Source organism: Leguminivora glycinivorella, chromosome 1 (genome assembly GCF_023078275.1).
Source record: "Leguminivora glycinivorella isolate SPB_JAAS2020 chromosome 1, LegGlyc_1.1, whole genome shotgun sequence".
Lineage (NCBI taxonomy): Eukaryota > Metazoa > Arthropoda > Insecta > Lepidoptera > Tortricidae > Leguminivora > Leguminivora glycinivorella.
In genome coordinates, this window is record NC_062971.1 from 29,074,905 (window position 1) to 29,363,262 (window position 288,358).

The 288,358-nt window shown below is 38.6% G+C and overlaps 13 protein-coding genes across 14 annotated transcripts; 8 read left to right on the forward strand and 5 right to left on the reverse strand.

Moving 5' to 3' along the window:
* Window positions 1-1,218: 1,218 nt before the first annotated feature.
* LOC125225790 (facilitated trehalose transporter Tret1-like) lies at window positions 1,219-39,851 on the reverse strand. The gene is made up of 9 exons (XM_048129644.1): window positions 39,548-39,851; window positions 17,693-17,828; window positions 16,223-16,437; window positions 14,042-14,186; window positions 13,287-13,425; window positions 11,245-11,414; window positions 4,584-4,779; window positions 1,832-2,015; window positions 1,219-1,722 (listed from the first exon to the last, which is right to left on the reverse strand). The coding sequence occupies exons 1-9, from the start codon at window positions 39,578-39,580 to the stop codon at window positions 1,540-1,542; spliced, it is 1,401 nt and encodes a 466-aa protein (XP_047985601.1). The 5' UTR covers window positions 39,581-39,851; the 3' UTR covers window positions 1,219-1,539.
* Window positions 39,852-53,213: 13,362 nt separating this feature from the next.
* On the forward strand, window positions 53,214-62,222 carry LOC125226715 (retinoid-inducible serine carboxypeptidase-like). Of its 2 annotated transcripts, none has more exons than XM_048130797.1 (9): window positions 53,214-53,288; window positions 53,587-53,816; window positions 54,013-54,112; window positions 54,184-54,314; window positions 54,589-54,904; window positions 56,292-56,489; window positions 56,958-57,035; window positions 59,723-59,877; window positions 62,097-62,222. In XM_048130797.1, the coding sequence occupies exons 1-9, from the start codon at window positions 53,237-53,239 to the stop codon at window positions 62,157-62,159; spliced, it is 1,323 nt and encodes a 440-aa protein (XP_047986754.1). In that variant the 5' UTR covers window positions 53,214-53,236; the 3' UTR covers window positions 62,160-62,222. The 2 variants fall into 2 exon arrangements, with proteins under 2 accessions (XP_047986754.1, XP_047986763.1); XM_048130806.1 differs by having other exon boundaries at window positions 53,231-53,288; window positions 53,593-53,816.
* A 1,256-nt stretch (window positions 62,223-63,478) lies between these two features.
* LOC125231939 (retinoid-inducible serine carboxypeptidase-like) lies at window positions 63,479-79,294 on the forward strand. Its single transcript, XM_048137550.1, has 9 exons — window positions 63,479-63,654; window positions 69,430-69,659; window positions 70,666-70,765; window positions 71,389-71,525; window positions 73,340-73,631; window positions 73,982-74,152; window positions 75,800-75,877; window positions 78,553-78,707; window positions 79,204-79,294. Exons 1-9 carry the CDS (start codon window positions 63,543-63,545, stop codon window positions 79,261-79,263), a joined length of 1,335 nt encoding a protein of 444 aa, XP_047993507.1. The 5' UTR covers window positions 63,479-63,542; the 3' UTR covers window positions 79,264-79,294.
* A 3,637-nt stretch (window positions 79,295-82,931) lies between these two features.
* On the forward strand, window positions 82,932-89,072 carry LOC125228861 (DNA methyltransferase 1-associated protein 1). The gene is made up of 8 exons (XM_048133560.1): window positions 82,932-83,336; window positions 83,706-83,869; window positions 84,211-84,429; window positions 84,789-84,920; window positions 85,073-85,333; window positions 86,028-86,169; window positions 87,407-87,561; window positions 88,896-89,072. The coding sequence occupies exons 1-8, from the start codon at window positions 83,135-83,137 to the stop codon at window positions 89,007-89,009; spliced, it is 1,389 nt and encodes a 462-aa protein (XP_047989517.1). The 5' UTR covers window positions 82,932-83,134; the 3' UTR covers window positions 89,010-89,072.
* A 463-nt stretch (window positions 89,073-89,535) lies between these two features.
* LOC125228871 (rRNA-processing protein FCF1 homolog) lies at window positions 89,536-90,394 on the reverse strand. The gene is made up of 2 exons (XM_048133571.1): window positions 90,282-90,394; window positions 89,536-90,171 (listed from the first exon to the last, which is right to left on the reverse strand). Exons 1-2 carry the CDS (start codon window positions 90,282-90,284, stop codon window positions 89,560-89,562), a joined length of 615 nt encoding a protein of 204 aa, XP_047989528.1. The 5' UTR covers window positions 90,285-90,394; the 3' UTR covers window positions 89,536-89,559.
* Window positions 90,395-90,577: 183 nt separating this feature from the next.
* LOC125228888 (NADH dehydrogenase [ubiquinone] 1 subunit C2) lies at window positions 90,578-91,724 on the forward strand. Its single transcript, XM_048133593.1, has 3 exons — window positions 90,578-90,805; window positions 90,903-91,046; window positions 91,603-91,724. Exons 1-3 carry the CDS (start codon window positions 90,646-90,648, stop codon window positions 91,650-91,652), a joined length of 354 nt encoding a protein of 117 aa, XP_047989550.1. The 5' UTR covers window positions 90,578-90,645; the 3' UTR covers window positions 91,653-91,724.
* A 147-nt stretch (window positions 91,725-91,871) lies between these two features.
* LOC125228880 (zinc finger protein 569) lies at window positions 91,872-97,135 on the reverse strand. The gene is made up of 9 exons (XM_048133584.1): window positions 96,871-97,135; window positions 95,969-96,108; window positions 95,405-95,435; window positions 95,293-95,324; window positions 94,941-95,102; window positions 94,639-94,764; window positions 93,216-93,282; window positions 92,573-92,701; window positions 91,872-92,278 (listed from the first exon to the last, which is right to left on the reverse strand). The coding sequence occupies exons 1-9, from the start codon at window positions 96,979-96,981 to the stop codon at window positions 91,892-91,894; spliced, it is 1,185 nt and encodes a 394-aa protein (XP_047989541.1). The 5' UTR covers window positions 96,982-97,135; the 3' UTR covers window positions 91,872-91,891.
* A 677-nt stretch (window positions 97,136-97,812) lies between these two features.
* LOC125225149 (lysosomal-trafficking regulator) lies at window positions 97,813-153,814 on the reverse strand. Its single transcript, XM_048128724.1, is given in 58 exon segments — window positions 97,813-100,207; window positions 101,437-101,623; window positions 102,092-102,300; window positions 102,565-102,800; window positions 103,458-103,591; window positions 104,326-104,515; window positions 105,301-105,456; window positions 105,870-106,084; window positions 106,460-106,600; window positions 106,985-107,132; window positions 108,226-108,487; window positions 109,375-109,596; window positions 110,315-110,483; window positions 111,247-111,390; window positions 111,785-111,975; window positions 112,431-112,663; window positions 113,294-113,412; window positions 114,522-114,605; window positions 115,123-115,311; window positions 115,382-115,463; window positions 116,861-116,947; window positions 117,364-117,534; window positions 117,884-118,018; window positions 118,641-118,730; window positions 122,206-122,379; window positions 122,568-122,672; window positions 123,324-123,463; window positions 123,730-123,776; window positions 124,227-124,423; window positions 124,902-125,051; window positions 125,746-125,915; window positions 125,918-126,092; window positions 126,236-126,379; window positions 127,023-127,196; window positions 127,380-127,546; window positions 128,352-128,469; window positions 128,550-128,624; window positions 129,993-130,168; window positions 130,861-130,915; window positions 131,464-131,615; window positions 132,117-132,248; window positions 132,629-132,745; window positions 133,711-133,821; window positions 134,193-134,390; window positions 134,834-135,018; window positions 137,043-137,154; window positions 137,484-137,519; window positions 137,561-137,574; window positions 138,197-138,321; window positions 138,670-138,845; window positions 140,571-142,927; window positions 143,088-143,171; window positions 143,673-143,806; window positions 149,379-149,515; window positions 150,247-150,362; window positions 151,057-151,142; window positions 152,061-152,136; window positions 153,603-153,814. Coding segments are annotated over 57 exon segments (10,323 nt in total). The 5' UTR covers window positions 152,127-152,136; window positions 153,603-153,814; the 3' UTR covers window positions 97,813-100,083.
* A 2,969-nt stretch (window positions 153,815-156,783) lies between these two features.
* On the forward strand, window positions 156,784-176,689 carry LOC125225157 (sphingosine-1-phosphate phosphatase 1-like). Its single transcript, XM_048128735.1, is given in 6 exon segments — window positions 156,784-157,861; window positions 158,938-158,976; window positions 158,979-159,090; window positions 162,947-162,969; window positions 170,749-170,941; window positions 174,324-176,689. Coding segments are annotated over 6 exon segments (1,203 nt in total). The 5' UTR covers window positions 156,784-157,443; the 3' UTR covers window positions 174,742-176,689.
* Window positions 176,690-185,140: 8,451 nt separating this feature from the next.
* On the reverse strand, window positions 185,141-195,388 carry LOC125227252 (NF-kappa-B inhibitor cactus). Its single transcript, XM_048131515.1, has 5 exons — window positions 194,808-195,388; window positions 193,394-193,713; window positions 188,390-188,478; window positions 186,953-187,168; window positions 185,141-186,169 (listed from the first exon to the last, which is right to left on the reverse strand). Exons 1-5 carry the CDS (start codon window positions 195,203-195,205, stop codon window positions 186,116-186,118), a joined length of 1,077 nt encoding a protein of 358 aa, XP_047987472.1. The 5' UTR covers window positions 195,206-195,388; the 3' UTR covers window positions 185,141-186,115.
* A 2,482-nt stretch (window positions 195,389-197,870) lies between these two features.
* On the forward strand, window positions 197,871-198,865 carry LOC125229911 (DNA replication complex GINS protein PSF1-like). Its single transcript, XM_048134856.1, has 3 exons — window positions 197,871-198,087; window positions 198,179-198,243; window positions 198,325-198,865. Exons 1-3 carry the CDS (start codon window positions 198,016-198,018, stop codon window positions 198,773-198,775), a joined length of 588 nt encoding a protein of 195 aa, XP_047990813.1. The 5' UTR covers window positions 197,871-198,015; the 3' UTR covers window positions 198,776-198,865.
* A 12,777-nt stretch (window positions 198,866-211,642) lies between these two features.
* LOC125229738 lies at window positions 211,643-215,918 on the forward strand. Its single transcript, XM_048134669.1, has 2 exons — window positions 211,643-212,253; window positions 214,746-215,918. Exons 1-2 carry the CDS (start codon window positions 211,821-211,823, stop codon window positions 214,937-214,939), a joined length of 627 nt encoding a protein of 208 aa, XP_047990626.1. The 5' UTR covers window positions 211,643-211,820; the 3' UTR covers window positions 214,940-215,918.
* Window positions 215,919-266,265: 50,347 nt separating this feature from the next.
* LOC125225164 lies at window positions 266,266-285,066 on the forward strand. The gene is made up of 4 exons (XM_048128743.1): window positions 266,266-266,329; window positions 277,146-277,289; window positions 283,464-283,592; window positions 284,908-285,066. Exons 2-4 carry the CDS (start codon window positions 277,227-277,229, stop codon window positions 285,064-285,066), a joined length of 351 nt encoding a protein of 116 aa, XP_047984700.1. The 5' UTR covers window positions 266,266-266,329; window positions 277,146-277,226.
* Window positions 285,067-288,358: the final 3,292 nt, after the last annotated feature.

A 288,358-nucleotide genomic window follows, 5' to 3' on the forward strand; every position in this document is an offset into this window, starting at 1 on the left:
GGCGCGACGTCTGGCGTCGATGATTGCCACTCGACTACGTTGGCAGGTCAATGCGGCCTATTCTGTCATAGGGACTACCTATTCCATCCACGAGCATAATTATTTTTCTTTTATTTTCAACCATAAAAACTATTTTATTTTTACTGCCGAAACCGAAACGAAGACAACCCTTGATTTATATGTACAGTCGAGTTCATAAATATATGTACATTTCTCCACCTTAACTCTATGTAATAAGGTGAAAAAATGTACACATATTTATGAACTTGACTGTACAATTGTACACAGGTGAAATTATCAAGGGTTTTGAAAAAAAAATACACCTGTATATTCCCGAACATGACGAAAATGGTAAGGGATATATGAGACACATTACACAATATTAATAGGTACTTATAATCACGTTTAATAATCACAGACTTAGGACCGTCCACCGGTTGCATCAAACCGTCTTTTACTGTTAAAGCGTTTTATAGATTTCATTGTATGGGAAGTCCCATAGACGTCTGCTGCGTGACGATGATGTGTCTGTCAAATGTGGTTGATACAACTGGCCCTTGGTTACAGCGTAATCCACTGGTTTTACGTGTTAAGTGTACAAGTATCATGTCTGAAAATTGAAAAAAGAAAGCGCATGCGTTGCATAATCATTCAAACAAATGCAGTTAAAAGTTTTAGTATGCCTTTGTTACGGTTGTACTTTAGTTTCGTACTGTACTGTATAGCTCGAAACTGAACAACATCCATGAACAGACACAATCATGTTCCCATTGTTCACACTCGCAACTGTTAATATTGACAACTAACTTTTAACGTAATTTTGCACCAAATAAATTGCGACAAACAATCACATCAATACACAAACTGTACAAAACAAAACATTTTGTATGAACCTTTGTGACAGTAAAGTAAAAACGAAAAATTAACAAACGCATTCTGATCTCCCTTTTTCTATTTAATATTTCATGTCATTTATTGTTATTTGAAACGTGTGCGAACAATGCTATTAAACTTAGAAGCACTTGAAAAGTAGTAGACAAAACTTGAACACACGGCCTCTCTTTTTCCACATTTAAATGTAGGTATTCTATACATGATTCGCGAATTTCTGTTTGGCCCTATGGTTGACTGGTAGAGAATGCCTCAAGGCATTAAGTCCGCCATTTGTACTTTTTTTTTCAATTGTGCAATAAAGTTTAAATAAATAAATAAATAAATGATTTTCTGTGTAAGCTATTTTTTATACATCAATCTACGCCAACATTTTACACCTAAATATTAAGCGATAGTAAATGGCTCCAAAATATCCAAAAGTAGGTGACAAACTATTGATAAAGTACCTATTCTATAATATGTAACAAGAACATTTCCTACTTACGATACTTCCTAATATTCAGACTAAACCTGCCTTTCTGTGTGCGCTACATCAACCAAAGACGTTTTAATAGTACCTAACTTAGCGGTACTAAATGACTTCAAAATACTCAAAAATAATTGAAAGTATGCAACATTAACTTTTCCTATACTTACATCCTAATATTACGCTATGGTGGATATTTTCTGCAATTTGACCGCGTCGCTCTTCTTTTTGCCGCGGAAGTGCTCCTCGATCTCGGCTAGCGACTTGCCCTTGGTCTCAGGCACCATGAACAGCACAAAGAAGAACGCCAGCGCGCAGAAGCACGCGTACATCCAGAAAGTGCCGGCAGATGTCAGCACCGTCTACGAAAAAAAAGTAATTCGTATGTAACTAAAATAGCATGCGAGTTTGCACGCCGTCTAAATCAGGTCTTAGTTTTATAGCATTAGCTTGACCATTAGTGGTACACACCTCTAACGCATGGAAGGACTTGATGACAGTAAACATGGACAGTAGATTGACGGCGCTTGCCATGGCGGAGAGCTGCGAGCGGTGGTGCGCGGGAAATAACTCGCCAAGGAGCAGGAACGGCAGCCCGCCGAACCCGAGAGAGAAGCCCACCATGAACACCACTAGACTGGCCACTGGGAGGTATCTGCAAAACACGACAGATTTTGATTAAATAAGTTACCTATAAGTCCGTTCATACCGATTTATAAACAAAACTAGCTTTTGCCTGAGGCTTCGCCTGCGCTAAATTCGAAAATTACGGAATGCTTCATACAAACTTCCACCCCCCTATTCTAGGGAAGTGGGGGGTTATAAAGAGACAAAAAGTAGCCCATGTCAGTCTCCATCCCTTCAACTATCTCCACTTAAAAAACACGACAATACGTCGCTCCGTTTTGCCGTGAAAGACGGACAAACAAACAGGCACACATACACACTTTCCCATTTATAATATTAGTACCTAATCAGCAGCGACTGGTCAATACAAGCCGATTCCCACCGGCTACTAGTAAAGTACATACCTAATGTTAAAGTAGATTTCTTTTTGCTCAGTGTTGCCTAGCAGAAATTCACCAGCTGCCACTGGTACCTATGGATGATTATGTTAAATCACTAGGTACTGTACCTATGTAATGTATGTTATATAACTGTGTTAATCTTTCCCGTCACGGAATAATGGTGTCTGAGAGGCTTGCACGGAGCCAAAGCCGGCGCCAACACGTAGAGATCCTTTTAATTTGACACTTGAAACGTAGGGTATATTTAGTTATTAATATTATACAATAATATGCACCGTGGGCCCGAATAACCTGAAAATGTAACAGTTTATTCCTGACCACATTTGGAGACTATAATGTCATATGTAAACTTTTCTGGATATCGCCTAGTTTCAGAGTTGAAAAAATATTTTCTTATTGTTACTCAGTAAAAAAGATCCGTGGTCCGTCTTCATAAAAAATGCGTGGTTAAAATCAGTTAAAATCTTTCGGGTTATTCAGACCCACGGTGTATTTAAAACAAACTTTATGACCTATTTAAAATTACGAAAATGTTGTTAAACCTGACCTGATCAATAGAAATGAAGTGGGTGTTATTAGAGCTCAAAACATAATTATACACACAGTATATATGGATTATTTCCTCAGTATAGCGCAGTAGAATATTACGCTTTTCCGTTCAATTTCCTATATAAATCCAGTATGTCTATGTATATTATAATCTTGTGTACCAGTACACACAGAAGTAAAAGCACCTACCGTACTGATTCGCAGAAAGGCGGTTTACTAGTCTTTGCTCGGTGCAACGTAAAAGGCATTAATCATTTAAGCTTTGATGTTTGAACCATAGCATGGTTTTATTAACATAGGTACGTCGATGTCCGATATATGTACCAAGTATTTTTATTCATAAAAGTATGGGTAAAATAAAATTTTGCAAGAGCTAAGTTGGAGCTAAAAAATGCAATGGTGATAATGTACCATTATACACTTAATTCGATTGCATCCAATGAAGAAAAATATACAATAGGTATCTGTTGTATAGGTATACAGCGATTTCTAAAGTATCCATACTAATATTATAAATGGGAAAGTGTGCGTGTCTGTTTGTTTGTTCGTCTTTCACGGCCAAACGTAGCAACGAATTGACGTATTTTTTAAGTGGAGATAACTAGTTGAAGGGATGGAGAGTGACATAGGCTATTTTTGTCTCTTTCTAAAGCGTGCGAAGTCGCGGGCAAAAGCTAGTTTAAAATATTTTAAGCGGGTTACGCACGTACAAAAGTCGACATGTTTAGATCCGTTTCCGAGGATCTTTTTCTACGAGTAGCCCTAAAGTAGGTACCTATAGCAGCCCTACATTGACTAGACTGTAATCTACCCAACTTATGACTGTAATATAGGAAGCGGTGCCCCTGCCCTTAGTGCTCACTTCGGTTCCCCATTAACTAGACTGTAGTTACATACCACACTGGTTCCCTATACAGACTAGACTGTATCCTACCCAAGCCACGCCGAGTGCTGCAGCTCCATGTAGTAAGCGGTGCCCATGGCCAGCATGGAGGCGCACATGACAGCTCCCGACAGCAGCAGCAGCGGCCGCCGCCCGGCCCGGTCTACCACCATGGTGCTCCCTCCGTTACACACCACACTGGTTCCCTATAGACTAGACTGCATCCTACCCGAGCCACGCCGAGTGCTGCAGCTCCATGTAGTAAGCGGTGCCCATGGCGAGCATGGAGGCGCACATGACAGCTCCCGACAGCAGCAGCAGCGGCCGCCGTCCGGCCCGGTCTACCACCATGGTGCTCCCTCCGTTACACACCACACTGGTTCCCTATAGACTAGACTGCATTCTACCCGAGCCACGCCGAGTGCTGCAGTTCCATGTAGTAAGCGGTGCCCATGGCGAGCATGGAGGCGCACATGACAGCTCCCGACAGCAGCAGCAGCGGCCGCCGCCTGGCCCGGTCTATCACCATGGTGCTCCCTCCGTTACACACCACACTGGTTCCCTATAGACTAGACTGTATCCTACCCGAGCCACGCCGAGTGCTGCAGCTCCATGTAGTAAGCGGTGCCCATGGCCAGCATGGAGGCGCACATGACAGCTCCCGACAGCAGCAGCAGCGGCCGCCGCCCGGCCCGGTCTACCACCATAGTGCTCACTCCGTTACACACCACGCTGGTTCCCTATAGACTAGACTGTATCCTACCCAAGCCACGCCGAGTGCTGCAGCTCCATGTAGTAAGCGGTGCCCATGGCGAGCATGGAGGCGCACATGACAGCTCCCGACAGCAGCAGCAGCGGCCGCCGCCCGGCCCGGTCTACCACCATGGTGCTCACTCCGTTACACACCAGCTGCACTACGCCGACTATAATCGTCGCCATCATAGGGTTTAGAGTGCTTCCTGGGGACAATGAAATAGTTAGTAATAACTTGATAATAATGAAATGACATTTATTGAAACCAAATCACTAGGAATAAATAAATGCTTGATTATTCAAATTATTATCAGATGTTTTAATAATAAAATATGCCCGTGGCCATCATGAGCATATTTTATTATTTGATGTGTTGAATCTTGGTTGAATTTTTGAAAAAAAAACATGAATAAAATCAAAGACATATAAATATAACTCCGTAAGAAGAAAACGTACCTCAGTACCATACAGGAAAGGGTACGGTGGTCTAGATGGCGTTACACCTTTGGGGTACGGTCAGCTAGATGGCGCTAATATTAATATTTGACATTTTAACACAATATCAAGCTAAGAATATGGGCCAAATTGTCAAAACTAAGGTTCAAAAATTTTCTCGGATACCTGCGATCAAATATATGAAAGAGGCGCGTTCCTAGCACACATTCTAAGCTCGTGTAGGTGAACGCGTACCATGCTTGTATGAGTGAGATAATATAATATTATGACAGGTTGACTGTTCGCGTTTTTGACAGGCGGTAACTGTTAGGTAACCGAGAGGGGGTGGGCGGCCCTTTCAGCGGGAAGCGGGAGTGGCCATACTGTACAATAGTACTCTTAATTATACCTCTACTGTGCTTGTGTCGAGAGACGGCAGTCTAGACACTGTGATTACACATTTTAGTTCGACAGTAACTCTCTATAATACTCGATCGTCTTTGATAAAATATAAAAATTTTACCTTCCAATAAAATTATTATTATTTTGCCTGGTATATCCGAGGTCTGAGTGATGCCTTATAAAGACCTCGGATATACAAACGGCACAAATAATACAAAACATAAACACTAAAGAGATAAATAGTTCACGATTTGTTTTTTATTCACCACTCAAAAACGGTTTAGGAAAACCAAAAATACACCTATTCAAAAATACTCAACCACTTTGGGCGCTTTGCGTATCCTTCATTCCGCTATTCTATCATCCGTTATAAAAGTCTATGAATATTGATTTACGGGATCTAAAAAGGTTGGGAAACTTTTCAGCGTTTTAGAATAATCGATAGAGGTGAAATTATTGGAAACAAAACTTGTTAGTTTGAAAACCATCGACATAAATAAACATTTTTATTGATATTTACATACCTACATATTTTTAAATATGTATAACATTAAATACTACCTACCATACGTTAATTAAATAAACCCTTATAAAGGCTCGTGCCTTGGTTCTATGGTCGTCCATAGAAGTAGAATCCCATATAACCATAATCGGTCGCCGTTCCTACGGAAATCCTCCTATTTTGTGTACACACAGGTCTTCGGGTCTCAATGCTTAGTCGCAGTACGGTCGACGTTTAGTCGCGGCGACCCAAATGGGGACGATTGGTAACAGGCACAAATGGTCACAGAAGTGACAGAAGTGTGCACTTCGCGTGCACACATTGTTACCGTTTGGCGACTACTTTCCCAAAATCATTCGTTCATTTCATTCTTTTCAAATGGCGACTGTCAGAGACGTCAAAGTAAAAAAGAAATAAAATCATTTGACATTAAAATGTAATGGCGTAAGAATTTGTTAAAGATAAAATATTGTTTGCATTTGATTTCATAAAATAAGTCTAAATTTATCAACGCGCCATCAATTTACCTCAGTTTAACCAGTAATAATATTATTGACTACTCGGTGTTTGCGTGTTATGTATATTGATTGGTGAAGTTTTAGTGCTCTGGTGCATATACTATACTGAAATAATAAAAATAATGCCTAGAAAACCAATAAAGTTGTTAAAATATGGATTAAGACGGTAATATTCCATGTAAAAAACAGTCGCCAAACGGTCACCAAACGGTCGACAAACGGTCGCAAAATGGTCGCAGCGTACACGCGTGACCGAAAGCAGTGAATATTTATTATATTTTCAAAATGGCTTCATGTATTAATTTTTTTCAGGTATCCTCAAACTTTATAAACAATTAAATATGCCGTCGTACTCAGTTGCCCTCACTAAAGAAGATTAAAAAAAATTGTAACGTGCGTACCGAGCTGCTGGGTTGTAAAGGATCGGGGATCATGTTATTATGGTCTTCTATAGAGCAACTAGTATTTTGCGGCATTTCACAATTGACACTTGTTGAAGTAGTCGTCATTAATATTACTATCAACATTAATTTCAGCGATCTGTACTTCTTAAGTCAAGATTTTTGTTTAAATAAGTGTCTACAAATTTGTAATGTTAAAGAGACATAAATAAAACGTAGTAGAGTAAATAATGTGTATTTTGTAACCCAAACAAAATACTTGTAGATACGAGTGCGGAAAAGAGGAAAATCGATACGAGTAGCGATAAATTAATACACGAACGGAGTGTTTTACTTCGACACGAGTTGTGAATGTTCTTTTCGCACGTGTATCGTACAACGATTTTCAGTACCTAAATCTAAGCTAAGAGTTTCGACCAGACAAGAAATGAATCATTGCTTGATTTGCTCGCACTACTGCGTTAGAAAAAGCAGCATCTGTACTGAAAAAAAACTATCATTGCGCAACAGAAATTCTATTAATATCACAGTAAATACTCTATTTCATTTGATTCCTACTTTTATTGTGTAAAGCAACACTACACTTCATTTTTATCAATAAGAATTAAAAATTATATATTTAATACATTAAGTAACTATAAAGTGCTTATCTATTTGTATTATCATTCTGCACTTTTCTTAACTTTCCCACATTTCTATAAAATGTCGAAGAGTGCTTAAATGGTCGTCGTCGTTTATTATTATTTAATTCGCTCATATTTAAATGATTCAAAGCAACCACTCCACAACTTCACAAGACAGTTTGAGAAACCTTCGTATTTCAGATTGTCATTTGCGGATACAGTGGTTTAGGAGCAGTTCGGTAATCAGACCTACACATGTGTATACAAATTCTGTCAATGTCACTGTCAGAAACCGTTCTGACAGTGACAATGACAGCCACAAATTCGTCCACATGTTGTTACCGTTATGTGTGCAAACGTCGACTAATAAAGTGTCGTTAAAAGTCATTCTGACAGTGACATTGACAGCCACAAATTCGTACACATTTTGTTACTGTAACGAGTGCACACGACGACTACATTTTGTTATTGTATCAATACGGTCGCATTGTTTGCACGACGTTACCACGCGTTATGTCACATTTGACAGTTAGTTACTGATTTGAAGATTTTGCGACTGAAATGGTTGTATGGGATGACAAAGAAGAACTGTGGAATATCAAAAGTGGGACCAAAAGTGGGACCAAAACTGGACCAATGTCAAGTGTCATTGGGAGTATCAAATTCAGAAATTCTGTATGACAACATGAATAATTTGCTTTTCCAAATGTTTAATCGAAACGGAAATCACCGACCGTATCCTCTGAATACAACTATTTGTACTGAAAGGTCCGATTAATCCGTTAACTTAAATTGAGTAGGCCGCTAGCGGCCGCTGCCTGTCATCAAAAATGGTCACGTTTTTTCATTTGTAGTCTGCCTCTTTTCCACTTACAGGATGATCATATGCGTGACAGCTTCTCTTTTGCACACTTCAGCAGTCTTTAAGCGTAAGCGAAATGATAGGTCTGTGGGCACGACATTACGAATAGGTAGATATGAAAAATAATTAAAAGATAAAAAAAAACGGTTTTAGTTTTACCGATATACTTACGCCTGTCGTAAACGAAACGTTTATGTCATCAAGAGGAATGAGTAGGCAAAAACTATGTAATAGTTCGTTTAACCATATTAATTGCTCTGTGTGTGTGTGTGTTGTCTAGCTCAGTATCTATCTAATGGCACAGATTATTAATAAGTTACTAACGTAACAGATCCTTCACTTGCCCGCAAACGACAAATACGCTTATTGAACTAATATTAATAAGTTACAAAGTTACTACGTAAAACTCAGAAGACCACTTGTTCATTCGAATGAACGGCTAGCGTGTAGGTACTTAACGCGCGACCGCGAGCGAGTGACGTACGCCTGCTAACGGACTGCTGCAGTTGAAATCACAAAATAACTTGACAAACCAACATTACAAATATCAGAGAGAAATGTTTAAATATTTTGGGTGTAATCTGGGCTGAAATATCTATTTTCAGTACAGATGGTCTTTTTTTACGCACTAGTCCGAGAAGTGGTTCATTATATGCCAGGTCGAAACTTTGGAGGCTCATCTGTACTGAAAAACGTCGTACGATACACGTGCGAAAAGGAAATTCGTAACTCGTGTCGATTTAAAACACTCCCTTCGGTCGTGTTTTAATTTATCGCCACTCGTTTCGAACTTCCTTTTTTACGCACTTGTATCGTAATGTACTATTCTATATTTGTGACAGTAATTACGCACTATGCAGGAAATGCTGTAACCGTCAATGCATCGAAAATTATAGAACATTTCATTTGAATTTTGATTTGAATAATTTTATGCTACATGTAGGTACTGCTGAAAGGTGCAAACACTTGTATATAAGCACTTGTAATAAATAACGAAAAGACGTAGAAATGACGAAATAAAAGAAAAGGCGTAGATTTGGATATATCTACACCAGGATTTGCCTGTCCTGTCTCAGCCAGGTGACAATTGCTTGCGCTAAGATATATGTAGAAACGCTCTGTATCTATGCCCGTTAGTCACACTAGTTATGAAAAAAAAGCTGCACTTTTAGATGGACGCAAGCCGCTTTGCATGGTGATAGTAGACATCAAAGTAAACGATTTTTTCCGAGGATATCGAAAATTCATCCCTTCGGAAGCCGAGCGTAGCGAGGTGTTTTATGAAAATGAAAAAAATTCTATCTTTTTATTGTATCGTCCGATTTTGACAAAACGTATCTCAAATTGAATTGAAAAAAAATATATTATAAAAAAAAGTAAGAAAAAAATTTTAAAAAACTAAATTTACGTCTCGCACTGAATAATTTCAAAGAATGACAGGCAAAATGTACAATTTCGATATATGAGTTTTTTTAAATCAAAGACAGATAAATTCATAGTTGAATACTAAAGATCGCATCGAAATCGGATTAGCATTTTTTAAGATACAAGTTACCAAAGTTGGGAAAATTTTCTTTATATGGCCACTTTGAAATTCCTTTGCCAGAAAGTCAGAAATAATATATTTTTCTTTCACAGAAAAGTACATACTGACAGTACACATCAAAATAAAATAAAAAATTCCGAGGATATCATAATTTGATCACTTAGGACGACGAGCGAAGCGAGGTCTGTTACGAAAACCGAAAAAATAATCAAATTTTTTTGTACGTCGTCCGATTTTGACAAAACATGTTTCAATTGAAAGGTATTACTTTATGTAACTTAAAAAAAATATAGAAAAAATATTAGAAAAAAAAAGTAAGATTTAAAAAAAAATACTTATATTTTCGTATCACACTGAATAACTGCAAAAAAACGGTAGAAATAATGTACAATGTCGAGATGTAAGTTTTTACGCGCTATTATTGATTTTTTATTAAGTACCTAAATACCTACCCGATATATGTAAAAATTTTGTAAATCATGCCACACAAAAGTTATAATACTTATAATTACCTACTGCTCTATCTAAAAGTGAGAAATATATTTGTCACTAACTATTTTCTGAAGTTACAAAACTTATAAACTGAAATTACGAAAAGCGATCAAGTGTCAACAAGAATCGAATCCGGGTCTTCAGCGTACGCAGCAACGCGAAAAACGCGATTAGAGCTCCTTCCTTCTCCCGCCGGCCTGACCGAAATGATAATCTTTGACGCCAAACGCCGATCTTAACACAGTCGGGCTCTATCGTGCTAATAAGAGCAATAGAGATAGCTAACTACGACAACGATATTGTGCATTTACGTAGCATAAAGTGATGTTTACAATGTTTGGCATAATAAAGACTGTTTTTTCTCCGCTGGTATTAGTTACACGGGCATTGTAATTATACCCACGAGCTAATAACACTTCCTTGTTAAACGTTCAAGTGGAGCCTGCGAAGGTATTCCGGTAGTCATAGTAATTGCAGAATTGCAGTTACAAAGTGCCTTAGAGGTTATCCTCCCCTATTTTACCGTGGTGCCCTAATTACTTAATACCTACTTCATTAATTCTGACACTGATTTGGTATTCATGTCTGAATTATGAAGACCTGTAGCAATGACATGTACTCACATCACAACCATATCCAGATAGAAAGATAGTAAGATGTTATAGGAATAGATACAATAATATTGTAAAGTGTAATATCTTACTACAGTAAATTACCTATCTAATTAATTTAGTCGACTTGACGATGAGAAACTTGTACATTTTCTGAATGTTACCTGCACTCTGCAAGATCTCAACGGTGAAGAATATGACGGCGTCGATACCGCTGACCAGGCTCGGCACCTCCGGGGCCTCCGCGCATGGCTGCCTACAGTTAATACAGAACATTACCTGCACTCTGGAAGATCTCAACGGTGAAGAATATGACGGCGTCGATGCCGCTGAACTGCTGGAAGAAGAGCAGCGAGAAGCCGACGACCAGCGGCTTGACGACGGCGGGCGAGCAGAACACCTCGCGCGTGAACAGGCTCGGTGCCTTCGGGGCCTCCGCGCTCGGCTTCCTATAATTCATACAGAACGGTTTTATTCCGTGTGGTGACGGCTTAAGAATTTTCCCACCCCCTTTCTTCTCGCGGGTGTCGAAGGAGTCGAGGAGTTGACTATGGGATGTGGGTTAAATTAAATATTTCGTTATTCCTCATCAAAACAATCCTACAAAACAATTACATTACGTTGTTTTATCACGGAATCCCAAAGACCACCACCAGTCTCCACCATCAAAACAACTCTAGCTGTGTCATCAAAATACCTATTGCATTCAATGTACATATGAATGCAAAATTTCAACTTCATCGGAATACGACGACCGGTCTGGCGCAGTCGGTAGTGACCCTGCCTGCTACGCCGCGGTTCCGGGTTCGAATCCCGGTAAGGGCATTTATTTGTGTGACGAGCACAGATATTTGTTCCTTAGTCATGGATGTTTTCTATGTATATAAGTATTTGTATATTATATATATCGTTGTCTGAGTACCCACAACACAAGCCTTCTTGAGCTTACCGTGGGGCTCAGTCAATCTGTGTAAGAATGTCCTATAATATTAATATTTAATACGGAGTTTGTCAACGGTTAACCTGCAAGATTTGACCATTACAAACATAGTTACATAACATAACTATTCACATACATTGCAAGCTTGTAATAAAAACGGGTCATTATAGTTTATCCTTTTATACAGACAGATAGCCTCATGTGCAAAGCCTGCATGGAAACAGAGGAAACAACATATTTATTCCCCTAGACTGCAAACGGGTAGACGTAAACAGGACACATTTCCGTCTAAAAGTCAGTTGGCAACCTTAGGTTGAATATTTGTCTAAAAAAGTAAGTGCGAAAAGTTAATACATTTTTACATTTGCGCAATGGATTCTTCCATTTCTGCGATAGGTATTTATTTAAAATCGTGAAATTTTTAACGAAAGTTGTACGTACTCTGGTACATCGTCTTTGACCACGGCCGTGGTTCGCGAGGAGAGGTGAAGCCACTTCTTGGTCCAGGCCTCGCCCCTCTAGCCATACAGGCGACTCGGGCGGGTGGAACAGACCAACTGTGTGAACAATGAAAGTTGTACGTCCTCCGATATATCATCCTTGACCACGGCCGTGGCTCGCGATGAGAGGTGGAGCCACTTCTTGGCAGCCGTGGAGTCCAGGCCGCGCCCCTCCAGCCGCACGGGTGACTCAGACAGCAGCACCAGGTACAGATCAGATGAGTGAACAATGAAAGTTGTACGTACTCTGGTACATCGTCCTTGACCACGGCCGTAGCTCGCGAGGAGAGATGAAGCCACTTTTTGGCAGCCGTGGAGTCCAGGCCGCGCCCCTCCAGCCGCACGGGTGACTCAGACAGCAGCACCAGGTACAGATCAGCTGAGTGAACAATGAAAGTTGTACGTACTCTGGTACATCGTCCTTGACCACGGCCGTAGCTCGCGAGGAGAGATGAAGCCACTTTTTGGCAGCCGTGGAGTCCAGGCCGCGCCCCTCCAGCCGCACGGATGACTCAGACAGCAGCACCAGGTACAGATCAGCTGAGTGAACAATGAAAGTTGTACGTACTCTGGTACATCGTCCTTGACCACGGCCGTAGCTCACCAGGAAAGATGAAGCCACTTTTTGGCAGCCGTGGAGTCCAGGCCCCGCCCCTCCAGCCACACGGGTCAGCAGCACCAGGGACAGATCAGATGAGTGAACAATGAAAGTTGTACGTACTCTGGCACATCGTCCTTGACCACGGCCGTGGCTCGCGAGGAGAGATGAAGCCACTTTTTGGCAGCCGTGGAGTCCAGGCCCCGCCCCTCAGCCACACGGGTGACTCAGACAGCAGCACCAGGTACAGATCAGCTGAGTGAACAATGAAAGTTGTATGTACTCTGGCACATCGTCCTTGACCACGGCCGTGGCTCGCGAGGAGAGGTGGAGCCATTTCTTGGCAGCCGTGGAGTCCAGGCCCCGCCCCTCCAGCCACACGGGTGACTCGGGCAGCGGAAGCAGAACCAGGAACAGAGCACCTGAATGAATAATGTAATCTGTAAGGACTAAGGACAAATATAAAATAAATACCAAATGAGCTCGAATTCTCAAATCGTCCGAGCCCACGAACATATGAGAGCTACTCGTATCAATAGCCCGATAAAGATAACTTTACTCCGGTGAAAAAAACACTAAAATCGAAATTTCGTTTTTACAGGTTATCACAAGAGTTGGCAATGATGGCATGAATGAAACGAATAAGTGAATAAATATATCTACGTGTGTGACAGACCAATAGAATAGTGGCTCTGGACAGTTACTACTGTATACCGTACCGATAAGTCTCACAATAAAAGTTTCATTCATTCCATTCGTGCCAGTTTTTCTCCGTTAAAAACGCAACCAATTCATCTTTGTTCGACTGTTCTGGGTTTTCGGCCTTATCAGTTTTGAATATAACTCATCTCCTTGCAGCGTAGTCAGTTTGGTTGTTAGGTCATGTTCGATGGACTACATGTCTAACCTTTCAAAAACATAAAAACCAAAAAAGCAAAGCAGCCGGGCAGACCTTGTTAATATTAATATGCCCAACCACCCACAGACATTTCCAGTTCATATAGTAGGTTAACAAAAAAAAACTAACAGTTGACATACCACAGAATGTCGCTGAGAAGAACGCCAAATGCCTCCAGGACAGCCAGTTGCCGGCGACATACGACAGCACTATGCCCAGCGACATGGAGAGCGTGGGCAGGGAGCCCAGCCTCCCCCGGATTTCCGGGTCGCAGCACTCGCTCACCTAACAAAACAATTCATTCTTCAAATGGCTACAATATTGAAATTGAACATCAGCACATTTACATAAAGAGCGGCAGCTTTTAAACTAATATGATTTTAGCGACATTTTCGGCGGAACTTTGGATGTGTAATTAAAAAAAGGACATTGTTTTAACGAACTGTTTTTTTCGTAGGTATAATACCTATGAATGCTAATTTCTTATCAATCAATCAATCATTTATTGATAACAGGAGTTACACGTCATTTTAACATTTTCTGCTTACTTAATTTAACATACATAGTAAACAAAACCAACATAAATAATAATAAGGAAATCAATAAAGGAGAATAGTAACTACAATAATCATCAATTATTCACTTAATAATAACATTAGATAGGTACATTGTAGGGAGATACTGTCGAATTAGATTCTTGCAAATCATATAATTGTGCAATTAAATTATAAAATATAAGTTTTAGCAATATTGAATGTCATAGGCAATTGGAATATACATAGCTACTAGTCATTTGGGTTTAGGAATTCATCTACCGAGTAGAAAGCTTTCTCTATTAGGTATTTCTTGAGTTTGGTTGTAAACATGGCGTCATCAGACATTTCAACTACTTTTAAGTCATTGGGTAACTTGTTGTAAATTTTGGGACCTGTGTACCACACACACTGCTCTGATTTTTTCAGTCTGTGTCTGTTCGGCAGAATGTTATAGCCATGACGATAGTTTGGACCACGCATTCTGAATTCTTCGAGGTTCCTACGCACCACTTTTGCCACCTCAAATATATAGAGACCTGGAAAGGAATCCTTAGAGACCGGAAAATATCACGGGCAGGCGTATCCCAGGGCACCCTAGCCATTATTCTAATCACTCTTTTTTGGAGAATAAATACCCTTTGCCTATCAGCCGCCTGTCCCCACATGTCAATTCCATAAGTGATGATTGAATGAAAATAAGCAAAATAGGCATTTCTTACGCAATCGTTGTCGAGCATTTTTGTTAGGCGTGAGATGGCGAAACAAGCTTTACCTAATCTTTTGCACAGTTCATCAATATGGTCATTCCACTTTAAGCCAGAGTCCAAAATGAAACCCAGGTATTTTGCCTTCTCGACTCTAGGAACGGTGATATTATCCAATTCAATTTTAAGTGTTTGTAGTGGAATACCCCTAAGGTTGATTTGAAGAACGTTCGTCTTATCCAAATTAAGTTGCATACCATTAACCGTAAACCAATTCCTTACATCCATAAGTAAGGCATTCACTTTGCACTGAAGTTCCGTGAAATTTGCCCCAGAAACAACAAAAGCGCTATCATCCGCATATGCTATCAGTTGACCATAGGATGTGCATGCAGATAGATTATTCACTAATGTTATGAACAAAATATTGCCAATAACGGAGCCTTGTGGCACCGAAGTAGCGTCAAGTGACTGGCAATTGGATTTTCCTTTAATGCCATCAATATCTATTTCACAGGATTGTTTCCTACTGTAAATAAATGCTTCGAAGACTTTTAGGAAAGTACCACGAATACCATAGTGATGCAACTTTCTCAAAATAAGTGCATGGTCAACCAGGTCAAATGCCTTCGAAAGGTCGCATAATACGTCTGCAACTTTTAACCCTACCTCTTGCTTATCAAAAATTATTTTTATTAATTTTCTAGTTGCGTCTACTGTCGATTTATGAGTTTGATACGCATACTGTTCCTTAGCCAATAAGCCCTTACTGATGAAATCCTTTACAAGTCGGTTGGCAAGGCCTAACTCAAAGATCTTTGATAACGCAGGTATTATCGATATAGGACGGTAATTTTTAAATTCCATTAGGACCACTTGCACCAATCACTTAACTCAGGGTTAGTGGGCTGTCATCTGTCAAATTCCATATAAAATGGTGGGTTAACCCTCCATTTTCGTTGGTGCAAGAGGCCCTTAATGTAGTACATGCACCTGTGCCTATAAGAAGGTCACACCATAAAAAAATACACTCACATGCAATAAAATGTTACTCTTCGAATGAAAGTGACTGTTTCCTTACGTAAACTTGCGCTGGCGCCAGCGTGAAGCCGACACAGAGTCCATCGACGAAGCGTCCGACGAGCACGAGCGCGAAGGACGGCGCGAAGCCGAGCAGCAGCCAGCCAGCGGCCCACAGCGGTGCTGCCATCTGCAGCGTACGCTTGCGGCCCGCGTGCTGCATGATTACGCCCGACATCATGCTGCCCACGAACGCGCCCAGCGGCGGGATGGCTCCTGCAGACGTGTTCATTCATGTAGGTAACTATTAAGGGAAATTACGAGCGAGTATTTAAAAATACAAGTGTATTTTTGTAGCCATGGGTACAAAATGTACAATTGCTCGTCAGCGGAAGCTGTAGGAGGCGTCCTTGTTTCACTTTGGCAATTTGCCTTAGTTTGACTGCGGCCATTTGCTTTTGTATGTACCGGATGTAATGAGCCTTTAATTTTAATACACTTACAGATCAAAATGATGAAAAGATTTTCCGCTTCTTTCCGACTTCGAGGGTAAAGTTGGGACTACATCGCTTTTCTCACGATGTTTTTCTTCACCGAAAAAAGACTGGCTAAGTTCCGAAAAGTCGCTCTTACCGCTAGGCCATCAACGCTTCAAAATGATGAAAGTGACTTACATTATGTAATTTCTAATAACGCTAATAACCCGTATCCTAGTTTCGTATTTGATTAGAATGATTAGTGCGCTAAATTATTTAACCTCAACAGTCGTGTCACACCGTGTCTTGCGTGGGCGACGGTCGCGCGACCGTCGCCGTCGCGTTTCATACCTCCATATCGATAAGGTTTGATTTCGTATGCGTCGCATCGCCGTCGCGCGACCACCGTCGCCCACGCAAGCCACGGCGTCATACTATACTAATCGTAGAGTATACTAATATCGCATGCGAATTCGCGGCTTCAGGAGGCGCCATCCTAGTGAACCTAGTCTAGTTATATTGAAAGTATTAGGTATTATCAAGGATGATTGATATAGGATTGACAATCTTCATACTAAGAATCGTACCTCAATTTTTAGGGCCACTTATTAAATACTATCATAACTACACTGATGATGCCTACAAATTTATTTTTTCCAAAATGGGTATCAATCTGAATGACGTGTCCAAAATGTTATATATAATGTCATAAAGAAATATGTCACATAAAAAATATAAACAAGCAAATAAATTTGGGGAAAATATTATTTTTGCCACTTCCAAGCTGCGAAACAGCGCCATCGAGTTTTATCTCTATAAAAGACCCATATATTTCAGGGGTATACTTTTTTGTATGGCCTTTGTTAGTCCAGGCAGGCAATTATGGTCGCTTATAAATGATAAAACAGCAGGCCGTCCCTATCGCACTATTTGTAAGTGCGATAGGGACGGCCCGATGTTTTATCATTTATCGCGCGACCATGATTGCCCTACAGGTATATAATTATCAATTATCGTCCTTGGTATTATGATGTGGTATATGTTCATGTTCATACCTATCCAGGATTTTTGTTCGCTAGTCTGGATGAGGCCGGGTTCAGTGGCCTCGATGGATGGCAGAGCAGACGCGGAGTAACCTCTCACCAGGCCGATGATTAAAAATGCCAGCGAAGCGCCAAACGTCAGCCATAACTGCAATTAATGAAAGCACAATAGTTGGAGATCGCAAAATGGTAAAAATTAAAACAAAAACACACGTAAACAAAATATGGCAGCATTGGCAGCTTTTGATAGCATTTGACATCTAACCAAAAAGTAATTTGCAAAGTAATGTTCTAGATTATGATTAACATGGATTTCCTCAAAGTAACGCGAGATTCGATCCATTATCTAACCAAAAATGTAATAGTCGTTATCGGTGGGCATAATTAAATAGTATAATACATTACGATACAAGTGCGGAAAAGAATAAATTCAAGCGTGTGGCAATAAATTAAAACACGACCGAAGCGAGTTTCTTTAAAGAACGCTTTTATCAACCAAATTCTTATGAAATTTGGCGAATATTTTTTTTTATTCAATTTGTGAAAACATCTCGAATAACGCGGTGACCAGAGCTGTCATGAGACAGACCAAGCGACTACATTCATCGATTCGAGTATTCTGATCTGTTTTACTTCAGCCCCATATGTTTGCATTGTGTTTTCCATTCGTATTTCGTTTGTACCAAAGAGGATCGAGTATTATAGAAAGCAAAGAGGATCGAGTATTATAGAGAGTTACTGTCGAAGTAAAATGTGTAATCACAGTGCACATACTGCCATCTCTTGACACAGGCTTAAAACTTTTGAACCTCAGTTTTGACAATTTGGCCCATATTCTCAGCTTGATATGTGTTAAAATGTCAAATATTAATGTTAGCGCCATCTAGCTGAGCGTCCCCCAAAGGTGTAACGCCATCTAGGCCACCGTACCTTTTTCTGTATGTCACTGAGGTACGTTTTTAGGGTTCCGTAGTCAACTAGGAACCCTTATAGTTTCGCCATGTCTTTCTGTCCGTCCGTCCGTCCGCGGATAATCTCAGTAACCGTTAGCACTAGAAAGCTGAAATTTGGTACCAATATGTATATCAATCACGCCAAGAAAGTGCAAAAATAAAAAATGGAAAAAAATGTTTTATTAGGGTACCCCCCCCCCCCCCTACATGTAAAGTGGGGGCTGATATTTTTTTTCATTCCAACCCCAACGTGTGATATATTGTTGGATAGGTATTTAAAAATGAATAAGGGTTTACTAAAATCGTTTTTTGATAATATTAATATTTTCGGAAATAATCGCTCCTAAAGGAAAAAAGTGCGTCCCCCCCCCCTCTAACTTTTGAACCATATGTTTAAAAAATAAATGAAAAAAATCACAAAAGTAGAACTTTATAAAGACTTTCTAGGAAAATTATTTTGAACTTGATAAGTTCAGTAGTTTTTGAGAAAAATACGGAAAACTACGGAACCCTACACTGAGCGTGGCCCGACACGCTCTTGGCCGGTTTTTTTCTTAGACTTTATCTGTCTACGGAGTTATATTATATATGTCTTTGTAGAAATTTACTGTCGAAGTAAAATGTGTAATCACAGTGCATAGACTGCCATCTCTTGACACAGGCTTAAAACTTTTGAACCTCAGTTTTGACAATTTGGCCCATATTCTTAGCTTGATATGTTTTAAAATTTCAAATATTAATATTAGCGCCATCTAGCTGAGCGTACCCCAAAGGTGTAATGCCATCTAGGCCACCGTACCTTTTTCTGTACGGTACTGAGGTACGTTTTTTTTTCAGACTTTATCTGTCTATACGGAGTTAATATGTCTTTGGTATGTACCTAAGTATATCATTAGTCGAGATTTGATCTCTTATTCGCCGCTGTGTGCGTTTCCATGCTTTTATATAATTTTATATAAATAAATAAATAAATATTATAGGACATTCTTACACAGATTGACTGAGGCCCACGGTAAGCTCAAGAAGGCTTGTGTTGTGGGTACTCAGACAACGATATATATAATATATAAATACTTATATACATAGAAAACATCCATGACTCGGGAACAAATATCTGTGCTCATCACACAAATAAATGCCCTTACCGGGATTTGAACCCGGGACCGCGGCGCAGCAGGCAGGGTCACTACCGACTTATATGTCGCTTTATGTGTTGACCTGACTAGAAAAATAAGTTATTCGTCCGTTTATATGGTTCCGTAAATTCGCTAAATAGCTCGAGAACTATGTACCTATACTTACCTACCAAATAATAAAGAGCGAGGGTTTTTCAATGTTTAAATAGTTAATAATGTTTTAATAGTTAATACTCTTTATTATTAAGTAATCAAGTGAGTTGTGTGTTTAAAGGGTTCAAATTATACATTTTTGAACATTTTTTTTGTGTATATAGGCACATAGGTAACATATGTAGGTATATGTATTTATAATAAGAAACCCCGGTACACGAGTATAGCAAACTCGCACTTTGAATGAGTTTTTATATATGTAGACACAGTAGAACCCGCTTAAAACGATTCTGAAGGGACCCAGCCAAAAAAGCGTATTATACGGGAAATCGTATTAAACGTGAAAAAATTGTGTTTTATCGTAAACTTTTAATATGGTTACTTTTTCTTGGAACGATAATGCTTTTTTTCTTATTTTTGACATCACTGAACCAAAGATGGGACAAAGAATTCATAAACTCAACACCGACACTCAACACCGCAGCAGTGATAATGAGCGAAGTGTATGTAGGTAGGTACGAACTATCGCACTAACCGCTGAGTTAGGACGACAAATAAGAAATTTATCTTTACGGGTGGCGGCGTCGCCAGAATCGCGTAATTAGTACAGTACAATTAGTTCCAATTTTTGTCACCCGCATAAATATAGTTGTAAAGTAATGCAAGGTGGGTGGTTTTAGATGGTGTATTAAGCGGGGACGCGAGTCGTATTAACCGTGAAAAAATGTCTGAAAACAGGTCTCAAATTGTAGGGACCGGTGTAAAATGGCGTAATATGCGGGAAATCGTATTAAACGTGATCGTTTTAACCGGGTTCTACTGTACTTAAATTATTTGTTACTAATTTAACTCCATCATTTGCATTCCAATTAGGATTTTTTTTAAACAACGATGTTAAAAGTATAGGTATAAAAATTTAAAAAATATAAAAAAATACCTACAGAGTAGATTTTATTCAGTTCGTGCAATTACGAACATAGTAGTGTTAAAAAATATATTGTAATTTTGGTCATTATATGACTTCGGTAATAAGGAATTTAATAGGCTCTTTTGTGAATTTCATGAGTCATGAGCTTCGAATTAGGGATGTACCGACTATTGATTTGGCCGACTAGGCCGACTACCGACTAGTCGGCGCTTGGGTGGCCGATTAGTCGGCCGACTAGTCGGCTAGTCGGCCAAAACATAATTTTCGACTAAATTCACATTTTGAATATCATTTTTGGTCCTCTGAACGCGCTTTTCATGATTTTTTACAAGCTCAAAGGTTCATGACAATATTTATGTACATTTTCCATTTTTGACAACCGGCTTGGCTTAGTGGGTAGTGATCCTGCCTATGAAGTTGATAATCCTAGGTAGGATATTTATTTCTGTGCTAAATACAGATATTTGTTATTTTGACAAAAAAAGGAATTACGAATACATAGTTACAACAAATTATAATACAACCATAATTTTCAGATGGTAATTTAATTTTGTACTCTTTTTCTATCACTAATGAAGTGCCGACTAATCGGCCCTTTTTGCCGACTAGTCGCCGACTAATCGCCGACTTCAAATGTGGCCAGATAGTCGGCTTTCCCGACTAGTCGGCGACTAGTCGGTACATCCCTACTTCGAATACATGGCTACAAATGTAGTGCGAAAAGAATTGAGTTCGTATCGTTGCGGAAACGTACGAACGTGTCATGTTATTTCAGTCAGTCTCAGTACAAGACGTAGGTACTTACTGACATTGACTGAATTAGCATGACAAATACGAACGTTTCCGGAAAAATACGAAGGAAACCCTTTTCGCACTACATCTGTACTTGCGGGTTATCATTTGAAAACGCATCCTTGGATCGCACCCGTTACTCGTGATAGTTTTAATTTATGCAAAAAGATACTATTAATTATTATTAAGGGGCTGACAACACCCAACTGAGCAAAATTGATGTTACTTGCGCAGTTTTTTGAGACAAACTAATAGTTTTAGTAAGGCAAGTAAATTATATGTTATTATTCATTATATTTCAACGATCATAGCCGTACTCGATACACGAATTAACGAAATTGGCTCGATAGAAAAAAATTGCAAAGATTGGTCTCGAGTTCATCATTTAACGGTTCTATGTCGTTCAATTATTCACTTAGTTGTCTTTAATTAAAATTACAATAACAAAAATATACATATCTAAAACACTAACGAAACATATTGCACAAAAAATGCGTCCTTCTATTTTATTTTAATATTTTTCCGTACTTTTCCTACCTAGCCGCCCTGTTTTAGTGACATCGCGCTCTCACTTACTCCCATGCGAATAGACAGTGTACGCTAGCGTCAAGGTCATTGGGTGCTGTCAGCGTCTTAAATCAGCTGACGACAAATGCAAATACGATATAATACTGAGGAAAACGCGCCACATTTCGTAAACAAATTGAAAAAAGTCTAAGGAAGTAATTACTATATACATTGTATTCGTAGTGATTGGGCACTTAGCACAGTTATTACTGTCCTATTAGTGCCTACTTTAACTTAATAATCATTGTAAGTATGTGTGTAATCAATACTTATAAAGAGTTGTTGTAACTGTGCTGGTAGATGTCGTTGAACTTTAGTTGCTCGGTACTCTGTTTTTTAAGATTAGAAATCTTTATCTAAGTTTCATCGAATATTTCAGTCATCTCATGTTGTTCATGTTATGGTTAAAAAGTAAAGAGTCAAATATGTAAGTATGTTAGCTTTTAACTTGTTTTCCTAAAAATCGCACGACGGGAATCGCACGACTTTTCTAATTCTAAAAAACGGAGTATATATATAATTATGTCAAAAACGCGATTTTTTTTCAGACACGTAAGTTTTTAACTTCAATATATCGCAATTTCAATATATTCGACGTACATACTTGCCCCTTTACACCCGAACTGATACGATCGTGACTATCGTGAGGGTTGTTAACAAAGAAGTATGTATGTATTAATTTTATTGTCTATTTTAACACATGTCATTAAAATTCAAAATTAAGGTAGCGAAACTCGATTTTTTTGAGTGGATAGGGTTACGAGCCATAGTTATTTTTGAATATCGCTCCTTACAAAGACTACCCATACCCATGATAGTATAGTATAGTGGTTCCGGAAAATCACACTAGGTTATTGAATTGAACTTTACAATTTACATTCAGTAAGTAAATATAAATACGCTCTTTAAAACAACTTTAGCACTGTATGTACTACCTCTATATTACAAATATTACAATGTAGGAATACATACCTGTGATTGCGCTAATTAATCTAATTATCCAAATCAAATAAGGAATAGGAACCAGCGCAGACATTAATAGTGACAAAAAACGTGACGTTCAATAGTAGAAACACAAAAAACTAGAGCATCTAGTTATCTGACAATAGTTTAAAAAAACGCGGAACACGAAGTAGGTAGGTAGGTAGTTCTTTTAAATGTCGTGTCGGCGTGAGAGACGATTCAGATGATCTACCTACATATCCCCGGCCAATAAGAATTGTAAATCCATACTATCCATACTAATATTATAAATGCGAAAGTAACTCTGTCTGTCTGTCTGTCTGTCTGTCTGTCTGTCTGTCTGTCTGTCTGTCTGTCTGTCTGTCTGTCTGTCTGTCTGTCTGTCTGTTACGCTTTCCCGCTTAAACGACGCAACCGATTTTGATGAAATTTGGAACAGACAATCTTTAGACCCTGAGACAGAACATAGGCTACTTTTTATTTCGAAAAAAAAAGGGATGAAGGGGTTGAAAAAGAGGTTGAAAGTTTGTATGGGATTTCTTAATTTTAAATGATAAAACCATGAAACTTTATATTTTAGCACTTGATAAGAAATCATTAAACATATATTTAAAGTCACATACAGGTCGAACGCGATTAATTAACATTATTTTTACCTTTAAAATAAACATGGTGGGAAATAAACATTAACTAAAAGCGGGTAGATTATATTTATTTGTCTACCCGAACATTTATATAAATTAATATCGGGTAGTTTTGTGTTGTTTACATCTCCGGTGACATTTTGCTGGGACGTCAGTCTTCCGCGACCACGGCCAGTGCAACCTGGCCGAAACGTTGGGAAAAAAGGTAAAAATAATGTTAATTAATCGCGTTCGACCTGTATGTGACTTTAAATATGTGTACAAAGCGCGAGAACTTAAAGTGTTATATCATTAAACATCTTGATAAGGGATAGGGATAGGGATAGGGATAGCGATAGGGATAGCGATAGGGAAAGCGATAGGGATAGCGATAGGGATAGCGATAGGGATAGCGATAGGGATAGCGATAGCGATAGCGATAGTGATAGCGATAGCGATAGCGATAGCGATAGCGATAGCGATACGGATACGGATACGGATACGGATAATATGGGTATCGTTAGCGGGATACAGAAAATCGGTCGGCGGTCTCTTACAATCAATGTGCTCTAAGACGATCGTTGTTTGCTTGCTTGAAGATTACGTTTGCGATAAGTATAAGCAAAATGTAAAAAATTGTAAGGGATAATAGAAAAAAGTACTTTTTACCCACCGATCATAGTGTCGAAATACGGGCTATGTGGGATGTTTATAAAGGTTTCCCCGGCGTATATAGAATTACCTACGCTGTGGTCGATGTGTAATATTTCTACAATCATTGCAAGCAAAAGTATTATGTGCAATCGAAATAATCGCAGATAAATATACCTACAGAGAAACTTACGGTCCCTACGGATCCAAATGAAAATCTTAATGAATACTTTTATTACGCGGGCGAAGCCGCGGGTAAAAGCTATAATCTAATAACACTAATAACTCTGAAACTAGACGAAATCCAGAAAAGTTCCTTTAATATTTTTATTTTGAAATGCATTCAGGAATACGATATTAAATTATTATGTTTTGTCGTATTACACCGTGTATACAAGTTAAGTTTAGGAACATTACTTCTACACGCCATAAGCGCCGCTACAATTTCATATCATGGCTGTACTGGTTATAATGTTTATGTCATGTCATCGCGTCACGCCATCACTTCGGTTATTATGATAGCCAATATAATATTTCAGCCACATTAAGTTAATTTGGAATTATTCTATTTAATCTAATTAGCTTGATAAAAGAAGTGTCGGTCAGACTAATAGGTGTCTCGGGGGACTCCAGGGCAGGGTCTTTTTTTGCCAAAAAAATAAGTTTAGCGGTGCAAAGGAGCAACGCCGCCAGCATCCTGGGTTCACTTCCAGAGGCCGGTTCTCTAGGCAGCTCAGTTTATTTCATATCCAAAACATACTAACCATCATCCAAATCCACAGCGTAGGCTTTGTCAAACGCGTAGGTACAAAGTAGCATCCGCAACAAACTTCGTCCAAACTGCATCACTAATAATCCACCACATGCTTCTCTAGGTGAGATTTTTTATATTTAGTTTTAGCAAGTTTTAGCATTAATTTTATTTTTTGTTGTGTATATTTATTGTTACATTAATAGTTGTAAATAAATGCTTGATAAATATATATTGTGCTCTTCTCGAAGTCCTTGTGTAGGTATTCACGTTTTACTGTATTGAATAATTTATTCATTAAATTATTTAATCGGCCGAGGCAAAAGTTCCGAATTCCCTGAATTTCCTCTAGGACCTATTCTAATATTTCCAGTCCTTAAAGTTAGGTACACAAAAAAATGAGGAAATATTTAGGTAGATATTTCAAGTGTTTTTTTTTTTTGTAATAAAATAACGTTTGTATTTCCAGTCCTTAAAGTTAGGTACACATAAAAAATGAGGACATATTTAGATAGATATTTCAAGTGTTATTTTTTTTGTAATAACGTTTGTACTGACATTTGTGAGTGAAGCCTCTAACTTTTACGAAAATTATGGTTTACTAGCGACCCGCCCCGACTTCGCACGGCAAGTGAAGCATATAAAATGAGTATAGTAAATTTTCCTTAAAAGATACACATATGCCATCGCGGATTTTTATAGACCTGTAAGACTTACTCAATTTGTTTTAATATAGCTGAAACGGTTTAAGCAACGTTTTCGATAAAAAAATTGTCAGCGGGATTTTCTCCGACTCGGTTAGCAAAAATAATTATCGTCATATCTCAACGAATCCACAAACATCTTAACATACCAGTAGGTTCATAATTTATATTACTAAACCTTTTATCAATTTTAAAGCAGTTAATCACTCTATTCGAGGTCAAATTACTTTACCCATGTGGATAAAATGCGTTTTTACCGCATCACCGTGTTTCGAGCATGAAAAACATACATTCGTTCAGTCAATATATCCTTGTGAGTTAAAAATTCGTTCAGTAGTTTTGAGTTTATCGCAAATACACATACACACAGGAAGACGCAGACGCGGCGAGGGACTTTGTTTAGGTGTAGAGATTGTGATTATTCAAATGATCTGTATAAAAAAAATAGTATAAAAAAAATTACCTGTAGTACAGGCTGTTCTGTAGTAATTTCAACTCAGTTGAGGCCACGCACACTATAACACTGTCATGTAAAGACAACGAGATTTTGAAATTAGTGTTCTTACCGTGTACCGACTGCAGATTTAACAGTGAATTGCAAGAAAGACCAAAAAGTTTCTATTAACTATTTTGTTAAGAATTACGTCTATAGAACAATTTTCAAACAAAACAGAAAATAAAATATCTCGTATGTGATTAATTAATTGTCAGATTATGATTGTAACATTAATCGTAGAAATCAAAGATAATATGTAATAGATTGCCTTATTTTATCATCGTAGCTGTTAAAATGGTGTTTACCTATTATTTCATTACTTATTAGCAGACATAGAAGTCGCGGTAGCAATAACGTCAATTAACATAGGGACATCCTTCCGATATAAAATATATCGATAGCTGAATACTTATTTGGAAGTGAAATTTCATAATGAGCTATAAAGTTCACCGCACCTACAGTTAACAATCAGTAATTTCAAATCACATGACAGGCCCCTGTAGAACATTTTCACCGTCAACGTCAAAAGTGACTTCAATGGCAATAATGCACGGTGTCAATAAGACAGGTATCTAGAGTGGCCTAGGAATCAACTTGGTTGACCGTACATGTCTTGAAAAAGAATATGTTGCTGTAAAAACTTCCTAAATTATGTATCTATGTGTCCGGCTTGAGCGCGGACAGCGGAAGTCATTCAGTGTTATTACAGCCTGAGTAAACAGATCGCAATTTCACAACCTGCATGATTCCGCTATTGTCCAGGGCACCTAGCCAACGTCATAATCAATTACGCTTCGTAAAAATATCGTAGCTAGCTCTCTCACCGTATCTCCCGTAGTGGCGTGACAGAGCCAAACTGCGTTTCGTTCGTAGCCACAACGACCGGCATTTTGTTGGCTAGTCAGGAGCGTGCGAATTTTCGTCCATTAAAATAACAACCAATATTAGCTAATACATTAAATATTCCATTTTCGATTGTTTGCACAAATCGGCAAATGAACTTAAGTCATCGGAATTGAGATTCACCTACGATTGCTGCAACATGAACTCGACTCCATCAAATTTTAAATAGTAGAAAGTGAGTGTCACTGTACAAACAGCATTAAAAGTAGCGGATCAAATAACGCTTCAGAATTAACTACCATTCTTCAATCGCTAAACAGAAAGAGATGTGTGTCTATTCATAGAAAATTAATTAAACTTTGGCATTTTTGACCACGATTAACGATACAGATTTATCAATATTAGAAAAGTTATTCAGTATGTTGGATGCTTTTGGTGCGTTGTTTCATCCACTACTAATTGATGCTGACTGCACAGAACATATTTCAAATGCTTAGTTTTTTACATTGCCAATATGAATATTAAATTTTCATCATTTCAAATAACAATTCAGGAGTTTTTGGCCCAACTCTACCTTTTCATAGTTTCGTGTAGCGTGAACTTGATTGGTTTTATTCATACGCCCGTACCCGCGCATCGTTGGCTTTATTCAACACTTTGTCGCAGCCAGAAGTTTCCATACGGAAATGTATGTAATACATTACGGGATCAAACGCTCAAAGGAAGAGTAGTACAATAAAGACTGATGTGATCCGTGGGAGGTCAAGCTCAATGCCGGATTAAATCGTTCAAGATGGCGGAGTAATTCTACAACTATTTTATAACAACTCGTAATACTGATATCATATCTAAGCTAGTAAATGAGCATTTTAAACACTATTTATTTACTCTCCTGTCTTCATAATATTAAATTATGCTCACATATTATTATTACTCAAAATCGTCTGTACTTTTATAGAGGCAAAAGCCTCATGTATATAATAAATAATTTTGCAGTGCGTTGTTATATTCATGCAATTTTATTTTTTGGGTCCTATATGAGTTATATGAGTTATACGATCACCTTATAAACAGCTTGCACATAAGCACATACATATAGAAAAGTCAAATGGGTTATACTAACATGAAAATGAAAACTCGAGCTTAGCAAGCACTAAAGATGTTCCATAATTCAATTTGTCGACAGTCTACATATCTATAGTACACTAACGTGAAATGTTCATTTAAATTAATGGTTACCTTTTTGCAGTCTTTAACTGCCTTGTTTACCCAACATTCTTCTTCCTTTTCTTATCCAGCCATAACGAATCCTTGCGAATCCGAACTCAAAATGATCAATCCGACACTCTAATGCATGTTATACATATTTTAAAAATATTAGGTATATCGCTCACGGAATTGTCCAGCCACGTGATTTACTTTGTTTCACTATTTTCATCTTTAAGTTACAGGGGAACTAGCAAATTATTATGGCTGTAAAATGGGCATACAAGAGCTAAATTTACTCCACGCCTATCTCGTAAGGTTTACATGAAAATCACTGACCTTTAAAACTACCTACCACTCCTGGGAAATACCACTAATCAAGCGAGCTGGCAACAATGAAAATTAAAGTTTCCAATCCCTAATATTTCAGGTAATTTTAGTTTGGGCGTACACAGCTCCATTACCTTATGTTAATTTCGTCCGGTATCAAGTTAGTAACGCCCCGCAGAACACAGCGTCAAGTTGCTTCGCAAAATGTTATAAAATATAATAATGGATATTAAATATCGAAGTACAAAACAAATTATTTTTATATTAAATATTTTTTGATTTGTTTTTCTAGTGGTAACACTACTATATATAAATTATAAACTGAAATAGATACCACACACTCAAAGAAAAAGCGAACAAACCCACTTGTGGCGAAGCCGGGAATCGACCCCGCGCAGCTATCGCGGCTAACATACTAAGCCGCTACACCACCCCGACCGCCGAGGTACCTGGGCTTGATCGATTTTTCTTTAGTGTATGGTAATTTGGATAATAAGTATGTTTAGGAACTCTATCAATTCTAAAAACGCTCAGTTTTTAGCTATCATCAGAATAATTTAAGATGATTTAGATAAATTCCTTCAAACGAGTTTTATTAAATCTCAAATGACATGTGTGACCTTGATAGCAGTGATCGGAATTTTTCCTCAATTAATGAGCAAAAATGAAAATAATAATTTGCGTGTGACTACTAATCGTTCAAATACGCGCATGTGACATTTCTTGAGTTGCAGGCCATAAGGTTACGGTGACCGCTTTCCATCAGGCGGACCGTACGCTTGTTTGCCACCGACGTAGTATAAAAAACCGTTCTCTTTGTGCGCCGATAGTGAAATAAAAATAATAGTAAAACCTCGTGATCAATGATTATCCTCATTGATTCAGTTTTATCTACTTATAGGTACACGCCAATCTTTAATCTAAACACTTTACGGACCTAATCTGGCTTGTTAAGATTGTCAATCAAATCAACCTAAGTTCACATGATCGGTGAAAGATGTACTTGTAAAATCACTATCACTACACCTCTCGCTCGCTGCGTCTGTTTGTTTGTCTGTTTGTGTTTGTTGCTCGATATAAATTCAAAAAATACCGAACAGATTTTCATGCGGATACACTTGGTCCCATCGCGAATAGAGAGCTGATAAAAACGAACAAAAGATAAGCTGCCGTGGGAGACACGGCGATTTTGAGGCTGGGCGAGTAACTATAAACATCGCCGTGTCTCTTTTATTTGCAAATAAATAATAGCTGGCTTGGGACCAGTGCCTTATGAATAGAGTGATTCTTGGGGGAAGGTTAAGGTACCTAAATAAATAAACTGGCTTTTGCCCCAAAAAGTAGCCTATGTCACTCTCCATCCCTTCAACTATCTCTACTTAAAAAAATCACGGCAATTCGTCGCTCCGTGTTGCCGTGAAGGACGGACAAACAAACAGACACACACACACTTTCTTATATATAATATTAGTATTAGTATGGATATGGATAGTATGGATAAATAATTAAATTGGTTGAAATGAATTATGACGATATTTGCTAATCGAGTTGAACAAAATCCCACTGACTAAGAGCTTTAATCAAAAACGCTGCCCAAACCGTTTGAGATATACAGGGTGTCCCAGAAGTACCACGCCACAGTGACACCGGAGGTAGGTTAGGTCAATAATCCTCTAGAAGTTATTTTTTTGTATGTAGGTATCACATCATGAATAAGTTAAAAGCAAGTTGTCTTACTTTGTCAGTAATCCGTGATAAAGGCTAAGATCATAAGTGTTAACTTAAACTATCATAAAAACGTTAATTTTAACCACCGCTCATTTTTTTTTTTTAATCATGTATCGAGAGATGGCAATCTACTTATGCACTGTGATATATTTTACTTTGAGAATAATCCTTTAACTCTATTCAAAGAGTATCGAGTACCTAGAGAGTTGAGCATTTCTTTTTTTTGCCATTTTTTTTTATTTTGAAACACGAATACTTTCAATCTCACTGGGAGACAAAAAGTGTCCCAGAATTTCCATACATTTTTGTTACTTTCCTCTTTTGTTACCCCATACAACATGTACGGAAAATGGTAACAAAATAAGAAAAAAATCGTATGGGACAATTCTTTTAAGTACTAGGATTGAAAAAGCTAGTGATTCTGAGTAGAAATAGCATATTTTTTTTCAAAAATATCACATTTCATAAAAATGGCAAAAAAAAAGAAATGCTAAGTTAGACGCATCTTCTTAGTTTAAGTCAAACTAAACTGCGTAGTCGACCAGCCTCTGTAGTTAGCTAGCGAAATGTATGGAGTATTTAGCCTGAGTACCTACTCAGTAGAAAAATGCGAGTAATAAGGTTAATTATTTCAAGTGCTGATAAGCGTCTTGAGAAATGCATTACTCGGTGGAATAAAAAAAAATCCGATAAAAAGGCAATAAATTTGGATTAACCAATCAATATAAATAGAAAAACGGTTGTATGCCTATGTCGGAAATAATTCCACTTAGTTACTCAATTCTTGGAGTTTCATAACTTTCCTTATTATGTCCCAGTATTATAAAACCGCCGTGAATAGTGTTATTATACTTCCTATCCAAATCCGAGACAACAAATAATGTTTACTTGCAGCAGCACACGGAATCGTGCCGTCCTTGTCACACATTTCAGAGATATAAAATTTAAAAACAAGTTCTCGCCATTCGTACCTACCTCCAACATCGCCCAGCGCCCTGCGGCGTTTACCCATTACATGTTTTTGTGTCGTCCGAGTCACACGTAATTTCTTCAAAATAAGTGTTCCTCTAAAAGTGTAAATGTTTTTGAATTTATGAAGTTCGGTAAGTGATTTGACACCTATGTACCTATAGTGCGCTAAATGGTAACTATAGAATTCAAACTATATTTGAACAACGGCCGACCGCCGTATAGTACCTACCGGCGAGTGTAGTTTCGTTTTTCATACGATCGTCGATCGTAACTACGAGCTAGTAAACTCACATTAAAAGTGTACTATCATTTAAGTAGCTGGCCTGTCGATAATTAGAACTATTTAAGAAGTTAACGAAATACTAAACTTATTTGCGTTCATATTTGCTCATACGAAAGGATTTTTTACGACTACCTTCTTTTTCAAACAAAAGGCTTACGGTATGAATAATTAAGTTACAGTAGGAAAGTAATACGATGGAAAGAGTTACCTACATAATTATATGTGTATGAGTGAAACAAGTATACGTAAATCATAGATTACTTACAGAAATATGTAACTATTAAACTACCTACTGACAATCGATGTGATATCTGACTTCAATGTTTACGAATATGATTTGATATATCGTAGGCGTATAGAACAATATAAATACGTTAACCACAACATGTCTGGTCTATAAAAATATTTTTTCTGGTTGGTGATAAAGCGCCTTTTACAAAAAGTTAAAAAGAAAAACGCATCTTTATGTAAATTGCAACAACATTCAACAACATTACAAATAAACAAATTATACGTCAAACAAGATATAGTTGTAACAATATTTACAATTCCTAGAACCAGTAATTGAACTATATTTTTTCCGTTGATTCATTCAATAATATATTAATAAATATAACGACAGACTGCACATTGCCAGTAACTGATAGGTACATTTAAACAGGACGCGCTTGCACGGTCCTACCCTATGGCGCCTTAACTAATACCTACTACCGAATGCATGGCACAAACAGCAACACCAATAACTGACTATCGTTAGACTTTATGCCGTGGTAATAGGAATTACAAATGTGTTAACAGTCTTGACTGTTGTTTGCCGTTGTATAAGGCCTAAGGATCGTACTTCGATGCCGACGAAAGGATGTATGCGGACATTACGGGATTATAGCTTGGCATCATGGTCACATCCTAATTTTTTCTATCAGTAATTTGTGAACCTCCTTTTAGTACTTTGATGTACTTAGTTGACGTTGTAAAATGTATTAATGATGCCCTGATATTATTAGTAGGTACTTATTTTTAACAGAGAAGTACCAGATGTGAGCAAGTCTCTTTTTGTAAGTAATTGCCTATGATTAGGATGACATGTATTTGTTTCCAGCAATTTTAAATTATAATGATACATACATTAGACATTATAATTATAAGATTTTAAATTGTAAATAAAGATTTAATTTGTGTCATATTGTGAACTATTCCTTAAATAACTCCGATATTATAATAGCGTCGAAGATGATTGGTCGAGTATCGGGTGGAAAAGAAATATAATAAAACCGTGATGACTGAAAATTGAGATTACAATACTGGGTACCTGCTCTGAGTAAAATTAAAAAAAAAAAAAAAAAAAAAAAAAAAAAAAAAAAAAGTTGGTGGTATTCACCTGTACCCCGCTGTAACAGTGTCGTCGCTATTTTCTCTCTCCACAGATTAGGTCGAGAGCTCCGCTAAAGGCGTTGTAGCTACATGTGCCCCACTTTCACAGTTGGCGTGGCTATTTTTTCTCCACAAATTGTGTCGAGGGCTCCGCTAAATGCGTTGTAGCTATATGTGCTTCACTTTAATAGTGGCGTGGCTATTTTTCTCCGCAAAATTGTGTCGAGGGCTCCGCTAAATGCGTTGTAGCTATATGTGCCCCACTTTAATAGTGTCGTGGCTATTTTTTCTCCACAAATTGTGTCGAGGGCTCCGCTTAATGCGTTGTAGCTATATGTGCCCCACTTTAATAGTGACGTGGCTATTTTTTCTCCACAAATTGTGTCGAGGGCTCCGCTAAATGCGTTGTAGCTATGTGCCCCACTTAAATAGTGGCGTGGCTATTTTTTCTCCACAAAATTGTGTCGAGGGCTCCGCTAAATGCGTTGTAGCTATATTTGCCCCACTTTAATAGTGTCGTGGCTATTTTTTCTCCACAAATTGTGTCGAGGGCTCCGCTAAATGCGTTGTAGCTATATGTGCCCCACTTTAATAGTGGCGTGGCTATTTATTCTCCACAAATTGTGTCGAAGGCTCCGCTAAATGCGTTGTAGCTGTTTGTATGTATGTGGCACATATCCCACTTTGACAGTAACTTTGCTATCTTTGTTCCACAAATTGTATCGAGGGCTCCGCTTAAGGCGTCGTAGCTGTTTGTGTCACACTGTAACAGTGATAGGCTATCTATTCTGCACGAATGAAGTCAAAATTTCCGCTCTCTGACTATTGAAACTTTGCGGGCTTCACTTTATTATGAAATAAATAAAATAAATTTCAACAGTGTGACTATTATCTTTGCTTCAAAATTGTTTCGGGAGCTCTTCTTTCGTTCAAACTACATTGAGAATTCCCGTCTCACAGCGCATCGTTCACTGTGTTTTTTCAATCGCTTCGCGCTTCGGTGGATTCATTCTTCTGTCGCTACGTTCATCGGTCAGTTCGCTCTTCGCTCGCAACTCGCAACCTTCTTCGATTGCTTCGCTCCTCGCTGTATTGAATCTGTTTATTCTTAAGCCGCTCCGCTCCTTGGTCTCTCACAAATTAAGTTAAAGATAAAAGATACTTACTCCGCTTTAATAGTGTTAATGTCAATGAAATTTATATTATCCAGAGACTTTTTAATTAAATACCTATATGATTTAATAGCGTTATAATATAACTTAAGTAGGTACGTACCTACCTACTTTATGTACAATATACAGAAGGAGTATAAGAACATTTTCGTCTAAAGATTGAACCAATGAATAGTATAAACAAAAATGTAAATTTTATTTTCCTTGAAGTTGCTAATACTCTTGCTCTGACAAGACATGCAGTATGGTTCTATAACGTGTGAGCATCATGCACACACTAAAATAATAAAATAGTCATAGCTATATGATCTATACATACACTATATGATATATACCTACATAAATCACATTATACTGGTTATGTGTCATAATGAATTACTCGCTATTATAGTTAGCTTAAAAATGATGAAAAATAAATAATCAAGACGCAGTAAATCGACTACATATAGATAGACGTTGCCACATACGCATTAACTACCTCCATACTACACTTTAATTAACATACCTCGCTTGAAAAAGAAATATAGTACAATATTTAGCTCTAAACTAGAGGGGAGCTGTGGTGCAGGAAACAGGGTCTGACACGTTGTTGGTGCACATTATCTAAGTAGGCCTACACGGGGCGTAAAATCGCCGATGGAGACTAATACACACAATAAATTTGTGCAAATTATACAGAGTTATGCTGTTATGAACAGCTAGATAAAAAGTAATTAAAGTTTCCAATTAAATTAATATTTAAAATGAAACACAACTACCTATTTCAATTTCAATTTCAATTTCAAGTTCAATTTCAATTTCAATGATTTATTTGCAGAAAAGGTTAAAGTTTCTTTCTTGTTAATTAGTTTTGTACCGCAGTACATGCACATTGCACACAGTACAGCTTTACTGTAACGTTATTTTATTTTATATGGTTACTCCATCAATTCATTAATAAGGAAACTGTGGAATAACCAGAACTGTTTCCTGAAGGATTTCTAGACAAACACGACAAATTAAAATTCGAATTAAAATAAATAATTAAAAAAAAAAAAAAAAAAAAAAAAAAAAAAAAAAAAAAAAAAAAAAAAAAAAAAAAAGTAATGATTCGGGTGTTCGGTATTCATGAGTGACAGTGACCTGTCTGCTCATTTGCCTTCTTTATAATTTAACAGTCAGATGTTAAAATTAAATGATGTTGTACAGTTTGTCCTCAAAACATCAGCAATAATGACATAATAATTAATCTACTTCTTACTTTTTATCGAAAACTTTTTTGTTCTGGCACTTATATAAATTCCCTTTATTCAACAAAATTAATAGTATACTGGGTACAAAAATCAAATTACAATTATAATAAATTAAGTATGTTATATGGACAAAGTGCTATGATGCCTATGATGTTTCTAAACAATAACTACAAAGTGTTATACTTTTAAATTGCATAGTAATTTAATTTGACTTTTAACTAACCTTGCAATATATGTAGATAGAATATTTTAACTGCTTATGCTTGTATTGCCTATGCACAAGACATAATTTATTGCTATGTTTAAAAACATAAGATAGAAACATAAGAGAAGAAGATTGCTTGTATATGGTAATGGTAAAAACCTTACATCGAAACTGATGAAGCTATTATGACCTTGACTTTGAAACGTAATAATAATGTAAGGAAATTTGATTTGATTACAGGACAATGGCATAAAAAACTAATTCAATACACAAAATAATGGTATAAAAATCAATGCAGTTCTAAATAGAACTTAGAAATTATTCAATGTCATCATGACCAGAAAATATCAAAAACAGTCATAAATGTATCCTTTATTTACATGAACATATTTACATAATTATACAAGAAACTAAGACTAGACATAAAAGCTAGCTAATGTCTAAAAAAGGCTATTAAGTTGAAGCTTAATATAAATAAAATATGATAGTCTCAATAGGTTATATAAAATAATAGGAATAACAACAGTTATTTTACCTTTTAATCTAATTGATGATGTCATCATGACGCTAAATCGTCAGGTACTTAATATCATTAAGTAGGTACTTACACGTAACTTAATAGTCTGTCGTATATTGATGTCGATATTTTATTTTATTTTCGCATTCAGTATTTGTATTGACATACAAGGCTCTGAACATCTACAAGTAAACATTATTTGTTGTCTCGGATTTGGATAGGAAGTATAATTAATAATCAAACGAACTTACCTGTGAAGTTTGATTACAATTATACGAGTATCCAAATCCGAGACAACAAAGTCCCGCCCCCCATCCCCGAAAATAACAATAAAATCGTTTCACGACACAAAAAATCTACTCTAAAATAATAATGGGTAAACGCCGCAGGGCGCTGGGCGATATTGGAGGTAGGTACGAATTGTGAGAACTTGTTTTTAAATTTTATATCTCTGAAATGTGTGACAAGGACGGCACGATTCCGTGTGCTGCTGCAAGTAAACATTATTTGTTGTCTCGGATTTGGATACTCGTATAATTGTAATCAAACTTCACAGGTAAGTTCGTTTGATTATTAATTATACATCATCAATCTTACAATTAGGTAGGTATATTATTACAAAAGAATACAAAATGTCAAAATGATGACTATGGGATATGGGTTAAATTGTGGCGTAGGCGAGAGGCTGGCAACCTGTCACTGCAATGTCACAGTTTCGTTTTCTTTCAACCCCTTATTTGCCAAGAGTGGCACTGAAACTTTAGTAGTTTCATGTGTTCTGCCTACCCCTATATGGGATACAGGCGTGATTGTATGTTGTTGTTGTTGTTGTAAAATGATGGCGTGAATAAATAAAATACAGCAATATTCTTAATTAACTATAAACATGTCAAAATCCTGAACCAAGTGATTCTAAAATATAATCCTGGGCGTAGTGAGGCATTCAACTTCAAGTGTAAACACCCAAGGTGAAAGTAGTTTTTCTACCATGTGGCACATAAGTACTGTTTTTCACATCACCTGTGAGTAATCTCAATAAATGCGAATTAACGTTCTTGTAAAAACATTACGCACTTAAACGACACAATTTTTTCATAGATTATAATATAATGTGCAAAAATTATAATATTATGTGCCTTTTCGTTGCATTAATATATTTTATACATACTGGCAACATAAAGACCACAAACAGAACAGTGCAACTTTGCTTCCTCCTAAGGCACTGGTCCCACCGCGAGCTAGTAAGCTATGAGCTATCGGCTATAAAAACGAACAAAAGATAATCACTCCCGTGCAAATAAAAGAGACACGGCGATTTCGATAGCTCACCGCTGGGCGAGTAACTATAAACATCGCCGTGTCTCTTTTATTTGCACGGGAGTGCTTATCTTTTGTTCGCTTTTATAGCCGGTAGCTCATAGCTTACTAGCTTGCGGTGAGACCAGTGCCTAACACGAAAGAAAAGTACCGTATCCTTTCCGAATTAGTGGCGTGAAAAGTTTGTACATTGTGTGCAAACTCTATCGCTGGCCACTTTAAAACTTGCGGCCAGGGGCGGGATAAAAGTATTCTAATAATATCTATAATTAGGTATGTATAATTTAACAGCGATGTCTTTCTTCACTAAGATAAGAGATAGCCTAGGACCTTCTTGAGCTAAAGGATATCCTTATAACTATAATTAGAATGATCCTTTACCCTGACTAATAAATGACATATTTCAATTTAAGTACATTGTAATATATTACATAGGTACACGCGAACAAGCATATTAATCATTCGACTTGCATAGTTTTCCTGTCAAATATTAAAGAAAGCATAATGGATATTTTAGTAAAGATATGTAGCAGACCCAAATGCAGGTGACCATCTGGTGTTATTGAGGCTCCGAGGACGTTAAAAGTTAAAAGTTTATTTTATATTATAAATAATAATTGTTTAATTGTAAACAAACTCTACCAATAGTACCAACGTGTATTTAGATATCAATAATTATGTAAAACTGGGAATACAATACTCGTACAATACAATATAAATACAATTGATTGCACACGTCAATAAAAGAGAACAGAAGAAAATAGCAACACGCAGAGTAAACCACAAAATTCTTATAGCAAAAGAGCGATTTCTTCCAGCCACCTTAAGATAGCGGAAGTGAATAAATTAACACCATGTCAGTACTTAGGTGTTAGGAAAAACAATGAAAGAAACCTAATAGTACGGTCGGTGCTGGTGATCCAAGCTCGCTATCTCCGCTCGTGATCGTCTCTTCATGTCTATTATTATGACTGACCATTTTATTACACTAATTACGATTATTATGCCTATTCAAGGTCCGTATAAAAAATAATGCCCACCGCAAGTGTTTAGATGAATTGACGATATTAAATACAATAGGTTAAAGTTTTTCCTGGTGTAAAAATTTGGTCTGCTTAAAGTAGTTTGCGATTAGAGTCATGTCATGATGGACTTTTCAAAGATTTGTTGTCAATGATTTTGATACCCCGGCATCGCAAGGGTTAAGTAAATGTCATATATACTCTTATTTTCATATAACTTTCGACGTTTATAATTAAACCTGTGGAGTGGAGCTGTCAAAATTGCTGTCAACTTAGCATACCTATTATGTCTACACCCTGTTGTTATTGAATGCCGCTAACTTTAAGGGAAGATTCTTTAGTTCAACAACAATCAATTTCTCTAAGAAACTAGCCTCTTAACTTTTACGGTTATCTAATTATTAAAAAAAAAAATTACTGAACACGTGTGTGGCATACCTTACCACTTCAATATGTTATTTGTTTTGACACGTGCCGTCAAACACTTGACAATTACTTTAATATTATGATTAAGGTCCTCTCACACTAATTAATACATTTGTTATGTATGGACACGAAACATTTTTTTTTGCAATTTAACAAAAAGCAATATACAGGGTGGTTCCTGATGATGAACCTAACTGCATGTCGAATTTAACGGAAAACAAAAAAAAACACGGTGTATACCGCGTTATAACATGCGTACAGCTATCCATTGTTGACGTGAAATTGTTGAAATTTGAACAACGATAACGGTCGAAACGTCAAGTTGCGAACATAAACGTGATGAAAACATATACTCACTGAATTCATTGGCACGTTTTGAATATAAAAGTTACTTTGTTTCTTTATTGGTAATCACCGATCCAAAATACAAATAAACATTAAATTATACATTAACATTAAATTATACATTATGCCTACCATTTTTTTTTGTCAAAGTTTCTAAGAATGTTTTATAAAATTTATTTACCTGTTTTAAAAAGGCCGTTGATATTTTAATCATATTGATTTTTTTCACTAACACAATCGAAACCGGGCGATCACAGGTTCACTGACATTGACACTCGCGGTGACCAAGTTTATATCGGAGAAGGACCGGCAGCATCTCTCCCCGGGCGTGGACTGCGGAGCACCGGAGCCTCTGCACCGTTTTGATGGCAGTTCGAACCTTCCATCTGCGTCAGCGCCGGTCATGTGAGATGAGGATTGCTACATTTGCTACAGACGACGCCGATTACTCGCGTGTGACTGACCGCACTTGTTCACCTGCACTTACGCGGAAAATGAACAAATTGATATCACTGTATGTACTTAGGCAACATAGGTACGTAATAATATTTAATGTGTTAAGGTTATATCAACTATGTTAAATCGAGTTGGATCGATTAAAAACAATACCCCATGTCGCAGCCAATTATCACTTAACTAACACTTACAGCCTACTACACTGTTGTGCTTCTGAAGGTGAGTGAAAGTGCCAGGGCTCAACGAGGGTGCAGATAGCTACAGGCGTCCATAGGCTATGGAAACTACTTGGCTTCAGGCGAAACGTACGTACCTGTAGCCTGAAAAAAAGAGCAGAAATAAAAACTGGCAACTTTGTTATGTCGTCCCTTTCAAACGAAAATATTTAAGCAAAGGGACGATTGAAATATGTCTGGTGGCGAAGCCGGGATCTATTTCGAGTGTATAGTGTAGCTACTTAAAAAAAAAAAACAAAACAAAAAAATATTGACAAAGGGACGACACCACAATACTGTCCCTTTTTAATGTGCTTTTGTTTTCCTTATTGATATGACGTTTTAACTCAGATTGAGCATTGCACTACACTAAACTGCTGCAGTATTGCAATCGTAGGTACATAGGTACATGACGAAGGAGGAATTATTGTATTTCCTAACTTATTATAGTTTTTATTTGTACTTTTTGTGCTATAGGTATTTCATTCAAATACAAGTAGTGGACTTAATGCCTTATAGCATTTCTCTACCAGCCAAACAAAAAATATCAAGGTGGGTTTAGTGAGAGACCTAAAGATTTCTATAACAGGCCTAGGAACACATAATATAATCATTCCTAGGCCTGTTCTAGTAAATGTTGACAAAACAAAGGTTATTTCGTCGGGTGACAAGCAAAAGTCACTAAGTACCAAATTGACACAAGGGAGATAATCAATGTTAGGATATTTTTCGACTTAATAAATCCGTATAAATATTACTTAAATCAAGTGTAATGCATTTTTTTCAGTAAGTATTTAAAAATGTGGCAAATATATGATAATGCAAATATTAATAATATCATCTGTAGTTTAATAGTTATTATGCATAATGAGTTTTTGCAGCCGCAGTTTTGAAAATAGTGAAACATTTGTATGAACAGCGGTAACCTTTATTAAAACTTTACACCAACTCGGTAATAGAAAAAAATAGTTTATCTTGGCAATTAAAAGTACTTATATCTCAGTCTCGGCTTCGGAATCACTTCTTTCTGATTCGTCGTAATTTGGCTCCGGCAAGCGATTTCGGAGCGATTTCAGCGTTTTAAGATTCTTATACCACGGAGCGAATTCTTCTGGTATCTGCTTAGCTTTAACTAGCTTGATGAGATCTGCCTTTCTCTGTTCTGAAATAGGTTGCAAGTTTTTGTACGCTGCTTTTAGTGCTACCGGTAATGTCCGTTGATGACCTTTACCCCTGATATTTATCTTTTTAACCCCCGACGCAAAAACAACGGGGTGTTATAAGTTTGACGTGTCTGTCTGTCTGTCTGTCTGTCTGTTTGTCTGTCTGTGTGTGTGTCTGTCTGTGGCATCGTAGCTCCCGAACGGATGAACCGATTTCGATTTAGTTTTTTTCATTTGAAAGCTGTGTTAGTCGGGAGTGTTCTTAGCCATGTTTCATGAAAATCGGTCCGCTAGGTCGCGGTCGGGGGTTTTTTCAAAATTTTAATTTTGTGGTTATTGTAGTCGGAGGTATGGTCATAACGGTAAAATATTACCGCGGGGAGTTGCTTTTCAAATTTGAGGCATTTTATTTTAAGCCATGATACTACAGCTCCAGTTTCGTATTTATTCCTGTTTTTTATTGTTTTTTTTTGCCAGGTCATGTAAATCGTAAAAATCTTTAAAATTTAGAAGATGTGTTATATAGGGCCCGTTAGATTTTCTTTCTTTCTGTGTTCGGGCAGATTTAAATATGTCCACTCAAGGGTGAATTTCTCAGCGTGATTTTTTTGTGGCGGAGCTGGGTGGCTAGCCGAATGGCACAATCGCTCACGAAACGCTCACGAAACGAAGCGCTAGTAGATATCTATCTCTATCGCGCTTGCGTATTGGCGCGACAGAGCCAGCGGCGTATCGCTTTCGTTTGGCGTCGGAGAAATGCCATTCGGCTACGGGGCCTAATAATCATTGTGTGGGCTAATTGTTTCCGGGTTTTTATTTTTTTATGAAAACCAATCTTAAAATACTACCTTCGGCAACATTGCAAATTGTTACAAGTGTTATGTATATTTATTTAAAAATAATTTTCCATCGAAATTCTAATTTTGGTGTAGCGTCCAGAGCCTGTTTTTAGCGGATTATTGCTATGGTAAATCCAGTAAATCCGCAGCTATAAAGAAGACTTGCCATAACTTCATTCTTTATTACATTAAGTATATTTTAAGATGACATAAGTCAATATTATTATACAATTTGACACTTATAACTGAGCACCAAAAGTTGTCCGGGGGAAAGAACCAATTTTGGTGGTAAGTATTGAAATCATTTTTATGGTTAAACGAGACGCAGCAAGACGAACAAACGTTTGTAACATGACCATTCAGGTTCGTTCCTGCATTTAAACATGACACAAGTGTCATACCTTGCTGGATTGGTCCGCCCCACACAAAAATATCTAATTTTGGTGGGTCGTAATACTTTTTCCACCAAAATTGCATAAATTTTGGTGGTGAACAAATTGAGGGCAGTAACGTTTTTGTTTCTATTTGAAAAGTATTTATTACATGTTAAAAGTTTATTATTTCAAGTAGAAAATAATAGAAAAATTAATAAAAGGCTTTATTTTTGATTTTATTTTTTATTTTTGTGGGTAGACCAATTTTGGTGGCGACCATGTCATTGAAATCGTAATTTCTCTAAAACTACTTATTATAATGAAAGGTCATTGATACATAACATTGGTAATAATTAGTTATGTAACATCAGTACATAATTTCAACAAAAATTACAAAACTAAAAAAAAACACCAAAATTAGGCAAATTTCGAGTATGTTGAAATCCACCCTTGAAATCATATATGCATAGTATAAGCACATCTGTACTTTTTTGTAGACTCAAATCATTAACTGCGAGCAACTTGCAAACTTTAGGCAGGACAAACTCATTAAATGAAACAGTGAGTTTTTGCTGCCGAGTGTTATTATAGCGTTAGTATTTAATGATTTTTTGTAAATCGTAAGATAGTTTTATAGTACATTACATCAGAGGCCGGGAAAATGAGGATTTCCGGCCAAGTGGGTATATACGGCAGAGCGAGCGTGCGAGCGAGGCCGGATAGGGATACGAGGCCGGGAATCCGTTTTCACGCCGAGGCATGTATAGTGCTTTTCTCAAACATACAATGAAATAAAAAAAATGCTCTAAAGGACAATATTTTATAAAAAAAAGTTACTTTGCAGGCCTAGGCTTAGAAAATAATATGAAATCCCTTTACAGTCCTCTCGACTTGTTGCGCCCAAAAAGCGATACTTCCCAGCCCATTTTAAGGAACGAAAAGACAATATTTCATTGCATGTTTGAGAAAAATTGTTTTTATGGCATTAATGTGTTTGTCATTAGCAAATAGGAAAAAATATTACATTGTACCCAAAAAAATGGCTTTTTTAAAAAGTGTACTTAGTGACTTTTGCTTGTCACCCGACGATTTTGTTTTGAGCTTGTCTCATCATCAGAGGGGATGCCAATCAGGAGCGCATTTAATTTAAAGCATTATATTGTATTTGTATTGATCTACTTTACATCATCAGCGCAGCATAATAATTATATACCTTAACCCCCTTATTCATAAACCTACACTAAAGAGTACGTTTATGGATATTCTTATCACACTTGCGGTTTGCGGGCGATTTGAAAGCGAAGTTACCCGCGGGTGCTCAGCGTGTTCGCCGCGAGTGCGCAGCGTGTTCGCCACGAGTGCGCAGCGTGTTCGCCGCGAGTGCGCAGCGAATTCGCCGCGTCTAGAGTCGAGCCGTCATGCTGTATTCGTCAGCAAAATTAATTTCTATCCACTTTATTTGTAGTAATTTATTATCTAGGAATGTGGGCAGATAGACAAGCACTTTTTCACCTTATTACAATGCAATAAGGTGAAATAGTGCATACATCTCTTTGTAGTCGACTGTACATTCATAGAACTCGTGCCCAAATAAGACGTAAGGTATTAAGGTATTAAGTACCCAGTTTTATCCGGGTGTGAAATAACATCACGTTTTTTGTCAGTAAAGTATTTAAGTAAACATCAAGTACCTGTCTAACGGCCTTATTCATAAAAAATCCGCACATCAACAACGTTTTAAATAGGTTGTAACTTTTTATGAATAAGGCCGTATTAAGTGTCTACACGCTGTCTAAGTGTCTACTACATCATTATAAGGATACTAGTATAACAAATTAGCATGTTATAGTACCTAAATCTAAGTGTGTCTTTTTAAGAAAGGTAGGTAGTTTAATAAATGAAAAGTTGATTTCTTCATTTGATTAGCTTTTTCTTGGCGTCAAGAGAACATCATTTATTTTTTCTTTTACAAGGTCGTACATAGATCTTTAAAAGTTTAAAACCCTACATAAAAGTCTACTCCTCAAAGCCAGCGTCCGTCGGCTTTCCGCGCATGCGCCCAGTATCGAAAAAACTGAAAGCGCATTGTTTGGCTCTGTAACCATGGCAATTCATTGTTAAACCGATACTGCGCGCGTGCGCGGGAAGGCTTTGGGCAGCTGAGCTGACAATGCAAACCTTTGCGTCAAAATACAGGAAAAGTGTGATTTTCACGAAAGCTATTCAAGAAAACTATTAAAAACTAAGTGCATGGTCGTATAAGAAGTATTGTATGCAACGGTGTTTAACTGAGTCAAAAAATACGTGGCGTCTTAATAACAATTTGAGGTTTCGCCTCAAATTGTTACCCACGCCACTTGTCTTTTTTGACCTCCTGCATACGCATGTTGCATAAAATACTATTAGTTTATTTTTGTTTTAAATACGTCGCACAGTATGAATACGTGCGTTAAATATAAAAGTTAAATATCATATCTGTAAACTCTGTTTTACCTTTCGGAAACACGTGTTTTGTCCTTTAATACCAGCGGGTAAAAACGCATTTTATCCACTAGTGGGTAAAGCCCTTGAATAAAGCAAATGAACTGCTGTAAAATTGATAAAAGTAGGTGAATCTAAACCACCTGTGCTACTGGCAGTGATAAACGCATTTTTTGCGTTGTAGTTTCTCAATAGTGAGGGGAAAAGTTTTGTGTTACACTTACGCAAATGTAACTTCTCGTGTGTTAAAAAACTCGTTTCAGGATTCTTGTGTCGCTCGTGGTTCAACTATAGTCCTTTCAAATTCCACACTCAGCGTTAAAATACAACTTTGCCCCCTTGTATAACAAATAACTATTTACCTTTCGAATGCTTTATGATGCCATAAGCGCAAAATTTTTCAAACGCCAGGCTTCGGAGCTCAAACAAGCTTACGTAAAAACGTTACTTGTGTCGCTTAAGTTCAAACTCGGGTAAACCCATTAAGTAAGTAAGTAAGTAAATATTCTTTTCCCCTCACTAGCTCGGAAACACGTGTTTTGTCCTTTAATACCAGCGGGTAAAAACGCATTTTATCCACTAGTGGTTAAAGTAATTTGACCTTGAATAAATTCAAATTAACTGCTTTAAAATTTATAGAAGTAGGTGAATCTAGTAATAAAGATGATTTACCACCTGTGGAACTACTGGAAGCAGTGATAAACGCATTTTTGGCGTTGTAGTTTCCTCTCTACAGTGAGGGGAAAAGTTTTGTGTTACACTCGGGTGCAAATGTATTTTACTTCTCGTGTGTTAAAAAACTCGCAAGTTCAGAATTCTATTCTCAAACCACTCGCTTCGCTCGTGGTTCAACTATAGAATCCTTTCACTTGCTCGTTTTTCAATTCCACACTCGGCGTTAAAATACAACTTTGCCCCCTTGTATAACAAATAACTATTATTGCACCACAAAGATAACAGATTTACAAATAGCAGAATTACAATAAACATATAGGTAGCAAAAGGCGGTTTTATCGCTGTAAGCGATCTCTACCAGACAACCTTAGGGTATAAAGAAATAAAGAATAGAAATTTTGAAAATAAAGGTTGATTCTTTTTCAAATTATATATATTTTTATACATAATCAACCTTAAAGCAGAATGGATTTACCCAAGTTTGAATTTAAGCGACACACTTGAAAGTGTTAATTTAATCTGACAGTGTTCACAGTGTACACCATAACAACTAGGTATAATTGTCCCCCGCATGATTAGTCACGACACCCTTAGTGCGTTTTCACATTATCCGATCCGATATCGGATGTCGGACCGGTATCCCATACATTACAGGCGCCATCTTGGATTTTTTCCATTGAAATCCTTCCGACATCCGATATCGGATCGGATAATGTGAAAACGCACTTAGAATATGTTCTTGACGTTCAGAAGGTTCATTTAGACGTTACGCGATCTCGCATACGAGTTTGAAAACATTGCGGCATTTGATCCGTCGCTGAATTGGTTGTTACTAATGTAACTAAAATGTCCTGTGAGTTCGCGGTCCGTGTAATTGGGTAATGACGGATAAGACACCCTATAGTGAAGGCAGAACGCCTTTATCATGCTCTCATCATCATGCTGTCATGCCTTGAAAATGAAGTATGTTCAATTACGCGCGCTACCTACCAGTGGCGGAGCGTCGATACAACTCGATTCCCAACGGGTTCCCTAAAATTCTCTAGTATCTGTAGAAGTCCATACAAAACAGATGCCAAAAACCCCTCCGGCTTTACCAACGAAAATTTTCACGCCCCGCCACTGCTACCTACGCAGAATTACATAATTTATATACGATTTACAATAAGAAATTTTATTATGAAGTTAATTGAAGTTAACCATAATTTCATAAACCAAATATTAATAAATAAATAATAAATAAATAAATGTTATGGGACATTCTTACACAGATTGACTGAGTCCCACGGTAAGCTCAAGAAGGCTTGTGTTGTAGGTACTCAGACAACGATATATATAATATACAAATACTTATATTCATAGAAAACCTCCATGACTCAGGAACAAATATCTGTGCTTATCACACAAATAAATACCCTTACCTGCCTTACTTAATACTTACTACTTTTTATGGAATGTCTCAAAAACTATGAATAGACCAATTTCGCGTAATTCAGTTAAACGCACTTGGCGTTGTTTAAACAGCGTCTGACGATAGTGGTCAAAAGTCACATGTTCTCCCTAAATTAGTTGAAAATTGTATATACAAATAAGCATTAAGAAATTTGTCAGCATTGCTTATTTTCTCTAAACCAGGTGACTGGCACATGACGCTTCCATCACGTGCTTTAAGTTATCTTCATTATGTTTCCTGAGCCAATGTGTAGGTAAACAATAATAATTTACCAATTGCGTGGGAATTTTTACATACCGTAAGTGCGGAGCTCTTTGTAGCGAGACTAATAGTTGAATGAAACATGATAAAATAATATGATAAGGATACAAAACCGGGCTCATTGGGGTTTTGAAAAATAAGAAAAATATTACCAATACACATAATTTGAGAAGAATTTTCCAGTCATTCTCAGTGCAGGAAAACATCTTGAAGTCATAATCTATTAGAACTTGATGACGGTCAGACTTGGTAGGTAGGTAGGTAAGTTTGACGGGCGCTTTATTTAAACTAGTGCCTGTACCAATTCTGAGATATAGGTAATTAGACTAATCAGGTATATTGCAGTACGTATCTTAACTCAAAAAACCTACTAAGGACGTAACAGGAAATAAGTACCTTCATGGTCATTCTATTGCTTCATTTCGTATTTACATTAAGTGTGCCCAATAAATTATAGCCCCGTGCGGAAAATGACATCATTAAGTATCTACAGCTTCATTAACACCAAGAATAAACTACGGCACGGCACCTATTTATAAAAAGACAGTAGTTACAGTGACATTGTAACATTTTTAGGGTTCCGTAGTCAACTAGGAACCCTTATAGTTTCGCCATGTCTGTCTGTCCGTCCGTCCGTCCGTCCGTCCGTCCGTCCGTCCGTCCGTCCGTCCGTCCGTCCGTCCGCGGATAATCTCAGTAACCGTTAGCACTAGAAAGCTGAAATTTGGTACCAATATGTATATCAATCACGCCAACAAAGTGCAAAAATAAAAAATGGAAAAAAATGTTTTATTAGGGTACCCCCCCTACATGTAAAGTGGGGGCTGATATTTTTTTTCATTCCAACCCCAACGTGTGATATATTGTTGGATAGGTATTTAAAAATAAATTAGGGTTTACTAAGATCGTTTTTTGATAATATTAATATTTTCGGAAATAATCGCTCCTAAAGGAAAAAAAAGTGCGTCCCCCCCCTCTAACTTTTGAACCATATGTTTAAATAACCGTCCTTCTTGAGATATGAGGCGACGGTTAAAAATATGAAAAAAATCACAAAAGTAGAACTTTATAAAGACTTTCTAGGAAAATTATTTTGAACTTGATAGGTTCAGTAGTTTTTGAGAAAAATACGAAAAACTACGGAACCCTACACTGAGCGTGGCCCGACACGCTCTTGGACGGTTTTTTAACCGTCGCCTCATATCTCAAGAAGGACGGTTATCAAGTCGTCTGTATGTTTTTATTTTTTTTTATTTTTTATGTTTGTTCCTCGATATCTCCGTCGTTCCTGGACCGATTTTGAAAATTTTTTTTTTGATTGAATGTATATACATACAGATTGGTCCCATTTTTCTCAGAACCCAGTTCTGATGATGGGATCCTGGAGAAATCGAGGGAACTCCTCAAATCTGAAAGGCATACATATGGTGATTTTTGTGTTAATAAAGAAACAGCATGCATTTAGGTACGGAACAGTGACATTTGGTGCAGTGGAACTGCTGATGATGGCCAGAACGGAACTCTTCAAATCTGAACGGCACGCTTATAGTGACTTGGGTATTTTTATACGAACATCATGCACTTTCGTACAGAACAGTGACATTTGGTGCAGTGGAATTTCTGATGATGGTCAGAACCGAACTCCTCAAATCTGAACGGCACGCTTATAGTGACTTTGGTATTTTTATAAGAACAGCATGCACTTTCGTCCAGAACAGTGACATTTGGTGCAGTGGAACTGCTGATGATGGCCAGAACCAAACTCCTCAAATCTGAACGGCACGCTTATAGTGACTTTGCCATTTTTATAAGAACAGCATGCACTTTCGTCCAGAACAGTGACATTTGGTGCAGTGGAATTTCTGATGATGGTCAGAACCGAACTCCTCAAATCTGAACGGCACGCTTATAGTGACTTTGGTATTTTTATAAGAACATCATGCACTTTCGTTCAGAACAGTGACATTTGGTGCAGTGGAACTGCTGATGATGGCCAGAACCAAACTCCTCAAATCTGAACGGCACGCTTATAGTGACTTTGCCATTTTTATAAGAACAGCATGCACTTTCATCCAGAACAGTGACATTTGGTGCAGTGGAATTTCTGATGATGGTCAGAACCGAACTCCTCAAATCTGAACGGCATACTTATAGTGACTTTGGTATTTTTATAAGAACAGCATGCACTTTCGTCCAGAACAGTGACATTTGGTGCAGTGGAACTGCTGATGATGGCCAGAACCAAACTCCTCAAACCTGAACGGCACACTCATAGTGACTTTGGTATTTTTGTAAGAAAAGCATGCATTTAAGTTCAGAACAGTGACATTTATTTAGTTATGTTTGTTAAGCATATGTTTTGAAGTCAAAGTTTGTCAAGCTTCGATTTCTTATAATATAATCGGATTCATGAGGAATTGAGGAAACTCCTCAAACCTTAACGTTATACGTATATTCATTTGTGTTTCCATCTAATAATTAAAGCATTAAAAGCAGTTTTAAAAAATACTTACACATTTCTACATAATCCAACATTCGCAAGTAGCTTTCACCAGAACCCGAAAGGCGACGGTTTTTTTTTTCTTAAAAATTATTTACTTATATGTATAGCTTCATCCTCTGAACTTGATATATTATATTTTTCCCCTCACTAGCTCGGAAACACGTGTTTTGTTCTTTAATACCAGCGGGTAAAAACGCATTTTATCCACTAGTGGGTAAAGTAATTTGACCTTGAATAAAGTCAAATTACTGCTTTAAAATTGACAAAAGTAGTTGAATCTAGTAATTAAGATGATTTACCACCCGTGGAACTACTGGAAGCAGTGATAAACGCATTTTCTTGCATTGTAGTTTCCTCGCTATAAGTAGTGAGGGGAAAAGTTTTGTGTTACACTCGGGTGCAAATGTATTTTACTTCTCGTGTGTTAAAAAACTCGCAAGTTAAGGATTCTATTCTCGAACCACTCCCTTCGCTCGTGGTTCAACTATAGAATCCTTTCACTTGCTCGTTTTTCAATTCCACACTCGGCGTTAAAATACAACTTTGCCCCCTTGTATAACAAATAACTATTTCTTGGTTATTTTTAATTAAGCCTTATAAGTTAGTGTGCCTGTTGGCAAGGGCTTCTCCAGCTCTTTCTAGTATTTCCTCTGCCCGGCTAGAGTGGCCAGTCTACTCCAGAATCGTCCTAGCTATAATTTCATCCTCCCGTCATTTGAGTTGTGGTCGTATAGATCTTAACCCATCACTTGGGCGGTACATGGCGGCACATAAAGATTTATTGGCTCCATATTTCGAACGTGCCATACTGTGGCCTGCCTCCTTTCGTTTCTGAAAATGTACTATGAGGCTGAAAATGTCTGCGCTGCGACATTTGTCCTTTAATTTGGCTCCCAACATACGCCTCTCCATAGCTCTCTAGCACTTCGCATGTTTCGCTCGCACTCTCTTTGCATAGCAAGAAACCAAGTTTCGCAGCTGTATGTTAGATGGTGTGCAGGACACATGTATTGTTAGTTTTGCTATTTATCCGTAAGCCTAGGTTGCTCTTCATGATCTCTAGGAGACTCGTAGATATTTTCCTCAGCCAGAAGCTGTTCTATTTTCAATATTATCTATATCCATTTGGTCTTTAAAGAGACCGTACCTAGTCCTCTACAAAGTCTAATATCGTCACTACTTTTAAAAAATTTCGTATCGTATCTCACGCTGTTCCTCAAAGTTAAAACGCAGTAAGTCTATATAAATAATAATAAATAAATAAATAAATATTATAGGACATTCTTACACAGATTGACTGAGGCCCACGGTAAGCTCAAGAAGGCTTGTGTTGTGGGTACTCAGACAACGATATATATAATATATAAATACTTATATACATAGAAAACATCCATGACTCAGGAACAAATATCGGTGCTCATCACACAAATAAATGCCCTTACCGGGATTCGAACCCGGGACCGCGGCGCAGCAGGCAGGGTCACTACCGACTGCGTCAGACTGGTCGTCTAAATATATGCATACCATACATACTTACTACAACTTTCTTTTTATTGAAAGACGAAGATACAAGTTTTTTTTAAAGTAGTGACGATATGCACTTTAATATATACATGAAATTAGAAACCATTACAAAAAATAAAAGACTTTGGAAATAAACAATCAGTATTAAGTAGTGATTCACTACACGTGTTTTAAGCAATTTTCAGCATGTGACAACTTCGTTGAATTATGTATAATTGCAAACATTCCTTTGCTTGTTAAATTTACACATTAAACTAATACAAAGAAGAACAAAGATAATATAACTGACTACTTTACTAATGCCTTTAATATTTAAAGTTATTATATTTCATAAAAGAAACAAATGAACTCACTTGCATTTTAACCGTTCTATTCTAGCAGTTATATGTAGTTAAAATATACCAAAATGTAAAGGAAAAGAAGAATTTTATGTGGAATTGGATACATACAAAATGTAGAACCAGAAACTTTGATTTTCATTTGTTTATTTATTTAGTTTGTTTTATATAATTTAAGATTGTGTTAAAATTAGCCTAACTCGAGTCGTTACGGGCTCGCGACAAACTCGCTGCGCGTTCGCTTCGCTTTCAACTCGCCCGCAAATCACAAGTGTGATAAGGCCCTAAATATGCATTAACTAGGTAAATAACCCTAGCAGAGGCGGGGCTATTAAAATCTATGCAGACTTATCGTGGGACGATTCTAAGGCCCTAAATATGCATTAACTAGGTAAATAATAGCGATGAAAAAAGCCGGAAAATTCCCGGTTTTTTTCCATTTCACTTGTTTTTTTCAGAAATTTATAGAAAGAAACCGCGAAACTTTCGGCTCGTATTTTTCGGAAAAAAAACGATTTAAACCGAAAAAAACGAATTGAAAAAAACCGAATGCAGTTTTCAATTTAAAAATTTCAGTTAAAAAGTATTTACTTGACTTTTTAAAGGTTTTGAAACCTTTACACATTGCTTTTTACTACTGACGGGTATTTGATGGCTGAATTCGCCGAGTATGCAGAGAGCAAAAGTAGGCTTTTGGGCAAATGAAGTTATTTGGCGGCCTGTCATGAACATAACCCCACTGAGTTGGTGGAAAGGGTTATGTTCTACCAAACTGCTGTCAAATATTGCGGTTAGATTGCTCAGTATTCCTCCATCGTCCGCCGCAGCTGAGAGAAATTGGTCATTGTTTGGACGGACACCAGAGACAGAAATCGGCTATTGCCAAAGCGTCTTAATCTAGACAAGCGGTAGCGTGTCAAGCCAAGTTCAAGTAACAGAACTGGCGAGCAGCACCGTGTGTTATATTACACGAACCATTTGGAGCCACTTTTGACCCCCTCATAACTCAAAAACTATTTTACATAAACGTGTCAAATTTGGCTCATATATTGAGACATGCGAGATAGACATATTAATTAATAAGCGTTCTCTAGTGGTTGTTCACTTCGACGAAAAAAGTCGTCGAAGTGAACAACCAAGGCATTTATCATATTATTGAACTTGGCTCTCATTTCACATTTACGTTTTTGATGGGATAAATTAATCTTTATTCGGGCGAATTTGCACCTACAAACGGACTACACCGACCACATGGAAGAAGAAATAACTGAAGTATATGATGAGAGTGACAGTGATTTGAGTGACTAAATAAATACTTATTTTAATAATGTGCTCGTTTTTTTCCTAAAAAACCCGAAAAAAACCGAAAAAAACGAAAATTTCATAAACTCCTGAAAAAAACATTTGATTTTTTCCGGTTTTTTCAACGCTAGTAAATAAGTACTACTTCAACAACATAGGTAATAAATTAGACTGAAATTATTTGATTTCGTTATCTCCGAGCTTGATAAAGTTAATCAGCGATTAGCCATTTTGAATTTGATTATTAATCAAACATTTTTTGACATACTTACTAGTCTCGCTAAACATGTTGCCAAATTGGTTACTTATTCCTGCGTTATTATGTTGTGTAGTGAATGGTATTTATTTTTTATTTTATTTTAGTATTAAAAAGTGATCAATGAATTATTATTATGTATAATTGTGTAGATTTAGGCAGCGTCCACACTCATGAGACGCATGTCTTGCGGCGCGGAACGGACGCCGCCGCCATGATGCCTGGGGTGCGTCTTACGTCCTTCCTATACAAAATGTACTGAGGAGACGTTTTTTTGAATTACATTCAGGCGGCGTGGCGGAGACGTCCGTTCCGCGCCGCAAGACATGCGTCTCATGAATGTGGCTTATGTTATGAATAAAGTGTGTTTGTGACCTTTGTTTCAGGTCAGTTCGGGCCGTTCAAGCAGGACTCGGGTTACGTGACAGTGCGGCGCGGGGCTCACATGTTTTACTGGCTGTTCTACACGACGGCGGACGAGCGCAGCTACACTGACCGCCCGCTGGTGGTCTGGCTGCAGGGCGGGCCCGGCGGCTCCTCCACCGGCATCGGAAACTTCGAAATATTAGGCCCCCTCGATTTATCACTCCAAGAAAGGAATTACACTTGGGTAAGCACTCAATTATCTTTATGTATTGTCCAAACTCATTTAGGCAAGTACGGGTAAAAATGACCAATTATTTTAATTACTCCCCATTCATTTAATATTTAGGATTTCCATGTTTGTACCTACCACATCATTTTAAATAGACGTTATTGACAAAGTGTTTTCAATTGTTTTTAAAATTGTGTTTCAATTATTGCAGGTAAAGAATTTTAATGTTCTTTTCATAGACAATCCTGTAGGCACCGGATACAGCTATGTTGACGATTGGAGTTTCCTCACGACAACTAATGATCAAATTGGTAATAGACATTCGAATCGATTACCGGTTAATTAAAAAGAAAACATTGTTATTTAAATCTATTTTTTTCAGCTGTGGACTTCGTAAATCTGATGAGAGGTTTCTATGAGAAGCATGCCGAATTCGAGGGAGTTCCGTTATACATTTATGGACAGTCATATGGTGGGAAAATGGCGGTTGACATGGGCATTCGTATGCATGAAGTATGTAACTATAAATAATAATTATAACTATAAATTGTTCCGTCTCAACATTCGAACCAGAAGCGAGCTACTCGTATATGTTTTCTTTGCATGAACGAATTATGAGATAGAGATAAGGAGCAGTTATATCAGGCAGGACATTGATGACAGACACATATCTAGATCGCAAGAAACTGTGTGCAAATGGGTAATTTTGGCTTACCTATTCACATTGACATGACGACTTGCATTGTGAGTAAAACAACATTCATTCATACCCAGCTATCAATTTCAGGCAGAGCAAGCAGGAACAATCAGGTCGAATTTAAGAGGAATAGCGATGGGCAATGCATGGATACACCCGGTAGACTTGACGCTCACGTGGGGGCCGTTGCTCTTGGCCGCGGGTCTGGTCGACGAGACCGGCTACCAGAACATACAGGCGGCCGCCCGGGAGGCCGAGCGCCTGTTCGACGAGGGCCTGTACGCGCAGTCCACGGACGCGTGGGCCGCCACGCAGACACAGGTGTTCCGCGCCACACACAACGTCGACTTCTACAATATACTCACCAAAACACAAGGCTTCGGACCGGACACCAGGACAGATTATGGTATACTTAGTTAAAATGTTAGACGTAGGTATTCTCGATCGAGTTTTAAGAGGGATTAAAGTTCTTATAAAATAATTATTATGTATATGAACTGAAGGAAGGATTTGCGCTTTAAATAGGCAAATTTAAATTTCAAATAGGTAGTAGAAATGAGAACGAGAAATTACCTTGTATTTTTAAGAGTTGCTTTTCATGCTTATGACTAGTTGGTTATTGAATCTCATTTAATGGACATACCTAATTTACCTACATTACTTAATTATAAGTATTATAGCCGTTTTGACGTGATTATGTACCTTCTTAATACAGTAGGTTTTGTTCGTCTTCGTACAAATAGCAGTAAAATATTTTTAAATCTCAAAATGCTTGTTATTTTCGGAATCTTAAGTATTCAAATTTAATGATAACTTTCAGTACCTATGCATTCATGATTAATTAAAATTTATAATACATATTAATGATGCTACGGCTAACCTCACCGCAAATTAATTGGTAGTAATTTGAAATAGCAAACTCAGGTATATGATTACAGATTTTGTGGTGAAATTTCATTATAACACATGAATATAAAATATTGTGTTTGTGTTAGTCGGGGGGCCCATTTACAATTATAATTACGAATAGGTAGTAATTATTTAATTTAAAATTAGAAACCTATTCTGATAATCGTGGAAAAGCGGCAACTCTAAATGGTACAAAACTAAACAAAGCCGGTTGTTGGAAAAACCTAGCAATGTCTGCCCCTTGTTTCAAGTGGGCTCTCCAAATAAAATTACAAATAAGTAATACTTATACTTCTGAGCGTAGTCCGCCAAGTAGTCCGTAATTGAGCAATTCCCGTTAAGTTTGTACATTTGGATATTTTGGATCTCCGATTTTGATAAAAATTGGTAGGCTGTCCATGATGCTGAGCAAGATCCACTAGGTTTCCCAAAATGTCCTATGTAGGTAGTTTGTATGAATCCTTCCTTTTTTCTTACCAGATTTCTATACATTTTCGGTAACAAAAAAGGAAAGTTTCATACAATCAACCTAAGACATTTTGGGAAACCTAGTGGATCTTGCTCACCATCATGGACTCTATCAGCCTACCAATTTTTATCCAAATCGGAGACGTGATCCAAATGTACAAACTTTTCGGGGATTGCTGAATTATACACATATGTAGGTATTGTTTTATTTAAAAAAATCAATGGATATTTTTTACGACTCCAATAAGGATGGTGGTACCTACTAGACTGCCTACTACCTACTAGATTTGACAGATTTGAGTTGTAGGTACTGTGAAGATTGATTTGATTGAATCATTAGATTCTAGATATTGAGAACTAATGTTCTGTTTAATAGATTTAACTTTAAATTAATGCTAATATTTTGTGTCCACCAGAAATCGCCCGAGAGCTCACGATCCGCGACATGTCGTACTCCGCAATGAGCCGCCAGGAGGAATACGACCTCAACTTCCTGATGAACGGGCCGGTCAAGGAAGCGCTGGGAATCCCGGCCCACGTGCGGTGGGGCTCGCTGTCCAATGCGGTGTTCGACCAGCAGCGCGGCGACTTCATGAAACCTGTCACCGAAGGAAGTTAGTAACATCTGACATTTGCTTTTTCTTTAATCCAAGTTCTCAGGACTCTCAGGAGGAGTACAACCTCAATAACCTGATGAACGTGAAGGAAGCGCTAGGCATCCCATTGTCTTGGGTAGCATTGGGTTGGCAGTGTCATCGTATTTTTAACTCGAATAGTTAAATTTGGCCCACGGCGGCAAAAACTAGAGCAGTATAATCCTAATTTCAAAATGGTTTGGAATTCTTATCGCTCGCACTCGCATCGCGATTAGCAAGACCGACCAAATTTTTCATTGCCTAATTTAAAGAAATCGAAATTATTAATTACGTAAATAAAGGTTCAATATTGACCTAGCAATGTGTAGTGTAGTGAAAAGTAGTTGAAGCCTTCCTTTCCACAACTATGCTTGTTTGATTGTAGTAAGGTTATACGTATAAGATTCAAAATTCAAATTATTAAGAAATGTCTTTTTTTGTTTTTAGTTGAAAAATTGTTAAACGAGACTGACATCATCGTACAAAAGTATAACGGGAACCTTGATTTGATTTGCGACACTCCTGGTAAGTACCACCAACCAATCTTATAAAGTCCATCACAGATAATACAGTCAACTGATACAACGATTGCTTCCACTCCACCAAAAACAGAGGCACAGACAGAGAGCCAGATTATGACAAATCGCAAGAGCTGCCGTAACGCAAAAATCGACCGCGACATGATCACGACCTGTCTGCCAACAGGGCACGACTAAGAAGAGGTCTCTATCCAAACGGGCAACACTTGACGCTTCAACGCACGACACGACAGAGCCATTGCGCATCGGCACGGAAGAGCGTCAAGGATTGTAAGTACCGACGTTTGGCTAGAGTCCAAAGCAAGTACGGTACACCATGACATATCCCCGTTTGAAGCTCAATGTCCCATTTTCCCCGTGAAAGAGAAAATTGATGATGTGTAAGAATTGGTTAAGGAGATTATACTCAGCCTTGCAGTAGTTAGGTAGTAGATACATAACTGCACATTTTAATATAACGACATTATACATTTACCTAGAATTCTAAGTGCACCCAGAAGAAACGAATCCCTTCAATTTTATGCATCTTAAAATTTTAAGATTAAGAAGTAGGAAAATTCACATATTATACATACATACAGGTATATAAGTAGAAACCTTGAAATAAAACAGGAAAATGTAAGTACTATCTCAGACTTTATTTCAAGAGGTTGAAGAATTCTAAAGTAGCGTGTTATGAGTTTACGAGTACCTATACGGAAAATCGTTAAATTTAATTGCCCATCGCTTAATTGAGTTGTATGAGGTATTTATGCGGTTCCGTGCTTTTTCTCACTTAAGACCAGCGTTTGGAAGTTGCCTACTGAGATGAGGCCATTTCGTGGCACTGGCACTTTATTCTTCTGTCATTCTTAAATATTGTTTTTGTCTGTGTGCTTACGAATAAATCTTTTGCAATACTATTCTATTTCTCTATCACTAATATTTAACATTCTTACCTACGGTAAAATCAGATTGTAAATACTGTTTTTATAGGTATACAAAACCATGAACACATAAAATGGCAAGATACTTATCCAGTAGGTACTTAAACAGACACGACGTTGTCTTTTTGTAATAAAACAACAAACAAAAAAACCCTTCTTCATCTCAAGCCACAATTATTATGTCATACCAAACGATTAAAAGTTACCAGCGTTGTATTGCTTTTATAATTAATACCATTATATATATTTCCTACTCACCTACCTACTTGGTAAAGACGGGCCTCACTGAATTAATCTATGAGAGCAGGGCAATGGAAATAAGTAAATCACGGTGTCTGTGCCGAACGGCTGTGGTAGATTGACGTATCGCAATGAAAAATATTTCGTCTAAATAATGCCGTCATGTGTAGTGAGGTACTGTACAAACTGCTCAGGAAAATCTAACTAAAGCCAAGGAGTGACTTTTCATACGTAGGTTTACTGCACTTTTGTTTAAACACGCTTACTTTTTAAAAAATGTATCAATATAAACTCACGCCGAAGCGCCATGTTGCGGCGGCCATGTTTCGTTGAAACCAAATAGTAAAAAATGCAACAAAAGCAGACGTGACAATATCGCAAGTTAGTTCGTTTCCTATCATACATTAAATTATATATATGTATCGACGCAAAAAAGGTTATTTAATTATTATTGTCAGAATTGCACAGTTTTCCGACATGTCGGTCTATAACAGATCTCAATACGCGTGTCGAATTTCATGTGAGTATGTAAATGTAAGTGCAGTACCTAACCTATCTGAATGAATTTGGGTAGGTAGACGGTCAAGCAAATTATGAGAGTATAAAAACGCGCGAAATTCAAATTTTGTATGGGACGATAAACCCGCGCCCATACATACATGGATGTAGATAAAGTTATGTATGCGACTATACATAATTAGGCATTAAAACATTCATGTTATCTTATTAACACAACAAAAACAACACTCATGTTTTAATGCCTATCATTATGCAACAGTCACATAAATAACTAATATCCAGTTGCGGCTACGTGTACACATGTATGCTCAGTCCGTATGCAGCTTTCTATGTGGGCATTTAAAAAAATTGGGATTGAGTTATTAAGAAAAAGTTAAATCGCTGTTAGTTTTGCAACGATAATTAAGCATGGAATTTCAATAAAAACATCGTTTTTGTTTTAATTATGTAAATTATACTAAGCTATAATCTAAATTCAGAACGTGAAAAAAGTTTAGTTTTAAATACAGATTTCAAGCTTGATTGTCGTTACAAAACTAACAGCGATTTATGTTTTTTGTTAACAACTCACGCTATCACGGTTAGACTGCACAACTTATCCGGCACAACTTATTGTGCACAATAACGCAATTTTACTTCGATGCACCTTTCCACTTCGTACCACTCATAAGGCTCGTCTTTACAAAGTAAAGCCTGACCGGCGGGCAAGCAGGGTCGCATAATAAACTATATAACGTCAAGCCGTCCTTTTCGCACTATTTGTAAGTGTGACAGGGACGCACCGATGCGATAAAGTTTATCCAACTAGTGTGCTATGCTACGCCCGCAGAAATATAAAATTATATGACTACGCGTCAAGAACTATTTTCTTCATATTATTCTGAACTGTCGCCGCATTCATTAGAATAACAGCGCCCTCTTGACAATAGTCATAATATAACATATATTTTTGGTCAGGCTTTGATAAATAACGTCAATGCTTCCAAAGGACAAATGCTGTGGATGGACCGCCTGCAATGGGCCGGCGCCGAGGGCTACCGCAGCGCGCCGCGGCAGCCTATCTGGGAGAATAACCGGCTGGAGGGCTACTCCAAGTCCTATGGAAACCTGAGGTTCTTCTGGATAAACATGGCTGGCCACAGTGTAAGTTAAAATTTAATATATTTTACACATATACTCCTATGTTTCTGTGGGAAGATCATTTATAATTTCAATGCCAAGACCTATCACAGCATCAGGAGTCTCCCTGCCTAGTAAATTATCCAGCTGAAGGCCTACGGGATATCTTGTTTGTATAAATGTTGGGTCCAAAGCGTAAGCTAAACATCTGAGCTGTGTATAGCCCAGCGAAAATTGAGCCGACTATCATAGCGCTGCCCGTCGGGAAAACAAACAGGCCTACCAAAAGCCCTACGAGAATTGGCGTCTCTTAAATAAACATGGCTGCGCTCCGTGGAAACCACGTGGAAACTAAACGGAAGCCCGATTCTAAGATTCGAATTTTAAATTATTAAATTATGTTAAGCATAGGTACAAAAATAATAAATAAGTATAATAATATAACATATAGAAAAGCAATACCTTAAGTTATAACTTATTACTTAGCTTAGGTGCAGTGAGCTGCAAAAGTGTATGGCCAATTCATCAATTTATTTTCCCCTCATTAGCTCGGAAACACGTGTTTTGTTTTAATACCAGCGGTTAAAAGCGCATTTTATCCACTAGTGGGTAAAGTAATTTGACCTTGAATAAACTCAAATTAACTGCTTTAAAATTGATAAAAGTAGGTGAATCTAGTAATAAAGATGATTTACCACCTGTGGAACTACTGGAAGCAGTGATAAACGCATTTTTTGCGTTGTAGTTTCCTCGCTAGTCGCTATAGTGAGGGGAAAAGTTTTGTGTTACACTCGGGTGCAAATGTAGATATTTTTACTTCTCGTAACTTTCTGAGCGCTCGAGCGTTTCCAGGATAGTCTAGCGTAACTAGCATAGTTAGTTGAATAAAGCCCAATTCGACCCAAAATGATTTGCTTAGCCCAGTTACAATCTAATTTTCAAACTGAATTAAGGTTTGACTACAGAATCCACGAGGAAACTCGGCGCTCCATGAATTAGACATTGAACGATCTATCTTTAGTCCGCCGTCATTCGTCTTAATAAATGCAATACATTTTTGACACTTGTAACATAGTTAATTATGTATAAATAGCCATAGTACATTGTGCAACAAGGGAGGTAAGGAGGACATTAAAGACGTGTGTTATTATTCTCGACTGCCGCAGGAAGGAAAGGAGTGAATAATAGACACAAGTCTTTAATGTCCTTACCTCCTGAGTTACACACAATGTTTTTCATCACATTTGAGAGAAAAATACAGAGGAAACAGTCATAAGGCAAAACCTTCAACCGGCGGCGTTGCGACCAGTAGCGTATCTTGATATACATCAGATTATTCATATTAAATCCATTGTTTTTGATAACAAACACTTTTTTAACGAAAACAAACACGAAAATACTGCATATAAATTAAATGCAACATTCAAAAACGCATATGAATCATATACTTGAACTAAAATGTTACTTATTTTTCATTCATTCAAATATTTTGATCTGTTGTACTCTCCGTTGCTAAGCAACGGTGGGTGCCTCACGTACGCACGCGGTCAAGCGCGAGTAGAGAGCATATTGTCAGATTGCAAATTATAACAATTTATCTGAGTTAAATTTCCGAAATAAATGCAAAACACACTGAAATAATTGTAAAACATAAATAAAATGCATTTTTCATACCATATAATATATTTTATAGCTTAATAGTCAAATTTTGGTTGTGCAATAAAAATCCTTGGCAGATTGAAACATCCTTTGCCTGAAGTATTGTACGGATTGTATTAATTTTTAAAACTAAATCCATTATTCCCTTGGGAATAAAATAGTACATTATGCTTCAGTACACGTAGACGCAATGATACCTTTAAACAGCAAATGTGATGAAAAGTATATTCTTATACAGTAGACAATACTATTATATTACTTTTAGTATTAAACTCAAACGTAAGTCCGTTTCCACATTATCCGATCCTATATCGGATTTCTGGAGAATTTCAATGGAAAAAATCCAAGATGGCGCCTGTAATGTATGGGATATCGGTCCGACATCAGATATCGGATCGGATATTGTGAAAACGCACTAAAGCCTGGCACAAAAGAGTACAGTAGAATAACATGTCGTCCCTTTCTAATTGAAATACGTTAGAAAACAATACGCCAGTATGATGGTGCCAGTTTTTAATTAACTGTTTATATGTATAGCCTAAGTACACTGACCGTTGATACTTTGTTTACATTTCGTTTCCTAGGTTCCGAGAGATAACCCTGCCGGATCAAACGCCTTTCTACGAGATATGACTTCGTTTGGATGAACTCTAACTCACTAAAAGTCCAAATATACAATTGCATTATTAAATACATAAAACAAATACAAATACTTTGGTTTTATTTCCTAAGATTTACTATTGCCTTATACAAATACATGCTTCATAAGTATATTGAGGTCACATTGACGGATAATATTTGTTTAGGTTTATTTCAATCTAAGACGCTACTAAGATAGTACCTACATGTAGTTTTCACTGTTTTCCAGTATTTGGGAAATTATTTTTCGTTTCTCATGCTCATAAGTTCTTGTATGGATTAATTTCCTTTTCTATTATACTGCCTCTAGTGCATTACCCTTCCCAGGTAGGCTTTTTTATGATAAAAAAAAATATTAAGTATAGTACATTCTAGCACAGATTGACTGAGGCGCACGGGAAGCTCATGAAGGCTTGTGTTGAATTGTTGGTCAAAAATTGGTCTTTTAATAGTTATTTGTTATCAAGGGGGCAAAGTTGTATTTTAACGCCGAGTGTGGAATTGAAAAACGAGCAAGTGAAAGGACTGTATAGTTGAACCACGAGCGAAGCGAGTGGTTCGAGAATAGAATCCCGAACTTGCGAGTTTTTTAACACACGAGAAGTAAAATACATTTGCACCCGAGTGTAACACAAAACTTTTCCCCTCACTATAGCGAGGAAACTACAGCGCAAAAAACGCGTTTATCACTGCTTCCAGTAGTTCCACAGGTGGTAAATCATCTTTATTACTAGATTCACCTACTTTTATCAATTTTAAAGCAGTTAATTTGACTTTATTGAAGGTCAAATTACTTTACCCACTAGTGGATAAAATGCGTTTTTACCCGCTGTTATTAAAGGACAAAACACGTGTTTCCGAGCTAGTGAGGGGAAAATGGATTTGTTTTATTGTACCTCTTCCAGCTTAACCTTTCACCCCTACTGTTTGTGAAACTTGTGAAGTAATGTGGCTACAGTCACCAACGCTAAACTTTTGTAAACCGCTTCTTCCCAAATTTAAAGACAAATGTTATATATCAAAATGTAAAACTTAGGCTTGTGGATGTGGCTATGCTGCCAATTATCGACTGCTATTGTAAATATGTACATCTCATGATAACTTAAATTAATGTTTACTTTTAGAATCGCATTCAAATGATATTCACGATTCGGGGCGTCTTCTACACAATGTCCGTGAGCCGTGATAAGGACAATAACGTTACGTATAAAAACCACGATAATTTTGTACAAATCACGATATCATGTGTGCTAACAATTTAGTCAAGAATTTAACTATCTCTTTAAATCGCCTTAATTTTTAATCAGTTCACTTATCTACGTGATAACACCAAATAATTGATCAGACTGCACCTTATACGACCGGTTCTGTTTAGTATAGCAAACGATGAAATGGCGAAGAAAACTGTTATAATATCAGTGACGGCAGGGGTAGTGATTGCCGGAGGTATAGCGGTGCTTATTTGGTGGCTTGTAGCGGGCCGCGACCCCTTCAGAACTGTAGGTACGTAGCTATATGTAAATGAAATTGCATTGAAACCGTCAAGTGGGATCTTCCTTTAGCCACAGATCAAACTTTAGCCAAATGTAATCTGAATTAACACTTTCGAAACCGGGCTCTACGCGGCGCTACGACATTTTCGCTACATACGGGGAAACCCATGTAATCGGCTACGCTTCTACGAGCGGTGTACCCGACAGTCGGGTTCTTGGTAGCGAAAGTGTTAAGTAAACATTTTTTTATTGTGGTGGCGTGCACTCTGTGCACTGCGGGCGTAGCAGAGCAGTTCCCGAATACTTTGTACATAGCCAGGTCAGCAAATTTTAATTGATCCTATTTTGTTACCAACATTTAGTACTATAAGTCGACTTTCGTAAGATATATACAGGATAATTGTTATAATTAAGAAAATATAGATACTAGAGAACCTTAATGACGATATAAGACTTACTGAAATCTCAATTCATCAAAAAAATCTTGGTAACAAAATAGGAATAATAAAAACAAATTTAACTTTTTCCTTAATTTTTGTACAAACTTTTCAAGAACTAGCACACTAATTGGATAAACTTTATCGCATCGGTGCGTCCCTACCGCACTTAAAAATAGTATGAAAAGGTTAGCCTGGCGTTATCGTCTATCACGCGGCCGTGCTTGCCTGCGGTCTCATGAGCCCTAGGCACCCGGCGAAGGATACTGGCGAGATGCTTTGCTCATGTGCTTATCTGCCGCCATTAGTCGCCTTACCTATAAGACACTCACGGGACGAGACGGGATGGTGCTACTTATTCAACATTTTATATAACAAAGTATACCTAGTATAGCATGGACCTTCAATAGGGACTGAGCTCACACTTTTTTTTACTAAATTGAACTTTATCACCGGTGCAGAAATAGTAGTAGTATTTTTACCTGTATTGTAACTAAGTTTATAAACTTCTTAAATTATTTTTGTATTAAGTATATCGAGGCAAAGGTATTAATACCTTGTAACGAATTGGTAAGTCATTATTATGAAGCCATAAAACCAAAGATTTGCGCAATTAAAAAAAACCTTTAATTGGGTATTAGAAGATTTGGTAGTAACTTTGAATATTGACAGGTATCCCCAAATTATGACAGTGATGACGTCATTCAAATGATTTTGACAGTGGCAATAAGTGCGAGAAGGAACCAGCCCCAACTTTACCCTCTCATGTGGACACACTTTTTGGCCTAACAACTCAATCTAGCTTCATCATTCTCTTGCCCTTATCCCAGTCACTTGGGGTCGGCGCAGCATGTGTTTCTCTTCCATACATCTCTGTCACTCGTCATCTCATCATTAACTTGTTTTAGTTCCATATCATGTCTCACACAGTCCATCCACCTCTTCTTCGGTTTTCCCCTCCCGTTTCTTCCACCACCTTCCACATTCATTCGTAATATCTTTCTCGTCACATGCCTTTCATCCCTCCGCATTACATGTCCATACCATGCTAGTCGATTCGCTCTTACTTTTTCAACTATCGATGCTACTTTCAAGCTTCCTCTGATATACTCATTCTTTATCTTATCCATTCTTGTGACGCCACACATCCATCTTAACATTCTCATCTCTGCTACATGCAATCTCTTTTCATCCGTCACCTTTAGGGCCCAACACTCTGATCCATACATGACGACAGGTCTGATGACAGATTTATAAATTTTGCCCTTCAGTCGAAGAGGCATCCGGGCGTCATAAATGGTTCCCGTGACCTGTCGCCATTTCATCCACCCCGTGCTAATACGGTTTTTCACGTCGCGGTCGATATCGCCATCGCACTGTACGAGCGAACCAAGGTACTTAAAGTCGGAGCAGACCGGCAATAAAATACCATCGAGTTCTATGGCAGCAAAACCAGAGAGACCGCCGAAATCACAGAACATATGTTCTGTTTTTGATCTACTGATCTTCAGGCCAACATTCTCTAGATTTGCCGCCACTTCTCGAGTCTGCTCTGTACCTCGAGCCCGTCTTCACCAACAAGCACAATGTCATCGGCGAAAAGCATACACCAGGGTACCTCCTCCTGTATGTCCGACGACAAAGCGTCCATAATAAGCAGGAAGAGGTAAGGACTTAGAGCCGATCCCTGGTGCAAGCCCACCGCGACACTGAACCTGTCGGTGGTGCCGGCAGCTGACCGAACGCGTGTACATCGACTGTACATTGACCGAATTAGCTCTACATACTTCCCACGCACGCATTTCTCTTTCAGAGCCCACCACAAAACCTCTCGGGGTACGCGGTCGTATGCCTTTTCGAGGTCAACAAACACCATATGCAGGTTCCTTTTTGCGCGCCTGTATTTTTCGCACAATTGGCGAAGTGCAAAAATGGCGTCTGCTGTACCTCTTCCCGGCATAAACCCGAATTGGTTTTGTGTTATTTCACTCTCTTCTCTCAGGCGTCTCTCTATCACTTTTTCCCATATTTTCATTGTATGTGACATAAGCTTTATTCCTCTATAGTTGTTGCAGTCTTGTACATCCCCTTTGTTTTTGAAAATGGGCACCAGTAAACTGTCGCACCATTCATCGGGGATAGTTTCTTCATGCAACAACTTATTGAAGAACAAAGTCAGCCACATACATCCATCCTCACTCAACAACTTCCATACTTCTCCAGGTATTAGACTTATATTGACCGGGATATAGACCGTGATTACCTTTTTGATTTTTGTCGAGCTCCCGATATTTCGACGCGCAGTGAACGCAGCCGACGCGCGCGAAGGAGGGTAGATCGCGCGCTGTCTATGCAACTTTAACATCCACCCGCCTTCGTCAGTTTTCCGTGATCATGATGCATGCAACTGCGTCGAAATATCGGGAGCTCGACAAAAATCAAAACGGTAATCACGGTCTATATCTTAAAGCTATGGTTACAGGATTTTGGCATGCGGACAAAACCACTTGATGGTATACCTACACAAAAAAATTCAATTAATTCCTTTAGATCGTGTATATTTCCGTTTTTATGTAATATGTTTGCGTTTTGCGACACTAGTAGAGACCGCGTGAACTGAATTTAATTGTTCAATCAATCCGTCTTAAATAGGTTCAAGTGTAACTCACGGCATGAAAGAAAGAATAAACCGGCCAAGTGCGAGTCGAACTCGCCCGCCGAGGGTTCCATACAAACTTTCAATACTTAGTTGAATCATCAAATGTTATTCATATAACTCTACAGACTTGACTAAATTCCTCGAGACTCAATTTCCCACGTACATAACAAGTAATATTTAATATACAATTTTATTATTAAACAACGTCCAAAGAAAATCAAGACAATTCGACTTGAATAGTTTACGTTACAACATTGTCGTCAGGACGCTCCTAATCCTGACCCGATCCCATTATATCAGGAAAAACGCGATGTAGGAAATGAGCGTTCAACGTACAGCGACATCTATCGGCAAATTAAGTAAACTAATGTGCGCGAGCTCAAAGTATGGAAGATGATTTTTATGGGATAATTATTTATTGCGTAAACCGATTTTAACCATTTCTCCTCTATTTGAAAGAGGGTACTTTTATTGTTATTCTGTAAAAATTACAGGCACAATAAACACCCGCAAGGGTGGTGAAATTGAAAATGTAAATCTGAAAGGTTCTTTTATTCATTAAAAAAAAAATTTCAAGGTACGTGTATGATTTTATTTTTCCTGTAATATTTACTATAATGGCCATATTTGGTAAAAAAAATCATACATTTTCGTTGGTAAACTTCGGAGATAAGGGGGGGAGCGATATTTTTTTTATATTTTTCTTCAGAACAAAACAATTATAAAAAATAGTTTTGATATGTACAGTTTGAACTCTTTCTAACGATACCCCACTTGACCTAGTAACTTGACATTTACAGTTTGCCCCCGTTCATTTTGGCAATTTTCTATAAATAATATTAATAAATTTAAAAAAAATAATACTTTCAATTTGTAGAGGTTCACTATGTTCATAAATATTCCAAATTTCAAAGCGATAGCATAAGTAGTTCTCGAGATATTTAGTAATGAGACAGACGAACAGAGCGGCACTATAAGGGTTCCTTTTGTACCTTTTTGGTACGGAACCCTAAAAACAGGCTAAAACCACAATACCCCTTTGTAAAAAACACACACTGTGTCGAGAGATAGGTATAGATAGATATTTTTGTATCATACTTTCTAGCGGTGTATGCTATCCTACGGAATCCAAAGTCACATAAAAAAATGGAACGAAAATTGTACTAAATTGTACGCTTATTAAAAAAATGTACTACATGTATTTACACGAAAACAGTGATCAATATGTCACCGCCAGGAAGCATACTTTCTAGCGGGCGCTATCTATTTCACTATGTAACAGTCCAGTTTTCAGATTTCTTGTGAATCAGAAAATATGTACGAGAATTGTACTCATTGTACGCTAATGAAAAAAAATGTACTACATGTATTATTTACAAGAAAACAATGATCAGTACCATCAGTGAGTATGGTGAAAAATATTATGTTGATTCTAAAGCATTTGTAGGTTGCTTACTTTAGAATCTGAACGGATAATTCACGGATATATTTTCTGATTCACAAGAAAGTTGAAAACTGGACTAGCTGTTACATAGTGAAATAGTATAGCGGTATAGATCATTGCACCCGCCAGAAAGTATGCTTCTCGTCTTTTTAGCGGTGACATACCCTGATTTTCGCCATTGTTTTCTTGTAAATACGCGTAGTAATTTTTTCCGTCCGTCCGTTAATTAGCGTACAATGTGAGTACAATTCTCGTACATTTTTGTTTTATTAGGGTACCCCCTACATGATGTGACTTTTTTTCATTCCGTAACGATACCATGTCACCGCTATTTAGAAATGTAGGACACTATATTTTACTAAGTACTAGTTTTATTATGAAATAGACATGCGCGCCGCCGCCGCCGCCGATAGTTTGAATTTCGCGCCAAAATAGAGAAGGGAACCATACGAGATTAATAATATTAAAATCCATTGAATATAAACAAACGAATGAAACGCGCGTACCCCGTGTCCCTTTAGTTTCATTATAGTATTTTATGCAATTAACCGTTGCTTATGAGAGGTCAAAAATGGCGAGTGCTGTGGGTAACAATTTGAGACGGTAGTATACAAAAAGCTCTTCCTAATATCCCCATTGTATAAACGCTCTCTTTGAATGTTCTACACATTCCAACGGCGCTGCGAAGGCTGACAGGTTCTAATCTAAGCCGTCAATAAATTTGCTGACAAACCGAACTGCCCGCCGCCATTGGATGGAGTCAAGCGGAAGGAGCTGGTATTGCGGAGCGCCAGACCAGAGATGGGGACAGTACTCAATATTAAGGTCGAACCTGCGCTTTATATAACGAAAGTCGCTGACGCTGACCCGGTAGTTTGGCCCTGTTCAATCGTTGGAACCCAATTTAGCTTCATGTTTCACATGACTTCGAAACTGGATATGGTTCGTAATATCAGCACCAAGTATCCATACTTTTGCTTAGAGATGGTAAAAGGGATGCCCTGAAACTTTGGCGCCGTGACAAATGGTGTTTTCTTAGTAGAAAACGCACTAACTATACTTTGTTTGAATTGGGCTAGGTTAAGATTACCCAATTCTGAGACCAGAAGCGTCTCGATCTCAGACACAAGGTTGCATCCTATACTCTGGGCTCTTAGTCTATATGACACACTTGTCCATTGACCTTACCTACAAAAATCACTAGTGTGAACCATAATATTATAATCTTTAATTTACTATTTCCAGAGCTAAACAACCAAGCTATAGGAGATGTAGAAGGCACAGCCGCTCTGACCAGGATCCGCGGCTCCGGAGACATGTTCTGGTGGTTCTTCCCCGCCCACCACGAGACGCCCGCCTCGAGACCCGTCGTCCTGTGGCTGGACGGAGTCACGGGGGTCTCGCCCAGTCTACTAGCCAACTTTGGGATGTTTGGTCCTTATGACTTTAATTTGAATCAGCGGAATGATTCTTGGGTAAGCGAATAAACTTGTTAGGATTCGAGTTGGTAGCGACAAAGTGAAAAGCGACGATGCCGTGCCGTTACGAGTACATGGCGGCCGATACCACTTCTCGCACTAGTGCGTAAAAAACACCATTTGTACTGAAGTAGTATTTTATACAATCGTGATATAATAGGAAGTTTTCAAACGAGTACCGATGTTTAGGTCACGAAGAAGGCTGAGTGGCCTAATATCGACACGAGTTAAAAGTTATATCACTATTGTATCAATACGTCGTTTTTACAGTCATCATCTTCATCATCAATGGACGGAAATATCATCATTCATCGCACTAGTTATAATTAATGTTAATAGCGTCGTTCACAGTTGTATCAACATCGAATTACCTAGCAACCAATTGTTTGTAATAACCGTCTCTGATTGGCCGATAACTCGACAGATTTAAAAATGTGTTTCAGATGCGACAAATTTGCCAGGTATCGCAAATTAGTTTAGAAATTATGAAGTACTATTTTTGAAATTATTACAGTTAACTAAAGTCAACTATAATGGGATTATTATAGTTGAGTCGGAACTGCCATAGAGTATCGAACACTGAAAAGTTAGCACTTATAGTTTAGTCGTGGTGTCCTAACCTGCGAGAGGGGGGAAACTTGGCCCTACCCACTAAACTCACTCCGGTGTTTTCATTCTATGGACTTCCTCACATGGGGCATAGCCCTAACCTAACTAAGCAATGTTAGGAAGTCCATTTAATACCTGATACGTAGCAAGCTGCACTACGCTACTCAGTGCGTCAGATGAATACATATTTAATTACATGCACTGTATACTATGCATTACATATTTAATTTGTGCTTTGTAATGACTGTTATCGCAACGTAATAATTCAAACGTAAATAATTGAGAGCATACAATTACTAAGTATATAGTTTTATACATAACTATACATGTATGTATTTATAAATTCTATGACGTTATGCCAAATATTTGGAAACGTTAACATTTAAATTGACAGGTTGACCAATACAACCTACTGTTCGTGGACGCACCCATGGGCACCGGCTTCAGCGCAGCGCAATCAGACAGCTCCATTCCAGATACTATTGACGGAAACAGTAACTACATTTTTTATATTTATACGTTAAGTAAAAAAAAATATTTAGTCACTAGCAGTATTTACCTACTTTACGGACCATCCCCTGAAATGCGAAAAAATGCCTATTTACTTATTTCATACATTTTCGTTGTTTAACCTTGACATTTTCTATGGACAAGTAAAAAAAATCGCGATTTCGGGTAAAAGTTGCCCAGTAATTCTTCTGAACTAGTTTATATATAATATATTTAATTATCCACTCCGTAAATGATTGTGGGTGACAAAATAAACACTGTGAATAACTAAAATGACCATTTTTTCTTGTTTCTGTTTAGCCCAATGGTTGACTGGTAGAGAATGCCATTAGGCATTAAATCCGCCGTTTGTACATTTTTGTTTTAATTATGTGCAATAAAGTTTAAATAAATAAATGACCTAAATGATTCGGAATCAAATCGAAGAGAGAAGATTTGAGGGCGTATGTTACCCGGCGAAATCTATTGCTCGGATATGCAATGAAAATGCTCAAAATTTTATTGTTTATGTTCCCGGGATTTAGGTCACATATTTGTGATAAGTTTGTATTGCTATTCTTATAACAATAACCTACTATTATTACTACTTGAATATTTTGCTTTTCAGTTGATCATTTAATGTATACTTTGGCATCATTTTACGAAATGCACGGTGGTTTCAACGATGCGCCTCTATATATTTTTGGACAAGGACATGGATCGAAATTAGCACTGGCTCTCACCATGCGGTTACTGGAAGACAATGTAAGGATTTTGAAGAGCAAGTCAAAGAAAAAAGACACCTATGACAGCCTCGATCATTTTCATCGGAAATTAGTAGCATATTCTAAACATTAGAAAATCTTTCATTTATTTGTGAAACCAATACCAAAAAACCGGCCAAGAGCGTGTTGGGCCACGCTCAGTGTAGGGTTCCGTAGTTTTCCGTATTTTTCTCAAAAACTACTGAACCTATCAAGTTCAAAACAATTTTCCTAGAAAATCTTTATAAAGTTTTACTTTTGTGATTTTTTTCATATTTTTAAACATATGGTTCAAAAGTTAGAGGGGGGGACGCACTTTTTTTCCTTTAGGAGCGATTATTTCCGAAAATATTAATATTATCAAAAAACGATCTTAGTAAACCCTTATTTATTTTTAACTACCTACACGTTGGGGTTGGAATGAAAAAAAATATCAGCCCCCACTTTACATGTAGGGGGGGTACCCTAATAAAACATTTTTTTCGATTTTTTATTTTTGCACTTTGTTGGCGTGATTGATATACATATTGGTACCAAATTTCAGCTTTCTAGTGCTTACGGTTACTGAGATTATCCGCGGATGGACGGACGGACGGACAGACAGACATGGTGAAACTATAAGGGTTGACTATACGGAACCTTAAAAACGCAACACGCGCCTAAGAACATTGCTATGCTAATCAAAAGTGACCACTAAAAGTATTGTAGGTACCCTATTGACTTACCGTTATGCTGCTGATGTAGATGTATTAAGTCTCGGTTGCAATGTCACTGACGTTAGAACAAAGTTTATTTTGTATCGAACATAGTACACAAGGTTTGGTTACTAAACAAACGAATCCAAGCTATATTAGTTAAAACGTAACAGTTAGGGCATGCTCCCGGTATTTCCCGATTCTTGATTTCCCGGGAAATCCCGGTAATTTTATGGTGGCGAAAGAACCGAGACAAAAATTTAGGAACCGGTGCTCCCGGTTCTTTTCATAATATCGGATTTATTCATTTTTTAAATTGTATCTGCATTTGGATTTGTGCGATGGCAGTTTTAATTTAATCTAAGATAAACATGATATTTACTATCGCAAATAGTGCAATTTGCAGCACTACACTGCTACAATTATACTACTGAACTTAATCCTGTAATATAACTATATTACTTAACTAGAGACGTATTATAATTATATCCCTAGACTAAGTTTAATCCAGTGATATAATTATATAACTGAACTAGTAACGTATTATAATGTCTCTGCTGATGGCTCGTTCGGCACTTTTTTCGAACTTTTTGATATACTTTGTTATACTTAGTGATGAGATTAGATTAGTGAGAACTAAGGTATACTTATGAGAATGACTTTAAGAATGTCCTATAATATTTATTTTATTTTATTTTATTTATAATTCTACTCTAGTTATACTTATAATTATTTTAAAGAATGGACACTGACACTGATGTTTGACAGTTTGCTATTCATACGTTTTTCAGTATTGTTAACCAATATCCACGCCATTAAAAAATAAGTTAATTCCTTTTTGCATAGTACAAAGATTGTATATCATATCATATTCCACATCACTTCTGTTACGGTGTGATACGGCGGAAGCAATGCTCGTGTAGGTAATCTGAATCCGAACAGTAGGTATCTTTATTTACAAACCTTTAAGTACTCCGCTTACGCTTAAGTGCTGTTAGTTTACCGTAGCATACTTACTTAGAAATCAAATTAGGTCACCATATAATATAACGTAATTCATCTAAGAGGTATGAAATAGATAAGTACTAAAAGAAGTCTTATTTTAACTTTTATATTTCAGGAGCTTCCACATAATTTAGCAGGGATTGCACTCGGCAACGGAATCGTATCCCCGGCTCTCGCCCTGACCAAACTCAGTTTTTATCTCTGGGAGCTGGGCTACGTCGACGAAGACGGGCGCACCGCTATTGATAACTTCTCGGAGGAAACGAGCGATTTAGTCCACAACGGACAACTAGGAGCTGCCTTTGATCACTTCTTGACACTGGGAGAATACACAAACGAGAACGCTGGAGCTGTGGCAGTCAATTTGGGACATATTGTTGAAAAACTAGCACGTGACGCTCGGCAAGGTCGACACCGCTTAAATAATGTTAGATAACTTATTGCGCTAACACAGCGCTTTATACATATATGTATACTGCTCGATGATTTCGAGGGTGCTCCTGCTACTTTGTATTTAAGTAACTAGGGAACAATTTTTCTAAAATCTTTGCTTTTTCTAACCAAGACAAATCCTAAACTTTAATTAGTTATTATCATTGGTGAAATTGACAGCGACGAATATTTTTTTAACTTGGATCTATCTCATTTATGTTTTTGATGGAATTTAGTACTTATTTATATTCTGGATCTCGTAGACGATATTACTTTGGTGCTTTTGCCCGTGGATAGGGCCTTACTGATTTAAGTACATTTTCAGGATACTTCGGCCAACCGAATTACCTGGACAATGTGTTCGGTTTGGACTCATACCGGTTCATGGATGAGACCGTGGCGCCGGCCCTGGGCATCAGCGGATCCTACGCGGCGCGTCAAGACGCCGCCGTCCGCGCTTTCAGGAACACCTTCATGGAATCTGATGTTGAAAAAAGTAAGCTTCTTCGACGACCGGTCTAGCCTACGCTGTGCTTACACTTAGTCCGTTTTCACATTATCCAATAAGTACGATATCGGATGTCGGAAGGATTTCAATGGAAATAGTTATTTGTTATACAAGGGGGCAAAGTTGTATTTTAACGCCGAGTGTGGAATTGAAAAACGAGCAAGTGAAAGGATACTATAGTTGAACCACGAGCGAAGCGAGTGGTTCGAGAATAGAATCCTGAACTTGTGTTTTTTAACACACGAGAAGTAAAATACATTTGCACCCGTGTGTAACACAAAACTTTTCCCCTCACTATAGCAAGGAAACTACAACGCAAAAATGCGTTTATCACCGCTTCCAGTAGTTCCACAGGTGGTAAATCATCTTTATTACTAGATTCACCTACTTTTATCAATTTTAAAGCAGTTAATTTGACTTTATTCGAGGTCAAATTACTTTACCCACTAGTGGATAAAATGCGTTTTTACCCGCTGGTATTAAAGGACAAAACACGTGTTTCCGAGCTAGTGAAGGGAAAAAGAAAAAATCCAAGATGACGCCTGTAATATAGGGGATATCGGTCCTACATCCGTTGTCGGATCGGATATGATAACGCACTTATACTATACACTCTAGATTTATTACGTTGTGTAATAGGTACCTACAGTGCATAATCTACAAGGAAGTTAATACGAAGTACAAAATTATTATTTATTATTCTTAATCATGCAAATTAGCTTTTTTATAAGTGCAAGATGACACTAATGGATAATAATCATCTCATGACCAACGATGTGCAAGCATTATTAGCATACTTATAGCGATTTATTAATAACATAATGCCATAATTAAGAGATTCTTTACTAATGAGCTATTACGAAATGCTGTTATATTTCCAGATGGGTAATAACTACAGTAAATGTGCAATTGCATGCGGAGCGGGAGTTATACAGGGTGGTCCAAACCTTAACTTGAAAAAATTTTTTTTAGATTCCTCACATCATGGGCTATTATTATCCATGTATATTAGTCGATTTATTGTAGTTTTCGAGAAGAATCGTTCTCCCTAGGGAGTTACGAAATTTGTAGCACCATTTACATATAATATGTAACTAAATATGTTTACATATAATTTATACTTATTACAAATGTGATGAAAAACATTGTCTGCAACTCGGGGTGAAAGAATATTTCAAAATCGAGTCAATAAAAAGCTGCGGCAAGTCGCCGCTATTTAACTTACTCTCGTGTGCAATATTTAACTTACGCCTCATTTTACACAATCTACCTGTACATATAGCGACAGCACGAATATGGTTAAGGTACATTAGGGTAATTTCGAAAGTGGTGTGTTTTCGTAAGTCGCATAAAAATCACCATTATTTCCATCATATCAAGATAAGATTCCCCTTTCGAAATTACCCGAGCATTTCTGTCATTCAAAATTACTCTAGTGCACCTCATCGGTGATGTTAAATTGTCAGAAAAAAAATAACCAAAAAAATTATAAGATGTACCTACATACTATGAGTGAGGTTAGATTCAATCTTATTAAGTGACCATACCTAAAACCATACAAATAGTTAATATATCTCATGGCATGGGGTATATACTGTTGAATTGTATTGTGATTGCAATTTTAATTGTTTACAGTTGAATACATTCTCGAAAACACGAATCTTAAAGTGACTATCTACAACGGCAACTTAGACGCGATATCCAACACTCCAGGTAAGAGCCAAGTTTTAAGAATCGTCATAAATATAGACTGTCAACCTAATCTTAGCACTAAAAACAAATAAAAAAATTCAGTCGAATTGAGAACCTCCTCCTTTTTTGAAGTCGGTTAAAAAGGCACCCACATTTTCAATCAATTTTAAGTTTGGCTCGTCGATGATTCCGCCAACGTCAAGGTTTAGGAAGGCACGAGTTTCATGAAGACAATGAGGAGGCACACTCAAAGGTTATGACAGATGGCGCCACCCTATTAGTCCATTGCACTAGCATTGCACAGATAAAGAATTTCATACGTGAGAGCGAGATGATATGTTTTTTCTCTCTCACACACAGTCATATGAATGACAGTGACATGCCTAGACACTTGCACACGCGCCGCCTGGCGGGATAAAAATGTCATTGTGCCTCATTGCTCGTTTAATAACACGCATCAGCCACCAAAAACCTTGCCCTGAAATAAGTCGTTCAAGCTAGGAACATACTACGCGGACGCGGATCTAGACAGGGCCGGATTAAGGGTAGAGCGAGTGGAGCGGCCGCTCTAGGCGCCGAATGGTAAGGGGGGCGCCGAAATCGTCATTACGTGGGCGCACACATAGTCTAAATTGGCGAGAGGAGCCGGGATCGAATTTTGTTTAGCTGTTTAAAGTCTAGATTTGTGATTCTGATTATCTGAAAAGTTGCACCACAATGCCAAAATGTACAACATTCATAAGGTGGGAGCTGTTGCTAGGGCGCCGTGAAAGATGATTCTAATAGCTCTTGACGAACCACGTTGTTGTGACGCCGAGCGACAAAGTTACGTCGCTATCCAAATGACATGACCGACAATCCAAAGCGGAGTCCCTCTTAAAGCCAGAGGCGCAAAACGTCTCAGAGGGGCGCAATTTTGTATGAATCAAAGGAGCGTAAGCGTGATGATGAACGAACTTCTAATCACTAGGAAACCGAAGGGCACATGGCAAACCACCGATACCCATTATGGCATCCCGACGCTGACTACCGAGTTACTGTGGCCTAATTAATTCTTAGTGTTACCTTATACTATTAAACGAGCAATTCTTGTATATTTATTTATTTATTTATATATACCGACGATCTCGGAAACCGCTCTAACGATTTCGCTGAAATTTGTTATGTGGGGGTTTTCGGGGGTGAAAGATCGATCTATCGTAGCCTTAGATCCCGGAAAATTTTCGAGTTTTCGTGAGTTTTTCTTTCGCGTTTGTAAACGTAAAATATATGGTCCTTAATTTCACTGCGCGCGCATCGATTCCGCTTAGCTCAGTCGTACGAGGTCGGTCTAATGTACGCAGATAGATCGTAGGTGTCAGGGTTTCGAATCCCGGCCAGAAATTAAGTTTTTGTTTTTTGTCTTTTTTTTGTTTTTGTAGTTATAAGAGTTTTTTTTTATCTAAAGACGTGATATATTAAAATAGAACCGAGCGAAGCTCGGTCGCCCAGATATTAAAAATTAAACCGATCATGAGATAAAAGGCCTAGAAGTCGGGAACGTAAGCACATTGAAGTCTAAATATGCCAAAGGTCGAACAACATGAGAGCTTAATTAACTTATTTAATTCCCAAGCTCTGCAGTTTTGCAGTTGAAGTCGAACATCTCGATTTTTCAATGTTTGTCCAAGTTGGCCTTTGCCGTGATTTGCTTTTGTCTCCCATGTCTTGCCTTGGCTCTGAAATGAAGCTTAATTCCGACTGTTACCCCACTTACCCCTGCATGTGGGCTTATGTCGGGCTTATTTAGACCCTCCCCCCCCCCCCCCCCATCAATAAAAGGAAAAAATTTCGCGCTCGCTTCGCTCGCGTTAATATAACAATTTTTATTAATTCAATGTTTGTGAGGTGTCAGATGGACAAAGCGAATCTATAACGATGGCGTTTTGGATTCGGACCCCAAAAAAGTTTAAACAAGGGGGCGCCAAAACTGTATCTCGCTCTACCCTGATCGAGTGCGCGGGCCGGCGCTGGATCTAGACAATGAATTATACACTTAAGCTAGGAACACACTACGCGGACGTCCGTCGTGAATCGACCGCGGACGGGAATCTGGACAATGACATTACACATAACCGTGCAAACTATCGGTCGACGGACGCGGACGTGGCCTTGAGCGCACGGACGTCCGATCGAAATCTGGCTCTCTGGATGTTTTGTTCCGTGCACACTGATAGGTCGCGGTCGCGGTCGTTTTACGACGGACGTCCGCGTAGTATGTTCCTAGCTGTAAGCTAGGAACACACTACGCGGACGTCCGTCGTAAATCGACCGCGGACGGGAATCTGGACAATGGAAATACACATAACCGTGCAAACTATCGGTCGACGGACGCGGACGTGGCCTTGAGCGCACGGACGTCCGATCGAAATCTGGCTCTCTGGATGTTTTGTTCCGTGCACACTGATAGGTCGCGGTCGCGGTCGTTTTACGACGGACGTCCGCGTAGTATGTTCCTAGCTTTAACCGTGCAAACTATCGGTCGTCGGTCGTGGACGTGGCCTTGAGCGCACGGACGTCCAATCGAAAACTGGCTCGCTGGATGTTTTGGTCAGCCGAAGCCACGTCCCGAAGACCGTGCACACTGATCGGACGTCCGCGTAGTATGTTCCTAGCTTCACTTTGAATCAAGCACTTTTCAACTCAAGGTTTTCCAGGTCAACTCGAGTGGGTGAATGCCCTGCGGTGGTCAGGGCAGCAGAGTTTCCTCGCTAGTCCCCGTGCGACGCTCATCGTCAACGGTCTCGTGCAGGGCTACTTCCGGGAGACTGAGCGACTGAGCTTCTATTGGGTGAACGTGGCGGGGCAATCGGTGTGTATTTATCTTTGCTGCTTAAAAGTCTCCTCGAAACCGCTAATTTCGGTTATGATGAGTCATCTGCTAGTTCCGTATTCATACTTAGGTACTCTGGACGGACTAGCACGAAAACTCTTTTTGATTTTAGTATGGGGAAAGAAACTTCGAAATTCCAAAATATGATTTTACATTGAGTTTTACAATGGTTTTATGGGCTCAGAAATAGGTAGGAAATATTTCGGGTATTTCATAAAGATGTACCATATCCAACTTTCATCCAATACCGGCGTCCGGGTGAATTTCCAAACATAAGTTGATAGCTTGGCGTTTAAAATAACTGTTGTACTAGCGATGTAGTCATCAAAATCGCTGCCAACTTAGTTTGGTTTGACTCTGATATCTATTTTTAATTTCATGGCATTTCCAACTTGGTTTTATTTGCCTTCTATAGATATATTCTATGAGTGGCGTTACGTGGGATGGTATTATATAGTCATATTTTATATTACAGGTACCGCTTGATAATCCTGATGCCATGCGACGTATCTTAGACAGAATAACCGGGAGCTGAGTTCATAATAAAAATAAAAACCGTTTAAGTATTCCCTTTTATTCATATCTATTTAAATATAATTTATCGAATAAGAGCAAAGGTCTCGACTGATGCAACGAATATCCGGTAACTATTCGGTATTCGGCCACTTAGACGAATATTAATTGCCTACCCACTGCTACCTACTAATCGGCCGAACACCGTATTGAGAATGATATCTGTTAAGTATCCTTAGTATTCGAAATCAGAAAGTTGTGAATACGAAGACCCTTTTATTACTTTTATAAGTATTTGTTACTTTCATTTACCAGTTTTGTAACACAAAATTGTTTGTCACTTCTCTATAAATAAATAAATTACAGCCCGGCAAAAGAGTAGAAATGAAAAAGTAGAACATCGTAAAGTTGTCCCGTTTTATTCACGCATATTGATTTGAAAGGGACAGAACTGCGATGTTGCCAGTATTTATAGCCTGTCAACCAAATTTTGGCAGTAGCAATGTACATCAAACTAAAGTATGGTATCCCTATGAAACGTACAAAAACCAGCAATGTACGTCGAACAGCCACAGATATTTTTTTTCCAAGGGGCTCGCTCCTTCCTTACGTATTAGATAATGTATTAAAAAGGGACGGATATGTGCTAGTTATTTCTCTTTTTGGTAGGACGGAGATTTCCACAGATAAGAGACAAATGACACGCGAACTTCCACCGATTTTCAAAACTAGTGTTGCTAGATAGTTTCCACTCTTTTTTGCTTGATATGGATTGAAAAATTATTGATGAAAGTCAAAATCTTTCCGTCCGAACGGTCCTTAATAACCGTAACAGACTGATCGCCCCGTACCAACATTTTGGTATTCTTGGTGCAGTACGTTACAATTTTGATCTTGTGAAAGCTAGTATACAGAGCATAATAATTAATGATACCGTGTTCTTTTCACTTTAACTTGTTAAAATATCCAATATTAAATCATGTGCATATAATAATTGTAATGTCGTGTAGAGCCCATAAATCGTAACTATCTGTGGATGCCATACCAAAGGCTCCCCACAGACAGTCTTAAAAATTCATAATCTTAAAAAAAACTTGTATGCAATCTGACAGTTCAGATCTGTCAGTGTCTTGTCAGTGTCAGTTTGAACTGTCAGATTGCATACAAGTTTTTTTTAACCCTTCAGGTGGCGGAGCTACAAGTTGCATAAGGGATAAGTGGCACGGTCGTTTTATAAAACATTCCGTTAAGTGGCAGGCGCCGGGAGCCGGACTCTGGGAAAAACAAGCCGATAAGTGGCAGGGACCGGCTCCCGGACCCCGTGCGATGATATACCTAAATATATAAATAAAACCGTCTAAAACTATATCTAGCTTCCTCACACTTGCACGAACCATTCGTCACTAAACAAGGACGGCATTCAGTAAAGGTCCAACACCCTCAACTTCAAAACAGCTTGAAATATGACCCAATTTGATTGGACCAACCGCCTGCCATATTTGAGACACGTGTTTAAAAACCGTCTTTTTTGCAAAATTTGTACTGTAATATGTTAAAAAAGGGATATAAGTGTAAATAAATGTATATTTAAGTCCCTGAATTACTTTTTTATACAATTTACTGTTTGTTTTCCTAAATAAAGTTACTTTAATACATGGAAGTGGTAGCCACCTGATATTTGATCGAGTCTAGCAAAATTCACATAAATGGAATGTATTTTTTTGCTATGGAATGATTTTAGCCGTTTCATAATGAATCCAGTGATATATGGTTTATGCACAACATCCCTACACTTTTTGAGAAATTATAATTTTTGTAACACAAGTGACATTCGCGATGACCACCCGTGAGGGCCCCGCCACTCAAGGGTAAACTTTTTCTGTCATTTTATCGTATCCTTGCCACTCAACAGCCTTTTATTTCAAGTCCGGCTCCCGGTTACCTGCCACTTTACGTGCGGTCGGCTCCCGGATTTCTCCACCTGAAGGGCTAAGATTATGAATTTTTAAGACTGTCTGTGGGGAGCCAAAGAGTAGTATAAGGCTTCCCACAGACAGTCTTAAAAATTCATAATCTTAAAAAAAACTTGTATGCAATCTGACAGTTCAAACTGACACTGACAAGACACTGACAGATTTGAACTGTCAGATTGCATACAAGTTTTTTTTTAAGATTATGAATTTTTAAGACTGTCTGTGGGAAGCCTAAGGCTTGCCACAGACAGTCTTAAAAATTCATAATCTTAAAAAAAACCAAAGACCTTTACAGGGGACAGCTCAATCACATTTTTTGCCATACGAAATTAAACCTTATTACTGAAACAGAAAGTCGATCGTATCAGACTAGCGAAAACGGTCCACATGAGAGGGCATTGTTTGGGCTGGTGTCCCTCTCGCACGTGTTGCCAGTGGTAATGAGGTTCCCATATTAGTAGTATTTTTATCTGTATATTACCTGACTTTATAACTTCTTATTTTATTTTAATGTTTTAATAATTCTAAATCTATGAAAAAAACTTGTATGCAAATTGACACTGACAGATCTGTCAGTGTCAGTTTGAACTGTCAGTTGCATTTTTTTTAAGATTATGAATTTTTAAGACTGTCTGTGGGAAGCCTTAGGCTTGCCACAGACAGTCTTAAAAATTCATAATCTTAAAAAAAACTTGTATGCAATCTGACAGTTCAGATCTGTCAGTGTCTTGTCAGTGTCAGTTTGAACTGTCAGATTGCATACAAGTTTTTTTAAGATTATGAATTTTTAAGACTGTCTGTGGGGAGCCTTATATTATATATTGCCATACACACATCATAAAGCTAGGAACATACTACGCGGACGTCCGATCAGTGTGTACGGTCTTCGGAACGTGGCTTCGGCTGACAAAAACATCCAGCGTGCCAGATTTCGATCGGACGTCCGTGCGCTCAAGGCGACGTCCACGACCGACAACCGATAGTTTGCACGGTTAAAGCTAGGTACATACTACGCGGACGTCCGTCGTATCGTAAATCGACCGCGGACGGGAATCTGGACAATGGAAATACACACAACCGTGCAAACTATCGGTCGACGGACGTGGACGTGGCCTTGAGCGCATGGACGTCCGATCGAAATCTGGCTCGCTGGATGTTTTGTTCCGTGCACACTGATCGGTCGCGGTGGCGGTCGATTTACGACGGACGTCCGCGTAGTATGTTCCTAGCTTAAGTGTATATTCAAGGCGGGGCTTTGAATATACACTAGGCGGGGCTCCTATTCTGTGCAGTTTGGCCTTCGGCCGTTTGAAGATACCTAACGAACCTAACCTATACCTATATAAAAGTCGTCATTTTGTAACCTAGACCGTTTGCGAGACACGCGTTAATTTTATTAAGGCGTCTTGGTAAATACTATGGGAAAATTCGCAACTTCGTACTGCTCTAACTCCAAAATAAGTAGGTTTTTCAAGCAACTTCATTCTATAAAAGATGCTTATTCATGTTGCAATCTTTCATGTTTTTAAATTACAAACACTCAAAAATAATAAATGAAAATTTTTAACAAAAATTTTCTAAGTCCTAAAATCGGGCCCCTTTTGCTTATACCCCAACCGTCCATACACAAACCACTTGCTCTTGCTTGGTGGCCTTGAGGAACGGGACAATGACGTCATCTTTTTCGTGCATGCAGCCCGTTGTAACGAGTTATTAGACGTTATCACGTCAAAAAAACTATCTTGTCTGTAAAATGCTTTGACATATGACAAAATTGACAAACAACCAAAGCAAGTGGGTTATCGTATCGCAATTTCTACTGCTCCTATAATAAAATCGTAGAGAACTTAATAAAACAAATATTTAATAAACTAAGTGATGTGCAGTGTTAAGATTTAAACACCAATTAAAACCAACACAATGGCCGATATTCGCGATATTCTGGATATCGAACAACCAGCCTCCGAGATCACTCGCGAGAGCATAATTCATGGGGATAAGATCAAGAAGAAGTATGTGACCGCTAAGGCCGTGAAAAGGCCCGAGGGAATGCACAGGGAAGTGTTTGCATTGCTCTACAATGATAACAAGGAGCTGCCGCCTCTATTACCCACTGATACGGGTACCTACTATTTGTTTTGTATTTATCCTATAAACATTCAAAAAATCACTGCCGTGTTAATGCTTGGTACAATATTCGTCCAAAGATTCATGACTTTTTCGCTTGTTATATTTTAAATTCAATGTATAATATTTGTGGATCGACCATAAACATGTCTTGAAGGATAAACCATTCTTGAAATAGATTATATGGCGAAAAAGTTAAATTTTTAAGCAATTATAGCTGCTTATTGAGAACAATATATGGTCAATATGTATATAGAATTCCCTTAAAGGATTTTATATTCCATAAGTATATGAGCAGTTTCATCTGTTCATTCTATTGTTACAACATCTACAGTGTACAATTTACATTTTACACTTTTTACAGGTAAAGCTTACAAGCAAACAAAAGCCAAGCTGGGCATGCGAAAAGTGAGAAAATGGACATGGGCACCGTTCACTAATCCTGCTCGTAAGGATAATGCAGTTTTCCATCATTGGAAGAGGGCTTCTGATGAGGCTAAAGATTATCCTTTTGCACAGTTTAATAAGGTAATCAGGGTACAATTGTAAAGTAAATCTTTTTTTTAACTGACCATTTTTATCAACCACCAAATTTATCTTTGTAGCTTGGGATATTTAGACATAGTTACACAATATTGTTCCAATACACAAAAGTCATTAATTTCTCCAGCAATTTCATGTACTATCAGCTGCAAAAGTGCATGGAGAAATTATGAAAGAATTCATTGATAAATTTGCCATGCACTTTTGCAGCTGATAGTACATTGTAACATCATCATGTAACTGTATCCAATTTTAAACAATTTAAAGTTTTATCAATAATAATATCATTGCAGCAATATATTTAATCAATAATAATATCATTGCAGCAAGTATCAATCCCGTCATATTCAGAATCTGAATACAACCAATATTTGAAATCTGAAGACTGGAGTCAAGCAGAGACAGATCATTTGATGGATCTGTGCCAGAGATTTGACCTGCGATTCATTGTGATTCATGACCGATGGGACAGAGCAGCGTTCAGGGATCGAAGCGTTGAAGACTTGAAAGAACGTTACTACCACATCTCTGCTACTTTGGGGAAAGTAAGTAACTTTTTTACAGTTCACTATTGCTGTTTAGAGACTTTATTACTCTATGTTTAGCAGCATTCTCTGAAATAGATTTGTATAAAGGTTTATATGTCTGTGTTATAGTTACTTATATCAATGAAAAGTCTGTCAACTTATTTTTTTTCTCTTTGGTATTCTATGATTAGTTTTACATACATACAATCACGCCTGTATCCCATAAAGGGGTAGGCAGAGCACATGAAACTGCTAAAGTTACAGTGCCACTCTTGGCAAATAAGGGGTTGAAACAAAACGAAACTGTGATGATTAGTTTTGTTGTAATTATTATATAATTTTATACTTAAAAACAAATTACTGCTTTTTATTTTTAGCTAAAAACTAATCCATGGTCTAATGCTGTGACAACTGTTAACGGAGAGAAAAGAACTTACCACTATGATGCTGAGCATGAAAGAAAGAGAAAGGAACAGTTACGCAGATTGTTCGACAGGACACAGGAGCAGGTATGTAACTCCATTAGCATTAATTATATCAACTATTAGACTGTTAATTATGGTCTAAATAAACTTTGCCAATGTAATTTTGAACACTTGTTTGTTGTCTGTCTAAATGTTGTGTTTAAAAATTTCTTGTAACCTCAATTTTACTCTTGTAGATCGATGAAGAACAAATGTTGATTGTGGAGCTGAAAAAGATAGAAGCCAGAAAGCGAGAGCGAGAACGCAAAACTCAAGATCTCCAAAAACTTATATCCAGAGCAGACAGCGGAGCTGTGGCTGGTGCTAACCAGACTCCGACCGCTGAAGCCAATGCTCCTGCCAACACGCCTGCCAATATTGCCAGACGCCATGATAGGAAACTGCACAAGAAGAAGCTAGCTTCACAGCAAAGACCCATACGCACTGTGGAGACAGTTGTAAGCATTTATTAATATACATGCACGCCTTCTGAAAGTTGTTGTTTTACAGAACCATTGTACTTTAAACAAATCTAAAAAGAGCTGAAATTTATCAACTTGATAAAAATAAATCATGTTTCTTATCAACTCTTACTGATGGATTACATGCATGGCATGGTTTATTGATGAATTGAATGATATCTTCTACTAGGATAAATAGGCTATACTAGCATTCTTAACTGATTTAAACTACCATGCATGTTAGATCGCATCAATAAATTTATACAAGCTTTTAATCATTGTTCGGTTTGGGATTACCACTCTTACATGTAGATTATACAGTGGATTATCTAATAAATAATTGCCCATAGGAGCAGCAGAGAGTCAACTTAGTATAGAACTTTGGAAATCTATAATAATTGGACCCGTCTTTGCTGGCCCGAAGGCGTCATTTAGTACCTTAGCATAAAATTAGAATTAATTTAATCAATTAACTTTGCATGCTTAGTTATTATTGCTAATAATAATTTAAAAAATGCATGATATTATGTATAACCTGACACAATTTGTACCTACTCAGTAATCAATCAAGAGCAAACATAACTACCAACAAACTGTTTTGCAGTTTGGCGGTATTTTGTAAACTAATATCAATGTAACTATTGTGTCTGAAGAAAAAAATAATAATAATAATAACTTTTTGATTTGGCAGACCGTGGAGTGGTCCGGAATCAAGTTTCCGGAGGCGCGTGGCACCGGCGTGTGGCTGCGCTCGCAGCGCATGAAGCTGCCCCCGGGCGTCGGCCAGCGGAAGACCAAGGCCATCGAGCAGGAACTCAGGCTTATGGGCATTGGTAATTATTTGTTTAGCTTTGTGTTTATACGTTGACAGTCAGTTTTAAGATTATTTAGATAAGGGTGAAAGATGAGACGAGAATTTTAAGTAATTGATCGACAACTGGTCTGGCTCAGCCAGTAGTGACCCTGCCTGCTAAGCCGCGGTCCTGGGTTCGAATCCCGGTAAGGCCATTTATTTGTGTGACGAGCACAGATATTTGTTCCTAAGTCATGTCAGGATGTTTTCTATGTATATCGTCGCTTAGCACCCATGGTACAAGCTTTGCTTAGTTTGGGGCTAATTTGATCTGTGTAAGGTGTCCCCAATATTTATTTATATTTATTTTACTTATAAATTGAAGCTGGTTTTAAAATAATTTTAAAAATATGTACCCCCTTATTCATAAAGTTAACTAAAGTTATCAAGCCGATAAAGTTCGTTTGTCCCTTTCCAACGTATTGGTGTGATAGAAAGGGACAAGCAAACTTTATCGGCTTATTTTTAGTGAAAGTTTATGAATAAGGGGTGTAGTGCAGAATAACTAACCAGATAGATTTGTGTGTATGCAAGATTCTGAGGCTGTGTGCCTATACTACCTAATACGACATGATAAAAGAGAATAACTAATGTAAAGTCATTCTTCTCTTGTTATCAAGTCAAAAAAAGTGATTATTTTATTCTAAATCCCCACAATATCCAGTCTCTTGCTTTAAAAGGTCTTCCTTTGATTAGGCTTCCTATTTACTTGAGCAAAGGTATTCACTCTTCAGAAAAGGCATCTGCGGGCCGATTTTTAAGTCTCACGCGTTCGAATTCAGAAAATTGTCACTGAAATAGGCAAGTCACCATTTTCAATTGGTATTTTAGTGACAAAATCCCGTATACGAGATTCAAAAATCGCCCTCCTGGACTGGACTGGATCCATATAATAAAACTACCGTGAGACACTGACATATTAAACATGTGAAATCGGGTAACTCACAAAATTGTCGAAGACCGCTCGACATGTGCCGCGCGTGCTCAATGAAAATGCTCTTCGTTACGGAGCGAAGCATGTCGAGCGATCTTCGACTATTTTACATGTTTAATATGGATCCATATAGTATCTAATCGAGGGTTTACTGGTGAAACCCGATAAGTTGAGCAAACTGGTTTCTGAACTATGTGTAATTTCCACAATGTTGTTATTTCAAGGACAAATTATCTCGATTTATCGGGTTTCACCAGTAAACCCTCGCTATGTTTATTTACAGACATTGCACCTACTCCGACTGAGGCAATATGCAAGCACTTCAATGAGCTGCGGTCTGATATAGCTCTGGCTCTGGACTTGAAGAATGCCCTGGCATCATGCGAATTTGATTTGCAAGCCCTGAGACATCAGTATGAAGCCCTGAATCCAGGAAAGGTTAGAACTTTCAACAAATTAAATCTTTTTAAAGTTAAGGTTTAAAAGAACTTTAATGAAATTACATCAAACTTGATATGTGCGACTGGAACTATTCAGTGTCTAATCTAAGTTGATGTTAGTAGTTTTTGTTGACGACCGGTCTCGCTCAGTCGGTCGGTAGTGACCCTGCCTGCTAAGCCGCGGTCCTGGGTTCGAATCCCGGTAAGGGCATTTATTTGTGTGATGAGCACAGATATTTGTTCCTGAGTCATGGATGTTTTCTATGTATACAAGTATGTATTTATCTATTTAAGTATGTATATCATCGCTTAGCACCCACAGTACAAGCTTTGCTTAGTTTGGGGCTAAGTTGATCTGTGTAAGGTGTCCCCAATATTTATTTATAACAACTTGACATCTGATGATGATGGAGTCCGACCGATTTCGGCCATGGAGACCACTTCGACCCCTAAATAATGTTCCGACGCTCATGCGCCCGAAGATGGCTAATGTAGCCTATCTTTGCAGCGAAACTCCGTCCACATTGAGGACACGTAAGTACGCCGTGAGTGTAATTGTAGGATATGGCAGTGGGTGGGCGGGCCTTGAGCTGGTCGCGTCTAGTATCGAGGTCAACTTTACGTTGATCCTCGAAATCCCGCACTTTATTAAATACCAACCTGCGCCATTCTGGTCGTTGTGCTGCCAAATGCTCCCATTGAGACCTACCACAACTCTTCAAGTGACGCTTTTGGACATCCTTGAACCGAAGGAGTTGTCCGCCATGCTTTCGCTTCCCCTCCTCCAGTTCAGAGTAAAATATTCGTTTCGCCACTCTCTCCTCCGGCATACGCGATACGTGACCACACCACCGAAGCTGCCGACGCATTAAATAGGCCTCAATGCCACCAACATTGGCTCGTCGCAGGACTTTGGTGTTACACACTCTGTCGGACCATCTGATCTTCACGATGGAACGGGGACATTTCACTGCATGTATTAACACATTTTTTTTAATTCAAAACATAAACCATACATTCATGATGGAATATTGTTAGGTTTTTCATTCAATCAATCAATATCATTTATTTGTAATGCAAGAATACTTAATTGTAGTTACAGATTGATCTTGTAAGAATTATCAGTCACAGTATTCTATCAACTATCATGGTTAAACGATGTGCAAATATTAAAGAAAAATTATTATATGATTTAGCTCCCAGACAGGATGACCAGACCATCATCCTGGTACAACAGCAACGTGACATAATTTATTTTGGCCATAATTGGCTGGGTGGCAATGAGTGTGTTTGATACATAGTCGGTAAGTAAAATTTTTTTGTTTGTTTCAGACTTTAACCATACCAGCGTCTATCTGCAATTCAAACACTGATAATGAGACCAAACCCACAGGTGAAATTATTGATGTAGTGGGGTCTCCGGGCACGCCTAATACCTCTGTTTAAAGTAACAAGCAGTATTTCTATTAATTATAAAGATTGTGTATTAAATCTTAAGGCGAATTAATATTTAATTGTTTTAATAACTTATTTTACTACAAGTGATGAATGGCATAACACCTATGGTCTGCAGCAGTTAAAGCAGCTTTTATAAAATCAAGCCAAGCTAACTCTATACGGATTTGCAATGTGACAATAGGCTAGTTTCCTACTAGTCAAATCAGCTTCTTTTTAAGAACTGTCAAAATGATTCGCTAATATGTAATTACTATGAAATACTGAAGAGTCACGGTCAATTAATTTACTTTTTATTTTCTCTTTGACTAATTAAATGGAAACTATGTTTAAATTAAACATATATCTACTGCCCATATTTTTCTTCTAATTATGTGGTGCTTGATTTCGCGCACTGCATAAAATATTTTAAGTATAGGAAACTAGCCTATTATTAAAAATATGATACATTGTTCTGTTCAAACTTATATTAGCTTAGGTGGACCTTGAAGAGTAAACATTGAAAAGAAAAACACACTAACAGTTAAACCTAACTTTATTTCTAAATAGCTCCCTTTGGTGCCCCATAGGCATCTGGCATCCTCTCTATAGTATACTTATGGTCTGCAACATACATAATAGGTACGCCTGGTATCTTCCTTATTCTCCTCTTCAAGTCCTTGTCGTTGGTCGCAACTATGTAGCATTTGTGCTGCATTACCCTCTGTACTATACAATCATCAGCATAAGTGCCCTTGTGAAGGCAAGTAATCCTTTCAAAGCGAGGGTCCTTTATTATCCTTAGTGCTACTCGATACTTTCGACCAAGTTTCTCCAACTCTGCCAAAACACAGTCTGTTATGTAGGGGATGCATTTTGCATACAAACAGTCCATCATATTCTGCATTATGTCCAATTTGTTCTTGATTGAGAAATTAATGAAGTTAGTATCGATTAAGATGTGATAAGGAGGGCCTAACTGAGTGTTGTATTGGAAGAACAGAGCTGAGCTTGCTTGAGGAACTTCGCGAATCTTCAGTTTGTGAGGATCTTCTTTCTTTTTTTTTGGGGGAGCTCGTTCACTTTTCTTTATTCGACTATCAGTAGGACTTATCATTTTCTTCATTTGCGCGAACCGCTTTTCTACAATTTTACGAGTTTTACGTTGTTTCCCCTGCAAAAATAAACAACACGTGATAATATTTACACTATGAATAAACTCAAACTCATTTCGATTTAAATGATCTCCAAACTTAATAAATAAAGAGAAACGCGATTATGTACCATTTCTTTATTCCTTTGTTGAAATAAATACAAAAAACAAAATAAATGAACAATTATTACAGGTTAGGTTTAGATACGATACGATAGTGACAAATACTGACAAAAAAATTGACAGTGACAGTCTGACAGTTGAGCTCATGTTCATGGCCCTTTCACACGATGTATTTTTAAAGTACAACAGCAAGTTTTTCTGATAAAATTGTCAACTTGATTGTATAGATTGGCGAACGAAATATTGTCGTTGTCGATGTTTATAGAGCCCTTCAATTTTATATGGCAACATTTTATCATTGACAATGACATTTACCTCTAGAACGAATAATATTCCATCGTGCCGAGGAAGTGAAAATAATCACAATTAAAAATGTCCTCGCAAATGTCTGCGATTGATTTACTTAAATTAGGCGATGATTGCAGAGAAAAACCATTACTGAACAAATACTGGCCAGAAATACTAGGTGTAGGCTTTGGAATTGCAACAGGAGTCTTCATAAATTTTGGCACGAGACGTCCAGTCTTTAGCGGTAATTACATAATATTAATAACAACCTGATTACTGAAAATAAATTCAATCTAAACGTGTTATTACGGTAAATGTGTTATTCCACGGTTTATTTTCAGGAATACAAAAACACATTCTCGGCGTGGCGGGTTGGGTTACTGTGTTGAGTTTGGCCCAGAAGAGGCGTGATGCTTATTTCGCTGAAAGAGACGCGGTGTACAGGCATTACATTGAGCTTCACCCTGAAGACTTCCCCGTCCCAGGTATATACAGTGCTTAAAGTCTTGAATGAGAGCTAATATATTCAGTAAAAAAATTTAATAATATTTGGTTGGAATTAGAAATAATTCTGTATTATTTAAACCTGACAATATCACTTAACTGTCTTGTTAAGTCTCCTGTAATTTACATTAGTTTGATTACCAACTTATGCCACTTCAGTTGTAGCTTTAATTTTAGCTACTACATATATGTATTAGAGAGTTAATATTGCTCATCAGTCATCAAGCTTGAAATGGTTACTGATGTAAACATAATTCATAATTAGTATATTCATATAAATTCATATGTAAAATATTTCTAGTTCTGGGTCAATCTGCGGCAAGAGTAACATGAGTCACAATTTTATGGCATGTTCCATTTATTCACGATGCAAGTTCAAGTGATAATCTATCTCTAAATAAGTGTTACTCTCTAGATATATGCATAGATTCTTACATTTGCAGCTGCAGTTCAAATAAACACTCAATGAAGTTGTGACTCATGTTACTTTTACGTGGATTCACCCTTCTGCAACCTAATGTTAGGTGTTTGTTACAGAGAGAAAGAAGATTGGAGATATTCTGGAGCCATGGATCCCAATTCGCTAATTCTATTTGACCATCCAATTAAGTTATAGCTACTGAAAACTCTAGTGCAAATAAAACTACTGTTAATTTAAACATGGTTTAATAAATTAAGGTTCTACAAAACACACAAAATTGACACAAGTCTTGCAAAATCTTTAATTGGTCTCTAAACCTTTTTACACTATTTTGCAAATGGCCAAGAAGCATACACATTATGTGAATTTTTCAACAATCACAAAACCTTAGGAAAAAAAAATGAATTAACTTAATATAGGCAATGGTTCACAGTCTTTATGTCGATGCAAATAGTGATGTGCTAGAGCAGTAATGTAATCAAACACTTCACCACAAACTGTGCAGGTGTGGGGATCCAACTTGTTGCCATACTGCTGGAAACCTTTACTTTGAACTAACTGACTGATCTGCGGTGGATGCTTCCCAGCTACTGAATGCATCTCTTTAGAGCCAACCAAGCCAATGCTTTCTATGGCTGCTGGCCTATGCCCACTGTGCACCTCGGCTGGCAAAGAGCTCTCTTTACCCACATCTATCCCAATGATGTCAATGTTGCTGCTGTTGTTGTAACCATCATTTTGAGCTGTGGTGTTTTGAGTGTTTATCTGGTGTTTTTTCATTTTATGTATTTTCTGAAAGAAAGTAATTCTAATCAAACACAGGATGTTATTGTAGTACCTAGTCCGACTTTCAAAATAATAACCTTCTGGGTGATATCTAATCATTATCTTCCTTGCGTTATCCCAGCATTCGCCACGGCTCATGAGAGCCTGGGGTCCGCTATGACAAGTAATCCCAAGATTTCTAATAATGAAGTATAAAGTTTTTGTATGTCCAGTTATTGGACGCTGGCCAGTTACTGGCAATTTACCTATACATATTTTACATATAGGCATTATGTAAACATGAATGAACATGCGACGTACCAGATCCCTGCTCTGCGCGTAAGCCGCCCCACAGATATCGCATTTGTAGTTCTTGACTCCTCGGTGCTTGTTGATGTGGCGCGACAACTCGCTCGATGTGATGAATGACTTGTTGCACAGGGAACAAACCTGAAAAAGGGTACCTATATGAAATAATGATGCATTTAATAGTACATTACAATAAAAGTGCGGAAAAAAGGAAGTCCGAAACGAGTGGCAATAAATTAAAACGACCGAAGGGGGAGCATTTTTTGTCAGGTCGAAACTTTAAGAGGGCTATCTGTAGGTACATCTACGTATCTGTAAACGTCGTACGATACACGTGCGAAATTCGCAAGTCGTGTTGTTTTAAATGTATTGTAATGTTCTATTTCAGTACACATGGTGCTACTTTATCGCACTAGGGTGAAAAGTGTTACTTATACGTGGTTTTGTCAAGCGCGGATCCAGCATCGTGCCCAGGGGGGGGGTCACGTGGTAAAGGCCCGGGGCCCAAGGGGGGGTCACGTGGTCTATTTGTATGGCCAACTTGGGCTCCAGGGTCATGACCCCCATGACCCCCCCCCTGGATCCGCGCATGGGTTTTGTCGAAACTAATGGCCATATTATGTACAATTAGGCATTGGTATATTTAAGAACTTACATGATCCTTTTGTCCTGTGTGAATTTTGAGATGAGCCTGAAGATTTCCTTGTGCGGAAAATGTTTTACTGAAACAAACGTTTCATTAAACATATTTGAAGCTTCGAACGGACTGCGCGTACATTGGCACGCGTTGTCGATTACGCGTGTCCTGGAACACCACGTCCATACTCGCTAGCTACGCGTAGGTATGTACACTCTTACGCGCGCCAAAGAAAGCTTCAAAAACCGGCCACTTCTTTTGTGATTTTTTTCATATTTTTTAAACATATGGTTCAAAAGTTAGAGGGGGGGGACGCACTTTTTTTTTCCTTTAGGAGCGATTATTTCCGAAAATATAAATATTATCAAAAAACGATCTTAGCAAACCCTTATTCATTTTTAAATACCTATCCAACAATATATCACACGTTAGGGTTGGAATGAAAAAAAAATTTAGCCCCCATTTTACATGTAGGGGGGGGGTACCCTAATAAAACATTTTTTTCCATTTTTTATTTTTGCACTTTGTCGGTGTGATTCATATACATATTAGTACCAAATTTCAGACTAGCCGGCGAGTTCACGGACGGACGGACGGACGGACGGACAGACAGACATTATAAGGGTTCTCGGAACCCAGGTACCCGCGCTCGCCCAGGCACGCGCAGTGCGTACCTACGCAAGTGCATGTACCTATTGCATGTAGCACGCACTAAAAATATTTAAAAGCAAATCCCTTTTGTCAGTAGAAAAAAAAAGAGCTATTTGTAAATGTGCTACGGCAGCATTTCCTATTCTACCAAAGTATTTAGTTTTCCTACTAACAGAATCTGTTTGCCAAACTATACCCAGGTTCACATAGGGATACGCTCATAGGTTTTCCTTATATTTTCGTTCACCGCAAATGTTCAGGGAAGAATAAATAAGAATAACCGACTGCGATTACTATCATAAACCGAAAGACGACGTAACGCTGGTAAGTTCTCACTTCTCACCAAAATACTACACAGAGCCTACCGACTTTTTTTCTTATGTATGGCAAAGAAAGATCATAGGATGAAAATTGTTGATGTTAGTTAAACAAGAACAGGTTTTATTTATAGAGATAGAGAGAGTAATTAGACTAATTACTCATGAATATCTGATCTGTCTATGGTTTTTATAAAAATTGTATTTACCTGCAGACTTTGCATTAGAATGGTTTGTCGCCAATATGTAACTGTGTACCCAGAGATGTTAACAGCAGGAGCAGCACATATCAAGAGCTTGCGTGACCGCTGGACTGGTGGTAAACCTATGAACGTTCTACTTGCAGACCGCACGTTGGAACGTTTCTTGCCGGTGTGAGCTTGTGTTTCTCTCAAAGCGGTGACAACTGTACATATAGCTGAAGGGCTTTGTGTAAGTTATAAATAGACAGGGTATATAAACGAGATCATTACCTGCAGACTTCGCATTGGAATGGTTTTTCGCCAGTGTGTACTCGGAGGTGTATAGTCAGGTTGTGTTTCTGCGCGAATCTGCGAGAGCAGTACATACAGCTGAAAGGCTTGTCACCTGTGTGGGTCCTGAAAAATAATTGAGAGGCATTAAAACATGACTGTTTTATGAAACGAGTCGAAATGCGAGTTTCATAATAAAATAACACGAGTGTTTTATATACTTGAAAAAATTAGGAAGGTCTCTATTGGCTCTGGGCTCTTTGTCTATAATCAGATAATCATACACAAGCAAATGCAAGTACCTGACATGTGTCTCCAACTGTGCCTGGCAGCGGAACTCCTTGTCACACTCATAACACGCATGTACTTGTTTGGGTTTCGGTTTCGGCCCACGTTTTAGTTTTTCCTCTTCAGGTTTCTTCTTGTAGTTGGTGCTAGTTTTTTTCTGAGACAGCCTACATTTACTGAAAGTGAATATAAATTATATTCATAGTCAAATTTTCTAATTTAATATCAAATTAAATGAAAAACAAACTATGAGGCGAATAAATCTCATTCAAAATATACCTAATAAAATTGCAATAAAATTTGGGTAAATAGGAAAACTCTGAAAAGGTGAGTTAAATGTCTTGTAAGTATTTAAAATAATCTTACCATTTCTTTATTATAGCTTGAGGTATAGGCATCTGTAATAAAAAAAATTGAATATAGTTTTATACAATAAACATGCCATCATAAAATAAAATAATAATATATCAATACTTACAGGGTCAGTCATAACAGCTGCATCATTGTACCTAGAAAATGTAAAGTTTCTCAAATATGTTACTTTGTGCTAGGCCAGTAAAGTAAGAAATGTCTCAAATAAAATGTAATGTTGGCCCAAGACGAGTTAAGGTCAACAAACATGCAATCTGAGTCTTTCTGATTTACTGGCCAAGGTGTGTTTGGTGGAGCCGGGACACGGTAACTTTGTTTAGCATAGCTGCCTGAAATTTGACACTTTCCGACTAGATGACAGAAAAATAAATAATTAATGATTAAAGTTAAAAAAATCTGTTACTATTTATCCATTTAAAAATGTAAGTGTGTATTATTAGGTAGTGTGGTAGGCTTTAAAATGGCACCATAAACTTTCATACCTATAGCACAGTTTAATAATTTCAATTACAGTCTCAAACAAAGTATGTCTACATTTTTATGGTGTTTTAGTTTTTTACTACTATAAAAAGTAGAGGAATTTGAGGGAGACCTTTGCCCAACAGTGGAACAATATGGGCTCTTAATAAACATAAAGTAAAAAATATTCAGGTAAAAAAATGGGTCTTACTTAGATGTTAACTGCAGTCCCAGGTATTGTCGGAGTCGCACGTCAGCACTCTCACATGTCTGTTTAAAGTGGTAAGCCACTCCCAGCTTGTAAATACAGTTGCTGCACAATTGCTCTGGCAGCCCATCATTTTTCCGGATCTGTAATATTGAGGGTTTACTGGTGAAACCCGATAAATCAAGATAATTTTTCTTTGAAATAAGAACATTGTGGAAATTGCACTTAGTTCGAATATCAAAAACCAGTTTGCTCAACTTATCGGGTTTCACCAGTAAACCCTTGATATTTATTAACTGTACTTACTTGATTACTGACTGTACTTACTTATCTTATCTTAACTATTATGATTTGATGACCAGTCTGGCTCAGTCGGTAGTTACCCTGCCTGCTGAGCCACGGTCCTGGGTTTGAATCCCGGTAAGGGCATTTATTTGTGTGATGAGCACAGATAATATATTTTTTCCTGAGTCATGGATGTTTTCTATGTATATAAGTATGTATTTATCTATTTAAGTATGTATATCTTCGCTGAGCACCCATAGTACAAGCTTTGCTTAGTTTGGGGTTAAGTTGATCTGTGTAAGGTGTCCCCAATATTTATTTATTTATTTTGGTTAGATAGAAAGGTAATAATATAAGCTGACTTGTGCTAGTGAACAAACCTAACAAAACATCTCTCGTTAGGTGACGGTTAGATTAGACTATTTATACATTATAAAAAAAAACAAATGCCAACTAACAAAAACAAGACAGGAGTGAGTTGCACTATACATATATTTATTTGTTTAAACTTTTTTGCACAAATTTACAAAAAAAAGAGTACGAATGGCGGACTTAACGCCTTGAGGAATTCTCTACCAGTCAACCATATATAATATAATACTTTAAATATAATATCTTACCTTTACATTACAACAATACTCAATCATATCACATAAGGATATATTGAAATTCTTTGTAAAAACCGAAGACAGTACCCCTTCCTCCAAACAAATCCTACAGATTTTATTCATGTCTTGGTTCACCCAACATTAAAACACAAATTTATAAATGAAAAACTGATTTGTTTCAATTAGATTTAAATTAAACAAATGCTTCTTAATTCAGTCAAGGTTTACACAATAATATTCAGCTAGTACAAGCCAGCCAGTTTCCTTATAATTGAGTTTGATTTTAAAAATCTATCAGTATATTGGTATAATCAGTATCTATTTCATACTAATTTAATACTGTAAAACTGTCAGTGTGGACAGTGACATTTCACTGACAGTGACAATTCGAAATGTCAAACTTTTTTTTTAATGGCATCGCGATCCGGATCAAAATCCGGATTCAGTCGTAACAAGAAATTTTAAGTTTTCGTGAATTAGTAACGAGTTTCGCTCGTATTGACCAAAGAGAATATAATTAATTATAATAATTACTACGTTACAGCTTGGCAAAAAAATGGGACGCCACAACATTATTAACCCTTCGTTATGCCGCAAAATTAGGTCGTCTTTTTGCATTTTTTCCGGAACGATTTTTTTGCTGTACATGGCATAGCTGAGCTTGGAACCCACAATTTTTTGACGCATCCGCACACGAGGGGTTAACCCTTAAATGCATAGTACGAGTAGCATTTTTGACTCTATTGACACCATGTCAAAATTCAAATTTGAATAAATCTTTGTCAAGGTCATGCATTTAAGGGTTAAGGCAACCGTGAATGTATAGGTTTGAAATTCGTATCTGTGCGGTGACCTTCGCCCCCATTTATCAAATTTGCCGCCTTTTTTATTTGTTGCAAGTTTTGCTTTGACCGTCTGTATTTTATCATTTATTAGTAAGAAAAACAAACAAAAAATATTATATTAAAAATGTATTCATAGCTTAAATAAGAATATTATTCCTGTTTCCTTGGCAGAGTAACAATAACAAAATAAAACTTTTCTTATCGATATTTCTTTGATGACAATTTCATACTGAGGATGCTTCAGGTACATGGCTAAAATATATACACTAAGCAAAATAATTATATCAATTATAAAACATTTTATTCTGTATTACATAATATAGTATTCATGTTCTTAGGTAGGTACCTACATCTAGGAATTTATTAAAATATAGGTAAAAAATAAAGAGTGTGTATAAAACATTTATGATATTCAATAATTCCCTATTGTCTGTAGCTATACTCTTTAAGTTCCACAATTTATTATGTTATTTCATTTAATTATACTACGTAACGAGTGTAACGCCAAAAACTGCAATATAATATTACAATATCTTAGTAGTCTGTGATTAAAACTAAACAACGACTTTAGCTTCTTTACATTTTGTGTTGTATTTTATCTCATTTATGAGCTGCGTTAAATATACACACAGTAGGTAATTTGTTTAAAAACCAAATATTGCTTGTAGAAGTTCAATAGAAATCCTTCCAAACCCAAACGGAAAGCTAATTGTTTGATTTCAGTTGCCAAATATAATATTTGTTTCAATATAAAACACAAGAGTAATCATAGTTATCAAATTACCTTATTTAACTACTACATATTTTCATATAAAAAAGTTATTGCTTAATCATTTGGCTTGGCCAATGAGGCAGACATTATATATAACACTGCATATACAATGGCATAATAGCTTTGAGCAAATATATACACCACTGTCTAATAGGTGTGGTCGAGCGTAAATTATCGAGTGAAGAATGCCAATCAATTGTGGGTAGACGGCAACTGATCAATTAGTTAGTGAACACTTGAACAGGTATCTATCTTCTGGGCGAGCTAACTCCAACGTAGGCCACGTCTTTGCCTTTGGCTAGTCCGTGGCCAAGAGTTAGCCCATTTATAATAAAATAAATAAATAATTAGTTTAATATTAGGATGGCCACTGAGCAGTTTGAGTAACTCATTCAAGTATTCATTGAGGAAACCACTCTGATTTCATATAACGTACATATTTGTAAAAAGGGAATGGATTGCCAGTCCGATTTGATTTGTGATCGGAATATGTTATAACACGATTCTATACAATATAATACATTCGAACAAACATCCTACAAATATTATAAATAAAGGAAGCTGCAACATCTTCGAATATGTGGAAATATCATACGTTTATTATACATATTAATATACGCATATTTTGCTAAGCTAGACTCTCACGGAAGACAACCAGTCATAGTAAAACTATGTCTCTATACAATTTATTATCACAAAACCATTCCATGGGCTTTGGCAAAATTATATTTTAGCGTAGACATATTCACACAACATTTAATGGACGTTGAGATTCGTGATACAACTTATTGAGTAATCATTGATCATATATACAGACACGTGTAAAAGTCTCAGCTAGCCACAAGAAATAACAGTGGAACACCGCATCGCATGGCACTGTAAAATTGGCTAGGCCAATACTTCGATAAAATCAAAGTAAGCTTGCTTGACGGCTTGCAAGTCATTTATTGCATATTTATTGAGCGATGAACAGTCTTTTTGTAGACGTGAGTGACGTAAGTCGGGCACGAAGCAGCAGCGCGCACCGTTCACGCAATAGAACAGGATCTCACTATAAGAGCTGCATGTTATGCTGCTGTATTGCGCTGCTGAGTACCCACAACACAAGCCTTCTTGAGCTTACCGTGGGACTCAGCCAGTCTGTGTAAGAATGTCCTATATTAGTCCTATAATATTTATGTCTGTTTGTAGACGTGAGGGACGCTAGCTGGGCGAGGAACTGCCGCGCGCATTGTCTACGTAGTAATCGTACAGGATCTCACTGTTGGAGCTAGTATCAATTTGCAGTCTGTTTGTAGAATTGAATGGTGCTACGCACTGTACCTGCATGCTGTCTATTTGTAGACTTGAGTAACATCGGGCGCGGCGCAGCAGCGCCACGTAACACCCGAACAGGATCTCGCTCTTGGAGCTGAATGTTGTATATCAATTTGTAGACGTGAGTGATGGTAGCCGGGCGCGAGGTTGCCGAATGCGCCAGTCATGTAGCAATCGAACAGGATCTCACTGTTGAAGCTGCTTGTAGTATGTATTTGTAGTCGCTACTACTGTTTGTAGAGGTTAGTGACGCTAGCCAGGTGCGAGACAGCAGCGCGCGCGCAGCGAGCGTCAGAACAGCGCGTGCGCGGGCAGCAGCTGCACGGTGGGCCGCGCGCCACCACCGTGCCACGCCACGCACGTGCCGTCCGCGTAGCAACCGAACAGGATCTCGCTGTCCAGGCTGTATGTTAAGCTGCGACACAAACATATGCTTTAATGTACACTATTTAAACACGAAATAAATACTATAAAAGTAAATTTGAAATCATTAAGATATAAAAGTTTAAGCAGCCGGGATTAAGCTCTAGTTCTCTTTATAGATTACTATTTACTAGCTCTTGTCCGCAGCTTCGCTCGCTAAGCTTGGGGAATGCATCATACAAAATTCCACCAGTCCCGCAGCTCACATTTTAGAGAAGTGGGGGGTTAGAAAGAGACTAAAAGTAGCCTATCGTCACTACTTTTAAAAAATCTCGTATCTCACGTTGTTCCTCAAAGTTAAAACGCAGTAAGTCTATATGCATTCCATACATACTTACTACAATTTTCTTTTCATTGACAGACGAAGATACAAGTTTTTTTAAAAGTAGTGACGCTATGTCACTCTCCGTCCCTTCAACTAAAAATAACTACAATTCGTCGCTCCGTTTTGCGGTGAAAGACGGACAAATAAAAAGACACACACACTTTCCCATTTATAATTTATTACTTTTATTAGTATAGGTTTCATACTGAGCATAAGCGCTGGTAGCCTAGCGGTAAGTGCGTGAGACTTTCGTTCCGGAGGTCGCGGGTTCGAACCCCGGCTCGCACCAATGAGTTTTTCTGAACTTATATGCGAAATGTCATTTGATATTTGCCAGTCGCTTTTCGGTGAAGGAAAACATCGTGAGGAAACCGGACTAATTCCAATAAGGTCTAGTTACCCTTCGGGTTGGAAGGTCAGATGGCAGTCGCTTTCGTAAAACTAGTGTCTACGGCAAATCTGCCGGGATAACGGGATTAGTATGTTTCATACCTGACGCGCCGACCCGGTGTGCGCGGGCGGCAGGCTCCCCATAAGCCGTGGCAAATGCCGGGATAACGCAAGGAGGATGATGAGTATAGATTTCATACCTGACGACGCCGAGTGCGGCGGGCGCGGTGTGCGCGGGCGGCAGCACGCCGAGCGGCCGCAGGTCCCACGCGCTGTAGAACCGCACGGCGCCGCTGCGGTCCCCGCACGCTACGGCGTTCACGGAACGTTCGACTAGCATACGCAAATCACACATGTCTCATACCTGACGACGCCGAGTGCGGCGGGCGCGGTGTGCGCGGGCGCCAGCACGCCGAGCGGCCGCAGGTCCCACGCGCTGTAGAACCGCACGGCGCCGCTGCGGTCCCCGCACGCTATGGCGTTCACGCTGACCACATGTCTCATACCTGACGACGCCGAGTGCGGCGGGCGCGGTGTGCGCGGGCGCCAGCACGCCGAGCGGCCGCAGGTCCCACGCGCTGTAGAACCGCACGGCGCCGCTGCGGTCCCCGCACGCTATGGCGTTCACGCTGACCCCTTCCGGCGCGTTCGAGTAGCATATGCAGGTTACTCGCTCCGCTACTTTCACGCTACCTATAATGCATAAGATCATAATGGTGTCAAACTGTATAGATACATTAGGGTAAACCTGTTCAAAACAAAAAATGGTTTACGAAATTTCATGGTAGTATAGGCTATCTAGGTCTTCGAGCGAGAATTGTTTCACAAAATTTCCGTTGAATGTATGCAATTCCACGCGTATCAGCGATATGTATGTGGCCGTAAATTAGGCCTGATTTCGACGGTGTGCGAACTCTCATGCGATTTTAGTTACATTGCGGGCTGTTGAGTTACATACAATTTTGCACAGGCATCAAACACCGCAATGTAATAAACCTCGTATGCGAGTTCTCGTACCGTCTAAACGGGGCCTTATTCTGCCTCTTCGTGTGAGTCGTTATTGGCGGTCGGCGTGCTCGTCGTCGGCGCTGTGACGTCATGCACGATGGCAACGTCACACAGCATCTATAGGCGTAATGTTCTAAACCAAGATCAACTCACCCACAAACCTCCCGTTGACAGTATGCACTCGTATCAGCGACTTGTAGTTCTCCGCGTCCTTCTCGTACGAGTCGTCGTCGGCGGTCGGCGCGCTCGTCGTCGGCGCTGTGACGTCATGCACGCTGGCAACGTCGCAGAGCGTTTCGCTGATGGCCACGTGTGTTACTGGCAGCATGTCGCGATTGGGGAGCGTGCGGATATAGGTCAGTCTGTGGGGAAGATTTTGACAATACAAAAAACCAATGCTAATTTTCAGACTAAATCTCAATATTTTTTATAACAATTAGATCACAGAGATCTTACAAACAACTTCTTTTCTCTTTCAACAATTTACAAGCTAAAAATGAGGCATAGAATTTTATCAAAATCCACATGCGTACAATGTTCACACTAATACTATCGTAGTGCAGCGCGAGCGATTGCACGCACACGCAAAATATAAGTGCGAAAAGAAAGCTTAATAAAGTACTAACTTGTTCAAGTCCCACAGCACGATCTTGCCGTCAACACTAGCGGTGACCAGCAGCCCAGCGGGCACGCACACAGCGACGTCGGTCACGTGCGCGTCGTGCGCGTGCAGCGCGAGCGAGCGAGCTCGCAACGCCGCGCCGCCGCCGCGCCGCGGGAGCAGCACTAGCACGCGGCCCGACGCGTGCCCGATCACGACCGGGCACGAGGCTGACGTGCACGACGTCGCTACTGCTGTTATCTGAAAAAGTTGCTAAAATGTAGTCTGTATATGTATTTGGTTACTTATTTACTACAACATTAAACTTCTCCATTTGCTACTGTTCATATCCATCCATTTATATATGGTTGGAAACTATACACGAGGGTCTTCAAACAACACCCACAAATATGTCGCTTAACTTCAAACTCGGGTAAACCCATTCTGCTTTTAGGTTGATTATAATGATTAAATTGTATAAAAATATATGTAATCTCAAAAAGAATCAACTTTATAGCAGTATGAATATACCTGAGTATGAAGTTAAGCGACACAAATATGCACTAAGCAGGAGCCGTTCTGGCGTTTTAAATATAACGTTTACTCGGCTACGCCCCCAGTTTACATGTAGATTATTGACATGAATGAATAGAGCTTGAACGGCGCATCCGTCTCTGTTTTTTATGACATACAATCTCTTCTCAACGGCCCCAGAGGAATCGCCCAACGAGTATCATCATCCTAAATGTCAAAAAATTCAAAATTCATTTATTTCGTCATCATGGGTTACAATAGATGTTAGTTTACATTATAAGTCCATACATGGCATGCCTTTCGATGTACGATATAAAAATATACTTATGCTAAAAACATTTGTATGAACAATGTACTCGTAGTATGTACGTATTAGTAAATTACCTGGTCGAGAGGGGTTACTCGCAGTACGGGTTCGAGCGGTGTGTCGCGGCGTCGCTTGAGACGCACCACGCCGTCGGAGTGGCCCCACGATAGCAGAGCTAGACAGGAATCTCCCGACGAGTTTGAGACGTCGCCTGCAACAGTAATAAATAATAAATTATAAGGATGATGAATATAATTCAGCTAGGGATTAAGGCCAAAAAATTATGGTAGCCCGCGTCGGGGACATATTGTTGACGTGAGTTGAGACGTAGAGTTGTAGACCACCGCTATTGAGAAGGCTGAAGGCTGAGGCCCGCGTAGAGCAAAACCAAATAAATAAAGTAACCCGCTGAGCCAAAGGCTCGTTACGCAAACACAGAATAATAATAGAAGTGTCTAAAGGCGAAGACCGGGGGCCGAGCTCCGCGTAGGACCGAAGGCCCGAAGCGTGCAGGTCAGTGCTCAAACACAGAATAACAGTACCAGGCAGCGAAACCAGTCATACGCCGTGCTCGCCGCCACCCGCATCGATGCATCGAGAGAGGTCTAGCCTCATTACTAAGCCGTGCCTTCTTATCCAAAACCTTCAATATCCAAAGTAGTATACAAACACATACCGTGATCCGCAGGCAGCGCTAACAGAGCGTTGTGCGGCCGCCCAGTGACCGGCGTAACGGCTCAGCCACGGCATTGGTCTAAGCGCGACAGCGGTGAGCGCCGGCCATACATTGGGGCGAGACACAGCGATGGGACTTTTCATTCGCACGTATGGCTGCCGCTCACCGATGTCGCGCTTAGACCAATGTCGTGGCTGGGCCGTTACGCCACTCGCGGTGCCAGCCCCAGCGGGCACCTTCAACTTCCACAATATCATACAAACACATACCGTGATCCGCAGGCAGCGCTAACAGAGCGTTGTGCGGCGGCGCGGCGGCGGCGGCGTGCGCGCGCTCGGGTAATGGAGCAAGTCGTGCGCCGCCTAAAGATCGGCGTAACGCCACTCGCGGCGCGCCGAGAGCGGGCGAGCCGCAGTACCGGCCCCAGCGGGCACCTTCCACCCCCGCCCATACTTGCGGCTAAAACAAAATACACAAAATTACTAACGGTTCTTACAAAGCTGTAAAGGAAATGTCATCATGCAATGTGACCTAACCTAACTATTCTAAAGATAACTTTTTCGCTAACGCCATAAAATGTAGCTCTAGTGTCATCGTACTTGTCTTTCAGTAGTAGGAGCAAGATCAGTTGCGCGACCACCGCTCCGATTCCGGATCGAAGCCGTAATACGACCACCTTGTCGCTTACATCATATATATGGTGTTATTCATGTCTGTATAGGCTACTTGTATCCTAGTTAAATCAGCTTCTTTTTAAGAACTGTCAAAACGAATTTGAACGACTAGCTAATGTGGAATTTGTACCTCTATGAAATAAAATTGAGTGACGTCACGGTCAACTCAGTTACTTATATTTCTACCTGACTTATTAAATAGAAATTGGATTAAAAATAACTTCTGTCCATGTTTTTCTTATAATTATCTGATGTTTTATTTCATGCATGGTATAAAATATTTTATTTTAACTACAGTCAAGTTCCCTATTGGAGACGTGGCAGCCGTCATCGGCTCTGGTGTCACTATACCTGTCTTTCAGTAGTAGAAGCAAGGTCAGTTGCCGCGGTGCTTGTCCGTATACGTGAGGACCATAGCGGCCGCCGCCGTGCGGTCCACTTCGTCGGACAACATTTTTGGATTGAAGCCGTAGTACAGTCACTAGACTAATTATCCTTATAGCTGTTTTTGCACGTGTCTGTCATTTCATTAGAGACATTGCAGCTGTCATCGTCCGTATATTATTATACCTGTCTTTCAGTAGTAGGGGCAAGGTCAGACGCGCGGTGCGGATGCGGCGCGCGCAGCAGTTGCCGCGGTGCTTGCCCGTACGTGCGGACCATGGCGGCCGCCGCCGTGCGGTCCACTTCGTCGGACAACATCTCAGGGTCAAAGCCGTAGTAGGTCTGTAAGTAATGAGTTTACTTTACATAGTGCATAAATTATTCCCTTGATCTCAAAACGAAAAAAAGGTTAACGTCATCTTATAGTTTTTTGGTGGAACGTGTGTACCTAGAATGGAATATTTAGAATAGATTTATTTTAAAATACAAGCTAGTGGTATGTCTGCAGACTTCATGTTCATGTTTCATTCTATTTAGTAATTAAAGTATACTCCTAAGGCTTTGTTTTAAAACTATACTTTCAGATTTTTCAAAGGTGGAGGAACGCTGTTCCAGCATCATGACGCGACATAGTGATAACTTATCAGAAAAGCTGGTGCGGCGTGAGCAGTTGAATTACATACCACTGTCATTCAATCTTAAATTATTATTTTTACTGTGCAACCAACGTAATGTTTGTGTTGATGTAAACTCACACAGTGTGGGAACACATTGACAGCATCAATGGCGGCCTGTCCGGTCTGCTTGTAGCCGAACACGAGGTCGATCCAGTGCGGCAGGCTCTCGGTGACCAGCGCCGCCTCGAGCGCCTGGCGGTGGACGAGCGTGAACAGGCGCGCGTCCGCCGCCCACGCCGGGAGTTCCACGTCGTCCACGCACGCGCCGCATTGACGCACGCCCAGATTCAAGCCTGTGATAAACAGTAAATGTGAATTATAAATAAATAAATAAATATATAGGACATTTTTACACAGATTGACTGAGGCCCACGGTAAGCTCAAGAAGGCTTGTGTTGTGGGTACTCAGGCAACGATATATATAATATATAAATCCTTATATACGTAGAAAACATCCATGACTCAGGAACAAATATCGGGGTTCCCGGGACCGCGACGTAGCAGGCAGGATCACTACCGACTGCGCCAGACCGGTCGTCGAATTGGTGTTTAGAATCCCAGGCCGTCTTAATACAATTAAGGATACCAACTTTGTTATTGTGAAACGGTATAGCAGAAGTAGTACGCTTTTTTTATGTCACACATTTTTTTTAAATTATTGCTATTACCTTCGTCGTTGTGGAACAGTTCAGGCAAATAGTACAGTTCGGGTATGAGCTCCTTGACATCGGTGGGCGAGTCGTTGGTGATGAGTCGCCACGTTGTCGCCAACGAGTGGAATGTGCGGTCCGGCATGTCGAAGTTGTTGTCTGACGGGCAAAAAGTTTTATTATCATCGACAAAGAAAAATAATGGAACTATCGCAACAAAAGGGTTGTTGATCGTCCTAGGGCATAGGGCCTCCACAAGATCCTTCCACGCCTTTCTATCTTGAGCCACCGCCTTGGCCTCGTTCCAGCTCAGTCCATATTCCCTCAGCTCGTTCTCAACGCTCCGCCTCCAGGTGTGTACGGGGCGTTTGCGGGCTCGCTTTCCTCCTTGAGACCGCCACTCAAACGCGATACTGGCGCTGTTGGTAGCTCCTCTTCGAAGGGTATGACCGATCCATCTCCATATAAAGGGTAATACTAATAAATAAATTCCATGCTTTAATGTATATATTGCAAGGCCAGAAGCTTATTTTACGTATTTACCTTGATAGTGCAGCAGGAGTTGCGTGAAAGGGGGCAGTCGTACGAGGTAGTGTAACACACAACCAGGGTTGGAGTACAACGAAGCATAGTGATGTGGCTCGCGGGACGCTAGCGCGCCGCAGCCTTCACGGCGGGCTGCTTTTAGGTCCTGACGGTCAAAGTGAGATATATAAGTAAGTGATATTTGGTTTTGCATGAAATAAATGAAATGTAAGTAAGAGTCATCCATGCGATACGTTCTAATGGCCCCAAAATAGGTCTCGGTTTTCAAGTAGACCGTTTAAAGGCTTATGGCTAAAATCAATAAGACACTTCACACAACACAATACTGAGCTCTAGGACGACAGATAACTCATTATTTAAACCAGAAAATCAGCCGAATATATGGGGCGCAGGAGCGGGAGGGGACTTTTGTGTCGGTTTTATATTGAGTTAGTTTTTCCGTAGAAGGCGTCGCGCCAGATGAAACAGAAGTATCGATGAACAACTGTCGCGTAAAGGCCAGTTTTAAGATATGCAGCGTATAGTGGCATGCTATTGAAGCCAATTTCAAACCTGGGTAAATCCATAGTACAATATGATCTGAAAGATATTCAACATTATAGCAGAATGGATTTACCCAGTTTTGAAGTTAAGCGACACAATTATAAATATGACTTATTTGTGGAATGTAATACCGTCCGTTTTTAAATTTGAACTTCTTGTTACCTTTCCACACCATTTCACACTACACCCTTTTTCAATTTTTTTATTGCGAAACGGGCGTCAAACACGAGCTGCTTTCACTACTGTCGGTTACTTGGTCGTTACTGATCGGGCACGGCGAGGCGCCCGCGCTTATATCATGGCAAATACAAGTAAGGCTGGTGACCGCGAGTCGTCTTGTAATGGATGTCTATAGGGGTTGGTCTGTGGGCTAAAATCAATAAGACAACTTCACACAACACAATACTGAGCTCTAGGACGACAGATAACTCATTATTTAAACCAGAAAATCAGCCGAATATCTATACTCTTGTGTCGGTTTTATAACAAGTTAGTTTTTCCGTAGAAGGCGTAAGTATAGATAAAATATCGATGAACAACCCCCAAATGAAGACATGACAGATAGACAGACACGTCATTTTAACTTATAACACCCCTGGCGCGTTTTACGTCAAATAGTCTACCAAAAGTGATCTGACAGGTAAGAAAATTACTCAAAATTTATGACTTAGAAAACCGACGCTTATTGTACTTACGTTGTACGTATTGATATAATGCTGCTCCCTATTCTTATTCTGTATGGCCATTGGCTTGCTCAGGTCTCTGAACGTGGCCGGGTCGTTCAGGTCCAGGATCCTGCTGCTATAGTCGGCGATCACGAACGGTAAAACAGGGTACTGCATGAGATCGTTGTAGGTGCGACCCGCGAGTCCGTTGAGCTTCATCAGGTATTCCCAGTTGGTGATGGTACCGTTGCGCCATTGGTTCATGGCTTCGGAGAGGGTTTCGGGCTCCATTCTGTGGAAATAATTCATACTTCAGTTAGAGACTAACCCCCTTATTCATAAACGTACTCTAAAGTTATCAAGCCGATAAAGTTCGTTTGTCCTTTTCTATCACACCAATACATCGGAAAGGGACAAACGAACTTTATCGGCTTGATAACATTAGAGTACGTTTATGAATAAGGGGGTAAGGGTAAAAGGCGATGTCGACGGGCGAAGTATCGGACGTGTTTCAGCGCCCAGCTGAGGATATTTTAACAAGTCAAATCAAAAAAGCATGAAATAAAATTAAATACTATTTATTTAGGTGTCTGAATGGCCTTGGCTTTTTACATCGTCTGGCAGGAACCATTCTGCGGACCATTCTCATCTGAATCACCGTCAAGTGACTGAGCTAAGGATATAGCTAATATGGCGTCTATCCTTACCTAGTGGGTAAATGCTTGGCAGTGTGCTGTAAGAACGCAGTCTGCTCGGCGTTACCAGCGAACGCCAGTAGCCAGTCGCTGCCTTCAGCCAGACACAATTCCGCGGCGCGTTCTTGTAAGCACTACCATCAAGTGACTCAGCTAAGAATATGACCTTACATAGTGGGTAAATGCTTCGCAATGTGCTGTAAGAACGCAGTCCGCTCAGCGTTTCCCCAGAACGCCAGCAGCCACGCTCTGCCTTCAGCCAGAAAAAGCGGCGCGTTCTTGTAAGCACTACCATCAAGTGACTCAGCTAAGAATATGACCTTACCTAGTGGGTAAATGTTTCGCAGTGTGTTGTAGGAACGCAGTCCGCTCGGCGTTACCAGCGAACGCCAGCAGCCACGCTCTGCCTTCAGCCAGGAACAAATCCGCGGCGCGTTCTTGTAAGCACTACCATCAAGTGACTCAGCTGAGAATATGACCTTACCTAGTGGGTAAATGTTTCGCAGTGTGTTGTAGGAACGCAGTCCGCTCAGCGTTTCCCGCAAACGCCAGCAGCCACGCTCTGCCTTCAGCCAGGAACAACTCTGCGGCCCGTTCTTGCAAGCACCATCGTCGAGTGGCCACGTGGCGAACATCTTCTAGGGCCCAGCTTAGCGCCTCTTCGCCTTCCGCGTCCCCCAGTGAGTCCGGAACGAAGTGAATGCATCTAAAATTAAAAAAGTATATAATATCAGTTTCATTCTAGGAATACACAGGGAACACGAAAAAAGCTACCTGCTAGCTATTACCTGCAGGGTTAGCACACGATTGCCGCGAGAGTATGTCGCCTAGGACTACCCGTCCTTATGTCATTAATACAGTTAGAAGGAGACGTGTCATCTATCTCGCGGCAATCATGTGCTAGGCCTACTGACGGTGAATTACAGTTCTCCAACAGACAATAATGACAGTTTCCTATAATTTCTCTGTGTCAACAGTGTAACAGTATTACAGTACTTCGTGCCGCTATCAGGCTATGGTGACGAACGTGACACGTGCCTTGTGGGCTTCGGTCTCGTGCAGCTTTAGTCGAGCTAAAACTAGTCATCCTACTTCTATGCTACTAAACAATAGCCCTTTCACTGAGCCTTTACTACGTACACTTTTATTCAAAGTGTTTGATTAATCTAGTCATCTCATCTAGTGTGTTATTACCTGTCAGTGAGTAACAGTTCTCCGTCCCTCTCTCTCGCTACAGTGACGAGCGTGACACGCGCCATGTGGGCCACGGTCTCGTGCAGTTGTAGTCGAGCGACTAGCCCACCGCGGAAGCCGCCAGCGTCGCCTGTGATGCTGCGGAGATGGACTGTGCTGTGCGCTGCTGCTTCTGCTAGTACTACCATGCGAAATGATAAAAATAGAGAGACCACGAAGTGTCCTATTACCTGTCAGTAAGTAGCAGTTCTCCGTCCCTCTCTCTCGCTACAGTGACGAGCGTGACACGCGCCATGTGGGCCACGGTCTCGTGCAGTTGTAGTCGAGCGACTAGCCCACCGCGGAAGCCGCCAGCGTCGCCTGTGATGCTGCGGAGATGGACTGTGCTGTGCGCTGCTGCTTCTGCTAGTACTGTGATAGAATGTTTATAATAATTATTAGAGTTATTGGAGGATAATCTGATCAAGTAGATGGTATAAACTAAGCTACGCTGTGTCATGGACAGATGGTCGCTAGACTAATTATGACTGTCAGTATTCGAGCGAGGCAACGCTCTGTCATCAGGCCCTTCAGATAGTTTAGCAAGTATTCTGTGGTGTAGTGGTGGTGGTACCATTCAAAGCAGAGTCATCAGTCAAACCCGTTCATGCGCCTAACGCTCAGAATTAGTACCCTTCTAATGGATGACTCGCCATGCGTCAATTGGTATACTCACGCAAGTCACGCTTACGCAGCCCGGGTCGCCATTTACCTCCTATGACACAGGGTACTTCTGGATCTGTGTGTAACCTGGCGTGTGTTGATGGTTGAGATAAAAGAAGCGCAAGATGGGCACGACTTAAAGGCACGCATACACAGAACGTGACGCCATTCACCTCCCATGACAAGAGGTACTGGGTATACTTAACGGGCTTGTGTTGATGGCTGGGCTTCAGGAAGCGCGGTTTGAGCGCGAGATGGGCGCATGCGAACGCGGCCCGGCGCCTCCGCACCATCTAGCGCCCATGCCACGAGTTAGGTAGGTACTCCTGGGCATGTATGTATACTGACCAAGCTTGTGTTGGTGGCTCAGCTTGAGGAAGCGCAATTTGAGCGTGATGGAGACGCCTCATACACACCCCGAGGCACCAAATAGCTCCCATCTGTATCTGTAGGTTCTTACCGGGCTTGTGCTGATGGCTCGGCTTTAGGAAACGAGGTTTGAGCGCGAGATGGGCGCGGCGGAGCCGCACGCGAACGCGGCCCGGCGCCTCCGCACCATCTAGCTCCCATGACACGGGGTACGATTCCGGCTCGTGCCATAATGCTAGAAGTAAAAAGTGGCGTGAGATTACCTACCAATATTTATACATAATTAGGCTATAGCAATGAAAATGAAAGATCGGATCTACCAGTATAGAGCAAATTTTTCATCAATTTTCGAGTTCAGACATTACATTGCAGTGTGTGCATTGCTCTTGCGCGCATTCGCGTTCAGTATTTTACTCTTGCGCTCAACTTCAAATCGCAGAAGACTGCGAGCGCCACACTGTTTCCATAAACGCATTGCACACAACTTCTTCTTTAGGGTAGCTGTTATTGCTATGTTAGGCGACCCGCTAACGATTTCCAGCGTATGCGTGTAGTGTTTATAGGTATACAAAATATTATTCCTAAGCTTACAAGCAGGATATTATCTTGCGTTCTATTTAAAACTATACCTTGTTCATGAGTAAGATGGTCGGCCAGCCGCTGCCAGCGTCTCGTCGCAACAGCAGCAGAAGACTGCGACCGCCGTAGGACTTCCATGAACGCCTTACGTTCTCCATTCTGCGCGTCTACCACGGCTCGCGTAGCGGCCATTGCTGACTCGGTGAGGCGCGCCGCTAGGGACTCCTTGCTGAAGATTACTCTGAAGCAAACATTATTTATCAAGACTTAGTTTACAGCTAAAGTTGTCTTTTGTTGTGTTTATAATTGAAAAACTTTTGAGCTTGTTGCAGGGAAGAACTGTCTCATTGCTAGCTAAATATAAAGCTATTATTTAGCAGTCACCGAGTCTATCTTGTAAGGCGGCTGCGAGCCTGTTCTCGAGCCCATCTTGTAGCGCGACGCATCAGCCACGCGCCTAGTCTGTGATACTAAGCTTCGCGCTATTACTTCTATGTGTACTTACTTGCCAATGTTAGCCGTGTGGCTATGACTAGCCTTAGTCCAGCGTTCCTCATCAGCTCTCAACAGCGCCGCCGCCTCATCTTGCAGGGCTGCCCCCAGTCTGTTCTCCAGTCCGTCTCGTAGCGCGACGCATCAGCCACGCGCCCAGTCTGTGATACTAAGCTACGCACTATTACTTCTATGTGTACTTACTTGCCAATGTTAGCCGTGTGGCTATGACTAGCCTTAGTCCAACGTTCTTCATCAGCTCTCAACAGCGCCGCGGCCTCATCTTGCAGGGCTGCCCCCAGTCTATTCTCCAGTCCGTCTTGTAGCGCCACGCACCAACCGCGCGCCCAGTCTGTGATGGCGAGTTCAACGCCCTCGCCGCCGTTCTCGGCTAGCGCGTGCATGTGACGTAACATCAGGAGGAGGTACACTGCCAACTGACATAAAAGGTTTAATTTAATGATTCAATAGGCTAGTTTCCTATACTTAAAATAAAATATTTTATGCAGTGCACGAAATAAAGCACCACATAATTAGAAGAAAAATACGGACAGTAGCTATGTTTAAACATAATTTCTATTTAATAAGTCAAAGAGAAAGATATAAAGTAAATTAATTGACCGTGACGTCACTCCTCAGTATTTCATAGTAATTCCATATTAGCAAATCGTTTTGACAGTTCTTAAAAATAAGCTGATTGACATATACTCCTTTAAGTTATGATTGTAAAATTATAGAGTATCTAATGCAGATATAAGATAGTTTGAAGTAGGTTATAGGTGCCTTGATTGAAATTGGTTGTCTATTCGTCCTTCATAGTTTTCTTTCTTTCATTAAAATGCTCTAATTTTATAATACTTATTGGCGCAGTCGGTAGCATACTCTAACACAACCTAAGACTATCTTCATATTGGGCCTGAGTGTAGTACAATATACATAATTATGCCTATTCAATATAGTGTCAGCGAGACATACAGCAAGTAAAACACTATCCTGCCTGCACAATGATATGACGTGTAGCATAATTATATTTAGGACGACATTACTCGAAAAAACTGGGTACCTACCTTTCTGCAAGGCGGCGGAGGCTTGAGCATGGTGGCCACGTGAGGAGCGGCGTGCAGCGCGCGTAAAAGGTGCGGTTGAAGCGCGCGAGCACCGGGGGCCGGAGCGCCCGCCCACCACACTAGACAAAAAAAAACCATAATTGTAGATTCCTCATCGTAATAGTACATTACATCAGAGGCCGGGAAAATGAGGATTTCCGGCCAAGTGGGTATATACGGCCGAGCGAGCGTGCGAGCGAGGCCGGATAGGGATACGAGGCCGGGAATGTATAGTGCTTTTCTCAAACATACAATGAAATAAAAAAAAATGCTCTAAAGGACAATATTTTATAAAAAAAAGTTACTTTGCAGGCCTAGGCCTAAAAAATAATATGAAATCCCTTTACAGTCCTCTCGAGTTGTTGCGCCCAAAAAGCGATACTTCCCAGCCCATTTTAAGGAACGTAAAGACAATATTTCATTGCATGTTTGAGAAAAGTAAGTTTTTTTAGAGGGAGAATCAGTAAAATAATTGTTCCTCTTATGACTATTGTCCCAGAGCTGTAAGACAGCGTCCACAAAAAGTAAACTCGCGCGCTTACCTAATGAAATTTTAAATAAAATCCTGTAATAATATTTAAAAAAATCAAGTACTTAAAAACAATATTTCGCTTACTTTAAACATAATCTAACACATGTTACATTTTTGCGGATCTTCGTTAGTGAGTATTTTACGATATTCATTTATCACGCAGGATTTACTTATTATGTAATTTATCATTCATTTTTATTTTTAAACTAGTGCTGTGGCAGAGTCTGTCATTTCGATTCAAATGACATTTCAGTAAGTTGATAGAAATAGTATATTTGTTTAAGCGCGTCCTTGTACATAGGGCCTAATCGATTCAACCAATTCGAAATTGGCAAACGATACGTCTTAGCCACATCGCAACATACTTCAAAAGAAATGTGTCAAAAATGTGAACTTACAAATCCGGGACAATAGTGCACCACCAAGTGGATGTCTCGAATTAAGCGCTGACGTGGTAGGCCCAGACCGAGAGGGCGGACGACCTTGATACCTTCATGATTAATTGCCCAGAAATAGCACACCAACGGGAGCTATGGAAATCACGGGGAGAGGCCTTTGCCCAGAAGTGGGACACATAAACGGGCTATTAAAAGAAATACTAGTGAGTCAAGACTCTGCATCAAACGTTTTCATATGAGAAAAAGTTTTCAAACATACCTAGTTCCCGTAAAGCACGCAACCATCCATCTCCACCAGAACCTGCCCACCACGCCCGTCGCGTTGGAAGACCGCCGCTCACGGCTGAAAGCAAACATATTACTAGAGTTTGGACAATAGGCTATTTTCCTACTAGTCAAATCAGCTTCTTCTCAAGAACTGTCAAAACGATTTGCTAATATGGAATTACTATAAAATGCTGAGGAGTGACGTCCACTTTACATATTTCTCTTTGACTTATTAAATATAAATTATGTTTAAACATAACTACTGTTTGTAGTGCTTTATTCCGTGAACTGCATAAAATATTTTATTTTAAGTGTAAGAAAACTAGCCTATTCTGTGTGTGTTTCTCCATTCATTTCATTATGTTTTTAACGTGACTACATTTAACTAGCCAGGTCAATACAGAGCGCGCCCGTCGCGAGGCAATGTCCTCGCGTGGCAAACGTGCCATGTACATGTGCCTCGGCCGAGGCAGTGCGGGCGTTTTGATTGGCCGAGCAACCTGGCTCGGCCAAAGCCCGTTTACATTGGATGATTGCCGCGCGAGTACGTTGCCTAGTTCTGTGTGGATCCGGCTATTAAAGTGCTGACTTACCGGCTATAAGCATGACTAGTAGTAGCTCCACTAACTCGCCCTCAGAGTGGACCGGTAGCGCTGGAGAACGCGACTGCAAAAAGTTCACCGCAGCAGTGACAGTGGCTAGATGCCGAGATTCCAGTTCAGTCTGTGAAATTCCTTCTGTACCCAGTGATACTGCTGATGAGAGCACTGCGAAATCATTTACTAAGATTAGTTAGTGTCTGATTGATTATATAATTTAAATTACTTAAGTGTATTATTAGGAATGGAATACCATTCGTGAAGTAGTTGTTGTATTTCTGACGCGCGCGGCTCGCTACATCCAAGTGGTCGAGTTGTGCCACGAATAACGATACCTGAAAGTTTAACGCTGTTTTTAATACAAAAGTAAGAAAATTCTTCATACTATGTTGTTATATATCTGCTTATATCTTTATTGCGACAGTTATTCTCAAAGATTAATATTTTTTATTTTTTTTTATTTTATTTAGAACACATACAGTCATTTATACATATGAAAAGGGTGCATATAAATATAAGCATGCAAACTTACTCTAAAAAAGAACTGGAGGTTCATAAAATTTTGAACAGTAAAAATTAAAGTACCTATTGTTTGTTATAATATTATTATTTTTTATTTTCTTACATGGAAAACCTACAGCGCTATATATATCTAAAAATTACAATAAAAATACAAAGCCAATTACAGGTTTTCACTTATAGCGACATAATAAATTATGAAAAAAAAATTAATCAACTTTATCGGCTTGATAACTTTAGAGTATGTTTATGAATAAGGGGGTTAGAATATATATACTCGTATGATTAAGGTTCGTTTTCATCACATTTTCTGTTTAAAGGTATCATTTCGTCAACGTGTACTGAAGCATAATGTACTATTTTATTCCCAAGGGAATAATGGATTTAGTTTTAAAAATTAATACAATCCGTACAATACTTCAGGCAAAGGATGTTTCAATCTGCCAAGGATTTTTATTGCACAACCAAAATTTTACTATTAAGCTATAAAATATATTATACGGTATGAAAAATGCATTTTATTTATGTTTTACAATTATTTCAGTGTGTTTTGCATTTATTTCGTAAAATTTAACTTAGATAAATTGTTATAATTTACAATCTGACAATATGCTCTCTACTCGCGCTTGACCGCGTGCGTACGCGAGGCACCCACCGTTGCCTAGCAACGGAGAGTACAACAGATCAAAATATTTAAAGGAATGGAAAATAAGTACAATTTTAGTTCAATTATATGATTTATATGCTTTTTTGAACGTTGCATTTAATTTATATGCAGTATTTTCGTGTTTGTTTTCGTTCAAAAAGTGTTTGTTATCAAAAACAATGGATTTAATATGAATAATCTGATGTAGATCAAGATACACTACTGGTCGCAACGCCGCCGGTTGAAGGTTTTGCCTTATGACTGTTTCCTCTGTATTTTTCTCTCAAATGTGATGAAAAACATTGTGTGTAACTCGGGGAGTATGAATATTACTAACTCGAGTCTTTAAATCGCTCCGGCAAGCCGTCGCGATTTAACTTACTCTCGTTAGTAATATTCAACTTCCTCCCCTTGTTGCACAATGTACTATTAATTCCTTTCCGATGTAGTGGCGTGATAGAAAGGGACAAACAAACTTTATGGGCTTATTGGTAACTTTAGATTAGGTACGTTTATGAAGAAGGGGGTAAAAGTGCAATTGGTGCAGATTATTTTTGTCATGTGTACCTGGGCAGCGCGTGCTGCTCGAGCCACGTTCTCGCTTTCGGCCGTCAGCTCCACATATGTCAGCATATGATGCATATCGGTGATTATCTGTGGACAATATACAACTCGTTCATTGTTTAATCAGATAGAAGTAGTCTTTAATTATATTACATACATACTATTTGTTGATAGTAGCGCCACATTTCGGACACTGGCGATCAAATATATGAAAGAGGCGCGTTCCTAGCACACAGCCTAATCTCGTGTAGGTGAACGCGTATTATGCTTGTATGAGTGAAATATGACAGGTCGACTGTTCGCGTTTCTGACAGGTGGTAACTGTGAGGTCACCGAGAGGGTGTGGGCGGCACTTTCAGCGGGGAGCGGGAGTGGCCATACTGAACGATAGTATTCTTTATATTGTGGTGGCCTGGCGATCAAATATATGAAAGAGGCGCGTTCCTAGCACACAGTCTAATCTCGTGTAGGTGAACGCGTACTATGCTTGTATGTTATAACAGTACCTGCATGTGGTGATGTGACTCGAGCGCCTTAACCGCGAGCTTTGCAAGTAGCGCTCCCATGTCGGACAACAGTAGCGCACGTCCGTTGAACTCTCCCGTCGCACCAAGATCGCGTATACAACGCACGGTCACTTCAGCTACACTCATCTCGGAGAGAAGCTTTAGGGAACCCTGCGTGCAAGAAAAACATAAAAGTAAATGATGGGCTAGTTAAAAAGTAATGAGACATTGAGACATTTTAAAATCTAAACCCATAGGCTGAAAGCCAAAGTGAGCATTATTTAGTTCTTATCTTGAAGCGCAGACGGTAGACGTCAATGACACGAATCACGTAAGATGATGTCTACTAAGTGTGTCCATCTGCTGTGTAATCCGCACAGTACTACTGTGAACTCGCACTTGCTCGTAACTACTACATAGCTAATATTAGTTATATCAGCTCCAAGTTTCAGTGAGCCGGGTGGCACTATGTATAGTTCATCATGGCTATTAGTTGTGAGCTAAAGGCATTTATTTTTACCTTGTCAATGATGCGGCGGACGAGTAGAGACACGTTATGCGCTAGCGGTGGATCGTGTAGGCAGGTTGGAAGTGTCGCCAGAAGCGGCGCCGCGCAGTGTAGCATTTCGACAGAAACATCCACCCAAATGTCGTCCTGAATAATTTCACTTTATTTATTTAAAATTTTTCAAACTTTATTTAATAAAATGTATATTTTAATTGCCGCGTGAAAATATCCCTCTTCGAATCTATTGTCAAGACCGTGCTTCTCTTCGGCTGTGAGACATGGAGAGTGACAAAGGGGCTGACGCACAAACAAGTGTTTGTCAATAAGTCCCTCCGGTCGATCCTCCGTATCTTCTGGCCGAAAACTATAAGAAATGAGGATCTGTGGAGTATGTGCCGACAACCTCCGATCGCCCAAGAAGTGGCTCTGCAGAAATGGAGATGGATCGGTCATACCCTTCGAAGAGGAGCTACCAACAGCGCCAGTACCGCGTTTGAGTGGCGGCCTCAAGGAGGAAAGCGAGCCCGCAAACGCCCCGTACACACCTGGAGGCGGAGTGTTGAGAACGAGCTGAGGGAATATGGACTGAGCTGGAACGAGGCCAAGGCGGTGGCTCAAGATAGAAAGGCGTGGAAGGATCTTGTGGAGGCCCTATGCACCTATGGGGTGCCTTAAACATACAACAACAACAACATATTTTAATTCGCAACTGTTAAAACCAAATCGCGAACCAAAATGATTGAATGATCATAATTTCGGTATAGGTTACCTCAAGCTGGTCCTCCAAGGGCACGTCACACTTGGTGACAAGGGCGGCGCAGGCTGCAGCCAGCTCTAAAGAGCTCGGGTATAAGGCTATCTGCAAAAATAAACAACGGCTTAGACCCGATTTAAACAAGATTTCACAATAGGCTACTAGAGTTTCGTATTTTTAATGATGACGTGTCAGGTCTCTAGACAGGCTATATAGACATGTGAAACAAAAGGTTGTCTATTGTTTGCCCGACAGTCATTTAACATAATATTCATATGCCCGAATGATTTGTTTACCATAAAAATTGTATGACATACTGGTTGTTTATCCGAACATTACCTTCCATAATCATACAATGCCATACTATTTGTTAGCCATATTATTAAGTGTAATAATATGGTTTAATATAACATTCAAACGCCATAAGCAATTATTGCCATATTAATTGTTGCCCATATTATTACCTAACCTACTTTCTGATAGCAGTTTCATTTTCCAGGGGGTCACAGTTCTAACCTAACCTAACCTACTTTCTGATAGCAGTTTAATTTTCCAGGGGGTCGCAGTTATAACCTAACCTACTTTCTGATAGCATTTTCATTTTCCAGGGAGGTTACAGTTCTAACCTAACCTACTTTTCAAGCAGTTTCATTTTCCAGGGGGTCACAGTTCTAACCTAACCTAACCTACTTTCTGATAGCAGTTTCATTTTCCAGGGGGTCACAGTTCTAACCTAACCTAACCTACTTTCTGATAGAAGTTTTATTTTCCAGGGGGTCACAGTTCTAACCTAACCTACTTTTTGATAGCAGTTTCATTCTCTAGTACTTCTAGTAGTGTCGTCTCTGTGATAATTACGCATTTCGATGATTCTGCCAAATCACATTATGGAAATTGACTTTTCTGGTCGCTAATTTGGATGACAAATGATGGTATGGAATGTGGTAATTACTGATTTAGATGATTCTGACAAATGCCATTATGGAAACTGACTTTACGGGAAACAAAGTTTCTGGCACTTGATTAATATAGTAAACAATGATTATGGCATAAGATGTTATGAGAAACAATATTATGATTGTTGAATAGGGTGGCAAATAAAATTATGGCAAATGAAATTCTGGCAAATGGGGGTATCCCGAAAAAAAAGCGTATTTATAAAGAAACCGAAAACACGGCGGCACTCACAAAGTCTCATAACTGCGTCACGCGGAAAATCGCGTACGATCTGCGCTTCACGCTGTATACTACATCGCATCACCTACAATAGTGACTTCGATACCTGGTTGGCTAGATGTCTGTATAGGCAAGTCTAATGCGGCGCGCGCGGTTGCAGTGCGGGCACCTAATACGCTGAGAAAAACTGAACGCACGGCCGTATGGCGATGATTCGCGTTCACGATCTGCGCTTCACGCTATATACCACATTGCATCGCTTACAATAGTAACTTCGGTACCTGGTTGGCTAGATGTCTGTAGAGGTAAGTCTTCTGCGGCGCGCGCGGTTGCAGCGCGGGCACGCCACGGCTCTGCCAAATACGCGTAGAACCGCTGCGCACACGCCCGCGTCCCGATGATTCGCGAGCAAGATTAGCGCTTCATGCTGTGAACAGCATTGCACCGATTACAATAGTAACTTCGGTACCTGGTTGGCTAGATGTCTGTAGAGGTAAGTCTTCTGCGGCGCGCGCAGTTGCAGCGCGGGCACGCGGCGACGTTGCAACGCGCCAAATACGCGTAGAACCGCTGCGCGCACGCCCGCATACCGATGATGCGCGAGCAAGAATAGCGCTTCACGCTGTGAACAGCATTGCATCGCTTAGAATAGTAACTTCGGTACCTGGTTGGCTAGATGTCTATAGAGGTAAGTCTTCTGCGGCGCGCGCGGTTGCAGCACGGGCACGCCTCGGCTCTGCAACGCGCCAAATACGCGTAGAACCGCTGCGCGCACGCCCACGTCCCGATGATTCGCGAGCAAGATTAGCGCTTCATGCTGTGAACAGCATTGCACCGATTACAATAGTGACTTCGGTACCTGGTTGGCTAGATGCACAGAACTAAATCAAGATAGAAGGAAAAAGTGTATCTACTTCGCGTGCGGAAAAGTTAAATAGCGAGCAACATTGTTCGCCGCGCAAGTCAGTCTGCTCCCGACCGCTGCCCGCGAGTGACATACAGTGAAAAATACAAAATGGGTCGGTATTCGATAATTAACTGTTCAAACACCACCAATAAAAGCAAGAGTGTTAAACAAAGTGTTTCCTATCATCGGTAAGTACCATTTGTCCTAAAATATTTTTTATTAAATAAAAAACACGATTTTCCTATTTTTATCATCAAAACATTAGCTGACGTACGGCCGTCAAACTAGTTTTCCATTGCGGCTTTAATTTGACGAGTCCGACTTGGCGTGCGTTTAAAACAAGCGATATAAAAATAGGCTATTCAAACTGTCGAGACAAAGTGAAGGTAGATTTGTTATTTTGTCCGTCGAACTCACGTCGAACTTAAGAATAGTGGTGCACCACGGAACTATATCGTCATGTAATCATATGCTGCGATTTCCTTATTCGATTTAAATCGATTTTGCGAAGCAGTGGAAATTATAATTATGTTTTTATATTGTTATGAAACTATACATATAAAGTACGAGTGAAAAGTAAATTTAACTTTAAAATAGGTTACAGTTACGGTATTAACGTTGAATTTGTGGTCGGCAGAAAAACAAATACAAACATACGCTCTATATTTATTATGAATAAAAATAATTCTAAAAATGTGTTAATGGTTAATTATATTTATATATTACTAAAAGTTGTAACAAATAACATGAGGATAATGAAGTGAGTAGATACATGGTCGATTTTCTTAAAAATATTACGAAATATTAACTAGTATTAATACCTACCTACTAAAATCTTTGTTCCTGGCCTTAGGCAAATTATATACCTACTAGTGAATTGTTTGTCATCACACGAATACAGGTTCATTTCACAACGAAGATGAACATCCGATATTTTTAACTTCGGCGGGCATCCCGCACGCAACCTCCACAATCGATCGAATGGGTCACGCGACGACAACGTTCCCATCACTAAAGTACACTCGTGACGTCATAGGCTCGACACAAAACGTTACACGCTCGGTTTCGCTGTTAATCGCCGAGCATTTTCCTTCTATCTTGATTTAGTTCTGTGGCTAGATGTCTGTAGAGGTAAGTCTTCTGCGGCGCGCGCGGCTGCAGCGCGGGCACGCACCGGCTCTGCAACGCGCCAAATACGCGTAGAACCACTGCGCGCACGCCCGCGTCCCGATGATTCGCGAGCAAGATTAGCGCTTCACGCTGTGAACAGCATTGCATCGCTTACAATAGTAACTTCGGTACCTGGTTGGCTAGATGTCTGTAGAGGTAAGTCTTCGGCGGCGCGCGCGGTTGCAGCGCGGGCACGCCACGGCTCTGCAACGCGCCAAATACGCGTAGAACCGCTACGCGCACGCCCGCGTCCCGATGATTCGCGAGCAAGATTAGCGCTTCATGCTGTGAACAGCATTGCACCGATTACAATAGTAACTTCGGTACCTGGTTGGCTAGATGTCTGTAGAGGTATGTCTTCTGCGGCGCCCGCGGCTGCAGCGCGGGTACGCCACGACGCTGCAACGCGCCTACGACACGCAGAACCGCTGCGCGCACGCCCGCGTCTCGGTGGTTCGCGAGCACGATTAGCGCTTCGGGTTGTATGGCGCCTTGCATTGCCTAGTAGGATTGAAGAATTTTAGAATTTAATGCTAATAATATTACATGTGTATAGGAAACAATGTCCGTAGGTTCTTAGATACATTTAGAACAAACAGTTTCCGAAGCACACCACAACAGTGTTTGTAATTAACTAAGCAGTTTTAAACAGACAAGTGAAAGCTTTTCTAGAATATATCAATAGGTACCTGAGCCAAGTCATGTTCGGAGAGCAGTAAGATGGCGTCGCGCAGGAGAAGTAGTAGACCCTCGCAAGCCGTCCACCCTGGCGCGGCGCCGGCGCGTACTCGTTTCTGTGAGAATACTAGATTAATATTGATCATAAATGGTTGAATTTATTTCACGTGTAAGTACCCTAAATCGTAGGCGGGTTCGTTGAAACGAATCAAACGTCAGGTCCGAACGGTCAGCTAATCCGTAAATTATCTACTCACTATTTATTACGTTAAGCTTGGAGTCTTCCTGCGGCATGGAATCAGAAGTTATGAGATTCTTAGGAGAACCAAAGTCGGAGTCCTCGGGCGCGATCTTGTTTTCTACGACGTGGTCTATCATGTCACCACTCGTGTCCTGATAGACCCCGTCAACCCGTAGTCTCACCTCATGGTAGATCCCGCTGGAGTACATCTCGACGGTCGTGTGCGATACGTCGTCCACGTCGACCACTATGTACCCGCTGAGCGCGTCCTCGGGCGCGATCTCGTTTTCTACGACGGGGTCTATCATGTCACCACTCGTGTCCGGATAGACCCCGTCAACCCACAGTCTTACCTCATGGTAGATCCCGCTGGAGTACATCTCGACGGTCGTGTGCGATACGTCATCCACGTCGACCACTATGTACCCGCTGAGCGCGTCCTCGGGCGCGATCTCGTTTTCTACGACGGGGCCTATCATGTCACCACTCGTGTCCAGATAGACCCCGTCAACCCGTAGAGTCTCACCTCATGGTAGATCCCGCTGGAGTACATCTCGACGGTCGTGTGCGATACGTCGTCCACGTCGACCACTATGTACCCGCTGAGCGCGTCCTCGGGCGCGATCTCGTTTTCTACGACAGGGTCTATCATGTCGCCGCTTGTTTCTAAAACGAAACAGAAATAAATGGAATTTTGATATCGAATAATCAGGCTTCGAAGGTAAGTCAGTGCTCAGTTTATTGTTTCAGTTCTCATGTTACTTCAACTAACGGTCTTTGAACAGTTTTAGTCGTAAATATCTACTTTAGCAAGTAAATTTTTCATCTAGTTACTCGTGAGAAAAATCAAGTCAAAGGCCTAAAGTTATCAAATTTAGTGCTAATTTTCTACTGCCAGAAACGGCGTGACATACAATCCTTGATTAACTTACCAATGTTTAAATCCGAATTTTCTGACGTGGAGGAGATATTGTGTTTTCTGTAATCGAGAAAGTAAATTAGACATGTCATGTACTCGTAGAAACTAAGCAATTTTTAAGTTGATAGTTAAGTTTTTTATTAAATAGGCACCTAGAGCACACCTCGAACACTGTCTAAGCTTAGTGTAGGTGAACGCGTACTATCCTTGTATAAGTGAAATATGACAGGCCGACTGTTAGCGTTTTTGACAGGCGGTAACTGTGAGGTAACCGAGAGGAGGTGGGCGGCGCTTTCAGCGGGGAGCGGGAGTGGCCATACTGTACGATAGTACTCTTTATTATACTGTGCCAAGAGTGAGGAAAATGTAAGATCGCCAAAACTTAAATTTAGGTATAGAAGTACATATTTCTAGTGAATGAGCCCCTTCTTTATTACTGTTAGGAGGACGTTGAACATCGAAGGCGAAGCTATCGCTTGAATTAAATAGGGAATCCTAGTTAACACTAACCTGCCCTCTTTGATCTGCATGTTTATGATGCCCTTCATCAGCTTACTGTCCTCATCTCGCAGGCTCCCGCTGTCATTGATCTCTGGTTCGGGGTCCCGTCGTCGCGCCTTCAGCATGAACTCACTGGTTTCTTGTGTGTCTGCTGTTAGGAGGAAGTAGAAGTTCGCCCGCGAATGCGTGACAAACGTGTCGCTTGCCTGGTGGGAACAAAGATTAGATTTTGAGAACATATTTTTAACCCCTGACGCAAAAACGACGGGGTGTTATAAGTTTGACGTGTCTGTCTGTGTGTGTCTGTCTGTGTGTGTGTCTGTCTGTAGCATCGTAGCTCCCGAACGGATGAACCAATTTTGATTTAGTTTTTTTTTGTTTGAAAGCCGAATTAGTCGAGTGTTCTTAGCCATGTTTTATGAAAATCGGTCTACTATGTCGGGGTTTTTTTTTTCAAAATTGTAATTTTGTGGTTAGGTTAGTCAGTTCACTGTTTACGGAGTATTTGTGACAATTATAGAAATATATAGATAGTAAGGATGCTGAGAGCAAGGTATGATAAAGGAAAGTGTCACTCCCACACATGAAAAACTACGATGCCACGCGTTAATTTCACTAAATTGTTGTCACATAAAATTTTGAAATGTGGCTACACAGGTAAACCACATAATGTGGAAGACATACCTGATGCATTAGGAGCAGGAAGTCGCACAGCTCCGCCAGGTGGCAGGGGAGTGGCGGGGAGCCGAGCAGGCCCCCCACCACCCCCACGAGGCATGCGCCCGCTGCGTCTGGGCTGCGGCTTGGGTTATCCTCAGAGTTTAGGAAGCGTTCCTAAAAGAAAAGAAAAACATTTTAGATTTCTGTGTTATTTTAAGAAAATTCTTCAAACTTGACTAACGCTACACAAATACTGCGATGATCGTTCTTAATACATACTGATAAATCCACACTGTCATTGTACTGACGACGAGCATGTAAGTCTGAAGAGTAACATCCAGTCGATGGTTGAAGAATAGGATTTTCTGTACGTTGCAAGCAGCCAACAAGAGTCGCAGAAGGGGCCCATATCACGAAACTTATTAGTCTACTAATATTAGTGTGTTGTCATGGCTACCCATACGATTTGACAGTTCGTGGACTAATAATATTAGTCTAATATCGTTCGAGAAATGGGCCCCAGGTGGTATAGTTGTTGCTGGTTGAAGGCGCGCCATCTCCTGGCGCCCGCGTCTTCTAGCAGCGACCGTATGAAGCATAGCGTCAGCGCCCATAGGGAGCCGCGCATACGTTCCCCTTCCACTTCGCATTCCAGTTCCTGGATGTACTCTATACCTTGCAAGCAGCCAGCAACAGTCGCAGCAAGTGGTGCCAGTGTAGTTGTTGCTGGTTGAAGGCGCGCCACCTCCTGGCGCCCGCGTCTTCTAGCAGCGACCGTATGCAGCATAGCGTCAGCGGTCAGCGACCATAGAGAACCGCGTATACATACGCTCATCTTCCTATTCGTGTTCTAGGATGCACTGTATACCTTGCAAGCAGCCAGCAACAGTCGCAGCAGGTGGTGCCGGCGTAGTTGTTGCTGATTGAAGGCGCGCCACCTCCTGGCGCCCACGTCTTCTAGCAGCGACCGTATGCAGCATAGCGTCAGCGCCCATAGGAAGCCGCGCATACGTTCCACTTCTAGTTCCTGGATGTACTCTATACCTTGCAAGCAGCCAGCAACAGTCGCAGCAAGTGGTGCCGGTGTAGTTGTTGCTGGTTGAAGGCGCGCCACCTCCTGGCGCCCGCGTCTTCTAGCAGCGACCGTATGCAGCATAGGGTCAGCGCCCATAGAGAGCCGCGCATACGTTCCCCTTCCACTTCCCATTCGAGTTCCTGAATAGCAAAAACACTGTAAATAATGCAAGCTGATTTTTTTATGTTAGAGCAGACAGTTCGCTAAAAACGGATCATTGAGTCTAATACCTTTGGACAGTTAAGTACTGAGCTATCTTCTAAAGTCACAACTATCAACATACCTCCTCCGTGTCGAGATGGCGACTAGCTTGCACCAGCAGCGCTAGCAGCGCTGGCTCGCGTACCACCGCGTCAGCTCCGCTGACGACTAATCCGGCTCCAGTGGACGTCAGCACTGGACTAGTACAGGCTTCCTCTAAAATCACCTGCACAAATACATGCAAGTTAGTTTATATTACTAACTTAACGTAAATCCACATACAACTTATAAAGGTTAATGGCTAAACTTTTGTGGGATGGAAGGACTGGCTTGCTGAACCAGTAACTATCAAAAACTCTATGAAGAAGTACTGGTATACCCCAATGCCTATTGTCAGGGCAACACATACCGAGATTTATCTCCAATGCCACAAAAAAACTAAAAAAAACTAATTAGTCCGTCAGTTAGATTATCAAAGAATTTTAGACACGTATTTTTTCTTTTTTGTCGTAAGACGAAAAATGACGACGGTACAGTGCGTTGAAGTTTCGCGTGACGTCACGCCTAGGTACAATTTTTACTTAGAAGTGACGTCACAAGCCCCCACTCCGGAACTTTGATGCTCTATATCTTTGTATTTTTTCATTAATTAGAAAAAGCGAAAAATATGTGTTCAGTATTTTTGGACGATACAGCTGACGGTCTAGACTTTTTTTTATGTAGTCGTCATCCCTATTGTTCAGCGTTCAGCAGCAGCTCCAAGCCGTCAATATAGTACAATGCCGACAGTAGCTAGTCAGTGCCAAAGTCACTGAGAACTATCCCCAATACCATCGCTTATTCTGTCTGCTTATTCGTCTTTCTGTTACCTGCAGCATACGACGCGTCAGACGACACTTTGGCGCCCCAAACACTCGCAGCAGCAGTTCCAAGCCGTCAGCGCCGTGCAATGCCGATCGCAGTCGGTTATCAGCGCGGCATACGCGGAGAACTATTCCTAATGCCATTGCTTGCTCTTCCGCGCTCGCCTCCATTTCTACCACCTGCGAATTATCAACAAGTTTATATCTGGAGTTGCAAACAATATAAAGGCAAACAGAGGTCGTCAGAATTTTCGACCAATCAAAGAAATACAGCAGCGCGGACGGACTGCTCAGATGAGATTCCAGCGGTCCACTAGAAGCTTGGACATTTGTCAAGAAATACAAAGACACAAGATATATTACCCTGGCGAAGAGATACAGCAGCACAGACGGCCCGCCTAGCATGTAGACCGCGGGTGCGATGCCGCAGTGCCCAGACGCTTTCCAGCGCACGTTCCACGTGCATGCTAGCGGCTCGGGGACACAGGCGCCCGCTACTGGCTTCGGGCCCGGATGGCGCGTCGAAAACACTGGAGAAAAAACAATTTTGCAGATTTTTTCAAATAAAGACTACTTAGACAAGACAATATGTTTTGAGATAGACTCGGTTTGGAAGGATACGAATGTGAATGTGTTCAATTTTTACGCCCATGCTCTCTGGTATTATAAACAAATAAATAAGAAAATGATATATCAAGGAGAAGCAAGAGAATATATAATACTGTGCGTAATCATAATAGTATTTTATACAATCATGATATAATACAAAGCTTTTCAGTCGAGTACCATGTTTAGACCACGAAGCTTTGCTGAGTGGCCTAATAGTACGGTACGAGAGTGAAAAGCTTAATTATATCACTATCGTATACAATACTTTTTCTACGAGTCATCATCTTCATCATCAATGGACGGAAATATCATCATTCATGCAAGTTAAAATTAATGTTAATAGCGTCGTTCACCGTTGTATCAACATCGAATTACCTAACAACCAATTGTTTGTAATAACCGTCTCTGATTGGCCGATAACGCGACAGATAAAAAAAAAAGTGTTTCAGATGCCGACAAATTTGCCAGGTATCGCAAATTAGTATATAAATTGTATGAAGTTCTATTTTTGAAATTATTACAGTAAACTATAATGAGATTATTATAGTCGAGTCGGAACTGCCATAGAGTATTCAACACTGAAAAGTTAGCACTTATAGTTTAGTCTGTGGTGTCCTAATTGATAGATTACAGTCGACGAGTAGAAAAAAAAATATATGAGTGATACGAGAAATTCGTAGGATATATCGATATTAAGTAACAGAATAAAACGAATATTCTATTTACCTGTGGGTAATGGTGTGGTCTGGTGGTATAGATTGACGATATTAGGCGCGTGTGCGCTGAAGGATAACAACAAATTTTCGTTCAGCTCTCGAAGCGCTGCTCCGGACATATCGTAAACCTAAACATACAAACATGTTAGTACTGTTATACGTCACATTTGTTGTCTCGAAAGAAGAAATATCGATTTGTAAAGTTTACCTGATCCCAATCGATGTTTGAATCCAGCACGTTCGGTGTCAAGAGTCTTGAGTAATTTGCAATTTCATTATCGACCTGTAAAATACAAAATTGACATTTAATACTTTACGATTTTATCATATTTTTACAAGACATGAAAAAGGATTGCAGAATAGAGCCTAAAGAGGATATTTTAAAACTAAAGAGTTGCGAGTCGCGGCCGAGTGACCAGTAGATGTGTCGGGGTCACTATACATTCCTAGTTAAATACCTGACCTCTTAATCCATGCGTCTAATAAACTTCGGGCCAGTTGCATCAAACACGGTTAACAGACACATCATCGTCACGCGGCAGAGGTCTATGGAACTTCTCATACAATAAAATTTAGCAAACGTTTTGACGGTGACAGACGGTTTGGTGCAACCGACTCTTAGACGGGAAGTGCGCGCCAGCGCCGCCAGCGCCACCGGCACACCCTGAAATGCGACAATCGCCACGAGCTGTGACCGATTGCCAGACTAGTAGGTGTAATGAGTCACTGATGTGAGGCCGAGCGACCGACTAGTAGGTATGTAGGGTCAGTATACTCTCCCACTTCCTTACAGTAAGTGCGTTTTCACATTATCCGATCCGATATCGGATGTCGGACCGATATCCCATACATTACTGGCGCCATCTTGGATTTTATTCATTGAAATCCTTCCGACATCCGATGTCAGATCGTATAATGTGAAAACGCACCAACTGTGGTCACACCTCGGACACTAGCGATCAAATATATGAAAGAGGCGCGTTCCTAGCACACATTCTAAGCTCGTGTAAGTGAACGCGTACCATGCTTGTATGAGTGAGATATGACAGGTCGAGTATTCGCGTTTTTGACAGGTGGTATCTGTGAGGTAACCGAGAGCGGGTGGGGGGGCACTTTCAGCGGGAAGCGGGAGTGGCCGTACTGTATGGTGCCCGAGTGACCGACCAGTAGTGTGTAAGGGTCACTGCAGACGCTGCACTCACCTGGCACACGAGGTGCGGGTGCGGCGCGGGCGCGTGCGCGGCGGTGTGCAGCGCGGCGGTGTGCAGCGCGGCGGCGGCGCTCAGCACGGGCGCGCGATACACGCAACACCCGGATATGTGGTACCCGAGTGACCGACCAGTAGTGTGTAGGGGTCACTGCAGACGCTACACTCACCTGGCACGCAAGGTGCGGGTGCGGCGCGGGCGCGTGCGCGGCGGCGTGCAGCGCGGCGGCGGCGCTGCAGACGGGCTACACACGCACCCGGATGGCACGCGAGGTGACCGGGTGTGTAGGGGCGCAGACGCTACACTGCGCGGCGGCGGTGCGCGCGGCGGCGGGCGCGTCGCGGCGGCACGGGCGCGGCGGCGCTCAGCACGGGCGCCCGGATATGTGGTACCCGAGTGACCGACCAGTAGTGTGTAGGGGTCACTGCAGACGCTGCACTCACCTGGCACGCAAGGTGCGGGTGCGGCGCGGGCGCGTGCGCGGCGGCGTGCAGCGCGGCGGCGGCGCTCAGCACGGGCGCGCGGTACACGCAACACCCGGATATGTGGTACCCGCCACGGGCCGCGGCCGAATGACCCACTAGTAGGTGTGTTGGAGTCACTTTGCGGACCAGGATGCCTGCGAGACGTATTTGTAGCTTAGGAATTTTACTAACTTAGGTTACACTATACACAAAATTTTGCATTTAGTAGCGTAGTCGTTTACAACGAATAAACTCTGTCAAACAAGTCTGTCAGTAAATAAAAACAAAGAAAACTATAGGTATCCTTTTCTCTAGCACCCTAAAGAAAAGGATGCATATAGTTTTCTTTGTTCTTATTTACTGACACAGAGTTTAAAATCAAAGTATTTCATTTTAAAGCTAGCAACATTAGTTAGAACATTAACACTGTTGCGGACTGCGGTTACAATTTAGCCTGCCGACTTGTACTTTTATATATTCTGTGCTGCCGATCGAATCACAGAATATATAAAAGTACAAGTACAGAAGGCTCACTCTCAACAACCTGTCAACGGACTGCATGCGACATTGAGTTCTATTGCGCAGCGTAAAGCTTGTCAAACTTTATGGGAACTCGCGGCCGTCAAAATGTACGTCAGAATGTAACGCGGAGTGAGCCGCTCCTAATCAAATGTCGCATTGAAGTTGATGAAACTCGCATGCGAAATGTCGTACCGTGTAAATCAGCCCTTAAAGAAACGCGTCCTTTGAACACGTAACATGAAAGAGAAGAGTCGTGGAATGTGAGATGCTGATGTTCGACAATTTTCGTCTTTCCGTACAGACTGTATAGAAGTAACGATCTTACCTTGTAAAGGCAGGGACACTGTTTCACACTCGCATCCATCTATGTAAAGTGTCACCTGATAACAAAAAAAAAGATAAATAAGATAAACCTGGATCGACGAACTTCAACATCATTTGCTTCAAGTCAAAAACACATCGAACAATTACAAATAAGTAGCTCTGAAGGGTAATGCAATAAAAGCAAGGAAATAAAGAGTAAAGTTAATAAGTTTTTTTGCAAAAAAATCATTATTGGCACAAGCTTTTATCGCCGACAGTCATCTACTGCTCTCTTAGACGTTTCTAAAAAATCCTTACTCGATGGGGATACGACGTTTCATAACAGGGTTTATATGACCATCTTTCTGCTCCATCATCAGATCAGCTCCATGATACCATCATATTGCATTGTCACGTGATTTACATATGTGTGCAAAATTTCAGCTCAATCGAAAACCGGGAAGTGGGTCAAATTTAACTGCCACGTTTTGACCTAAACTAACATACTAACAAAGCAAGTTGAATAAAAGCTTGTTAAAACTGGACGACACCCGCCACTTTCAATTTCTACTTTGCCAGTCTCTGATGTTCGATAAAATGGTAGTTAAATGATTCCTACAGTAACCTGTATGTGTATTTTCCGCTTATGCACGACCTCTTTGACGTTGAGCGCTACACAGCACCATTGCGCGGGCGGTAAGGCCGCATCCACACGAGTCTCACTCAGCACTTTGTAGCATGATGTTTCGGGGCGCGAGAGGCGTAGTGTGAACGCACCTGAATAAGTAACAACGAATTTATAACGAATTCTCGATCCTGTAACTATACAAAATACTAATTTTATACAAAATTGAACCAGGATTGACATGTTTTTCTCACTCAATTACTGCAAATTTAGAAAAGTATCTACGTCTATCGCATAAAACAACATTTTGCTAAAGCAAAGAGGATCGAGTATTATAGAGAGTTACTGTCTACGTAGAATGTGTAATCACAGTGCATAGACTGCCATCTCTCGACACAGGCTTAAAACTTTTGAACCTCAGTTTTGACAATTTGGCCCATATTCTTAGCTTGATATATGTTAGAATGCCTTATATTAATATTAGCGCCATCTGGCCGAGCGTCCTCCAAAGGTGTAACGCCATCTAGGCCACCGTACCTTTTTCTGTATAGCTCTGAGGTACGTATTTTTCTTAGACTTTATCAGTCTTTACGGAGTTACATATGTCTTTGGCTAAAGAAAAGCCAGTAAAGGTCAAACAAGAGCGTACAAACCGGAGTCGGTGTGTAGCCATAGTTCTAGCAGGAGCGAATCGTGTCCAATAGTCAGTACGTGTAGTTCCGAAGTTACGTCTTTTTCCGTCGCGTCGAGTGAACGCTCTGAGCCCTTCCATTCGTTTAGTGGTTCTGTAAAAAATATATTACTACTTAAATTGTTTATTTAATTTAAATTTGACAAGGCGTGGATGGAGGTAACTTGGCAGGTCTGATGGTCACCGGAAAAGATCTTCGAGACTAGAGCACGAAACGCTACTCTAATCAGATCTCAAGAGGAGACCAAAAGACCTACGCTAGCTTTTCACTACACCAAGCAGAAGACCGTAGCCTATGGAGGCAAGGGCAATTGGCAAGCTAAAAGAGCTCGTTACCCGACCCTCATTAACGAGGAAGCAATGCTAAGAAGAATTTCTTTCATGCTTGAAGTTTATATTTGACCCAAATATGTTTTTATTGTGATGATTGTTACCGGTAAATAATTTCGCGTAAAAATCCATTGGATACAGTACCGTTGGGTGGATGACGTCGTAGCCAAGTAGTCAGCGCGAAGCCTTGTAGCCACGGCGCCCAGCCTGCGCCCTCTGCACCGCAACGCGCCGCGTGCAGTGCCCATGCCGAGTTCAAACCTATTGTAGAAACGATTTGGTTAAAATTCCGGATTCCAGATAATCATTCAGATACTTATATGATTTGTGATAGACATTATAGACAAAGGAGCAGAGTTGCACCATAAGGGTTCCTCTTGTACCTTTTTGGTACGAGACCTTTCTTTGTTACCCCCCTCAACCTTTTCAGTGTACACCTATTCAAGTAGTTTCACTTCGAACAAAAGCATAAAGTGCGGATCTCTAACAAGTGACGACGCAACCGATTTAAGCACGTTTGCTAAGGCACAGTAAATAAAGAGTACTATCGTACAGTATGGCCACTCCCGCTCCCCGCTGAAATCGCCGCCCACCCCCTCTCGGTTACCTCACAGTTACCGCATGTCAAAAACGTGAACAGTCGACCTGTCATATTTCACTCATACAAGCACGGTACGCGTTCACCTACACGAGCTCAGACTGTGTGCTAGGAACGCGCCTCTTTCATATATTTGATCGCCAGTGTCCGAGGTGTGGCTAAGGCGTGCGCCCAGTTGGACCGTCATCGTCGAGCAAATGCTTTTGATATTTTGAATGAGAATCAATTTGTTCAAAGTTGGACTGCTACGGGGTACTTTCCTCGGAGTGCGTATAGGGCGTAAGCTTACCCATGTACTCAAATACTCCGGAATACTGCTGCCTTCTTGGTCGGTAAGCCTTGTAGGCCGGATAGTCCACTGTCATATATTTATCAAAGAAATATGATCATAGGTATGTATGCCTCTCTTTTTCTCCAACGTAAAGAAAAAGGACGGCATGATGCCTATGATCATATTTCTATGATAAACATATGATCGGCCTTACAGATCTCGTACGCTGCGTTCAAAACATTATAAGTTTGGATTCTCCGTCATCCTTCCGAATCATAGGCACAGCGTCTGTTTGTGGCCAGTTTTTAAACGGATCACAGACCGATGTGCCCTTACAATCCTTACATGTATCCTTACCCGCCTTTAGATGAGCCTCTCGGAGCCCCCGCGCCGCCGCCTCCGCGTGTGCGCTGTGCGCCGGAGCACTCACGTCCTCGAAGCCGTCTCTCCGCCCGATGGGCCCGGCGTCTGTTTAAAAAACTTGTACTTTATGCTTACGTTACGATCTAACCACCATTGAACATCGTCAAACGCTAAACGAAAAGCAAAAATAATGAATAGAATCTGGCGTTACTATGCAGAAATTCACATTGTTATACTACTCTGTGCTGATGGTGCACTAAGACATATATCTTACACACATATCTCTTAACAATGACTTTCACATTTAGATACACAGTATACACTACACATACATGAATGACAGTGGCGTGACAGCCTGAAACAAATCTATTTATGTTTCACGTCGACACATCGTTAGCGCCACTTAGCGCGATGTAGGACACAACTTGATCAGTACAGCGACATCTAACGCACAATGTGCTCAACTTCACGCTTACCTGTAGACTGTGTGACAGGGAAGGCGAGGACAGCCAGCGGCGCGGGCTCCGCGTCCCCAGCCAGCCGGAGTAACGTCGGTAACAGCGCCGGGAGCGCCGCCCGCCGCGCGCATAGACGTAGCAGCAGTGCCAGCTCAGAGCCGCTTATCGACCGCATGGCCACCACGTGGATTAGCTCGAGGATGCTGCGTTGAAGTTCTGAGGGCGGAACGAAATGTTGTATAAAATGAAGTGTTGAAAATAAAAATAGTGTCACGCTCAGAATGCACTACTCTAGTGTCACACAAACTATACTGCCCATCGGGTATGAAGATTGAAGTTTATAATGATAACGGCAGTAACTGACCTGGAAGATCAGGATCACTTAGTTCCTGTAATGCTGCAGTCTTGGGGCCCAGCAGGCGGGCTAGGAGAGGCGAGGAGCGTGCAGCACGCGCGCGCTAAAGACACTCAAGCTATGGCTATGACGACTGAAGTCTCTGTAAGGTGTCAGCAGCGGCTGGTCCATACAAGCCGATTCCCACCGGCTTGCCTAAAATTGATTACTAGTAAAGTACCTAATGTTAAGGTAAGTTTCTTTTTGCTCAGTGTTGCTTAGCAGAATTTTTCACCAGCCGCCACTGCTAGGTGTTGTAGGTAACCTGCAAGATCGGGATCGCTCAGCTCCAGTAAGGCGGCAGTCTTGGGGCCCAGCAGACGGCCTAGTAGAGGCGGGGGCGGAGCACGGGCGCGACCTAGTGCAGCGGCGAGGCGCGTGCAGCACGCGCGCGCTAAAGACGCGCCCGACGCGCGCGCGCCTTCTTGCCCGTCGGGTGCTGATACTAATCTAAACGTACATTAAAAAAATTAATAGGCAATTTAGTAATTTACTTACTTTGTTGGCGCGAAGACCCTAATAAATTTTGGTCTCCAACACAAGAGCACACCACTTTACGCGGTCCAGTCACCGGCATAAAGAAGTGATGCTTACTGTACCTTGTCGCTTTTAATCGTTTGTCAATTTCGTATGACATTTCAAACAAGATGTTAATATGACAAGGTACAGAAATCATCACATATTTATGCCGGTGACTGTCCAAAGCGACATCACGCTAGCCCTCGTAATTTAGTAATTTGATGATCACTTTAGGTCGCTATTATTTTTCATGATTGCATCGCATTCCGATTTCCTATTCGCTATGTACACAACTGGTGCGCAGATTACATGTATTTATGACAATCAGCGCACTTTGCCAATATGTACTGTGGTGGCATTCAATAAATCACTGTCACCACGAAATAGTAACTTAAATAGTCTTTAAAATTAGTTTTTTAAAACACCAAACATATCACGTACCAAGAAGGGCTAAAATGCAAACTATTCGGACAAACCTAATTGCTTTTACTGCTATACTGTTCAATAATAGTTAGGTGTCGCATTCATATGGCTTCGAAGAAAAAACGGTTCAGTCGCGAGGTAAGTTTCACCAGCTAATATAATCTTATTACTACATTGTACATATGTAAAGATAACTCGTCAGGTATTAAAATAATCATGTATAGTAAATATTTACCTATTGCTAAACAATATAACATGAGTTTATTAAATACTAGCTTTTGCCCGCGTTGCTTCGCTCGCGTTAGAAAGAGACAAAAAGTAGCCTATGTCACTCTCCATCCCTTCAACTATCTCCACTTGAAAAAATCACGTTAATTCTGCGCTCCGTTTTGCCGTGAAGGCAGACAAACAAACAGACACACACACTTTCCCATTTATAATATTAGTATGGATAAATTATCGATAACAACGTAGATTTTATTGGCTGGGTGCACGATGACAGCATCACCCAGCGGTTACAACTACGGCGGACTTTGAAACGCCAAATGGCTTTCTGTCAGTACGAAGAGTAAGTAAATAAACAAATAATTTTAATGAAATAGCGATCATATAAATTTATAGTGTCGATAATAACATTCACCTTTTTAAACTCTGTCTAAAATGACACAATCAATAATTTTCAGGTAACTACAAACGGAGTTTCTCACGGTTGAGTTCACGAAATGTAAATAAAGTAAACCGATTTTAGGTAATAACCCATTTCATATATATTGGAGACGATTATTTATGTCTGTAGTGTCGTTAATAATGCAGAATTTTTGCCTATTTTAAAAGTACATATGTTGTTTTAAAAGTATGTTAGTTTACTTACTTTTTCCTCTTACAGCGATTATCTATTTCATTTGGTTCTCGTTTCCAAATTGCTTCTGAATATTTAAAAAAAATGTGATCACAGTTTTTCCCAGTGTTTGTACAGTTAACTACGTAGTAAGTATCGTGACGCATATTTATTTATTTTTACTTTAATGTACGGATACGTAAATTTCGCTGTAAAAAGTGACAGTTGGTCTGCCGAGGGTTCCTTTTTTGGCCACGGTGCGCGCTGCGATCGATTCGTGGTTCTCCCACCACCTACTTCGCACCCAGCCAATACTTTTTTTGTGTAAATAAACTATATACATTTTGATAAAGGTAATTGAATTTGGGTTTTCAGTGTAAGTGCAATGGGACTCAATAGGATCGAGCATGCCATTGTCCTCGTGATCTAGAAAACTGGCTAAAGTTGACAAATATGTATATCTAATACTAAATACCGATATCTTCAAGCCGCGCGCCTTTACGCGTACAAAACACGGACAGTTGGGAAACCTACCAAAGGTTTACCATGTCTTGGCTACTTGTCGACATACTTCTCTAACGGTAGGTACCTATTAGATTTTTCTCTTCAGTCACTAGACGGCAACTGCACCGTACACAGTCTATTCTACGGGACACTTACATGTACGCAAGTATGTGTTTTATGTAGTACGTACTTGTGTATTAAATCCGTGAGTATGTCCAGCACGATGACGCATAGCTCGGGATGCGCTAGCCGCCCGCTCTCCGCGTACTGTGAGCATGCTGGCCCCAAAGCAGGCTCCGTTCCTATCGAAATAAAAGATTAAATAGGCTAGTTTCCTACTAGTCAAATCAGTTTCTTTTTATGAACTGTCAAAACGATTTGCTAATATGGAATTACTATGAAATACTGAGGAGTGACGTCACGGTCAATTCATTTACTTTATATCTTTGTCTTTGACTTATTAAATAGAAATTATGTTTAAACATAACTACTGTCCATATTTTTCTTCTAAATATGTGGTGCTTTATTTCGTGCACTGCATAAAATATTTTATATTAAATATAGGAAACTAGCCTATTGTATGACGTACAATAGGATCGATAGTTCTGACACCTATAAACGAAAAACTTACCGGTAACGCTGCTCAGCGAAGACAAGGATTCCGACACTTTTCTTGATTTGTACGTTGATAGCAAGTCGAATTTGCCTATTTCCACGTCTGCCTGCAAACCAAATAATATTTATATATATATGCTTTATATACTTACTAGCTTTTTCCCGCGGCTTCGCCCCCATTTCACCCCCTTACGATGTGAATTTTGAAAAATCCTTTCTTATTGCTCTTCTACACCTTACAAGGAACCTACGTGCCAAATTTGGAGTATATAGGACCAGCGGTTTCGGCTGTGCGTTGATATGTCAGTTAGTCTGTTTCTTCTTTTATATATTTAGAAGATACATTCAGTCATACGTCCCTATCGCATAAGAGCGACGCTACTGACGAGTTTCATTAAGATGAAGGGTTAATTAATTCTTAATAACTGTTAGTAGCTCTGTCGATGTTTCCTGTCTCTTGTTAATAAATAACCACGTGTGAGCAGAACTCACAGTTTGAAGGTTCCGTGCGTTTTATTTGACCCTGTTCAGAGCATAAAGACAGCTACTTAAACTTAGCTATAAACTAATAAACTCAGCCCAGAGTCACGTTTGTATTAGCAATTAATAAATGGCCGCCAAAAGACTAAAGAAATAGCCTCAAAGAGAAATCGAATAACTCTATGACATTCGTCTTGATCTTTTCAGTTCTAAATTGAAATTTCTTCATAAGGTTTAAAGGTGAGTTACCTCGTACCCCTCATCGGCTCGGTAGTATGGTTCACTGTGTTCGGACGCGTAGGGCACGGCAACACTCTCTCGCTGGAGGAACCTTCCACGGAACTGTTGCCGGAGGGGCACAGGAGAGGGGGCACCTGATGAAATAACGAAATATAAATATACAGTTAATAAAGTAACAGGCCATCCAGAGCAGTATTACTGTAACGACTTCAAAAACCTTCGGCTTCTATAACCACCTCCCAGCTTTCTTAGATCGATCGTACAGGTCACAAGCGTGAACTGAATCGTCAGTATCCGCATTTGTCAACACCACTCGGACAGCTTCTTTTGAACATTAACAGTTCATTACAGCAACGCGCACTAGCGCCTCAAACAGCGCTCGCAACGTCGCGCTTCCGTTAGTTCCCGCGTTGCTCAGCGCCGCTTGGACTACTATACAGCTATTTTTGAACATGAACAGTCCTGCATATGTTATTACAGACCTTTGCTTGAGGTGGGGGAGGCGGCATGGCGTGCGCAACGCTGGGTTCAGCTACAGCAACGCGCACTAGGGCCTCGCACAGCGCACGCAACGCCGCGCTTCCGTTAGTTCCCGCGTTGCTCAGCGCCGCCCGTACCACAGCGCAGCTAGCCTCTTTTGATCGGCCGGATGTTACATCTGAAATGTTCACTATGTACCTATATTAAATGCTGGTATAACATTTTAATTCAATTTGGACCGGCATGGTGTTTAAAAACTAGATATTCAATCGAGTATGAAAGGACGCCGCGACTGGCGGACCTACGTTCCCAGTCAAATCAGTCGATGTGTATCGGTCTCGGACATAGTACTCGTAAGAAACTAGTACAGTATCGTGACCTCCTAGCTAAACAACATACGCAATTATTGAAGTATTGTTCAGGCGACCCTCGGTAATTGAATCCTGCAGCCTTAAATGCACCGTGCGCAGTGACACAGAAGAATCGAACTCGACGCGCGACCTTAGCTCCATTCGAGATACTATTTTACTTATAAACTGTTGGTACTGTGCTACTCCTACGTTGTAGTACGTAGTTGTTAATAGCTTGAGCACAAACGTAATTTGTAAAGTCCTAAAATAGATCATTCAAGTCTTCTCAAATATAATAATTTGATTTTAATAAAAATGTCGGCAGTGCATAACGAATATTTCCTTCAACACAACAGAGTTCAATTTAGTTTTACATGTACATTAGCAATAGTATATTGGCAATATAAAGTTACCAGTGCTGTATTATCTGACCACGTGTCGGGTGGAATGTTCCGTCTGTGGTTTCCGACCGTAGCGAAACATTTGATACAAATTGACCAATCATTTCATAACGGCTTTTAACGTATGCTTGGGTAGAAATGCCTACTTGTTAATGCTTCCTTGTAGCTTTAAATTTGTTTTGTTCCTGTTAAATGTTTAATTTATTTATTTAGAAATACAAACACATACAAAAAGGCACTTCAGTGAAACTAGAAGTTTGGAGTAAAATTGAATCAAACTAGGTACAAGGACGTAAGGTCCTATCTTACCAGATTCTATGGTAACTACTTACGTTCAAGGTTTCCCCTCTAATTTACAATACAAATAAAAATAGCTATCGCCCGAGGCTTCACTCGCCTTAAATTCGAAAATTTCATACAAATTTCCACTCCCCCATTTCAGGGAAGTGGGGGCTTAGAAAGAGACATAAAGTAGTCTATGTCACTCTCCATCCCTTCAACTATCTCCACTTAAAAAATCACGTCATTTGTCGCTCCGTTTTGTCTTGAAAGACGGACAAACAAACAGAGACACACACTTTCCCAATAATATCAGTATGGATAACTTACAAATATTGGCACAAGCAACTTTTAGACTATAGCGATAGTTGTATTGCACAAGACAGAAAATACGGAAACCACGTCTGTTTTCGAACGCTGCTATCGTGTCTATAAGTTATTAATGACAAATGTAATTACTTTACTCAGTCAATCAATCAAAGAAATTAAAAAATACCGTGGTATACATACGGGTGTTTACATATCATATCTCGATTTAAAGTAGCATTTAGATAAATGAGTTTGTTGTATTTAGTTCGGTCTCATATAGAGTGCGCGTAACTAAATATAAAAGGTAATTTGAACTTACAGGAAATTATTTAACTAGAAAACCTAAGTAGGTACAAATTTTAAAGGATAGGTACATTTTCATGTTACATTTTTTTTTTTTTTTTTTTTTTTAATTTATTGAAAAAAGAAAAACCTTAAAGTCTAAAGTTACAAATTATCGCCAAACTGTTACAGTATTTTGCGGGCCAGACTACGGTAGTCTCCATCTTCTATCAATAAATTGTATCTGTAATCAGTTAGTAGCTCAAAATGGTAATAACTCACCTGACACGGAGAACTGCACCGTTAGCAGGGCCTCCACGATCTTAATCAGCAGTCTCATCTCCGCCGGCGAGCTCTCGCAGTTACACACGAAGTACAACAGCACTCGCAGCAGCCCAAAGCTGTCCAAGAACACGTCCTCGTCAACCACGTATTGTCTGAACACAGGACTATAAAGACACAGCGCCGCACATGATTTCCAGAACGTCCATGAATTCTTCAAAGCCTCTAAGTAATCATCTATAGACTCTTCTATCACGTTTTCACCCGCAGCAAAGCTGGTTTTTATCGCTTTCGGCATAGAAATTGACAATTTTCTTAAATGTGACGAATCACGGCGTTTCTCTTTGAATGATAACCGTTTCTTTTCTTCCGTAACATCAGAAAGCTCTTCAAATTTTTCTTCCGGAAGTTTCAGGCGGTAGATTTTAAAGCATCTCTGTGTAGTTTCTGACAGAGACTTGAATAGCATTTGGATTGATGCTAGAGAGCTTATTTCTCTATAATAAGTTGTGGTGGTATTCTCCTTAATCAATTTGAATATCTCTACGGTAATAGCTATTTCGAGTATGGAACAACATTGGTTTGAGAATTCTGGTAGAGAAACAAGTTCAAGCACGTAACTGAGGCCTCCTTTTTGAATGAATTGATCGGCAAAAGACACCGTGTTTAGTAGACTGGAAAATATATTTAGACACGATACGGTCAGGAAGTATGCAGAGTCCTCCATTCTAATAATGTATCTATGTTTGGCCACTATGAAAGTCGGGTATATCACGCTAAAGAGTAACTCGTGCTTCATTTCTAACCGACACTTTGGTGTGACTCGAAGCAAATGCGACACTGTTGCGTGCAACACATTGTTATGATTATCCAGTTGTAGTAAAGAGTTGTAGTGGATTAAGAAGGACCATATACTCTTCCGATCAACAGGGCTAACGGAATGGAGGCAGTGTTTCTTAGCGAACCTTTTGTCATCGCTCGGCTCGCAAATAGAACAAGGGAGCTGGTCTGTGACCTTCGGTATGAGCACGCTCGCCCCCAAGTCTCCATACACAGTATGTTCTAAAACTTGGAGACATTTCAAAGCAACTGAGTCGTGCGTTAACATCAATCGGACGATGTTCTCCATGAGGAGTCCAGGGGAAAAGCAGCAGCAGACTCCAGAGTTTAGCATGACACGCAGTATTTTATGCCTGAGCGGGGCCTGACCGGACACTTCCTCGTCCGTTAATAAACAAGCTAGTGTACCGTACAGAACTGATACGCAACACGTGGATGATAGGGGAAGATCTATACTGGCCTCGCCTAGAATGTCATGATGATGATGCATGCCCGCTGCGACTCGCGCACGGCACACCTTATGTCTAGTACGGGGGCAGGCTGCGGAGTGCACTACCTCGCTGCGCACCCTCTTCATTCCGCTTATCAGCTTCCCCACGGACTCTAACAGCTTCTTAATAAGCGTGACAGCCTCGTCGTTATCCACACCCTTTATCCTGATCATCAACTCAACGCATTCTCTGAGTAGACCGCCTTTGAGACACTCACCGTACAATTTGAACTGGTCGGTGAATTCCCTTAAGTTGTCCAACGTACGACACTGCATAAGAAGGCAGTGGAAGAAAGCTGTGATAGAATATGCTATTCCGAAAACGAATCTGAGCATATCGTCAGATTGAGCCTCTGTTAAAATATCGTTGGCGAGATTCTCATCCTTCTTGTGGTACTTAGAGCTAGATTTGCAGATTACGTCCTCTAATATTCTTAGCAGCATTGGTAGTATGCCATTGTTTATTAGTTTAGCACACAAGTCGGGTCGGATAAGAACTTTGTCTAATGAGACGATTAGTAGCTCTGTTAGGGCGACTTTAATGTGGGAGACTTCATCCGCGCTCTTTGAACAAGCGGGAAGCGAGCCAAACTGTAGAGAGCATAGATTTTTCAAAGAGAAATTTATACATTGCATTGATATTTGTGAACCTTCAGACCCCGACAGACTGCTTTCAGCTTTACACAGCTCTTGTAGTAAATCCGTGATCATAAGAATAAACTCAAACGCTGATATTTCAGAATTTATAACCTCTCTATGCTTTTCGTTTATATAATCGTCTGGTTTTGGTTTTGTTTTCTTTGGTGAAAGAAAGGGATCGCCGTAAAGTTCATTGGCATACTCATTGGAAGACTTTAGAGGCGAGTTGAAGTACTCGAAATCGTCGGGAGAAGAAATTTTGATGGCGAGCGACCGGTTCAGAACCTGCAAGTCGTCGTTGGAGTCACCAGACTCGGAAGACAATTCTTGCTTGAGCGATTTCCTTTTCGTTTTGGCCTCGTCCTTACTTTGGCTTACGTGTCTCGATCTAAGATATCAAAAAAACAATTGAGTTATTGTATTGTCCCTGCATGATTGATATTGTTTGATATTACAAGGAAATAGATTCAAAAATAATTTAGGATAAAAGTAAAAAAAAACTTTGGTCATAATGACTATACCAAGAATATGAAATTGTATGTAATTACCGGCCAGTCGTACCCCGGTCCGATACTGGAGTGTTGTTGACCTTTGACGCCGGACTGCCAGCTGGCTTCTGTTTGGACCATATTCTATAATAAAATTCTTCATTAACTATTGCTAACGTAATTAAAAGAAAACCTGGCAAATAGTATGTTGCGCTCTATGTAGTTCTGCGTCTGCGTCTGTTAGTTCACTGCCCTTGTATCCGAAAGTACTTGTATTGAGTCGACGAAAACGAGAGAACTTACGCGAAAACTCAAAAATGGTTTTAGCGAATGTGTTATATAGTTTTCATTCGTACACGTTATAATGAAATGAAAATAATCAATTAATCAAAAAACAAGAGACAATAATGTTGAACCTATCTTTGCATTTCTCAACTCAGCTGTGAAGAGAGCGTTCTTGGCGACCGGCTGGTGATCTACGTCAGCTTCAAATCGCTGTGACAGTGGCGGCGGATCTACGTCAGCTGCTCAAGATCTGGCAAGAACTAGCAAGATCGCCATCTCTCATTTCGGAGGCCAAGATTCACTTTGGATAACTTAGCCAAAATACTTAGTTAGTTATAGTTTAGTTATCTCAGTAAGTACCTGTTGGAAAATAGTTGGTGTATGGGCGCCCTTCGACCGCGCGGACGCGGCTGCGCCGGAGTGGACGCGCCCGCGCTTAGCTCACCGAAAAGCCAGATGAGGACGGAACTCAGTTGTCGACAGCATGAGAGGCCCTGTATTATAATAATATAATATCTTTATCTTTATTGTACATAAAAGAGCAAGTTACATAATAACAGAGTTACATAATAACTATACTAGGGATTTGTACAAAGATGTCGGCTTGAAGTGGTCAAACTTTGACCCCTAAACTAGGTTAGTACCTGTGCCTTTAGGGGCTAGAGTTCTTCCATTTTCATATTGAAGTCATTACAATATTGCAGGTCATGTAACAGTGGTTAAAGGAAGTGATAAAAATTAAGCTTTAGACTCTTAACTATTTCAAATACGTTTTACACATGCATACATTGTTGTACCTACCTAGACAATTTAATTAATTAATTATTTACATTATTTAGTTGCCTATTTTTTAAGAAAGTATAATGAGAAGATTTTCTGTCTCATGATATGTTAACTTTTGCAGCCATGTTTCTAGTTTGATTTTAACTTCCCGCCTTGTTAAGCTGTAGATTTTTATTAGGCTATTAACATTATGCATTAGCATTAACACTAGGACCTGCCGGCTTATCTGAAGTGACAATCGTTGACCCTACGTCACGATTCAAACGCACACCACTACGAAGAGCAATAGGGAGATCTAGCTTTTAAAAGCTTACAAAGCGTAAGCGATTGTACTCTGCAACTGCATTCTAGTCACAGAACCTAAAAGTTTTGAGGTGTGTGTGTGGGGGTGTAGGCAGACCAGAAAGGAGATGGTGTGACGACTTGGACACATCCGAATTGGTGGGAAAGTGCAAATGATAGGATTGATTGGAGGAAAAGAGGGAAGGCCTAAAGCAAGTCTGCTTTAGTGTTTCATTGCCGGGCCAACTGTGTTTTGCAATAAATTTAGCTAGCAGTAAGCCTTCGGTATTTGTTCAATAAACATTTCAATTAAATTGTACCACTTTTTAGGGTTCCGTAGTCAACTAGGAACCCTTATAGTTTCGCCATGTCTGTCTGTCCGTCCGTCCGTCCGTCCGTCCGTCCGTCCGTCCGTCCGTCCGTCCGTCCGTCCGTCCGTCCGCGGATAATCTCAGTAACCGTTAGCACTAGAAAGCTGAAATTTGGTACCAATATGTATATCAATCACGCCAACAAAGTGCAAAAATAAAAAATGGGAAATTTTTTTTTATTAGGGTACCCCCCCTACATGCAAAGTGGGGGCTGATATTTTTTTTCATTCCAACCCCAACGTGTGATATAAAGGAAAAAAAGTGCGTCCCCCCTCTAACTTTTGAACCATAAGTTTAAAAAATATGAAAAAAATCACAAAAGTATAACTTTATAAAGACTTTCTAGGAAAATTGTTTTGAACTTGATAGGTTTAGTAGTTTTTGAGAAAAATACGGAAAACTACGGAACCCTACACTGAGCGTGGCCCGACACGCTCTTGGCCAGTTTTTTTAATGGACATATTGTTTATTATATTTAGCGTATTCAACCAAAAAAAATATTAACTACTTAAATTAGGTAGGTACTAGGTACTAATCAATAATCATCCAAACGAGATTCCAAACGCTCAATTCTTAATGACCAACATTCCTAAAATAACATTTCCAACGAATATATTAGCATTACTAAGTGTTTAACAAAAACCCGTTTTATAGACAAAGTAACGCTACATATTTCTTTACGACGACTAAATTCTATTTAGAGATGAGACTATGTATTAAATAGTAATTTTGTGTCTTATTTCAATTTTTTATTAGTTGTATGTATATTTAATCATATAATCCGTTTAGATATCGTATTTATTAATCATACCTAGATATAATTAAAACACAAATTCATAGACATATTATTAACAAACTCTTCTAATAAACAAGGGTCGTAATCAAATTACTTAGTCATATGCTGACTTGTTGTTACACTTGCTCAGACATAAGCGCCCATTATAAGGTAATGTAGTTATAGTACGTTGAACCAGTCTATACATTTTCTGAACGATGCATCGGTACTTGTGCACCGGAAAGTGCTCGTAGACGAATACAGAACCGGTATGAAAATAAAACGATTGACATTACTTCCTTAATATAGCTGGTCAAACAACTTTGCCAATAGTAAAAGCCGCGAAATCTAAATTATCTGTTGGGCGATAATTCTCGCACCTAATTTGGATGTTTTTTTGGAGTTTTTTGAAATCGAATGGTCGAATTTCAAAAAATCGGCCCACTCGACACTTATTCCGGTTCATACTACTTTAAATACATTATTATAAATAAACTGATACCTACTAAAATCCTACAAATCGCACTTTTAGAACGAAATCGACCTAATTCAATATCGACTTCTGTCAGAGTTAGGTCGCTTTCGTTCTAAAGGTGAGAAATCACTCCATTATCTTTGGCTAGTCTGTGGCCAAGAGTAAGCCCATTTATAAAAAAAAAAAACAAACCGACCCAGAAGCTATATCTATCTAGTGATAACAACATGTTTACCATGTTATACATAACGTACAATGTATTGTGAAGTGCGTTATGCATCGAGATATGAACTATTTACGTTACGATAAGATAAGATTAGAACAATTACATAACGCAATAGTACGATTTACACAGCGATCTATTTAGATTCCAATTATTAAGTTCTTAATCGTTATCATGAAATATAATACATAAACTCAACTGACTGTGTGTAATGTGCACATGAACGTTTATATTTAGTAACGCTACTATAAACCTAGTACAGATGTTTAACTGAGTCAAAAAATGCTCGTGGCGTTTTTTAACAATTTTCGGCTTCGCCTCAAATTGTTACCCACGCCACTCACCTTTTTTGACCTATTTTAACCACCAGTTTCATAAAATACTATATCGAGTGTTTAAATTTACAAACCAAAAGTCTTCTAATAGGGAGCTTCACTGTTCTTAAAATAAAATTTTATACTATGCACGAAATAAAGCATCAGATCATTATTGGAAATACATGGACGCATAAGTTATTTTTTGATCGATTTTCTTTTTAATAAGTCAGGTAGAAATATATAAAGTAACTTAATTGACCGTGACGTCACTCAATTCGATTTCATATTAATTCCATATTAGCACACCGTTAAAATTCGTTTTGACAGTTCTTAAAAAGAAGCTGATTTGACTAGGCTAGGACGCAAGTAGCCTATTCTACGTCAATCTCATATCGTCAATTTCATATTTATTTATCGGCTTTCCTGTTTTACAGTTTGCGAAAACCACCCAAAACCGAAACTGTTAAACCTAATAAACAGGAACTATGCAAATTAGTAGCCAGATTTTATTAACCCCCGACGCAAAAATGACGGGGTGTTATAATTTTGACGTGTTTGTCTTTTTGTGTGTGTCTATCTGTGGCATCGTAGCTCCCGAACGGATGAATCGATCTATTACCGATAGATTTTTTTTTTGTTTGAAAGCGGAGTTAGTCGGGAGTGTTCTTAGCCATGTTTCATGAAAATCCGTCCACTATGTCGGGGTTTTTTTCAAAATTTTAATTTTATGGTTAGGTTATTATTTTAATAACGTAATAGACAGTCGAAATTTTAGGTCAAAAATGTATTCGCTATAAAATGAGAATTCACCCTATATGCGTTCATTACGTTGCTACCGTCATAAATGCTACATATTCGTTGAGTACCTACTGACTACATCACATATTCGGTTAAAATACGCTAAATACGCTAACGGTTCGACTACATAGCTAAATTTATGAAAGCATGCTTCCGGATCATGTACCGGTAATGCATTGTGCAATAAATAACGTTTTCCCCTCACTAGCTCGGAAACACGTGTTTTGTCCTTTAATACCAGCGGGTAAAAACGCATTTTATCCACTAGTGGGTAAAGTAATTTGACCTTGAATATAATTAAATTAACTGCTTTAAAATTGATAAAAGTAGGTGAATCTACTAAAAAAGATGATTTACCACCTGTGGAACTACTGGAAGCAGTGAAAAACGCATTTTTTTGCGTTGTAGTTTCCTCGCTATAGTGAGGCGAAAAGTTTTGTGTTACACTCGGGTGCAAATATATTTTACTTCTCGTGTGTTGAAAAACTCGCAAGTTCAGGATTCTATTCTCGAACCACTCGCTTCGCTCGTGGTTCAACTATAGAATCCTTTCACTTGCTCGTTTTTCAATTCCACACTCGGCGTTAAAATACAACTTTGCCCCCTTGTATAACAAATAACTATTATTACAGCAAACCAGACTGTTCTTACGTATTTATACCGGTACTCATTGCCCCTATAATTACACCTAAATAATGATATGATTTATGTTAAATAGTAATTAAACTAGTGATAGATACTACTTTTAGCTTACATAAGCTAAGGGGCGTTACCCAATGCCAGGAAACTAAAAGGAATCAAAAAACACTTAGGCTATAGTTTCCTACTAGTCAAATCAGCTTCTTTTTAAGAACTGTCAAAACGATTTGCTAATATGGAATAACAATGAAATACTGAGAAGTGACGTCACGGTCAATTAATTTACTTTATATCTTTCTCTTTAGAGTATTAAATACAAATTATGTTTAAACATAACTACTGACCATATTTTTCTTCTAATTATGTGGTAGTTAATTTCGTGCACTGCATAAAATATTTTATCTTCTCGTCGACTGTAATCTGTCAATTAGGACACCACAGACTAAACTATAAGTGCTAACTTTTCAGTGTTGGATACTCTATGGCAGTTCCGATTCAACTATAATAATCTCATTATAGTTGACTTTAGTTAACTGTAATAATTTCAAAAATAGAACTTCATACAATTTCTATACTAATTTGCGATACCTGGCAATTTTTTCTGCATCTGAAACTCATTTTTTTTATCTGTCGCGTTATCGACCAATCAGAGACGGTTATTACAAACAATTGATACAACGGTGAACGACGCTATTAACATTAATTTCAACTTGCATGAAGATGATATTTCTGTCCATTGATGATGAAGATGATGACTTGTAGAAAAAGTATTGTATACATAATTAAGCTTTTCACTCTCGTACCTTACTATCAGGCCACTCAGCAGGCTTCGTGGCCTAAACATGGTAGGTACTCGACTGAAAAGCTTTGTATTATATCACGATTGTATAAAATACTATTATCTTAAGTATAGGATTTTTTGCCTATTATGAGTATTATGTTATGAACTCCCACGGAAGATACCTACTATCTACAGGACCGGTCAAATTAGATTAAAAAAAAAATGTTTAGACGACGAATTAATTCCCAAGTTAGAAATCGTCTGAATACTTTAATTTGATTCTAAGTCTGGTCTAGATACATTTTCATCGTGTCGTTAATACAAGTCATACCTACGACAAGGTATGGTATAATTCGACTACTTATTCGCTAACATTAAAGTGCTATCCGCAAACCTGGCGATTACGGAAGTAAAGCTTCTCATAGACAGTTATAGGGCCTTAGCCTTGGGCTCTCGATCCTCAGTTTTCAGGACAGTATAGTGTTACCCCCTTATTCATAAACGTTCACCAAAGTTATCAAGCCGATAAAGTCCGTTTGTCCCTTTCCGACGCATTGGTGTGTAAGAAAGGGACAAGCGAACTTTATCGGCGTTATGAATAAGGGGCGGGTTAGCATCGTACCTCGACTCCTAACGCTCGGAGCAGCGCCAGACAGCGCCACGCCACGCCTCCCAACAAGTACTTGCGGAGCACTTCTTCGGTCGACTGTGAGTTGGTCTTTGTGAACAGACTTGTCGGACGATCTTCTTTTTCCTCCACTGTTCAAAAAAAAAGTCTGTTACGATCATTGTAGTTTGGAAACACACAATAACTTATCCATACTAATATTATAAATGGGAAAGTGTGTGTGTCTGATTGTTTATCCGTCTTTCACTGCAAAACGGAACGACGTATTGACGTGATTTTTTTAAGTGGAGATAGTTGAAGGGATGGAGAGTGACATTGGCTACATTTTGTCTCTTTCCCATCCCCCATTTTCCTAAAATGAGGGGTGGAAGTTTGTATGGAGTATTCCGCAATTTTCGAATTAATCGCGAGCAAAGCCGCGGGCAAATGCTAGTTTGTTATAAGCACATAAACAAAATTACTAAAACTATAACCTGTTAAAAAAACTCATTATACAAATAAATAGGTAGGGATAATATTTGTGAACTTCTAGGTATAAGGATAAAACACACTTGCATGTAGGGTTATCCCCAGATCCCCACAGCTAATAAAAAAGGAATGCTTTTTTATTTTACGTTAATACTAGTTTTTTTATGCCAAAATGTGTGATGTGGCTTAGAAAGAGACAAAAAGTAGCCTATGTAACTCTCCATCCTTTCAACTACCTCTATTTAAAAAATCACGTCAATTCATCGCTCTGTTTTGCCGTGAAAGATGGACAAACAAACAGACACACACACTTTCTCATTTATAATATTAGTATGGATGGATTTTGGGAAGAAGCTTCGTTTAGTTCCAGTTCTTTGTAGTTCGGAGTTAGTACCTGGTACTGCAACATCATTTTCTTTGGGTGAACTGTGCGCGCTCAGCGATGACGTCACGCGATGGATCCCGCAAAGCAGTTCGCAGCCCACTAGCGTCACGACGCCGCTCACGGGACTAGACGTACAGAAAGTTATGCATAGTTAAATTAGATAGCATGGCAGTGGAAGGTAGTCAGTGAGGAATAATCTAAATTCTTAAACACCTATTTCGACTGTTGAAACGATTAAAAAGTTGCACATTTTATACAGAATTTTCCATGGACATGACTACCACGACCGAAGGGCGTTTTAAATCGACACGAGTTACGAATTGTATCGTACGACGTTTTTCATTACAAATGGCGGTCTTCCAAAGTTTCGACCTGACATGAAAAAAAAACCACTTCTCGCACTAGTGCGTAAACAAAGCACCATGCATCTGTACTGAAATAGTGCATTACGATACAAGTGCGTAAAAAAGGAAGTTCGAAAAGAGTGGCGATAAATTAAAACACGACCGAAGGGAGTGTTTTAAATCGACACGAGTTACGAATTTCCTTTTCGCACGTGTATCGAACGACGTTTTTCAGTACAGATGGCCCTCGGAAGTTTCGACCTGACATATAATGAACCACTTCTCGCACTAGTGCGTAAAAAAAACACCATCTGTACTGAAACATTTATTTCGATTGAGAATAAGAATATGAGAAACATGAGGTGGGATTTGAGAAATTTTTTTAACAAATTTATCGTAGTATTTGGAACCAAATAGAAAATTATTCCATTTTTAAAACTGTTATAAAAAACATACAAAACTAAATTATGCTTACCAAAAGTTTATGAGTTCTTTCGGATCTGCGCCGCCATTAAGTCTGACAAGGAATTCCGCTAAGAACAAGTCTAGCCACGCTGATTTCTGAAACAATAGCGCATCTGTTAAAATCGTCAAACATACAAACAGCCCGGCCAAAAAGGGTACAAATTAATAGGGGCGCCACCGTCCATGTAAACCGTTTTCCTGCGGCAACTATTGAGTCACTTTTGTATGATAACAGTAGGTAAGTGTTGCTATGATAAAAACCTTTTTTGCCAGGCTGTAACTTTCAACTTTGTATGAGAAAATTTTAATTGATCCTATTTTGTAGGTAAGTGTTGCTGTGATAAAAACCTTTTTTGCCAGGCTGTATTTGCGGTGTTCGAAGTTGAAATTATGGGGGCAACAGATTTATAGTAAAGTTAATTGGTTAAATATCTCCTGTTGAGATAACAATATACATTAGTTAAGGAATGTAATGCTAATTTCGAGGCTATTTTCAACAGGCCTCGATACATGCTTCAGATCATGAATATCGTGATATTTGAAAAAGAAAATGAGATACGAATGTCCAGACCAGAGTCGTTCACTTTTATAATCACAGTAGTCACGTTTTTACTTTGGATATCTACTGTATAATGACAGAGAACCAGTCAATATTTTACTCTGCAGATCACCATAGCTTATCCAGAGGGGCAATGTGGAGCGTACCATCTGGACCAAGTCCCTTGAACTAAGTAAAACAAAATGGCAGACAACCAGACATTTTGTTAGGGCTACGGGCAGAGTGGCGCAAGGAATCTAGTTGTTCAGGTTGCACATTAATAACATATAAACACAGAAGTAAATAAAACAGACTATATATTACACAGTACAAGCGTCAATCAATAAGTGAAGTAGGTAAACCAAATCACGTCAAATCTATAGTACCATAGTAGCCAGTATAAATGTTGCATTTGATTCAAACCTCAACACATTGTCCAAGCTGAAATTAAGATGATGATGATTAAAATGGTTCACCTCGTATGTTCCGGTCTCCGCTTTGAAGAAATGGTCCCAGTAGAGCTTCAATGGTTCCTCGGCCATCGCCTTTCAACTGTGACAATGGGATTACAATAAAAAAATAAATATTACCTACTTTACATGCCAAGTTACTTATATTACTCGAAACAAAATGAAAAAATATACCTAATGAGTGTGACTACTCGAAAAAAAAAACAAATAAAAATATATTTAATAAAATTATTTGATTCTATTCTATCTATCTATCAATGATAGATAGATAGAATAGAATCAAATAAACACCATCTCGTTATATCGCAATCCTGTAAAGGATACGTAGAAGGTGCAAGCACATATTGCTAGCCCTTATACAAAGTCACACGAAGCCTCAATCAAAGGGCCCTAGATTTCAAGGATAACACACACCATAATTTAGGGAAGGGCCGGTAGGGTATCACGGAGATCGAAGTAGTGTAGAGGTAAGAACACGTTATCCGCGTAAGCTGAAGACTCCAGGTTCGATTTCTGGCTCCGCCTCCAGTGGACTTAATCGTTTTTTTGGTGTATGATATCTATTTCAGTGCATAAGTTACTTACATATTTATTACGTCAATATGTATTAACCATACATTAATTTGTGCAAAAGCAAGCTGATTGTGTTACCGAAAGTTGATACGCCTCGTTTACTACGCTACGCACCGATAACGTACTTAACATAACGATTGTGAATTATAACACAAATAGATACCTACCTAATTCAGTAGATACCTACCTAATTTTGGTTGAAAATACGCATTTTGTCAAAACCTAGGTACTATGTAATTTTGTTCCACATTAAGGTGGAGCACATTCAAAAGTTCCTGACCCAGCCTATCTTAAAGGCCGGCTACGCACCTGCCACCACACAGGTGCTTCGGTAGACAGAAATAGCTTACTATTAGGCGATCTGTCTGCTCGTTTACCTCATATGTATATCATAAAGATATAACTACCTGTAAAAGCGGAAATAATAATACTTTCTAATTAAGGTAAAAATATAATGACTAATTAATTAACACAGAGTCATTTGGATCCTACAATGAGTTTTGATTCCTATTGTCGTTTTTTTAGATAAATTATATGTAATCTACTAGACGGTTAAAAACATAGATCAGTGCTAAAACAGGATAAACCTCCGAATATTGCGTAAAAGGTCGTATTGCGTATTTGCATAAGTTAAAACTCCTAATAATTTTGGCAAAATATAGTGAGTAGGTGAGGTAAATAAATAAATAAATATTGGGGACACCTTACACAGATCAACTTAGCCCCAAACTAAGCAAAGCTTGTACTATGAGTGCTAAGCGACGATATACATACTTAGATAGATAAATACATCCATGACTCAGGTACAAATATCTGTGCTCATCACACAGATTCGAACCCAGGACTGCGGCTTTGCAGGCAGGGACACTACCGACTGAGCCAGACCGGTCGTCAAAATGTATGGAAGTATATAAACAGTATCCAAATTACTTAAATATGTTATATTATATATTCCTATACTTAAACTTTACACACCTTGCGGCAGTCGGCTTAAGCTTTACGACCAACTACACAATGCAATTAGAACTAACCGACGTTTAAAAAATGCAAAATCTTTATTTGAACACACTTCACGACACGAGCACAGACACTAAAATATTCATTCACAAAAGTCTCACGTACACAACGCAGCACCAAAACTACTAAAACACGGAAACTAGTTTTACGTAGTTTCTCTGCGCACGACGGCCGAGCGTAAACTAAACTCCCGCGAACTAAACTATTCGAATCAATTAAAATTCAAACGCGTAGTGTTGTCTCAAACATTTGATTGGAGAAAAGCGGGACAGATAATAAGACAACATCTGAATCAACCCTCGTGAAGCCTTATCTATGTGGTCGGTCATTCATTATTTATTATAATTGGTGTCGTCAAACGAGTTTCGACTTTTAAATTATACATTAAGGTGTATTTTACTACTGAGAGAGAACTGCAGTTAGCTTAGGTCGATCGTACCGGACGTCTTGGTGGTTATCAGTATATTTAGTACCATTATTGAGAGAGTTAGAGGACCTTTTCTAAACCTTATTGCAAGAAGGTAGGGTCTATTATTGATAGGTTTGACGTAAGTTGTTAGAACTCAGATAATAGGCATATACCTACAATATTTATTGTGCAAATATTAAGTAAGTACTAGGAATTATTATTAGGAGCAGGTATGGACTGCTGGAGCACGTAGCTACCTCATTCTAGCTTAGTCATAAAGTTTATTGACAAGGGAAAGTTTTTACTGGCCATTAGATAAGCCTAAATTAAATAATTGATCTGTCATAGTTCTTGTTTCTTTTGCATTACCTACTTATGTATAATGTTCAAGATAGTGTTCTGAGACTTATTTTGTTTGTAGCTAATGTATGCTGTATGTGACATTCTCAAGTAAAAGGTACATTGTCGCTTACCATGAGGACGAAATTTGATATTTGTATACAGTTTACTCATTAAATGCCCTTATGCATCCGAAAAAATGTGGTACCTTTTGCTTGAAAAAAACACACAGGGGATTTATATACCATACAATTTTGGTCAACAGTATTTTTATCAGTAGTAATTGTGCATCAGGGTTGCCAACCGTACGAGGTTCCTCGTACAAATACGAGATTTACGGTCTTACGTACGAGGTACGAGGATACTATTAACCTCGTACAAATATGTACGAGATTTTGATAATATGGCCAATTGAATATATATTAGCATTTTGCATCTTTTTACACCATTTACGCGATGATTGTCTATGGCAGCTATCGCTTCAACAACCACACCGCACCGCACCTTGGAATGTTTTCACGAAAGTGAGAGCGACAAAGTGTTATTTTTTTATCGCTATCACTTACGTGAAAAAAATCCACAGACGCGGTGCGGTGCGATCATTTCTTAGGTACTTTACGGAGTGGTCCCGATAATATAATATGCTTAATTTTGTTTTAAACACGTTTTCGATGCATAATAATAATATTTTTTATATGTACGAGGTTTGAAAGCTTTAGCTGCATACGTACGAGGAAGTTTGCTTTACGGTTGGCAACCCTGTTGTGCATAGTAAATCTCACTGGGAAAACAGTGGAAAACTTTAAAGACTTTACTCTTCTCAATTTTTCATTAAGTTTAATTGCTATTTTGTATTAAGCTACATTTAAGTTGTTGCATATATAAATTACACATACTTACATATTAATATTATAAATGGAAAGTGTGTGTCTGTTTGTTTGTCCGTCTTTCACGGCAAAACGGAGCGACGTATTGACGTGATTTTTTTAGTGGAGACAGTTGAAAGAATGGAGAGTGACATAGGCTACTTTTTGTCTCTTTCTAACCCCCACTTCCCTAAGAGGGGGGGTGGAAGTTTGCATGGAGCATTTCGCAATTTTCGAATTTAACGCAAGTGAAAACGCGGGCAAAAGATAGATATATTATATTTTCTTTTTATTATTACTCATGGCCATAGACTAGCCGAGGCAAAGATGTGAAAAAAAAATATTTCATTTTCATTTACTTATCTAAACAACAAGTTTTTTTCAGTGTTGGGTACATTTTGGAATTCACTAACTAGTGCAGCATCAATGTCATGACATGAAAACAAAGAAATTAAATTGTTAAGTATTAGGGAATTATCTTAGTTAAGGTCTCCGGTCAGGTGGGCCTAGTGCCATTTATCTTGTAACCTTACATTTATTTTTAATTCTTCATACATTAAGACATGGATTTGAATAGCAGGTTAAGGCCCTAACAGACTACTGGGCCGTGCCAAGGTATCAGCAGCGGCTGGTCCACACAAGCCGATTCCCACCGGCTTGCCTAAAATTGATTACTAGTTAAGTACCTAATGTTAAGGTAGGTTTATTTTTGCTCAGTGTTGCCTAGCAGAAATTTTCACCAGCCACCACTGCAAGGTTTAGACCTTAACACCTTCGCTGCCGCAATTAACGTAACTCATAATTAACCATACTTCGTAAGAGGTCTAAAGACCCTAGTGAATATATTACCTGCTGAGAAAGAGATATCTTCTACTCATTCTTCTTTTCTTTGATTCTATGTGGTATAATGAAACCTGTTTTATTATAATACTAGCTTTTGCCCGCGGCTTCGCTCGCGTTAGAAAGAGGCAAAAAGTAGCCTATGTCACTCTCCATCCTTCAACTATCTCCACCCAAAAATCACGTCAATTCGTAGCTCCGTTTTGCCGTGAAAGACGGACAAACAAACAGACACACACACTTTCCCTTTTATAATATTAGTATGGATCTGTCCAATTGGAATGTATGCATTGAAAGCATATATTTTTATGTTCTACATTTTACTTTAATTTCGGTTTTGTCATGATAACAAATATAACTCTGATAAACAATATTTAAAGTTCATTTTTAAGCTAAAAACATATGTCTTTTTCATCAAACTCACTTCCCAACAGGTCACAGAGCGATTATTGTATATTTTAGTGTATAAAAAACGACTTATCTACGAGAAATTTCATTTATAAAACTGTATACCTTTCTATTGTATCTATTATGTTACTTGTTGCCCAAGTAGTTGGTTTTCTAAAATGGTAGGTAGTTTCAGTTTTAGTAAATATAAACTCAATAATCAACAGTGCCCAAAGTTGACGAACTTTATATGTATAAATGTTATATGAGTGAAGTAACACCAGTAACTTACCTACTATTACGCAGAGTACAGCACAATGCAATCCGTGATACTTAAGATAATATTAATTGGTGCGGCCCACAAACTACTAAGAAGATACTACGTGCGGCCATAGTTTTAACTAAAACCTACAATTAACTTATAATAACTATTACTTATTACCCATGGCCTTAACACTATAAATGGTAGAATGAAATATTAACAATATTTTATTTATCGTGGTTATGTCTTTAAAATTAAAGGTAAACAAAAATTCTCCTCAACAGCTGAACTTATTTTGACAATTTTGACGTTTAAGTCGTGGTCCTTTCAAAAGGCTTCTATAGACCTTCTACAAATTAGGTTACTAGCTAAAGGCCCGTCTTGACGGGATAAAAAAATCATCCAAAGTCCTACTGTGAACACTGAAATTCACAGTAGCTATTTTGATTCGTTTTACAATTGAGAAATAACTCAATTGATTGAAAAGAGTGATCCCGGTTTGGTCCTGATAAACCATCTTTACCTTAATATAGATATGTGTGGAAGACCCTTATAAAGCTTTGTAGGTTTAAGCTGGTAATACTGGTGGTGTTCTGTCAAATTGACAGTTTGACACTTCAGTTCAGACTTCAAGAGTGTTGGGGATCGGGTGTGATTAGTTCTAGAATAGTAAAAATAAATTTTAAGTTTCAAACAATGTGGGACGACTTTATAGACTACTTAAAAGACCCATTGTTGGTCGTTAAAGTGCAGAATTTTTTTGGAGTTATATACAAAAGCAGTGTTCGAGATAATGAAGGTGGTGGTGAAGTCATACATTCCGAGAGGCTGGAACGTGAGAAGGATAAAGACAGTGATATAAGGCAACACAAGCGGGCGCCAAGCAATATCTCCAGCAGTTCTCAGACCTCATATGATACGGATACTTCAGGGGAGAGTGTGGAGGAATTGGAGTGCCATATCAATAACAAGTTCTGGTACTGGCTGTTCGTACTCGGAACTGCGCTTGGGGATGAGATATTCTATGCCACATTTATACCCTTTTGGTTCTGGAATATTGATGGCGCGGTCGGCAGGAGAGTCATACTTGTCTGGACTGTTTGTATGTACCTAGGTAAATATAACTTATATATTTTTTAATAATAATACATCTCCTAAAATAATGTTCCTATGTACTATACTGAATATATAAAAATTGTATTTGTATCTTTTTATTTGTTGTCTATAGGTTATTAAAATTTATGACTAAGAAATGTAATCCTTGGCATTAAGAGACTTATGAGTCATACTTACTTCAAATCTTATCACATGTTAGACTTAGATACATATTATTCACAAGGTTACTATTTAAATATAAGAGATAATTCTTGTCCATATTTCAAACCATTGGAAGCTATGTTTGGTTTAATATTTTGAATGAAAAGAATCTCTTGAAATTCTCAAGAGATTCTTTAAAATTAATAACAATATTTTTCATATTAATGAACATACAGTAGTGTACATTCATTGTGTTGTTGAGATTTGTCAAATCTAACCTCTAATAATATGAATCAAGGGCACACATCTTCATGAGTGCAATATATAAGGGCCCTCCCACATCTAGCTTCTCGTGAGCGTAGTGTCGGGCCAACTGTATGGCAAAGCCTTATTCCATTAAGTTGGCTTGACGCTACGCTCGCAAGACGCTAATTGCAACACCCTAAAGTGGCTACTTTACATTTTTGATTCAATATTATAGTAGTTAGTGGGAATATAACTGTAGTCTGTCAATGGCCTATTAAATTTTAGATATAAGCTACCTTTTAAGTTATAGTCTTATTTTCTATATATGTGTTCATAAATGTAAATAAATGATTTTTTAAGCAGTTTGGTTTTGTACTTATTTTGCTTAACACTTAACACTTTCGAAACCAAGAACCCGCTTGGTGGGCACTAGTAAACTTTACTCAGATGCCGGAGAACCCGCTGTGCGGCATACAAGCGCTCGGTTATAAATTACGACCGGTTTCTAACTTAGTGCACCACTTTTTGGCTGGTAGTGAATGTTTACTTTGCCTTCCATGCTTAAAAGCTAAGCTTTGTATTACTTTATATTAAGTTTATTCATTTTAAAATCCTCAAACAAAATTACACTAATCATTGAATTTTTTTTATAGCATTATTACTCAAACAGTTTATCTCAAATTTCAGGACAAGGTGTAAAAGACATAATCCGGTGGCCTCGTCCGGGTACCCGGTTAAGAAACTGCAGACCAAATGGGCCATTGAGTATGGCATGCCGTCCACACATGCAATGGTTGGAGTGTCGATACCATTCTCTGTGCTATTCTACACTATGGACAGGTGATTTGATTAACGGAATAGATGAGGAGTGGCAGGTTGCCATGACACTGTCATGTAATGAGAAGGGATGAATGTCATATAGGCAAAAGAATGTTGGAGATGAAAGTTGATGGATGGAGAGGGAGGGGTAAACCCAAACAATGGTGGATGGATTATGTGACAGAGGATACGTGAAAGAAAGATGTGAGTGTTGAGATGACGAAAGATAGAAGAGAATGGAAGAGGAAGACATGTACCGACCCCACATAACGTGGGATAAGGGTAGGACGAAGAAGGGGCAGTAAAGTCCCGGTTACTTGTAAAAATGCCCTTTATTTTTTAAAACTGATTTTGATTATAAACATGGAACTGATTTCTTGAAAAAGTAACAACCAAAGGGCCCTATCACACTAGCGAGTTGAGAGTAGGTTTGCCTCGAATGTGCAAAGATTTCTTGCACGCTTGCGGAGTACCTACTTGCTGTTCACTCGCCTCAGAAGCGAACTTTTTTTGTTTAGAGTAAAGCTTAGATTTCGTGGTCAGTCTTAATTGATCATCTAACCAGAAAACACGTGTATGAATTTTATTGCTTTATTTCTACCATGCTGCACCGAAATCGCTGGAAAAGTTACGATCATTCGTTATAAGAATACAACCTCTTTTATTTTGCGATAAGCAATAAAAAATCGAATAAATATTTTATACATATAGCCTGATTTAGACGGCGTGCGAACTCGCATGCGATCTTAGTTATATTGCGGGCTGTTAAGGTTACCTACAATTTTGTACAGCCATCAAATACTGCAATGCAATAAAACTCGTATGCGAGTTCTCGTACCGTCTAAATGGGCCTCAAGTCTCAAATACGTAGAAACATGTATTTAGGTACACTTTAATTCGTAAAAACACGTATATATTCTACTCCTCGTTAGTTTTCTGAAAATTGAGTAGGTACCTACTTAACTCGGGTGAAACCACCCAATCTGAACAGTCAAAACATGCGTATTTCTTTTTCATTCCTTGGCTATCTCCAATTAAATATCCGTATATAACATTATAAATGGGAAAGTGTGTTTGTCTGTTTGTTTGTCCGTCTTTCACGGCAAAACGGAGCGACGAACTGTCATGATTTTTAAGTGCAGAAAATTGAAGGGATGGAGTGTGACATGGTACGTTTTGTTTCCTTCTAACCCCCCACTTCCCTATAATGGGGGTGGAAGTTTGTATGGACCATTCTACAATTTTCGAATTTAACGCGAGCGAAGTCGCGAGCAAAAACTAGTGTATTATACATATATGTCGCATGGCACTTGCAACAAAGAATCCGCGTGTCATCGGCCCGACTTATTATGAGCGATTACCGGCAGAAATAAGGTTAGAGACATCGGATGAAACATTCAAACGTCGATTAAGAAACTTTTTACTGGATAACCCACTGTATTCAATAAGTGATTTTTTTGACATAACTGTATAATTTATTATTCTCACTATCCTATTGTTATTCTGATATTGTTGTGTTTATTTTTATTCATATTACTTGACGATCCTTTTTTTGGTGATCATTTCATATTCTGCAAATTTAACTTATTTTAATTATATTGATACCATTTTCTTTTACTTTTTTGACGATCACAATATAGATTCTTATAAATTGACATAAATGTAATTTGTACTGTAATCATGTTGTGAAATAAATATATCTAATCTAATCTAATCTATACAATGTTAGGCCAATTGTTGCTCTTATAAGCGTCGTCTTATCTGGGGTCGTTATTAGGGGAGCTAAAAGTCTTTAGTAATGTGTGTAAACTGTTCTCAGCAGTGTAAACATTGTAATCTATATTTTCAAGTTGGATGTCAAAATAGGCACAGCTTATCCCTCGTGTTTATGCTTAAGGTACAGCGGGGCAAATCTCGACTGGGGGTCAAGTTCTACATGTATCCACTGAACATGCCTACCATATATAACCGGTAGACACTCTATTTAATAATGCAAACATTGTAAAACATGGAAAATATGGATCAGTTACATTTGCCCCCCCCCCAGTCGGGATTTGCCCCGCTGTACCTCACACGGATCCGTGTCGCGCATGGGAATTTTAACCTATTGTTTTAAGTCGAGGTTACATTTTTGGGTTAATTCTAATAAATAATACAGGTGCCGTAGCCGAATGGCATTTCTGCGACGCGAAACGAAAACGAAACGCCGCGAAAGTTAGTCTGGCTCTGTTGCGCCAATACACAAGAGCGATAGAGATAGATATCTACGAGGCGTTTCGTTTCATGAGCGTTTGTGCCATTCGGCTATGCCTATTACAATACACAAAACGCCTGTAGGAGCTTCTGCCCAGTGAAGGGTAAACTCCCAATCGTCACGGCCCAACCACGACATCGGTCTAAGCGCGACAGCGGTGAGCGGCAGCCATACGTGCGAATGAAAAGTCACATCGCTGTGTCTCGCTCCAATGTATGGTCGCCGCTCACCGCTGTCGCGCTTAGCCCAATGTCGTGGCTGAGCCGTCAAACGGTGCCAGAAACTGAGGTGCAAAAACCCAGCTCAAGGTTTATGAGTACGCCTGCCGGATAAATTATAAAGATGGACTTAATTGCCATCAGATGGCACCCCCAGCGCAGTCCCGTGACTAGAGAGGCAGGACGAGAAAGAGATGGCCGATGGCGGGTTCATTTGGATGCATTTCACTTGGAGGATTTGAAAGGGAGAGGGGAGGCCTTTGCCCAACAGTGGAACACAGAGTTTAACTTAAAAAATATGCCTTATTTCCGTACAAATCGGAAGCTAATTCAGATAATCGAATACCATCGAGTTACTGTAATTAAGAATATTATCGCCGACGCTCAGGCTGTGGAATGAGCTCTCTGACATGCTATTAAAAATGTCTACGCGTGTAGTCTAGTGCCTACGAAAAGGTTGATGCAATAGTTTACAAAGTGCACATTTGCTACAAAAACACCCCAGGCGCCACAGATGTCATATATACCATAGATCAAGCAAACGTATCTACTTAGCGTGTCAAATGAACTCAGTGAAATCCACTGAGTTGTCCGTCTTTACTCGCAGCTTGCAGCTTTCGGGCGTCAATTTTTGTAAGTTGAAGTCAACCAAAACATAAAAAATGCCTCGTTACGTGATATTCGATTGCAACAACACAAAAATTATGAACAATCAAGAGCCTGAGACATATTTAAAATTACAGGCAAGAATCAACTTCAGTACAAAATTTGACACGCTCGGCCCCTATACAAATATATGAATTTGTTTCTTCTATGCCAGGCGCCTTCTATTATATAGACTGGTATTGTATGTATTTTAGAAATAACTGTGAATACGCCATTTTTCAGTGCATATTGGGCTTTTTTACGCACTAGTGCGAGAAGTGGTTCGTTTCTTGTCAGGTCGAAACTTCGGAGGGCCATCTGTACTGAAAAACGTCGTACTCCCTTCGGTCGTGTTTACATTTATCGCCACTCGTTTCGAACTTCCTTTCTTCCGCACTTGTATCGTAATGTACGGTCAACCAATTTGAATCCTAGGCCACTCTAGAACCCTGTCTCATTTAAACCATGTTCTATTTGCCATAAGAAGTCACATTGACGTTTACTGTGCAAAGGTTCTACAGTGGCCTAGGAATCAAATTGGTTGGTTGTACTATTATTTGATCTCTCTTCAGATACGTCGAATAAAATCGGTATGATGAAATTCTGGATAGGTAACTCTTTACTTTAGACTTAAATTTAAACTGAAATGGGGTATTACTATTCGCGTAACGTTTAACTTTTTATTTTATTTTAGTTGCAGAATTATTTCTTGTATTTAATTACTAACTGTTTATTCTAATATTAACTGTATTTGTCCTAGATACGAGTACCCGGTACACTGGGGTAAAGTCTAAAAAAAATGCACAGTACCTCAGTACCATACAGAAAAAGGTACGGTGGCCTAGATGGCATTACACCTTTGGGGTACGCTCAGTTAGATGGCGCTAATATTAATATTTGACATTTTAACATATATCAAGCTAAGAATATGGGCCAAATTGTCAAAACTGAGGATCAAAAGTTTTAAGCCTGTGTCAAGAGATGGCAGTCTATGCACTGTGATTACACATTTTACCTCGACAGTAACTCTCTATAATACTCGATCCTCTTTGGTTTGGGGCTAGGTTGATCTGTGTAAGATGTCCCCCAATATTTATTTATTTAATAACCCAGTAACCTTCAAATCAAGGGTCAACAGGTTCCTTCTGGGCGAGCTCCATCGTAGGCCACGTCTTCGCCTCCTAACCTAAATACTCTATCGTTACTTAATGGGCTGGCAAAATTAATTGCCTTCGAAATCATGTCTTATAATACGCCCCTGCCACATAGCGAAAACAGCTTTCTTTTTTTTAATACCTAGCTTGTAACAGTCGTAACTCTTAAAACACATCAAAATAAATTGTGTGAAAATATTTTCCTTACGCAACTTTCGATTTTTTTGTAGATGCAAAGTAGGAGCTGTATGATAAGCCGTATTAAAAAATAAACATTTTAGTAGACAGATACGAATCCTTATCAATTACGGCCTGGTTTGCTCCGATTAGCAACAATGAATGACTTGGAGACTCGGTTCCCCGAAGTGATTGCTTATGGAATTTACTACAAACATTCCTACATAATAAGTAGCTTGTAACTTCGTAGTACAGCATTTTCCTTATTATGTTTGCTTAGGTTTACTTTTCCATATTAGTCTGATAGGTGTTGATGTTGAAATTTTAGTAAGAATGTTGATATACCTATTCGTAGGCCATGTTACTGGCGTTAGTCACTCGGGTACTTAAACGAATTTAGGAATCACGAGTCTGAAGTTCAGAATATTGACGCATCGATCACGCGCTTTTTATAGATGGTTTAATGTACTTAATAGGAATAATAGGTACCTAGTGAAACATATGGATGATTCTAATTAGAGATGGGCCGAATACGGACTTTGCCGAATACGAATATTCGGCCGAACATTCGGTTCAGCTCTTACCGAACCGAACATTCGGCCGAATATTCGGTTACGCCATATTTAGAAAGCGGATGTTAAGATTAAAACTATTAAATGATTGATAATGGTTACATATGTTACTCGAACTACATATCGTCACTACTTTTAAAAAATCTCGTATCTCACGCTGTTCCTCAAAGTTAAAACGCAGTAAGTCTATATGCATTCCATACATACTTACTACAATTTTCTTTTCATTGACAGACGAAGATACAAGTTTTTTTTAAAGTAGTGACGATATGGTCTTACTATCTTAAACCAAATATACTTACTTCTTGGATGTAATTTATCTTATTTCATTTAAAATATATAATTTCTTGAAATGAAATTTTATATTTCTTAGATTGAGTAAATAATGTTTGTAGCGGGGGTGCGCGCGGGGAGAGAAGGGAAAGCCGAAATGACGTGAGAGGTGTGTATTATGTTCAATAACCCGTACGTTACAAGCTGACGAGTTCCCCAGCCAGTTAGAGAGAGAGAGAGAACTGGAGCGGAAGCACGTTTAGGATAGTCCTCAATAATAGCGCGTAGTTCCCAGAGGGAAGCAGGGGGCTATTATGTCGGAATTTGTATTCCTATGATTCGATACATATCAAGTTCCAACCGGCGAGCCTAACCAAATCGGGAAAAATCTTAACACCGCGATGTACGAATTCTATGGGCTGGGGTCAGCGCCATCTAGCGGGTTTTTTGGTAACTAAACCGGTGTCGCCGCTCGGCGCGCGAACTAAATCTTGAAGCAAAACTTTATTATTTTTCGATCTAAACGTGTTGATTCTCAAATGGAACTTGTAGGCATTAAATCAAGAATTTGTGATATGAAGCCAAGAATGTAATAAATCTTGACCTAAGTCCGTGTTGATTTTTTATTTAAAACCTGCTCGAATTATGAATGAAGTCTATAAGCATCAAACCAAGAATTATTATAATCAAGCCAAGATTGTTCTAAATCTTGAAGTAAAACCTTGATATTTTTTGATTTGAACTTGTTGATTCTGAAATGGAGCTTGTAGACATTAAATCAAGAATTTGTGACACAAAGCCAAGAACTTAATAAATCTTGACATAAATCTGTGTTTATTTTTGTTTTAAGTTATTCTGGAACTTTGAATGGAGTTGCAAAGCATCAAATCAAGAACTATTAAAATCAAGCCAAGATTGAACTAAATCTTGACGTAAAACCGTGTATTTTTTTTATTTAAACTTTTATGTCTTGACTGTAGAACGTAAAAGTTAAATTAAGACATTATTACGATTTTGTGGATTTAACTAAAACTTAGTTAAAACAACTCTGAACTCTTCTCAACTCTTAAACTACGCTTTTTTTTCCGTCTTAAATTAAAATATCTTTTCTATCTGTGTACGATTTTGTGGATTTAACTAAAACTTAGTTAAACTTTGTATTTATATTTTGAGTATTTTGACGCATAGGCAATTATCTCTTTTTAGTAGTTCCTTAGAAAGCTAGTGAAATAGGAGCTTATTATCCAATGGAATACATAAGGTCTTCATTAGTTATTTACTTTGTTTATTCGGTAAATATTCGGCAATGCAACCGAATTATTCGGCCGAATACGAACATTGAAAAACTTGCCGAATATGCCGAATACCGAATATTTACCGAATATTCGGCCCATCTCTAATTCTAATACTAGATAGTAGAAAACATGTCAGTGTTGCATAGATTGACTAAGCCTCACGGTAAGGTCAAGGAGCTATTTGAATGAAGAATAATTATATTGAATTTGAAGACGTGTGCTGTGGGTAGGTACAGACAACGAATACAAATAATTACAGTTTGTAATAACAATCGTGTAAATAGACACGGGCAATATTACAGCTCAATTAGTTCTTGAACGCTGAACTAAGAAATCGTCACTACTTTGAAAAAATCTCGTATCTCACGCTGCTCCTCAAAGTTAAAACGCAGTAAGTCTATATGCATTCCATGGGACTTTGAAACGGATCCCTTTGTTAGCCAGATTATCATTAGTCATAATTCTGAAACGGTTTCATTAGGGTCACCTATAGATAGGTTAGGTTAGGTTTGTTTTATGGCAATCCTGAAAAGTTACGCGTTTTTGAGAAAAACCAAATTATGACTAACGAAAATGTGGACAATCGATACATTATACCTTATGACTTTATTGGTAGTCCGCATTTACCTCGCGTCCATTAGAACGGAAATAGGACCCCTGCCCCCTTCTACTCGTTGACGAAGCCGAATACTACAAAAATCAGCATGCAAAGGAAGAAATGGCGGGAAAATCCGTGAGCTCATTGAGTATTTTAATCCTCATTTCTCAGCTAGGTTCGCTAGTTACCTTGTGTCATTCAGAGCAAAATAGGAGCCCCGCATAGCGGGGCTCCGTCGAATCGCTGGCGGGGCCTAATACTTTTAAAAGCAACATGAAAAAATAAAACACATAACATGTAAAAGACGAAATGGCGGGAAATATACTTTACGACAATTATGACCATACATAGTTACTACAAATTTCTTTTCATTGACAGACGAACATACAAGTTTTTTTTAAAGTAGTGACGAAATGCTTCTTATCTATGTTGATACATCATGTAGACACTTATATTTATCTAATAAAACAAACTATTAAAACGCTTAAGTAAAAGCTAATGGTTGCTTAGACTGCTTACCATAAAGAGTACTATATTAATTAGATTTTTTTATAATGTGTCTGTAGGTATTAACAGTATCCTGTTAAAAAAAATAGGTTAAATCATCATGTTTCTCTTACGGCTTAACCCCCGCGGATGCGTCAAAAATCGTGGGTTCCAACCTCGGCTATGCCAAGTAGAGCAAAAAAAATCGTTCCAGAAAGAAATGCAAAAAGATAACCTAATTTTACGCACGGTCTGCAGCAATTAGCAATTGCATCCGTGTCTGCAGCAATTAGCAATTGCAGCATACGATAGGTTAATAACAGTTGTTTGAAATATTTCATGTATAAGCCATCTATTGACGATTTTGAGAAGTTACTTTGAATGTTCTTGCTTTTCATGATAGATGTCGCTATGTACCTAATGTCATAGAGGAAATAAGTAAGGGAAGAGTTGTAACTCCATACATCAGTAAATGCGAGTTATTTGTAGTGACATCTATCGTCATTCACTCGTCAATCACGCGCCAACTAGCGTAAATTATCAGTAGGTACTGCTACTTGTCAATAGACGTCACGACGAACAAAAAGTCTATTGCTCAACAATTTTTAGCTAATATTACAATAGTATTAATCAGTACTTTGCTTTCAATTACTTCAGCTTATAATATAAGGTGTAAACTGTTTTAATATTACATTTTTGGCAAACGCAACACTGTCGGCACCTAGTGTCGAGTAGCAGTACTGATAATTTACGCTAGTTGGCGCGTGATTAACGAGTGAATGACGATAGATGTCACTACAAATAACTCGCATTTACTGATGTATGGAGTTACAACTCTTCCCTTACTTATTCCTCTATGCTAATGTGTACTTTTAATAGACGGTTTGTTTACGTTTAAGTCTTTTCACTTTAAACAGGAATCCATTTTTCCATTGGATTCGAAATTGCGATCCAGATCGGTGCGTTTACAAACAAAATGTTAGATTTTTCGACTATTACGCTTAATCGATGTTTCTTTCGCGCCAGGCCCCGTAGCCGAATGGCATTTCTGCGACGCCAAACGCTGCAGAAATGCAGTCTGGCTCTCTCGCGCCAATACGCAAGAGCGATAGAGATAGATAGCTACGAAAGAGATATTATCGTGAGCGTTTGTGCCTTCGGCTACGCAGATTGTTCGTCATCATAAATAGATAAGTACGATACGGCTACGGACTTATGGAGCGTCAACACTTGGCTAGAGTGCGTGTTAATTATTTCTATAAACATATATACCGACAGTGTATGTAGGTATATGTCGCTATGTACTCGTTATTTTATCTACACTTATGCAAACAAGCAAAGACAGTTTCTAAGCAGCTTATATAAATGTCTGTTCATAACATTTTGGGACATAAACCTCTAACAATAAGCACTGTAATGGCATGGCATTTTAGTTTAGTACAGACCTGGGTTTCCCTCGTTTATCAGTTGAATCACCGCAAAGGATTTTCCTAGTGCCGATTCAGTGTTTAAAAGACATTTCAGCACTAGTTCACTAGCTACATACATCATTTAGGAAATAAACGTATTGTTCTCCACGTGTTTTGTAATAAATATAATATGTATTTTATAGCAGTATTGTTTTGATTAAATTAACCTATGAAACAATTTTATTACTATTATACATAGACGTACTATTTAGGGATATTACCTCGAAGAATATTAGGTATAATAATAACTGGCCAAGAACATATTTAACGTCGATCTTCTATTTTCGCATATTTTTAACCTCCAACGCAAAAACGACGGGATGTTATAAGTTTGACGTGTCTGTCTGTCTGTTTGCGTGTGTGTCTGTCTGTGGCATCGTAGCTCCAGAACGGATGAACCGATTTAGATTTAGTTTTTTTTTTCGTTTGAAAGCTGAATTAGTCGGGAGTGTTCTTCTTCTTAGCCATGTTTCATGAAAATCGGTCCACTATGTCGCGGTTGGGGCTTTTTAAATTTTTTTATTTATTTACTATGATAGCGCTCATTTCCGAAAATATTGAACTTCATGGTTGTCATTTTCTTTGAATCAAAATAAAAACGCGAGTGTAGCGAGAGCGAAAATGTTCCATATTTATTAAGGGTCGGTTGCACCAAACCTCCCGTTACCTACTGAATTTAGCGATCGCAATTTTTTGTTTGGGAATTCAGATAATACTTCTGCTGTGTGACGTTGATGTGTCTATTAAATGCGGTAGATGCAACTGGCCCTAAGTTAAAAACGCAATTTGATAGACATACACATTTTGAATATTTCGTGCAGATGAAGGAAGGGAGAGTCACCGTCAATTTCAATTTCAATTTCAATCGTCGCATATCTAGAGTTTATTGAATCACAGAATATATAATAGTACAAGTAGTAATAATCCTGGGTACTAATGGTACTAATACTTACTATGGTTACTTAGAACGGGCGGTGGGAAACGATCGGGCTGTCAAGAGAGCATTTTTGGGTCGACCGGCTGGTGGCCGTCCGGCGGGTCGACCCGGGTATCGCTGGGAGGACAGTGTGGTGGCGAATCTGCGTCGGCTTCAAGTCAGTGACTGGAAAGAGGCTGCGCAGGATCGGGACAGGTGGCGATCTCTCGTTTCGGAGGCCAAGATTCACTTTGGATCACTAAGCCAAAATAGTTAGTTATAGTTACTAATGGTACTATATCTGTACCACCGGCCCTATGAACGATTTAACACAGACTACGGGAGTCTAAATCCGGTTCAACTAACTTAGCCAAACAAGTAGGTACCTACTCGATACCGGTATTTTCTCTTTTACTTTTGTTTATGAGGAAAATCGCCGTGGTTCAATACAAAGGTTCTTGTCCTATCCGTTCCGCGAATTGGGTGTGATCTGTGGCGCTGTGGTGACGTCACTAGTCACTAAGTAACAGAGTAACCCCAGTGATTATAGGTACCCAGGCGTGAATGTGTGTCAATATGCTAATATAATAGGTAGTTTTTTATACCTACCAAAGTTTCAGAGGGACTGTCTTGCAGTCGGGTAATTTTATAAATAATACCTATGAGTGTTAGCTGTTTTTTCCTCGGGGTTTGTTATTTAACTATCGTTATTCATGTGGGAAATTTATTGCTACGGAAAAAATGGGGTTAGGTAGATAACATAAATAGATTAAATCATTTTAGACAACATAAATTCACACAGAGTGCTGCATTTAGTTGACCACCCCACTTTTTTTGGATTTGGAAATGTATATGTGGTTTCCACTCAGAATCTCAAGGTTTTTTCCCATTCCGTTACCATTTTTTCATACATTTTGTATGGCGGTAACGGAATGGAAGGTTTGAAAAATGTATGGAGATCTTTGGACATATTTTTTCTCCTGTCAGGATCGAAAGACCTTGCGATTCTGAGTATGAATCGTAAAAATACCCATGTTGCAAAAAAAGTGGGGTGGACAACTTTAAAAAAATGGCACATTTGTAACGTGTCAAGGTGTTACGTTACTTATCAGAAGTGTATTCGACTGAATTTATTGTATGCTGCAGTTAGCAATAAATCGAATTCGCAACACCCCCGCATCGCAAGCCCCATCTCTGATCCACAATTGTTATATTGTCGATATCTGAAATAGTAACAAGCCTTATCTTGAGTCTACCCGTGACCACGAACATAACGTGTCATCCATATGTTACGAAGGGGGGGGGGAGTCATACTAAATGTGACAATCCATGTTAAAGGCATACAAAAAGCGTGACATAGGTGGGGAGGGGTCCAAAAACTTGAAATTTGGTGTGACGTAATATGTGGATGTCCCCTAAGTGCGTTTTCACATTATCCGCTCCGATATCGGATGTCGGACCGATATCCCATATATTTAAGCCGCCATCTTTGATTTTTGCCTTTGAAATCTATCCTACATCCGATATCGCACTGAAAACGGACTAACGTGATGTACGAACCATCGGGCCAAATATAAATACAAGTGTTTACGCGATTAAGTCCCGTTTAGTTGTAAAATTCTAAACCATATCTCTTTTGCAGGACATAGCAGCGGGCCTGCTGATGGCTTCAGGACTGCTAGTGCTCCTGATACCTATGGTGGATGCGCTGGATGATTGGCTGCTGACACACTGGCTGTCCCCGGTGGTCGTGCTGGCCGTGTCTGTGCTGGTCATCGTGTACCACCCCAACGCGGACAAGTGGACACCCACCAGGTGAGGAATTGTGCTAGACTGACTTTGACTTCTGCAGTTGTGTCGATCATCGTGCATCGTGTACCTACACCAACCATACATGCTGCCTTCATTGGCGAATTCTCATCCAAATAGGTTTTTTACGCCCATGGTTCTTATACTTGGCTATACCTATATACTGGTGTTTTTGCATGTAGGTAATTTTATTATATTATATTTAACATAAAGATCACAACTAGGATTTAATTCTAATATTAACCGCCTTTACTGGTAGCTGCAGGAAGTCGTAATGTGTACAAACACACACCTATACTAACTATAGGTACCGTCCTAACCTATACTTAGGTATAGTAGGTATACCTATCAACTTTAATGTTCGTAAAAGTCCGAAGTCCTAAATTCGGACGATTTCCTAAATGTTAGGACGAACGTACGTAACTAATTAAAACCAGGTTGCACACAGTTATCTTTATTCTATTTGTTTCTACCTCGTTCTAATAGTTATGTCATATCATCATTACGAGTTTGACAGTATTCTAGAATACGGTTAAAATGTCAAATCGGATGAAGCTTCGACCTCAGGTCATGACAGCAACTGAAACAATAGAAATAAAAAAAAGTCAGACATCACAAGTACAAGGACGCGAAAACTGGGTTTCCCCCATATTTCAATGAACACAATACATATTATTAGGGTCAATGTCTGCCAGCCTAGCCGAAATGACAATCTTTGACACTATGTCGCGATCGCAACGCTGTCTGGCTCTGTCGCACCACTGTGTTTTTTTGTTTTCCGTTAAATTCGACACGTCGGTAGGTTCATTGTCAGGAACCACCCTGTAAATCACTTATAGTTAAATTCGAAAAAAAATGTTCATCATTTTCATACATAATAACTGAATTTATTAGTGTGAGAGATCCTTAAGAATAACATTCAAATCAGTGTGTAGTGATTGACGGCACATGTCAAAACAAATAACATTAGGAATTGGTAAATAACATTAGGAATTGGCTGTGACACACGTGTTCAGCAATTATCTTTATTTTTTTAATAACTTGATAACGGCAAGAGTTAAGACGCTAGTTTCTTAGAGACATTAATTGTATTTGATGTAATGAATCTTCCCTTAAAGTTAACGGGATTCAATAAAAACAGGGTGTATAAGAGCGATAGGGAAAGCTACGATGCGCTTACGAAGCATACGCGTTTGTAACGTTGGTTAGGTACCCTGATATTCCAAATTGAGTCTTATGTGATTAATGTGATGCAACCTAAAGTCATTTTATTGATACAACGAAGGCACTTTGGTCTTCTTGTGTACAAAACAAGCGTTGCCTCATTTCATTTATCAGAAATTACTTCAGCCATATTATAATGTTAGGGTTTTTCCGAGGCCAAAGCGTGCCCTTAACCAGTCAGGTTATTGTGTCCTGTTTATTACCATTTGACGGGTGGATGTACTCGCAATGGTTGAAATAATTAAAATACTTCTAAAGCTAATAGCAAAATGCAGGTTTAGTATACACAGTTATTTGAACATAAATATCTGAACACGACTCTAAGAGCCTTTTCACATATTATAGGACCGATATCCGATATCGATATAATACTAAAGGCGCCATTTTCGATATCTGACTTTGACATCCTTCTTACATCCGATATCGGATCGGATAATGAGAAAACGCACTAATACTACGAACATACAAGCGTTTCCGAGCAATTCCCGTAAAGTTTGTATTGTTACCAGATTTCTATCCATTTTCGGTAACAAAAAAGGAAAGTTTCATACGAACAACCTAGGACATTTTGGGAAACCTAGTGGATCTTGCTCAGCATCATGGACTCCATCAGCCTACCAATTATTATCAAAATCGGAGACGTGATCCAAATGTACAAACTTTACGGGAATTGCTGTTCCGGATATTTTTGTTCGTATAACTCGGTACATGTTACTGAACGCGACTGTACCAGTTGGTAAATTCGATATTCATATAATTGAGGGCGGTTTTTGTTGTCTTATTCGTCAAGGCTGAATCATACTATGATCTCATGGAAACCTGTTTAGGCTCCCGTTTTACGTTCCGTGGTTCCGGCGCTCTATGAATAACCTGCCTATAGTTGTTTGTTTTACAAGGGGGCAAAGTTGTTGTTTAACCGCACGTGCCAATATTGATATGATACCCGAGCAAGCGAAAGATTCCAATATTGAAGCGTAGCGAGTGGTTCAAAAAGGGGACTCTTGAGCGTTGCGAGGGTATCAAGGCACGAAGGTTAAACAAACTTTGCCACCGAGTGAAACACAAAAAATTTCACCACACCAACACTATGAAAATATGAACTGTAAAACATCAAAATAAATAAATAAAAAACCGGCCAAGAGCGTGTCGGGCCACGCTCAGTGTAGGGTTCCGTAGTTTTTCGTATTTTTCTCAAAAACTACTGAACCTATTAAGTTCAAAACAATTTTCCTAGAAAGTCTTTATAAGGTTCTACTTTTGTGATTTTTTTCATATTTTTTAAACATATGGTTCAAAAGTTAGAGGGGGGGGACGCACTTTTTTTTCCTTTAGGAGCGATTATTTTCAAAAAATATTAATATTATCAAAAAACGATCTTAGTAAACCCTTATTCATTTTTAAATACCTATCCAACAATATATCACACATTAGGGTTAGAATGAAAAAAAATATCAGCCCCCACTTTACATGTAGGGGGGGTACCCTAATAAAACATTTTTTTCCATTTTTTATTTTTGCACTCTGTTGGCTTGATTGATATACATATTGGTACCAAATTTCAGCTTTCTAGTGCTTACGGTTACTGAGATTATCCGCGGACGGACGGACGGACGGACGGACAGACATGGCGAAACTATAAGGGTTCCTAGTTGACTACGGAACCCTAAAAACTTCAATTTATTTTACGTTTTGATTCATAATCATCATTTATACGTGAATTCCAACACCCAGCTTTAGACATCAAGTTAAAATTTGTATGATTTACTTTGCACTCTTGTGGATAAAATGCAATTTTGCTATCGGTTTTCGAATAGCAAAGAAAGCCTTTATCAGTTGGTGTGTTGAATAAACTATTACTTACTCTGTCGTACCCGCAACACGATTTTCCCTATGTTATATTATATGTGGGGATTGATAAAGTACCTATTCTTCGCCGGGGAAAATAACTTTATGTATTCTTTAATAGTCAAGATTATATTATACCTACTCGTACGTGCCTGTATTTTCTAAAATTCTCTGTATAAAGAAGAATAAATATTATTTAAACCCGCTGGGCGGGTTGTCGCGATACAAGCGGGCGGTTGTAAATAACGTCCGGTTTCTGATGCAGTGCTCCATTTTTTGTCTGATTATGAATGTGTTAACCAGTGTTCCCCTTTTCCAGAGGCGACACGACCATGATCGTGAGCGTATGCGCAGGCATCCTCACTGGCTCCTGGACCAACTACCAGCTCGGCAACATGGCGTCCGCGACCACCCCTCCCCCGTACACCATAATCTGGCCCTCCATCGACATGCTCGGGAACACCATACTCAGAACCATCCTCGGCTTCTGCGGCGTCGTAGCCACCAGGGCCATAGGTAAATCAGTCTCCTACGCTTTCATCTGCGCTTTACTAGGCAAAGACAAAAACGAACTAAGAAACTCAGAGAACAGTCTAGACAACAAAAATAAAATAATCGTAGAACTATGCTACAAGTATTTCACGTACGGCATGATAGGTTTCAACACGATCTTCGTTTTCCCGAACGTGTTCTATTTGCTTAGAATTAATAGGCCGACGTATTATACTGAGATTTGATACTAGTCGCCTCTTTTATTTTCGACATTCCATTTGATGCCTTTGAATCGGGGTTTTCCGAATGTTTTTATTATAGTACCTATAGTTTAATAAACTAGCCAGTCATTTGCGTCGAAAGCATATAACAAAACATTCGTTTTTTGACGTGACAGCTTAGAATATTCTTATAAAAGAATCATTAAGTCGTTTTCTAGTGAAATGATTAATCGGCACGACAACAGTTTTGTTTTAGATGTTTAGGTACCTTAGATGTCATCAAGTCTGTGATGTGATTACTTTATCTATGTATATATACCTAAGTAGGTATACTTTGAATGTCGTTAAAATATTTGTAATGTGGGTCATTAGTGTTTGAATTGTATTTTCTATTCCTGATCTTGAACAGGAAAATAAACATTAGATGGAATGAGCGGGTAGGTATGTTTATAAGAAAAAGTGTAACTTATTTTTCTGACTAAAGCCTCAATTAAAATTCTTTTATTAGAAATGCAGTAAGTCTCTGCAGTGAATTTTGCCTCGAGGTACCTAATTTTCCAAGAATTATTTATGACTTTAATGATTGTTTAGAAAAACCTCGGTTAGTTGGAAACTGCGGGGTCATTGGTAACTTGGTAAGCTCGGAGTGTTGCGGTCGCCAGGTTTTTACACGGTGAAAAACTGTGGATTTCCTTATGAGGAAAAACGATACAACGAAATATTTTTTTACGTTTGGAAAAGATTGATCATTTGAAAGCAGAAGTCGAGATAATAAATTCCATAAAATAGATATCCGATATTGCTTTGTTTTTTTCCTTTTACTGATAGAGTCTCGTTTTGAACTTGAGGTCAAATCAAATGTAAATTGTGGACTCGATCTACATAAAAGTTATAAAAAAATGTGCCTTAGCCTCTTGGCTACAACAATGAATACGATCACCTTACCATAAATTTGTAAATATGTGGATAGACAGCTCAGTGCGAAGAGTATCCGTAAACTTTTGTGGGTTTTCTTCTATTACACATAAAAAGTTGCTTTTTGAAGGCGACCGAAGAAAGTACAAGTAAAATGCTCCCGCTATAAATTTCAACATCATCAATTACATCCATGACTTCAAACATACGTACAGTTATCTGCAAAATTGCACAGAGAAATTATGAATGAATTCATTGATAATTCGCCATGCACTTTTGCAGCTGATAGTACCTTGTGTCCACACCTAGATGTTCAGAGATGTACAAAATGGTTTTAAAAAAGCATTTAAATACAAAATGCAAAATACTTTTCAGATTTACTATTTCAAATGCAAAATACCAAATAGTTTTGAGTTTTGTATTTCAAATGCTAAATGCAAAATAGGTATTTTCAAAATACTTTTTGAAAATAAAATACCTTTTGACCAAATCTCAGATATTTTTATTTATTTTCGGTATTAATAATCATAAGAAACAATGCCGAACAAAAACTTCTAATAACATGGCACCTAATGAAAGTAATGAATGACATTTTGGCCATATTTATCAGTAGGCAAATCAATAACTTATGTTATGTTATTTTATTTATTAATAACATAACAGAATTTATTGATCGCCTACTATTTTTAGGTATTATTATACCTACTCACTTAAATAATGTAAAAAACTAGACTAACAAAAAGAGAGCCATGGCTCCATTTTGTTGATTGTGCATCTAGTTCTTATATTTCATACCTATATCACCTAAATGCTCTTTATTTATTTTCATTCTATAGCTTAGGATTTTTACAATAGGAATAATAACTCAACACTTATAAGTAGGTAGGTAATTAAATCAAAGTCATTAGCACTCAGCACCAGCAGTCCAGCAAACAATAAATCAGCAATTCCCGAATAGTTTGTACATTTGGATCACGTCTCCGATTTTGATAAAAATTGGTAGGCTGATAGAGTCCATGATGCTGAGCAAGATCCACTACGTTTCCCAAAATGTCCTAGGTTGTTTGTATGAAACTTTCCTTTTTTGTTACCGAAAATGTATAGAAATCTGGTAACAAAAAAGGAAGGTTTCATACAAACAACCTAGGACATTTTGGGAAACCTAGTGGATCTTGCTCAGCATCATGGACTCTATCAGCCTACCAATTTTTATCAAAATCGGAGACGTGATCCAAATGTACAAACTAAACGGTCAAATTCGGCAATACAAGCGTCATTTGTTCACATTTTGTTTGACTGGTAATGTTGGCTAAACTTAATTTAATCATAAAGTATTTTGCATTTTGAAATGCATTTTATAAATGCAAAATACATCTCAAAAAGTATTTCAAATAAAATACAAAATGTTTTTTACTAAAAGGCATTTAAATGCAAAATACAAAATAGGTATTTTGCATTTTGTATTTGCATTTTAAATATAATTATTTCAAATAAATCGCATCTCTGTAGACGTTTCTGTCATGTAAGTGATCACTCCCAGCTTAGGGAGTTACTAATAAATATTTAGTATGGAAATGCAAATTTTCGAAAAGCCCCATTATTTTTTATTAAATACCAAGAAAAGAATTGAGTCCCTAGAATTGTAGGCATCTATTCATTCCATACATCAACTTTATCTATTTCTAGTTAATCTAGTACCGCACCTATTTTACCAAAAAGTATGTAACACAAATGTTGTGTATCGTTACCTACGATATTTGTACAAGATCAGATATGAAATTATTTCGTCATTCCTTCATATGTATATTAGTATATAATACCTAGTAGTATTAGTTTACACAAATTATTAATTAAATAATTAGTTGTAGTTTTGATTGTTATAAATTGTTATTTTTTTATCGCCTTTAAACTAAGTCGTCGGTGCCTTGATACAATAGTTACTGGCTTATTTGCTAGCGGTAAATATATATGGCTGTTTTAATATGTAACCTTTACCGATGAATGTAAAGCCGCATACTCTCTCAGACTCAAATGTGTCCGCAAATTTTAAACTTCGTTGTAAAATTTCACGCTTAAATAATGGATTTTATACTTTTCACTTTATGGTGTAGGTATGTGAAAACATTCAAGACCCTAACCGTAAAACCCAATAAACGGGACCTCATTTATTAGAAGTTTTATTTTTTGGTAACTCCAGATCAGGGATGTAACGGAAGTGCTTTTAACGGAAGCGGAAGCGGAAGCAGAAGCAGAAGTTTAGAATTTAGTTTAACGGAAGCAGAAGCGGAACTTATAGATGTTAAAAATGAAAAGAAAAATACCACATAGGTAAACCAAAACCAAAAATAACTAAATTACCTAGAACTTTTAGGTGTTTATGAACTAAGAATGGGCTTGGAATATTACTTATATAATCCAAAAATTAAAAACACCTTAGTTGTTTACTCACTAAAATCACATAATAAGAATAATCAACCTTTTTTATGCCGTAAATGGTTTTAAAAACGGAAAGAAAAGTTACCCGTTAGGTATAATACAATCCAAAACTAACCAGTTAAAGTTATATGTGTAATTGTTAGCACACAATTAAATTTTTAAATTAAATGAAGTGATTCTAAATGAAGTAGGTAGGTAAATTGTATTTAATAAACAAAAGCTTGGCAGCTTTATCTTCCTGCAGTCTGCTTCTAAGGGGATCGTGATATAAGCCCTGCACCACTGAATAGTTGTTCACTTGCTACAGAACTAGGTGGACAGGACAAAATATTGGCGCGAAAATCGAATGAAGCGATTGATATTTAGTATCGCAACACGTGGCAGCGGAGAGATGAGCGAATGACAGGTATAAACCTGTTGGCCTTTGATGTACGCCGCTCATGTCCCACCGTCGCGCTAGGTTTCGACATCCGCTATAACTTCCGTTTGAAAAATAACAGAACCGGAACCGAAGCGGATGTGTAAAACAAAACGGAAGTACCGCAGAAACGGAAGCAGAAGCAGAGCTCCGTTACATCCCTACTCCAGATACATGTTGAATAACGCCAAAGACACTCAAAACTGTCGGTCATAAAGTTGATTCACTCATATTGCATAGTTAGACTCAGGCCAAGCCAAGTTAACAACGATTCTGATAGCACATATTGTGCAATAGTTTTTTTAAACATCAAACTTCTATCAATTGATGGCTGCCCTATCTACGTCGCTGTCAACTTTGTTTGGCTCTTATTCTACGCAAAACAGAATAATCCGTTTATCTGCTCAAGAGGTGAGAGAGTTTATCTATATTTTGACATCACATAAATGCGTAAGTACATATAGCATTGTTTTACGACATGTTGCAAGTGCCATCTTAAATCCGCCTCTCATGCTTTGTTAAAACCCGCGTTCGAACATTTGTGAATGTTGCTAACAATAACTAAATTAAGAAAACTTGCCTTTTTGTATAGTCTGAACATTTTTGTAACATTTGGCAGATTACTTGCCTGTTAGAGTGTTGATCATAACATAAGGCATTGACTGTTGTAGATTTTACCTAGTTATAAATATCATCACAAATAACTTAACTAAATTAGCAAATGATCGTTATACAAAATTTTTAAATTACAGGGTAAACTACAAAATTTTTGGCCCTTAGAACTTTTAGTAGTACCTACCTTCACTCGCTCCTACTTTTATAAAATCACCAGTTGGCGAAAGGAACCAATTAAGACGATACAGGAGGGATCATTTCTCCATACAAACGCTCTCGACTATTTCCTCCCTTGTTTTTGAAGATGGAGCAATGATTTTTTCAACACAGATTGTTATTTTTATCTGTGTCGGACCGTTTTGATTTTTTTGATATTCTGCTTTTTAAAGACGCTAGAGCCAATCAAAAATTCCCAAAAACGTCCTTTTTCATTGTGGCGCAAAAAAAGGTGTGATACTCAAGATTGGTAACAATTAGCCAAAAAAGCTAAACCGTCCGACACAGATTATTTCATTGTCATTCAGATTCTCAAATTTCGTTCCGATTGATTAAGTTTTGAAGGAGGAAACAGTCGAGAGCGGAAACCTCGATTTTAAAGATTTTTTTGAATATCTTTTAACCGAGTTGTTCTTAATGGACATTTTTTTTTTCGATAAATGTAGTCAATAACACTACTCTAGTATATTTAACTGAAATTGCCAAATTGAAAGGGGGATTCCTTTCCATTTTAGCATTTTCGCTCCCGTAGCATCTTAATGTAGTAATCTACATTTGTATAGTTTACCCTGACATTGAGAATATTGCATCAGCGTTACTTATGTTGACAATGATCGTACGCATTGATTTGACGTCATTGCAACGATGCGGGGCAATAAGCACCTTGTTTTGCTTGTTATGTACCTGATACGGCGCTTAATGTTCGATTGCACTTGTAATTCATGTACGGTCAACCAATTACAATCTGTAGAACCTTTTCACAGTAAACGTCAAAGTGACTTCTATGGCAAATAAAACACAGTGTCAATAAGAAAGGGTTCTGGAGTGGCCTAACATTAAAATTGGTTGACTGTACGTATAATTAATAAGATTATTAATTCGAGATTCCGAAAATATACTGAACTGTTCTAAGTATTCTATAGTTTTATTTCTCCCTCTTAGCTTAGTAAAGGTCTTCGTACACTATATCAGTTTTATATAGTTTTGGTTCAAGTTAGTATGTTACCTTCGCTATCTACTCGTAAACTACATTTAACTGTGTTAAGTGGGTAGACAGTAAGTAAGCCTCCGACACACATAAAGCGTTTTGATAGCGTAGCGTTAGCGTATCCCATCAGGCGTAGGCGGCTCGTTTGCTGCCTATTTCATAAAAAACATAGTTTTTGTTGTAAGCATATTTAACCCTTAAATGTATGGTGATATATATATGCATCATATATTTGATGGCCTATGACTCAATATGTAGCTATCCAAAATTACATTTATAGCTTCATTCTTATTCAGTATTTATTATTATTTAATAAATAATTAAATAAATTTAATAATATAATGATTTACTATTCATTATTTAAGGATAAAGATGAAATGGTGGAAAAGTGTGAAAAAACAGGACGATGACGATTTCTAGTATGTGATTTAGGCAGATTTTTTCGGAGTTAGTAATTAGTTTATGTTTAAACATTTTATCCTGAGAATTTCACAAATAGTGTACCTTTCTAATAGTAGTAAAACTTTACAAATAAAACTTACCAATAATTATATAAGTATTTATATAAATAAGTTTTAGCCTATTTAACTTCTAACACTGATTTAGTATTAAAATCGATATTATTTTTTTTAATTATTTTTCCAAGAGTCAGAAAACCATTGTCTATCACATATAATATCTCGTTAAAAGAAAAATTCATGCATTTAAGGGTTAAGCATGTGACTTAAGGTTCATTGAAGTTGTATCTATTAGGTATATTTGATTTAATTCACGATAAGGCAGTCTGTTGTGACACTTTCCCACCTGTGTAGGTATTTTTTTCTTGAGCTTTTATTCTTGTGATGCATAGTATGTCTCTGAACAAAACTGCAGTTATTTTGCGAACACAACACAACCGAAAAGATTTTTTTCCGAAACGTATCGTTCTGGTTTTCCCTACATACACAAAGCGATATTGAGGTAGGTACAGTCAACCCATTTGAACCCTAGACCACTGTAGAACCTTTGCACAATAAACGTTAATGTGATTTCTAATGACACATAGAACACGGTGTTAATAAGACAGGGTTAGAGCATCCTAGGATTCAAATTGGTTGACCGTACACTCGGTAAATACATTGTAAGCAACAGCCTGCACGTGTGATGTGAGTATGTATATTGTACTATGTAGACAGGTTTCACTGTTGTGTCCGTTGCTCGAACACCACAGTTCTATTGTTTTGCCTAGTTAAATGAAAACGGATTTCCATTGATAATAGTTGAACTAATTTTCACATGGAGTCAATTACCATTCATTAAGAATTACCTTGTTACTGTTTGACACGCGATTACGTCGATGGCGGTAATTTCTATAGACGAACCACTATCAGTGGCCGTTCGACAAATAAGTAGTTGTCGGATGGATTGTGTTTGGTAGAATTTCTTAATTTTATTAGAGAAATGAAACGACTATACGAGTATCTAATAAATACCATATATTTATTTGTTGTAATTGTTCAATACAATTTTTATACATATATATATTTAGAAAAATAGAAACATTTATAAACAAACAAACGTATGGAAATCCCCACACCAGCGTCACTAGAGTGTCGGCGTTTAGCCAACTCTGGTTGACGCTTGGCGCACCTTCGCATCGACACTACGTACCTACTTACCTATATATTTTCTATCGCAGTGTAAACGCCCAAAAGACGCTAATGTAGGGTGGCCCTATGGGTAATAGTTACTAGGTATACCGACTAACAGGAATCAGAATCAATCATGATGGAAGGCAAATGGCCATCAGACTCGGTCGGATTCTGACAAGGCGTTCCAATATTTTTGAGGAATTTTCTTCGTATTTATTTACACCTTGTATTTACTTTAAGGGGCCTCAAAAGAGCTTGAACTATATTTTACATAGCAAATGTTTAGGTATATTACACGACTGTGATAGGTAAGTACCATGGCACATAACGGCACTGTTAAAATTCTTTAAAGCCTCCGCCAAATATAAAACGTTTTGAATGCGCGCGCATTCTGCGCTCGTTAGTTCCCGCCGGCGTCCGCTGGGCACAACGTCCGGCGCAACGCCATCATTGCGCTCCGCTGACGCTCCGCCTAGGCTCTCAAAACGCGCACGTGTGGCCGAGCTTTAAGTATTTCTGTTATATCAGGATCTGTTCAGTGTAACGGTAAACAAACATCAACCAGGGGCAATGCATAATAAACTAAACGCTTATATATGTACCTAGAAACAGTTAGTGATTTTGTATGTAAAATTATTAATAGTTAGCTTATTCTGTTTGCCCCGCGAATGAAATATAGGTAGTAATTCAATCGTACACAGCTACAGCGAATTGCTCCTGTATTGCTCTTTGTTTACCTACCCACAAGTTATGCATTTCTAAGTTTGTAGCTCAGACTTGAGAAACTATGTAAGATATACTATATAGTATACAGGCCAGTAGATATCAGTCCACGTTATCTCTTGAGTTGGCAAGTCTTTCAATTTAATTTGTGACATTGTATTTAAATTACTTTTGATTAGTTTCAATTTTGTTGGCCAGCCCATTCGATGGAAAAGCAGGGCCGGATTAAGGGTAGAGCGAGTGGAGCGGCCGCTCTAGGCGCCACATGGTAAAGGGGCGCCAAAATCGAGAATGTAGAAAATTCATACAAAAAAATATACGTTGCGTGGGGGCGCACATATCACAAAATGGCTAGAGGAGTCGAAAATGAATCCACCTATTGAAAATCTAGATTTGTAATTCAGATTAAGTGGAAAGTTGCACCACATTGCCATTCATAAGGGCGCTGTTGCTAGGGCGCCGTAAAAGGAGGATTCTAGCCCTTGACGAACCACATTGTTGTGCGGGGAACGGCAAAGTTACGTCGCTATCCAAATGCAAAAATATGAGTCTACCCGATAGTCTAAAGCGGAGTTCCTCATAAAGCCAAAGGCGCAAAACGTCTCAGAGAGGCGCAATTTTGTGAGTCACAGCAGATGGTGAGCGAACTTCAAAGCACTCAGATCACTTAGTGGCAAAATACCGAAATGGGCATCCCGACGGTGACGATTGAGTCCGCAATTATAAAAATAATAGTGATGGCGAAATATAAGGCCTAAAAGTATGTTCCCGAACATATTAGGCGCCCTGTGAAGTCAAAATGCCCCAAAATATGTCAAAGACCGCAGCTCTGCAGACGATGAAAGCTTGAAAGGTCGCGGATTCCCCGCTGGCGGGTTGTCTTAATAAATCAGGTCAATAGGAAAAAAATTCGCGCTCGCTTCGCTCGCGCTTATAATTCATAATTTTCTTCTTTTTTAGTTAGGACAAATTCCGAATCTGCTTTCCTGACTTGGCCACTATAGTGCTCCATTTTGTTTGTTATTTTATGAACATGATATCCACGTTCAGCCACACGTAACTATACTAGGGAGCGACTACGAAAGTTCAACCTGTTCAACCATTTGTCCCTTTCGTACTCTGTATGATGAAATCCATAAATTCTGTATTGCGTTAATCTTCAAATTACGGCATCATCATCCTCCTTACGTTATCCCGGCATTTGCCACGGCTCATGGAAGCCTGGGGTCCGCATTGACAACTAATCCCAAGATTTGGCGTAGGCACTAGTTTTATACGAAAGCGACTGCCATCTGACCTTCCAACCCGAAGGGTAACTAGGCCTTATTGGAATTAGTCCGGTTTCCTCACGATGTTTTCCTTCACCGAAAAGTGACTGGCAAATATCAAATAAGTTCAGAAAAACTCATTGGTACGAGCCGGGTTCGAACCCGCGACCTCCGGATCGAAAGTCGCACGCTCTTACCGCTAGGCCACCAGCGCTTACGGCATGGCATTACTATGAAAAAAAATTTCGCGCTCGCTACGCTCGCGATTAATTTTCCTACATAGTGAAACTTCATCCCAAGGGCGCCAAAACTCAAACTCGCTCTACCCTGATCGAGTGCACGGGCCGGCGCTGTGTATGTAATGCTTATTAGTACGGCTTCTGTTTACTCGCTTCAAGTCAGTGACATGGTCCTTGATACCTGGGTGAATCAACTTTTTCTTGCCTGTTATTGCCATGGTTACGGCCCCCTGAGTCACGCTGGTTTTATGAAAAATTATGCTACTGAAATTATGCAAGCATGCATGCAGTCCATGTTTGTAGGTGGCTAATGAAGAAAAAGGCTTGTTAACACCAGAAAAATGCATGTTTTCATAGTTTAAGTAGCATATTTTTGCATAAAACCAGCGAGACTCAGGAGATCGTAACCATGGCAATAACAGACAAGAAAAAGTTGATTCACCCATCTGTAAAATATGTATCCTCGTGCCGCCATCCTTATGAAATTTTTGCTAGGGAATTTAGACCCTAGTCGTATTTTGTACAATTCGTCCGAACTATTTTAAAGGCAAAAATAACGCTACTTCATTTGTTTATAAATGAAGTAGACATTCCATTGAAACAATACATTTGGTGGCAAGAGGGTATGAGTACGAATTGATGACTTAACATCATAGCTCGAAAAAAAAGATTATTTTTTATTAGTATATTATTTCACCTTAAGTCTGAGTAAATTGAAGCACCAATAGTAAAGTTTAAGGTAAAAAATTCAATACTTTATTCGAGATATGATCAATAACACAGATTCTCACTTCTGAAACTGTACAAGATGTTTAAACTTATGTTATTGTCGCAATGACTATGGGTGCACCGCTCACGAAGCAACATTCAAACATTAAATATGTGTGTATGTATAAATATATTATGTGGGGCATATGGGTCTATTAGCCTTCACTTCTCCTTTCGAACGAAAGTTAGAGCAAGACAAAAACATGTTTCAGAAACAGTTGTCACGTTTATTTTACTATTTACAATAATTTACACTCATAAACATACCATTAACATAGAAACAAATGATTGACTATTTCAGATACCGGTACCGGCGCTGATCTGATGTATTACTTCATATAATAACAAGTATTTGAGGTTAGATTTTGACATTTATATAATTTCTATAAAAAAAGTTGACCATCATTGCCGCATGGTAGATCTAATTCTGCTTGGACAAATGTCTATCACAACTGACAGTACGATAGTCGGTAGACAGTTCCGTTTGAAGTCAGTCAGCGTCAGCAACGAATCTCGTCACACCCGTTGAAACAAAATGATAACAACGTAGGCTCATTAGTAACAAGTCTAACTACATGTCTTCACAAAATATTATGGAAGACATGTGTTAGCCAATCGGCAGGAAAGTTAAATCCATACAATTATACTATTTAAAATATAAATTCGAACTATGACAAACAGGAAGTATCGTCAACGCATAGCCAACGAATTTGGTGGGTTAATTAAATAATTGTACGCTTGTCTACGCGTCACTCACACCATCCATTCTCAGACTAACTAACGACATAGACTAGACAGACGGACGGGCTCCTATAAGGGATCTACGGAACTCTAATATCACAGTTTGCGTTTAGCAAACTTAAATTTAAATAAATACACAATTATCTTTTCACTTGACACCATAAAATGGAAGGATTAATTCAATTCAGACTCAAATTGCTTTAATCCCATTTAGGTAGACACAATTTAAAAGTTATCGGGATAATTTAGCGTTAAATGATAAGCCACAATAGTCTGAATAGAATGATAAGATAATTTCTTTAGGCTTATTCTTCAAGTGGTAACACAATTGAACGTTTAGATTGCACGCTTGGGCGTTGTCGTGAACGGGCCACCCCTTCAGTCTAACGTAACAATAACGTAAGCGCTCGGTCGCGTTCAATGTTGTTTACTTAATGACGTCACACCGCCACCGGCTGCGACTTGTGTAGCTCCATAAAGTCATCGCCATCGTCCTGTGGGCAAACAAATGTACATTAGTGACATTGGCTCACTGATATGATATAAAAATGGAAACGATCGGGAATAGTACGCCATGTTGTATTATTTATGTATTAGATCAGAATAAAAAATACAAATGGCGGGCTTAAGATTAATCTCCACCAATCAATCTGAGACAAGGACAAAGTAGAGAAGAAGAATCATTGAATAAGTTGCTAACATCAAAAATAAGCCATACAAAAGAGCCGGTTTGCTTTTCACGTTTTTATTTACAGTCTAGTTTATGTAAACACATCTTAGTCACGTGAACAAAAAATTTTTACATTATTATGAGTACGAAAACTAGATGTTTTCGAACGCGTAAGTATGTAGATGTAGAAGTCGATTGTACAAATACTGATAAGGCACTTGCCGTTATATGGAACCACAGAACTTAATTTAGATAGAAGAAACAAATTCATATATTTGTATAGGGGCCGAGCGTGTCAAATTTTGTACTGAAGTTGATTCTTGCCTGTAATTTTAAATATGTCTCAGGCTCTTGATTGTTCATAATTTTTGTGTTGTTGCAATTGAATATCACATAACGAGGCATTTTTTATGTTTTGGTTGACTTCAACTTACAAAAATTGACGCCCGAAAGCTGCAAGCTGCGAGTAAAGACGGACAACTCAGTGGATTTCACTGAGTTCATTTGACACGCTAAGTAGATACGTTTGCTTGATCTATGGTATATATGACATCTGTGTATGGAACTTATTTTGGCAAAAATAAGGCGAATATTGAGGTCAACTCACCTCATCACTCGTGTAATCCTCGTCATCATCATGCTTGTACGCCTTCACGAAGTAGTCGTGTACGGACGTGCGGCGCGACAGGCGCATGGGCGTGCGTCCGGCGTAGTCGGAAGCGTACTTCCACACCTTGGGGCACCGCTCCAGCAGGTACTGAGACACGGCCTGGTTGCCGGACCGAGCCGCGATGTGCAGCGGTGTCCAACCTGAGCTGCCGTCCTGGATGAGACAACATATTTTATTAATTTAAAGGAATACTTTTACATATAAACTAAATTCAGGATTTTAAAAGGGGACTCTTTTTAATCCCTTATTGCATGTTGTTGCTGTTGCGTCAGAAGCTGTCATCTGCCACAAGTGGCTTCGTATAGGTAAAGTATTACGAAATAGAAAGGAAACGGTCTTCAAAGCTTAGTACGTATCTATCGTTAAAAACTTTGTAAAGAACTCGTAACGTTCACGTAATAAATTCGCTCGTTAAGTCAACATTTGAACGACATTAAAATTACCACGAATCAAGAAGCAATTTGGAAAGCACTTAGCAATTGTTCACGAGTCGTTATTTTAATTAATTATATTGCCGTTGTAATTGCTGGAAGCTTTCGACCGCATTGGATTTTCCTAATGTCAAGCAAGAGTAGTTCCCACCTATGTAATATGCAAACAAGGATAAAATAAGTGTTCGTATCGTATAGGCACGTATTAATTACCATCGAGTCGGCTTGACCCTTATAAGGCACAGGGAACATTTATTTCTCACCTAATTTTGAACTTCATTTCACAGTGATATGCTGTTTACAAGTAAGAGCAAGTCAAGGACACCTGTTATCATGAACACCCCCAAAGAAATCTAGTTGGTGTGGAAGTAAAAAACCCGGTATCGTTATCACTTATCAGTATCAGATTAGAGCGGGTTTTCCGAAGGAAAACCTACTCAATGCCAAACAATCGTGTTTTGTTCAGTATTCTGTCACTATGCGCGTTTCCTAGAGAACTAGCGATAGTTAATACAATACGAGATAAATATTTGGATGATGTCAGCTGCGAATGCTGAAGATATTCTTTGCAAGCTCTGGATATAGCAGGCCTTGGTAACTAATTCTGTTTCCATACCGTAAGCCGATAATTGTGAATATAAATTGTCGTCTGACTTATGTCTTTCTCGCGTATGAAATATTTAGGTCCAAATATGTTCTATTTATGATACTTTGCTTCAATAATAACGATACGTGTATCTTTTTAAATAGTCACCAATTCACCGAAGTAAATTAGTAGGTAATTCTGATATAATCGAACTTACAATAAACAAAAACGCAGGCAACGTAAAAATAACTTCTATACATAATCAATTGCAGCTGCCGTAATTAGTGATCAATAAAAGCTAATCACGGTAATGGTTTAATCAGGAATGTGTACGTCTACGTGCGTCACGGAACTCACCTTGGCGTTAATGTCGGCACCGTAGATTACGAGAGTTTGCAGCATTTCTATGTCTCCCCTTTTGGCTGCGATGTGCACGCAAGCTTGACCTGAAACAAGCAAAATATATATATAAAACAATTATTTGCAGTACAATATATTAAACGCAATACAACCAAATGCTTCTAAATAATATCGGCAGAGCTAAGGTGGACACTAGACAGCTGGAATGACATCATGACATGATAAATCACTGCGGTACTACCACACAGGGTCTTGCGTTACGATAAGATATCGCACGATTATTGACACCACCCAAAACAGTTATCTGATTCCAACAAATTTAATTAATCTGTGGAATACCCGCATGTGTTTGATAACGTTTCCGATCTCAATCGGTGATCTCAATTACACCGATATCCAGTTAAGAATTTGATTCGCCATCTATTTCGTAACCTCGTGGTCACGGATGACTGGCTACTACGTCTATTTATACTGAGAAAACACCCGCAAAGGAAATAAACACGGCGGCTCGCTTTTCAGACTGTCCCATGCGAATATTGCTTAAGGACAGATTTACCCGAACATATTACAGCCTCATTTCATTTGAGAACATGAAGTATTATAGCTTGTAGGTTTTTATTACGTGAAATCTAAAAGCTGGGGACTACATGTGACCTACATTTCACTTATGTAACTATTAGAAGATAAGTTAAAACAATTTGTACGAAGAATAAATTCTATTATACATGGAACAAGATTCAAATCCACAAGTTTTCGAACTTTAAATAATGCCTGCTGTGTATTTACCAGCTTTTCTGCGTCATCCAATAACGTTGGCCGAAATCCAAGTTATAAAGAGGACTAGAATAGACAAGCGGACGAATGGAGACCGGTCACTGCTAAATACAATACATTCTATAATAAGTTTTTATTTATTTTTACTACCTACGAACGTCAATGTTGATAGTGCATTCAACCTTGAGGGAAACCCTAACTGATAGCAGTATTTGCAGTTTTATGCGCACTTTGCCAGGCACCTTCGAGTGACATAGCATAGAGTCGCTACTGGCACACAAAAACATACAATTCACACTGAAGATAGGTCTACAATTACGTCACTTGTTACACAAAAACGTTATTTATTAAATAGTCATGTGACATTATGCTTGGAGAGGTCTGTATGTGTGAATTATGAATATTCTACATTTTTTGCATGAACCAGAAGGCACGATCTCGTTAGAAAAGTACGCATAGTTTGATTGTGCTAATGTTAAATGCGGTACTCATTGAGCAACGCAACGTAGACGTGACCGCTGCGATACTATGTATAGATTATAGGTGGCGAGACGCGGCGAGGGGGCAGGTACAGCTACGCAAGCTGGGGTTTTCCAAGCTATGTGGACTGTGGCCCGGCGAGGTGCGCGCGCGACGCACCGCGCCAAATATGGCAATCATTATTTTCACTGTTTCCGTATGCAGATTGCGACGAGTCCGGTTTAATGGACTTGTGATGGAAAATTTTATGGTATCGAGTTGTTTGTTTACCAGGAAACGAGTAGCAAGTTCATGGAAGCTGCTAGCAATATTAATTACAAATAGCAATTGATCTGTGACGCACTTTAGCAGAGCGCACTCGCAAGTAATTAAGTAGAACGATGGTCATAATCATAATCGTTAAGGCAGGTATTTGGGTAAGCCCGAAGCATTAGAGGGAAATCTGGAATTATGACACCGGCGCCGGGGATCCCGGCCGCAAAATGCCATACCAAGAATTTGGATGCATTGCAAAACACCTTGGAATTTCCGTTTCCGTTTAACTTGGGTCAAAGTGTTGATTCACTATCCAATAGGATAAATTAATACCATGAAAAAAGACAAACAGAAGTCACGTAAGCTGTAAACAAAGATGACTAAATAACACTAGTTGTACAATCAATTTACGATCCGTATCCTTTAAATCTCAAATTCGATAATGTCAGTGAAGACGTACGTGAAAGAATTCTTGTTTTAAAATACACATACGGGGTGTTTGACATTGGAAAACCCGAGACTGGGAAACCCAGCGTCCTACAAACGGACAAGATACGCGGCAACGAGGAGCGCCGTTTCGAAAACTATTGTTTACCTCAAAGGTATTATGAAATGAGATTGTTGGCGTGACAAGGGGTAATAAAAGGTTCGTTGAAGATGTGGGGATTGCCCGTCCCTTCCAAGTTTAAAAAGGATGAATGTGAAAGAGGCACAAACATTTAGCAAATTGGTAATAATCCATATTTTAAGATAATAATGTAAAAATAACACCAATTGAAACTGTCAAACTGTTTGTTTAGGCCATGGTGAATGATTTAAGATTACTGTATATATGTATTAACAAAACTTGAATAAATATCTATAGATAGGATATACGTGACGTCAAAAACTACATTATTAATCGATCAAGCCAATCAGCCATTAGAATCGTGTTCATAATTATATTCATTCTAGGAAGTTAGTCGTTTTAGAAAATAATTTTGATAAGAAGCTAGGTCATTGCCTTAGATAACACGGTGATCTCTATAACAATAGAAAGTAATCAAAATTTCGTAAGAATATAAAATCTTTCTACTGACATCGATTGTATAATATAATATGGGTACATAATGTTAGAAATGTTAGAAAGCTGTGGGGCGTGAAGGTACGAAGAGCGGGCGATCGGCTTATATGGGATTTCCAGAAGCTTTTACATAGTCCACTTACTCCCATGGTACAACCAATATTTTGCCTTGTTCTTAACACGTGGTATTTTGCGGTTGACTGGGGTTTCCTACAAAGCAACATGATAACGCATGGGAAAACCCTCTCGCAATGCAACCTAGATAGCTCGTACATGTACCGACACACGTAACGCTCTCTCAATGGAACAATAGCCGGGGTATCCCAGCGTGTGGGTGCGCTCAGGCTGAAACGGTCGTATCTCCGTCACAATTTTACGGTGAAAGGCTTTTTGGTTTTTGGCTGTGAGAACGGAAGGCTTTCACTCGCCAAATGGTTACGCGAGCGGTCAAACGATGCTGGAAATACCCAAATTGCGCGTCTGACACTGGCTTGGACCGGTCCCAAGGGGCCCACACATTCGCACCTTTACCTTACTTATTAAAATTCCGCGATCATCTTAGGAACTATCTCGATCTTTGGGTAAACCCATTTATGCAAATGACGATTTATATTTCGGTTATTGCGAGGACATTGAATAACACTTTGGGTTTCTACGGCGATTTAAAATATTTTGACAGAAACTAATCTCTTTATAATACTATTTGGTTTGGGAATTCCTAAAACCTAGGTCGTTAGATAAAAAAGATATTTACAAAACAATACAATTGTTTTCTTTGTCTAGTATGATTTGATCGCAGGAGAGATTGGCCCTCCGAGTCGAAATAGTCTGATATGCAAAGAGCCTTGGTTCATGGCGGTCACCGAGTAACGTCTGCAAGGCTGGTGACGTAATAGACCTTGGGCCACGTCACCAAGTACGTTCACACGTAAACAATCTAATCGTGTCGTAGTATCCTCAGTAAACAGGTTTCATGCATTCAGACAATTCAATTCATAACAGATCCTAGTGTGCTTCCGTATTTTTTCTGAGCCGATCATCGTGTGAATGCTCAAGGTCCGGATGGACAACCTTTCAATCATGTTTCAATCGTTCTATTCATAATGTCACTGATATCAAATATGTAGGCATACATTTATATTTGATCATAAGGTCTCCATCAAGACACTTTTGTCCTCTTTCGATTTTTTTAAAATGATAGACATCAAAAGACGCAAAATATCATAAATACGCATGTGTAAATTAGCCTGAGGGCGATGTCTTGATAAACACCAAAGGAGGTATACATTATGGTTATATCCATATTTATATATGTATAAGTGAGGTCATCGCAGGAAATAGGTTTGTGATAGGTGTCGTGGTGTTACAGACAGATATGGACGCACTTTTATTGACGTATTTAGAACCTGGTAAAAATTAAATAATCATCCTTATGTGAATAATGTACCTAATTGCCTAGTAATTAAATGGTACCTCGCGTCTCTATCTAGAAGTATTGGCGAGACAAAAACAAACATAGCTCCCGTGTTATGTGTACGACCACTATCGCGAGGGCGTGACCTCTGATGGCGCTGCAAGCGACAACGAACGATAAAAATCAAATATGCAACATATGACGGGTAAAATATTTTGGAAGCAAAAACCAAATCAGTCTTTACCTACTTGTAAATTCTTCTAAACTATAACAAAGCTCTTAACAATTTTTAGGATATTAACTTCGGGTGAGATTTACTTAATAGTTTTACAAACGTCACACATGTTTTTCTTGACTTCAACGTTTCCAAAACTCGTACCTAATAGTTTTAGAAACGTGAAAACCAAGAAAAACATGTGTTGTCTTGAATCAACGTCTAGCAGTATCGGAAAAACCTCGGGTTTTTACTCAGTGAATCAAACGGTGCAACGACCATGTAAGGAGCTTTTAGATGACGAATTACATTGAATTTAATGGTGTAGAATAGAACATTCTCGACGTAATGTTTACTTTTTATAAAATGTTATTACTTTCACCAATCAATCTTTTTGAAGGAAACTATATAGCTACCTACATTTTTAATTATTATTTATGTTATTTGTTCTGTTTTAGTTAAAGAAATTAATGGATTTATTTCATAGCACTTTAATAATATATTGTTATACTTTATGTAAATGTTTAGTACATGTGGTTATCAATCAACCAATTCTGCATTTTGTTTATGATGTCAGTGTACCTATTAAAAGGCTGTCTAGACACTGCTTAGAATTAGAATAATTTCATTGGTAAAGCAAAAGTAGATGCTGATTATTCTAGTTATTAATGTAATGTAAATTATTTAAGTCAAGTTGACTTTGAAATGCAGGGGCGCCTTTGAAATTTCAGTTGTTAACCATAATACATACTTTTTTGGATGGGATTTCTGGTAGTAACTACATAACTTTATACTACTCACCATGATAATTTGTTTGGTTCAACACAGCCTTCTGGTCTTTACGGTCAGGTACAGGGTCTAAGAGTGCAAGTAAGCAGTCTCGTTTCCCAGATTTTACTGCTGTGTGTAGTGGCGTCTCTCCCATGTGGTCTCTGATGGCGAAGGAGGCACCCGCCTTGACAAGCATTCTGGCAATGATGGCATGTCCGCTCATCACGGCTAGGTGTAGTGCTGTGTGGCCATAGTCATTTGTGATGTCAAGCCATGATGGGTGCGGCGCAAGTCTGATGAGCAGTGCTGTTCTCACTTTGCAGCCGTGAACAGCTGTGATGTGCAATACGCTGGGAAAAGAATAATACTATTAATAATGATTACTCATAGCATGGTGTGTCATATTATAATTAAGTTCCTTGAAACTAATATTTATGTTCACACATGTGATTTTGTTAAATTTTATTTAATTGTAAAAGAATGCAAAACATTTTTGATATATGTACCCTTTATGCTATTGGTTCCAGTTTTAGAAGTAAAATGGTAGTTATTATTGGCCAAGGCAAACCAGACATATCTGCAGAAAAGTAAGCAGTAACTTATTACATAATTTAAAATATAGTTCTGTACAGTCAGCTGCAGAGAAAAGTAGACCCCCCTGCATACAAATTTGTATGCAACAAGGTTTACTTTTCTCTGCAGCTGACTGTACTAAAGAAAATTGGCAATTACATCAAAACTGTGATGTTATAGTTGCTCTATAATATCAAACATAGTTATCATATTTATTACTAGCTGGCCAAATATTGCTTCTGGTGTCTACTACTACTCTGGTGTATACTAGTTTCAAAAGAATAAAATAGCAATACCCCTAACTCTATTTACTATGTTATATTACATTAGGAGTTGTAGTGTTTAAAAACTTATTATTAGTGGATTTCTCAAGCTGCCACTTATCCTCCCGAGTCCTAGAAGCATTTATTCTGTTTTTTATTTTATTTGGAACCTTTGTTACTCATTAAACAACAAGGACTGAGAATAGAAACAGAAAGCCACAAATTATAAAAAGTTTAAACAATATATTTTAGGTTGAAGCTTGGATGAAGTATTTTAGTGGCATAGTTATTATAATTTTAGGTTATATTTCATTGTTTTCCATTCTAATAAGAATAGGTACATCATGTTCTTTAACTAAGAGTGAATAATTGTCATAATACAAGCAAACACACATAAACAACAGCTTATCCCAAGGAATGGAATATGATAAAACTATTTATATGTCAAAAGCTAGAGGTCACAAAGCCACAGAGATGTGTTCATATATCAATCCCTTTCTTTACAATGATACATCTAAAATTTTATTATAAACAGAGAGAGTCAATGCTTCCCGACAACATCTAAGAAAAATAATCATTTTTATAAGTTTATATAGGCAAATACTTACTTGTCACCATCTGCATCCTGTTGGAAAACTTTGGCAAGGGGTATTTGCAAGTGTTCTGGTATTGAGGGAGGGCTAACATTAACCTCAGGTGGACTATCAATATCGCATTTCTGCATTTCCGCCTGAAGCTCCCCTACTTTATAATCTAACTCCGTGCTGCCAAGCTCATCGCAAGGTCCCTCCGTCAGAACACCAGAGTCCATTTCAGTTTTATCTGAACTCAACAGTGTCGACGACTGAGGACTCGACACATCTTCGGGATGACGGAGTTCTTCAGAAATAGGACCTGATAAGGCCTCTGAATCCAATCCTCCGCTAATGGGCCCAGACAGATAACCGGAATCTGCGCTCTCCTGCACGGGAACCTTCGTGGATTCAATCACTCTTTTGGCACTCATTTTGATAAGGTTAATTTCACACTTTCACTATTCACACACGTATAATCCAATCAAAATTATAGTAAGGCACTAAAACATATTTGCACAATACACTTAAATTGTAATCGCGTGTTGTAAAATCTCGCTCCTGCTTCACAGCAGGTCCAACGGACACCGATCGCGTTGTAAATGAATTTATTTTATTCCGCAGTGGGTGTTGTCTTTATATAGTTACCACAGATTAAAAATGGGCATTTCCAAACGTCATGCGTTTATCGTTGCGGGACGTTCGAAAACACATTAAGCTAGGAACATACTACGCGGACGTCCGTCGTAAATCGACCGCGACCGCGACCGATCAGTGTGCACGGAACAAAACATCCAGCGAGCCAGATTTCGATCGGACGTCCATGCGCTCAAGGCCACGTCCGCGTCCGTCGATCGATAGTTTGCACGGTTATGTGTAATTTTATTCGTTTATTATATTTAACGGACGTCCGCGTAGTTTGTTCCTAGCTTTAGCTTCTGTCATAGGCTCCCTACAGACAGTCTTAAAAATTCATAATCTCTTGTATGCAATCTGACAGTTCAAACTGACACTGACAAGACACTGACAGATCTGAACTGTCAGATTGCATACAAGTTTTTTTTAAGATTATGAATTTTTAAGACTGTCTGTGGGGAGCCTTAAAGAGCTAGCTATAGTCCGACAAACACAACATTATTTGTTTTATTTATTTAGATAGATAGATAGATAAATCATTTATTTGGCAAACTGCAAACACACACAATATACAGATTACAGAAGACACACAAATTAATCGCAACATAATAAAAAGAGACAGCAATAAAATGAATAAAAGACAGAAAAAAAACAAACAAACAATAGTAAAAAATAAAAGTACAGAATACAACTGTGTGCGTTGCAGCAGGACAAAAGGGTCTCGGCTCAGTTATACGCTTCGCTCTTTCGACCAAAGCACTGATTTTCTGCCGGAACCTAGGTCACATCAGAGTATAATTATATTTAAGTTTTATTGCCAACGTTAAATCGTAAACAAATGTATAGTGTATAGTGTAAGTGTTATGTGCATATCATGAGTTGTTTTCTGAATGATGTAAATGTTAAATGTGTATGGTGTAAAGTAGCAGGTAACTTCACACGTGTAGACCGATTGTAAGCCTCCTAAGACTATCGTTGTTCCCACCAAATCATATCCGGAAATCTGCAACCAAGTACCCGAATGGAATACCATTTGCTTGCTTTTCGAGGAGAATTTTTTAAAACGAATATTAAAAGATTTTTTGGATTTAAGCTCTCTTAAAGGTGGGGGGATATCATTCCAGCACTTGGTCGCAAGATATCTGAAACAACCGGTAAAAGCAATCGTCCTATGAGGATGTGTTTCTAAAATGCAACGTCGAGTGGGTCTAGTGCCGTGTCGATGATGAAAAGAAGATTTATTTATTTTAGAATATAGATACTCAGGTGATTTGCAATTTATAACACTGAAGAGAAGACAAGCAAGGTGTAAATGTCTTCGTGATGCCATGTTTAGAGTCGAACATTTGTTCAAGTACGGCGTGATATGGCTCCTTGGAGGAATTGTGTAGCAATACCGATAACAAGCGTTTTGGACTCTTTGAATTAATCTACGAGTTTTCTGCTGCAGACGAGGTCCGTACACCACATCGCCGTAGTTTAGCTTTGACAGTATGAGCGATTCACATAATGTCAGACGAACTTGTTCAATGATATTTAATTATATGGCAATATAATAGATCCACAAAACATGTACGAAACAGAGAGTTCATAAATTTAAGGCCGATAAGGCCAGCAACAGACAGTCTTAAAATTCAAAATGTAAAAAACAAGAGTGTGTGTGGCAGTCGCGAAATTGTATGGCACTCCGTGCACTCGATCTTTTGTAAGATTATGAATTTCAAGACTGTCTGTTGCCGGCCTAACATTCGTTTCTATTTTTTTTTAAATTTTCTGGAGATGGCTATATGCATAGATTTAGAATTATTAAACTAGATTGTTTAGTTAGGTCAAAAAGTGTGTCCACATGAGAGGTAATTGTTTGGGCTGGTGTCCCTCTCGCACTTGTTGACAATGTCAACATTATTCAGTGACGTCATCACTGTCGTAAATTGGGGATACCAGTCAATTTTCAAAGTTACTACTAAATCTACTAACACCCAATTGAAATTATTTTTTAATTATACAAATCTTTGATTTACTGGCATCAAAATAATTACATTATAATTATTTTCAAATTTTTTGAAATATATAGAAACCCTAGTTTGAATATAACATTAAAATAAAATAAGAAGTTATAAAGTCAGGTAATATACAGATAAAAATACTACTAATATGGGAACCTCATTAACATTGGCAACACGTGCGAGAGGGACACCAGCCCAAACAATGCCCTCTCATGTGGACCGTTTTCGCTAGTCTGATACGATCGACTTTCTGTTTCAGTAATAAGGTTTTATGTCGTATGGCAAAAAATGTGATTGAGCTGTCCCGTGTAAAGGTCTTTGGCTATATGTTATGTATATATGATTCTATTTGAGTCTTAAAGTTTATAGAGTCCATAACATTTTGAACGGACCCCATAATGTTGCCAGTCAAAAAAAGATTGGTAAATAAAACTATCTTATCTATGCTAACGTCATTTGTCATTTGTCTTTTCATGGTGTTTTTATCTGAAATTAAACAATATTTATTGAGGTTTTAAAATAATTAGTAGATACGGTGCCAGTGTTTTTGTTATATTATTGTAACTTATGATTGGTATTAAACTAAAATATTAGTTGTCATAATGTTTGGTGAAAAGGTTTTGGAACTTATAAAAGAAGCAGAAAGAAATCCTGAAACTATTGATCAATTCAATGTACGTAAGATGTTTTATTTCCTTTAAAATTATGAAACTAAGCAATAAAGATAAACCGAAGTGTTATACTTACCATATATTACATTTGCAGGATGAAAAAATACGACAGATCTTGGAAGAAATGCAGTCCCTATTTCAAATGAATATGAATGATGCGTAAGTGTTATAATTATTACATAGATTGAACATATAATTTACTTTGAAATATATTTTTAAGCATATAAAGTTTCATTTCAGAAATGCCACGTCAGAGAACAAATCTCTGTGGACAACAGTGCAAGTACGCCACTCAGCTTTAGAACGTAACAAACGCTGCCTGCTAGCATATTTGTATAGTAGAATGAACAAGATCAAGACTCTGCGATGGGAATTCGGCTCTGTTTTGCCTCCAGATGTAAGAGAATTACTCTCTGATGATGAATATGACTGGTTCTCAAAATACTCCACAAATCTAGCATCATACATGAGATCTCTAGGAGAGGACATTGGCTACAGCGGAATCGACTTGACAGAAAACCTTAAACCCCCCAAGTCACTGTACATTGAAGTGTTGTGTATGGCTGATTATGGAAAGTTAGAGCTTGAAGATGGTGATGTGATAACTTTGAAGAAAAATAGTAGACATTTTTTGCCTACATCTGAGTGCCAAACATTAATAAGACAGGGAATTTTAAAACAAATATTATAATTTTGATATTATCTTCAAACTTAGAGTTTATGAATAATTCAATGGCTGCCCATATTTAAGTAATAAACATTTGCTGAAGTTTGTTATTCATTAATCTTTTTTTTGTCGTAAAAGATATCACCTTCTTTTCTTACATATAAGTCAATTGAGAACATATAAGTTAATTTGACTTTATTCAAGGTTAAATTACTTTACCCACTAGTGGATAAAATGCGTTTTTACCCACTGGTATTAAAGGACAAAACATGTGTTTCTGAGCTAGTGAGGGGAAAAACCTTTACTACGTATATGCTGATGTGCACTGATCTTTGCAAAGTGTTAAGTGTCATCATAATACTTATTATTGTGAGTTTAGTCACTAGTGTATGTTATGTACATATTAGGTTGTACTGTTCCTGGAATAAGTATCGGTTTCCACGGCCGTGGGATTTTGTCTGTTTTTAGACATTTTACAATTTTTTTTTTGAGCAATTTTGCAATTAATTGGTATTCACCGCCAATAATGTTTTCTTGGAATTGGAACCCTTTGAAGGAAAACATTGAGGAAACCCGATTGATCCACTTAATGCCAATGTGACCTACTTTTGGGTTGGAAGGTCAGGTGGCAGTCCTCATTATGCGTTTCGAGTTACGACCAAAGATGTTTTGAAGGATGGTCTTTTAACCGCTTATAATTTTTCACCGAGCCCTACTCGTGTCGACGCCGCGCGCCGGTACTCCGGTAGTACGAGGTTATACGGAGATTTGTGTTCACCAGTCTTCGGCAAAATTAGTAGGATATTGTTTGTCTTATAATACTCGTAGGGTGTACTGGGGAAATTTCGAAGCACAGAAATGCTCGGGTAATTTCGAAAGGGGAATCTGGATGTGATGGAAATAATGGTGACTTTTATGTGACTGTCCACTTTCGAAATTACTACGGCGGCTAAATGGTTAAAGAAGAATAGCTTCACTGCAAACTAACCAGGGAAAACAAATTAAGTAATTCTATTGGTTTTCCGAACGTTAATAGCGATTCCATTTCAGCTTGGGCAATAATGTTGGCTAGCCTTCTGATGACTTGTGTCCTAATCATAAAATTTACACAAACCCCAATTAGTTGTAGCCTAGCTAATAGATAGCGATTACGATAACGATTAACCGGTAGGTCATGTCTGATAAGTACTTAGGTAGGGTCTTACTCTTTCTCTATATTAAGTACCTATCTCCGAAATCCTGTGGTGTGCGCATGTGTCATAACCCGAAAGGCGCTTGGCGCGCAGCCAACGGCTCGACATTGACATGTGGTCGGTGGACTTTCCAACATTACTGTACAGATGTTACAAACATGCCTATCAGGGCCTTTTGGGCAGGGTGAGCCATCACACTTCCGCGCAGGTAACCTGTTCGTACTGATTATGAACGTTTTTGCTACATTAATAATGCCCGGGTTGGAAAAATGATCTGTCAGCTTACTTATGTGTTATCCATTTAAAAACGCCGCCACACAAAATTTGAGTTTTTTTTTAAACTGAATGAATGTATAGGTACTTATTACTTAACCTACTTAAATCGAGGCATTCTTAAGTTTAGACAATGGGAGAATACGCGGGTTATAGGGTTATCGGGGAAATGTACAATAATAATTAATAATATGTCGATATTGTCGGTTGTAATCGGGATCGCGTAGTTGTGATATCAGTGCGGATTGAAATAGCTATAATCGTCAACAATACCAAATATATTCTCCATTTAGGTCTTGTTCCTGAAAACACGTGCTGCTGTACTGTAGGTATGCGTAGGCATAATACTCGTGTGCAGTGTGTACGCATATAATATTATGTGTGTATACGGATTGGCATACCATGAGAGTCCGACATTGACTTGTGGTTGGCTCAGAGGTGGTCGGTTACCACATTAGTTATTGTAAAAACATTTGCAACTTTAGTTTATTGTAGGTAATGCCAGTGGCCGATTGTAAGATCTGGCAGATCGTAAAGATCCTGTGTAATGTTTTGACGGTAGTCACGCTAAACCGCTAAATCCGATAGGCCGGATAATGTGCCTGTTGTTATAACGATTGGCCACTTATCTAATCGTCCATGCTAGTTTCCCTACTCTGCAAAGTAGTTAGCACTAATTACTCAGAATTCAGAAGTCTAAACTCACCTATACAAGGTGAGTTTAGAAATATTACCTAATTACCTACCTACTTCTTTTCTTCAATAAGTCTGCTGTTGCTTTCCCCAACTTCAATAACAAAATGAAAATATATGATCTCATTGAATGGCACTAAAAGCATGCGGAATTCAGGATACTTATATTATAATTAATTTCAAATAAAATAATAAATACTTATACCTAGTAGGTACCTAATCGTAAGTTTTCTTATCTTCAGTTGGTTTCACAGTCAAACAGTATGTTTATTTCGTAAAACAAACCTATTCAAATGTCAGTGATATCATTGGGTTTTGCCGCTTCAGTTACAGAAATAACGAAATAGGTAAGTATTATAATATAAAGGTAAAATAACGTACACGCGTGATCGATGCTGATCGATCTCTACATATATACTCATGTTCGTTATTACTATTACTTATAAGGAAAGTAAAACACAAAAAAATACTTCTAAAAATAGGAACAGAATATGTTGATCGGGAATTAGATTTTATCAGAAAAATTCATACGATTGTTCGTGTAGGTGAGCATTTTCATAATTTGGGTCCCCCCAATTAGCATAAGTCGATAACAAAAATTAACTCGCTGTCAGTTTTGTGACAAAATGTGTCTAAAAATTTACTTTTTTCACATTCTCAATGTACATTATCGCTTAAAAAGTTATGTAACTAACACAAAATCAATATTTTTATTGAAATTTCATGCTTAATTATCGTCACAAAACAACAACAGCGAGTTAATTTTTGTTAACAACACGCTAATTGTGGGGTCCCAAATTCTGAAAATGCCCAGGTAAGTACCTAATGTCTCAACGCATTGAGTAGGCGGTTTCTATTTTTCTATGTACCTATCACGTGCAATAAATTTTAAACAATGTCTGTAAAAATCGATGGTGGAAGTGGTGAATTTTAAGTGACAGTGGGGTTGGATGTACCGGGGGCAAGTTGTTTCATTACGTTCAAACTCATAAAAAAAAATAACGTGATACTAAATTATATTAACCAAAATAATCAGTCTTCAAACTCTTCAATTTGCACTGCAATCCTTAGTAGTTATTCACACTGCTTTCATACGCAGTTCTTAGCCCTGTGATCCTTTTTCTCCGGTTCTAAATTATAGGTTAAAGTTGACCCACGCGCCCTGTAAAATAATCAGTCTTCAAACTCTTCAATTTGCACTGCAATCCTTAGTAGTTATTCACACTGCTTTCATACGCAGTTCTTAGCCCCGTTCTCCTCTTTTACATTTTTACAGAACAGCTACAAACTTCGACGTTTTACGTCCAAGTTTGCACATAATACATGTTCCTTAAGACAACAATGTCGTACTCTTGTATAAACCTCGGACTATCTTGTCAACTATTGAAAATGTAATGTATGTCCCCCAAATAGCAACTAATTTGTTGTCTGTACGTAAGTTAGTATCCAAGAAGGGCCACATAGTTCTATTTTCAAATGACAAGTGTTATATTTTTAACAAATTGCAGCAATGTTTAGCCACTGCTTCTGGTAGTAAAGGTATTTATGTGTTAGATTGTGTAAGTAACTTCAATCCACAGAACAAGAATACCCCAGCATGTGTGCAGAGCCACCACACCCCTACAAGCAAGGAGTACACTTCTTGTGCTGCCGTGGATGCTACGAGGAGCATGATTGATAGCTTTCATAATCCCCTCGGATGTGCCTGCACATCTGGCATGAGACGGTTGTCACATTTAAGCCAAAGCAGGTATGTGTGAACTTCTTAATATGTCCTATGGCTTAAATGCTTCTGTTAAAGATTGTGAGCTAAAGGATTGTGAGACTTGTATTAAGGGGAAGCAAAAGGTTAAAAGTTTTCCTAAAGGTAAAGCTAGAGGGCACAAAAATTGCTTGCATTAGTTCATTCTGACGTCTGTGGTCCTATGGGAGGAGTCAACTTGGGGGGTTCACGTTACATTAGTGACTTTTACAGATGATTTCAGTCGAAAAACATATGGCTATTTATTAAAATATAAAAGTGAAGTTATGAGCAAATTTATTGAATTTAAAAATTTAGTAGAACGACAGACAGGCCATAAGATCTTATGTTTGAGATCTGACGGAGGAGGTGAATATTGTAATAGTAGGTTTGACAAGTATTTAGCTGATTGTGGGATTGTTCATCAAACAACTATACCTTACAGCCCTAGCCAAAAATGGCGTCTCGGAGCGTCTGAATTTAACCTTGGTCACCAAGGCACGGTGCATGCTGATAGATTCTGGCTTAGGCATGCGGTATTGGGGTGAGGCTGTCATGACAGCGATATATATTAAAAATAGGTCACCCACTGCCGCTGTGCCTGGTGCCACTCCAGAGGAACTATGGTCAGGATCCAAAGTGGACCTGAGCCACCTAAAGGTATTTGGATGCAAAGCCTTCTGCCATATACCTGATTGTAAACGTTCCAAGTTCAGTGAAAAGTCCAAAGAATGTATCTTTGTGGGCTATTGTGAGGAATCTAAAGGGTATAGATTAATTGATCCCAAAAATCCTACTAAAGTCATTAAGGCGAGATTGTACATTTTATTGAAACTGTGATGAATGATTCTAATATGAATAATAATATTCTAAATAATGATGTTTCAATGAATAATAATATTTTAAATAATCATATTATTTTAATTAATGACAATGTTTTAAATAATGAGATCTCCCAGAATGATAACAATTTTAATAAAGAAATAGTGCACAATAACAATGATATTGTACCCTATGACTCATCCAAACATTATAATGTTTCAGAAACTTCAGTGTCGGAGCCCTGCGCTGGTGATGAGGCAATGCAGAGCCAGCTTCATCTAGCGATGGTGGGGAGCAGCGTGTGGCGCAGTCGCCAACAGAAGGCGGTGCTGAGAGTTCAGAGTGGACCATGAGCCCACCTGACCACCAGTTCCTGTCGTGCAGTGATGGTGAGGAATCTGAGGAGCAGTCGCCAGCATCTGAGCATGATGTCATCGCTCAGCCAAGCACGGGACGCCCATCAGAAGTACACGGGGTATCATGCCCAACAGGTATGGTGATTATGATTTATCCCTTATGGCTCATATTGAATCTGAGCCCCTTTTCTATCATGAAGCAATGGCATCTGATAACTGTGATAATTGGAAAGCTGCAATGCAAAAAGAATATAATGCTCTTGTTAACAACAATGTTTGGCGGCTAGTAGACCGACCAAAACACACAAACATTGTAAAGTGTAAAATGGGTATATAAAGTCAAAGTGAAGCTTCTCCGAAAAGACAAATATAAAGCTCGGTTAGTTGCTCTCGTGGTTTTTCTCAAAGAAAAGGCGAAGACTACAATGATGTTTTTGCTCCCGTCGTGAGACATTCTACAATGAGAATTTTATTCTCATTGGCGAATGATCTTGATATGGACATAAAGCACATTGACGTGGCTAATGCATTTCTTAATAGTGAACTCGATGAGACAATTTATATGGAGCAACCCGAAGGTTTCATTTCTGACCCAAATAAAGTTTGTTTATTGAACAAAAGCCTGTATGGCTTAAAGCAAGCCAGTAGAATGTGGAATTTGTGTGTTAATAAATTATTAGTTGATAATGGCTACGTGCAAAGCAAATGTGAGCCTTGTGTGTATGTAAAAAGGTCCAATAATAAATTATCGATAATAGCTAAATTATATTAACCGTTCTCCTCTTTTACATTTTTACAGAACAGCTACAAACTTCGACGTTTTACGTCCAAGTTTGCACATAATACATGTTCCTTAAGACAACAATGTCGTACTCTTGTATAAACCTCGGACTATCTTGTCAACTTCCGGCACTGCCCCAGGCCCCCTGTGAGAGACTAGCTTTCGTAGTCGGGGATGCTCATATAACAATCAAACACGAGTTACAAGGGATCAAAGGCATTGATAGTATGAAGACAATTATTTGGCACTGTGGCACAAGGTAAACTCACACTGCCCTGTGTGATAGGGTAAGGTAAGATTCAAGTCGTATGTGTGGGCAAATGTCGGTCAAGAAAATTATGAAAATAAGTACCTAGGATAGTAATACTATATTAGTAAGTATAGGTACTCTCGTACCTTATGGGGCAGGAATCAAATATAATACACAATTAAAGTGTAGGTATCTCGGACAAGAATAGCATCCGCTCCCTTTTGCATTTCATTTCATTAAATCGAAATCATCATCAAAGTTGTCTACGTGCGTCGGCTCCCAGCACGCCTCCCTAAAGTTCGTGATGGGGAAGACATAAAAAGTGTAGGTAGGTACCTGTGGATACTTTATTTAGACTACGTGATCGATTGTACCTTTCACAGGGGGTGAGTTGTAGGTTGTATAACTGTAACAGTGATACGTCTGTTTTCATCAATGAAGTGTCTACAGACAGAGTCTACAGACTACCGCACCACACTGATCAAATTCATAAGTAGCTGAAACACGTTACTACAATAAAATTCAACGGTAACTTTCATTTCAACAGACCCATTTGAATAACAAATAACCAGACGGTGCTACTTTATTATTAGTAGGTAGCTCGAAAGTTATCCAGACTCGTCCCCGGTCAGCGTTTTACCTAATAAGATACTGCAACTTGCGCTATAACTTAATTTTATGTGACATTAACGTGTTTTGCTGATAAATCGACAGAGTTCGCCGCCGTTTCATGCTTAGCTCGGGTGTCGTTCTAATACCTAGTACAGGCGAGGCGAAATGTTGAGGTTGGGAATCTGGGATCGTGTAAATCCATTGTAATGCGTTAGTGGAGCGCAATGATGATGGCGGTGCGCCGGACGGAGCAGAATGCGCGCGGATTGCGAGCGTATTCAGCGCGCATTCTGCACATGGTAACTTCTAAGCCTATATTTTGCAGATTGTAAACTTCTAATAAGCATCGAATGACACATAAGAAATGAAAACAACAATTTGGGATAAAACAATTAGCGAAATGGTTAGCATTTAATTCATATTCAGACAAGTCCGCTCACAACGCGCATTGTGTTATGTGTGACCGCGTGAGCGTATTCAGAACGCCCTATGTTTGGCGCAAGGGCAGTCCAGCTTTGTAGTCAGGTGTGGTCACTTGGTCAAATTCTAAGGGGCTGAGTTAACCTGTCCCAGGGGATCCACACAGTCAATTTATAAGTGCTGCTCTGACCCCGGGAGGAGATCATGGCCCCCCTCCCCTGGATCTGAGCGTGATTCTAAGACCATTTCCCTCTTTAAATTTTGGAATGAGAAATATTTATGGTGAATTTTGGTTATCGGTGGTGTTCGATGTTCGTTGTGTTTCGCAACAGTGTTGGTTCTCCAGCAAAGTAACGGTGTTTTAAGACTCATCGGTAACTATGAACACGTTGAAAAATCTAATTACGATTTGCGATTAATATACGGAGACACGTAGAACATGCGTAGAAGTAGTTACAGTAGTTAGCCTAGCAATTCAGATGATGTTGTTGCGAATGCCTGGTCCTACGACATAAGTGTAGTAAGCATTATTTAATTAGGTACCAACATTCAAACCGACTAAAGCATATTGAACCTTAATAAAACCGATTTGAAAAAACAGATTTGCCTTTACAGATACTTACTTCACTAGGTACTTATATTTTGCATAAACATGAGAGCTTGACAGAAATTTCAGACTTTAAGACTCAGATGATTTAAAACTGGCACAGGATCGGTTAGGCCGCGCCCGCGCCGCCAATGGGAATAAATGAAAATTGTTAAATTCCGTCGGATCAACTTTGTCGCCCGATTTAAGGGGTGTTCTGCATATTATTAATGGCTTGTTGCACCACTTGCACCTGCAAATGGCTGAGCGGTAACTTGATTTATAAGAGTTTTGCTTTATTTTTCAGCTTGTTCGCTTGCAGTTTCCCCAAAGTTTTACTTTCCGTGTTATTCGAGTTATTGTTACAAATTGCTTGAACAATCTTGCAACTTTGTTTCGTTGAGTAAATCTACAGCTTTTATTGTTTCATTAGACTTTTATTTTTTATAATATCACCTCGAGCTACATAAGTACCGACTGGAAGGTACCTACGTTTCGCTGAAAAAATATGTGGCTAATTTTTTAGCTGATCTGCTGATCTAATAATTCAAATAAAAATTATTGCTAAAGGGTTTCAGCGAAAATTTAGTTAAACAGGTATCGCAACATTTTTTACGAACACAATCTTGGTGTCTAAAATGTTCAATTTAAAATGCAACTGATCACGTGAAGGCATCATAAATCATCTTGATAAACCATGATAGTTACAATCTGGATAAACCCAATTATTTTTCACAATTGCGTCGCTGCTCTTGTAACTAAAAGCTGAAGTGAAGTAGCGAACGTGGGTTTTCCAATGATAATAAACGTTGAACAGGTGCGTCTGATGCTTATTAATAGCGACATAGACAAATTCTAAGTGCGTTTTCACATTATCCGATCCGATATCGGATATAGGACCGACATCCTATATATCAAAGGCACCATCTTTGATTTTTGCTTCTGACATCCTTCCTACATCTGATATGGGATCCGATAGGTAATACAAACGCTCAAGTCTACAGGCATGAATACCTTGCGGGTTACTGTGTTCATAACCTAGGTACATAATAACCCAGTTTTCAAAGTTCCTGATTGTTCTGTCAGGGAATACCGGGTAATGATAATTTGGTCGAATCTATCAGTAGGTATTATTTGTCAATACAAGGTTGATAGTCATACTTGTTATGGAGAATTTTTGGCCAAAAGCTGCACTTTTGGATGGAAGCAAGCCGCTTTGCATGGTGATAGTAGACATCATAGTAAACGATTTTTTTCGAGGATATCGAAATTTCATCCCTTAGGAAGCCGAGCGTAGCGAGGTGTTTTATGAAAATAAAAAAAAATCTATCTTTTTATTGTATCGTCCGATTTTGATAAAACGTATCTCAAATGAAAGGTATTGATTTGTGTAATTTAAAAAAAAATACAAAGAAAAAAAAATTGAAAGAAAAGTAAGAAAAAAATAAAAAAAGTAAATTTACGTCTCGCACTGAATAACTTCAAAGAATGACGGACAAAATGTACAATGTCGATATACGAGTTTTTTTTAATCGAAGACAGATAAATTTTTAGTTGAAAACTGAAGACCGCATCGAAATCAGATTAGCATTTTTTAAGATACAAGTTGCCAAAGTTGGGAAAGATCGCTTTATACTCGTATGGCCACTTTGAAATTCCTTTGCCAGAAAGTCAGAAATAATATGTTTTTCTGACACAGAAAAATACATAGTAACAGTACACATCAAAATAAAATTAAAAATTCCGAGGATATTATAATTTCATCCCTTAGAACGACGAGCGTAGCGAGGTCGGTTACGAAAACCGAAAAAAAAATCTTATTTTTTTGTACGTAGTCCGATTTTGACAAAACATGTTTCATTTGAAAGGTATTGCTTTATGTAACTTAAAAAAAAATATTGAAAAAAATTGGAAAAAATGTAAGATTAAAAAAAAAAACCTTAATTTTCGTATCACTCTGAATAACCGCAAAAAACGGTAGACACGGTGTATAATTTCGATATATGATTTTTTTAAATTAAAGACAAATAAATGCATGATTATAAACTAAAAACCGAATCGAAATCGAATCAGTAGTTTTTAAGATGCAAGTTGTCAAAGTTGGCTTAGTTTGTTTATATGGTCGCTTATAAATTCCTTAGGCAGAAAGTCAGAAACATTATATTTTTCTTACAGTTAAAAGTATGCATAGGTAATAGACATCATTATAAACATTTTTTTACAAGGATATAAAAATTTCATTCCTTAGAAACCCTTTGAAAGACGATCCAATAAAAAAAAACTGCCTTTTTTTTTGTTTTTCGTAACAGACATCGCTACGCTCGGCTTTCCAAGGGATAATTTTTTTATATCCTCGTAAAAAATTGTTTATTATGATGTCTATTACCTATGCATACTTTTAACTGTAAGAAAAATATAATGTTTTAGACTTTCTGCCTAAGGAATTTATAAGCGACCATATAAACAAACTAAGCCAACTTTGACAACTTGCATCTTAAAAACTACTGATTCGATTTCGATTCGGTTTTTAGTTTATAATCATGCATTTATTTGTCTTTAATTTAAAAAAATCATATATCGAAATTATACACCGTGTCTACCGTTTTTTGCGGTTATTCAGAGTGATACGAAAATTAAGGTTTTTTTTTTTAATCTTACATTTTTTTTCCAATTTTTTTCAATATTTTTTTTTAAGTTACATAAAGCAATACCTTTCAAATGAAACATGTTTTGTCAAAATCGGACGACGTACAAAAAAATAAGATTTTTTTTTCGGTTTTCGTAACCGACCTCGCTACGCTCGTCGTTCTAAGGGATGAAATTATAATATCCTCGGAATTTTTAATTTTATTTTGATGTGTACTGTTACTGTGTATTTTTCTGTGTCAGAAAAACATATTATTTCTGACTTTCTGGCAAAGGAATTTCAAAGTGGCCATATAAAGCGATCTTTCCCAACTTTGGCAACTTGTATCTTAAAAAATGCTAATCCGATTTCAATGCGGTCTTCAGTTTTCAACTACAAATTTATCTGTCTTCGATTAAAAAAAACTCGTATATCGACATTGTACATTTTGTCTGTCGTTCTTTGAAGTTATTCAGTGCGAGACGTAAATTTCCTTATATTAATTTTTTTCTTACTTTTCTTTCAAAATTTTTTTCTTTGTATTTTTTTTTAATTACACAAATTAACACCTTTCATTTGAGATACGTTTTGTCAAAATCGGACTACACAATAAAAAGATAGAATTTTTTTAATTTTCATAAAACACCTCGCTACGCTCGGCTTCCTAAGGGATGAAATTTCGATATCCTCGGAAAAAATCGTTTACTATGATGTCTACTATCACCATGCAAAGCGGCTTGCTTCCATCCAAAAGTGCAGCTTTTTTTTCATAACTAGTATGACTATGAATGATAACCCAACTTTGACCCGTGGAGTTTTTAAGTAGAATTTAATTTATTTTTCCTCCAATATTGTATTACACCAATTCCAAAACAATTTTGAACTGGGGTAATCCAATATTTGAGAATTGTTTATAACAAAAGCATAATAATAATTTATCCTTTATGAATTTTAATAAATACTTACTCGTATCTGTGAACTGAAATAAAAAAAATCCCTATAGCATATGCCTCCTTTAAAATTCATAGGTATTAATAGTTATTTGTAATACAAGGGGGCAAAGTTGTATTTTAACGCCGAGTGTGGAATTGAAAAACGAGCAAGTGAAAGGATGCTATCGTTGAACCACGAGCGAAGCGAGTGGTTCGAGAATAGAATCCTGAACTTGCGAGTTTTTTAACACACGAGAAGTAAAATACATTTGCACCCGAGTGTAACACAAAACTTTTCCCCTCAATATAGCGAGGAAACTACAACGCAAAAAATGAGTTTGTCACAGCTTCCAGTAGTTCCACAGGTGGTAAATCATCTTTATTAGAATTAAAAGGGATTTAATTAATTAAAATTTAGAATTAAAAGGGATTGAAGTAATAAAAATTTAGAATTAAAAGGGATTAAAAGGGATTTTCCCCTCACTAGCTCGGAAACACGTGTTTTGTCCTTTAATACCAGCTGGTAAAAACGCATTTTATCCACTAGTGGGTAAAGTAATTTGACCTTGAATAAAGTCAAATTAACTGCTTTAAAATTGATAAAAGTAGGTAGTGAGGGGTAAAATAACTATTACAGTTCTCTCGAGTGCTCTGCCTGCAACGTGATACTTTTTTTATTTTATTTATTTGTAATAACACTAATGTAAGGTTTCATTCATTTTAACGTTACATTTATTACTATTTTTATAGATTGAAGCATTTTTGCTGCGGGCAATACTGATGATATTTTTATTGAAGGTAGTTTGAGATATTTAAGAAAAAAATATATAAAGCGGGTAGAAGGTGGTCGGTTGGTTCGGGGAAGATAGGTGTGTTGTAAGAGGACAAGGAATAAGTAAAATAAATGTTAATTGGAAATTATCAGTACACTTGTGTTTAATTGAGGAGTTTGCTAACAAGTCAGAAGTGGGATAACCAACGCTGACGAACGTAAGTACACCTGACACTTAAATAGTAGAAAAAAAAATTTAGATTATGAGTATAGATAGAACGGAATAATATTGCCGATTATCATATGAAATAAACACTAGGAGTACAAAAGCATAATACATTGGTTGTAAGGTTACGGAAAGGTCAAAACGATTTAAAATAAATCATTTAACCGATGGTACAGCTAAATTATAAAACGTACAATAAAATTGCAAGTTAAGTAAATAGTTTACTTATTCAGGCTAATTAGGCCAACAGAACCAAGAGTACTGTGGCACATTCCGTGCCAGTATATAAATGTAATTGTAAAGTTCGGAATTTCTGATCGAACTGGATTCATGGTACTTGAACGGTTCCCAATACACTTGTTATTTTATTTCTTGTCTAGTTATGGGTATTGTAGAATATCAACAAATTGGTTTGTTGATCTACTCATGAGCATAACTACTACGGTCTACGAATAATCCTTTAAGTAGAAGCTTGATTTATTATATCACTTATGTAGTAAAGGCACAGAACAGAACATATAATAGTACAAGGTAAAGGTTTAATAAATTCTAAAATAATCGTGTTATTAATAATAAAAAGTTACAGTTTTAATGGTTGCAGACTTTACTAGTGTTTACTTCCTGTAATGGGTATCTATATCGTAATTGGAGTAGGCTGTTGACAAAATATTCTATTTATTTAAAAGCATGGCTAATGCTTTAATGTTTCCAAGTTCCAGAGAATGGGGGATGCAGCTGACAATGACCGCAATGGAGGCAATCGCAGACTATTGACTCCATTGCGGCATGAGCACAATGAGGCGCGAGACAGACGCTCCCGAAGCCGAACGCGCTCGGACGGGCGCAGTCGCGCGAGCAGGCGCAGCCGCAGTTCTTGTCGCCGTCGCTTACAAGATCGGGAGCGAGAACTGGACATCGAACGCGAACGAGTACGCCGGTTGGAACGAGACTTGCTACAAGAGCGTGATGAAGATCAGAGGAGACGTAGCGGACACATCAGCCAGCGCTCAAGCTTCGGGAGAAGCTTACAGAGCCAGCCTTGCAGCCACGAGCCAGCCGAGCGCCGTAGCCGACTTCCTAGCAGCGGCAGGGTCGAGCGGCGCAGAAACGAGCGTCCGAGTCGCGTCAGCGAGCCCAGCCGCGATCGGCGCATGCCTCAGCAACCGGAGGCGTACCGACAGCGGGACCGTCACCCGAGCAGGGAGCGTCGAGAGACAAGGTCACGTAGTCCTGTATTTTCTAGTAAAGATATCCTAGGTATTCTTCAGTCATTGAAGGGTGGTCAATCGTCGCAGGCTGTAAACCAGAGTACACAAATGAACATTAAAGGTTTCGATTATAAAAATATTGTACCCGAATTCGATCCTTCTGCTAAAAGTCAACGTATCGACGTGTGGCTCCGAAAAGTTAACGAATGTGCCTCTGTTTACAGCTGGGACGAAAAAACCACAATTCATTTTGCTATGCAAAAACTTCGGGGACTAGCCAAGACCTGGTATGAGAGTCAGAGCTCTATTTTGTTCACTTGGCCAGAGTGGCAAGGAAAACTTACCGCCGCGTTTCCTTGCGACCAGAACTATGGTCAGTCCCTGGAGGAGATGCTTAGACGACGTAGTCGATTTAACGAAGCAATCGAGATATACTTTTATGAAAAACTTGCTTTGTTAAATAATTGCGATATAAAAGGGAAACGGGCGGTTGAGTGCATTATTCACGGGATCACAGATAAAACCACTAAATCTAGTGCTTTGGCGCTTAGGTGTACTGAACCGGAGGCACTATTACAATTTCTAATGAGCAATAAAGAACCACATGTGCCTCAATATGCACCATTCAAAAATAAAACTGCTAATGGTGCTTCTGGCTCAGTTGATAACAACAAAACCGCCGTCACATCCACACCTAGCACGAGCAGTAACGACATTTATTGCTTTAATTGTAAGGAGAAGGGGCACCCATACTTACAATGCTCAAAACCCTTGCTGAAATGTAACCGCTGTAGCAAAATAGGACATTTAGTCGATAATTGTTTCCTGAAAGAAAAATCTGCAAGTTCTGACACCACGAAGACTGTAGGTACTGCGAATATCAAATAAAAATCAAAACGAAGAATACTTACCTTAAACTTATATTTAATTTTTGTAAAGTACATGCCTAATTGTTCATGGACGGCTTGCCAATGGACGCATTTGTGGATTTTGGCAGTGAGGTGACAGTATTAAAATAATCTATTCTCCCGCTGTTGAATGTTAATCCATAGATGGGTAGGTTTTAAGAATGGTTTGGTAGAATCATTAGCCCTTGGAGTGTCAACAAATATCTTTGTTCGTCACTATGATATCTTAAGTGTCATGATTATACCTTTAACATGCCTGTGTTTGTCCAGTAATTTCCCGCGGAGAAAGAATAAATTAACTAATAGTATAGTAATGCCTCGATCTGAGACACTGTCATCAAATGATTCAATGACTAATCCGATAGACGTTAGCGAGATGGTAGTTGGCATTCCAAGAATTGTTCAATAGAATATGTTTAGAGCTGGAGCTAAAATGTCTCACGTAGACCTGCTTTCAAGAAATCCCGTCATTGACAATGAGATGTATAAAGCTATACCCAGCGGTTATCGCCATAAGTTTCATTTTTATTTTTTGTTTACAATAATGTTGTATTATAATTAATAAGAAATATGTAATAACAAATTATATTTAAAACAAAAAATCTTACGAACTAAAATCATGCTTGTGATTTAAATAAACTTATCTATGATTGGACATGTCAGCAAATAAATAGACCTTCATTCATAAAACAACACATAACAAGTAAAAAAAAAAAAAAACAAATGTCAAATATAAAATATTAACAAAAATAATAACTATATCCTGCTGTAGCTGTGGTGAGGATTGGTTGGTGACATATTTTAGTTATACCTGATTATTTTACTGAATTCATTTTTAATCCGGTCACAAGTGTCGCAACACAAAGACACAAAAATGTGGTCAAAGTTTTGGATACAATATTCCATACATTTAGTGCGACATGACCTCGATCTAAATACTATTTTCTAGATGCACGCCAAATGCCTAATCCATTTAAACTATGACTAAACGATAAATATATAAGATTGTCCCGTTTTACTGTCGAAAAAAAAAGAGAGGGTCCGCGATTGTGTATGAGTTGTATGACTGTCTTTTATTTAATGATTATTTAGCTATACCCAATCTAAGCTTTAAAACAAAAACAAAAACGAAATTACATCCTTAGTTGGTGTGTGGCATTTATAAAGATATTTAAACGGATACAGTAAGTAGGAAATGTCAAATAGATATGAGCGTTAATTACACTAAGCAATTCAAATCAATGATTGCTTAAATCACATAATTTAAATGAATGTTTATTGTTTCAAGTGTAATCGTAAAAGAAAGTTTCCTTTCGAGCCATTATATGAATTATCAAAAACGCTTTCGGGCGTTAGTTCAAATTTTGACCACCTAAGATCATATCAGACTAAGCAGAAGCAAAGTTATGAAAAAAATAGGCGCAAAACCACTGTAGCCACTGTCAGAATGCGGCCGCGAATTATGTGGAGTTAAAATGAGGATCATGATGTCGTTAAATGATCTTGATTGTAATGAAGACGCGAATGAAATGTCTGACTAAAATAAATATACATGTTATACAATTATGTACTTAAAGGTTTCTCTATTGTTTCAGGTCAAGGGCGAGAACTGAATGGTTTGCTCCTTGACAATAAAAATGCGAGAATTGATTGGTTCGCTAAATTGATATGGCCAGAGGGTACCTTGAGAATTGATTGGTTCAAGGAGTACCTGATGGTAGTACCTCGAGAATTGATTGGTTCGAGGTTTAGTTTTAGTCCCTCGAGAATTGATTGGTTCGAGGTTTAGTTTAAGTCCCTCGAGAATTGATTGGTTCGAGGTTTAGTTTTAGTCCCTCGAGAATTGATTGGTTCGAGGTTTAGTTTAAGTCCCTCGAGAATTGATTGGTTCGAGGTTTAGTTTAAGTCCCTCGAGAATTGATTGGTTCGAGGTTTAGTTTAAGTCCCTCGAGAATTGATTGGTTCGAGGTTTAGTTTTAGTCCCTCGAGAATTGATTGGTTCGAGGTTTAGTTTTAGTCCCTCGAGAATTGATTGGTTCGAGGTTTAGTTTTAGTCCCTCGAGAATTGATTGGTTCGAGGTTTAGTTTTAGTTCCTCGAGAATTGATTGGTTCGAGGTTTAGTTTTAGTCCCTCGAGAATTGATTGGTTCAGTTTTAGTCCCTCAAGAATTGATTGAGTCTAGGATTAATTTCAGTCCCTCGAGATTATAATAAAGTGTTTAAATTTGTTAAAATATTCTGAATCAAGATTTTAATTGACGTTTTCGGAGTAAGTTCGTGGTTTAATAAAACATGTCAAGGTTAAATGCATCGATTACCTACTTTGAACTTGGTTGTCACTTGTCAGAGAAGAAATTGTTAATATGTTTTAAATTTTGTCAATCTCTTTGTTTGTAAAAGGACACAAGAATATTAGATTGTGTATATCATTCTGTAAATGTGCCGAATCGATGCTATAAAATATTGTTTTGTAACACTGAACTAACTGACCGAATGTAAGGTTCCACCAGGTGCGTGTATGGGGACATACACGATGCCAGGATGGTCGAATGTAAGGTTTCATTCATTTTAACGTTACATTTATTACTATTTTTATAGATTGAAGCATTTTTGCTGCGGGCAATACTGATGATATTTTTATTGAAGGTAGTTTGAGATATTTAAGAAAAAAATATATAAAGCGGGTAGAAGGTGGTCGGTTGGTTCGGGGAAGATAGGTGTGTTGTAAGAGGACAAGGAATAAGTAAAATAAATGTTAATTGGAAATTATCAGTACACCTGTGTTTAATTGAGGAGTTTGCTAACACTATAAAGATGCTTACTGCTACAATTTCGCCAAACCAAAGTTTAACAGCGAGGTTATGCACTCTTATATTAAGTACTTGTAACTATTAAGTACTTCGAAGCCTATTATAACGAACGTAATGACATCAATTCATACCATGTTTGAGAAAGGTATAGGTAATAATTCTCAGAAGGAGCAATTATTATGCTCAGAGTTTTCGAGTCCAGTGGGCGATTATTATTGAGCAAGGGTTTTCGTGCGAATACTGACTGTAGGCAGTCAGGCGAGAGGAGCTACTTGCACGCATCGCTTCCTTACTTGGCTATGGCAGTCTAGCTCGAATCTAATAAGCTTACTGTTAACAACCTACGAGCTTATATGTGAGTTAACTGTGAGTGCAACATTGAATAGAATAGAAAACATTTATTTAACGCCGCATCAAAGTAGGTAAGTACATTGGAATCGGTAAAGGCTGACGGTATCTAATAACATAAATACATAAATTTGTTTTCACCTCACTAGCTCGGAAAGGACTTTTTTATTCTTTAAAAACAGATAGCAAAATCGCATTTTATCCACAAGAGTGCAAAGAATATTTGAAATCCGAACGTGTCATTAGTTACTTTTTAAAATATAAATTCTTGTAAAGGCATCTCCCAGACGAGACAATTTTCTCCCTGTGCTTAAATTGTCTTAACAAATCATGTGATGTGAACGTAAAAATAATTTCATATAGAATTGTATCCGACTAAAAACACTAAATTCAAACAATTTTATAACATGATTTTACCATAAAACACTTGAAATCGTGCAAAAAATTGTATTTTTGACTTTTCCACTGTACTTATTCAGAACGCACCTTAAGTAACATTGCAATCTCAAAACGCGTGAAACGGAACGCACCCAAATAGATTTTTCTTCTTGATTCTTAATTTGAAACTTTTGTGGTGTCGGTGGGTGCATAGTGGAAATTGTAATACATAAACGCAAATTGACTTATTTCTGTGCAATTATGTTCCAGTTGTTTTTTAACCCCCGACGCAAAAACGAAGGGGTGTTATAAGTTTGACGTGTACTGTCTGTGTGTATGTCTGTCCGTCTGTCCGTCCGTCCGTCCGTCCGTCCGTCCGTCCGTCCGTCCGTCCGTCCGTCCGTCCGTCCGTCCGTCCGTCCGTCCGTCCGTCCGTCCGTCCGTCCGTCCGTCCGTCCGTCCGTCCGTCCGTCCGTCCGTCCGTCCGTCCGTCCGTCCGTCCGTCCGTCCGTCCGTCCGTCCGTCCGTCCGTCCGTCCGTCCGTCCGTCCGTCCGTCCGTCCGTCCGTCCGTCCGTCCGTCCGTGCGTGCGTGCGTGCGTGCGTGCGTGCGTGCGTGCGTGCGTGCGTGCGTGCGTGCGTGCGTGCGTGCGTGCGTGCGTGCGTGCGTGCGTGCGTGCGTGCGTGCGTGCGTGCGTGCGTGCGTGCGTGCGTGCGTGCGTGCGTGCGTGCGTGCGTGCGTGCGTGCGTGCGTGCGTGCGTGCGTGCGTGCGTGCGTGCGTGCGTGCGTGCGTGCGTGCGTGCGTGCGTGCGTGCGTGTGCGTGTGTGTGTGTGCGGATGAACCGATTTTGATTTAGTTTTTTTGTCTGAAAGCTGAGTTAGTCGGGAGTGTTCTTAGCCATGTTTCATTAAAATCGGTCCAATATATCGCGGTCGGGGGTTTTTTCAAAATTTTAATTTTGTGGTTATATTGCGTGTTTCCTCGCTTTAGTGAGGTGAAAAGTTATGTGTTACACACGGGATGCAAAGTTATTTTACCTCGTGTGTATTGCAACACTCTCTACGCTCAGGATTCTATTTTTGAACTACTCCACACTCGGTTAAAATACAACTTTGCTCCCTTGTATAACAAATAACTATTTTATTACTTCGGGACTAGTAAATATTGATAAATTATGCACGCTTGCAATAAAATGTACTTATTATATTCGTAGGAATACCTAATTTGCAGGAGTAGGTGAGACTAGGCGAGTATTAATAGATTTATACTGCCACGTACTTCTTGTTAGTAAACACAAGCTGTTTAGATTTAGCGTCAGTACAGGGAAATCCAAAGACGCAGACAACTACGCAAAGATTTCCCGGTCCCTACAATAATAAGTCATAAACCGGCCAAGTGTGAGTCGGACTTGGGCACGAAGGGTTCCGTACCACTATGTAAGTATAAAAACGCAAAAACTCATATTTGTTGTATGGGAGCCCCAATTTGACATTTGTTTTTTTTCTGCGTTTAGTATTTGTTATACGGAATGTAGACATAAGTGTACCTACCAGCAGCGGCTGATCCATACAAGCTGATTCCCACTGGCTTGCCTAAAATTGATTACTAGTAAAGAACCTAATGTAAAGGTAGGTTTATTTTTGCTCAGTGTTGCCTAGGAGAAATTTTCACCTACCTACATCATCTGTGAAAATATCAAACGTGTAAATAATGTTTCATGAGATGCCTGATGACAAACGGACGGAAAGCGGATCGGGTCTTAGCTTAGTAATAAGCAAGTGCGTTTTCACATTATCCGATCCAATATCGGATGTAGGAAGGATTTCAAAGGCAAAAATCAAAGATGGCAGTTAAATGTATGGGATATCGGTCCTACATCCGATATCGGATCGGATAATGTGAAAACGCACTAAGGGTCCCGTTTTACCCTTTGAGTGCAGAACCCTATAAACATTAATATTTACCCTCTATTCATAACCATACATAATTTATAGAAATATAATTTATATTTTATAGAAATGAATAGAGTTAAAACGATTCGAGTATTTCAGTCAATCTGTGTAAGAATGTCTTATAATATTTATTTATTTATTTTTCCCCTCACTAGCTCGGAAACACGTGTTTTGTCCTTTAATACCAGCGGGTAAAAACGCATTTTATCCACTAGTGGGTAAAGTAATTTGACCTTGAATAAAGTCAAATTAACTGCTTTAAAATTGATAAAATAGGTGAATTTAGTAATAAAGATGATTTACCACCTGTGGAACTACTGGAAGCAGTGATAAACGCATTTTTTGCGTTGTAGTTTCCTCGCTATAGTGAAGGGAAAAGTTTTGTGTTTTGTATTTTACTTCTCGTGTGTTAAAAATCTCGCAAGTTCAGGATTCATACTCATACTCATACTCATTTATTCATAATATTCTTAAAATATTACATGTCAACAACAGGGAATAAATTATTTTGTATCATCAATTCAAAACATATTTGTAACATCTATAAAATTAAGAGTCAATATTACAATAAGATATATTATGTAGGTTACATTTAAATAAAATTACAATTCGAATAGAATATTTTGAGAATGAAATTGATATGATAGTACAAGAATTATTAATAAATTATTGTTTAGTGGATATGTCAATGTCGAATAATTGCGTTACAGTATAAAAACATTTTTTGGTTAGCCAATTTTTAAGTTTGTTTGAAAACATATTGTTACTTTCTAACATGTTTATGTCATTAGGCAGCGCATTGTAAATTTTAGGACCTAGAACATGCATTGTCTTGGTAGATTTGCTTAGTCTGTGGGAGGCTGGTAGCAGTCGTTCTCGGCTTCCTAAGCGAGTGCGAGTGAGTTTGTTCTTTGCAAAGGTGTGTTTGTGTGTGTACGTGTTTTGCGATGTTAAATATGAATTGTGAGGGTAGTGTGAGTATTTTCATGTCTGCGAACAAATGTTTGGCTGACGTACCCGGTGGAGCTCTAGCGAGAATTCTTAGCGCGCGCTTTTGTAACACAAAGACTCGATGCCACTCAGCTGCTGTGCCCCATAGTTCCAGGCCAATTCTATTCTCGAACCACTCGCTTCCTGTAGAATCCTTTCACTTGCTCGTTTTTCAATTCCACACTCGGCGTTAAAATACAACTTTGCCCCCTTGTATAACAAATAACTATTGCCTTTGTCGCGTCTTTCTTCACATGTAGATAAATCGTTAAAATTTAGCATAGGTACAATATATTTACATACTTTGAAATGCATTCCATTTTATAAGTTATCCCGTACTTTGCATTTCAAGCCACTAATTCTAGTTTAGGAAATGGGGCTAGAGTGCTAAGATGTAGGTAGGAGTAGCTTTAGAGGCGGAAATTACGAAATAGGATATGATAATTACACGTACAATGACGTACATACGTAAATACACCTTTCTACAAACTTACACCTTTACCAAGTGACCCCCTGGGCACGAAGCTGAATCCGCGCTTGTGAACCGTTGACCCTCATAAGGGACTATAGCAAAAAGGATTTCGGTGTTTTAGGGTCTTTTCCAATTTGACTCGAAATAAATAAAAAATGCTGATGAACAGCGTGTTTTGTGTAAATGAAGTGTGTAAATCGAATAAAGTACGTACCGAATCGTATACCATTCGAACTGCCAACAGAGACCACCTTTGTCAATTTTGGCAACGGCTAAAAAATAAAAATAAAACCCAGACGATTCATACACATTCACGTAGGTAAGCATAATAAATATGATTTCGGAGTAAATCATTAACTTAAATGTATGTAAAAGTACCTAGTACCTAAATATAGGAATATCCCTGACAGGTAACGGTAAGGTAACGGGTAACGGGTATTACCCAGATGCTTCTGAAACGTGACAATAAAAAAAAAATCGGATTGGGAAAAATATATGAGTCTTTAAATTACCTACAATATATATTTGATAACAACACTTTTAAAATAGAAACAAAAATACTAATAAATACCTAACTAAACTAAAAATATTAAAAATAAAATTCCATTATATAATATGATAATAGTGTGTGTCTATCGCACACCATCATCGAACGTTAATGTTTTCTTTGACTCACTTACTCAAGTTCTGCAAAAAGTTACTAGAAATAAATCTAAACATGTCGTAATATGTGGAGATTGGAATATAAATTATATGAATGAAAGTAAGATTAAGAAGGAGTTAACATCAATCTTGTCAAATTATAACCTAGACAATCATATAAGGCCTGATTCGTAACGGATTTGTCAAATTCAGAGTGCTTTTTCTTGTATAATTTCTAGCTTACTTTATATATACATTACACCATTCAAATTGCCAGATTCACAAAATTATTATGTTAGAATCATGTTTAAAAGCAATTCTCAACTAACTAGATAGATAAAATTAAAGTGATCGCTGAAAATAATTCGGCGACAAATTGCTGTCAAAAACTTGATTCCTGTTGACGAAACTTGCATTTAAATCCTTTTCAACACTACCAGGCAACCAACATTATACCTTATCTGAAAGGCAATTTCTTTACGATTCCTATGAAACAATGATAATGTAGATGAGTCTCCAAATATCCACTTTACTAGGAATTCAGTCGATGCAGTGTCCGTTACTAAGCATTTAAAGCAAAGTAACCACTTTTCGATAAAAAATCTACAACAAAAACTGCTGAACGAAGCTGTTCGCAGATTTTATTTAATAATATGATCTTTCAACTTTATTCTGACAATAGCTGGATATCATCCACCACAGCTATGAAGCCAGCAGCCTGCTAAAGCCAACGCTCTTCAAATCGGGTAAAAAACTTAATTTAACGAAGTCTCATAGTATTCACCTATTAACCGGAATAGGATGGAGTGTCTAAGAAATTCATTCATTTAAATGACACCAACCATAAGCCACCAAAATATTTAAAAAAAGATAGTCCTTGATAGGACTAAAACTAAGAATGTGTCGAAAAACACTGTCGGATGTACGATGGAGGGCATACAACAAAACTTACAACATGAGCGAGGAGAAATGGAGAATGATGAATTTACTAATAAATAATAAATTTTAAATACATTTTAAACACATTATAGAAAAACATACTTTGATTCGGCCGGCTCTGGTACCGTTAAAACAGTTTTGAATTTGACAAATCCGTTACGAGTCAGGCCTTAGTATCGCCAACCAGAAAAAAGACATGTATTGATTTAATTGCAAGTAACATATTAGACTGTCAACCTAATGTTTATACACTGGATCTGTCAGACCATGAAACATGTCAAATACTTTCATGCAATGTCAACATGAACACTACACTTAAAGCCAGACCTAGGTTTTGGCGTGAAATAATAAGGGACTATAGTCAAGATAACTTGCAAAAGTTTAGCGATTGTATTTCTGCCTTAACATTTACTGATATAATTAGCGAAACAGACACAGACAAAGCTTTCAACGAATTTCATGACATTGTAACATTATTTTATAACTTATGTTTTCCCTTTATCAAAAAAACAAAACAAAATAAACCCATCATGAATAAATGGCTCACAAAAGGAATTAAGATTTGCTGTGCTAATAAAAGAAAATTATACAGAGCAGCAGCCAGGTATCCTGACAATAAAGAACTAATGAAACAATATAAGGCTTATACGAGATTACTCAAACGATGTCTACATAAATCTAGACAAATTGCAAACCATCGTTTCATTAAAAACTCCAAAAATGTATCTAGAGCTGCTTGGCAATTAATAAAAAACAATTGCGCTAGTACCAATAATAATGACGAAATAATTGAAGCTAACAAAATTGATCCTAAAACTCTGGCAGACAAACTTAACAACTTTTTTATAGAATTAACTCATAAAGAAAAAAGATGTAATGTAAATTCGTGTCATGATATCCAACAAAATATAAATAGCCTCTTCTGTTCTCCAGTGACATCAGTGGATATTTTGAAAGCAATAAAAGAATTGAAAAATACCAGTTCAACAGGATACGACGGCATATGTACTAAGGTCTTGAAAGCGAATGCTAATGCCTTTGCTGCCCCTCTGGCTCATATTATGAACCTTTCATTTTTACAAGGCATATTTCCGGAACGCTTAAAATACTCTGTTGTAAAGCCAATTTATAAGAAAGGTCCTAAGACAGATTTTAATAACTTTAGGCCAATTACTCTAATTCCTGTCATATCGAAAATATTTGAGAGAATAATCCACGAAAAGATTATGAACTTTGTAATAAAAAACAAAATTTTATCTGAATATCAATTCGGATTCAGAAAGAATAGCTCGACATCACTTGCATGCTACCATCTAGTAAGAGAAGTAATTGAAAGCCTTGATAAAAAAATTCCAATAGTTGCCGTGTTCTTAGATATGAGCAAGGCTTTTGATTTTGTGGATCATAAAATATTACTACATAAATTGTACAGATGTGGTATAAGAGGTCCAGCGTGGAAATGGGTTGCCAGTTATCTTAGTAACCGCCACCAGTGTGTTGAAATCACCAGCATTGATGGGTATGAGAAGGTGGATTATAATTCAGACTATAAACCTAATATGACTGGTGTGCCGCAGGGAAGTATACTAGGCCCCCTGCTATTTCTACTTTATATTAATGATCTCCCAAATAGTATAAACCATAAGTCTATTCTCTTTGCGGATGATACAACGCTGCTCATTAAAAATGACGACGAGACGCCATTTGCCGATAAAATCAACCAAGCTTTGGTAAATGTTATAGACTGGCTAGACAATAATAATTTAAAAATTAACATAAGTAAAACAAAAATGATACAATTTCAGACATACCGAAGTAAACATATTGACATGGAAATTAAGTACAACGGCTCAAAAATCGAAGAAGTAGACTCTGCACTATTTCTTGGAGTAAACCTTGACCACTTCTGTAACTGGAAGAGCCACATTGATAGTCTTCGCTCTAAACTAGATCGCTTTGTTTATGTGCTCTATCGTATTCGTAATGTGGTCTCGGAAGCAGCAGCTCTCTCGGCATATCACGGGTATGTGTCATCCCTATTGAGATATGGCCTGATCATTTGGGGAAACTCCGTCGATGCTGACATCATATTTAAAATACAAAAAAAATGTTTAAGGACTCTATCTGGAGCTTGGCATCTAGACCACTGCAGGCCTATATTTAAGCATAATAAAATTTTGACATTGCCTGTATTTTCAATGTATATACTTGAAATCTGCATTTTTGTCAAAAAGAATCCCTCATGTTTCAAAGCTATAACCATGACCTCTCAAAGAGGTACACATAGACATAGGTTAGACGTTCCCAAAACAAATCTTTCACTGAGTAGGAAAAACGTGCATTACATGGCAGTAGAATTATTTAATACTTTTACAGACAATTTTAAAGCCCTTCCAATAAAATTATTCAAGAAATATTTAACGGACCATCTTATAGAAAATTGCTATTATTCTATTGACGAGTTTAAAACAACATGTAAACTGTGAGATTTTATAACTATTTATTAATAAATTAATCATAGAAATGACATAGAATAATTTTAAATTTTATTGTGTATTAAATTATTGTTATTAAAGTAGTATTGTTAGACTTATTGTAATTAAATAAAGTTAATAATAATAATTTCTAATTGTAATTTATACTGATATTGCAATATTGTATATTTATTAATTATTGGAAAATTATTGTTTTTTTTTTATCATTATTATCTTTTCATGTAAATTTGATGATACTAATGTCATGTTAGGTGATAAATAGGTTAATTAAGATTATTTGTACGCCATGTATTATGGTAAATTAAGGCTGGTTATAATATAATGTAACATCAATGTATACCCTTTTTTAAACAAATAAAACGATTCTATTCTATTCTATTCTATTCTATTCTAAAAACCAGGTAAACTCCTTAGGCATGATGCCGTAGACACTGGCAGCATTTCCTCGTTGTATCGCTAGGCTTATTCTTTGGGCGAGGAAGCTGCCAGCCGTCACCGATGACCTCTCTCAGTTTTTTTTGATATTTCCTTAAATAAATTTAAGGCGTTCGGACCCCACGGGCCAAGGGTCTCAACGCTAAATGGTACGAAATCGTATTCGGCGCCCAGAGCAAGACCCATATATTTCATTTCACTACCTACATCAACATCAGAGATGTATATGTATATTTCCTTACATGAGGTACCTATATTTTAAAGTCCAACTGAGGCGGAGTCCATACCGTGACGTCACGAAATCTCCTCTGATTGGCTGAGCTGCTAGCCATAAATTTCAAAATAAATTGGACTGTTATTATCATACTGTTCTTATCCAAGATATCACATATATGTGATGTGGGTCACAATTCGGTAGGTCCATCATCATGAATTGTGAATAAGAACACCTAATATCTACATTTTATTGATATCACCTCACAATTATATACATAATAAATACCTACACCGAAGGGCAAGTGACAGTGTTACTACACAAAGTGTACGTTTTCATTTAGTAATGTGCCTTTGATGAGTTTGCTTCTGTGTAAAACTATTTCTTAGCCCAGAACTTAGACAAATCCTATTAAGACTTAGGTTCACGGTAGCTAGGGTTGTTTGTTAAACATAACTGTGTATTAGACTTATATTGACCGGGATATAGACCGTGATTACCTTTTTGATTTTTTTTTATCTATAGGGTCTATATCCCGGTCAATATAAGTCTAATGAAAATAACCGTGAATCATTCAAAACTCTTATAACTGTGTATGTCAAAATTTTGTATTACATTAAAAAATCATTTCTGCTGCTTGTTAAGCTTCACTTTCCATATAGTTACGTGATATGCGTTCATCCGTTAATATAATTGCAAAAGTTCTTTTACCTGTCTGTTATATTTATATCTGTTACTATGCTTGAATTCATGCATGATTAATATATTTTTCAGTACAGATGGTGTTTTTTTTACGCACTAGTGCGAGAAGTGGTTCATTATATGCCAGGTCAAAACTTCGGAGGCTCATCTGTACTGAAAAACGTCGTACGATACACGTGCGAAAAGGAAATTCGTAACTCGTGTCGATTTAAAACACTCCCTTCGGTCGTGTTTTAATTTATCGCCACTCGTTTCGAACTTCCTTTTTTACGCACTTGTATCGTAATGTACTATTTTATGTACCAAAAATGAATTGCAATCGACTTTTTAGGTGCGTTATTTTTTTTATGGAAATAATAATATGCGGACTATAGATATGATGTGTATATAGATATGGCAGTCAAAATTGAATATCACACAGACAAGACAAGTTTCTGGTAGTAGCACTATTATTAATATCTATATAATAAATGCAATTTTGCTGGCTGATTTCAAAGAATCAAGAGAGGTTAAAGTAATCCTGTTTGGTTAATACGTAGTAGGAATGTTCACTACGTTCGATGTCACCATATCATAGTAAAGAAGACTAGGTATTTATAATTATATAACCTACTTGCACATCGTTGTTTCATAACAACGAAACATTTGTTTAGATTTTGTGAATACTTACATTTATTATTTGGCAACCCTACTACGGAAAACGTAATTTAGGTAGGTACCTATACGTATAGGTTTACTACAAGTAGCTAATTAGCTTTGCATGGCACCTTATTAACACACACAGAATTGCTTTAACACTCCGCCTCGTGCCTTGGGTAAGAAGGATTGGAGTTGGTAGGAGGTATAATAAAGAGAAGTGAGAATATTTGAAAGCTGATGCATAGCTAGGAGGTTTGGTAGCATACACTTTGGCCTATACCTACGCATATTATACATACATACATATACATACAATCACGCCTGTATCCCATAAAGGGGTAGGCAGAACACATGAAACTACTAAAGCTTCAGTGCCACTCTTGGCAAATAAGGGGTTGAAAGAAAACGAAACTGTGACATTGCAGTGCACGCATATTATGCCGCTCCATATTAAGGATTAAGGCACAAAGAAACAAGGTGGGTAATAAATGGGTCATTTTTTCAAAGTTTTCCCCCACTTATTTTGTAACATGGGTATTCTACTCATAATCGCGAGGTCTTTCGATCCTGATAGGAGAAAAAAAATGTCCGAAGATTTCCATACATTTTTCAAACCTTCCATTCCGTTACCACCATACAAAATGTATGAAAAATGGTAATGGATTGGGAAAAAAATCTTGGGACACTTTTTGCTCCTATTACGATTGAAAGAGTTGGCGATTCTGAGCGGAAACCACATAAAAATTTCCAAATCCAAAAAATGTGGGGTGGACAACTTTGAAAAAAAATGCCCAAATACCACTGGGCAAAAGGGCAATACAGTCAGTATCAAAAGTAGCGAAATAACTCTAAGAACAAATTAAATTACTTTCATAGAAAATATTTTAACTTGTCATTTTAAGTAGTAACACTACTATTATGTTCTAAACATTAAATAAATGTCATATACAAAGAAAAAGTGACCAAAGCCTCCAGTGCTCCGAGCTGGAATCGAACCAGCGTACTCCGCTTACCGGGCGAATGCCAGAACCACTCGGCTATCGGTCCACGAAAGCAAGGGTCGAAATTTCTAAGTATATGACATTTCCGAAGGCTCGTGGCGGCCTCTGGCCATCCCTGAGGTAGAACAGTATGGTTCGCTGGTTCGATTCCAGCTCGGAGCACTGGAGTCTTTGGTCACTTTTTCTTTGTGACATTTATTTAATGTTTAGCGAAATAACGCTTCAGAAGTAACTACTATTCTGTAACCAGTAACAAAAAGACATGTGTATCGAAATTATAATTGAACTTTGGCTTTTCTGACTGTGAACTGTACAAATTTATAAATTGTATTATTTTTTACAGGTACTTATCGGAATTTTTACCTAAGTATTATATGTATAAAAGGTTAATAGTTATTTGTTATACAAGGGCAAAGTTGTATTTTAACGCCGAGTGTGGAATTGAAAAACGAGCAAGTGAAAGGATGCTATAGTTGAACCACGAGCGAAGCGAGTGGTTCGAGAATAGAATCCTGAACTTGCGAGTTTTTTAACACACGAGAAGTAAAATACATTTGCACCCGAGTGTAACACAAAACTTTTCCCCTCACTATAGCGAGGAAACTACAACGCAAAAAATGCGTTTATCACTGCTTCTAGTAGTTCCACAGGTGGTAAATCATCTTAATTACTAGATTCACCTACTTTTATCAATTTTAAAGCAGTTAATTTGACTTTATTCAAGGTCAAATTACTTTACCCACTAGTGAATAAAATGCGTTTTTACCCGCTGGTATTAAAGGACAAAATACGTGTTTCCGAGCTAGTGAGGGGAAAAGGTAATTATGTTAATTAAGATGGTTAATGACAAACATTATACAATTGTATCGAAACATTTATTATATGTAAGTATATAATTATAACATTACAGGGAATTTCCACTCGATAGGCGGTTGTGGTAGGTATTCCTGCGGCTATTTGGTGGTTTGGTGGCAAATTTTGTTACAAATATAAATAAAAATTAATTTGTCTATGTACCTACTCGTAGTTAGTAATCAATATGTCGTCACTACTTTTAAAAAAACTTGTATCTTCGTCTGTCAATGAAAAGAAAATTGTAGTAAGTATGTATGGAATTCATATAGACTTACTGCGTTTTAACTTTGAGGAGCAGCGTGAGATACGAGATATTTTAAAAGTAGTGACGATGTACCACAACGAAAGCCGCAAAAATATCTGACATGATCTTATTTATTTTATAGAGTCGTAAGCAACAAGAGTGTATTACATATTTTTTCGGCCTGCCAGAACACGGTGTAACACGACGAATCTGAAAAATTTTAGAGAAAATGTTATGAGTAAAGTTTAGAAAAAAAAAGTTGTTTTTCCGTTTTTTTCACTTTAAAAGCAAATATTATTTTATTTTATTTTATTTATTAAGGTTTACCAACGATTGTTGACAACGATACATTAAATCTGTATAAGCTAAAACATGTAAAGGCATGGTGTCACAACCACTTAAAGGTAAACACGGCGTGCGTAACAAAAAAAGGATAAACAACTATAAAACTAGCTTAAACTTAACTATACTTATGTCACTTATGTGTTCCACAAGGGGGCAAAGCTGTTGTTCAACCGTACGCGCCAATATTGATATACGAGCAAGCGATGGTGTCCAAGCACGCAGTGTAAACAAACTCCGCCACCGAGTGAAACACAACATTTTTCACAACACCAACACAAGGAAAATATTAACTGTAAAACATGAAACTAACTTAAGTTCGTTAATGTAATTTAACATGCTTATAGCTTTGTTATCCATAAAAGTAGCGCCTATAAAAATGAATATCGACATTTTTTTCTTTTGAAACCTACTTTGCAATGTTTTGCTTGATACTTTTTGGCATCTACCTTGATTATGCCCCAAAGTGTCATCATCTCCATCAAAAAATCATTTCGTACTTAGAAATAATTTTGAGTATTATTTTTTTGAATGGTAATAACTTTAAAATTAAGCGAAATCTAGAAAAGTTTGTATGACATTTTAGTCCTATTAAAATTATTCGGGTTCCTAATGTTACACCGTGTGTTACTTCTGCATAGTGACTGCACAAACCGAATGCCGCATGCCACATAGAATAAGTGAGGGCTAGCGCAATGTTAAAAGCGCAAAACATAATTTAAAAAAAAAAACCGCCGCTCTTGGGGTTCTGGTGAATGTTGGATTATATAGAAATGTGTAGGTATTTTTTTAATGTAAATCTTTGATTCTTTGATGGAAATACAAATGAAGATACGTATACAGTTAAGGTTTGAGGAGTTTCCTCAATTCCTCATGAATCCAATATAATGTTCTGAACTTAAATGTACACGCTGTTCTTATAAAAAATACCAAAGTTACTATAAGCGTGCCGTTCAGATTTAAGGAGTCCCGTTCTGATCTTCATCAGCAGTTCCACTGCACCAAATGTCACTGTTCCGTATGTAAATGCATGCTGCTCTTATAAAAACCCAAAAATCACCATATATATGCCTTTCAGATTTGAGGAGTTCCCTCGATTTCTCCAGAATTCCATCATCAGAACTGGGTTCTGATAAAAATGGGACCAATCTGTAAGTATAAATATACATTCAATCAAAAAAAAATCAAAATCGGTCCACTAACGACGGAGATATCGTGGAACAAACATAAAAAAAAACCGGCCAAGTGCGAGTCGGACTCGCGCACCGAGGGTTCCGTACAAACCTAAGGTTTTCGGAATTTTTCCTTTATGTGTGCTATAAAACGTTGCTTCATGCCAAATTTCAAGATTCTAGGTCGACTGGAAGTACCCTTTAGGTTTTGATTCCCTTGCGAGTACTTGCGAGTTTCAAAATATGCAGCTTAAATTGCTGTTTCTTTTGATTGCGTTGACATAGAAGTTTGATTTTGTTACAGCTTAAAGGTATTATAGACCTGAGTATTTGGTATGAATTTCAATTTAATACCTCTACGCGTTTATGAGGAAATGGGTAGTAAGGTTAAAATTATTAAAAAAATATATTATATGATGTAACTAAAAATTTATGGTTTTCGTAATTTTTCCTTTATCTATGCTATAAGACGTTGCTTCGTACCAAATTTCAAGATTCTGAGTTCACGGGAAGCACCCTGTAGGTTTTGATTCCCTTGCAAGTGTCGAAAATTTGCGGCATAAACGGCTGTATCTTTTGATTGCGTTGGCTTAGAAGTTTGATTTTTTCACAGCTTCAAGGGACAGTAGACCTTCTTCTTGTTGTGCCATGTCCTCATCGGACGTCGGCGACCATCTCTCGGAACTTATAATAAAACTTGAAGAAAAAATTAGAACTTTTACAAACAGTAAAAAAAAGAAAAATTTCTTATTTTGGACATATATACAGGAACAATAAATATCAATTTTTAAGGAAAATAATAGAAGGCAAAATAGAGGGCAAGAGAAGTAGAGGAGGAAGGAAGTTAACCTGGATGAATAATATTAAAAGCTGGACTAGTAATGAGAACGCTGCCATTCTGAGCAGAATAGCACAGTAGACCTGAGTAATTGATATGTCGCAGTAAGATAGATAATGCCGTTATATAGTTATAACCCTAGGGATATAATTATATGTCGTAACATAGTTAAACGAAAGCGATTTATTGCTATCTTACTAGGAATATAACTATAATACGTTACTAGTTTAGTCAAATAATTATATGACTGGATTCAGTTTAGTGAAATGATTGTAGACAGGAGTGTGGCGGTGCGGCGGAGGTATAGTTATAACCCTAGGGATATAATTATATGCGTTAAACAAACAAACCACAGTGAAGAATTGTTTAGGGCAAGAATTGGTTAATTATTTCCAATTCAATGTGCTTATTCTCTCTAAACACACAGACGGATGGACAGAGTCGCGACATAAGGGTTCCTTTTGATTTTTTTTTGGTATAGAACTATAAAGAACCGGGACTTCCGGTTCCAGTCCCACTTAGAGACGTATTATAATTATATCCCTAGATTAAGTTTAATCCAGTGATATAATTATATAACTAAACTAGTACCTACTGTATTATAATTATATTCCTAGTAAGATGGTTATGAATCGCTTTTGTTTAGCTATGTTACGGCATATAATTATATCCCTAGGGTTATAACTATACCTCTGCCGCACCGTCGCACTCCTACCTACAATCATTTCACTAGACTGAATCCAGTCATATAACTATATGACTAAACTAGTAACGTATTATAGTTATATTCCTAGTAAGATAGCAATTAATCGCTTTCGTTTAACTATGTTACGACGTATAATTATATTCCTAGGGTTATAACTATATAACGGTTTTATCTATCTTACTGCGACAGATATAAATTTCAGCTTCATACCTCCACGCGTTCCTGAGAAAAAGGGTCTTGACAGACGGACGGACGGACGGACAGACGGACAACAAAGTGATCCTATAAGGGTTCCGTTTTTTCCTTTTGAGGTACGGAACCCTAAAAATACAGACGAATTGAGAACCCCCTTCCTTGAGATTTGGGGCAGCGGTTAAAAATGATCCACATTAATAATTATAAAATGTGAAAGTGTAGGTATCTGTCTGTCTGACTGGGCGTTAGTAATTGTAGTAAAACACTTTAGGGCCACTTGCACTATATACCCGCATAACTCAAGGTTAGTAAGCTGTTAACTGTCAAATTCCATATAAAATGATGCGTTAACCTCGGGTTAACCCACCATTTTCGGCGGTTCAAGTGACCCTTAGGCGCACTTGCATCAACCACTTAACTCGGGGTTAGTGGGCTGTCATCTATCAGATTCCATATAAAATGGTGGGTTAACCCTCCATTTTCGTTGGTGCAAGTGCATTGTACCAGAAAATAAAACAACACAGAAGAAAAAAAGCGTATCATTAGTACAAAGGCGAACTTATCCCTTTAAGGGATCTCTTCCAGTTAAAGTTTGTTAGTTGTGTTACCTCCACGGTTAAACCGCTGAACTGATTTTTTGGGCACAAAAATATCTTAGTTTTTGCCATAAATTCAAGTTTTGAGAAATCTTAGATATCGGGATAAGGTTATTGATTTGGGGTCAAAAGTGAGAACATTTAGGCATTACCTACGTGTTAATTGCAGTATACATTTTGCGCAAATTATTGATTTATTGCCTTTAAATTTTAATCAGGCGCTAGTGGCGCTACCTAAATAAACGACACGGGCTAAAGCTAAATATATAGTACTACTTAGTATGATATGAAATAAGTTTTTTCACACGCACTGCCCATAGTGCCCATTGACAGTAACTTGGGGAATATTATTTTATAAGACTAAGATTTTTGTGACGTTCTTTCACGTTCTACTGTGGTTCTACTATGGCATGGCTAACTGTTTCTTATTCTTTATCTGTGAGGGCCACTTGCACCAACGAAAACGGAGGATTAACCCGAGGGTTAACCCACCATTTTATATGGAATGATGGGTTACAAACAAAACAAAATGATTTAAATGAAAATCGAAGCCAAGTTCGATGAAATAAAACCTTTAGTTGTATTTTTATTTGTGTTATGTGGAAAATGTGTGAACTCGCTAACACTCGTTAAAATCGAAATCCTTAGAATAAAAATAGACAACCCATGAGCGGGTAAGACTGGACTATTTTTCGGCCAGGTGGAAAGACGTTACAAAAATTATATTGAATGAAATTAAAATGTTAAAAAATAAACCAGATTTTAATTATTAATACTCTTAATGTCCCTAAACAAAACTAAATAGTTTAGGATATATCTAAATTTGAAGACAAGACTGAACATAGCAATTGCGAGCATATTGCGATCTTATCCCTGTATACCTTACTGTAGGAATACTAGGAATATCTTATTCGTATGTATTTACAGTTCACTTAAGCATTTGCCATTAGGAAGGTATTTATAATTGTCTAATGAGGTTTTTTTTGAAAACATGCACGTGATTTAATGAACATTAATAATTACGGTTTACACGTAACTGTAGATTTGTATTTAAATATTAGTTAATTTATAAAACAAACAGACACAAGTGTAAATTGGATACGTGCTCCGTGCGGCTGCATAATTGGTTCAAATTACAACGCGGAGGTAAGCACTCCGTGTATTTAGAGCTCCCACTGTCCCCTTCGACCTTCGAGTGTATTATGCTAAATTGTTTATTGTTTATTAAAAAAAATGTCAAATGAGCATTTGAGCAGATGGCCGAATAGCCAGCCAATCAACCGTCGTACCTAATATATTAAACCCAGCTGGAAAGTCCATACGTACCGAAAATTTGACAAAACCAACTTCCGTAAAGGTAACGAAGAACCCTTGGTTAACTTAATTTAGTTCTAGTACTACTCGTGTTTTTTGGCAACTAATAATCTTTTTATTTTAGGTATTATAGGTATACCCATATAAATTTAAATACTGTCGTCGGTGGAGTTGAAAATGACACATATTAAGACGACACATGTTGACATCTTAATAAACTTGGCCCTCATTTCACATGTGTGTTTTTGATGGAATAGATAATTGTGTAATTTTTTTTGCTTAGGTGCCTACATTAAATGTCAATGAGCATTATTCTGCGGGCGTAGCACACTAGTTCGATAAACTTTATCGCATCGGTGCGTCCATATTATCGCACTTACAAATAGTGCGAAAAGGACGTTATATCGTTTATCACTCGACCATACTTGCCTGCCTGGAATGGAAAGATGGATAAATAGTAGATACGAGTAGAGAGATTTATGCCTTATTCAAATATCCCTAAACCTATATGCACCAATATCAGCCTATATTCCAAACAGTGGGGTTATAGTTACTTTGTCGTTACTTCACTACATTAAAAATATATGCAGGTCATCCAAATGTGCTTAGAAATGTTAAACAATGCCTATTTGTTTTTACAGTTATCGCTGATTTTTTGGCTAGTGTAAATAATTCCCGTATCCAAAATAACGATGTATACCATATAGTACTCGTTATAAGGCGCTGTTGACACAAACGATAAAAATCTTATGGTTGCTCTTGTTACTTAAACTAACCAAAGATTTGCATACCTAACGCTAAGTCCTCATAGTTAGCTTGATTGTTAGGGAATCGATTGAAGCCTGGATTGTGCCGTAGCAATTTACCTAATTAGTGAATACGTACGGCGTTAATTAACAAACACTACTTACCTAATTAACGACACTTAGTTAACTAAGGTATGTGTCAAACTAATGTTATCACTAGAAAGACTATACGTACCCCGTGGAGTGATGAAGGGTTTTCTGGAATATTGGGTTCCATTAGTAGTGTGGGCGCTGAGCTGGCAATCTGTTACTGCAATATCAATATCTTAACTCCGTTTTCGTTCATCTTGATTGACAAGAGTGGCACTGAAGCTTGAGTGGCTTCATGTGCTTTGCTTACTCCGTTTGGGAATAGAGACGTGAGTTTATGCATATATTATATCCCAGTCAACAAATTATATTGGCTATACAGATTTGGTGGTTTCACCGCACTTTAAAAAAATTGGATTCCTTTTTAGGGTTCCGTACCAAAAAGGTACAACAGGAACCCTTATGGTGCGACTCTGTCCGTCTGTCTGTCCGTCTGTCACATTGTTAAATATCTCGAGAACTACTTATGCTATCGATATGAAATTTGGAATAGTTATAAACATTGTGAACCTCTACAAGTTGAAAGTATTTTTTTTTTAAATTAATTAATATAAATGATAGAAAATGTCCAAAATGAAAGGGGGCAAACTGAAAATTTCAAGTAACTAGGTCAAGTGGGGTATCGTTAGAAAGAGCTCAAATTGTACATATCAAAACTATTTTTTATAATTTTTTGGTTGTGGAAAAAAATGTTTTTTGAAGGAAAATGTAAAAAAAAATACCGTTCCCCCCCCCTTATCTCCGAAGTTTACCAACATAAATGTATGAAATTTTCACCAAACATGGGTATTATAATGAATATTACAGGAAAAATAAAATCGTACATGTATCTTGAAAACTTTTTTATTTATTTATAAAAAACCTTTCAGATTTACATTTTCAATTTCAACACCCTTGCGGGTGTTTATTGTACCTGTATTTTTTAACAAAATAACAATGAAATTACCTGCTTTCAAATAGAGGCAAAATGGTTAAAATCGGTTCACGCAATAAACAATTATTCCATAAAAATCATCTTCCATACTAGCTCGCGCGCATTAGTTTACTCAATTTGCCGATAGATGTCGCTGTACGTTGAACGCTCATTTCCTACATCGCGTTTTTCCTGATATAATGAGGTCGGTTCAGGAGCGTCGTTGCCACATGTCGTAATTCGTAAACTATTGAAGCCTAACTAGTATGGGGAAATTAGCTAAAATTACGGCATAATTAATGGCAGGTTTTTTTAAATTGAAATATATACGTTATAGACTGAAGTTATTTTTCATCAACCCTCCCCACTCCTCCCCCCTCTGCGTCACCCCTCTACCCTCCCTTAAAGTGCCGAAAATGCGGTTTTTCTCGATTTCTGACAAAACTGTTGAAGATACAGGAAAAACGCGTAGGAACAAAGTAATCCTTAATAAATTTACTACAAATCATTCATTAACACTTTGGTTCTAGCACTTATAGATTTCGCGTGATCCGTCACGAAAGTTGGTCCTTTGCTGTAATTTTCTTTAATGAATGTTAAGTTTTCGCCCAAAATGCTTACGAAATCGTCGAAATTTGTTTGATATGACTAAAATATTGTAACCCATGACTAAATTAAAATTAAGGGGGAAAAATCACTACCATGGGTGGAATTTCCAATATGTCTTGGAATTCCAGTAACTATTTAAGACATAATATTTTCACGGTAGTAGTCGCTAGGAGTACCATTGATCCATATAGTATATCGATGACGGGATGAGCTTTCGGTAGCTGTTGGTAGAGCCCTGGAGTTTCAATCCAGAAGCCGTGAGTTCAAGTTCCACCCATGGTAGTGATTTTTCCCCCTGAAATCCATTTTCAGTTTATAATATTTTAGTAATATCAAACAGATTTCGTATGCAATTTGGGAGTAAACTTAACATTCACTAAAGAAAATTGCAGCAAAGGACCAACTTTCGTGATGGATCACGCGAAAACTATAAGTGCTAGAACCAAAGTGTCAATGAATGATTTGTAGTAAATTTATTAAGGATTACTTTGTTCCTACACGCTTTTTCTGTATCTGCAACAGATTTGTCAAAAATCACGAAAAACCGCATTTTCGGCTATTTAAGGGGGGGAAGAGGGGTGACGCAGAGGGGGGAGAGATGGGGAGGGTTGATGAAAAATAACTTCGGCCTATAATGTACATATCCCAATAAAAAAAAAATCTTCCATTAATTATGCCAATATTTTCATACATAACTTTCCAGAAGCAACGTACTAAACGGCTCAGCCACGACATTGGTCTAAGCGCGACAGCGGCGAGCGGCGGCCATACATTGAAGCGAGACACAGCAATGGGACTTTTCATTCGCACGTATGACTGCCGCTCGCCGCTGCCGCGCTTAGACCAATGTCGTGGCTGGGCCGTGATAGTCTTGATTTTATTTGGATGTTGTCTACCAATAAAATTGTATATTAAAATATTACTTGTTATGTGGGAAATTGAGTCTTGAGGGATTTAGTAAAATCTGTAGAGTTCTATGAATAACATTTTGATGATTCAACTATTGAAAGTTTGTACGGAACCCTCGGTGAGCGAGTCCAACTCGCACTTGACCGGTTTTTTTTTATTTGTGGCACGACAAAAGGCTGAAATAAATATTAAATAAAAATCTACTAGGTATTATAAAACGTCAAAACTTATGAACAGGGCCCGTAACTTTCATGCCGATGACATCAATTTGACGTCACGCTGCATATAGGATGATTCAAATATTTTTATTGTAATAATTAATCATGATTCATTAATCAATTTTTATCATGTTCAAATCACTTCAAAAGTAAGCTTAGCTATTCAATATTCATACGTGAAATAATTAATACCTGCTTGATACGTGAAACGAACAGGAAACAATTTGTTTTATTTTAATAATTTATTGAAATATGGTAACAAACATATTTAATATAATAAAATGACAACTAGGGAACAAATCGCCCGGCTCGGCCACCAGTGGGCCCTGTCGTTTTTTCTTTCGTGTATGATATCTATTTAAATTTATAATAAAATGAATTTAAAAAAGTAAACAAATAACTTAATTTAATTTTCACGTATCAAGTAGGTATTAATTATTTCACGTATGAATAGATTAGTTTTGAAATCATGATTAAAATGATTGATGAATAATGATTAATTATTCAATAAAACTCTTGAATCACCTATATGCAGCGTGACGTCAAATTTATGTCAGCGGCATGAAAGTTACGGGCCCTGCTTATGAACCTACGCTGACTGATGGATGTCATAAACAATTCGTTAGCAATAGTGTATCCATTTTCATTGTCGTATGACATTTAGTGCGCGTTTCCGCACGAGACTACGAACAATCCCGTTCCCGACAAATCTCAGTGACGTGACGTTGACAAAGTGTTGGGCGACAAAAAGCGCTAGTGGAGAGTTCGCGAACCACGGTCAACGTGTTCTCTCTGTCTCACTTGTAAATTCGTTGGTAAGTGTGGGCAGGTAATGGTAATGTTACATGTCGAAATTGTTCGCGGCCTTCTGGAGGTAGGTACATTGCACATAGATATGTCACAATTGGTAGAAGAGGAGTGACATTCACGAGTTAAATACATGACGTTTTATTTGTTTTGTAGCTATGGTTATGGTTGGTTGGCTATGGTTAGCATGAGTTTCTTGCCGTTACGTGTGTTAGTTGTAACATAATTTCTCAACTTAAACTAATAAATAAAAACTAGCACTTTTTAAGAAACTGTATTAAATAATCCTTGAGAGTGTAATTACTTAATTATCAATGTGTATTATACGTATTATCTGCTTCAGTTCGATATTAAAACAATAACATATTTGTTTTAATAGTCCTTATCAATTATAATGATTGACATCACAGATTTATGTAGGTATTTATGCTCTGAGATTGAAATCATTTGTTTATTGTTGGAATGATTGTCGTGTCATGCTATGTGTTTCCCCTCATGCAAATAAATTAGTCTATTTAATAGATTATCACTCCTTTCAGTGATAGGTATCAGTGGTAATATCAGTAAGAATTCTGATATTTTCCTGCATAATACTACAAAAAGCGAGATGAAATTCACAGTGAAAATAACCCTCATTTGGGTAGTTACTTACTATGTTTTCACATTGTCCGATGCGATATCGGACGTAGAACTACTTGTACCGATATCACATTAAAGGCGCCATATTTGTCATTTTCCTTTGACATCCGAAACCGGATCGTATAATGTGAAAACGCTATAAGGATTTATAGAGACTCGAGTATAGGGTATATAGAGTCGGACGGATGACGAAAACAGCGTGTGTATTGTCGCACTGATACCGAGAGTTCCTCTAGGTATAGCTAGGGTTCAGGCCGGGCGATTCTGCTGGGCCTTATTAGATCAGAAGTTTGTAGAGTTTGCATGCTGAGTATATAAGTATACAGTCATATTTGACATGGCTCAGGAACAAATATCAGTCTTCATCGCACAAAATATAAACGACAAACGTCCTAGCCGATATTCGAATTCGCATGCCCCTATTAGAATTTTGCGCAGTTTATAAACTTTAATGGTATGCTTAAGAGGATTAAGTGATTAAACTAAGCGTATATGAAACTTGGTCTCCACCTCTTTGCACACTAAAAGGAAAACTTTCAATTTGATTGTCTGGAATAAAACTGTACGGACGCCGTTACAAGTTAGCCACTGCAGAGCTTATCTGCTCCCTGGGTCCCCATTCATCTTTTATTGTTCTGATTAAATTCTTTGTTGCTCGTAAACAGGGCCGGCTTTCTTAGGACTGAATAAACTTTATTGTGTCTTATACTCCTAATAGGGTTTCCAGGTTGCAACTTTAATGCTTGTTGAGTTTGGACAAAGCCTACGCAGATACTAAATATTTTTCAGTTATAACGTAGGTATTATCTCGCTATTATTTTCATTCTAAGTGCGTTTTCACATTATAAGCCCGGTATCCCATACATTACAGGCGCCACCTTGTATTTTTTCCTTGTATCCTTCCGACATCCGATATCGGATCGGATAATGTGAAAACGGACTTACATCTACGATCCGTGTTTCAAGTCAAATCTGCTTCATACGTCTCCTTATAAACCGCATTACATCCATTTTACTGTACATTTCCTTTAAAAGCAGTTTAGGGACACTTGGCTTTCCTCAGACGAAACCTAAGCTTTGTCACTATAGCCGTCATAACTTGTGACCCATGTGTGCAAGAGCGGAAACGGATCCATTACTCACAGGACTGCCACTGGCATTTGACCGCGTTTTTACGTAAAATTTCACACAACAAAATAGCGAATTCCCTAGGAAGGAAAGCGTGAAAGAATAGGGGAAACCCGGGGAGGAGAACTGAAATGCTGCGCGAATCATACTACGAGTAGAAGGTAAATCTAATTAAAGCCAACACGATAGCCTAATGGCGCCGAGCTCCGACTGTCTGTCGCTGATTCATATGTGTATACCGAGCGTACTTTTCCTCCGTTATTTTTATCGTTTTTTCCCGACTAGAGCGACGCCATTTGCTTTTTATGTTTTCTATCGGTGAGATAGTATCGCGGCTGGATTTGTTGTTCTTTAAGTACCGGGATCTCATAAAAGTTTCGAGCGTTACCCTTAATATTTTTTTCCTGTTGGGCAGTTAAACTTCTTTGAATTATTTGAGTCAGAAAATCCGGAATTTCCACTCTAATAAATAATATTGAAAGCAATTTCGCCCATTATTATCTTGTTGCGTGTCAGGCTATTTTTAAAATTGGGTATAATCTACTTATATAAAAACGAAAATCCAGAAAGGGATAAAAAACGAGGGAAGAAACGAGATGGCGCCTTACAAATTTTAAGAACTTTTGGACCACGTTTCTCGGATACAACGGAAGGTATCGTAATAGAAAAGCATTTAAGTCTATTGTCTAAATATAGGAATAGAAAATGTATATGAAAACTGCCGCTTACGCTGCGTATTTATTTTACAATTAGCTAACGAAAATTTCATAAACTTCACCATTTCAAGTCTTCGGCTATATTCGGGATCCAATCGGCAGGGTCTTTCGTTTCGCGAGAGTTCTGTCGTGTCGTTAATTTATGTGATGAATTTTGGTTTGGCGATGCCTGAATTGTAAGTAGATAAATCACGTTCACGGTTCTTTACTGAAAAGTGTAGGTACCCTAATACTGTTATGGGTAAAATAGGCATTGAAATTAGGGCATGTAAACAGGTAAATAATTGTATGGAAATTACCGAGACACCGGTAAATAACAAGATTAACAAGTTATTTTCATACAAACTATTTACCGATTGCATTCCCTAATTGAAATTGAGGATAATCGTGATTCCACATTGGGTGCAAGGACAGTGAAAGTGTTAGGCCCTGGTTTCTCTGACCACCCGGCACGGCCGGGTAGGCGACCGACGACGTTCGAATGTATTGTTCGGAAATGTTTGAGGTGGTTTCTCTGAAACCGCACGCGACGGTCTGTATTCGATTTGTAGAATAGCAACGGACGGTGGGTGGCGTATTGATATGGAAAATGAAATGATTTCACTAAAGATAATGATGAATTGTACTTCTGTGAAGTGTTTTCGACATAATCGAATATACGATGTAATTTTTTTTTACTGCACTGCAAGTGTTTAAGCACCAAGTTAAAAAATTGTACTTTCTTTTTGCCGGTATCGTTTGACTGTCTCTTTTTTGGATAATATCAATAGGTACTTACGTACCTACCTAATTCATGAACATCTTCTTCTAAGAATGTAAGTATTTTTGTATTCATTTTGCTCAGAGCACAACACAACAGTTCAAAAAGCAGTCTACCAGAGCTTCTGAGTTCCGTCGCCGGCAACGGGTGACCAAGGCTCAATCAAAACCCACGCACCCGCGACCTACGGCGTGTGGCACAGCGTGCGGCGCACATCCAGACGCCGCCGGTCGCGTGTGACGGGCCAGAGAAACCAGGGCCTTATTAGGATATCGATCACTTGCGCGAGCGAAGCCGCGCGGGCACGTCTAGTATTCTTATAAGTAGGCAAGTATGCTGCGTATAATGTGCTTTTTGTCTGAATATTTGCCCCTCTAGCACAACTTGCCTTGTCGCGCGCGAGTCCGTACTTGAAGTCGCGCTTGATGTATGGAATCGCTCGCGACAAGGCAAGTTGTGCTAAAGGATTTGGTGTGGAATAAACGTATTGACTTAAGTTAAGACACAGTACGTAAGTATAACATTGTAAACATAGTAATAAAACTTAGGTAAGTGAAGTTGATTATCCCGTGATTTTCCGGGAGCGTGCGGCCAGTATCAAAACATCACCGCACAAAAAACCCAACCGACCGGATGAGTTACGAGGCGCCGTTGAAACGCTTTTTCCTTATTCCGCGGGAATGCGCCACTTTAGAAAACAGGGAGTTCTAAATTAATGTACAACTATGAGTGTAGTGTTTAACTTCTGATGTTAGGTACCTACTCGCACTTATTTGTATACATAGTTTTGGCACCAGCCTGCGGTTTAATTTAAACTTTGTAGGAGTTTTCGTTACCTATCGAAATTTCACTGTAAAATATAAAATCTAAAATGCAGCACTATTATTTAGACTACCCTTTTTATAGAGCGAGAATATCGCCAGCCTTATAATGTCGCTAGCATCCTGCAGTTATGCCTCATGTATATTAAATAAATGGAATTTCGTTAAAATGAAGGTATCTATCTACATCCACTTTAGAACCCTGTCGTATTGACACCGTGCTTTGCTTTATTTGCTATAGATATCGAAGTGAAAGGGTTCTACAGTGGGCTAGGATTCACATTGGTTGACTGTGCTTATAGTGTTGTGGTAGTTAGCACAAACAAGTAGTAAATCGCTTACGCTTCGTAGCGCATTGTAGCGCGTGGTTAAATATCTCCACATATTCCTCTTCAGACCCTGGATTGTGCGATGTGAACGTTGGCCTTTTATCTACAAACACGCTTTGGATTGTGAAGAGTTAATATTTGGTAACCTATATAACTAAAGTTCGGTGATTATCGTATGTAGGTATATTGTTTTGCTCTACTCTTAATTCGTGTACGTTTACTTTAATATTCCTTCTCTGGAGTTCCGAAAACATATTGGTATTGGCACGAGCGGGGTTTTTTAAACTCGAGAGCTCCATTTTGTAAGCCACATGCATTAAGCCCAGTTTAGAAGGCTACTTACCAAGAATTTGATACTGAATTATTTGTTAGTATACTTCACTTTCCATACAACTTGCTGATACTGCCATATAGATGACTATAGAGCGATTCTTCATTGTCCGATGCGACCTTTGTCAGAAAAGAACCAGTTGACGTAGAATTTTTGTAAGCTCCTATTTTTAACCCCCGACGCAAAAACGACGGGGTGTTATAAGCTTGACGTGTCTGTCTGTCTGTTTGTCTGTCTGTCTGTGTGTGTCTGTCTGTGGCATCGTAGCTCCCGAACGGATGAACCGATTTAGATTTAGTTATTTTTGTCTGAAAGCTGAGTTAGTCGGGAGTGTTCTTAGTCATGTTTCATGAAAATCGGTCTACTATGTCGCGGTCGGGGGTTTTTCTTATAATTATCTGTTGCTTTATTGCCAATACCTCTATTGAATTGAAGTTTGACGTTATGCGGCTAAGACGTAATCCTTTGAAAAACTAGCGATTATTTACAAATTGGTTAAATCGATTATAGGGCATTTTATTAACGCACGTTTTATATGAAATCATATGAACAGCACTTTCAGGCGGAATCAAATACACGAGTAAACTTTCCTTGACATTTACGATAATAACCTAACCATAAAATTACAATTTTGATAAAAACCCCCGACAGCGACATAGTAGACCAATTTTCATGAACCATGGCTAAGAACACTCCCGACTAACTCAGATTTCAGACAAAAAAAACTAAATCTAAATCGGTTCATCCCTTCGGCAGCTACGATGCCACAGACAGACACACACACAGACAGACAGACAGACACGTCAAACTTATAACACCCCGTCTCGTTTTTGCGTCGGGGTTTAAAAAGAAACGTATTCTAAATCAAAAACTCATTCTAGAGTTACTAGACAGTGAAATATTACCTCTCAGTTTACCATAGCTAAACAACAAAAGTGTCTATTTGTATTAAACAATATTGCGCGTTCGGCAAGCAGCGGATATTTGTAAAGCCAATTCAGGGAAAATGTAAACAAAACGGTCCTGTTATTTTGTCGGAGATTGCAAGTTTTACCGGCACTCTGGGCCAGAATTCCCCGGCAAAGCTAATGCGATTCTGAATTGTTTTTCTTTGTGCGATACAGTGCAGCAGCATCGGTATACTGTTTTATTATAAAAGCGCAGGTTGTTGTTTCTAGTAATTGTCGTTGGATAAACGTGGACACATGTCCCTGTTATTGAGAGGTGAACAATTTAATAAATTCATTTATGTACGTAATCTTCTATAAGTACCTACTGAAAGATTAAATATTGAGGGGCGATAACAAGTGCGTCCGTTATTCAACATGACCTGGCCCCGTAGCCAAATGGCACTTCTGCGACGAGAAACGCCACCGAAACGCTGCAGAAATGTAGTCTGGCTCTGTCGCGCCAATACGCAAGAGCGATAAAGATAGATAGCTACGAAAGAGATACTATCGTGAGCGTTTTGTGAGCGGTTGTGCATTCGGCTACCTACGCACACTAATTTCCATCTTGGTCTTTAGGTTACCCATAAGGGCCGGATATTTCTGAATGTAAATAGGGCCCCTAAATATTAAGTACGACTTAAGTGCCTTTTGACCATAGAGGCCAAAAATCCAGGCCTGATATCAAATGTCTTTGTTTATGCTACTGCAAGCATATTTCGTGCGAGTAAACTATGAACATTTGCCACATCGATCGATCGATTTAAATGTACTTACATATGTATGTAACCAGCTAACAATTTACGCTTAACTAACGATTTTATGTCGATTCTGCATTATGAAGCGTCTTACAATGTCTTTCTTGCGCAACTAACATCAAAATAGCAGTGGCAGCAGAAAGATAAGAGGTTGTCACACACATACTTCATCTAATACGTAAATGATCTGTAAAAGGCACTATAAACAAAAATATGGAATGCGATGAAGTTCCGGATCTTCGCAATCATTTGTGATAGTCGCATTATTATTACGAGGAAAACATCGCGTTCGTTTACCAACCGTCTGGTAAAACCCTCGCCAGGGGCATGGCGAGTTCAAATCGGGGGGACTATTCTGTTTTATGAATTTGATAAAATGTTTTTATTGTTTTGATACGAAATTGAGTAGTATCATGAGATGAGGCGCGTCGTCGTTTAAGAAATACTGAGAAAGGACGCGACTCACACCTTGTGATAATAGTATGGTGTATGTAGGTAATAAGTATTTAACGAAGGGAAGACAATTGTTTTTCACCACACCAGCTGACAAAGATCAATTTTGCTACCCGAAAACGGATAGCAAAATTGCATTTTATCCACAAGAGTGCAAAGTAATTTCATACAAATTTTAACTTGATGCTTTGAGCTGGCTGGTAGAATTTACCTATAAATAATTATTTTGAATCATAAATATCGAATAGATTGCTGGATTTGATTTAGTGTGAGTATTTTGTTTGTGTTGGTGTGGTGAAAAATGTTGTGTTTCACTCGGTGGCAAAGTTTGTTTAACCTACGTGCCTTGAAACCCTCGCAACGCTCAATCTTCCACTTTTTGAGCCACTCGCTACGCTCGCTTTGGAATCTTTCGCTTGCTCGTGTATCAATATTGGCACGTGGTGCGGTTAAACAACCACTTTGCCCCATTGTAAGACAAATAACTATTGTAGTTATGGGCCTATTACATTAATAATAGAATATTAGAAATTAATGTACTACGTACATGCGTTGCGGAATCGTTCTCTTAAATGTTTTACAGCGTTTAATAGGTACAGTACAATAATATAAATATTAGTACCAGTGTAGTTACTCCTATGACACTGAAATATGTTTGAAGTTTATGAATTTTAAGTTCAAGTTAAACTGGGGACGTAGTCGCAGTAGAGTCAGAACGATCTAAAATAATCAGTTACTTGGGGAGCTATTCTGACTGCTTACACACAGTGAGGGTTAAAACTGTCAGCTAAGTGTTTAGTGTTTACCGTTTACAGGCCTCTTAAGTCATTTTTCCCCTCACTAGCTCGGAAACACGTGTTTTGTCCTTCAATACCAGCGGGTAAAAACGCATTTTATCCACTAGTGGGTAAAGTAATTTGACCTTGAATAAAGTCAAATTAACTGCTTTAAAATTGATAAAAGTAGGTGAATCTAGTAATAAAGATGATTTACCTCCTGTGGAACTACTGGAAGCAGTGATAAACGCATTTTTTGCGTTGTAGTTTCCTCGCTATAATGAGGGGAAAAGTTTTGTGTTACACTCGGGTGCAAATGTATTTTACTTCTCGTGTGTTAAAAAACTCGCAAGTTCAGGATTCTATTTTCGAACCACTCGCTTCGCTCGTGGTTCAACTATAGAATCCTTTCACTTGCTCGTTTTTAAATTCCACACTCGGCGTTAAAATACAACTTTGCCCCCTTGTATAACAAATAACTATAAATAGGTAGGTAATAACGTATCTTATTTTATTTACTTATTTTAATGAAAACAATAAATGTTAGAATTTCCTCAGTAATTGTCAAGATCGGTCAACAGGGTTCTCTTATATTGAAAAGAAACTAATATTTTACGACCGCTTCGGCTATTCTGGCTTTGAAGCCGATGATACAAAATCCGTACTAATATTATAAATGGCAAAGTGTGTGTGTCTGTTTGTTTGTCCGTCTTTCACGGCAAAACGGAGCGACGAATTGACGTGATTTTTTTAGTTGGTGATAGTTGAAGGGATGGAGCCGATGATGAAGCCGCGGGCAAGAGCTAGTATGTACATATAGCCAATATCTACACACGCTTTTTTTTGAGTACATGGTTTAGCCAATTTGTGTGAGCTTGACCAAAAGTTGTTATTTAAAATATTTAATTCACACTTATAAAAATGTTCCGTATAACAGCGCTGTGTCCATCTGAGCCTTATCAACGGTAGACGCCGATCGAATCGCAGTCTGACTCTGTCGCGCCAATACGAAAGTGCTATAGAGACAATTAATATATGCACAAACCGTTAATATATGACGACCGGTCTGGCGCAGTCGGTAGTGACCCTGCATACTACGCCGCGGTCCCGGGTTCGAATCCCGGTAAGGGCATTTATGTGTGTGATGAGCACAGATATTTGTTCCTCAGTCATGGATGTTTTCTATGTATATAAGTATTTATATATTATATATATAGTTGTCTGAGTACCCACAACACACAAGCCTTCTTGAGCTTACCGTGGGCCTCAGTCAATCTGTGTAAGAATGTCCTATAATATATTAAAAAAAAAACACGATGTTGTCGTAAGTGTTTGTGCATATATTATGGCGGTACAGAACAGGCTACTCGCCTGTGTGCCCGGCGCAATGGGAACGTCTGCCCAGCGTGCGTAGCCGAATGGCTCACGAAACTAAACGCTCGTAGATATCTATCTCTATCGCTCTTGCGTATCGGCGCGACAGAGCCAGACTACCTTTCGCGGCGTTTCGTTTTCGTTTCGCGTTGTAGAAATGCCATTGGGGGCCTGGATACACGGGATTTCCCCTTGTCCTATGAGCAGAATACATATACGGGGACCAGCCATGCTCTGCATGGTGACTTTAGAGATCATAATCAATATTACTAGATTAACTAGATTTACTTGAACTTGAGTTACTCGTAATTCGGTGCAGTACTTAGATTCCATTTACATTACACATACCTACAATTACCTAGGATTTGTAATACCTACATCTAGTTCAACAAATATTTTCTCACATAAGTATATTTTCAGAGTTGTTTCATATCAATATCACATAGCGTATAGGTGAGCATTTCTTTTTTTTGCCACTTTTATGAAATGTGATATTTTTGAAAAAATGTATGCTATTTCTACTCACAGAATCACTAGCTTTTTCAATCCTAGTAGTTAAAAAAATTGTTCCATACTATTTTTCTTATTTTGTTACCATTTTCCGTACATGTTGTGTGGGGTAACAAAAGAGGAAAGTAACAAAAATGTATGGAAATTCTGGGACACTTTCTGTCTGCCAGAGAGATTGAAAGTAATCGTGATTCTGAGTACAATTGACCTAAAATTCCCTAAAAAAATGAAAAAAAAAAAAAAAAAAAAAAAAAAAAATGCTCAGGTATGAACCTATTATCCTATCCACAGAACTCCATGACCCTAATACAAACTTTTCCCTCAGGGGAAGACTCGTGACCTCTCTAAGTCACACTTGTAACGCCTTTGTTTCCCCTTCGGGACCCTAACCGGAAAGTATGGCATCATCGAGTTGTCGTCGGTATAACATATTAGGTTAAAAAGGGTTTTGGTCTGTTATGTTGGTAACATGAATCAAAAGTATGTCTCCAAACTGCAATTTTAACCGTTTTATTAACTTTTCTGGTACATCATACACCCCTTGGCACATGTGATACAACTTGAGTTACAGGCGTCCATAGGTTACGGTGACCGCTTTCCATCAGGCGAACCGTATGCTTCCACCGACGTAGTATAAAAAAAAACATAGCCGTATAAAAATACTAAAAACTTAGCGTACTACCAAAGACATTATTATATAACTCCTAACTCCTAACTAAGAAAAAAACGTACCTCAGTACAATACAGAAAAAGGTACGGTGGCCTAGATGGCATTACACCTTTGGGGTACGCTCAGCTAGATGGCGCTAATATTAATATTTGACATTTTAACACATATCGAGCTAAGAATATGGACTAAAGTGTCAAAACTGAGGTTCAAAAGTTTTAAGCTTGTGTCAAGAGATGGCAGTCTATGCACTGCGATTACACATTTTACTTCGACAGTAACTCTCTATAATATTACGATCCTCTTTGGTACTACTAACGTAACATATCCTTCGCTTGCCCGTCAAACGACAAATAAAATACCTACGCTTTATTTAACTAATACTAATGAGTTACCACGTAAAACTCAGAAGAATAGTAGGTACGTACCGCGACTACACACTCTACACAGGCGGGCGCGTGGCGCCCCTCACCCACTTGTTCATTCGAATAAACGGCTAGCGTGTAGGTACTTAACGCGCGACCGCGAGCGAGTGACGTAGGCCTGTTTTAAGTAAGATAATGGTGCTAAAGCAAACAGATTATTTCCAAAAGGCCACAACAGAGGAAATACCTACTCACCGCAGACTTACGGCGTCCACAAAGTGGCAGGTGAGCGTTTCTTTTTTTTTTTCGCCACTTTTATGAATATGAAAGAAGAATATGAAATGTGATATTTTTGAAAAAAAAAAAAATGCTATTTTTACTCAGAATCACTAGCTTTTTCAATCCTAGTAGTTAAAAAAATTGTCGCATACGATTTTTTCTTATTTTGTTACCATTTTCCGTAGGTAAATGTTGTGTGGGATAACAAAAAAGGAAAGTAACAAAAATGTAAGGAAATTCTGGGACACTTTTTGTCTTCCGGTGAAATTGAAAGTACCTACTCGTGATTCTGAGTACAATTGACCTAAAATTCCCTAAAAAAATCAAAATAAAAAAAATGGCAAAAAAAAGAAATGCTCAGGTAATCAATACACTGATCAAAGTTGTCGGCTTTCACAAAGTTCCGAGTTCCGTGGAAGCGACAACATGGAACTTCCATTAAGGTTACACGGATACCGCGAACCAACCCAACTATCGTCCAATATTACTATTTATGGTCCACTAGTTCTATATAATACTAGCTTTTCCCCGCGGCTACGCTCGCGTTAAATTTGAAAATTGCTGAATGCTCCATACAAACTTCCACCCCCCATTTTAGGTAAGTGGATGGTTACAAAGAGACAAAAAGTAGCCTATGTCACTCTCCATCCCTTCGTCAATTCGTCGCTCCGTTTTGCCCTGAAAGATGGATCTATAAACAGACACCTACACTTTCCCATTCATAATATCTTATACCTTTAAACGAGCCATTCTTATATATTTATTTATTTATTTCTTTATATATGTCGCAGTAAGATAAAGCCGTTATATAGTTATAAACCTAGGAATATAATTATACGTCGTAACATAGTTAAATGAAAGCGATTAATTGCTATCTTACTAGGAATATATAGGGCTCTGGATATTCGTTACTACCCGCCGATCCGTGCGCCCGGCCCCTTAGCCCCGGCGGTGCTAAGCGTCCGAACTACCCGAACCCGCCGAAGTCCGTTCCCGTGTAGTGCCGTTCGCGCGTGTAGTGCCGAATCGGCGTTCGGGGCCGGACGGCCGGACGCACGGACTTTGGCACCGTTCGGGTATTGAACACACGAGGCGGCCGCCGGCGGACCGATCGACTAAAGCTCGGAACACACTACGCGGACGTCCGTTGTAAAACGACCGCGACCGCGACCTATCAGTGTGCACGGAACAAAACATCCAGAGAGCCAGATTTCGATCGGACGTCCGTGCGCTCAAGGCCACGTCCGCGTCCGTCGACCGATAGTTTGCACGGTTATGTGTATTTCCATTGTCCAGATTCCCGTCCGCGGTCGATTTACGACGGACGTCCGCGTAGTGTGTTCCTAGCTTTATTGCCGTGCCGGTTTGTATTTAAAAAATAGGTGAAATTTAAAATTTATATTAATTTAGCGAACGAATACGAATTGGTTTTATACATAAATACTTACTCGTTTTATTTTGATCAATAACATGTTAACTATATTTTTTGTACTTGTTCCCGTTACGTTGTAGGCTACTCGTACAGATTAGATAATATGGTGATATTCAATACAAATATTACAAACGTATTCCTATTCCTATAGGTCCATAATTCGCCAGGCACACTAGTCTACTGGTTTTTTTTTCAATAAAGTTGCTTAAGACAATTGCGAAAAGTAGAGTTTAATGGACTTTATTTGTCTCTAGGTTAACTAATAGAAGTCTAAACAGGGTATTGGTTTGTGTGAAAAATACTATATTAGTTCTATTAATTGATTGTTTTATAATGTTCATGGTGCCTTACTATAGGGACCATACCACCTATAGTATAGTTATATCTATGTCTCATAGTTGTAAAATAAATAAATAAATATTGGGGACATTACACAGATCGACTTAGCCCCAAACTAAGCAAAGCTTGTACTATGGGTGCTCAGCGACGATATACATACTTAAATAGATAAATACATAACTATGGAAACGGATTATATCGCGTATCCTGAATTTACTATTCATCCCGACGTTTCGAACACTTTACAGCGTCCTTGGTCAACGGGTGACACTCAGTTTCCACAGTTTTATTTCATAAATATCTTTCAAATTAAGGAAATGTAGGTATTTGAACTATCGAGTTATTAGTTTTTATCTAAGAAGTTAGTAGAATTAACGTCGCATGAGAAGACAAAGATAATAATAATGACTTGTGGGCGGCACAATAACCAATACCCGTGGTGATTTTTGCTGATAATAATGACACTCAAACCTCACACCCGGCTTCCCTTTGACATGGACAAACCTTTTGTTTTGAAAAGTTCTAGATGTAGCCGCGCTGTTTTACAAATACCTAGTTAAGAATGATATTTTTTTTGTTATTTTGGAGGGAACCACTTTGAAGTGAATATGTATCCATAGTCCTGGTTCTTAACTTGAGCTAGTCGGATAGGTTGTGACAAAAAGCATGAGACTTGACATGTATATAGATAACTTACAAACACTTAACAGAAAAAATAAAAGTACGCAGACGCCGAAGTGTCAATGTTTCCCCTCTTTTCCCTAAACGCTAAAAATGGGATATAATAGTGGGGGGAAGAGATTGACTCCTCGGCGTGTTTCTACTTCTATTTATTCTTATGAACGTCAAAGCTATGTGCATACCAAGTTTCATGCTTTCTGACATCATAATAATTTAGGCCACTGAAAACGCGTGCCCTATATAATAATACCTAAAATGTAAAACATGGAAAAAAATCGAGTAGTTAAAATTTGTCCCCCAGTCACAATTGCTCCGCTGTCCCTTTCTCGTTTTAGTTATTAAGGTTTTATCATTTTTGGTTCTTTAAACTGATTTTCATATTCGCTTGAACCTAGAACGCGAACGATCATCAAGCATCACCATACGTCGAGAACGGATCGGACCCGCGGGTTTTTAAAGTCCGTCGATCCGGACACACGGACTACACGGGTACCCGGACCTTAATTACACGGTCCCTAATTACCCGTTCCAAACGGGCCAGAAATCCGGATTCGTGTAACACGGGAACGGATACCCGGCAACGGGTACACGAAACACGGACGCGACCGGGAGCCCTAGAATATAACTATAATACGTTACTAGTTTAGTCATATAGTTATATGACTGGATTAAGTTTAGTGAAATGATTGTAGGCAGGAGTGCGGCGGTGCGGCGGAGGTATAGTTATAACCCTAGGGATATAATTATATGCCGTAACATAGCTAAACGAAAGCGATTCCTTACCATCTTACTAGGAATATAATTATAATACGTTACTAGTTTAGTTATATAATTATATCACTGGATTAAACTTAGTCTAGGGCAGCGGTTCTCAAACTTATTTTCCCATGGAACCCTTTTATAAGTAAAACATCTGACGGAACCCTTAAATTATTTTTCCCCTCACTAGCTCGGAAACACGTGTTTTGTCCTTTAATACCAACGGGTAAAAACGCATTTTATCCTCTAGTGGGTAAAGTAATTTGACGTTGAATAAAATCAAATTAACTGCTTTAAAATTGATAAAAGTAGGTGAATCTAGTAATAAAGATGATTTACCACCTGTGGAACTACGAACTACTGCAAGCACTGATAAACGCATTTTTTGCGTTGTAGTTTCCTCGCTACAGTGAGGGGAAAAGTTTTGTGTTACACTTGAGTGCAAATGTATTTTACTTCTCGTGTGTTACTCGCATGTTCAGGATTCTATTTGTATAACCCCCTTGTATAACAGATAACTATTTTTTTATTGCAATCATTATTTTAATAAGCAATCATGATAGTGGGTCACTATCAAATTTACCTTATCGCTAAACGACTATTTCGGCTAGATGTCAGAAAATGTAAATAAACAGCATAAAGTCAATTCAGCTGGGATGACATGAAAGTAGAATACTCAATCAGCAAAAAGTCAATATAACTGGATGGCTAAGGCTTAGAATGAATGAGTAGCCAAACGTCTGGAAATATATATAGTCCGTATCATTCGCATATCTAAAAAGCCAAAAGTGTAGTTAGTTAATTGATGTCAACACAGAACGATACAGTAGCAAAACGTCCGGAAATATAATGTGTCATGGATGTCATGGTTTATAATAAATATGTAACAGTTCTTAATAACAGTGCGAGAAGGTTTGAATTCTCAAGACACTTACGCATTTTAAAACCAGACGTTTTGCTAACGGGTCGTTTGGCGTTTATTCTTTATAGCAATAAAAACATTAAACAATCCAGACTTTTTGCTCCTTGACTGTTTAGCGTTCATGTCTGTTTTGTAATACAGACATTCGAAGATAAAGATGTTTTGCAGTTAGATCATTTTAAATTGTTACGTTTTAAGATCCAGACGTTTTGCTAAAGACGCATTTATTTAGCATTTATGTCTACGTAGCCACGAAGACATAACACAATCCAGACATGTCAGCTATATAGTCTTTTAGCGATAAGGTAAATTTGATAGTGACCCATGATAGTAAAATCTAATCACTAGATTCTAATGTGAGGTATTACATGAAACTGTTTTTTATTTTTTAACAATTGGTGAATATTTGGTTTTATGGAAGAGAGTTGAAGTTGCATATCAGGTACCCAAAATTCACACGGAGCCCCCAGAGAGGCTTTGCGGAGCCCTAGGGGTCCGCGGAGCACACTTTGAGAATGGCTGGTCTAGGGATATAATTATAATACGTCTCTAGTTAAGTAATATAGTTATATTACTGGATTAAGTTCAGTAGTATAATTGTAGCAGTGTAGTGCGGGGGTGCAGTGGAGACGGGGGTGGGGGCTTACCCGCTACCACAAGGCAGTCGTTCGGCATCAGTTGTCGTTCACGTCATGTAGTGCGCATTGTAGAAGGACAGTGGCCGGTAACTTTACTAGAGAACGCACGACTTCCGATATCGGATCGGATAATGTGAAAACGCACTTATGTCGCGACTCTGTCCGTCCGTCTGTGTATTTTGAGAGAATAAGCACATTGAAATGGAAATAATTAACAAATTCTTGCCCTAAACAATTCTTCACTGTGGTTTGTTTACGTTATATAAGGAAATACAATAGTACCATGGTTTCAAGCAATGTTGCAAATTGCACTATTTGCGATAAATATCATGTTTATCTTGTCAGATTAAATTAAAACTGCCATCGCACAAATCCAAATGCAGATACAATTTAAAAAAATGAATAAATCGGATATTTTGATAAGAACCGGGAGCACCGGTTCCTAAATTTTTGTCCCGGTTCTTTCGCCACCATAAAATTACCGGGATTTCCCGGGAAATCAAGAACCGGGAAATACCGGGAGAATGCTCTAACTGTTACGTTTTAACTAATATAGCTTGGATTCGTTCAAGGCTGGCTGGTGGTTTGGTTGGTTCGTGTCAAGGCTTCGAATCTCGGCCAGAAATAAGGTTTTTGTTTTGTGGTATAATAAAATAGAACCGAGCGAAGCTCGGTCGCCCAGATATTTAGTATGGATTAAGGGCCGGTTACACAAAACCGTCTGTTTCCGAATTTACCGTTCGCTATTTTTCTTGTATTGGAATTTCCATACGAATACAATTCTGCTGCTTGACGTTGATGTGTCTGTACCGTAGCCGAATGGCATTTCTGCGACGCGAAACGAAAACGAAACACCGCGAAAGGTAGTCTGGCTCTGTCGCGCCAATACGCAAGAGCGATAGAGATATCTACGAGCGTTTCGTTTCGTGAGCATTTTTTTTTTCATTTATCATATTTGTGCCATTCGGCTACGTACCCTGATAACTGTGGCTGATTCAACTGGCCCTGCGTCCGTAGCTCCGTCGCCCGTTTTTAAAAAAAATCATTGATGTTAAAGGCTTATTACAGAGTCGAGGATTATTTGACAGACAAACATGCATGGCCCGAACCAGAAACTACAAAAAACGAATAGCAATTAAAATAATTGTATTATGTATAGAGGACACAGTTCAGATAAGAAAGCACATCAAATATTTTATGTTGTGTAGGTAAATTACATATTTAATGATATTGAGATTCATATTATCTTTTTCTTCTGTGACAATTTGATATGTTTTCTCTGGAGAAGAACGACGTATTATTAAGCAATAATATAATTTATTGAAATTAATTTCCATAGAGTACCTAGTCTGTTCATATTCTTTGATGACTTTTGCATGTTAAATTGTATCTTGTTATTTAATGCATGTTAATTATAAGATGTAATGTTTTGAAAAGAAGTTGCCCGCCGAGTTTTTTGCCGGTCCCATAGTGGATACCCCCCTCCCAACTGAGGGGGGACTGAAATCTTCTCGAGGCTGAGGCGTAGGGTTAGAGCCGGCGTAGCTTTATTTGACGTTCATATGCGCATTGTAATATGCCTACTTGAAAAATAAATATTTCGTTTTCATTTCATTTTCATTTAACCCCCGACGCAAAAACGACGGGGTGTTATTAGTTTGACGTGTCTGTCTGTCTGTTTGTCTGTCTTTGTGTCATAGTGACGTTATAAATCAGATTGTAAGAAATCTCTTACTGCTTGTCATTTTGACATGTGGTTCCAATTGGTTGACTGTAAGTACCTATATTAGCGATACAGCGAGAGATTGCCGCCGGCGGCCAGTCGCCAGCGTCCTTGATACAATGCCTCGAGGGTGTACTTTAAAGGTAAGCTCGCTCTTAAGCTGTACACTGTTCATTCTTAGTTACAGTCATAAAGTTTCTCGATATTTATTAACTAGAATCTAAAGGTAGGCGAATCTAAGCTTTTAGCTCCGATTGTTACTTCAGAAGTGCGTCATCACACGCCTTTAATCGTTGTAGTTATTGGTAACTTTAATGTAGATTTTTGACAATAAATGACAAAAATCAGTACAATATGTAGGTTCTAACAATCTATAAGGTTCTAACGCTTCAAACGATTCGTGTTTCTGATAGTTTTGCTGATTTGCCTTTTGTTTTCTCGATTGACTTTTTGATTTATTAGACAGTACAAGAAATAATCGGGATATTTCTTCTCGTATTCGTAACGTTTGTTGGTAGTTCCTTTAACCGCAAGATAAATACCTATCTCTATTGTGCCTGAGCTGTAAATTCACATTTTTGACACATTTGTTTTGAAGTATGTTGCGATTTAGCTAAGACGTATCGTTTGCCAAATCTAGCGATTATTTACGAATAGGTTGAATCGATTAGGCCCTATGTACAAGGTGGCGCTTAAACAAATATACGATTTCTATCAACTTACTGAAATGTCATTTGAATCGAAATGACAGACTCTGCCACAGCACTAGTTTAAAAATAAAAATGAATGATAAATGACATCACAAGTAAATCCTGCGTGATAAATTGTGTCGCATAACTTCAAAACTGGGTAAGTCCATTCTGCTATAAAGTTGATTATCTTTCTGATCATATTATATTGTTTATATGTTCAACCTTAAAGCAAAATGGATTTACCCAGGTTTGAAGTTAAGCGACACAATTAATATCGTAAAATACTCACTAACGAAGATCCGCAAAAATATAACATGTCATGTGTTAGATTATGTTTAAAATAAGTGATATATTACGACTAGGGAACAAATCAAATTATTTTGTTGGGCGGGCGGGTGGTCTAGTGGTGAAGACGTTAGCCGCGTAAGCTGAAGACCCGGGTTCGATTCCCGGCTCGGCCACCAGTGGGCCTTGTCGTTTTTTCTTTCGTGTATGATATCTATTTCAATTTATAAGTGATATATTGTTTTTAAGTATTTTATTTTTTTTTAAATATTATTACAGGATTTTATTTAAAATTTCATTAGGTCGCGCCAGTTTACGTTTTGTGGACGCTGTCATGTGTCAAAAGGGTGAACTTACAGCTCCGGGACAATAAATAATCTCTATAAAGTGATTAGACGATGTAGGTATTGGAACGGCCATGGGTCAGCAAGCGTAGTGAATAGCAATCAAGTCTTTGATAGCGCAGCCAATTTTACAACCAGCCAGCGTCCCTCTGAATAATACCTCTATAAAACTGTGCGGAGCGAATACACTCGAATCTAGAAACGAATTTACTCCATACCAGGGGCGGCTCACTCCGCGATTCTATCGCCGCGCTACAAGTACATGCTGGCGGCCGCGAGTTCGCGGCCTAATCAGGGGTGACGCGCATTCTCACGGAACGCATGTTCGCACTTTCTATTGTTACTTTACGTCGCGAGTTTTTTTTTTAAGGTTCATATGCGAAGTCCACGTGTGGAATGGATAATAATGCTTAGTTAAATAGACATCATGAATAAAATAGGACAATCTTACACAGATCTTATTGATTAAGTCCCACGGAAAAGTTCAATAAGGCTTGTGATGCTGAAGGCTTAAACAAAAATATATAAATACTGTATATATACCTAGAAAGTAGTCAAGACTTGAATATATAGTATAACATTTTATCTGGGAATTAATTCGTTTTAATCCATAGGCAACCCTATCATCCGACGCTGCGCACGTGCGGCTCGTTTCTTTGTTAGAATTTTGTAGGCATTTTAAAATGCGGCATTTCGTGAACATCAAAGCAGTGGGCCTTCTGTACTTGTACTATTATATATTCTGTGTCCATACGGAGATTCATGTACTTGCTGCTGTTTAAAATGGACGGTTAACTCGTAAAGCTGAATACCATCGGATGGAGTAACGCCCTATGTCCGTAGGAAGCAGAGCTACGTGCTCACTTGCTTTTCAACTAGGGCGCGTATCTTGAAAAGCCAATAGCTTATATGGACGCGGCCGGTCACTAGTCACTATACGGAAATGACAGGACATGTCAGAATAAGATAATAGGGGTATAGTTTGAATAGGGAACTAGACTATAGTTAAAATAAAATATTTTATACCATGCACGAAATAAAGTATCAGATAATTATAAGAAAAATATGGAACAGAAGATATTTTTTAATCCAATTTCTATTTAATAAGTCAGGTAGAAATATATAAAGTAACTGAGTTGACCGTGACGTCACTCAATTCGATTTCATATAAATTCCATATTAGCAAGTCGTTCAAATTCGTTTTGACAGTTCTTAAAAAGAAGCTGATTTGACTAGGAGGCAAGTAGCCTATATCATGATATGTCGGAAATGTCAGAGTCGGTTCTCGTATTACAATCACAAAACAAATAGGTTATTAGGTTTTTATTAAACCATATATCCCAAAAAGCGTCTAAGCTATGTTTCTCCTGTCAAGTGTGCAACTGATGCACCGTCATGAACCGCTATTTGCTTCATCAAAATGTTTTGACGTTAGATAACGCTTGTACTGGATTACCTACAAGGCGAACATAATAGGCAATGCTACTTGCTTCCTAGTCAAATCAGCTTCTTTTTAAGAACTGACAAAACGAATTTGAACGACTTGCTAATATATGGAATTAATATGAAATGGAGTTGACATGACGTCACGGTCGATTCAGTTACTTTATATATTTCTACCTGACTTATTAAATATAAATTGGATTTAGTAATTAATTATGTTCATGTTTTTCTTATAGACAATTATCTGATGCTTTATTTCGTGCATGGTAACACAATACATATATGATCTAGGTACATTAAGTACGTACTCGTACAGGTAAGTTCTCTATTGTACAGTTCACGTTGGAGTCCGATAGCAGATCACCGGCAACTGCCTCCTGAGAACAAAAGATGGGAATTACAAAAGATTGGAATCGAAAAATCTCACAATTCTCTGTTATTGTTAGGAAGTAGAAACCCGTAGCCTTTCATTCTGATAATTGACTTTTAGTTTATCATCCAAAGTAGTTTTTATAATCAATATATTTTCCACCACATTACTAATCAAAAGCGAAAAGGAAATGGTTTATTACAGCAACAGATTACTGGAGCAACAGATAAATGGGGAAACTAGGCCCGTCCCTGTGTCACATGAGACTAATTTGTCTACAACTGACACCGTCTAATGAATTTAATCGATCGCAACTCATGCTGCCCTTGTAATCAGTCACCGGGGCGAGATGACAACGAAGATTGAATTTTAAGTTACTAGACTCTAGTAACTTAAAATTCATGTCATCAATCATCATCTAGTAACTAGAGGTAAGTATCTACAGTAAAAGGCGATAAAGAATTTTGCACATCGGTCTTTGGAAAGAGATAACGCTCTACGAAGACAAAAAATGCAATATAATGTGCATTATTTATCGCTGGGTACTCTATTAGGAGTATTAGTATTATATGTCAATTAAACGAACAGTATACACGGTGGTGTTATATTATGAGGAAAATGAACAATTTCTAACAGCGCGTTCCTGATCACATTTCAAGACTAAAATGCAGGTTTTTGGGCAGGCAGGGACGTATGGTCGCGCGATAAATGATGCATTTACAAATAGTGCGATAGTCGACGGTCTGATGTTATATCGCGCGACCATGCTTGCAAGCATGGCAGGCAGGAGTCCATTTTGTCTTAAGTTACTGAAACAACAGTACCTACACCTACCTATATTATGTAATAGAGAGTAATAAAGATAGGGCACGGTACTTAGCTATATCAAATGGTTTTGTACTACTAAACTGTACATTATTTAAGACTATTTGTACGTTAATGAAAACCTTTTGTAATTCGTTATTTACAAGAGGCTTACAAAAACATTTTCATAAATATTATCATTCATAACTCAGCATAAATACAGCTTTGACAGATCCCAAGAATTCCGAACAAAGACAAAGAGTGATAAGGAGACTCGTGAATAAGTCAAGGGGACAGCGCGGTTAGCCAACGAACGCCGGAGATTTTGCATGATATTCAAATCACGGCGGTTCTCTGAAGGAGACTAGTGATGTAGCCCTATTGCTACTACCAAAGAGGATCGAGTATTATAGAGAGTTACTGTCAAAGTAAAATGTGTAATCACAGTAGTGCATAGACTGCCATCTCTCGACACAGGCTTAAAACTTTTGAACCTCAGTTTTGACAATTTAGCCCATATTCTAAGCTTGATATGTTTTAAAATGTCAAATATTAATATTAGCGCCATCTAGCTGAGCGTACCCCAAAGGTGTAATGCGATCTAGGCCACCGTACCTTTTTCTGTATGGTACTGAGGTACGTTTTTTTCTTAGACTTTATCTGTCTATACGGAGTTATATATGTCTTTGCTACTACTAAGGATTGTATGAGAACGCGCAAAGTGTAACAAGGATATAATCTATCTCTATCGCTCTTGCGTATTGGCGCGATAGAGATAGATAAGTATCTACGAGCGTTTCGTCTCGTGAGCGTTTGTGCATCGGCTACGCACCTGGACACTTGGACAGAGCCTTGTGGTAAAGGCTCATGCGACATTTCGGGGTGCGGGTTTGGCATCATCGTGTCGGCTATGCGGAAAAAGCGGACACTTTTAACGCCGTCGCGTCTCATACTTCCATATCGATAAGGTTTGAATTCGTATGCGTCGCATCGCCGTCGCGCGACCATCGCGCGATCGTCGCCCATGCAAGCCACGGCATAAGATAAAAAGAAAAACCGGCCAAGAGCGTGTCGGGCCACGCTCAGTGTAGGGTTCCGTAGTTTTCCGTATTTTTCTCAAAAACTACTAAACCTATCAAGTTCAAAACAATTTTCCTAGAAAGTCTTTATTAAGTTCTACTTTTGTGATTTTTTTCATATTTTTTAAACACATGGTTCAAAAGTTAGAGGGGGGGGACGAACTTTTTTTCCTTTAGGAGCGATTATTTCCGAAAATATTAGTATTATCAAAAAACGATCTTAGTAAACACTTATTCATTTTTAAATACCTAGGTATCCAACAATATATCACACGTTGGGGTTCGAATGAAAAAAAATATCAGCCCCCACTTTACATGTAGGGGGGGTACCCTAATAAAACATTTTTTTCCATTTTTTATTTTTGCACTTTGTTGGCGTGATTGAAGTACATATTGGCACCAAATTTCAGCTTTCTAGTGCTGACGGTTACTGAGATTATCCGCGGACGGACGGACGGACGGACGGACGGACGGACGGACGGACGGACGGACGGACAGACAGACACGACGGATGAACTTTCGGACGGACGGACGGACGGACGGACGGAGACAGACAGACATGGCGAAACTATAAGGGTTCCTAGTTCACTACGGAACCCTAAAAAGCAGGTACATATTATATAAATGAAAAAATATAATTAAATAATCAGTTGGTTACCAAAACTAGCCAATATCACCCCATCTACTTAATTAATGTTTAATCTTCGCTTAAAGAACTTTTAATTTACTTGTACGTGATTACACTTATGATCCAAGTAAAACAAGTGAGTAGGTGTTACAAACAATTTAAAGCAAGTTTATTATTAAAGGTTTGTTTGCACTCTCCCTGTGGGATTGGTCTTTTGATTGGCATTGTAAAAAAAATATAGTCTGAAATTAAAGGACTCCCGAAATATATATTTGCTTGCAACTTCAACAGAATTCAGTGGTTTGTTATTGCGCTGAAATATTTTTCAGTTCACTAGCTTGAAAAAAAAACTATGATAGACCTTCATAAGTGGGCGTGAATATGATTTGAGGTCAGATTTATTTGATACGTTAAAAAAATAATTTGTAGTATGTAAATACTAAATTTCTTTTTCACGTTTTTATTGAATCATCAATGCATCGAGGCCGACATGGACACCGTTGGCAAATGTGATGGCTGGAGGTACCTACCTCAAATTGTAATTTTTAAAAGCCGCCTCAAATCTCTCAAAAGAAGGTAGTTCTCTACCTTCGTCTGTATTTTTTTTTTATGTTTGTTCCTCGATATCTCCGTCGTTACTGGACCGATTTTGAAAATACAGATTGGTCCCATTTTTCTTAGAACCCAGTTCTGGTGATGGGATCCTGGAGAAATCGAGGGAACTCCTCAAATCTGAAAGGCCCATATGTATGCCTTTCAGATTTGAGGAGTTCCCTCGATTTCTCCAGGATCCTGATTTTTGTGTTTTTAAAGGAACAGCATGCATTTACGTACGAAACAGTGACATTTGGTGCAGTGGAACTGCTAATGATGGTCAGAACGGAACTCCTCAAATCTGAACGGCACGCTTATAGTGACTTTGGTATTTTTATAAGAACAGCATGCACTTACGTCCAGAACAGTGACATTTGGTGCAGTGGAACTCCTGATGATGGTCAGAACGGAACTCCTCAAATCTGAACGGCACGCTTATAGTGACTTTGGTATTTTTATAAGAACAGCATGCACTTACGTCCAGAATAGTGACATTTGGTGCAGTGGAACTGCAGATGATGGTCAGAACTGAACTCCTCAAATCTGAACGGCACACTTATAGTGACTTTGGTATTTTTATATGAACAGCATGCATTTAAGTTCAGAACAGTAACATTTATTTAGTTATATTTATTAAGTCAAATTTTGTCAAGCTTCGATTTCTTGAGGAATTCATGAGGAATTGAGGAAACTCCTCAAACCTTAACGGTATACGTATATTGATTTTTGTTGCCATCAAATAATTAAAGCATTAAAAGCAGTTTAAAAAATACTTACACATCTCTACATAATCCAACATTCGCAACGCAAGTAGCTTTCACCAGAACCCCAAAGGCGGCGGTTTTTTTTTCTTAAAAATTATATCTAACTTTATTATCTTCAATTACTGACTTCAGGTCTTCGCTTGACCAGATCCAATCAAATCACTTGGGCCTCAACTCCCAAATAATAGTAGATTGTCAACTAATGACAGAAATAATTAATTTGAGTAAAACATAAACAACATGTACTTTTTAACCGTCGCCTCATATCTCAAGAAGGACGGTTATCAAGTCGTCTGTATGTTTTTTATTTTTATTTTTTATGTTTGTTCCTCGATATCTCCGTCGTTCCTGGACCGATTTTGAAAATTTTATTTTTGATTGAATGTATATACATACAGATTGGTCCCATTTTTCTCAGAACCCAGTTCTGATGATGGGATCCTGGAGAAATCGAGGGAACTCCTCAAATCTGAAAGGCATACATATGGTGATTTTTGTGTTAATAAAGGAACAGCATGCATTTAGGTACGGAACAGTGACATTTGGTGCAGTGGAACTGCTGATGATGGCCAGAACGGAACTCTTCAAATCTGAACGGCACGCTTATAGTGACTTGGGTATTTTTATACGAACAGCATGCACTTTCGTACAGAACAGTGACATTTGGTGCAGTGGAATTTCTGATGATGGTCAGAACCGAACTCCTCAAATCTGAACGGCACGCTTATAGTGACTTTGGTATTTTTATAAGAACAGCATGCACTTTCGTCCAGAACAGTGACATTTGGTGCAGTGGAACTGCTGATGATGGCCAGAACCAAACTCCTCAAATCTGAACGGCACGCTTATAGTGACTTTGCCATTTTTATAAGAACAGCATGCACTTTCGTCCAGAACAGTGACATTTGGTGCAGTGGAATTTATGATGATGGTCAGAACCGAACTCCTCAAATCTGAACGGCACGCTTATAGTGACTTTGGTATTTTTATAAGAACATCATGCACTTTCATTCAGAACAGTGACATTTGGTGCAGTGGAACTGCTGATGATGGCCAGAACCAAACTCCTCAAATCTGAACGGCACGCTTATAGTGACTTTGCCATTTTTATAAGAACAGCATGCACTTTCATCCAGAACAGTGACATTTGGTGCAGTGGAATTTCTGATGATGGTCAGAACCGAACTCCTCAAATCTGAACGGCATACTTATAGTGACTTTGGTATTTTTATAAGAACAGCATGCACTTTCGTCCAGAACAGTGACATTTGGTGCAGTGGAACTGCTGATGATGGCCAGAACCAAACTCCTCAAACCTGAACGGCACACTCATAGTGACTTTGGTATTTTTGTAAGAAAAGCATGCATTTAAGTTCAGAACAGTGACATTTATTTAGTTATGTTTGTTAAGCATATGTTTTGAAGTCAAAGTTTGTCAAGCTTCGATTTCTTATAATATAATCGGATTCATGAGGAATTGAGGAAACTCCTCAAACCTTAACGTTATACGTATATTCATTTGTGTTTCCATCTAATAATTAAAGCATTAAAAGCAGTTTTAAAAAATACTTACACATTTCTACATAATCCAACATTCGTAAGTAGCTTTCACCAGAACCCGAAAGGCGACGGTTTTTTTTTTCTTAAAAATTATTATTATTACAAATGACCTATATTGCTTGAGAGACCCTATCACACAAGAAATCAACAATAGAAAAGTAACGTTATTTATAAAATAGTTGAATCAATCAAAACACATCAATTTAGTACCAAATTTTAATTTATTAGAAAATAAGTAGGTACTAACACGTATTTATAAAGGACACTAGTTAAAATGCTCCACACTTATCACTTTCTATACAGGTTTTAGAACAACAATATCCCTTTTTCAGAGCACAAGAAATGAAAGTTTAATTTTATTGATAGTTATTAAAATTAAGTGTCTACTGCGCATAGTGAGGTACTCACTAGTTTATTGCACATCACTAGTACCGTTAAGTCTAGGAAATTCCTGTTTTATAAATTATAGCAAGGAAAAGTGCCTCCACCGAGAATTAAAGTCGTGACTATAATTCTGTTAGTAGTGTTTGCCAGCGCTTTTTGTAAGATAAATGAGGGGAATAAAATAAAAGGTTTAGTACCCCTGAGAATGGATAATTAGCTGGATATTAGGAGCTTTGTGCACTGTATAACGTACACGTTCTATGTTATTTAAACTGTTCTTGAGAAGAGAAGAGCATCACATGTTTTTCCAGAATTTAAATAAATATTTATACATAATTCCGGCAGTCAAATAATATCTGCCCATGCGTATTTCAAACAAATAAAAAACTCATCGAAAACATGAAATTAATCTCACCCCAAACATTTCTGCTTAATGGAGGAGGTAAAATCATCAAAATCGATATGGTAAACCAATTTATTGCGGCCTAGTGCGCAAAGCTCAAATATCAGCAGTTAATATAATAACAACGATAATTGGTGTACAGTTTCTCGTATGGACCCCGCTAGGTAAGTACTGTAAGTAGCAAAGAGGATCGGGTATTATAGAGAGTTACTGTCAAAGTAAAATATGTAATCACAGTGCATAGACTGCCATCTCTCGACACAGGCACAGGCTTAAAACCTTTGAACCTCAGTTTTGACAATTTGGCCCATATACCTAAATAGCTTGATATGTCTTAAAATGTCAAATATGTATTAATATTAGCGCCATCTAGCCGAGCGTCCCCCAAAGGTGTATCGCCATCTAGGTCACCGTACCTTTTTCCGTATGGTTTTGAGGTAAGTACGTTTTTTTCTTAGACTTTATCTGTCTATACTCCTATTTTTAATAAGCCGGAATTATTGTAAACAAAAGTGTGGCCGGTGGTATAAAAAATTTGCACCATTCGAGGTATTAAAATTGCCGATATTTTACAGGTTTAATAAAAATCTTTACATATTCCACTACACAAATAATGACTCTTTTTAAACGAAAACAAATTGAAACACTAAACGTTTTGGTATATTTATTGAAATTAAAAAGCCGTTTTTGTCGGGTAGTTTGTATATTGCACTGGTATTACTGTGGAAATGTACCTGGGCGACCAAGTAGCGGGCCGCTAAACATTATTTTTTAGCAACTTTTGAGACTAGGTGGCAGTGATTTTTAATTACTAATTAAAACCGTCTTCTTCAAATGCGATGGTGGTAATAAGGTGGTTATAAATTAAATTATTGGTTTTGTGAGTATCTGATATGACAGGACATCGTCTATTTTGGACCGATTTCTATATTGACTTGCATGGGATCATAACATAATATAACAATCATTGTGTTCGATCGCTTCACGATTTTTAAGTATGTAATAGAGTGATCGTTAATAACTGGTTAAAAGTAATTTGATTTTCTCTCGGACCTTACTTTGAGAACCCCTGACTTGAGCTGCACGTGTTACTTTGACAGTGACAGCAGTTTGTTTACGTCTATTCCGTTCAATTCGTAATGGGACTATATACAGAGTTACATATGTCTTTGGTAAGTAGGTAACATTGAAAATAAAATTGTGTTTAAATATTTATAATCACTTACCTAATTACTTTCGCATTTGTAATGGACAATTGCCTAAAATGTATATGAGAACCGGAGGTTTTTTTACAATTTGCCCTAAAAAAGTTCTCGCATCCTATGTTTTTCTAAAATTTGTACGCCAGTCTTTATTAATTTGAAGTCGAGGGAAGGTGAAGGGGGGAGGTAAGGTGTACACACTTTTATTTAACCACAGAATATATTATAATAGTACAAGTACAGAAGGCTCACTGCTTTGATGGTCACAAAATGCCACCTTTTATAATTCTTACCTAGAATCGCGGTTTGAGCCACCCCTGATTTAACTTCATTACATAGTGCAAACAAACACAATACTAAAGATTTGCTTGTGTATATAATTTAAAGTCACAGGACAATATCTTGAGGGATTTCGGAATATATTGGTTTCACTTGAATCATTTTCAAATAATCTAATTAAACAAGTACAGTTACCGGTAGGTATGCACAATCATAAATAAATTAAAATTAAAACTCTAATATATTATCATATAAAATACAAATGTATAAACTAATCAAAAATACCTCCGCCAGGTGTACCGGGTGCAAAGGTGCCCATCAAACGTTGTAATGCGCCACGTTGGATGCCAATGGAAAACCTTTGACAAAGGTACGAGTCCGCACGAGTATCGGTGATCCTTTCTCTTGTGTCTCAACTCCCGTACAAGTATACCTAAACGCCTGGTCTGCGACCCCCAACACCCCGTTTTCTAGAAAGCGAGAGGTACGAAATAATATTTTGCCTCGAGAGTAGACTAGAAATCTCTTAAAACTGCCGAACTTATTCTATTCTACTGTGCCAGTGGCGACACCACACACACAAAGGAATTTTGACGCAAATTAATCGATACAATAGGCTAGTTTCCAACTAGTCAAATCAGCTTCTTTTTAAGAACTGTTAAGGGTGCTTTCAAAAAAAACGTCAAAAGAATGTAAAATTGATAGTTTTAGTCGGTGAAATACTACACTTTCCGTTATCCAATAGATTTATTTACTTTAAGTTTCAGTTAGAGTATCTTATTATCTTGATTTTTATAAGACTGGATTTTTGAAAACTAACTCACTAAATTAATTATCATTTTTTCTCTAATGCACGTTTAGAAAAACTCACGTATAGAGCTGAATTAGTCGATCTTATTTGTAAAATTTGGACAATTTTGAATACTAAAACAGGTAAATTTATAATTTGTATATCCTGTACTACAATCTTTTCAGACTACATTTTTATTATAGGGTTTGAAAAAGAGTAAACGAGGTTAAGACGAATTCAATTTTTTTCAGAAATTACCTAAAATTAAGCGACAATTCCTTTGAAAATCTACATCACATCGAAGTAATTTTTGTACTTAATTAATCTGCAACGTTTACTTAAATTGCTGTTATGCCTTAGTGATTATAAATTGCTATTATTTATTTTTGGCAATTTTTTGAAAACGAGCCTTCACCAGTACAATTATTACCACTTTTGGACATTTTCTCATATTTTGTTAGACCAAGTAGAAAAAGTCCTATAATGTGATATATATTTGTAAACTACTCGCAAAGCCCTTTAATGATACCACACACGGTATGATCAAGCGCTCGGTTGCGATTTCACTGTTTTTCACACGAAAGCCCTCTTAAAACGATTTGCTAATATGGAATTACTATGAAATACTGAGGAGTGACGTCACGGTCAATTCCTTTACTTTATATCTTTCTCTTTGACTTATTTAATATAAATTATGTTTAAACATAAATACTCACTGTCCATATTTTTCTCTAATTATGTGGTGCTTTATTTCGTGTTTTATTTTATTTTATTTTTTATTTCGTGCACTGCATAAAATATTTTATTTTAAATATAGGAAACTAGCCTATTCGTAGGCTCGTATTACATATACTTACGAATTAATACATGTTTATGGCGCTCAGTTAAACGCTTTCCCAATCGGCCAATCGCTGTCATTATCGCCCCGGACGCTTGAAGTGTTAATTGATTAACGGCCTGTAATAATAAATGCCATCGCTATCGGCAGTTTTTGCCAATTTTCGTAATGAAGTATTTTCATTTCGCACATGGTGAGAGCTTTTAATATAAGTATGAAAATGAATTTGTTTAAAGCATAATAAAATTAAAATTGTCAGCCGGTTCCCATACAAATCTTAAGCCTACTTAGATATCTATTAATTTTATGAAATTATTTTCACACGAAACGACGATATTTCAATAAGCACATGGCACCCTAAAAAGGGTGTAGCAAGTTACCTTGGTGACTTTAATCGGGTCCTTGATTAAAAGGAAGAAAACGGGAAAGTGTGTTAAATAAAATCAACTAAGGTCAATACGGATAAGTGTGTCATAAGAAGATATGTGCCCGGCCTTCTCATTTGGCATATTTAAACAATGATCAGTGTTCATTGAGAGTTCAATACGTTTACCACTAATCGTCAGTAGCAAGATGCTAAATTATGAATTCGCAAAACCACCTGTGACAATGAGTAAAAAAGCCTAATGTGAAGGCCAGATACACTTCCCCTTATGACTTACTAGCTTTTACCCGCGGCTTCGCCCGCGTAATAAAAGTATTCATTAAGATTTTCATTTGGATCCGTAGGTTTCTCTGTAGGTATATTTATCTGCGATTATTTCGATTGCACATAATACTTTTGCTTGCAATGATTGTAGAAATATTACACATCGACCACAGCGTAGGTAATTCTATATACGCTGGGGAAACCTTTATAAACATCCGTAATAGCCCGTATTTCGACACTATGATCGGTGGGTAAAAAGTACTTTTTTCTATTATCCCTTACAATTTTTTACATTTTGATTATACTTATCGCAAACCAATCGCAAACGTAATCTTCAAGCAAGCAAACAACGATCGTCTTAGAGCACATTGATTGTAAGAGACCGCCGAGCGATTATCCGTATCCCTCTAACGATACCCATATTATCCGTATCCGTATCCCTATCGCTATCGCTATCGCTAACGCTATCGCTATCGCTATCCCTATCGCTATCCCTATCGCTATCCCTATCCCTATCCCTATCCCTTATCAAGATAACACTTTAAGTTCTCGCGCTTTGTACACATAATTTAAAGTCACATACAGGCTGAACGCGATTAATTAACATTATTTTTACCTTTTTTCCCAACGTTTCGGCCAGGTTGCACTGGCCGTGGTCGCGGAAGACTGACGTCCCAGTAAAATGTCACCGGAGATGTAAACAACACAAAACTACCCGATATTAATATATATAAATGTTCGGGGTAGACAAATAAATATAATCTACCCGCTTTTAGTTAATGTTTATTTCCCACCGCACGACACACAAAAAAAAAAAGGTAAAAATAATGTTAATTAATCGCGTTCGACCTTATCAAGATGTTTAATGATTTCTTATCAAGTGCTAAAATATAAAGTTTCATGGTTTTATCTTTTAAAATTAAGAAATCCCATACAAACTTTCAACCTCTTTTTCAACCCCTTCATCCCTTTTTTTCGAAATAAAAAGTAGCCTATGTTCTGTCTCAGGGTCTAAAGATTGTCTGTTCCAAATTTCATCAAAATCGGTTGCGTGGTTTAAGCGGGAAAGCGTAACAGACAGACAGACAGACAGACAGACAGACAGACAGACAGAGTTACTTTCGCATTTATAATATTAGTATATGGAAGTATGGATGACAGTTATGACACACTTACTCGTATTGACCTTACCAATACAGATAACGTAGACGAAAGGGCCTGGCCACATGGGCGCGTTGCGGCGACGCGCCGCAAAAAATTTGCGTTGCGGTGCCGCACCGCGGGTTTTTGCGGTGCGTCGACGCACCGCGAGTTCTTGCGTCGCGGTGCCGCGCCGCAGATTTCCTGCCGCAAAAACTGGCGGCGCGGCACCGCAACGCAGAATTTTTGCGGTGCGTCGCCGCAACGCGCCCATGTGGCCAGGCCCAAACCTTCTAGTGGTCCTTGGCGTTCATTTGGGCCGCCAGTTTCTGCGGCAGGAAATCTGCGGCGCGGGTCGACGCACTGCAAAAACATGCGGTGCGGCACCGCAACGCAGATTTTTTGCGGTGCGTCGCCGCAACGCGCCCATGTGGCCGGGCCCCATTTAATAAACATTACAATTCAACAATTTTGTAAAAAAGTGACATATTTGTAAAGTTTTGCTACGTGTACCTAAGTGCTGTTTAATAAAACCTACAAATAAGTAAGAAACCTACAATTAGAAAACGTAAAATTGTAACCATTGTAAAAGCCGTTTAATAAACATTTAAATATGTAAAAAACGCCTGTAGTTTACAATGACAATATTGTACTCACAAATTTGTAATGGTAACTTACAATTTACATAAAATGTAAATTTTCAACAAGTTCTCTATCATTTGGTTTACCGTTTAACTGTTTTGTTAAACGGTAATTAAGTATGGAAATCAACAAAAAAAAAATTATCTCTCATTTACGTAAATAAGGATATTTTTAACCGACTTCAAAAAAGGAGGAGGTTCTCAATTCGACTGAATGTTTTATTTTTTTTATTTTTATTTTGTTTTTTTTTGTATGTATGTTACTCGATATCTCCGAGAATCGTGGACCGATTTTCAAAATGTTTTTTTTGATCGAACGGGTATAACCCCGAGATGGTCCCATTGGCACCAAGTCGGGGTCTGATGATGGGATCTTGGAGAAATCGAGGGAACTCTTCAAATGTTATAGGCACATGTAATGTTTTTAGTGTATTTTTCAAAGGTACACCAGTATTTACGCCTGATGGTAATAATTTTATGTGACTGAGCTGATGATGGAAGGTCAACTCCTCAATGGCTAGGAGTTAAAAGATAATTCTTTCACTACTGTACATATATTCGGACTGATACATATAATATCACTAGGAACCACTAAAAATCAACAAATAAATTAACTTTTTAACAAAAAATAAAACCGCCTTCAAAAAAAAAGCGTGTTACAAAACACGGAGAAACTAAAAAGCCAAAAATAATAAACCTTCGAATTCAGATTTCTTATCGGATTGCAATAATCTAAACATCCAAATTATAAACAAATCAATTATTTTTGGAGTCGGGGCCAGCCTGCGTATGGTTGGGTGGTGCAAACAGGAAATAGCAAGGCGACGAACAGGTCTGGTACCGACTACAAAAATAATTGATTCGTTTATAATTTGGATGTTTAGATTATTGCAATCCGATAAGAAATCTGAATTCGAAGGTTTATTATTTTTGGCTTTTTAGTTTCTCCGTGTTTTGTAACACGCTTTTTTTTTGAAGGCGGTTTTATTTTGTTTTGTCTGTTTAGTGAAAAATTAAACGCACGAGATTAAATAAAGAAGTGGATAGAGATTACCGAGCAACTGAAATCCTTGAATTTGTATAAAAAAGGCTAGAATACTCCATGTGAATCTGCTACCACATGATATTGAGAGCCACAGCTCATCCAGTGCAACGCACACAAAATCTGTTCAGTGTGTGAAAGGGCTGCATTTCTATTAGTCTCACTTTGAAGATAACCCCCTATTTGGCCTATTGCCCTATTCTTAAAAGTAAATATTCGACGGTAGTTTTCCCAGTCCCATTACTGTCACTACTAGTTGTTAGAACCATATTTTTTCATTATGCAGATCGTAAAGGCCCAGATTTCTCGAGAGTCGCGAGGCCGCAGGCCGAGCTGCGTTCAGACAGTGCTCCCAAGCAAAACAAATATAAGTAAAAGCACAGTATAAGGAATATTCAGTAGTTAATCTCCGGCAGGTAGATGCGGGCGGTCTCTGCTGCGCAAGGTCACGCAGGGTTGAACAAAATTACTATAAAGTTAATCAATCAACTTCGTACAAAGTAAGTTGTTGTTATCTAATAGGTACTATTAGGTAACTGTAAGTATTAATATAACAATACCACACCAGTCAATATTGAATACACAAAAAAATATTATTCATATATTAGTCTCATAAGCGCAATACTAAATTGTGTAACGAGGGAGCAAAATGAGATATTCACGGGGACGGCTTTTCACATCACGTATGTGGTAATTGTTATACTTAGATATTATTTAAAACAAAAACGCACTTTCTACTACGTACCATTCAAGTAGGTACGTGTTTTTTTCTTAAATACTGACGAAATAGTATTTAAATGTCTGAATAGATGGTTCCACAATATTTAAGTAGGTACCAAACTTTCGAGATAAGATAGATCGCATCATCTACCTAAATAAAAAACAAGTATTTGGTTGCAAAGTAATTAATGTCGTTACAGGTAAATCCTTATTGATTTTAATGCATCACTATATCTCACTTTTACCTAACGCTGCAAAAATATAAGTATAAAAACCACTTACTCTGAAAGCTGTCTGAAGGTTGTCTGGTAGAGATCGCTCTTTAGCGATAAGACCGCCTGTTGTTACCTACTATTTAAGTTCTTTATTTGTTTGTTTAGCTGTTGTCGTTGTAGTAGTGCAATAAAGTATTTTATTATTATTATTATTATACTCTTTATTTATTTTCTTTCTTAGGCTAGGCTGTTTATAATATGAATATAAAAGTAAAATACAAAAACACATACAAAACAATATAAAACACATATAAACACATTATAAAAAACCTAACCTAGGGTGCCGCCAGCAGCGGGGCAGGGCCCAAGCTGCCGGTGGTTAGGGCTGCAGAGAGAGGAACCGTCGAACTATCCGTGCTGTGTCCAAGATCACCGCCTTCTGCATCTGGCCCTTGATCCAGCCACCTAGCGAGAGTCTCTTAAGATGTTGGTCGAGACTCTTCGCTATGAGACCGTTCGCTGAAACGACTATCGGAACAATGATCGTTGATTCAACATCCCACATGGCGGTTATCTCGTGAGCCAAGTCTAGGTACTTACTGGACTTGTCCTTCTCGGCTTTCACGAGATTCTCATCATGGGGGATGGTGATGTCAACGAGCACTGCCCGGCGTTGCAGTCGATCTATTATCACAATGTCAGGTTTATTGGCTACAATAGTCCTGTCAGTGATAATAGATCGATCCCAATAGAGCGTGGCACGACCATTTTCGAGAACTGGCGCAGGTAAGTACTTGTAGTACGGTACTTCGCGGTCCACAAGGCCGTATTGAAGAGCAAGTTGCTGGTGAATAATCCTGGCTACGAGATTATGTCTGTGCAAGTACTCGCCGTTAGCAAGATGAGAACAACCGGAAATAATATGCCTGAGTGACTCTCCGGGACGGCGGCATGCCCGACAAATGTCGACCGTACCGTCCTTCAGGATATATTTCCGGTAGTTGTTCGTCATCATAACTTCGTCCGCAATTGCACAGGCAAAACCCTCGGTTTCTCCGAAGAGGTCCCCGAATCGTAACCAGTTCACCGATGCGAGCAGATCTACATCGGGTCCCGTGAGGGCCTTGTAGAACCGCCCGTGTAGCTGCTTGCTCTCCCATACCGCCTTGCGGTCCGCAGTACTTAGTACCACAGGTTTGCGCCAGTTCTGTTTCGCCAAGGAGAGCGGCGTGAGGTTTCCGTCCACTGCCACCACATCACGATGCATCCCGCACTCGTTGTTAAGGAAGTAATTCCTGAGATTGTACACCTCACGGTTGTGGAGATCTTTGGCGTTTAGGAAGCCTCGACCTCCGCACTTCCGTGGGATGTACAATCTCATAACAGACGAGCGCGGGTGTAACATACGGTGTGTGGTAAGCAGTGAGCGGACCCTCCGATCCAGGGCGTCCAGCTCAGTCTGGGTCCACCGTAGTATGCCAAAGGAGTATATGAGTAGAGGCATTACCCAGGCGTTAAAGGCGCGCACTTTGTTGCCTCCTGACAAAAGACTGTTAAGGACTTTTGTCAGCCGACTGAAAAAGCGCTCCTTCACCGACCGTCTAATGCCAACATCCTCAATACCCAACGACTGTGACATACCAAGGTACTTATAGGTTTCTGATTCAGAGATAGATCTGAACGACATCGTCTCAGAAAGTTGTAAATTTTCTGAATTTACAACCTCCCCCGCTGCACATGCATGACCGCACACTTATCGACACCAAACTCCATTCTGATGGCGGTACTGAAAACTTCTGTGGTTTTCAATAGCACCATCAGGTCTTGGGTGTTCGGTGCAAATAGTTTGAGATCGTCCATGTACAGAAGGTGAGAGATGACTTCACCCTCTCTCCGAAGCCGGCAACCTAGCCCAGAATCCTTCAGCAGCGTGCTGAGGGGATTCAGAGCTAGGCAGAACCATAATGGACTCAGACTGTCACCCTGGAATATTCCTCGCTCAATCCTTATGAAGTCCTGCGGGCCAGGGGGGCCATCCCTGCCTCCTGGTTGACGAAGGACTGTGGTCCACTGCCTCATACATGCAGCCAGGAAGGATATTAAAGCTGCATCAAGTTTATACAGCTCCAATACCCTTCTCAGCCATGAATGAGGCACCGAATCATAGGCCTTCTTATAGTCAATCCAAGCGGCCGAAATGGCCTCCCTGTTCCGCCGAACTTGTTGGCAGATGGTCATGTCTATGAGGAGGAGCTCTTTAGTACCACGGGACCCAACCCTACATCCATTTTGAGCGGGAGCCAGAATGTTGTTAGCGACAATATGCGCGTTAATTTTTGCTCTCAAAATGGATGTAAGGAGCTTGTAAAGTGTAGGCAAGCACGTGATGGGTCTGTAGTTTTTTGCTTCCGTGGTACTACCGGACTTATAGAGCAGGAAAGTAACACCAGTTGTTAGGGAAGGTGGGAGAGAACCAAGATCGAGGGCTTGTTGAAATTGCGTTGCCAAATGCGAGTGCGAGCATCGAAACCATTTTAGCCAGAAGTTGTGCAATCCGTCCGGTCCAGGACTTTTCCAGTTCTGGGCCGTACGGGTAGCACAACTTACGTCGTCGGGGCTGATGGTGATAGCCCCCATAGGCTCGATGCTCTCGCACTCGCGTTCGACAACGGTCATCCACTCACCCTCCGTGTGTTCGACGGGCACCGACCAGATGCTACGCCAGAAATCAGACATGGCAGTAGCATCCGGCAGCCGCACGTCAGACACACGAGGGTCGGTTTCCTCCCACCTTCGGTATACTTTCCTTTGGTCGCTTTGAAAAAGACGATTCTGCTGGAATCGGTCCACACGCTTTCTGTAGCGGCGAATACGGCTTGCCCATGCATAGACTTTCTGCTTCAGGAAGTCGATGCGCTCTGTGACATTGGCCAAATAGTCGCGGGGCCTGATGTCCGTCCCCGCGAACGCCTGGTTCACAAAGCGCATTACTCGGGGGCGATTATTACCCCCTCTGAAGCAGATCAGCTTTGCAATGAGAGTCCTAAACGAGTTGATACGACGCTCGATCCGTACTTGCCATGCAGGGACACCTTCGGCGGTCCTAGTTGCACGGTCAGCGTCCGGAAACTTGACTCGAGCAACACGGCACGCCGCGATGGCCCCGCAGTACATGATCGAGTGTGTATTATTATTATTATTATTACTTTTCTGGAAGTCTAGGAATTGTGAAGAATGTTATATCCGGATTTTTAGAACTGTTCCCCATACATCCATAAACACTACAGTAACGAAATGACCTCGGCACTGACGTCATTTTCACACACACATCAAAACAGCGCGCAAACGCGGCCCCGACTGTCCAGCCCAATAATTACCAGTTTCGCATGTTTTCGCTGCATGCGAGGGGAGGGAGGGGGACACACCGCGCGGCGTGAAGTTTGTAAGAAGAGTTATTACTGGTTTATACTGTGCTACAGGCGTTTTTTACATATTTAAATGTTTATTAAACGGCTTTTACAATCGTTACAATTGTATGTTTTCTAATTGTAGGTTTCTTACTTATTTGTAGGTTTTATTATTAAACAGCACTTGTAGCAAAACTTTACAAATATGTCACTTTTTTACAAAAAATGTTGAATTGTAATGTTTATTAAATGGGGCCCAGGCCCAAAGTGAAGTGTCAGAATCAGAATATTATAGTAGTTTTAAATAAAACGCACGGATAATGTATGTAGGTACGTACTGTTTGAATGCGCTAATGTTCACTTTTGCCATGCAATGGATTTCATTTATTAGATATACTCGCTGTCGAGTTACGTATTCTAAAACGTCAACATCTTATGGTAGAGGCTTGTAGTCGTTGTAAGGTGATTGTTAGCGATTAACATGAACATGAAATGCAATAACAATGTATAATATATATAATATAAAATAACAATAACAAATAATATTCCATAATTTGTGCTCAACGAAGCTTGCAGCCATCAGATAAAATAAACGTTTAATTTAGGCCTATTCGGAGTTTCAATTATTTTTTTATTTGTCTTCGGTTATACTTACGAGTAACAGTGGATCATTTGACATGTTGAAAATCGTGATAGTTTTCTATACGGTTTCTGCAGCAATTTTGCTATGTGCGGCAAGCAAAGCGTATGTAAGTTCCAATTCTATCATATTTTACGGCCAGTTTATGCTCGATTTTTATAAAAATAATCAGTGTTTGGAACAGCCTTGAAATGAAAAAAAAAATGAATTTTCAAATGAATGACAAGTCCTCCATATCGTCACTACTTTTAAAAAATCTCGTATCTCACGCTGTTCCTCAAAGTTAAAACGCAGTAAGTCTATATGCATTCCATACATACTTACTACAATTTTCTTTTCATTGACAGACGAAGATACAAGTTTTTTTAGAAAGTAGTGACGATATTCTACTTACACATGAAAGCAAATTGTACGTATTTCTGGTGGATTGTTAAGTGTTAAGAGTGTGTTCCACTTTAATTTATCACATTCCATCCATGTACCTATATAATACATAATTATATCCTACATTAGAGCTTTCAATGGTCGAAATGAGCATAAATGATGTATACCTATACATTAAATAATTATCAAGTACTTAGTGATTTTATAATTTTTTCTACTCCCGAACTGTTATTCGTCATTTACAGGGTCGTGCATAGATCTTTAAAACCCTACATAAAAGTCTATTCCCCAAAGCCAGCGTCCGCCGGCTTTCCGCGCATGCGCGCAGTATCGAAAAAACTGAAAACGCATTGTTTGGCCCTGTAACCATGGCAACGCATGGTTATAACGATACTGCGCGCATGCGCGGGAAGGCCTTGGGCAGCTGAGCAGACAGTGCAAACCTTTGCGTCAAAATACAGGTAACAGTGTGAATTTCACGAAAGTTATTCAAGAAGAATATTAAAACTAAGTGCATGGTCGTAGAAAAAGTATTGTATGCAACGGTGTTTAACTGAGTCAAAAAATACTCGTGGCGTCTTAATAACAATTTTCGGCTGCGCCTCAAATTGTTACCCATGCCACTCGTCTTTTTTGACCTCCTTTAAACGCCTGTTGCATAAAATACTATAAATATTTATTTATCACATGGTTAAATTGTGTTTTTTCTTTTGTTTTAAGGGTCCTTTTTCATTACGGGTCACTACGTTTTCGATATGCCATTACCCAAAACACAAAGATTGCTCTACGAATACCTATCGTATGGCCAAGGCAGGGCGTATTGTTGTAACCTTTAACGTTACGAAAACCCTTACACTCACCAAGGTAAATTGTACAACTTGTACAGCTCCGCAAAAAAGGTAGAAATTAATAAGTAATAGCATAGAGGAATAAGTAAGGGAAGAGTTGTAACTAGCCATAACATCATCACGCGTCAAATAGCTTAAAATATTATCAGTACCACTACTCGACACTAGATGCCAACAGTGTTTCGTCTGCCAAAAATGTAATATTAAAACAGTTTACAACTTATATTATAAGCAGAAGGAATAAAAAACAGAGTACTGATTAATACTATTGTAATATTAGCTAAAAATTGTTGAGTATTAAACTTTTTGTTCGTCGCGACATCTATTGACAAGTAGCAGGGGCCGATTTTTGAGTCTCACTGTCACTAAAATACCGGTTGAAAACGGTGAATTGCCTACTATTTTCAGTGACAATTTTCTGAATTCGAACGCCGTCAGATTGAAAAATCGGCCCCCAGGCAGAGATGGGTAGTGAGTAAATACTCAAGAGTAAATATCGAGCAAATACTCAGTATTTACTCAAAATACCCGTATTTACTCGTTTTTACTCAAATTGGTGGGTATAAACTATTTCGCGTGCTGAAATGGAAATACAAATTAGAAATATTGGTATATTTTGTTATCGACTACTAAGTTAAGTAATCAAATTTATATTAATTTTATTTTAAAGACGTGCTCTCCATACATGTAACTATTTTTCACAAAAATAAAATTCAGAAATTACCAGTGTGTTATACATCATCTGATAGGTCTTTAAAAATTAATTGAATGTTTCTAAAAAAGTTTTTTAATAATATGAACAGTTTTGGAATAAAACGATAATTAAGGCAGAAATAATGTTTATACCTTTATAACTTTCGAAAATGTTGTTGGAAAAATATCCAGAAACCGTCAAATTATTGGCCATATAATACAAAACACAAAACTAGTACTTTAAACGTCACCAGCTGAGCCATTTTTGAGTTTTCTTTAGAAAACCCTTAATAAAAGGTCGTAAGTGCCACATTAACAATCACTTCCGAACGTCATGCCGTTATCTAGAACATCAATTTCATTGAAGTCTCATACTTTTACTGTAAATACCTGCTTTCTTATAACAAAACTGCTAACTAAACATTATCACTATTTTTTTCTCACAATGATTACCTTTTTTTCGACAAACTAAGACTCCTATAAGCTTCTAATAATATAAATCTCATTTAAACATGTCCACACAGTTAAAATAAACACGACTAAGTACTTAAGTCTCATTTTTTAAATTATTTTTAGGTAACAGTTTCTACTCACCCAAATGAGTAAATACGAGTATTTACTCGGTGCTTTGAGTAAATTACGGGTAAATACTCAGTATTTACTCACCCCTACCCATCTCTACCCCCAGGGGATCGATTTTTGAATTTCGAACGCACGAATTTCGTCGTTCGAATGTCTGTGGAAAACGACGGAATGCTATTTTTGAAAACGGACAGCTAGTAATTTTAAAACTAGTGGTAATGACCACTCGTTTCAATTCTTTTAATAGAATTGAAAGCGCTAGTAGTGGAGATATTATTGAACGAATTTAATGAAATCGAATGGCCGAGATTCAAAAATCGGCCCCCAGTACTGATAATTTACGCTGGTTGACGCGTGATTAACTCGTGAATGACGCTAGATGTCACTACAAATAACTTGCATTTACTGATTCCCTTACTTTATTCCTCTATGGTATTAGCAACATCGTCGCGTCGTCTGGTTTTCTCGCACACGTTGGTGAGAAAGGAATGACACGATGATGTTGCCACTTTTTAATTTCACTTTTTGCCAAGCTGTAGGTACCATGAGTTCACAATACGTTCCTCGATAGCGAAAACGTCAGGGAGGTGGGAGACTCCATATTACCTGACGGAGAAAGTAATCTGCGCTTCCAAATATGGTTACTTATTAGAACCAGAAATTACAGGTAGGTACATTTTCCACACCGCTCTCGCTATGGAGTATACAAGGCACCTCTACCAACCTCTACTTAGGGCCAGTTGCATCAACCATATTTGACAGACACATCATCGTGACTCAGCAGATGTCTATGGAAATTCCCATGCAATAAAATTTAACGAACGCTTTAACGGTGACAGACGGTTGGATGCAACCGGCCCTTAGTGTTCATTTAACTCTAAAAGGTGATGGCAACCTTCGAAATTGTAAAAAAAATCACCTGCTGATTACAAGATTCATGAAATGTTACTGTGACAATGAAATCGTCAGCAGGTTGTACATGTATAGCTGAGGATATATTGTCAGCTTTCGACATGAGTGCGTTTTTTCACACTATCCGATCCGATATCTGATGTCGGAAGGATTTCAAAGGCAAAAATCAAAGATGGCGGCTTCAATGTATGGGATATAGGTTCCATATCCGATATTGGATCGGATAATGTGAAACGCACTAATGGTATGAAAATCATAATTCTTTGCATCGAGTGTTCTCTCAGGCGTTTCAATGAATCCAAGGATACTTTGCGGACAGTACGGATAGTACGGATGCACCAGATCTCTTCATACTACAAAAAAAGCTCGTTCGTATACTAGCAAATATTTATGAACCAGAGACATGCAAACCACATTTCCAAAAACATAATTTACTTACTCTATCGGGATTGTACATTCTAGAAATATGTAAATTCATCAGGAAAAATATTGGCATGTTTAAAAAACGGGAAGAAGTTTTATCTAGGGCCCACTCAGTAAGACTTAGAAATATGCTTATGCTGCCATCATCAAAATTAAAAATACATTCAAAAAGTACATATGTTATGGCAATAAAAATTTTTAACAAACTTCCAGACGATCTTAGAAATGAAGAACTAGACTCTACTTTCATAAGGCTCTTAAAAGAATTACTTATTTCAAAATGCTATTATACAATTACTGAGTTCTTTGATGAAAATCTAACTTCCTCGCTCTAGCACTAATTAATTGACTTATTTTTTTTTTTTTATATAAATATTGACATTTAACTTATTTTTAACTTATTTCTATTATTGTTTTTTTATAGTCATAATTTTAATCTGAAAGTGGAAAATTGTAAACTAATATTATAAATTATTGACGGAAAATAACAATGTACGCGTAATGTAATACTTTCACAGCTTGTTAATATTCTTTTTTTATTTATTGTACATGTAAAGTTTTTAGTTTTAAGCTAGTTTTCTATAAGACAGTGCTACGCCCTTGCAGGGTGACCATGTACCTAATTTATGTTATGTAAGGGATATTATTAAACGCACAGCAAAAAAATAATCGCCTATCAATTTATCGTCATCAATAATATACTTCTGTACATCAAATTAATTACTTCACTGCAAATAAACTAAATGATTAACAAAACTAGTAATGCAGATTATTCCAAAATACACATCAGCACGACATTACTTTTTTCCTCTAATGCAAGACAATTAAATTCCTTTAGGAACAAAAATACAACAATCTTATCAAAAATACTAATTGCGCAGCAATTTACCCGTCTTCATAGCAAATTATTTAATTCGAAGAGCATACATCCTTTTTTCTTATTTTTTAAGTATTCACGTTCAGCTAATTTAATAATTATTATAGCTACAATATCTTAATTCATTGCATTATTTCTAAGGAGCAGAATTGTCACCGTCACGAAAACAAACTTTTGCTAGAAAATTGGGTTAGGTTAGGTTAGAACTGCGACCCTCACGGAAACAAACTTTTGTAAGAAAAGTGGGTTAGGTTAGGTTAGAACTGCGACCCTCACGGAAACAAACTTTTGTGAGAAAAGTGGGTTAGGTTAGGTTAGAACTGCGACCCTCACGGAAACAAACTTTTGTGAGAAAAGTGGGTTAGGTTAGGTTAGAACTGCGACTCCCTTGGGTCTCTGACGACGAGATTATGAGGGTAGACATCCGCCTGAGGGGAGGTAAAAAAGCTCCTGGGCCTGACGGGGTACCTGGAAAAGTCCTACCTATCATGCTAAAGCATCTCGGAAATCGAATTAGGGAACTTTTTGATGACTGCCTGAAGGAGGGCCTGTTTCCGAGAGGCTGGAAAGAGAGTAGGTTGTGCCTCCTCAGGAAAGATAGCCGCCCGCCGGACAGTCCCTTCGGATATCGGCCAATAATAGTGCTCCTTGACGAGGTAGGGAAGATGTTGGAGCGTATCCTTGCTGGCCGCATTCTCCAACATCTTAAGAACACCGGCCCGGACGTCAGTGACAGGCAATTCGGGTTCCGGGCGGGGCTGTCCACAATGGACGCACTTTCCTCTCTTAGGAAATTTAGTGAGGATGCAGCGGGGAGAGGGCAGGGTGTCGTAGCGTTATCACTCGACATCGCCAACGCCTTCGGCACCCTCTCATATACGTAATCAAGGAGGCACTTCGGTACCACCACCTGAGGACAATCGTGGAGCACTACCTATCTGAGAGAGTAGTGCTCTACGAAACAAGAGAAGGTCGAGCAGAACGAGAAATGGCCTGCGGTGTTCCACAGGTGTCAGTCTTAGGACCACTCCTGTGGAACATCGGATATGATTGGGTGATAAGGGGGCGCTGCTTCCCCGCATGTCCACCATATGTTACGCGGACGACACAATGGTGGCTGTGCGGGGAAGAGAATTGGAGGAGACACTGAGGAGGGCGGCGGTTGGCACAGAACTGACGGTCGGCCGCATTCGCCTGCTTGGGTTAAAGGTGGCCCTCTCGAAGACGGAAGCGGTAGTTTTCGGGGGAAAGGATGGCGCCTGCCCGCCGGCTTGACGATTCAGGTGGAGGGCAATCTGTCCAGGTCAGGGCCAATATCAAATATCTTGGCCTGGTCCTGGACAGAAAATGGGAATTCAGGGAACATTTCACCCGACTTGCTCCACGAATTGTGGGCGTGGCTTCCGCCCTAGGCAGGCTGCTACCCAACGTGGGAGGACCAGGAGCCCCATGCCGCCGCCTTTTTGCGGGGGTGGTAAGAAGTATGGCCCTATACGAGGCCCCGATTTGGGCGGACCGGCTGTCGAGCGGAAACAAATCCCTGCTCCGGCGGCCGCAAAAAGTGGTGGCCTTAAGAATAATTAGGGCCTACTCGACGGTATCCCATGCGGCGGCGTGTCTCCTCGCCTGCACTCCTCCATGGGAGCTCGACGCCCAGGTCCAGGCGGAGAGGTATACGATGAGGGTGGAGGCCAGAGCTAGAGGACAACGCTTGGACCCAGAAGTGGCAGAGCGGGCAGACCGAGAGGCCAAGGTCAGGCTCCGAGAGCTATGGGAGGCCAGTCTGGAGGACAGTCTGGAGGACAGTCCGTATGGAACACACACCATAGGGGCAGTCCTCCCATATATGGAGGAGTGGCTGAAGAGGAAGCACGGGGCCCTGTCATATAGGGCAACGCAGGTGATGACCGGTCACGGCTGCTTCGGTCATTACCTGCACAAGATAAAGAGGGAATTGGGGCCCCAGTGTCACCAGTGCGGCGACCCTGACGACTCGGCCCAACACACGCTAGAGGTGTGCAGCCACTGGGAGCAAGAGCGCCGCGCTCTCACCGCAGCAATAGGAACGACGGACCTATCGCTGCACAGCGTCGTTGCAGCCATGCTCCGTAGCGAGAGGAACTGGAAAGCGGTCATCTCCTTCTGTGAGGACATCATCTCGCAGAAGGAGACAGAGGAGCGAGAACGCGAAAATGCGGCCTATGCGCCTTCGCATCGGCAAAGACGTAGAGGAAGTAGACGCGCGCAGTTCGCAATAAACGGCGCCCTCCCTCAATAGGGCCAGTGGGTTGGGGCCCACATTGCACGGCCTTACACGACTGGGGGGAGAATCAGAAGCGTCCCTGATTGTCCCCTTCATCCATCCCATAACACCTCTTGTAACCATGGTTTCGCATGAAATAAATGAAATGAAATGAAATGAAATGACATAATGTTTTATACATGTTCTTGCTGCCAGTTGAGGTATTTTTACCGCGATACCACGAGTATCTAAACTGTTACGCGTAGAACTATTAAATTGTATTTATTTGTTTATGTTAAATCTCTAAATTAAAATTTTGGATGAGAAGTGAACTCTTCGCACCTACCGCGCATTTATTTTCTTATATTTTGCTTTTTTTTCTATTAACACACTTATTTTTTTGATGTGCGTATCGTATTCGTATTGTATTTCTACTTTAACAACAGTTTTTTTTTTTTCAGGGAAAAATTGTAATGTTTGCCGTCGACAAAGAAATAAGACTGCAAATAGGAAACCCGTGCAAGCATATATTTGTCAAACCTATATTCGAAACTTTGTTCAATGTTACAAAGAAATGTCAAATTGAGAAGGTATTTTAGTTAATTTAGTAACTAGCTTTTCCTCCTGATAGTTAGCAAAACTAGTGCTCTCGCGCGCGTGTCCATACTTACTATCTGTAGGTATGAACTATGAACGAGAGTGCGTAAGTGCGTTTTGACATTATCTGATCCGATATCGGATGTAGGAAGGATTTCAAAGGCAAAAATCAAATCTTATTAACACAAGTTAAATTAAAATCCATTAAAATATTTCAACTTGTGCTATCTTAAAGTAGTCACACCACTACAGAGTCAGAAGGCGCTACGAGTCCTTGTACAGATTACTCATATGAGAGATAATTTCGACCTCAGCAACTGTGACCTGCGGGCCGATTTTTGAGTCTCACCCGTTCGAATTCAGAAAATTGTCACTGAAAATAATAAGCAAGTCACCGTTTTCAACCGGTATTTTCGTGACAAAATCCCGTATGCGAGATTCAAAAATCGCCCTCGGTTGGCCGAGCGGATAAACAGTCATCTGCCGCGATTGGAGAGTACGCTGGTTCGATTCCAGCCTCAGGCACCAGAGGTCTTGGTCACTTTTTTCTTCCATATGTGTAATTTATTTCAGAATCAAAGATGGCGGCATAAATGTATGGGATATCGGACCTACATCTGCTATCGGATCGGATATGAACACGCACTATTAAGTCGTGCTAGACCGCCTATGGCCTATTTCATCACAGTGACTTTGACACTGACAATTCTGTGCCTATTTCTGGGTTGATAAGTAACATTATTACTCAGCTTCATTATTTCATTGTTAAACAGGTAAATAAACGGCGACTGTCACTGCGACAATTGTCACTCACTGGCTATTGGTGTAAAATTCACCTTTGTTACGAATGCGAGATTCCTTTTAGTTGATTAAAACCTGCACTTACTTAATGCTTGAAAGAAATAGTAGATCAGATTATCCTTGTTTTCCTCTTATATATATAATACTCGTAAAGTCAGCCGACAATAAGTTTGCAACAATTTTGATAGCCCTGCCTCTGCAAGGGTTAAGACTTACCTAAACGTCACAATTTAATAAAAGTTTGACGTTTAAAAACAGCATCTGCAGGGTGCGTAGCCGAATGACACAAACGTTCACGAAACGAAACGCTCGTAAGATATTATCTATCACTATCGCTCTTGCGTATTGACGCGACAGAGCCTTTCGGGGCGTTTCGTTTTCGTTTCGCGTCACAGAAATGCCATTCGGCTACGGCACCTGGCGAGGCTGTGAAAATCGTTGCAAATGCAAACTTATCGTGGATTTATCTTAGTAACGAACATTTGTATGTATAATTTAATTTTTCAGGGGCTCTACCAGAGAGATGTAGACTTAGAAGATTATATCACCAGTTACTTCGGCGGCAGTTTTTTCTATGGAAATGTTACTTTCAAGTCTACCTTCTATAGTGACGAATGCAATTTCACTTGTTCCAATGTAGGAGTTGAGTTGACGCCTAAGAAATAGACTAATTAAACAGTAGGTGTATCCATATAAAATGTGTACTCATGTGTGTGTTTTTGTTTTTGTTCATTATGAACCTTTAAGGTACAGTAAGCTGCAAAAGTGTATGGCGAATTTATCAAAGAATTCATTCATCATTCCCATGCAATTTCGCAGGTGGTAAACAACATCTTTATTAGTGACATTATCTGGGTAAAGGAACCTTATTATCGATGGCGCTTAATACGTCCTACGGCGTCGTATTTGTATACGAAACGAACATCGCTCATAACGCCTTAAGTGCCATCGACCATAAGGTCCCTTTACCCAGATAACGTCACATTATTTTAAGTAACAAAAAATGTACCAGACAATGAAAAATATAATAGAAAATGTTTAAACACATTTTGAATATAGTAGTATGCTTCATGAAAGTGTACCTACAGATTGACAAAAGGTAATTTGGTAGGTACAATTTTTTGAAGATTTTCAAATAATATATTTTTCTGATCTTCCGGTACGGGCGCCATCTTAGCGGTATCGTGTCGTAAATAATTTCTCCTTCTTTTGCTCATTAATGTTGTTTAAAATGTAATATCGATAGCTTATTATGCAGTAAACTAATGTTATAGTGAGAAGTTGATGAAGAATTAATCTCGAAACGCGTTTAGCCCCTTTTTTGTCGTCAACGGCCGATAGTCCACGTGCCCTTGTAAAATCTAGCTATCAATTTACAAGTGCCAACTACCGAACACTGTCGTACTTACCGTACCAAAATCTAAAACAATTAGCTTATATCACCTTGACACTGGCAAAATAGTCCCACCAATGGGACTGAGGCCATTTAATTTTAAAAATCTAATCTAATCTAATATTTTTCTGATAGAATACGTAGTAACGATGTAACGATCACGGAAAGGTGTCTCTTTTATTTTTATTTCGTATAGTTTATTTATTTATTATCCTTTTTTAAGTGACCGAAATGATATTTGTGAAATTTAATAGCAGACGATGATGATGAGGTGACATGACAATGCCTCTGCGCGTGCTGTATGAATGAAATTAGAAAAACAACGATGTCAACTGTCAGTGTCACTTAGCTGTCATTGGTGTTTTTTTTTCTAATTTCTTACAATTCAGTACGCGCGAAGGCATTGTCACCTTATCTGCTATCAGATTTCACAAGCGTCACTTCGGTCACTTAAAAAATTATACCTCTAGTAAATAAATTATACGAAATAAAACTAAAAGAGCCACCTTTCCATGATCGTTATAACGTATTCTATCAGAAAAATGTATTATTTGCCTATCTTCATAAAACTTTACCTACTCAATAGGCTACTTGACTTGACCCTTTTTTAAAGTTTGTCTTATATTATTACTTACTATCCAATTAACCGAAAAAAAAATATATCACTATATTTTATTATGACTTATAAATCGCAAAAAATATAAAAAAAATACTTTTAGCCATGTTATCTATAGATCTGTGAATGAAGTCATTCAGTGCGAAAACAACACTTTCTGACACCTTAACACTTTCGCTACCAAGAACCCGACTGTCGGGTACACCGCTCGTAGAAGCGTAGCCGATTACATGGGTTTCCCCGTATGTAGCGAAAATGTCGTAGCGCCGCGTAGAGCCCGGTTTCGAAAGTGTTAAGTACCTACGAGGCAAAATTAATTCTATGACGTCACCAGACGGCCGACAGCGTTTTCAGTGGCCAAAATTAAAAAAATACTCACATTTTTGAATTAAAAATACGTAGTCATCGTACACATTTAATACCCAAAATCATTAAATATTGGTTTCTTATGTCAAATTAATATAATCAAAAGACAATCATTTATTGTGCCAAATTAGATATGAGTCTAGTAGCCTATTTAGACAGTGCCCTAAGTCTATATTTTTTTCTGTCTATGGCCGATAGGAGATAATGCGTATTTCCGCCGCTGTCACTTTAAGTCACTTTGTCACTGTCACGGGATTGCGCGGGAAAGCACGTGTCGTCGCGGCGATACACACGTCGAGCCGGATTTTCGAGTACTCACTTATTTGGATCATTTTGTACGGTATACGGGGTGTTTATGTAGTCCCTGCAAACGTATATAAAGCCTGACCAGAAATTAGGCTTGTGTCGTTCACGAACTATGAACTGTTAGGAATAAAATCCCATCAATGACCGAAATGAACTGAATTTTTCCGTGCTCCGTGAATCGGTCTTTGCTCATTTAGTTCAGTATAGGATCGGTGAGCGCGAGCGGTTCGGAACGAGAACGAGTGTGTGACAGACAGCGCCGACCGAGAGCGAGCTATTTAGCAGAGCAACACAAAAACGTCAAGTTTTCATATTAATCTTCGGTTACTTACAACCTTTCGGCCCGGAATTGTTATTATCTGTGAAGTTGTGAACTATTCGTATCATTTTGACAATATTTGGTCCAATTCGTTCTGATCTTTCCGACCGTAGTGGTAGCTGGTCTGGCTGAACTAAATAAGCAAAAGACCTAAAAGAGCGAACTAGTTCGTGGGAGCGATTGAACGAGATCGGAGCACTCCGATCAACGAACGAAACGGCACAAGCCTACCAGAAATATATGACTACGCGCCATGTTGCGGAAATTCGTTAGAACTATTTTCTTCATACTATACTCAACTGTCAACCCATACATCAGAATAACAGCGCCCTCCTGACAATAGTCATATATTTTGGTCAGGCTTTACCTAATACGCATCATGAGAGTGAGACCTGTCTGCTTATTTGTCTCCTTTCGAATAAAAAATGGTAGAAATGTAACAGGGAAACCAAAAAAAAATATCGTTTAACCTACCTACATCCATCTTCATAAGTCTAAGATATTGAGTTTCATTATTTTTTCTACTCCCGAACTGTCATTACAGGGTCGTGCATAGATCATTAAAACCCTACTAGTCTATTCCCCAAAGCCAGCGCCCGCCGGCTTCCGCGCACGTCCGCCGTAACGAAAAAATTGAAAGCGTATTGTTTGGCTCTGTAACCATGGCAACGCATTGTTATAACGATACTGCGCGCGTGCACGGTAAGCCGGCGGGGAATGGCTTTGGGCAGCTGCCCTGGCAGTGCAAAATACAGGAAACAGTGTGAATTTCGCGAAAGTTATTCTAGAAAACTATTAAAAACTAAGTACATGGTCGTAGAAAAAGTATTGTATGCAACGGTGTCTATCGGAGTCAAAAAAATACTCGTGGCGTCTTTATTAACAATTTTCGGCTTCGCCTAAAATAGGCTACTTGACCCTTTTCTTTCTTGACTGTCCAATTAACCGAAAAAAAAAA

Excerpts from the sequence above, each read along its gene's own strand:
- LOC125225790 (XM_048129644.1), bottom strand. The coding sequence starts at position 39,580 with ATGATTAAAATATCAACGGCCTTTTTAAAACAG. Across the intron at positions 17,829-39,547 it reads CAACGGCCTTTTTAAAACAG|TTATGGCTGACGTTTGGCGC; the intron begins GTAAATAAATTT and ends CATTAATTGCAG. Across the intron at positions 14,187-16,222 it reads TGGCGCCAGCGCAAGTTTAC|GTGAGCGAGTGCTGCGACCC; the intron begins GTAAGGAAACAG and ends TTGTTTTGTTAG.
- LOC125226715 (XM_048130797.1), top strand. The coding sequence starts at position 53,237 with ATGTTGCCAAATTGGTTACTTATTCCTGCGTTATTATGTTGTGTAGTG. Across the intron at positions 54,905-56,291 it reads GGACACCAGGACAGATTATG|AAATCGCCCGAGAGCTCACG; the intron begins GTATACTTAGTT and ends TGTGTCCACCAG. Across the intron at positions 56,490-56,957 it reads GAAACCTGTCACCGAAGGAA|TTGAAAAATTGTTAAACGAG; the intron begins GTTAGTAACATC and ends TTTTGTTTTTAG.
- LOC125231939 (XM_048137550.1), top strand. The coding sequence starts at position 63,543 with ATGGCGAAGAAAACTGTTATAATATCAGTGACGGCAGGGGTAGTGATT. Across the intron at positions 73,632-73,981 it reads AGCACGTGACGCTCGGCAAG|GATACTTCGGCCAACCGAAT; the intron begins GTCGACACCGCT and ends GTACATTTTCAG. Across the intron at positions 78,708-79,203 it reads TGAACGTGGCGGGGCAATCG|GTACCGCTTGATAATCCTGA; the intron begins GTGTGTATTTAT and ends TTTATATTACAG.
- LOC125228861 (XM_048133560.1), top strand. The coding sequence starts at position 83,135 with ATGGCCGATATTCGCGATATTCTGGATATCGAACAACCAGCCTCCGAG. Across the intron at positions 85,334-86,027 it reads TACGCACTGTGGAGACAGTT|ACCGTGGAGTGGTCCGGAAT; the intron begins GTAAGCATTTAT and ends TTGATTTGGCAG. Across the intron at positions 86,170-87,406 it reads ACTCAGGCTTATGGGCATTG|ACATTGCACCTACTCCGACT; the intron begins GTAATTATTTGT and ends GTTTATTTACAG.
- LOC125228888 (XM_048133593.1), top strand. The coding sequence starts at position 90,646 with ATGTCCTCGCAAATGTCTGCGATTGATTTACTTAAATTAGGCGATGAT. Across the intron at positions 90,806-90,902 it reads GAGACGTCCAGTCTTTAGCG|GAATACAAAAACACATTCTC; the intron begins GTAATTACATAA and ends GTTTATTTTCAG. Across the intron at positions 91,047-91,602 it reads TGAAGACTTCCCCGTCCCAG|AGAGAAAGAAGATTGGAGAT; the intron begins GTATATACAGTG and ends TGTTTGTTACAG.
- LOC125228880 (XM_048133584.1), bottom strand. The coding sequence starts at position 96,981 with ATGAATAAAATCTGTAGGATTTGTTTGGAGGAAGGGGTACTGTCTTCG. Across the intron at positions 94,765-94,940 it reads CAGTTGGAGACACATGTCAG|GACCCACACAGGTGACAAGC; the intron begins GTACTTGCATTT and ends ATTATTTTTCAG. Across the intron at positions 92,702-93,215 it reads ACACAGGACAAAAGGATCAT|GTTTGTTCCCTGTGCAACAA; the intron begins GTAAGTTCTTAA and ends ACCCTTTTTCAG.
- LOC125227252 (XM_048131515.1), bottom strand. The coding sequence starts at position 195,205 with ATGAGTGCCAAAAGAGTGATTGAATCCACGAAGGTTCCCGTGCAGGAG. Across the intron at positions 193,714-194,807 it reads CAGGATGCAGATGGTGACAA|CGTATTGCACATCACAGCTG; the intron begins GTAAGTATTTGC and ends TTCTTTTCCCAG. Across the intron at positions 186,170-186,952 it reads AGGATTACACGAGTGATGAG|GACGATGGCGATGACTTTAT; the intron begins GTGAGTTGACCT and ends GTTTGCCCACAG.
- LOC125229911 (XM_048134856.1), top strand. The coding sequence starts at position 198,016 with ATGTTTGGTGAAAAGGTTTTGGAACTTATAAAAGAAGCAGAAAGAAAT. Across the intron at positions 198,088-198,178 it reads AAACTATTGATCAATTCAAT|GATGAAAAAATACGACAGAT; the intron begins GTACGTAAGATG and ends TTACATTTGCAG. Across the intron at positions 198,244-198,324 it reads CAAATGAATATGAATGATGC|AAATGCCACGTCAGAGAACA; the intron begins GTAAGTGTTATA and ends GTTTCATTTCAG.
- LOC125229738 (XM_048134669.1), top strand. The coding sequence starts at position 211,821 with ATGAGCACAATGAGGCGCGAGACAGACGCTCCCGAAGCCGAACGCGCT. Across the intron at positions 212,254-214,745 it reads AGGGAGCGTCGAGAGACAAG|GTCAAGGGCGAGAACTGAAT; the intron begins GTCACGTAGTCC and ends CTATTGTTTCAG.
- LOC125225164 (XM_048128743.1), top strand. The coding sequence starts at position 277,227 with ATGGCCAAGGCAGGGCGTATTGTTGTAACCTTTAACGTTACGAAAACC. Across the intron at positions 277,290-283,463 it reads AAACCCTTACACTCACCAAG|GGAAAAATTGTAATGTTTGC; the intron begins GTAAATTGTACA and ends TTTTTTTTTCAG. Across the intron at positions 283,593-284,907 it reads AGAAATGTCAAATTGAGAAG|GGGCTCTACCAGAGAGATGT; the intron begins GTATTTTAGTTA and ends TTAATTTTTCAG.